Source organism: Anolis carolinensis, chromosome 3, assembly GCF_035594765.1.
Source record: "Anolis carolinensis isolate JA03-04 chromosome 3, rAnoCar3.1.pri, whole genome shotgun sequence".
Lineage (NCBI taxonomy): Eukaryota > Metazoa > Chordata > Lepidosauria > Squamata > Dactyloidae > Anolis > Anolis carolinensis.
Genome location: NC_085843.1, coordinates 189,473,523 through 189,761,880, shown reverse-complemented (window position 1 = coordinate 189,761,880; position 288,358 = coordinate 189,473,523). Strand labels below are relative to the sequence as shown.

At 41.3% G+C, this 288,358-nt stretch overlaps 4 protein-coding genes and 2 long non-coding RNA genes across 14 annotated transcripts; 1 reads left to right on the top strand and 5 right to left on the bottom strand.

Moving 5' to 3' along the window:
- Nucleotides 1-68,548: 68,548 nt before the first annotated feature.
- On the bottom strand, nt 68,549-83,276 carry fam53a (family with sequence similarity 53 member A). Of its 2 annotated transcripts, XM_062975996.1 has the most exons (6): nt 83,162-83,276; nt 79,468-79,541; nt 77,548-77,753; nt 77,012-77,066; nt 73,675-74,471; nt 68,549-70,158 (listed from the first exon to the last, which is right to left on the bottom strand). In XM_062975996.1, exons 3-6 carry the CDS (start codon nt 77,623-77,625, stop codon nt 69,832-69,834), a joined length of 1,257 nt encoding a protein of 418 aa, XP_062832066.1. In that variant the 5' UTR covers nt 77,626-77,753; nt 79,468-79,541; nt 83,162-83,276; the 3' UTR covers nt 68,549-69,831. The 2 variants fall into 2 exon arrangements, with proteins under 2 accessions (XP_062832066.1, XP_062832067.1); XM_062975997.1 differs by lacking the exons at nt 79,468-79,541; nt 83,162-83,276 and having other exon boundaries at nt 77,012-77,106.
- Nucleotides 83,277-85,145: 1,869 nt separating this feature from the next.
- slbp (stem-loop histone mRNA binding protein) lies at nt 85,146-96,899 on the bottom strand. Of its 2 annotated transcripts, XM_062975999.1 has the most exons (8): nt 96,727-96,895; nt 92,524-92,655; nt 91,895-91,999; nt 91,209-91,268; nt 90,634-90,765; nt 89,393-89,542; nt 86,984-87,068; nt 85,146-85,995 (listed from the first exon to the last, which is right to left on the bottom strand). In XM_062975999.1, exons 1-8 carry the CDS (start codon nt 96,771-96,773, stop codon nt 85,915-85,917), a joined length of 792 nt encoding a protein of 263 aa, XP_062832069.1. In that variant the 5' UTR covers nt 96,774-96,895; the 3' UTR covers nt 85,146-85,914. The 2 variants fall into 2 exon arrangements, with proteins under 2 accessions (XP_062832069.1, XP_062832070.1); XM_062976000.1 differs by lacking the exons at nt 85,146-85,995; nt 86,984-87,068 and adding an exon at nt 87,093-88,505 and having other exon boundaries at nt 96,727-96,899.
- Nucleotides 93,206-96,696, bottom strand: LOC134297707 (uncharacterized). Its single transcript, XR_010004551.1, has 2 exons — nt 96,560-96,696; nt 93,206-96,524 (listed from the first exon to the last, which is right to left on the bottom strand). It is a non-coding gene; the product is annotated as an uncharacterized LOC134297707 (long non-coding RNA).
- Nucleotides 96,900-101,110: 4,211 nt separating the features above from the next.
- Nucleotides 101,111-110,609, bottom strand: tmem129 (transmembrane protein 129, E3 ubiquitin ligase). The gene is made up of 4 exons (XM_062975998.1): nt 110,278-110,609; nt 106,243-106,717; nt 104,436-104,595; nt 101,111-103,682 (listed from the first exon to the last, which is right to left on the bottom strand). Exons 1-4 carry the CDS (start codon nt 110,480-110,482, stop codon nt 103,434-103,436), a joined length of 1,089 nt encoding a protein of 362 aa, XP_062832068.1. The 5' UTR covers nt 110,483-110,609; the 3' UTR covers nt 101,111-103,433.
- On the top strand, nt 106,713-139,783 carry tacc3 (transforming acidic coiled-coil containing protein 3). 6 transcript variants are annotated; one of them, XM_062975992.1, is made up of 18 exons: nt 106,713-107,377; nt 114,293-114,399; nt 119,144-119,306; nt 121,881-122,017; nt 124,241-125,014; nt 125,407-125,488; nt 125,877-126,036; nt 129,405-129,457; nt 130,272-130,402; nt 130,507-130,603; nt 131,248-131,418; nt 133,125-133,201; nt 133,749-133,792; nt 135,806-135,832; nt 135,878-135,966; nt 136,709-136,815; nt 136,902-137,022; nt 139,156-139,783. In XM_062975992.1, the coding sequence occupies exons 3-18, from the start codon at nt 119,145-119,147 to the stop codon at nt 139,225-139,227; spliced, it is 2,304 nt and encodes a 767-aa protein (XP_062832062.1). In that variant the 5' UTR covers nt 106,713-107,377; nt 114,293-114,399; nt 119,144; the 3' UTR covers nt 139,228-139,783. The 6 variants fall into 6 exon arrangements, with proteins under 6 accessions (XP_062832062.1, XP_062832064.1, XP_062832060.1 ...); XM_062975994.1 differs by having other exon boundaries at nt 124,919-125,014; nt 135,806-135,966; XM_062975990.1 differs by having other exon boundaries at nt 135,806-135,966.
- Nucleotides 139,784-172,515: 32,732 nt separating this feature from the next.
- On the bottom strand, nt 172,516-287,473 carry LOC134297702 (uncharacterized). Of its 2 annotated transcripts, XR_010004548.1 has the most exons (4): nt 285,958-287,473; nt 239,203-239,295; nt 174,948-175,215; nt 172,516-174,571 (listed from the first exon to the last, which is right to left on the bottom strand). It is a non-coding gene; the product is annotated as an uncharacterized LOC134297702 (long non-coding RNA). The 2 variants fall into 2 exon arrangements; XR_010004547.1 differs by lacking the exon at nt 239,203-239,295.
- Nucleotides 287,474-288,358: the final 885 nt, after the last annotated feature.

Sequence of the window (288,358 nt, the reverse complement as noted above, 5' to 3'; positions counted from 1 at the left end):
CAAACAACAAAGTGTTATTTTAAGCAACTGAAACAAAAAGATGGCAGACACTTGTTAAAAAAAAATACAACCAAAATGTATATACCTATTAGGAACTTAATCTTTTCTATGATTGATTGTTTTTTAACTACAGTAGAGTCTCACTTATCCAATGCTCACTTATCAAACATTCTGGATTATCCAACGCATTTTTGTAGTCAATGTTTTCAATACATTGTGATATTTTGGTGCTAAATTCGTAAATACAGTAATTACTACATAGCATTACTGCGTATTGAACTACTTTTTCTGTCAAATTTGTTGTATAACATGATGTTTTGGTGCTTAATTTGTAAAATCATAATTTAATTTGATGTTTAATAGGCTTTTCCTTAATCCCTCCTTATTATCCAACATATTCGCTTATCCAACGTTCTACCGGCCCGTTTATGCTGGATAAGCGAGACTCTACTGTACTACATAGGTAGAAAACAAAATCTGAGAAGCAGTTGCCTCATCTTCTCATCCTCTCTTAGCTGAATAGGCTCTTACAAAGTACTGTTTCAAAATGATACTTCTTATTTTAGTTGAATTTAGAGCTAGGACCTCGGATAAAAAGATCCATGCCTGGTGAGCATTTAGGCTAAACTGAAATACAGTAAAGTCTCACTTAGCCAACATTCGCTTATCCAACGTTCTGGATTATCCAACGCAGTCTGCCTCCCGCCCAGATCCACAGCTGTTTCTCTAGGCAGCAAGGACTGAATCTTTTACACATTTAATTTCCAACAATGTTGTTATTCTAAGTTCATTTTATGCAATTCTATCTTTATTTGTAGTCAATTTGTTAATAGCCAATGTTTTTGTAGTCAATGTTTTCAATATATTGTGATGTTTGGTGCTAAATTCGTAAATACAGTAATTACTATGTAACGTTACCATATATTGAACTGCTTTTTCTGTTGATTTGTTGTAAAACAAGATGTTTTGGTGCCTAATTTGTAAAATCATAATGTAATTTGACGTTTAATGGGTTCTTCCTTAATCCCTCCTTATTATCCAACATTTTCGCTTATCCAATGTTCTGCCGGCCCATTTTTGCTAAAAGTTTATTCTTAAGTTCCTTGAAGCAATTAAAAGAAAGAGACACAGATTGCTAATAATTCAAATGGAATTCAAGGATCTAGAAGTTGTTTTCTCAGTTTCCATATTGGTTTTCCAATTTAAATTGTATTTTATGACCTTAAGTTTTGCTGCTTTTTCATGATCTTATTTCATTGGTCTTTTTACCTCTTTAAGTGTGGCTTATTTTTGTAATTGCATATTCTTTTAATATTATTTTTTATAATGGTTCTTTTTAGTTTTTACTTGTTGTGTCTTAATTCGGTACTGTTCCATGATCCAAGCAGAGGCCAAAATGGGGCACCTAGCTTCTCTGTCTAGTGCTCCCTTTTGGTGTCCACCGGGATAATGGAGCAGTACCTTTAATTCTTTTTAAAAGTCATCTTGGGAAGACTTTTGACTTAAAATGAATATTTTTATTGTATCAGAAGCGAAACCGAGAATACAGTTGTAATGTATTTAGAAACACATATGTCACTGCCTTGGTCCTTTCATTGTTGCCTGCTACTTCCTGGCGGATGTCAGATGGTGCAGTACTAGCTAAACAGTATAATTTCTTCAGTAGTGTGGGGCGTAGACATCCTGTGATAATGTAACTAAATGTGCAGATGTCTATAATCTAAATTGAAGCGTAAAAAGGAAAGTATGGTATATAATATGTAAGCACTATGTTAGTAATGTAATATTATCCTCTATATAAACAAATTTTAGTAGCACTTGTTATCCAAGCTGCAAAAGAAGGGGATTATGGTATCGTACTAACATCAATCTAAACTGGATTTGAATGGAAACGGTGGTAGATCATAGCCCAGTCCCTGTGGAATCTCTCACGTCTACCAGTAGTATGTATGACTACGTATACTTTACTTAAGGTATCCAATATTTGTATTCTCATTCACTGACTTAGTATAGTATTTAACATAAAAGAATACAATTTGGCAACATTTACAAAGGTATTATGGAAAAATTATTCCCGTTTCTAGTTACAGTGCCAGTTTTGTCAAATAAAAATAAAAACCAGACATAGTCTTATTGTCGACTTAATAACAATCAAAATTGCTGACGCAGCGTTGAATCAAGTTAAACACAGTTCTTAACACTCAGATGCACAATTAGGAAACCATTCACATAAGTCTTAAAGTAAAACTCTTGTAGTCTCGAATTTAATTTCAATCTTGCCAAATCGAATAAATGAAAAAAAGCAGAATCTACTGCTTTCTTGATAGTATTCCCAAGTGTTACAGGCGCATGGATCAAGTCAGTTCAGTAATTAACATAACACATGTATAAGTTCTTCGTAGAGTAGCTCCTGGATACCAGTCATATACCGATATGTTAAAAGAATCGGTGTTGTATCTAGGTGTGCTACTAAAATTTGTTAATATAGAGGATAATATTACATTACTAACATAGTACTTACATATTATATACCATACTGTAACACCCTTAGGCAGCGCGAACACTGGGAACCAACACGGAGGTCAATAAACAATCTAATATCTTTATTAAAGCAATAATAGTTTCAAACAAAAATGAGCAGAATAGATAGTCAAACAGTTGACCTTTTAGAAAAGATCAGAATTAGTCCAAAGAATGAAAGTTTTATGTCCAATATTAGAGTCCAAAGTCCAAAATCCAATAATTGAAACACACTCAAACTTATTGGAAGTTTGAGTGGGGAAAGGAGCAAAGTTCCTCAGGAAAATACTTGAAGTAATAGTCCAAAACAAGGTTTCAAGGCAAGGCTAAGGCTGTTCGTGATGGATCTGAAACACAGTCCAAACAAAATGCCCGGTCTACTTGAGAGTAAGCGTGCCAGCAGGCCGCTTGGAAGCTCAGGATCAAGAGACGATGTATTCTTCAACCAGAAGTTCAGTTGACACCGCAACAGAGATTCTCTGCGCAGAACTTTTATTGAAGTCCAAGAGCTCCCCCAAAGCAGGTGCGTGACTCCCCAAATCTTCCCAAGAGAAACGAGCTGCTAACAACGAGGCGCCAGATGCCTGCCTCCCCAATTCTTCCCAAGAGAACTGGCTTAGCCACAATCTCCTCGCTCTGCTAATCTCACACTTCTCCTTAAACTTTGTCTTCGAGAGCGATCTGTTTAGAATTTGATAGATATATATACAATATATATCTATATTGTATAATAAATTACTGACCTGGGAAACGGAGACAGAGGTAGTAACAAATTCGATGATACTATGGGCTAGAAATATAGATAGACCCATCCAAATGCATGAATGGGAATCAATTTGGAACAAAAAAATTAAATATACGTATTCAGTAGACTTGAAGGAAAATTGGCTTAAACTTATACACAGGTGGTACCTAACTCCGAAAAAAGTAGGCCAAATGTACAAGAATGCAAATAACAAGTGCTGGAGGTGCAAAGCTCAAACAGGCTCCTATTTCCACATGTGGTGGAGGTGTAGAAAGTTAGAAAGATTTTGAACCATGATTCTTAAGGAAAGTAATGATATTTTAAAAACAAAATTTGTCAAAAAACCAGAATTGCTCCTGCTAGGACTATATGAGCCTGGAGATAGAATTGATACTAACACAGACAAACTCTTCACCTTTTTTTATAACCGCAGCAAGACTCATGATCGCCAGACATTGGAAATCTGGTATAATACCGACGAAAGAACTATGGTTGGACAGACTGATCGAGATTAAGAACATGGATCAATTGACGTTTATGATTAAAAGAAGCAACGGCAAAGTGCTGAGAGCTACAGACTGGTCTAACTTTGAGGACTACTTAAAAAAAAATACAAATGAAGGAAGATTGGTTCAAAGGACTGTGAAGAATTAAAAGAACAAAAATCAGAAGTCAACTTACCCAACCCCCCCTTCCTAAACTTCACCTCCCCCCTCCCAATTCCCCTTTAGTGTCTATACTCCCCCACCGCCAAACCTACACCTTTCCCCTCCCTTTTCTCCCCCCCCTTCCCCCAAGACGCCACCCATTTCCATCTGTTTCTCCCTATTATTGTTATGTTTTGTTTTGTTTTTCTGTTGGAAAAAACCCTCAATAAAAATAATTTAAAAAAAAGAATTTGATAGAAGGGCTACTTTCCAAACTCTCCAGAGATCCAGGAAGAGCCGGCAACATTTCAAGGGCATTCCTAATTGGCTCTGGCTCGGCAATGTCAACAGGAGACATCTGGAAAGGGATTGAATCTTGCTGAGGTGGGAAAAAAACCCAAATTCTCTTCAGTTTGATCAGCAATGGCTGCGGGATCAGGGGCCAAAGGTGCCTGAGACATCACACATACTTTCCTTTTTACGTTTCAATCCTATGATAATGCAGCATGTCTCATTAAGAGCCACGTCACTGTTTTAATGTGGTGAGATGTATTCCACACTGGGTATGCGTATTCAGCAGCAGAGTAGCAAAGCACAAGGACAGATGTCTTCACTATGCCTGGTTGTGATCTTCAGGTTGTTTATTGTGAATAAATAAATATTGAATGAGATCCTGCATGAGAGACTTGAATGCATAACTTTACTGCACATGCAACACAACTATGGCAATGAATTGTGATGGTGTACAGTGGGGCACCACAGATGTTCCATTGTGCAATGGGAGTTTCCATTGCACAATGGGGCCTAATACATAGGATTACACCATAATAAACAGAACTAGTTTGCAAAGTATTAAATAAGGAAGAAGGGAAAAAAACTCCTTCCTGCAATCTTCTATGCCAGCATCAATAAAACATTAAAAATATTATGCCTATAATCATGCTTTGTTGAATTTTTAAATAAAAATTAAGTTTCCCATTTTAGATTTTTAAAAATGTTCTCACACTACAGAAGTTTATTGGTTTGCCAGACAACAGAGTAACTATTCACAATAATGAAATGGATCAACTTTGAAAGTGCAAAAATGTTTTGATAGCATCAGTTCTGGTTATTCTCATTGTTCAGGATAGGGTTTTTTGGCCAGCGTATGATTCATTTAAAGCAACATAAAATTCAGGAGGAAAGGAAATACCCACATTTTCCTAGCTTTTCAATTCAAACAGAGAACTGTTGTAGCAAACATACACACAACAAAAATACAAGGGATTTCCTTGTATTTTAAAATATTTTTTTACTCCAAGAATTCCTCTATTTAAATCTTTTTAATTATAATGAGTACCAGTTTCTCATGTTGCTCCTGACACTAATTTTTTTATATAACTAAACTATGTATTCCACCTAACATTCACTGCTGAAACATAAAAGAAGCTTTAAAACAAAGATGCAGTCCTAGCCTCCAGATCAAGGATGATTTGAAATGAATTGATGTTTTCTGACTGGCGAGTCAAAATAATTCACTCCCCTCCCCACCTTCCCTAGTGTTAAAGCAAGTCAATTTTTCCAAACTATATTTGATATCTTATTGTTTATTTTCGGTCAGCAGACAGCAATTTTCAAGAACAGCTCATGATATACTGCTCAGATATCTTACAGGTCACATGTCATTCAAGAAAGGTCAACGATTCATTTAAAGTTTCATCATTCTTCACATAAACAGGCAAATGCCATTTCATTCACAGCACCATCTTTTGTGCCTGTGATAGGCCTCTGTAGTGATACAGGCTATGTAGTTGCATTTGATGCCCACGAAACGGTAGATTGACAATATTATCATTATCTTATCATACATCTTGATGTGCTGCCAGGAAAAGTAGGTTCCCCTAAACAGAATTTCATTTAAAGTCAATCCTAAGGAATTTTGTAGATCTCAGCCTTTTGCCCTGATCCTTTCTGATCACTGATAAAAACGGAATAGTGTTAAATCTGTACACCTATGGAGCATGTTAGGACCATGTAGTAAATGATGGTGAAAACCACAGATGGTATTAATAGAAACAAAATAAAACTTTGGTCATTCAGGCTTACCACAAACTTACTAACGTGGTGTCTTGCCTTAAGTAAATGGATATTGAAAAGGTGTTATATACAAAAAATATTTGAGTGTTGAAGACTGTATTAATTGAGATTGTTGTCGACTTCAATACAGTAAATACTAGATCTGTGCATGAAAATTTTTCCTTCATTTCCTTTGTGCTATCGTTTTGTTTCGACCATTTTCATAGGAAACGAGAGGTGATACGAAAATGAAAGCTGCACAGTCATTGTGTTTGCTTTCATTTTCCTTTCATTTCAGCCCTGTAATAATAAGCAGGTACTGACAGAGGGCTGCTTTCCCATTACAGCTGATGTGTACCAATGGGTGCTAATAATAATATTAATAGTAATAACGATAGTTACTATGGTACCCTAAGCCGAGTCTGAGAGAGGTCTGCTTCCTCATGACATTTGATGTGTACCAACTAGTGTTAATAATATTAGTATTAATAACAATAGTTATTCTGGGACCCTAAGCTGAGTCTGAGAGAGGAGTGCTTCCCCATTACATCTGATGTGTACTAATGGGTGTTAATATTCATCTTAATAATAGTTATTCTGGGACCCTAAGATGAGTCTGAGAGAGGGTTGCTTCCCCATGACAGCTGATGTATACCAATGGGTGTTGATAATAATAATAATAATAATAATAATAATAACAACAACAACAACAGTTATTCTGGTACCCTACGCTGAGTCTGAGAGAGGGATGCTTCCCCATGACAGCTAATATGTTAATAATAACAACAACAACAACACTAATAGTACTCTGGGGAAGACCCAAATGTTTTAAAAGTTGGTGGGCTAAAAGGGGTCAAAATACCCTCCATGTGTGGCAATTTTCACCCCTCTAGCCCGAAAACCGAGCAGGGGGGTGAGCCTCGGAAGCCCTCCCATTGCAGCTAATGGTCTGAAAATTTTCTTTTTTTTCCCATAAGCCAGACAAAAATTCTATTTGTGTAGGCGCCCCATTTTCGGAAACAGGGACAAATACAAAACAAATGAAACTAAACAAAATGAACAGTGATTCCATACAAATGCACACCACTAGTAAATGCACAATTGCTTGATTGTGTGAACTGGATTACACCAGCCATAAAGAGCCATCTTTTCCATGAGTATTTTCTGGCAGATGCAACCCAACCATATGAACAGTGTCTAGTACATAAAAGAAAGATCAGCAGGCAAATTGGAGTAATAAGTGAAATGCCTCACTCAATAGCATCTTATGTTTTGGTTTTTTATTTTTTAAAAAGCCACCTCTCTTCTCTGTGCTCCCTTTAATCCATGATGTACAAGAACAATGTGATGTCACAGCAGGCCTGACTACACATCAGGTACCTCTAGCTGAAACTCCTTCTACACTGCCATAAAAAACCCAGATTATCTGCTTTGAACTGGATTTTATGGCAGTGTAGACATATAATCCAATTCAAAACAGATAATGTGGATTATCTGATTTGATAATCTGGATTATGTTGCAGTGTCGAAGGGCCCAGAGAAGCAATGACACTCAGCCAGGAAAGTCATATCACACAATTCACCCCTGCGGGCACGTAGAGTTATTTGTCAGGGGATGATGGAGTGCAGAGTGGATTCCAAAAATCATCATCTCACCTCCTTCTCCAGACTGTATTCCCATGCTCAGAAAGATTGGTTGCTTACCTGTAACCGTGTTTCTTCGAATGGTGATCTGTGAAATTAGCACATGTGGTAGTAATTGCACCTAAGCATTACTCTCGGAACCTTTTAACAGCTGTTAGAGGTACTTTGGCTGCAGCCCCGCCTTCCTCCCAGGAAGCATATATTGCAGAGTTGGGGCTGTGGCCTTAGTTCCCCGCCGCCGACAGCGGCTTGAGAAAGAAGGCATGACAATTAGAGGGGAGGAAGGGCGGGGATGTGCTAATTTCACAGATCACCATTCGAAGAAACACGGTTACAGGTAAGCAACCAATCTTTCTTCCTCATGGTGTCTGTGAAATGTGCACATGTGGTAGACTAGCAAGCTACTCACCGTGGTTGGTGGGCGTCATGACAGTGCTGATCCCAAAACTGCCAAACGCTGCTTGCTTCTTTGAGAGCAGATCCACCTTATAATGGGTCACAAATGTCAGAGGGGTGGCCCATGTGGCTGCTCTACAAACTTCATGTAGCGGTATTCCTCGGCTATATGCCATGGAGGTGGCTACTGCTCTGGTGGAATGGCCCTTTAGGCCGAATGGAGGCTGTTGATGTGCCAGTTGATATGCCAGTTTTATAGTCGCTGTGATCCATCCTGACAACCTTTGTGAAGATACTGGAAGACCTTTAGTGTCTGTCCTATATTTGACAAAAAAAATTAGGTGAAGCTCTAAAATCTTTTGTTCTTTCAACATAAAATGCTAATGCTCTTCTAGCATCCAGAAGATGCAGAGCCCGTTCCACCGGAGTAGATGGATTTTGAAAAAAAGAAGGTACAACAATATCTTCAACCAAATGGAAATTTGAGGCTACTTTCGGGAGAAAGGAGATATCTGTACGCATTACCACCTTGTCAGAGTGGAAGCGCATATAAGGAGCATCTGCCCGTAGTGCACAGAGCTCACTTGCCCTTCTGGCCGTTGTGATGGCCAACAAAAATGCTGTTTTCCAAGACACATATGAAATTTCCACCTCTGCCATAGGCTCAAAAGGTGCCTTCTGAAGGGCTGATAACACCAACCGGAGGTCCCATGCTGGGACAGGTGGAGTAACAGGAGGTCGAGTATTCCTGCATCCTCGCAGAAAGCGTTGGATTAGGGGATCTTGGAAACAGGAGGAGTATCCCTCATCTTTACGACAAGCAGATATTGCTGCAAGATAACACTTGATGGAGGATAACTTTAGTCTGGTATCTATCAAAGAAACAAAAAATTCCAGAATGACTGATGTGGGAGCAGTGACTGGATCCACATTCTGCTGCCATGCAAATTTGGCAAACTTGTTCCATTTGTAGGAATATGATCGTTTCGTTGATGGCCTGCGCGCTGCACACAGTATGTCTTTCACTGCTTGTGAAAATGGTCGGGCCGGATCCGCCAAGCTGTGAGATTGAGCTGCTTGATGTCCGGATGGCGCAGGCAGCCTTGGTGAGCAGTAAGAAGGTCCGGGCGGTGCGGGAGGGGATAGTGTTGACCCCGTGCCATTGTGTGAAGAAGTGAGAACCAAGGCTGCCTCAGCCACCATGGAGTCAAAATTATGCAATCTGCCTGGTCGCGGTAGAGCTTTGCCACTACCTTGGCTATGAGAGGAATCGGTGGGAATGCATATAGCAGGGGCCCTGTCCATCTGAAAAGGAATGCATCCCCGAGACACCCCACCTGCTGGTTGGGTTCCTGTCTTGCACAGAAAAATTTGCATTTTGCATTCTCTGCTGTTGCAAATAGATCTATTTGGGGATTGCCCCACCTCTGGAAAAGAGAAGCTGCTTCTGTTGGTGACAGAGACTATTCGTGGGTGGTACTGTCTCCCCTGCTGAGACGATCTGCTATCTTGTTCTCTTGACTAGGAACATGAATGGCTACCAGATGGATATGGTTCAGCAAACACCATTCCCATATCTGCAGGGTGAGGTTCAGGAGGAAGCGGGAGCGTGTGCCTCCTTGTTTGTTGATGTACCATGCCACAGTGGTATTGTCTGTCCTCAACTGGACCACCCTGTGACATCATATGTCCTGGAAGGCTTGGAGGGCTCTTTGCACTGCCATCATTTCCAACAAGTTGATGTGACTTTGAGACTCTTGAGGCGTCCACTTGCCACTGACCACTAGGGAGCCAGAATAGGCGCCCCATCCTTCCAGAGAGGCATCCGTCGTCACCGTCACTGTTGGTTCGCAATGCCTGAATGGAATGCCCTTGCACACATTCGTCCGAGACAACCACCACTGGAGTGATTGGCGGACATGTGACAGAAGAGACAGACGAATATGTGAACTGTGGAGCATAGGATTGAACACCTTGAGAAACCAGGCTTGTAGAGGCCTCATTCTCAGGCGTGCATATGGTGTTACAGATGTTGTTGAAGCCATGTGTCCCAGGGCTGACTGTACATCTTTGGCCTTTGGCGCCACATTGTGCACGAGACGGAGCAACGCTATTCGTAGGGATCGGAAGCGATCTTCCGGCAGATATGCCATACTGGTGATGGAATCCAGCTCTGCTCCGATGAATCGTATTCTCTGCACAGGAACAAGATGTGATTTCTTTTGATTGACTACCAACCCGAGATCATTGAGAAGGGATAGTGTATAGTCTAGATCCCGTAGCAGAGCCTCTCTGGAGTGTGCAACTAATAGCCAATCATCTATGTAAGGATAAACGGTGATGCCCTGAAGGCGGAGGTGCACCACCACCACGGCCATACATTTAGTAAAAACCCTTGGTGTGGTAGAAATCCCAAATGGAAGCACCCTAAAACAAAAAGCCTGCTGTGCCACCTTAAATGCTAAGTATTTGTGATGGTGAGGGGCTATCGCAATGTGGAAGTATGCGTCCTTCAGGTCTATTGATACAAACCACGCCCCATCTGGCAGAAGTGGAAGAATGGCTGCAAGTGTCACCATTCTAAATTTACGAGAATGAATAAAGTAATTAAGGCCTCTGAGGTCCAATACTGGCCTCTGACCACCATCTTTTTTTTTGGAACTAAAAAGTATTTTGAAAAGAAAGCATGAGAATAGAAGGATGGGTGGAGGGGAACAATTGCCCCTTTCTCCAACAAAGTAGTTATCTCGTCCTGCAAGACCTTTGAGGACGGGGTGGTCTTCACAGAGCCTATCTGCGGCTCATGAAAAAATTCAATTGAATAACCAAAACTTATAATTTCTAGGACCCGCTTGTCCGTAGTTATTGATTTCCAAACTGAAGCAAATTCTGCCAGTCGGGTTCCAAATTTAACAGGAAGTGTTTCGTGATCTCCATGTTGTGTCCCAGGAAGGGAACACAATGGAGAAAGAGAAGGGACGTGATCACCTGTGTGCCGTGCTAAAGGAATTGAGCAATGGGGACAAGCAGTGCTAAAAGTGCTGCTTCCCCTTTGGTTGATATTTCCCCTTACCCTGCGAGCGGGGCCTAGATGGTGCCACTGGCCGAGTGTAAGTTGTCTGAGAGGTTTGTGGAAGGGGTTTGCTAGTGGTGTCATACTGCTTCCTAGTATAAGAGGCAGTTGGATATGATTTGCCCCGATAGCGGGACGCTGGAGGAAAACCATATTTGTTCGCCGCCTGGCGAACCTCCTGGGCCTCCTTAAGCTTTGCATCTGTCTCCAGATCAAAGAGACCCTTGTCATTGACCAGTAGGTCCTCTGCTAGAAGCTTGCCTTCTTCAGATAGCGTGGAGGCCCGTAGCCAAGCATGTCTGCGGACAACAGTCGCAGCTGCAAACATTCTGCTTGCTCCCTCTGCTGTGTCTTTTGCCATTTCCTTTTGTGACTTGGCTAAGGCCAGACCCTCTTGCTGGATAACTTTAGAAAGAGCACGTTTGTCCTGTGGCAAAGCCTCCAAGTAAGGGGCTATCTTTTGCCATAGATAGTCCTGGTAGGCTGCCATGTAGGCTCCATAATGTGCAAAACGTGTTGACAATCCTGCCCCTAAGTGTACTTTCTTGCCTACTGCTTCCAATTTCCTGCCCTCTTTATCTGAGGGTGTCAAATGGGTCTTCGCTGAACGTTTGTTCTGCATTACCTTGGTGACTACCGAATTAGGTCTAGGCGGCTTTGCGACCCATTGAGCAGAAGTTAGGTCTATCTTATACAAGGCATCGCTCCTTCGTGGAACTGCGCCTATCAGTGATGGGGCAATGTCTTGTGCAGTTGCAAGCCGCAATAAATATGGTACTGCAGGCAAAGCTGTAGCTGAATGAGCTGCTTGACGCTGCTCTTCTGCTGGGAAAAGATGGCATGCCAGGGGCTGATTTGCCTCAGTGACAGGCAATTCCAGTGCCCTAGACAGGCGTGACATCAGGGTTATAAAACTTGATGTCTCTGGCTCCACTGGGAGTTCCACTGCTTGCACATCCTCCTTTCCTTCATCAGAGTCAGATTCTGATGCAGAATGTGATGGAATATCAGCTCCTAAAGTCGGAACGATAGCAGTGCTGAGGCCTTGATGTGCAGATTGTGCAACAGGATTTGCTTGTATTGGGATTGAGGTTGGTTGAGGCAGCTGTTGGTCTTGGACCAATATGGGCCCGAAAAAATAAGCCCTTCCTCCTGGAGAGCGATGAACATAATCTGCCCGGGGAGTAAATGGTCTACTCCACTCCGTAGGGACAGTGCTCAGGGTTTGCCTCTGAGGAGGCGATGGAAAAAAGCCTTGGCTATGGCTACGGCTTAATGGAGTATGTGAAAGAAAAGAGGCAGCACTTGGCTGCGGTGAAAACAATACCCCTTCCTCACGAGGAGGATCCATAGGTTGGGAGGCAGTGAGAAACGGAGACATAGTACTCCTTACACTGGCCTCTCCAGAAGCAGGCTGCCCAGCAGTGGGCTCAGCCGCTTTTTTCCTTGCCCCGCGGCTTTCTCCCATCCCCGCAGGGAGAGTAGGCGGCATTAGCTCTTCTCCCGGCGGGTGGGCTGTCTCCACCTCGGGGAGCAGGGCCACACCCATGACCGGAGCTGGCGAGGCCTGCGGCGGCATAATGCACGCCTTGCCTCCATGCTCTTGCCCCGATGTCGTGGGCAGAGCCAGCGGCCATATCCCTTCTGGCGACGTCAGCACAGTAGGCGTGGCCACGCTGCATGCCTCAGACGCTGCACGCTTCTTCTTCCCCTTGCGGCTCTCAGCCACAGCACAGGAGGTCTTCTGGGGAGTAGGGAGAGCAGGAGGAGTGGAACGTGCCCTCTTTGGAGCCGGCGAGGCTGCTGAGGAAGTAAGTTGCCGGCGTTCAGCTGGCTTACCCTGCCGTGGCGTTTGGGAGCTGCTTGTAGATGGAGAGAGCTCTCTTCCCGGCCCCAAGAGAAGAGCTTTCAGTGCTTTCTCCCTGCTTTTATGGGCTTGCGGTGTAAGGGCCGCACAAACCAAACAATTCTTTGCTCCATGAGCCTCCCCCAAACATACAAGACATTTATCGTGGCCATCTGCCTCAGGCAGCTTACAGCCACAGGCCAAACAGTTCTTTGAAATAGAAGAAGCCATACCAATTCCGAAGTCAGGGAGCCAGAAGGGAGAATAGTGTAGAGAAGTCCAAGTCAAGCCAAAGGACTTTATAGAATTAGTAGAATAGTCAAATAAACAGTCCAATGTCAAGAATCAATAATCTAATCGAGAGGTTCCTAGAGAGCTGCTGTGAGACGGCGGAAAAAAAGGAACTAAGGCCACAGCTCCAACTCTGCAATATATGCTTCCTGGGAGGAAGGCGGGGCTGCAGCCAAAGTACCTCTAACAGCTGTTAAAAGGTTCCGAGAGTAATGCTTAGGTGCAATTACTACCACATGTGCTCATTTCACAGACACCATGAGGAAGAAACAGCACTGGTCAAACAATCACTCCAGCAGACGAAGTCCAACTGTTGATTAACTTTATTTGCATGTCTATTTACAGTTTGCATTTCTCGGCTTCAGAGCATAGCATTCATAGTCCATCTTCAGCGAAAGCTCAAGCCGAACACCCAGATAAGATAAACAACATTCCTCAGTCCGGAGGAAGTTCCAACCCCCAAAGGCAGGAAATTAAGCCTGATAGGTCATAGCAATCACAACAGGCTGTCAGTCAAAACTAGCCTGCTGTTAACTATTTCATTACTGAAAAATACACACTCTTGCTTATCAGCAGTAAACACTTGATTTACATTTCATACAAATACAACCATACTCCAACAATTCCCCTCTGAAATGTTAATCAATGTTTTACACTCTCCACTCTATTTCAATTTTACTCTAAAGCACTCAACTCCTTTTCTCCTGGAGTTCCACAGGTTATATTACATGTTACATATGGAGTCTCATTCAAATACATGTAAATACATTTGGTTACAATACATCAATTCTCTTCTCGCATCTTTATTAACACAATCGATGCTAACAACATAACACAATACACCTATGTTTCACTTCATTAAGCCATTGTTTTCATAACCTCTGAAAACTTTATTCATTGTTTCACTTAATGCTGCCAGGCTATATCTCAACTCACTGCTGGCTTATTCATGGATTTCAATCTCTCTTAAATCCAAATCATCTCACAATCATACCTCACCCCAAAAAATAGAGAGTTCTTTCCTTCACTCTCTATCTCTATTACATTTTTATTCACAATTCTTCTCATAAAATGATTTAATTCTCTCTGAACATATACACATATTTCAATTTTCGTTCAGACAAATAAACAGTCACACTCTATTTACCATTTCTGGCGTTTTGGCAACACTCATGCCAAATGACATTTTGGAGACCACCAGTCATCCGATTCAATTTCGGTCTCAAGAAGAGATACGTCTTCACTCTTTTCTGTCACCTGCTCCTCACTCTCAAGCTTAGGTGATTTTCTCCTTTTACCCCCTCTCTTCTGACTCTTCTGGGGAGTCTGTACTTCCCCATGTTTTACTGGAGTAACCATTTCCTCCTTAATGGTTTGTTGCACACCTCTTTCTGCAACACAATTCCCTCCACCTGAAGCATTCTGTACCTCCGCTTCTGTAGTGGAATTGTTATTAAACAAAATTTCTTTATTTAAATGTAACCTGTCCCAGCCTTCATCCTTCTCAAAGTACGCCTTCTTTGAGAAAATAAGCCTCCCAAGACCACTGTGAAATTTAAGTTTGTTTTGGTAGTAGCCTAAGAACTGCATTCTTCTCGGTGATCCTCCCATTCGCTGCAGCCATAAACACCTGGGGCTTTGTTGTTGTTGTTGACAAACTTCTTGCCCCTCTGTTCCCACGAGAACTTCTAGCCTTGTTGTTTGGGCAATTCCTGGCAAAATGCTCTGGCTGGTTGCAGACAAAACATCGTCGTGTTTTGACCTGGAGAACTGCAGCTTCCTCTCGATTCCCAGGAACACCATCTGGACCAAAGCCGGCCACTTGCGCCTCCTCCTGGTCTCACTGTGCCATCGTCTGCTTCTGGGCTTTTTCAAAAGATCTTCGGTCCACTTCTTCTAAGATTTTTCCACATACTGAATCTAATGTTAAGTCCTGGACTCTCACATTCTGAAAAGAATGTACCAGAAAGTCCCAATCCTCGGACAAACTGCAAAGCACCAAATAACACTTCTGTGCCTCTGTATATTGCAGGCCCATTTCTTCTGCTCCAACCAATATATGCTTTAGATTGTCCAAATGCTTTCTGACATCCTGGCCCTGAACAAGCTTTGCTGAATACAGCCTTTTAGTCCAAATCATCTGAGACATGCAAGTCTCCCTCTGATGGACATCTCTCAAAGCTTGCCAAATCTCCTCAGGAGTGTCCTTATTCCTCACATGGACAAGTTGGTTTGGTTGAAGACACAGTACCAAATATGCTTTGGCTTTCCTCCTGTGCTGTGCATTCTGGTCAGACCCATCGAGGGTATTTTCTAGATCCTCTGTTGCCAGCAGAGATCGCATCATTACTGACCACGAAGCTTAATTATCATCAGACAGCTTTTCCATGCTGGAAATGAAGCTTTTTCCAGCCATCTCTGCCATCAAGAAACAACAACAACACCCCAAGCTCCCGGTGAATCAGCTGCCTCTGTGACTCTCAGTCCCCGAGATTAAGCCGTACTGCCACTCACTCGAGTGCAGACTCAGGCAGTCACAATCTTCTTCCTGCAGCTTCACTGGAGCTTTCACTGGGTCCCCTCTGTCTCTGGATTCCCTCTCTCAGCCGCACAGTTGTTGAAAGCACACCAGCCATCAACATTTCCACTCACTGTGCAGCCAGAGGTGTAGAGGCCTTGGCCCTGGGCCCATAACCCTTGTCAGGGGATGATGGAGTGCAGAGTGGATTCCAAAAATCATCATCCCGGTCTCACCTCCTTCTCCAGACTGTATTCCCATGCTGAGAAACAGCACTGGTCAAACAATCACTCCAGCAGACGAAGTCCAATTGTTGATTAACTTTATTTACATGTCTATTTACAGTTTGCATTTCTCGGCTTCAGAGCATAGCATTCATAGTCCATCTTCAGCGAAAGGTCAAGCCGAACGCCCAGATAAGATAAACAACATTCCTCAGTCCGGAGGAAGTTCCAACCCTCAAAGGCAGGAAATCAAGCCTGATAGGTCATAGCAATCACAACAGGCTGTCAGTCAAAACTAGCCTGCTGTTAACTATTTCATTACTGAAAAATACACACTCTTGCTCATCAGCAGTAAACACTTGATCTACATTTCATACAAATACAACCATACTCCAATATTATTCCAGCCATACAAGAGCTATCAATAGAAAGGAAGCCGCTATGAGTAACATGCAAAGGACCTAGTGGATATACCTAAAGTTTTCTTTCTGAAGAGTTATTTTGATCTCTTTAAGGGTGGACACAGCTTGGGAGCACATATACACTTTATACATTTGGAATCATTAAAGGAAAAAGCTGCCAAGAAGTTGGTGATAGCCAGGCGCAGTAGAGGTTTGGGAATGGGATGTCCTGCAATATTCTACAGATCCCCTCTCAGAAGCCTTTTCCCTAATAATGGTACCCAAGGTGGCTTAAAACATGTTTTAAACAATGTAAACTAAAATGTATACAAAACTCTAATTAAAACTATACACGGTATACAATTATTTAAAAGACAATGATACACTTGAAGAAATGACAGGTAAAGGTAAAGGTTTCCCCCGACATTAAGTCCAGTCGTGACCGACTCTGGGGGTTGGTGCTCATCTCCATTTCTAGGCCGAAGAGCCAGCGTTGTCCATAGACATCTCCAAGGTCATGTGGCCGGCATGACTGCATGGAGCGCCATTACAGGTAGGAATCATATACCCTCCTCCCCACCATTCTCTTCAACTGCATCAATGAGGAATGCTGGGAGTTACAGCTCAACACCCCAGTGTAAAATTAATTTTTTGTATAATCTGTTAAATACAATCACATCTTTCGTGACTAAAGCACGTTGTTATCGAGTACATTGAGTATTTTGTAAGGCATTTGTGTTAATGCCCTCTCCTGAATCCGTTTCTTCTGCCATTGTTGCTAGAAGAAGCAATAAGTTTTCTATTCAGTAATATTCTAGAGTAAACCCAGAAAATGGCTCAGTTAAGTGATCTGAAACTTATGAAAGTGCATGAAAAGCTGTTTTAAGAATGCTCTGTCCTGATTTTGAAGCAGAAAGCTAAAAACAGCTTATCTACAGCAGTTTAAATTTTAATGAGTGACTTCCAGATGATTGACAGTTTTTGTGTGGGTATTTTTCAAAGATTTTCCAAGGTTGGACTTTGGAGCTTGTTTTCTCAGTTTTGTACAGTTTGAGTTAGATAAGGGAGGAGGTGCTGAGCCCTGGAAACAGTATAAATTATTGGCAGGTCTCAGGGTATGGAGGACGACTCAGGTTTCAAGGAATTGCTCTGTTGTTCAAGGGGTTTGAGCAGGGAGACAAAGCTTAGGCTGAACTGCATGGGAGAAGACAAAAGTCTACTTTTTGTGTGTCTGGGTACCCATCACCACTCATTTCCAGCTGACACATCATGAATTGTGCCCTCAATCCATGGCTGATACCAACTGAGAGACTCCCTCCTGGGCATACAGAAGACTGAGCGACTTGGAAGGTGCTGAAAAAACTTCACTCTGGCACCATGAGATGCAGAGCCAACCTCAATAAATGGGGCCACAAAGTGGAGTCCATGACATGTGAGTGTGGAGAAGAGCAAAGCACAGACCACTTACTACACTGCAGCCTGAGCCCTGCCACATGCACAATGGAGGAACTTCTACTAGCAACACCAGAGGCACTCCAAGTGGCCAGCTTCTGGTCAAAGGACATTTAGTATAATGCCAAGTTTTTAACTTTGTTTGTATTTTTAAATACATTACAAGTGTACCCTTTTTCATTGGAGAAGCCCTAGCAGTGGCAGCGCAAGACCCAGAAAAAAAATGAGGACTGGCAAACCTCAGCAGTAGCCTGGACCCAGGAAATATCTCACATCTCACATAAAAAAAACCTGGCCATATTACTTGGGGTTTATCTATACATGGTGATCCCAGGTATCTGTCTCCACAGACCCAATACCTCAAAGATATGGATCTTCAAGGAAGGTCTATGTCTTTGCAAGTATTTTTAACCCGGTTGTAAACCACATTCAACAGTTTAGCCTGGGTTACTCAGCTTTAGCCTGAGTGCATTATTTGGACACCCCAGATTAATGTGCCATCTACACTTCATTATCTGGCAGTATAGCTGGGCCTGTAATCAGACATACATTCTGGACTTTAATAAAGATGATTTCAGTAAGCAAAATGAAATACCAAGTGTGATATTATTGTCAGATATACTAAAAGACAATTGAATTCATGATTTCTGGGATGTCGCATAGTTCCAGTGTGGAGGAAAAATTGGACATGTCCAAAGAAATTAGGATGGAAGACTTAAGAACTTTGAAGTGTGTTAAGTATTCAAAGGGACATGTAAAATGCAAGAGGGAGGAACCACTAAAGAGGCTGCAGTAGAAAGAAAATTAGAATATCTAAAGGGCAGAATGAGGTTAGGTTTACTAAAGAGATTAAAAACAATAAAATGATTTGTTAAGTTATATCAGTATTAAAAGAAGAACAAGGATACGGAAGGCCCTCTGTGTGGAGAAGATGGCAAAATGCTATCAGAGACAGAAAAAAGGCAGAATTACTCAACATCTTTTTAGCCTCTGCCTTCTCACAAAAGGAAAACAGGGTTCAACCTAGGGAAAATGGTGCAAATGATGCAAATGCCCAAAGAATGGATAAAGAAGTAGTATGGGAATACCCGCGTAATCTCATTGAATTCAAGTCTACAGGGCCAAATGTACTACATCCAAGGTTATTAAAAGACTGGCAAAAGTAATCTCAGAAAATTGGCAATAATTTTTGAGAACTAGATAACAGGAGAAGTCCCAGCAGACTAAAGAAGAAAAATGTCCCCATATTAAAACAAGGGAAGGAAGAGGACCCAAACAATCACTACCCAGGCAATCTGACAGCAATATAAGAAAAACTACTAAACCAGATAGTTAAACATGCAGTCTGTAGACACCTGATGCCCTAATAACTAGAAATCAACATGGGTTTTCAAAAACAAATGTCACACTTCTCTCTCTGCCTTTAATAATTGGTAGATGAAGGGAATGCTTTGGATGTAACATATCTCAATTTCATTAAGGTCTTTGAAAAGTCACCCATGATATTCTTGCAAACAAGTTAGTAAAATATGAGGTAGACGATACTGCTGTTAAGTGGATTAACGTGCTCATTAATGACTCCTCTACAATATGGAGAAAAATGAATAGTAAAGCACTACAGGGTTCGGTCTGGTGTCCAGTGCTATTTAGCATATTTATACATGAGTTGTATGGAAAAGATTTGCAGATGACACCAAATTAGGAGATATAGCTAGCTAACAGCAGAGAACAGGATCAGAATCCAGAATGACCTTAACAGACTAGAGAGCTGAGTCAAAACTAACAAAATGAATTTCAAGAGGGAGAAATGTAAGGTACTACACTTGGGCAAAAGAAATGAGATTCACAAGTGTAGAATTGGAGACACCTGGCTTGACAGCAGTAGAAGTAAAATGGATATAGATGGCTTAGTAGACCCCAAGCTGAACATGAATAACAATGTGATGTGGCAAACTTTAAAATACCCTTCATTAATAGGAGTAGAATATCTAGATTGATGGTAGTAATAGTACCACTCTATTCTTCTTTGGTCAGTACTCACAGGGAATACTGTGTCCAGTTCTGGGCACTAAAATTCAGGAAGGGCATTAACAAATTGGAACATGTCAAGAGGAAAGCAATCAAAATTATAGAAGGTTATGAAACTTTGCCCTGTGAGCAGTTTAGGGAGCTGAGTATATTTAGCCAGGAGAAGAAAAGGTTCAGGTTTGATGATATTATAGCTATGTTTGAATATTTGAAAGGGTGTGATGAGAGGATAGCTAACACTGCAGAAGACAGGAATAGAATTCAAAACAATCTTAACAGATTAGAGAGATGGGCCGAAACTAACAAAATGAAGTTCAACAGGGACAAATGCAAGATACTTCACTTTGGCAGAAAAAACGGAATGCAAAGATACAGAATGGGGGACACCTGGCTCGACAGCAGTACGTGTGAAAAAGATCTTGGAGTCCTTGTGGACAACAAATTAAACATGAGCCTACAATGTGATGCGGCGGCGAAAAAAGCCAATGGGATTCTGGCCTGAATAAATAGGAGTATAGCATCTAGATCCAGGGAAGTCATGCTACCCTTTGCATTGCAATGGTTGGGGTAGCCTCATATAATGCAGATTGAACTGAATTATATGAGTCTACACTGCCATAGAATCCAGTTCAATCAGTTAATCTGCATTCTGACACTAAATTATATGGAAGTAGATGGTGCCTAAGACATTGAAGTGTAGCTCTGAAGGAAATAGACAAGCTCCTGAAATGTCAAGATATATAATTGAATTATAAAGTGATGATTATCCCTGCCACTGTTTATATTAGAGACAAAGATGAAGTATTCTGGCCACATCATGAGAAGACAGGAAAGCTTGGAAAAGATCATGATGCTGGGGAAAATGGAAGGAAAAAGGAAGAGAGGTCGACCAAGGGCAAGATGGACGGACGGTATCCTTGAAGTGACTGGCCTGATCTTGAAGGAACTGGGGGCGGCGACGGCCGACAGGGAGCTTTGGCGTGGACTGGTCCATGAGGTCACGAAGAGTCGGAAACAACTATGCGACTGAGAGAGATGTGTAGTTGTTGGGAGACTTAACTTTTATACGACCTATCTCACATAGGAATGTAAAGGCAGTCCCCAAGTTACAAACAAGATATATCCTCTAGGTTTGTTTTTAAGTTGAATTTGTTTGTAGGACGGAACAGGTACATTTTTTAAATGTAACCCCAGCCACACACAAATATATATGCACACAAGAGAGAGAGAGAGAGCTTTGGATAGCATAGGGAAGGGTTGACACCCCTTGGAGTTTATTTTGCTGTCTGTGCCCCTGTTCAGAAGATTTCACCTCACTTCTTACCCCTGTGATAATTGGATTTTGAAAATGTTGGCTTGTTGTGGAAACAAGGATTGGTGATAAAGCTTCAGTTGAGACACCTTTTCCTTACAATAACTCTTCCTGTAGCGAAATTCCCTTCCGAGGGGTAGATTTCTCTCACTTCCTGTTGTCTCATAGTTCTTAACTATGAGTTATTTGTAAGTTGGATGTTTGTAACTAGGGAACTGCCTGTGTTTGGAAGATGTGAACTAGGGATGATCTGTTCTCAACTGAACACATACTCCAAAGCTAATTACAGAGTTAATTGGAAAATTAAGGCATTTTAATACCAACTGCTATAATACCCTTAACCTTCAAAAAGTCTGCTCTTTCATAAAGCCTGGTGTAAATATAGCAACAACAACATCAGATAAAAGCAAGATGCATCAAAAGATTTAAGGCACTTGTTGTGTATTTAAAAGAATTATATCTTGTTTATAGTACAGTATAAAATGCACAACTGATTTATATAGCAGCTAGTCTATTGCCGAGGAAATCTCATTTCAATCATAAATGGCAGAATTTGATTTAAGAATTCATTCTTTAATGGGTCTGCAATGTTCAAATTTAAACTCACTCAATTCATCAGCAAAATATTCAATATGGGGCACAGGGAACTCATTTAGGCAAACAGTGACTTTTAATATAAATTTTCCAGGAGATTTCTTCATTGATTCAGCAGTTTAGTGCAAAATGATTTGTGCGATACATTCTCAAGGATCGATGCAGGCTGAGTCAATGGCTAATATAAAACCATCATCATACCAAGTACAGAGAACATATCAATGAACTTTGACTTCACACTGAACTGCTTGGAATGAAAGAAGAGGGAAGCATTGGTTTGGGGTTTTTGTTTGACATTTAAATTTTCCTCTCTGTTTGCACTTATGGCCAAGACTCCATAGTTCAGTCAGTGAAGAGTATCAGTGCTTGATTTGCAGGAGGGTTCAATGCCTGCTCAGATAACTGACCCTCTGAAACTTGTCACTATTGAGAATGGATCAGAATTATAGTTAGTTATCCCTCCACGTTTGCTGGGTCAGGTGCACAAAATTTCGACAAGAGTGAAAAAGCTGTAGACAAAAAGACACCTTTTTACCTAAGATGATGATAATTCTTTATATCCTGCTTTTCTCCCAGAAAGGGACCCAAATACAGTACAAAACAACAGCAATTAAAACACATGTATGCCTATAAAACAAACAATAAACATAAATATGCATTTTACAAACAATATACGAGGGCTATCTGGAAAGTCATTACATTTTGGAATTAAAAATGAACAAAGTATAGGAAAAAACATTTACCATATGCAGTTGAAAGCCATACCCAAATACTACATCTCATGTAGTCGCCATTCAAATGTAGACACTTACCATAGCGATGAAGGAGCTTTGCAATTCCTCCCCCACTAAATTCTGCTGCTTGTCCTTAACCAGCCGGCCACCCCCTTTCTGCAGCTGCGCAGCATTGCCAAAATGCTGTGTTGCCAGCCACGCCCCATTGTTGGAAACAAGTGTTTCTAGATTAAACTAATTGCTTAGATCCATGATTCCCAAACTCTAGTTCTCCAGGTGCTTTGGACCTCAACTCCTAGAATGCTCAGATGCCTTGGCCAATGATCAGGGATTATAGGAGCTGAAGTCCAAAAAATTAGGAAAAACCAAGTTTGGGAAACACTGAACTAGATCCATTTCAATCAGGTTTCGGGCCTGATTATGGAACAGAGGCAGCTTTGATCACCTTTGTTGTGGATGAGTCTCTGAATAGTAGTAACAACAGGGAGTTGGAGAGTATGCAGGCAGAAAGGTCTAATCGGGAACAAGATCCTATAGAAGAACAACAGCAGGAGAGGATTCGGCAAATACTTACTGAACCCACTGATGAAGAGTCTTTTGAAGGGTTTGATGGGGATGCTGGGTTTGACAATGAAGCAGTTTCTATGAGAAGTGCTGGGAGTGACACTGATGAGGTTGTGGATGAGATGGATTGGACAAAAGTAGCAGAAGTGGGTGAGGAGCCTACAAGTAGTGGCACATTCAGAAGATCTGTTGGGAATGAAACTTGGAGGAAAGATGATTTGTCTGCTGTTTGGGAGGATGCAAGTAGAAGCAAGAGAAGGGCCGCTTGGCAGGCAAGGCAAAGAGCAGCTCGGGCAGCACAACTGGCAGATGAGCATGGGGTGTTGTCTGATTCTAGTTTGGAGGAGAGTGCAGAAGCAGCTGAGGGTGGGGCGTTGGCTGATTGCAACTCAAATCCTTGGCAAGTGAGATGTGAGGTCCCTCAGATACAATTCTGATGCATTCTTTCGTAAGACTGTTGCAAGTTTTTTTCTTGTAATTAGTAATTTTTAATCATATTTTTTCCTTTTTTTATCTGTGACTTCCTTGTCTGTGCTGTGATCTTGTTAGTGTATGTCAACAAAAGCTGTTGTTTTGGGATTCCTCAGGATTCAGTTTTGTCCCCCGTGCTGTTTAATATATACATGAAATGTCTGGGAGAAGTCATCCGGAGTTTTGGATTGTGGTGCATCTATTTGCAGTGACACATAACTCTATTACTCCTTTCACCTAATGCCTATTTATTTATTTACAGTATTTATATTCCGTCCTTCTCACCCTGAAGGGGACTCAGGGCGGATCACATTATGTACATATAGGGCAAACATTCAATGCCCATAAACACATCGAACCGAGACAGAGACAACAGACAGACAGACGCAGAGGCAATTTAACCTTTTCCTGAGGGGATGTTAGATTCTGGCCACAGGGAGGAGCAGCTGCTTCATCGTCCACTCTGATGGCACTTCCTCACTTCCTCATTCCAACGTTGTAAATTAGTTAAACTTGCCTCCCCACTTTTATAAGTGGTACCTTATTTCCTACTTGATAGATGCAACTATCTTTCGGGTAACGAGCAGGGGCTATATTTTATTTTTAATTGACGGGTGCTCACCCTGCCACGGGCTGGCCTCGAACTCATGACCTCATGGTCAGAGTGATTTATTGCAGCAGCTGTTTACCAGCCTGCGCCACAGCCTGGCCCCTAATGCCTAGAAAGTTGTCCTGATCCTAAACCAGTGCCTGTCATCAGTAATGGACTGAATGAGGCAAACAAATTGAAGCTTAATCCAGACAAGACAGAGGTGCTCTGGTCAGTCGGAAGGCAGATCAGGGAATAGGGATCCAGCCTGTGCTGGATGGGGTCACACTCCCCGTGAAGACACAGGTTTGCATTTTGGGGGTCCTTCTGGACTCAGGAGGCCCACGTTTCTGCAGTGACCAGAGTGTCTTGACACATGTAAAGCTCATTCACCAACTACACCCATTCCTTGAACTTCCTGATCTGGCCACAGTGGAAAATGCTTTAGTTACATCCTGTTTGGATTACAGTAATGTGCTCTACATGGGGCAGCCTTCAAAGAGTGTTCGTAAATGTCAGCTTGTCCAGAGAGCTGTGGGCATGTTACTAACTGGGGCTTGCTGAAGGGGGCAGACAACCCCCCTACTGCAGCAGCTCCACTGGCTGCCAGTTTGTTTCCAGGTACAATTCAAAGCCTACACAGTTCAGGTCCAGGCTATTTGGTTGATCGCATCTTCCTGCATGAACCTACCTAGGCCCTGAGATCTTCAGGATAGGACCTTCTCCTGGTCCCACCTCCACCACAAACTCAGTTGGTAGGAACAAGAGAGAGGGGCTTCTTTTTTGATGGTTGCTCCTCAACTCTGGAACTCCTTTCTTCCCAGGAAAGCCTGAATAGCTCCCTCCCAGCTCTTTGGCAAAGGTGGAGCTATGAGGAAAATCTTGTGCCAGTACTTACCTGCTTGTATTATACAAAGATTTATGTTGGTGATACTAAGATTTAGAACATTTCAGCTTTTTATTAAACATGTGAGAACGCCATATTAAGGTGAATGCACCCCATACACCATTAAGCCGTTAAGCTCTGAACCAACGCATATGGACTATGTACATGAGCCCATCATAATAGTGAAAACTGCAGAGCTTTCTCTGTATGAATGGTATCTACTAAGAAGCACACTAATAATAATACTAATATAACAAGCTACAATAGCTTGTTACTTTAGTATTATCATTTACAGTAGAGTCTCACTTATCCAAGCTAAACGGGCCGGCAGAAGCTTGGATAAGCGAATATCTTGGATAATAAGGAGAGATTAAGGAAAAGCCTATTAAACATCAAATTAGGTTATGATTTTACAAATTAAGCACTAAAACATCATGTTACACAACAAATCTGACAGAAAAAGTAGTTCAATACACAGTAATGCTATGTAGTAATTACTGTATTTATGAATTTAGCACCAAAATATCATGATATATTGAAAACATTGACTACAAAAATGCATTGGATAATCCAGAAGCTTGGATAAGCGAGGCTTGGATAAGTGAGACTCTACTGTATTTTCAATCTGCCTGTAACTGCAGAAGTAATTTCTTTATGTGCATGGGCAAAACAAAGATATTGAATAACTGTATTGCCAGTCAGAATAAAATCCAGTGTTTTAGTATTTTTACATTGGAAAAAAATGTGTGAGCAAATCTGCCAGGCTTTCCCTCTGGCTACAAGTCTAACAACTGTTGAAGGACAAAAGATAATCTATGTGAATCCCATTGCCATGGTCCACTGGCTTAAAACAAACGGCCCCCATTTGACCTTTAAATTGAAGGGTTTCCTTTTATATCACTAGAGGCAAAATATGTGGACACGACAAACAACAACAGCAACAAAAATGGGCCTGGGCAGCAAAGCTCTATTTGATTTGTGAGATTTTCAGTCGTTTTATGGCTTTTTTTTTCTTTTCCTCTGAAGGAGGTAGAATAAAAAGTCAAACTGATGAAGAGAAATGGAATCTCAAACTGGCCTGGTTTTGTTCCACTGCTGGTTGGTTGGTCACCCTGAGGGAAATGATATGTGTGCAGGAAGGATGATGAATTGGGTTTGTTTAAAGCCATCATTACATTGTACTTTTTATGGACCTCAGTATTTATAACACTTAAAGCTGATTGAGTAATGTGGACTGCCTTAGCGTCTCTGCTGGTCAGCAGGGGTGACAGGCCTTGACAGCAAACATGAAGATATTACTGCTCCGACTGGTCCAGGATGTCAGGGTAATCTTAAGCAATCTGCTGCTTGCTCTACTGTGTAATACACTCCTGAAAACTTTCCTTCCAAGTGTATATATAAGTAGGATTCTGCATGTTTCGTTGTATGTATGCCCGGTAGAGAACTAAGAGATTTGGAAGTGCCATGGACAATCCATGCCGCTTCTATAACAAGTTGTTGTTTTGGAGAATATATGTTTTCTCTGCAGTAGCAACTTTAATGAAGTATTTTGGGAGGATTAGCATACTGTCAGGATATACTGATGGGATACTTTCAGAGTGGTATTATTTCTCAAAATCTATTGGGATGTGTTCCAACACATTAAAGATGACAAAAACAGGAGCCCGTGTGTTCCAGCAACACCAGAATGCACTCAAAAGGTTGTAGCCAGTACAAAAGGCCAAAGTTATTAATGAGGAAGAACACACAAAAGTATTATTTTAAGTGCAGGAACTCCATCATGAATCTAGAAAAGCTAGGAGGAGAGGAGAGAGGAAACAATAAATGCACTATTATTTGTGTATGTGCGCACACACATTTGAACACAACATACTTAGCAATATTATGTAACACTTCATTGTAAAATAAAAGTGTTATCAGATCAAAATTATAGCTTTTTCTCAGTTCCACGTTTAACTGCATGAACACTAATTGCCTCAGCCAATACACTTTACAGACCAGCCTCCTCATAACATTCATGTGATCAACTGGAGCCAAGCATAGCCTGACAAATTTCACAGGGTTTTTGTGAGAACAGTGGGTGGGTTGGTGGGTGTGAGTGAGTGAATAAGGAAAAATAATGTACAATACTTTTAGCTCTGGAAGATAAACGGAATATGACTAGTTGAGAACGTCAAGAATATGAACGTCAAGTGCAAGCATGGTGTAACTGGTTGGCGCAATTTCATCTTCAATGTGTTGTCGAAGGCTTTCATGGCTGGGATCACAGGGTTGTTGTATGTTTTCCGGGCTGTATGGCCATGTTCCAGAAGTATTCTCTCCTGACGTTTCGCCCACATCTATGGCAGGCATCCTCAGAGGTTGTGTTACCTCACAACCTCTGAGGATGCCTGACATAGATGTGGGCTTCTGGAACATGGAACATGGCCATACAGCCTGGAAAACATACAACAACCCAATTTCATCTTCACCTCAATGTCAAAAAGGCGACCAACGAGGAGGAGACTGGTATCATCCAGGCGGACGGGATGGATCTCCCAAAAGTCAACACCTTCAAGTTTCTCGGATCGACAATAACTTCAGATGGCAACTTTTTGATGAAGTCACCACAGGGATTAATGTGGCTTGGATGAAATGGCACCCGGTAGCAGGTGTACTCTGTGACAAGAAGATGCCCGATAACCTAAAATTAAAAAAATTATCAAAGTGTCATAAGGCCTGCTGTAATATATGGAACTGAATGTTGGCTGGCAGCAAAGGAAGCAGAACTCTGCCTCAGTGTTATAGAAATGAGGATGCTATGATTTACAGCTGGCATCACACGCCTTGACCACATCCACAATGTTGACATCCAGCAATGCTTTGACAGTGCTCCAGTTGTGGACAAGCTAAAATAATCATGCCTCAGATGGTGTGGTCATACTCTCAGAGTTGAAGACGAGTCCATTCACAAGATTGCTCTTGATTTAGAAGTGCCTGGCAAGAGACCAAAGGGACAACCGAAGCAACGCTGGCTGGACATGTTGCACAACGACCTGAAGACTGTTGACATACACCCTGATCAGGTGCATGATCAGGTGAAATGGTGCCAACAAACCAGTAAAGTGGATCCCGCCATCAAGCAGGACAAATCTGGAGAAAAAGAAGAAACTGCATTATATGTCAGTGTACTCATCTGAGGTAGTCCAATGCAGTTATATACTGACCATAATAAAGTTTCAAACTGCATTATATGTCAGTGTAGAGAGGCCTTAGACTACATTTCAATATACATTTACTGAAAACTGGGTTCCAATTAACTCCTTGGGCCTTATTTCTCAGTAGATTAGGTTTTATGGTGGAATATTGCTCTGCAGAAGATTCTCTCAAAGATCAAAGCCAATAATTATCTTCTAATGATAAACCTTTAGAAGTTACAGCTTGTTTTCTATCATATTCTGAGCACACAAACATATAGGTGCAGAGATGATTAGTAAATCTAAACAAAGGAGCTAGAGAGGAGAAAACCGGTAAACTAAGTCTATGGATGCCTGCCATAGATGTGGGTGAAACGTCAGGAGAGAATACTTCTAGAACATGGCCATACAGCCCAGAAAACATACAACAACCCTGTGATCCCAGCCATGAAAGCCTTCAACAACACATTAAACTAAGTTTATATATTTACTTCATTTCTATCCTGCCTTTCTCACCCAAAGGGACTCAAGGCAACTTACAAAACTGGCTAAATTCAATGCCGATAAAACCACAATAACTTCAAAAATATTAAATTTATGAAAAATAAAGAGGAGAAATCTTTGATTTTGTCTCTGAGAAAGAGAGAGATTGGGAGAGAACCTGTCATACAATTAGGAGGGTTGCTGTAATTCAGTCTTCCCTTCGCTCTCTATGGGCTTATCTGTAAAAAACATTTCTTATAGGATGGAGACTTATTGCTTTGATTTCATCTGCATACCATGGTAGTAGACACAATTGCTCTGAAGTGTCCCTTTTCACAGAGTGGAGCTAAACCACTCATTTACAAATGAGCTGGCTGCAATATAACAGGTAAGACGGAGACTAGCATGACAATGACAGAAAACTCAGAGTGGTTCCAACTGGAAATTAGGCAGAGATCTATCTGAAGGTGTATGCAGTCGGGGGAAAAGACAGTTGTAACCAATACCATTACATTGGCACAGAACCAATCAGCAGAGGTGTTTTGGATGGTTAGCGATCTTATACAACTTGATGCAAAGGAGAATGTAACCAACGCAACAGCATGCTGCGAAGATCTTGCAGATAAAATCACTCTGACGTCACAGGGATAAAGTTCTGATGGATGTAACCTTGGCACCTGCTTGTCTAGTTTCGACTGATATTTTTCAATTTATGCACCCTGAGGAGGTCAACAGGAAGAAATGAGAGCACCACATGTGCTCTAGACCAGGCATGAACGAACTTTTTGGAGTGGGACCACATTGTCGGCTGGGACAGAAGGGAACAGGAGGAGGCCAAGGGCAGTTGGCATGGGGGGGGGGGGGGGCGTGATGCCAGGAAGGAGGGTCCTCCTCTTAGCCTGGGGATGCAGCAGCCTGCCACATCCCCTGGCTGAAAGGACAGCGAGGGGAAAGACAGACCTTTTGGCAGCAGCCTATCCTTCTCCGCCTGGAAATGTAGCGGCCTGCCGCGTTCCCCGGCTGAGAGGAGGTGGAGACAGGCAGTTGCTGAGAGCTCTCCGGAGGGTTCTCAGCAGTAGCCTGTTCTCTCCCCATATACAGCTCCCTCTCCACGATGCTTTCCCCCATGGCATGGCGAAGACAGCACAACACACTGGAGCCAGCACAACACAGGAAACCTCCCATGTTGGGGGGAAAGCATTCAGCGACGCTTTCACCTGGTTGTGGGCAGGGCCTCCACCAGATGTCACACAATGTCATGTGATGTCCAGTGTCACATAACATTGCGTGATGTCCAAGATCAGGATCCGTTCATTCAATGGGGTGAAAGCATCCTAGGATGCTAAATTCACCTTGTCTGATGAAGTTGTTAGACCACATCTAAAGAAACCTTCTCTGGATCCTACTGTACTTGACAACTTATCTTCAATTCTGGGCAACATACTAAAATTTGTGGTGGCTTCTCAACTCCAAGGATTCCTGGAAGATTATCTAGATCTATTTCAGTCTATCTTCACACTTGGTCATGGTACAGAGACAGCTTTGGTCACCTTGACGGATGACCTGCACAGAGAACTGAACAAGGGGAGTGTATCCCTGTTAGGTCCCCATTATCTTTCAATGGCTTTTGATACCATTGACTATGGTATCCTTCTGAGGGCCCTTCCACACAGCCATATAACATAGAATATCAAGGTAGATAATCCACAATATCTGCTTTAAAATGGTTTATGTGAGTCCACACTGCCATATAATACAGTTCAATGTGGATTTTATATAGCTGTGTGGAAGGGGCCATTGTCACTTTTCAAGGGTGGAGCTTGGCATGATTGTTCTTCAATGGCTCTGATCTTTCTTGGAGAAGTTGTCTGAGAAGGTGATACTAGAGGATTCCTGTTTGATTCTTTGACCATTGGCCTGTGGAGTCCCACAGGGTCCCACAGCCACTGGGAAATGTCATTCTGAGTATTGGGGTCAGTTTTGAGTAGACTGATAACACTCAGCTCTACTACTCCTTCCACTTAATTTCAAGGGCGATGTTCCTGTGTTAAACCAGTACCTGGCAGATGTAACAAACTAGATGAGAGCAAACAAACAGAAGCTTCATCTGGACAAGACAGTTGCTTCTGGTCAGCTAAAAGACAGATCTGGAAATAGGGAGTCAGCCTGCGTTAGATGAGATCACGCTCCTCCTAAAATGCAGGTTCACATCTTGGAGATACTCCTGGATTCGGCTCTTTACCATTTTTTATTGTTTATTGTTATATGTATGGTTGATTTGTATTGTTTTAAAATGTGGTGAGACACTTTGGGTCCCATTTAGGGAGAAAAGTGGGATATAAATAAAGATGATGATGATGATCATGATGATTATTATTATTGATCAGTGACCAGGAGAGCTTTCGACAATTAAAGCTAGTGTGCCAACTATGCCCATTTCTGGAGGAGTTGGATCTGCCCAAGGTGGTACGCACCTTGATTACATTTTGTTTGGAGTACTGTAATGCACTCTATGTGAAGCTGTTTTTGTAAAGTAACCAAAAACTTCAATTGGTCCTATGAGTGGCATTTGTTGCACCTCAGCCAAGGCTCCCCTTGCTCTCAACACAAACCACTGAGGCAGACTTGGTATAAACAGTTTATTGGTAAAAGGGTAGCAAAAATAAGGCAAAAATGCAATAAGAAAAGCAATAATCCAGATAGGTTTCAATGTCCCCAAAACAGCAAATAAATCCTTAGATGACAAGGCCTAAAACAGGAACATGATCTTCAAGGCAGACTCCAAAGTACATGAAACATCAGGAACATGAAGGTAACAACACTTTCCTCAAAATACATAGGCTGAACTAGGACTTGAGGTTTGAAACAGGAACAAACAGGAGATCTTGCTCTGAAAGCAAAGTTGCTTGATATGAAATGTGTTCTCCACATTTCTCCTTATTTACCCATTCTTACAAGACATAAAAGCATTCCTTTGACCTCTGGTTTCACATGACAATAATTTTAGTAAGGTAGAAGGTGACAGGAAAGGGGAGGAGTACTTGATAGATGGATAGACTCAAGCAAGAAAGCCATGGCCTGAACTCTGCAAGATAGAGTGATTTGGGCCCCTTCCACACAGAAGAATAAAATCCCACATTATCTGCTTTGAACTGGAATATATGGACTCAAATAACCCAGTTCAAAGCAGATATTGTGGGATTTTCTGCCTTGACATTCTGGGTTATATGGCTGAATGGAAGGGCCCTTGGAGGTCTCGCTTTCATGGGAGTCACCATAACACAAAGTCAAGTTGGTATCAGTTAGCAACAAAGTTCCATTGTGATCACAGAAATACCATAAGTGGCCTGTGTTTGGAGTCATACCCTGAACTGAATGCTTTTTTTAGCACAGAGATGGGCTAAACCTAGTGCAAGAAGAAGTCAAATGTCAAATTGATCCAGTTCTACTCATGAGGGAGTCAGTGTTGTCTGTTGCCTCACATATATAGTTCCTGTTTTCATGGTGGAATGCACTGCCAGGTCCTTAAGCAGGTATGTTATGACTTTTCTCTGCTTTCAGATATTTCTCTCACTACCTGGGGTTTAGAGCACTTTCCAGCATAAAGACACCTCTAAATCACAGACGCTGCAGAGAAGCCAGAATCTCTCACTTTAACCAGGTTGTAAAATCTCACTATTGATGCCTTAGTAACTAATGTTTCATCCTAGAGGTGCTAATGCTTTTATGTCTCTGTGGGCCTCTTTCATCCAAGGACAAACATCAAGGGTTTTATAACTATCACTTGATCATTTCTGCTAAAGTAGGGGAGGTGGATTCTCAGCAAGATAACAGAAGTGTTATCTCTACCCAGGGAGGATATAAAGGATATTGGGAAGATAACATCTAATTGAAGTTTCAATTTTCCACGTGCCAAATTGTTTTCGTGACTAATTGATTTACATCAAATGGATTCATTGGCAAAGCATTTTTTCCAGTCCCTGTTACAGTGTTTTCTTTTCAATTAACTAACAAGGGAGTCAAAAATTCTACAATTTTTGATCAATGTTATGGAATTCTCTCCTGAAGAGTATTAATGAACCTTGCTGCTAATGCTGGCTCACAGATATTGGCTTCTGGCTGTATAACTGGTTTCTATATTTCTCTAAATGCAAAGAATTTAAGGCTGTGAAGTGGAAATCCAGTCCTATTACATTTCCATTGTATGTGTCAAAGTCTAATGTTTGCTGATTTTAAGATATAGTGTTCCCTCACTACTTCATGGTTCACTTTTCACGGATTTGCTGTTTTGCAGTTTTTCAATAAACTCTAAAATACTATTATAAATCATAAAAAATTACAATTTACAGCCTAAGGAAGGGAGGAAGGAGAAGCCAAAGGGAGAGAAAAGGAGTCCAAGTGGCAACAGGAGGAGAAGGAGGCGATTTATCAACATATGATTGGTTGATAAAGACTTAAAATAGTGTATAACTGCTAAAATAATGTATAAATATTAAAATAAATAGTGTCCCTATTTCGTGGGTTTTCACTTATTTGATCCCGGAACGTAACCACCACAATAAGTGAGGAAACACTGTAATTCCAGGTCAATTCTAGGCATCCTGTAAATTAGATGTTTTTGATGTATGATGGATTTTGGATTTATTTGACTTTTTGACTGGTATTTATGAACACATTTGCCCAATGAATTCACCACTCATGCTGAAACTTTCACACTAATGTTTCCAGTCCAGTTGAAAGTATATATTCATTTCATCTTCACCAGTCACCTTTTTTCAGTTAGAAAATGAACGTTGTGACCTGGCTTTCTGTTATAATGGAACCAGGATTTAATGTCTTGAGTTGTTCACTGTGCTGGGTAATTAAATTTGAGTAGCTTAGCTATATTATAACTTGAATAGAAATTTCAATAACTTTCCCTGTTTCTGATTTCTTTTACTGTAAATCTCTTGAGTCGTGTTCTTTTTTTTCTTCTTCACTCCTAATTAAGGAAGAGCATGTCTTTTAAGAAGGAGTGGCCAACTAATAATTGCTTTCATTGGCTTAGGCCAATATATTTTCTTTGCTCATTTAACTTTCTAAATCATTCTACATGTATGGAGTATTTGTGTATAATTGAATGAAGAATCTTAATTCACATTACCAAAAGGAGAAGTAAAAAAACAAAAAACCACCGCAGTTAAATTGATATTAGTTCATTGATTTTAATAAAGCCTTAGAATATCTGGGAATAAAGAAGCATATTGGTTCTTTAATTAGTAAAGAATTTATTCAATAAGTTATTGGACAAGCTAATTTACACAACTTAATTTTGCCATTGAAAGCTTTGGCCTCCTTCCCTCCAGAATTGGAATGGGGAACCATTCTGGTACGGTGAAGGTGATAACCTTGTGATAACCCAAGTGTTCATCAGTCAAATTACTGTCCCCAGTAATGATAATGCTAAAGCTCTGGAACACCAGGGCAGCTAATCTGTATTCAAATTACACTCAATGAAACAGCAAGCACAATTCAAGTAATAACTCACTTGCAGTGAGAGGTGAAGGGAGATGCTCAGACCCCTTCATGCAGATTGGACATTATCATACATTTCTTAGGTGTTGGACAGGTCTGCATGAGAGGGTTGTTAATGAAAATATCAATCAAAAACTCTGCTGACTTAATGGTCAATTTAAATTAATTAATTGGAAAGGGAAAAAGTTGAGAAGGACAGCATTGATTGTTTAGCTTAAAGCTGTTGGCAGGTAATGAGAACAAGGAGGCTACCCAAACAAAACAATGTTTCCCTGTGCAAGAAAATGAGCTGTGTTTAAAAGGTAGGTCCATAAAATAGAGATCCGGGGAAGAAGAAAGGCAGAAAGCCTGTCATAGAAAACCCACTGAAGTGAATGCTGGTACTATGGGGGAAAACAATATGGCATTCAAACAAATGGATGTTCATCTGGGGCACCTGCACTCAGAAGCAGCTCCCTGATCTAGGAATGGAGAAAGCAGCAGCTGTAGAAGGATAAGAGGAAGACTTGTTATCGGCTGGTTTGTTTCTTTTATATGTGCTATAAAGGATAAAGTGGGATTTTGATATTTATGTATTTACAGTATTTATATTCCGCCCTTCTCACCCCGAAGGGGACTCAGGGCAGATTACAATGAACATTTATATGGCAAACATTCAATGCCATCAGACAAACAACATATAGTATAGACACACACACAGGCAATTTTAACATTTCCAGCTTTATGAGGATATGCTCGATTCCGGCCACAGGGGGAGCTGTTGCTTCATCATCCACGAGTGACACCGAGTGTACTTCCTCATTCCTTTCCACGTCCTGCTGGCAGTTTTACGGTGTTGTAAATTAGTTAAATTAGCCTCCCGCATAGGTAAAGGTTTCCCCTGACATTGTCTAGTCATGTGTGACTCTGGGGGTTGGTGCTCATCTCCATTTCTAAGCCGAAGAGCCGGCGTTGTCTGTAGACACCTCCAAGGTCATGTGGCCAGCATGACTGCATGGAGCGCCGTTACCTTCCTGGCGGAGCGGTACCTATTGATCTACTCACATTGGCATGTTTTCGAACTGCTAGGTTGGCATAAAGCACACTTAAATTTCCTAGTTGACAAACTGTCTTTTGGGCTGCTTAGGTAAAGCAAGCTGGGCTATTTAATGGTCGGGGGCTTAACCTGACCCAGGCTTCGAACTCATGAATCTCGGTCAGTAGAAGTTTATTGCAGCTGCCACATATCAAACAATTGGAGCCCCCAGTGGCATAGCAGGTTAAACTGCTCAGCTGCTGAACTTGCCAACCGAAAGGTCAGCGGTTCGAATCCGGGTAGAAGGGTGAGATCCCGCTGTCAGCCCCAGCTTCTGCCAACCTAGCAGTTCGAAAACATGCAATTGTGAGTAGATCAATAGGTACCGCTGCGGTGGGAAGGTAATGGCGCTCCATGCAGTCATGCTGGCCACATGACCTTGGAGGTGTCTACAGACAACACCGGTTCTTCGGCTTAGAAATGGAGATGAGCACTAACTCAATGTAAACATAGAGCCTTTTGTCTAGGTGTGGGAACTGTACAATCTTTCAAAACTACAAGTCCCAACATCTCTAATCGAGAGGTGCATGATTTTCATCCTGCCTTAGGGATAGGTATGTTGCGAAATATAACTAGACACTCTCAACAAGGTGAAAGTTAACTTTTTTTTAATTTAATAAGAATGGTAATGAAATTGAAAGATCTGATCTTTAATATCTCAAAGAGAAAGAGGTCTGGCTCTATATATTTCTTTCTCAGTTGTGTTTAGCAGGAGGAATTGGAAGGCACTCACACAGATGCAAATCCAGTAATTCCTTGCATCCTCATCTTGGCATCCTCATCTGTCCTCCCTCCCAGCAGCTTATCATTGCCATACAGTCAGTGTGAATACACCCAAGTCTTCCTGTAGCCAATTGCCCATATGTACATGTCCAGTGTCAACCCATCCTGCATTTTTATTTTTGAAATTTGTCAGTAGCTGCTGCATTTCCCACCCTCGTCTTACACTTGAGTCAATAGGTTTTCCCAGTTTTGTGATAAAATTAGGTGCCTCGGCTTATATTCGGGTCAGCTTATACTCGAGTATATACGGTAGTTGCAGTCACAGTCACTGGCTCCCTTTTCAGTTCCTCCGGACCTGCACCTTAACTTGAAAAGCTCTAGCCAAGGTGCTGAACTTTACCACCATCAATAAGTTCAGTGCTTGAGTAATTCCTTTAAATTGAGACAGATCAACCACTCATCAACATTAGAGCTGCTGTAAACTGCCACTGCTTATATCAAATTTATGAAGAATCTTCTTTTACATAAGCACAGTAGCAAGATTAACAATAGCAAAGATCTGGAAAGGAAAAAAACTCCCAACCCCCAAGGAATGGATAATAAGAATATTGGATATAGTACAAATGGACAAACTAACACAAAAAATAAGAGAAGGAAAAAATAAAACAGATTGGACAAATTTTACAAAATTTCTAACAAGAAGAAGAATGGATTTCATGATAGTCCTGTCTAATATATAAAGCGGACTAAACGGAACAAGACAAAGGGAATACACAAATAAACAGTTAATGAAAGGAACAACTCCGAAGCCAAGATGGGAAGTTCAACCATTTGGGGGTTTTTTTTGCCTTTTTTGTTGTTTTTTGTCTGTCTATTTCTATGATTACTCCTCCTCCTGATATTTCCTCACTTTCCTATCGATATATTGTTCCACCACTTTCAATGTATTATACTTCACTATAAAAAAATTTAAAAAATTTATGAAGAAGGACAGTGTTATTCCTCATCATACTGCAGATGGGTTGAAACTGTGAGACAATGGATTGCTACAGCTACCTCAAGACTACCTAAAAGTGAGATTTCAACCCTGACTTCTTGGCTTTATCACACTTGTATATAAACACAACATTGCATCGCCTAAAACAGACAAGGGAATGGAGTGAAAAGGTGCCATCAAAAACAAAGCCAGTGTGAGCTCTTCAGATGGAAGAAGCATTATAAATAAGTACATAAATACATTAATGAAATGTTTCTTGTTTCTTTTTTCTTTTTTGGTCTCTTCTACACAAACTAACAAAAAAATTCTTCATGTGTTGCTGTGAGTTTTCCAGGCTGTATGGACATGTTCCAGAAGCATTCTCTCCTGACGTTTCACCCACATCTATGGCAGGCATCCTCAGAGGTTGTGAGGTCTGTTGGAAACTAGGCAATAATAATAATAATAATAATAATAATAATAATAATAATAATAATAATAATAATAATGCCACCTTACTGGGATCTGCACGCATTATTCGCCGATACATCACACAGTCCTAGACACTTGGGAAGTGTCTGACGTGTGATCCAATTCAACAGCCAGTAGAGTGTCTGCTGTGGACTCATCTTGTTGTGTTTCTAATAATAATAATGATAATAAACTTTATTTTTATTCCGCCCTATCTCCCTGAAGGGACTCAGGGCGGATTCCAACAAACAATATTGGCATAAAATCCCAACAAGACCCCACATATGAAAACAGTGTTAAAAACCTAACATCAAATTAAACCTAATATCAGTGAATTGAACATAACATTGATAAATTAAACTAATATATTCAGACAGAATCAGACAAGAATTATAGAGTGATATAATATCTAAATAAACTTTCACAGTAATTTACAAAAGCCAACTGAAGTTCAACAGAGTTATGTGGGTTGCATTATGTAGCCTATGGTGGTAAATTGGGCTGACATAGACTAACAGAGCCCAGATACAGCATAGTTCTCAGTCAGGATCCAGAAGTGGTCTCTCATCAATTAATTTAATGAGTGGGGTTTAATTTAAAAATGTTTTAAGTTTTTGTCAAATATGTTGTGTTGTTGTTTCGGGCTTGTCCCTGTTGTGAGCTGCCCCGAGTCCCTTCGGCGAGATGGGGCAGGATATAAAAATAAAGTTGTTTTTTATTATTATTATTATTATTATTATTATTATTATTATTATTATTGGGGTTTATATATCTGTGGAATGTCCAGCGTGGGAGAAAGAACTCTTGTTGGCTTGAGGCAAGTGTGAATGTTGTAATTGACCACCTTGATTAGCATTGAACAGCCTTGCAGCCCGAAAAACTCACAGCAACCCAGTGAGTCCAGCCATGAAAGTCTTCGACAACAAATTCCTTATGTTTCTACTGTTCCTTACAATTGAATCTTGTCACTCAATATGTAATTAAACATTTTAAACAATGATTATGTATACATTATTTTCTGAATAAAACATACTTTTAAGATATCAAACAGATAATTTTATGCCAAATCAAATTGTGCATAATTGATTTTATGTTTCTAGAATAGCAACATGACTTATTTTTATAAACATTTTTTAAATTATTTTTTCCCAACATTTTTTTTTTGAAATAAGATTTAGGTGCTTTCATGATTTCCAGAATTTTTGCATCTTTATAACATTTGTCAATAAAGCAATTCTTAATTCTTAACGTTTTTTATTAGAGTTTACAGATAGCAATATTTGGATGGAATCATATTAAATATCGCTTCCTCTATTTATACTTTGGGGCTGAGACAGTGTGGCTTATCCAAGGTCACCCAATGAATTTCCATGGCTCAGTAAGGATTTGAACCCTGGTCTCCCATATTCTAGTCCAACAGTTAAAGCACTACGCTACGGTGGCTCCCATAGCACCTTATATATAAACAAAATAATTATAAAATGATAAAGTAATTTTAAAAATCAGTAGTATTTGTTCTATTCAGATGTTAGAGGTACTGATCAAAAATACCCTATCTGATATTTTCTGACTGCAGTGGAGCCCATGTGCCTGCCTTTCAGGCTAATTCCTGTTAATGTCATGCATGGTTAGCTGACGTCCATTTGATCTGTCTTTTCAAGATTTATTTTATCAATAAAGGTGTTATTATGCCTTTGATGATAGTTAGTATCATTTATATGAATTGTCTATCGATGGACACATTTAACAAAGGGTGTTTATGTGCTGAACAATCACATATTTTATTTATCCAATAACTACCTAATCGATTTTTTAAAAGAATATCAAGTTGAAGGACTTCTTTAAGAAGTAAAGATTTCTCAGTTTCTGACTGTGTCTAAAACATTCAATTTGTGTCAGGTCTGTAATACATTTTATTACCATTGTCCTTACAGTGGTCAAATATTGATATTAAGCTAAAATTCCCAAACTCAGTGCTGTATGTATGTTCTTACCAATGAAGGTGCATCTAAATTATATCTCCAACAGAATACCTGCCTGTGCCATGTATTGACTGTGGGGCACAGTGGGTGATATAAATAAAATCCTCTGGCAAATAATCCTTGATTATTTCTCTGAGGCAGTGGTCTTACAATATGGACATAGGGACATTCATGTTATGCAGTCAAACCCAATGATATTTTAGAAACACTTCACAATGATGTTCTAATACGACCGTTCCCTCGGTCTTCTCCTGCTCATCCTTATTCTAGCCATGGACCTTACACAGAGTTTTACACCAGTTCACCCTCTGTATATGTAGAAATTGATGTTCTGGTTTTAAGTAATTGTTGTATTACATATCTATATATATAAAAGGGTGATGGAATCGCAGCACCGAGCAAAGCAACAAAAGTAAAGGCCCCCCAACCTCGAAATTTGACAACACAACCCATCATCCACGCCTTAAGGTTGAAACAACACAAAATCACTTCACGCACCTCCACATGGACAGAACCCACAACGCACCATCAGGAGCCTGCCGGGAGGGAGGGAAAGAGAAAGCATAATGGCCGGCTGGCAAGAGGGAAGGCAGGCAATGGGAAAAAGCTGTCCCCTGGGTCCTAGCGCCCGCCCATCATCCATGGCCAGCCAATATCTCCACAATCTCCACCATTAAAATTATAATAAAATCCTACAGTCACAGAGATAGGAGAGACCCCTAAAGCCCATCCAGTCCAACCCCTTCCTGCCATCGAGAACACAATCCAAACATTCCCAACAGATGGCCATACAGCCTCTTCATAATAATATTACTAATAACAATATCACAGAATCCTCATGTTTCCAAACAACCCTAAGAATCATCCAGTACAACCTCCTTCTACCATGCAAGACCACACAATCCAAACACTCCTGACAGATGGCCATCCACCCAATATATAATAATAATGATGATAATAAAGATAATAATCATGATGATAACAGCAACAACAATAATAATAATAATAATAATAATAATCATCATCATCATCATCATCATAGAAATATACCATCCAATAATTTGGAGGCACCCCTAACGGCCATCCACCCCAACCCTTTCTACTATGCACCAAGACACAATCTAACCATTCACAACACTTGGACAACGTATGCATACTATACAATACTACACAGCGACAAAGACCCCCTCTACTCTCACCACTTTCACATTACACAAACAACCAAATACATACTAAACATAAAGACAACCATACAACGGACATTCAATACCACCACTAACTCAACAATTTCTCACCAACACCACCAGACAACGCCACAGCAACGTGTAGCCGGGCACAGCTAGTGTTGTTTTATATTTATATTGCTATATTGTTTTTAAATTATGGATTATATGTAAACCTATGTTTGTTGCTGGGCTCGTCCCCATGTAAGCTGGCCTGACTCCCTTCGGGGAAATGGAGGTGGGGTACAAGAATAAAGTTGTTGTTGTTGTTGTTGTTGTTGTTATTACAGCTCCTGCCTAGGAGCAAATACCACAGAATATTTCCCTTTGGGTCTGTGGCCACATACAAGATATTAATAGCACTTGACAGCATGTTTACTTGCAAGCAAATTCCTATATGTTCAGTTGTTCTTGCTCGCTAGTAAATGTATTCAGAGTTAAGGATGCTGATGGAATACAGTAGAGTCTCACTTATCCAAGCCTCGCTTATCCAAGCTTCTGGATTATCCAAGCCATTTTTGTAGTCAATGTTTTCAATATATCGTGATATTTTGGTACTGAATTCGTAAATACAGTAATTACAACATAACATTACTGCATATTGAACTACCTTTTCTGTCAAATTTGTTGTATAACATGATGTTTTGGTGCTTAATTTGTAAAATCATAACCTAATTTGATGTTTAATAGGCTTTTCCTTAATCCCTCCTTATTATCCAAGATATTCGCTTATCCAAGGTTCTGCCGGCCCGTTTAGCTTGGATAAGTGTGACTCTACTGTAATTCCAGAAATTCAAAGTGGCATTTGTAGACAGTCCATGTTTTGCAGGTGTACAATAGAGTTGAAAGGAGAATATCTTTATAAACAAGCAACTTTGTATCCCTAGTATTAATAATAATAATAATAATAATAATAATAATAATAATAATAATAATAATAATAACAGCAACAACTTTATTTTTGTATGCCACCTCCATCTCCCCAACAGGGACTTGGAGTGGCTCACATGGGGTTAAGCCCAGAATATCATATAACATCATAAAATGAATAGTTAAAACAAGCATAACGTTAAAAACTAATTAATGTCCCAGTCCTTGAACACTCTCTACGTAATTCAGAAAAATACTGTACTCACAGAGCTCAGACAATGTATTTCGACATTAATGTCAACATTCGTGGAGAGGTGGCTGTCAAGGTAGAAGAAATTGTCAACATTTTTAAACATTACATCATTAAGCTGTATTGCTGGCATTGCAGAGGGATTAGTTTGTACCTGCTGGTCAAGCACTTTGGTTTTCTCAGTGTTCAGTGAGAGGCCAAGTTTTTCATATGCTTCTGCAAAAATGTTTAAAGTGGCTTGTGGGCTCTGAATGAGCACAGACTATGTTATCATCAGGATATTGGAATTCTATAACAAGTGTGATCTTGTTTTTGTCTTTCAGCCTGCTGTGGTTAAAGAGCTTGCTCTCAGTCTGATATATGATTTCCACACTGATGGGAAGCTTCCTGTCAACAAGGTATAGAATCATAGCAATGAAGCTAGAACTTAAAATTAGGGCAATAACGCACCCCTATTTAACACCTGATTCCACATTAAATTGTTTACTTTGGGAACCATTGCTATCCAAAACTCTTGCTATCATGTCATTGTGGAATTATCTCAAGATGTTCAAAAATGTAACAGGGCATCCAGTTTTCAGGAGGATGGTCCAGACAATTCACTGTGTAGAAGACCTTTTCAAGGTCGATGAATGCCATGTACAAAAATTTATTTTGTTCCCTGAATTTTTGTGAAAATCATATCCACTGTTCCTCTGGAAGGGTGGCAGTCATTCTGGGAGGATGTCTTCTGATAATGCTCTTTCCAACTAAATGCAATGTTTTTCTGTTCTTTAGAATTTTGTTTTCATGTAATGAACATAGAGAGATCCCCACTGGATCATTGCCTTGCCATGGTGAGTAGGCTTGTGCATTCCAGTGAACCTATGAGCGAAGCTGATAGGAGTCATGTACTTCATCGGGATCACACATAATGGCAAGGGAGGAACCAGACATGGCAGAGAAGTACTGAACCACCTGTGGCTTACATCAGATTTGAGTAATTTAAAAAGTACAATCAGGTCATTCCTCTGTCTTTTCACCAAGTAAACATGCCTCCTTCTTTCACCCTTTGCTCATATGTTTTGATCTCTTATAATTCCATGTTGTCCTTCTCTGAATTACCTCCAATTTGTCTTTGAGAATCATTTTCCAACTGATTATGGATCTATCTGGCAGTGTTTCCATCAATCCCATGCTTAAATCAGTTTGTTAATCAAATTTTTATTGGGGACTGTGGTGATCCAAGTGAAGGTTTGGAGGCTCACTGTTGCCTCTTATGCTCTAAGATGCCAGGAATGGAGAAGCAACCAACAAGAAGTCCAGGAGTCACACTCACCCAGCAAAGCAAAAAACACAGCTGCCTTCAAAAGCTATACTATAGGAAAACTCAGTTGCTGAAATGGTGGAAAAGGGGGGAACACAGAGAAGCAAATCATGGTGGCAGAGGGGGAGAGGAAAATTGAAGACATACCAAGAGAAACTCATGGGAGTTCAAAGAGAGATTTATTTATTTTTTAAAAAAAAATTTATTGAAGTTTATTACAATCGTGTATCTAAAGGGAAAAGTGAGGTACGTATGGATAGGTAAGTAAGTAAGGTAAGGATGGGAAGGGTAAGGGGGGGTTTCTCTCTATGGATAACAGGGGAAAGGAATGGGTCTCTACTTATGTATATAAAAGGAGATACGGGTAAGGAAAGAGTTTTAGGGAAGGGGAAAAAAAGGGAAAAGGAAAGAAAAGGGAAAAGTTACCTATCTGGGGGGGGGGGGGGGGATAGACTTCCACTCTTCTGTCTTCCAGTTATATCTGTTTGTACATCATCTTCTTAATTCTTCTTGTAGATAGGTTTCAAAATTCGACCAGTCCGTTTCCTTCATAGCTCGTCCGGTGTTCTTTTTAATCATGAAGGTCAATTTATCTATATTTTTTATCTCTACTACTTTTTCTAACCACATTTCTTTAGTAGGAATAATTGCTCCTTTCCAATATCTTGCTATCACTAGTCTCGCTGCGGTTACTAAAAACGTAAAGATCTTTTCTATATTTTCTCTATTTTTCATTTTTTTCCTTCCCTTCACTATCTTGCGTAGGGTATAACCCTAATAGGTAAAAATCCGGTTTACATTCTAATTTATTTTTTAAGATTTTCCCACATTCAATATTAATTGCTTTCCAAAACTTTTTTTATGTCTTTACAACCCCACCACATATGATAATATGAGCCTACTTGCTCCTTACACCTCCAACATTTATCCATATTTTTAAACATTAGGCCAAATTTTTTTGGTGTCAACCAGTTCTCTTTAAGGTCGGTTGCTAGACAATATTTAATTTTTTTGGTCCAAATTTCTTCCCATTCACTCATTAGGATTGGTCTACCTATGTCTCTTGACGATTTTAACATCGAATCTTTGACCACTTCTGACTCTGTCACCCAGTCCAATAATTTATTATATAATATAGTTATATTTTTTTTATTTCTTTGGAGCAAATTATCCCAAAATCCATTATTCGTACTAAATCCCACTTCTTTATCTTTCTTAAAACTCTCTTTAATCTGTAGATACTGGTACCAGGATACATTATTATATTCTTTCTGGATCTCTTTTAACTCCTTAATTTGAGGTGTCCTTTCAATTATAAAAGATTTCTGATTGCTGAAATGGTGGAAAAGGGGGGAACACAGAGAAGCAAATCATGGTGGCAGAGGGGGAGAGGAAAATTGAAGAGATATCAAGAGAAACTCATGGGAGTTCAAAGAGAGATTTAGAAAGAGCCCAGTGGTCTTGTAGAAGAGCCTACAGAGGGAATGAAAAGTTTGAGTGGGAGGATACAGAAAAGGGAGGGGACAGAGAGAGCAAAGAGAGACAGGATTGCAGATACTACAATTGCAGATAATAGAGAGGGCCAAACCACTGTACTACAGAAAAATCCTGCTGATTGAAAGGCCAGCAGTTTGAACCTGGGTCAGAGTGAGCACCCACTATCAGCCTTAGCTCACCTGCCCACTTAGCAGGTCGAAAGCAGAAATGTGAGTAGATAAATAGGTACTGCTTTTAGCGGGGAGGTAATAAAGATGCTCTTAAGGACATCAATTGGGAGGAAAGCTCCTCGGCATGGAAGATAGAGTGACAGCACCTCCTGTGGCCGGAGTTGAGCATAACCTCCAAGATGCCGGAAATAAGATGGGAAAAACGGCCTTTACCTCTGTTTGTGTTGTCTGTCCTTGTTAGTTGTATAATCAGCATTGAATGTTTGCTATATGTGTGTTCTGTAAGCCAATCTGAGCCCCCTTCGGGGTGAGAAGGGCGGGATATAAATAAATTAAGAGACTACAGGATAAGGAAGCTTCTGTTTGTTAAAGGGCATCTATTTCATCTGACAAAAAAATAACTTGGAGGGGCAGCCCACGTCAAGGGTGACAATGCTCCCTATGCCCCTTAGAGGCTATTGCTTGACAAATTCTTTCTATTTTTATGAGGTTTTGTTTGGTTTTCCTTTATATTACTTATTTAATTAGTTGTGGGTGAGACTTGTCGAGTGTTATTGTAATCATATTTAGGAATAAACATTGACGACAAAGGGTAAATGGGTGACTTTAGATTCTGTCACTATCTGCTTATCAGGACTAGAGCCAATCTCACAGTAGACCTTATCAAATGCTTTACATCTACTAAACTAAAGACCTGATCAAAAATGATGAGAAAGTCAGTCAGGCTCAGGGCACTGTGAGTCCTAGAGAGGGAACAGCAGGAAGAAAAGTCTCCAGAAAACTATCACTCAGGTCAAGGCAAAGGGGCTTGAGCCTTCCCACCACCAATGATCTGATTAAATTGAACCATCAGGACTCCTATGTATAGCTATTATTTGTTTGTTTGTTTGTTTGTTTATTTACTACATTTATATCCCGCCCTTCTCTCCCCAAAGGGGACTCAGAGCGGCTTACAAGTTAAATGTACAGTAGAGTCTCACTTATCCAGCACTCACTTATCCAACGTTCTGGTTTATCCAATGCATTTTTGAAGTCAATGTTTTCAATGCATTGTGGTATTTTGGTGCTAAATTCGTAAATGCAGTAATTACTACATAGCATTAATGTGTAATAAACTACTTTTTCTGTCAAATTTGTTGTATAACATGATGTTTTGGTGCTTAATTTGTAAAATTATAACCTATTTTGATGTTCAACAGGGTCTTTCTTAATCTCTCCTTATTATTCAACATATTCGCTTATCCAACATTCTGCCAGCCCGTTTATGTTGGATAAGTGAGACTCTACTGTACATAAACATATTATATCATTAGCATAGCACAATATTAGCATTATATAGTACTATATTGTACTATACAACTATACAGTAATATTATTAGTAATATTATATTTAATATATAATTATATTAAAGCTGGGGAAAGGTTTAAATTTGGATTGTAAAGTCAGAAATGTTATGCTTTATTTTTATTGAAAGAAAAACGTGTGATTCTTTCCACATCTAGCAAGGAGAATTGTTTGAAGTTCTCTCTGATTTCCAAACTAAGTGTGTTGATAGTTGTTTTTTTCGTGTCAGGAGCAACCAGAGTTGCTTCTGGAGTGAGAGAATTGGCCGTCTGCAAGGATGTTGCCCAGGGGATGCCCGGATGTTTTTGATGTTTTACCATCCTTGTGGGAGGCTTCTCTCATGTCCCAGCATGGAGCTGGAGCTGATAGAGGGAGCTCATCTGCGCTCTCCCCGGGTGGGATTCAAACCTGGCAGCTTTCAGGTCAGCAACCCAACCTTCAAGTCACGAGGCTTTTATCCCCTAGGCCACCGGAGGCTCTAGTGTGTTGATAGTGAACTTGCTTCTTGACTGACTGGCACAACCTGGGAATCACAACGAAACACAGTGAAGACATCTGCCCTTGCACTTTGCTACTCTGTTGCTGAATGTCCAGTGTGGAACACATCTCACTACGTTAGAACAGTGGATGTGGCTCTTAATGAGACATGCCACATTATCATAGGATGCGTACACCCAACACCACTGGAGAAATTATACTTTTTAGCCACTATTGCTCCACCTGACATCTATCGGGAAGTAGATGCCTATAATGAAAGAAAAAAGGCACTGGCATCTCCAGCCCATCCTCTGTTCGGATATCGGCCAGCAAGCCATCGCCTTAAATCAAGAAATAGCTTTCTAAGATCTACAGAGATACTCGCAGGAACACCTCAGCAAGTGAAAGCCCAAAGGTGGCAGGCTAAAACCCAAAACCTCTATCCATGGCTAATATCGGATGAGAAACTCTCTCCTGGGCACACAGAAGACTGAGCGACTTGAAAGGCACTGAACAGATTGCAATCTGGCAACATGAGGTGCAGAGCCAATCTTCAGAAATGGGGCCACAAAGTGGAGTCCACGACATGTGAGTGTGGAGAAGAGCAAACCACAGACCATTTACTATAATGCAGCCTGAGCCCTGCCACATGCACAATGGAGGACCTTCTCACAGCAACACCAGAGGCACTCCAAGTCGTCAGCTTCTGGTCAAAAGATATTTAGTATAACACCAAGTTTTTAACTTTGTGTTTTTAAATACATTGTAACTACCCTCAGTTCGCTTCTGACACAATAAATAAATAAAATAATGCATCTTGTCACAATTAATGCATGTATCTATTAAGCGACACAGCCCTTCCCTCTGCACTGTATGTTATTCCCTTCTTTGGCTACTCGAGACAAGGCTCTCTAATCTCTACTCATACCACAACATTTTCAGCCTGGTCATTATTTTCTTTGCACATACTACTGTTTGACTACGTATTCTCTGATTATTAAAATTTCCCACAGTGTTCCAGTAATACGTTTTCCAATCAATAGTTTCACATTAAATACTACTTCTTCCCATTCAAAAGAAGAATCAATATTTCCCTGTCATAACTAAAAACACCACACCTTATACATCTAAGATTGTATTTGCCTCTGTAAAATGACTATACAACAATGGTTTTTAATCAGTTGCGCTTTGTATTATTGGCTCCTATTCAATTTCTATTCACTCGATGCATGAGGACGCCCAGTTACAGTTGCATTCTCTGGTTTAATTATGACATCTCTCTTGGCATCCTCATTTTTTTCCTCTTCAAGGTCACTTCTCTTGAACAAAGCTTGGCACAGCTAAGGATCCCAAAACCTCAAGGACCATCTCTCCTCATACGAACCTACCAGAAAGCTGAGGTCAATATTTGTAGCCTTTTTCTTTGTGCTCACTTTCAGAGAGGTTTAGAAGTCTTACTTTTCTGTGGTTGCTCAATCATATTTATGGGCCGCCACCCTTAAGGAAGTCTGCCTTTCATTGAAATTGCCACCCTTTGGGTTTTTTGTTTTTTTTTTTCGTGTCAGGAGCAACCGGAGTTGCTTCTGGAGTGAGAGTATTGGCCATCTGTGAGGACGTTGCCCAGGGGACGCCCAGATGTTTTGATGTTTTAACATCCTTGTGGGAGGTTTCTCTCATGTCTCCGCATGGAGCTGGAGCTGAAATAGGGAGCTCATCCGCGGTCTCCCCGGGTGGGATTCGAACCTGGCAGCTTTCAGGTCAGCAACCAAACCATCAAGTCATGAGGCTTTTATCCCCTAAGCCACTGGAGACTCCTACCCTTTGGTGGCAGGCAAAAGCATAGTTGTTTTTCCTGAGGAATGGGACTGTTGACTTCTGTGGGTTTGTGGTGTTCATTCTGAATTTGGGGAAGGAAAGGCATAAATATGAGTAATATAGACAGCATTTGAGCCCCGACTGCGCAGTGTGTTAAAGCACTGAGCTGCTGAACTTGCAGACCGAAAGGTCGCAGGTTCGAATCCGGGTAGCGGAGTGAGCGCTCGCTGTTAGTTCCAGCTTCTGCCAACCTAGAAGTTCGAAAACATGCCAATGTGAGTAGATCAAAAGGTACCGCTCCGGCGGGAAAGTAACGGTGCTTCATGCAGTCATGCTGGCCACATGACCTTGGAGGTGTCTATGGACAACGCCGACTCTTCGGCTTAGAAATGGAGATGAGCACCAACCCCCAGAGACAGACACGACTGGACTTAACATCAGGGGAAACCTTTACCTTTACCTTTTTAGACAGCATTATTTATTTATTTATTTACAGTATTTATATTCCGCCCTTCTCACCCCAAAGGAGACTCAGGGTGGATCACATTACACATATAAGGCAAACGTTCAATGCCTTAATATAGAACAAAGACAAGACAAACATGGGGCTCCGAGCTGGCCTCGAACTCATGACCTGGTTGCTCAACAGCCTGCGCCACAGCCCGGCCCCAATGGTTTGTAACATGTGGATTCATAGCTGTAGTGTTCTGAAATATTTCTTATAGATTCGATTGATTATACATTTTACTATGCTAACAGTAGTCATTAGTACTTTTCCTGTAGTGAGAAGTCACACTTTAATAAATGACTATATGGATAGAGAAATACAGCATCTTTCACACAGCAGCAGCTTCAAGGCGGGGGAGGTAGAGGTCCGCAACTTCATTTCATCCCAGGGTGGGTCAGCCGACCTTAAAGTCAACCTTAAAAACTGTGGCATAGACACTGAGAACTGGGAAGCCCTGGCCCTTGAGCACTCTAATTGGAGGTCAGCTGTGACCAGCAGTGCTGCGGAGTTTGAAGAGGCACGAATGGAGGGCTTAAGGGAGAAACGTGCCAAGAGGAAGACGCGTCAAGACAACCCTGACCGGGACCGCCTTCCACCTGGAAACCAATGTCCTCACTGCAGGAGAACATGCAGATCAAGAATAGGTCTCTTCAGCCACCTACAGACACCCCCCCAAGACAACAGAAATGGAGGACCATCATCCTCGGCCTACAAGGGATCGCCTAAGTAAGTAAGTAAGTAAGTAAGTAAGTAAGTAAGTAAGTAAGGGTCAGCCAACAGAACTGCAATGCTAGTGGATGGCTGATAAAGTGGATTTCCCAATTTGTGTTTTGTTTAGAGAGCCGTCATACAATGGAGGAGACAGAGAAGGATGGAGTGGCAGTGGGAGGATCGTTGTTCCCAGCCCCACGGCCAGAACAATCTTCAGCAGTATGGTCCCTGTCACCAGTGCAGCAATGGACCTTGGAGAGCTCAGAGAGCTCCCTGCAGTTGGGTCAATATTGCTACGCTTTGTGGGAACCATGGAATTATTTCAGAACAATATTGCAAGAAATTTGGAGGGAATCAAGAAGCAAAGCAACTATGCAGAAAAGGGGGCCATGGGGAGAGAAATCACTGCAGAAATGGAAGCAAAAGGATCCATAATCCTGCCAACCTAGCAGTTTGAAAACATGCAAATGGGGGGCTGGGCTGTGGCGCAGGCTGGTTAGCAGCCAGCTGCAATAAATCACTCTGACCAAGAGGTCATGAGTTCGAGGCCAGCCTGTGTCGGGGTGAGCACCGGACAATTAAAATAAAATATAGCCCCTGCTTGTTGTTGACCTAAGCAACCCGAAAGATAGTTGCATCTATCAAGTAGGAAATTTAGGTACCACTTATATGTGGGGAGGCTAATTTACAACATCATAAAAATCATCCAGCTGCCATTGGAATGAGGAAGTGCCGTCGCAGTGGATGATGAAGCAGCTGCTCCCCCTGTGGCCGGAATCAAGCATACCCTCAGGAAGCTGGAAGCTGGAGAAGGTTTAAATTGCCTCTGCGTCTATCTCTGTTCTATGCTATATGGCATTGAATGTTTGCCTTATATGTGTCAATGTGATCCGTCCTGAGTCCCCTACGGGGTGAGAAGGGCAGAATATAAATACTGTAAATAATAAATAATAATAAATGTGAGTAGATAAATAGGTGTCACTTTGGCGGGAAAAGGCAATAAAAGACGCTCCAAACAATCATGCCGGCCACACAACCAGGAGATAACAACGTAGGTTCCTTGGCTTGAAAATGGAGAAGAGCACCTCCCAGTGCCAGAGATGAGCACAACCTCCAAGGCTAGAAATAAAAGAAGTCTTTGCCTTTGTCTGTGTTGTCTGTCTCACTGTATGTTTGTAAATAAGGCATTGAATGTTTGCCTTTGCCTGCTCTATAGATACTGTAATCTGCTCTGAGTCCCTCTGTGGAGAAGGGCAGAATATGTATATATAAAGTGTATTATTATAATTATTATCCACTGCAAAGTATGTGCAATATTTATCTTTTTGCCAAAAAGCATCACCAATAAACCTGCAGCAAATACAGATTCTTTGAAAAGAAGGTGTGTTGTGTCTCCTAAATCAATCGGAGAACAGGAGGACTTCCTGGATAGAACACAGGAAGGGTTGACCATAGGCAATGGAAGAGACAAGTCTTCACATTCTTATTGATGGTCTCTGTGCTATTCTTTTAGAAAACTTGGGCGATTATCCTATTTCGTTAAAAGCCTAATGCATTTTGGCCTTTATTCTGCACTGAATGACCTTCAGATGCTACACATTCAATATACCAACAGCAGAAATCGTTGGAATTGGCAAAAATTCTCCCTGTGTATCTATGTGATGTGTAGCCCATAAAGAAGGCCATACTAATCATCTGCACCTCTGTAACCAGTAAAAATATTATAAAGAAGTATATTGCAGTTTGTCTGCAAATATCTTGATCACGATTCATAAAATTATAAAATGACTAGCTGTGCCCGGCCACGCGTTGCTGTGACTTAGTCTGGTGGTGTTGGTCAGTCTACATTAGGTTGTATTTATGCTGTGACCTCCACCTTCTTTATACTCACATTAGTAGTAGTATTTGAAGTCTGTTACCTTGTTCAATTTTTGTGTTGATTGATAATTGCTTGAGATCCCTGTTGTCTTTGGTTTGTTGTTAGTTGTAATGTCTGATTCTGCTGAGTGCGGTTTATATTTTTATTGTGGTACAATAGTCTTTCTTTTGTTTTGCCTGTGTAGGTGTTTATTATTATTGTTGTTCTAGTGGTCATGAAGGTTGGATAAGTTGGATGCTACTGTATTGTTTTTTGGAGGCCCAGTGTAGCACTGACTGGCCTCTCAGCCTCAGTGCCTGGCTGCTTCTTGCCTGTGATGGTGTTGATTCTTGTTGTTGTTGTCATTGTTATTATTGTAATTGTTTTTTTTGGAGGCCAAGTGTGAATGTAGGGATTGGGGAAGTGTTGGCGTTGTTGTGAGTTTTGTGGGTCCGGATTGTGGTTTTGTGGTGTGGTTGTGTTGTTACAACTGAGAGGCAAGGCTTTTGTGTTGTGTTGCCAAGTTTTGTATTTCTGGGGCATTTAGTTGTGTTGTTATAGTCACGATGCACTGTTGTGAGTTTTGTGGGTCCGGATTGTGGTTTTGTGGTGTGGTTGTGTTGTTACAATCGGGAGGGAATGCTTTTGTGTTGTGTTGCCAAGTTTTGTATTTCTGGGGCGTTTAGTTGTGTTGTTATAGTCACGATGCGTTGTTGTGAGTTTTATGGGTCCAGATTGTGGTTTTGTGGTGTGGTTGTGTTATTACAACCGGGAGGCAAGGCTTTTGCATTGTGTTGTCAAGTTTTATATTTCTGGGGCGTTTAGTTGTGTGCCAAGTTTCGTATTTCTGGGGCGTTTAGTTGTGTTGTTATAGTCACGATGCATTGTTGTGAGTTTTATGGGTCCGGATTGAGGTTTTGTGGTGTGGTTGTGTTGTTACAACCTGGAGGGAAGGCTTTTGCGTTGTGTTGTTAAGTTTTATATTTCTGGGGCGTTTAGTTGTGTGCCAAGTTTCGTATTTCTGGGGCATTTAGTTGTGTTGTTATAGTCACGATGCGTTGTTGTGAGTTTTATGGGTCCGGATTGTGGTTTTGTGGTGTGGTTGTGTTGTTACAACCTGGAGGGAAGGCTTTTGCATTGTGTTGCCAAGTTTCGTATTTCTGGGGCGTTTAGTTGTGTTGTTATAGTCACGATGCGTTGTTGTGAGTTTTGTGGGTCCTGTGTGGTTTTGTGGTGTGGTTGTGTTGTTACAACTGGGAGGCAAGGCTTTTGCATTGTGTTGCCAAGTTTTGTATTTCTGGGGCGTTTAGTTGTGTTGTTATCGCATGATGCGTTGTTGTGAGTTTTGTGGGTCTGGATTGTGGTTTTGTGGTGTGGTTGTGTTGTTGTAACCTGGAGGCAAACCTTTTGTATTGTGTTGCCAAATTTCGTATTTCTGGGATGTTTTGTTGTTATAGTCACTGCGCAAACAACTTTATCATTTTATATATATAGATAGAACTGGAAGAAACCACAAGGGCCATCCAGTCCAATCCCTGCCATGCAGGGACACACAATCAAAGCACCCCCGATAGATGGCCATCTAGCTTCTGCTTAGAAACTTCTAGAGAGGACGCCACCACACTCTCAGGTAACATATTCCCCTGTCAAATGGCTCTAACCATTGAGAAGTTTCCCTAATGTTTAAGTGGAATCTCTTTTCTTGCAATTTGAATCTATTGCTCCATGCCGTAATCTCCAAAGAAGCAAAAAAACTGGCTTGCCCCCTTCTTGACTTGACACCTTGTCAAATATTAAACATGGGTATCATGTCCTTGTCAACAAATCCTGCAAAACAAAACTTCTGTCTTTTTTCACTAGATTTGTAGATAATAGGGATGCAATAATAATAATAATAATAACAATAACAATAATAATAATAAGAAGAAGAAGAGCCCTGGTGGCGAGTGCGTTAAAGCACTGAGCTGGAGACCGAAAGGTCCCAGGTTCAAAGCCCAGGAGCGGCGTGAGCAGCCGCTGTTAGCTCCAGCTCCTGCCAACCTAGCAGTTTGAAAACATGCCAATGTGAGTAGATCAATAGGTACCGCTTCGGCGGGAAGGTAATGGCGCTCCATGCAGTCATACTGGCCACATGAGCTTGGAGATGTCTACGGACAACGCTGGCTCTTCGGCTTAGAAATGGAGATGAGCACCAACCCCCAGAGTCAGACATGACTGGACTTAACGTCAGGGGAAAACCTTTATCTTTACCTTTTAATAATAATAATAACAACAACTTTATTTTTGTATGCCGCCTCCATCTCCCCAACGGGGACTCGGAGCGGCTCACACGGGGGCAAGCCCAATACAGTCGTATAATATCATAAAATCAACAGTTAAGACAAACAACGCATTTAAAAACAATGAGTCATAGTTTAAAATAGATATAATTAAAATATTAAACAATCATCCAAGGCATTAAATGGTCCAATATAGGACCACAGTCCACAAATGCCATGTATCTGGAATTCAGCAAACCATTTGATAAAGTCCTTTGTATTGTTTTAATTTGTAAACTGTGTAAATTTGGAATAGACACTGTCCAGTGGATCCATGACTGGTTGCAAAACCACAAAGAGCCATTGTTAATGGCTGTACTACAAACTGGAAGGAGAATTGAATGGAGTTCCTCGGGGTTTTTAATCAATAACTTAGAGCCTTTCCACACTGCCCCTATATCTCAGGATCAGATCCCAGATTATCTGATTCAAACTAGATTATATGTTATGGTTGAGCTGTAGTTCTGTAGTTTTAGTTCTGTAACCTCAATAAACTGAGTTTTGTTTTACTTGCTGGCGTTCTGTCTCTGACATTATATGAGTCTCCACTGCCAGAAAACCTGGAATAAGCAGATAATCTGGGATCAGATCCTGGGATATAGGGTCAGGGTGAAAGAGGCCTTAGGCAGCAGAATGGAGGGAATCCTTATCAAGTTTGCAGATGAAACAAAACTAGGAGAGGTAGCTAACACATTTTAAATAATCAATTTTCACTCAAGATCCAAAAACTGCTTATTTCTACTATTGGTTAATCAAAAGGTTTGACTAATGCAACAGTAACATAAAGGTTTAAATTTGCTGTCATCCGCTCTCCTAAGCACGTGAATGTCTTTCATTCAGCAAAAGAATATTGTGTCACAAAGAGCTAGATGAAAGGCATTCTACAAAGGCTATATAAGAGCAGCAAGTATAGTTAAATCCAATTATATTGAGCCCATAGTAAAGGTAAAGCCTTCCCCTGACGTTAAGTCCAGTCATGTCTGACTCTGGGGGTTGGTGCTCATCTCCATTTCTAAGCCGAAGAGCCAGCGTTGTCCGTAGACACCTCCAAGGTCATGTGGCCAGCATGACTGCATGGAGCGCCGTTACCTTCCCGCCGGAGCGGTACCTATTGATCTACTCACATTGGCATGTTTTCGAACTGCTAGGTTGGCAGAAGCTGGAGCTAACAGCGACCGCTCCTGCCGCTCCCAGGGTTTGAACCTGGGACCTTTCGGTCTGCAAGTTCAGCAGCTCAGTGCCTTAACACACTTCGCCACTGAGGCTCCTCATTGAGCCCATACTATTGATTAATAAATGTTTTGTACCTGAGGGCCAATCTGGTATCAACATTGGTAGAGCTGTATTCAGTGGTAATTGAACATGCAAAGATGGGCAAAGTCCCAGCATTCCCTGGCTCAGGCTCCAATCATTACTATGAGGGGGGAAATGAGAAATATATGTCGACCATTGTTCCATGGACACAGTATATTATATGGGAACACAGAAACGCTCGACCACTCCAACAACGATCATGTCAGACTACACAGAGAAGCCATTGAAATCCACAAGCATGTGAACAATTTCAACAGAAAGGAGGAAACCATGAAAATGAACAAAATCTGGCTACCAGTATTTAAAAAAAAAATAAGGAGCAACACTTTGAAAACAAAAGAATTCCAGACATGAGTCAATCAGGGGCAGCTAACGACTCTGAACAAAGGTTTCCCCCAGGCCAGGATATGAAGCTTGGAAGGCCATTTAATGCTAATCAAGGTGATTAATTACAACATTCACACTGGCCTCCAACAGACAAGAGTTCTTTCCCCACCAGACCCTTCTACAGATATATAAACCTACTTCTGGAACATAGCCATACAGCCCGGAAAACATACAACAACCCTGCTTCTTTGCATAGTCTAAGGATGCCTGCCATAGATGTGGGCGAAACGTCAGGAGACAATACTTCTGGCACATGGCCATACAGCCTGGAAAACACACAACAACCCATTAGTTAAGGTACTTTGTCACTGTCTTTATTGGGTGGCGGGGAGGAGAGTGTGTTAATTCATGATTTTCCAATGAAAAAGTCCAGAAAAACAGAGCTCTGAAATGAATTAGTCTAATGTTTACAGTAATGGAAGCTTAACATAATAAAAAAATCAAGATATTGACAGCATAATACCTTTGATAATGATCAAAGACTTACAAAACATTAAACTGGGTGATCTTGGGCTTGGTATTGTGAAAAGCAGCTAACACCAGCATTTTTTTCAGGAATTTGGACTATGTTACTATTCCAGTAATTCTGGAATTAAAACACTTTTTGATGACTTGTAAACTTGTATGTGTGTGATGAAATTTTAAATATCAAACTCTCTGCCTCTGCTTTCAAGTGGTTCCCGACTTTTGACAAGCCTAAAGGAACCTTATCTTGGTAAGGTTTCTTGGTACGTTTGGCCTTTCTCTGGGACTGAAAGAGTGACATGCTCAAGTCCATCCAGTGGGTTTTCCTGATTGAGCGGGGATTCAGACTTTGTTCTACTGGTGGCGCAGTGTGTTAAGGCGCTGAGCTGCTGAACTTGCAGACCGAAAGGTCCCAGGTTCAAATCCCGGGAGCGGAATGAGCGCCCGCTGTTAGCCCCAGTTCCTGCCAACCTAGCAGTTCAAAAACATGCCAATGTGAGTAGATCAATAGGTACCGCTCCGTCGGGAAGGTAACAGCGCTCCATGCAGTCATGCCAACCATATGACCTTGGAGGTGTCTACGGACAATGCTGGCTCTTTGGCTTAGAAATGGAGATGAGCACCAACCCCCAGAGTCGGTGACGACTGGACTTAACGTCAGGGGAAAGCCTTTACCTTTAGCTTTTTCTACTGGACAGAGTCGCAGTCCAGTACTGAAATCACACTGGCTGGCAGTTGTTAAGTTAGGATAAGTAGTCCTAACTTAACAAGTAGGGCACTCACTTTAGTTACATTCTTATTTTATAGCACAATACAATCAAAGTGAAAAAGATAAGAACAGGAAGAGGAAGAAAAAGAGAGATGTAAGAAAGTGGATTTTTGGTTTGCTGTAGTGGGGGAGTTGGGACATGTTGTCTTATTCTTTGATGCCATCTTGTGGCTCAAGTCTCGAAGGGCAATCCCAGGAGAACCTTAAGTAATGCAGTTTAACTGCATTGAAAAGGGTCTCAACTTACCATATAATGCAGTTCCAAACTGCACCATATAGCAGTGTAGATCCAGCCTTAAGGTTACATTCTATGTGGTAGAGGGGGAAACCTTAGGTCCTAGTGAAACCTAACGAAATTGTGGCTACAAAGAACTGGAAAAATCAAACTGGGGCCCCAGCTATGCTGCCACAGAATTCAGATTATCAAAGAAAATAATGCACATTCTATACTGCTTTGATTATATGAGTCTACACTGCCATATAATCCAGTTCAAAACAGATAATCAGGATTGTATATGGCAGTGTAGAAGGGGCCTGGGTCAACGAAAAGGCAGCGTTCTGATTCGCGTGTGCTTCTTAAACTATCTCGGATAACAATGAAGTTCATTATGTTTTAAATGTGTTTAATTCATGTTTTTTAGTAGGAGCCCTAGTGGCGAAGTGCGTTAAAGCACTGAGCTGGAGACCAAAAGGTCCCTGGCTCAAACCCCGGGAGCGGCTTGAGCGGCCGCTGTTAGCTCCAGCTCCTGCCAACCTAGCAGTTCGAAAACATGCCAATTTGAGTAGATCAATAGGTACCGCTCCGGCGGGAAGGTAACGGCACTCCATGCAGTCGTGCCGGCCACATGAGCTTGGAGATGTCTACGGACAACGCCGGCTTTCGGCTTAGAAATGGAGATGAGCACCAACCCCCAGAGTCAGATATGACTGGACTTAACATCAGGAGAAACCTTTACCTTTACCTTTAATTCATATTTTTACTGTTTATTATCTAATTGTTATTTTGCTTTATTGGTTTGAAGGGGAATTACTGCCTCTGACTGTACCTTTTCAATGCCTGAAAATGTACTATGTCTACTTGCCACAAGCTGAAGAAAAATGACATTTACTGTATTGTCAAAGGCTTTTATGGCCGGGATCACAGGGTTGTTGTATGTTTGCCGGACTGTATGGCCATGTTCCAGAAGTATTCTCTCCTGACGTTTCACCCACATCTATGGCAGGCATCCTCAGAGGTTGTGAGGTACCTCTGAGGACGCCTGCCATAGATGTGGGCGAAACGTCAGGAGAGAATACTTCTGGAACATGGCCATACAGCCGGAAAACATACAGCAACCCAATGACATTTACTGTTTCTTGTTTGCCATATGATTTTATCCAGTTGTCAATTTGCTTAGCATACCCATATCCTTTGACTCTGACCAAAGGCTTTCCTTCATTTCTGAAGTGTTTCCATTTGTTGTTTTTTTTAAGGGATTGTCTTGGCATCACATGCTTTTTACATACACTATATCATCCACAAGTAACGTAAAGTGCATGAACTGAGAGCTGAAAAATATGTTAGCCAAATATTGTTAGGAAACAGGATTTAAACAGATTTTCTGTTTATAGAAACGCTTATAGCACCATGCAATTTGAAGACCTGGTCCACCCATTTGTGCCAGGAGATTACATATGGGTTAAGAGATTCCAGAAAGAGGCCCTGGAATCAGTGTGAAAAAGTTCATCTCTGCAAGAAGTCTAGGTTCATTGCACATACATAAATCTCAGTGTGATAACTGGGGACTTGCTTGCTGTGGCTGTTTGACTTCAACAAGAGAGAAGTGGCAGATGTCATGTCCCTAGCAGGTGAAGCTCCTTTTGTACTATATAGAGTTGATCTCTTTCTTTGAGAAAACAATGCATAGTTATGTTGTGAAGGCTTTCATGGCCAGAATCACTGGGTTCCAGAAGCATTCTGTCCTGACATTTTGCCCACATCTAGGGCAGGCATCCTCAGAAGTTGTGAGGTCTGTTGGAAACTAGGCAAGTGAGGTTTATATATCTGTGGAATGCTCAGGGTGGGAGACAGGCCTTTTTCTGCCTGAGACAGTGTGAATGTTGCAATTGGCCACCTTGATTAGCATTTCTGTTGAAATTGTCCACATGCTTGTGGATTTCAATGGCCTCTCAGTGTAGTCTGCCATGGCGTTGGTTGATTATCCAACCTGGACACAGCATATTATTTGAGAACACAGAATGGTGGACTACTCTAACAATCACCATGCTGTCACAAACACAAGCCTGGAATATCTCTAATTCTTGAATACATAAGGGTGGCATGCTACTATAAACAATAGATAATGTCTTTACAGTGCAAAAAGAATGTATAAGCCCTGGCTTTATATTTCTAGGCGTGAAGATCACTGCAGATGCAGACTGCAGCCAGGAAATCAGAAGACATTTACTTCTTGGGAGGAGAGCAATGGCCAACCTCAATAAAATAGTGAAAAGCAGAGACATCACACTGGCAACGAAGGTCCGCATAGTGAAAGCAATGGTATTCCCCATAGTAACCTATGGTTGCGAGAGCTGGACCATAAGGAAGGCTGAGCGAAGGAAGATAGACGCTTTTGAACTCTGGTGCTGGAGGAAAATCCTGAGAGTGCCTTGGACCGCAAGAAGATCCAACCAGTCCATCCTCCAGGAAATAATGCCCGGCTGCTCACTGGAGGGAAGGATATTACAGGCAAAAATGAAGTATTTTGGCCACATCATGAGAAGACAGGAAAGCTTGGAAAGATCATGATGCTGGGGGAAATGGAAGGAAAAAGGAAGAGAGGCCAACCAAGGGCGAGATGGATGGACGGTATCCTTGAAGTGACTGGCTTCACCTTGAAGGAATTGGGGGTGGTGACGGCCGACAGGGAGCTCTGGTCACAAAGAGTCGGAAACGACTGAACAAATAAAAAAGAAGAAGCCCTGGCTGGTCATGACTCCATATATGGAGACCCTCAAACTTTTACTTGAGATGTCATGCCATTATTATGAACTACAGTAGAGTCTCACTTATCCAACATAAACGGGCTGGCAGAATGTTGGATAAGCGAATATGTTGGATAATAAGGAGGCATTAAGGAAAAGCCTATTAAACATCAAATTAGGTTATGATTTTACAAATGAAGCACCAAAACATCATGTTAGACAACAAATTTGGCAGAAAAAGTAGTTTTATACGCAGGAATGCTATGTAGTAATTACTGTATTTATGAATTTAGCACCAAAATATCATGATATATTGAAAACATTGACTACAAAAATGCGTTGGATAATCCAGAACGTTGGATAAGCGAGACTCTACTGTACTAGCAAATAATTATTGTATTCAACAACTGATTCTTATACACTGACAGAGATTGGCAATTGTCATGGTTTGGGAGTCTCATAGACTCCTTCAAGGATCCTGGAGACCTATTCCTAGTCATTGCTTATTCTCTCTCCCCCAACATCTGAAACAATTTCACTCATTTGTAGCTATTTGGGATCTCTATTTTCACCTTCCTTGGGCACTTATCAAAAAGGGAAGTGTCTAGAAGTAACAGAAAATTGTAAAATCTGAAAGTTGTAATGTTACCCCACCCCTTCCCCCAATAAAACTTAACTTAAAATCATGGGGAGTATGGCTGGCTATTTGATGGTGAAATCTCCCACTCCTGTTTAGGGTTGTAAAGTGGCATGTATATCCTCCAGTGTTGCAAATACAGTTGCTTGGGGGCCACACTTTATCCATTCCTGGTGTAAAAGATGAACACAAGCCCTTGTTTTGAATGCCCTCTGAGAAAGGTGCGATGATTGACAAAAGAAACCTCTCTGCATGTCTGACAATGAAAGGAAACCTATATTAGAAAGGGTATGCAAATTAACTGCTGTTTAAGTAGAGCATTGCTACCATCTTGTGGTGAATCTCACAGACATGCACTTTCCTCCATAGATGGGTGTTTATTTCTAAAAACCTGGAATCACTCAAAGTGGAAAGGGCATCAGTCCCAGTGACTGTTCACTAATTACTGGGGTTTTGGGAGTATGATGTACTGGTAAATTGGTTTGGAGGACTTTCACAGTCCCTATGTAGAGGCTACATAGCAATTAGGAGCAAGTAGGAGTTACGAAAGTGAAAATATAGGTTATGTAGGGTTTCACTTTCTCTGTGTTGCTCTATGTATTATGCAAATTTTCAGGTTTAAAAACAACCACCACCTGTTGACATTGTTGTTTTTATGGAATATACAGGTGAGTTCTGGGAAAACAACTTTTATTGTTACCTTTTTCACAACAGATTGCAACATGAACTCCATTTCCCAAGTGGCACTGTCAGCTAATTTCAGATCTTTAGTCTTCTCTGGATGGGTGGAGGAGCACATGGTGTTTGCTTAGAGCACGATTTTTGAAATACTGTACAGTGAGCCCTCAATACAAGCTAGGGTTTGGTTCTAGGATCACCTGTGAATAGCAAATCCATGGATACTCAAGTCCCATTGTATACAATGCCGTACTAAATGGTGTCCCTTATATAAAATGGCAAAATTAAGATTTGCATTTGGGATTTGTGTGTGTGTGTGAAGAAGGCATGCTCATCCAGTTCCCCAGACCACATACACAGAAGAGATCTTTCATTCGCCAATTTTCTGTAGCATTATGAAATCTGAGCATTTATTGGCTGAATTGATTGCACAAAACTCTCACAAATGGGTGGGAATTAACAAGAAACAAAAGCAAGAAAAAGGGGGAATAAAATGTATTTTCGCTGTGTGCAGCTACAAACATCTGGTTCTGTACTTTACAAGTCAACAGGTCCTAGTGTTAGCAGAGTACAGTGATAATCTTAGGAATCCTCTGTGCTGTCAGGCCGAGACATTTATGTACCGTATATACCAGGCTTGGGCACACTTGGGCCCTCCAGGTGTTTTGGACCAATTCCCACAATTCCTAAAAGCTGGTAGACTATTAGAAGTTGTGGGAGTTGAAATCCAAAACACCCGGAGAGCCAAGTTTGTCCATGCCTGGTATATACTCATGTATAAGTCAAGGGCAGGTGTAGGTTTATCTAGTGGTGGAAAATTTGGTCACAGTGAAAGGTGGTATACACTGTAACTCTCTCCAGCTTGGGAGTCCTCTATTCAGCTAAGTTCTCTGTAACATCACAACCAAGCCACATACAGACTTCTACCATTCCTTGTCTGTTAAAGAAGCCAGCAAGCTTCAAATGCTAGAGTAAAAAATTGCATCACCTCAATGGGTACTTGGCAGTTTGGTTTTTTAAATTGTCAGCATGACTATTTCATCATTTTTGTAACAGAACATGTTTAAGATTAGCCTTGTAAGTCATTGTTACAATAGAGCGCCCCCGGTGGCGCAATGTTAAACCCTTGTGCTGGCAGGACTGCTGACATGAAGGTTGGGTTGCTGACCTGAAGGTTGCCAGTTCGAAACCAGGGAAAGCACAGGTGAACTCCCTCTGTCAGCTCTAGCTTCCCATGCGGGGTCATGAGAGAAGCCTCCAATGGCTGTTCTATAGGGACATTTGATCCAGACTCATCCTGTTTTTGCTATATAATTACCCAAGTGGTTCAGGACAATTTTACCCAAACTTGCTGCTTTCAGATACCAACCCAGTTATAATCGACAATGCTGCCAAGTTAAAATCCGCTGACTGATGACTGGATCCAACAGCTAACAATCCAACTATCCACTAACTGAAATGTAAATCAGTTCTTTCCATCCCAATCCCCTAGACTTGTGCCCTGCATGCTCCTACTCCTCCATCAATCTCCCTCCCTCTCCATCCCTTTATAGTCCAATCCCTTCTCTAAAGAGTTTTGTGTTTTAGCCTTCAACATACCTTTGATTTTTAGCCTTTTGATTTTACTAACTGTGCCCAGCCACGTGTTGCTGTGGCTTATGGGAATGCTTTGTTGACCAGGTGGAGTAGCAATGAATAGCCTTACAGCCTCAAAGCCTGGCCGTTTTCTTCTTATGGGAATCCTTGTTTGGTGAGCTGGCATACAAAGGAATAGGCTTGCTGCTTGGAAGGCTGGATACTTGCGTTCTAGGGGAATGGTTTTTTGGGCTGCTAGAACTGCAATGAACAGGCTCGCTGCTTCAAAGCCTGGCTGCTTGCTACCTAGGGGAATCTTTGCTTGGTCAGCTTTAATAGTATAGAGTAGTATCACTGCTTCAAAGCCTGGCCGCCATCTACCAAGGTTAATCCTTTGTTGGTCTGGTTGAATTGCACTGAATAACCTTGCAGCTTCGATGCCTGGTTGTGTTATAGCTAGGGGAATCCTTGTCTGGTGAGCTGGAGTAGCACCCTCAATCAAAGAGCTGCTTTGAAGCCTGGCTACCTCCTTTGTAGGGGAATCATTGTTCGGCCATCTTGAATTGGACTGAATAGTCTTGCAGGTTAAAAGCCTGGCCGCTTTCTACATAGGGCATCCTTGCTAAGCCAGGTTGAATGAGATGGAGTAGCCTCGTGGCTTCAAAGCCTGGGAGTTTTCTACCTAGGGGAAATCTTAGTTGGCCAGGATGAACAGCACTGAATAGCCTTGCTGCTTGCAAGCCTGGCAGCTTTCTACCTTGCAGAATCCTAGGTTGGCCAGGTTGAATAGCAATGAATAGTCTCGGTGCGGCAAGTATGAATGCTGCAATTAGCCACCTTGATTAGCATTTAATGGTCTTGCAGCTGCTTCCTGCCTGGGGGAATCCTTTGTTGGGAGGTGTTAGCTGGCCCTGGTTGTTTCCTGTTTGGAATTTCCCTGTTTTCAGAGTGTTGATCTTTATTTACTGTCCTGATTTTAGAGATTATATTGTTCTGTTTTATTATACCACAGTAATGTTTATATATTATATTTATATTCTAGTATTATTTGCTTTGAACTGGGTTATATGAAGCGCCTTCTACACAACTGTATAAAATCCACACTGGATTATATGGCAGTGTGGACTCAAGATAATCCAGTTCAAAGCAGATACTGTGGATTATCTGCCTTGGCATTATGAGTTATATAGCTGTGTGGAAGGGCCTTGAGTCTACACTGCCATATAATCCAGTTCAAATCAGATAATCTGTATTTTATAGGCAGTGTGGAAGAGGCCTAACTGAACCCTGGCTGTTCCGCGGCGCCATTGTGGTGGAGGGGGTTGCTAGGAGACAAAGTGGGTGGGGCCTAAAGGGGGCAGGGGGTACCCTTCTGATCGGCAGCCAGGATTGAAAACGGCTCCTCGTCCTCTAATTTGGACTTTATTTTTCTAGGTTTTTTTGTTTGAAAGACATAGATAGAATGACTATGTCTTTCGTGGCCAAATTTGGTGTGATTGGGTTCAGTGGTTTTGCTGTTTACTCCATAGTAAAACAAACATTACATTTTTTATATATATACTAGCTGTGCCCGGCCACGCGTTGCTGTGGCGAAGTATGGTGGTATGGGAAATAAAGTATTGAGGAACTGGTGGTAGTTAAGGTAAAGGGTAAACGTTTTCCCCTGACATTAAGTCCAGTCATGTCTGACTTTGGGGGTTGGTGCTCATCTCCATTTCTAAGCCGAAGAGCCAGCGTTGTCCATAGACTCCTCCAAGGTTTGTTTTTTTTTTTTTCCGTGTCAGGAGCAACCGGAGTTGCTTCCGGAGTGAGAGAATTGGCCAGAGAATTGGCCGTCTGCAAGGACGTTGCCCAGGGGACGCCCGGATGTTTTGATGTTTTTACCATCCTTGTGGGAGGCTTCTCTCATGTCCCCGCATGGAGCTGGAGCTGATAGAGGGAGCTCATCCACACTCTCCCCAGGTGGGATTCGAACCTGGCAGCTTTCAGGTCAGCAACCCAACCTTCAAGTCACTTAGTCCACTACGCCATCTGGGGGCTCCTTCCTCCAAGGTCATGTGGAATGACTGAATGGAGTGGCATTACCTTCCCGCCGGAGCAGTACTTATTGATGCACTCACATTTGCATGTTTTTGAACTTCTGGGTTGGCAGAAGCTGGGGCTAACAGTGGGGGCTCTCTCCGCTCCCCCAATTCAAACCTGCGGCCTTTCGGTCCAGAAGTTCAGCAGCTCAGCGCTTTAACACGCTGCGCCATCAGGGGATATTATTTCCTAAAGGTTGTGAATATACAATATTTCTGATTGGGTTTTTTTTCTGTTGGAGGCAAGTATGAATGCTGCAATTAGGAAAAATGATTAGGATGCAATGGCCTTGCAGCTTTAAAGCCTGGCTGCTTCCTCCCTGAGTGAATTTTTTGTTGGGAGGTGTTAGCTGGCCCTGATTGTTTCCTGTCTGGAATTCCCTTGTTTTCAGAGTGGTGTTGTTTGCAATATTTTATGTGCGTCTACTGTCTGTGGCCCTGAGAAAGCAGAGGATTTGCCAGACTTTGATGATGGGAATACTTTGTTGGGAGGTGTTAGCTGGCCCTGATTGTTTCCTGTGTGGAATTCCCCTGTTTATTTACTGTCCTGGTTTTAGAGATTATATTGTTCTGCATTATTCTATCCCAGTAATTATTTCATATTAAAGTAGAATCTCACTTATCCAACATTCACTTATATAATGTTCTGGATTATCCAACGCAGTCTGCCTTTTCATAATCAATGTTTTTGTAGTCAGTGTTTTAAATTCATTGTGATATTGTAGTGGTAAATTTGTAAATACAGTACAGTAGAGTCTCACTTATCCAACATAAAAGGGCTGGCAGAATACTGGATAAGCGAATATGTTGGATAATAAGGAGGCATTAAGGAAAAGCCTATTAAACATCAAATTAGATTATGATTTTACAAATGAAGCACCAAAATATGTTAGACAACAAATTTGGCAGAAAAAGTAGTTCAATACACAGTAATGTTATGTTGTAATTACTGTATTTATGAATTTAGCACCAAAATATCACAATATATTGAAACCATTGACTACAAAAATGCATTGGATAATCCAGAACATTGGATAAGCGAGTGTTGGATAAGTGAGACTCTACTGTAATTACTACATAGCATTACTGCGCATGGAACTACTTTTTCTGTCAAATTTGTTGTATAATATGATGTTTTGGTGCTTAATTTGTATAACGATTACCTAATTTGATGTTTAATCGGCTTTTCCTGAATCCCTTCTTATTATCCAACATATTCACTTATCCTGCCGGCCTGTTTATGTTGAATAAGTGAGACTCTACTGTATATTGATAATCTTACATTATCTGCTTAAAAGTGGATTATATGAGGCCCCTTCTTCACAGCTGGATAAAATGCACACTGAAGTGGATTATATGGCAGTGTGGAGTCAAGATAATCCAGTGCAAAGCAGATAATGTAAGATTATAAATGGGTTATATAGCTGTGTGGAAGGGCCTTGAATCTACACTGCCATATAATCCAGTGCAAATTAGATAATCTGTGGAAGAAGCCTAAGTGAGGCCTAAATCTGCCTGTCCCCTAACTAAACCCTGGCTGTCCCTTGGCTGGTTGCTAGGCAACAAAGTGGGCAGAGATTAGCCCTCTAAACTGGCAGCAATTGGATAAAAAAAATTATTGCTCTCCCTCTAATTAGGACTTTATTTTTCTATTCTTTTTGTTGTATCAACCTGGAGGCATGGATGATGGGTTGTGTTGTCAAATTTTGAGGTTGCGGGGCCTGTACTTTTGTTGTTTTGTGAGTCGCCGTGATGCCATCACTCTTTTATATATATAGACTAGCTTTGCCCGGCCACGCATTGCTGTGGTGAAGTATGGTGGTTATGGGAAATAAAGTATTGAGGAATTGGTGGTTGTTAAGGTAAAGGGTAAAGGTTTTCCCCTGACATTGTCCAGTCGTGTCTGACTCTGGGGGTTGGTGCTCATCTCCAATTCTAAGCCTATGAGTTGGCGTTGTCCATAGACTCCTCCAAGGTCATGTGGCATGACTGCACGGAGCGCCGTTACCTTCCTGCCGGAGCAGTACCTATTGATCTACTCACATTGGCATGTTTTCAAACTTCTGCCTGTCCCCTGGGCTGAGTGGGTTGCTAGACCACCAAGTGGGCAGAGGTTAGCCTTCTAACTGGCAGCAATTGGATAAAAACAATTATTCCTCTCCCTCTAATTAGGACATTATTTTTCTTTTCTTTTTGTTGTTTGAACGTAGAGGCGTGGATGAGGGGTTGTGCTGTCAATTTTCGAGGTTGTGGGGTGTTTAGTTTTGTTGCTTTGCCCTAGGCTGAAATTTCATTACCCTTTTATATATATAGATAAATGTATGTGTTTCTATGAGACTGTATCCCACTTATGCTGGTCTAAGACCGTAATAAAGATTTTTGATTTGATTTGAGAGAAATCTCCCACAAGGATGGTAAAATATCAAACATCTGGGCGTCCTCTGGGCAACGTCCTTGCAGACGGCCAATTCTCTCACACCAGAAGGGACTTGCAGTTTCTCAAGTCACTCCTGACACAAAAAATGTAACAATATGTAGTTTTGTTTTGGCACTAAGTTCAACCCATGTTTTTTTTTCATACTAAAATGTCACTTCAGCTTTATCCCATGTCCTATGAAATCATTGCAAAGGAAGACAAATGGTTCTATAGGTCTTTCCCCATGTATCCTTTCCAAGGGATTCGGGTCCTTTTCTGCATTTTCCTCCTTCTTTCTTTTTGTTTCTTGTTGTCATAGGAACAGATCTTATGGCAGGAAAAAAATGCCCTGTTTATATCTCCTGTTGTTTCTCAAGAGAAACATTAAAAATGAAACTCAGTAGGACTATGGTTGGTAGGATATAAAATAAGAGCCAGTGAATGAGCTGGGCTTGTGGGTGATTCTGACAGCTGTGTTTATGCAATTCATCTTATAAAAATCCTGAGATTTGAAAATTTTTGATATATAGGGAGATTAGTGAAAACATAAACTGCTATGCTGTATTGTGCTTCTGCTGGAAACAGCTTAGGAGCCACTGCGCTTCAACCAAGGCATGAATAGGTCATGTATTACTCAAAGATATCAACGACAGAACTGGAGTGATGTAAATGCATAGAACACATGGTTTATATTCCTTGTTTGACTTGACTGATACTACTGACTGATTTGTAAACATTGCCCAACAATTCAAATACAATCAAAATTCATGACAGAAAATTATAAGAAACATCAGAAGGTGTGTTATACCATGTAGGAATAAGCTGTCTGTTTTGACTGCAAGTAGTAATTCTCCAGGTTTCCAAGTGAGTGTCTTTCAAATCACCAGCTACTTTATTCTCTTGAGTGGAAGTGCCAGAGATGTTATCATTATGCAGAACATAATTGAACCACTTTTATTGTCAATGTAGGTTGTAATGGATAAAGAAGGGGAAGTGGTATTCTAGCCAGCTTGTTCTTAGGAAAAACAAACACCTTATTGTATTCCTCTGGGATCCAGTGTGCTTCTATTGAGGCAGAGAAGTGCCTACTAAATGACAACTTCATTGAAATCCACCTGAATCTTGGCTTGATGACATCAGCAGCCTGTGTCTGGTTGTGGGACACTGCAAAAGGCTTCTGATACTCCGCCCCTACTTTCAGCCAGCCGCAGGATGGCTGCTCATCCGAGCTATTGCAAAAAAACTATGAATTGGGGAAGACTAGTCAAAAGATGAATACAAAACTCTGCCACAACAAAATACAGACCTGAGATGAAGCCTGAATATGTCACTAACTGCATGTCAGGTGTGAAGCAGGAATATCGTGCAGTCTTCCAGATGCTAGTTTGCAATTCTGATCTCCCTAGTCAGCATAACCTATATGTTCTTGGCATTAAATGTTGCCAACTGTTGTAAGCCGCCCTGAGTCCCCCCGGGTGAGAAGGGCGGGGTATAAATGCTGGAAATAAATAAATACTACCCAGCAATAGGAAATCTGTTTTATGTTTCAGATTTGGATGAGATCAACTCTGAACCCTTTTCAATTTACACAACTAGATCCAATATAGAACACAAGGAACAGACATAAAGATAATTAAAATTCAGACAAGATTGAAAACAAAAAGTATGTATTTCAAGGACTAGTCTCCTCTTAGTTTTGCTGAAAAGACAACCTTCTTGGGAAATTCATAATTCCAAAGTCCCTTCATAGAAGTTCAAGTATTTTTGTTATACATTCCTCTTAACCACAGTAGCAATGACTTGCAATTCAGTCCACTCAAATCCTCTTCACATGTTCCACCTCTCTAACTTTATTCAGTCTGCATGGAGGGAGAGAATGCTAACCTTGTCCTGACCTAGAGTGACAATTTAAAAAAGAGAGCCTCCATGGCTACAGAATATTCTCCTTTTGAAACTTCCTTAACCTGATAATGGAAACATTAGGACTAGTACATTTTCTCCTGCTTCCTTTGCATGCTGAATAAACAGACAAGAAATGCCCAGAAAAGGCTCAGCAACATTGTTTCAGGCAACACAACAGTTTAAGTAGGGCATTATATGTAGGTAAACTAAGGTTTTGATAGTCTTAGTGCTGATTTACAAAAGGTGCAATGTGACATTTTTAGACATCAATATTCATATACATTCTATGTTTCCATTACAACGTGGCACATAAACAGAAGGTATGTATATATCTAGCAGCTAGTATATCAATGGTTTGGTCAGCCCTGAGAAAGGCTGCTATGACCACCTAATTTGGTAAGTGATGTCTGGTTCATATGCTGATCATTCCAAGCAAAGATAGGCAAATGCAAATCCAGAAACATTCAATGATGCTAACAGCATGTGAACCAAGTTTGACGTGTATACAAAGCCCAAACTACTCACCATACAAGGCAGTTACCATATATACTTTGGACGTATGGTTTACTAGAAATTTAATTATGCAACTCATTTACATGTTTAATTATGTTGCAAAATACTTTAAATCTGCAGCACTGAATACTCTTTCAAAAAATGTTTAAAAAATATTCAGTATCTAGAGTTGGAAAGAATAGACATTTATTAAGAATTATCTAAATCAAAATAATTTCTCCACATATTGCTCTTAAAGTGTCCCTGTCTTCATCTATAATTCAGTGCCAACTGTTTTTATAACTCACCCTTCTTGTTTCTCACTCAAGATGCAGGAAGTCAGAAACACAGCATCATTGCCCAATAACATTTCTGGTGCAACATACAATGCTAGTTTTTAGGATGTCTTTGGCTCAGTTATTTTCTATCTGCTCTAGATCTATGGCCTCATAGTCCAGAGGAAAGATGCCTTCTTCAGTGCTCTCACAGTCACTAGTTTCTTCTTCGCTTTCGCACATAGCAGCCACTCCCAGGGAGCTCCTTGTGCTGAAGTTGGCTTGCTGTGAGCCATGGCACCAGACAGCATTTATCTGATCCTCTTCTAGGCTTAAAGCAGGGATGGTTATGTTCATAAAGTCATTTGAGTCGCATGGAGAGGACACAATGGTCTTCATCTGTGTGTCATCATTGTCATCATCCTCATAATCAAGTGAGCAGAGACTTTTTGAAATTTTTAAAGTCTGCAATTAAAAAGCATGCATTTCAAAATTAAAGAGGCTAACAAAATGTAATATTCCAATATTTATTTGTCAATGTTTGTTTCCATGGAAATCAGTTATACATTTTAACTCAATAGCGGCTATTAATATGTCTATTTGCTGACCAACAACGTATACAGGGAAAAAAACTATGCTCAGTTTGAATCCCTTTGCAGCAACTATATTCACCAACGCATTATCATGGCAGTAAAGACAACCTATTAACTTGATTCATTACTTTTTATATTCAGAGAGCTTCTAGGAACGTAAGCATTTACCTGGGAGAGGACTACTATCAAAGTGCATTAGAAAAAATATTATTGTACAACAGCTTTTACTTCTTTTTATCTAATATTCAAAATAAGTTTTCTTTTGCACAATGCTCCAAATTATATGTGATCATAGAGCAAGATGCTTTAGAATATTGAAATAAAATATTCACTAGGCTTTGTACCCCAGACCAGCTGGACCCCAAACAGCAAGATTCATTCCGTTCTATTGGAAACCAATACAAACTATTTATGAGTAACAAACCTTAAGGTTTTGAACCTGTGCCATCCTGAACTGAATTTTATTTGTATAGATTATAAGATATTTAGGATATTTATTTGCATAGGTAGCTTGTAGCTTACTGCCCTGAGTTCCTTTGGGGAGAGAGGGCGGGTTATAAATAAAGTTTTATTATATTATTATTATTATTATTATTATTATTATTATTATTATTATTATTACAAGGCATTGTATGACTGAAAAAAAATCATTATTCAAAAAGGTTTGTACAACTGTTTACAGTTCATTCCTTTATGTATGGAGTTGGACTGACTAGTAAGTGTGTAAAGACGTAGGGAATTAACAGCATGATCCTATTCATCTTTTATCATAAGATCACAAGCACTTATGGGATTTAAAGGCAGCATGATATAGCGGTTTTGTAGACTGGACTATGATTTTGGGAGACAAGGCTAGAATCTCAATCAAGAAAGCTTAATGGGTGACCCTGAGCAAGTCACACTCTTTCTCTTAGAGGAAGGCAACAGCAAACTCCTTCTGATCCCTCTCTCTCTCTCTCTCTCTCTCTCTCTCTCTCTCTCTCTCTCTCTCTCTCTCTCTCTCTCTCACACACACACACACACACACACACACACACACACACACACACACGGTTCAGTTCACCTTAGGGCCAGAAACAACTTGGGAGGTACAAAACAGCAACATATTAGATTGCGAACTTAATCATTTTACTTAAAATATAAAGTACAGTATGACCCTCATACCAGTGGGGGACACATCCCTGGACTTCATGTGGGTATGTGAGCCTGCTAAAATGAAGGATCTTTGGCCCAAGGATGCCATAGAATCTCTCTGGAGGATCTAGAAAATGCCTAGTGAACATACTTTGTTGAACATGAAAAAGTATAACCACAGGTATCAGTCCTGTACTACATAGTCCATCAACTATATTTGCATATTGTTAATCAATTAATAATTCTCTACTATGAATTCTGAGAAAAGCCGGTGAATGTTTTTTCCAAAGATAAAAAGAAAAAGGGAAGCAAAAAAACCTTTGTCAACCCTACGTTTCCACAACCAGGATTCCCACAAACCCTAAGGTTCCATGATAGGTAGCTAGCAGTTCTACCAAACATCATGACTTTTTAAAAAATGATAATAATACTAATTATTTGAAAAAGGTTGGGAAAGACTGATCCAGAGTCTTTTCACATAACAACTTGCTAATGAAATAGCCTAGTTGCCGGCAGAGATATAGTTTGATGTATGTTATCTCCAGAGTGATACTGTCAAACTGTAGATCAATCAATTTCAAGCATAAACTCCCAATTTTTAAAAACCAGACCATTACAGAACTCTACTATGCTCTGCTAAGATGTCACACTTTCATAGAAAAAATTACAAACAACATAGTGTTCATAGCAAAAAGTATGTAACAGTCAACAAATGCTTCATTTAATAATTACAGTGGGCACTTGGTATCCACTGGGATTTGGTCCCAGAACCTCCATGGATACCAAAATCCATGGATACTCAAACCATTATATAAAATAGCATAGTAAAATGGTGTCCTTAATGTAAAATGCAAAATCAAGGCTTCTTTCAAGCTGTCGATGGTTGAATCTGTGGACACAGAGGACCAACTATAGTACATCTCATATGTTGCAAACATGTTTAGATCATTGCTTTCACAGCTGGATGGAGACATATAAAACGAATATGCGTTCTGCTAAATAGTTCTAATTGCAAAATATCAAAAGAAAAGAATTTTCCAAAACATTTATTCTTGAAACTGTATTAAACTTGCAATATGAGCCTTTTGCAAAATGGTGGCTCAACTGTTTTACTGTTTGATTCTAATTTCATTTCTGAAATCCTGACAGGCCTTTTGAAGAAAGAAAAAGCATGGGATACCCTACATGCCTGTCACACCTAGGTTGCTCTTTTAAAAACTTCCACCCGCAAGTATTCATTGAAGTGTTACAACTTAGGCTGGTATTTAACCAATACATTAGTGATGCCCAACTCTACCTCATGCTTTCACCAACTAATCCCAGAAGGGTAGTGAACATTATGTCTGAAGATAACACTAGGACGGATAAAGACAAACCAAGAGAAACTTTCACTAGACAAAATACTATTGGCTTGTAAGATTTTATAACTGTGATGAAGATATATGACTCAGTCTGGAAATATTTATTTTATAACCTGCCATTTTCTCAATATAGGACCAAAGGTAGCATAGATTAAAACAAAGTACAGTTAAAACCATTTTCCCTGGATTTTCTCTGAAGATTCAGGTCAGTCCAAGTGCTAATTTCATCCCAGAGTAAGCAGTTACATGTCCAATGGCTAGATGCATCTTTTATTAGCTTTTTCTGATTTACCTGTCATGTCTTTAGTTACATATTTAAAAGCTGTAAGACTTTATGATTGCAAGGCTCAATGCATGAGGCTGATATTAAACTATGTGACCTCTGCTTCTATGCTCTAGTTTCCCTTTATACCCAAACCTGTTTGGCAAATATTAGAGAGAGGATATTTCTGTAGCAAAACCTTGATAATGAATTTCCTTGTCTTCCCGGTAAATATTTTTATGTAAAAAGGCCTTTCATTTTAAAAAAAAAATCTATACATTATGATTGCAATGCCTCCATTAACATCTTTATGGCCTTTACTCTCTAGAGTTGCATTCTACTCTGTGAAAAACAGTAATTCAATTATCTTTTTCGCAACCAACTAAAGAAAACAGACCTAGTTTTCAGAACAGTATATATCACAAAAGCCAAGATTTAAGGAAAAAAATGCATTTTCCCTCTATGTTCTGTGCTCTAAAATCACTTCTTCTTGAAGACATAAAGCAGTTCACAGGTTTTAAGGAAGTGCTTGATTCACAAAGGAACTAGAAAATGAACTAATATATCCAAGAGAACTGTCTGGGGTAGGTTTAATATCACAATGCAGACAGACAGACACAAATAATCTCACCCGAGTCATTTTTAAAAAGTCTAGTGAAGGACGATTCCAGTGGATATCCTCATCCCTCCGACGCTTCAATCGGCTTTTCTTTTCATTCAAGACACAAGGCTGTGAGTGACATCTCAACAAGACTTGACTCCGACTGAGCTCTGGAGTGGAGGTGGGAGTGCTATTAGCTGAAGAGAAGCTGTTTCCTATTTCAGTAATGTGTTCCTGTGATAGGGAAAGACGACGCCGTGGGTGAAAGTCGTAAGAGCTTCCAGAATGCCAATGAAAACCTGAACCTGACCTTCCTTCATTACTATCTACAGAACCACTATTTGCAGAAGAAGGCCTGGGCACCGGTGAAGCATTGCGGCTGGTGATTTGGAATACATTGTTTCTGGATTGGCGATTATGGGACAAACCGATGCTTGTGCATTGCTTTATGAAGGTGCTTCCATGACTGTTGCATCGTTGCAAAGTAGTACTGCATCCACTGTTGCATCGCCTCTTGGACATGGGGGTCCAAATCTTTGAATTGCCAGGTTTCCATGGAGATCGGCACCAAACCAACTCATCTGGTTCTGAGAGTGACCTACAATGCCGTTTGGTAGGTGGCGTCAATGACTGTCTGTTCTCATTCAGACTCAGTTCACTTATTGATCCTGAACCCAGAGACTGATCTGAAGATTCATGTTGCCAATGTGCAACTGCACTGGATCCACTTGCATGAATTTGACATAATGGCAGAGAACAAGCTGAATTCTTAGTTGATTCAGTTCTGATCTGAGAATTTTCATGTGAAGTTTTCCAAGAGCCCTCTTCTGTGGAACAGAAATAAAAAAGATTTCCTGTAAAGCCATTAGCATTACTATGCCACAGAGGGGAAGGGGAAGGACAATCCTTTACCTCTAGTGTCTCTTTTAGGACTAATGCTGATAATGTTCTACAGAGCAGTTTCAAAAACATACTGACATAAATGATGAGATCCAAACCAACTGCCACAGAGCAGGAGTTCTCAGGCGAACTGATATTGTTTTCCACATATGCCATGAACCAATATTCACTGAAAATGTCTGTTTCCTTTTCCCCTCAAAAGTCTTTGTAGAGCTGATCCAATGGCTTGCAGACCACCATCAGTTCACAGACTATTGCTTCGAGTAGCACTATTCTAGAAAGCATTATATGATTTTCTGAAGTCTTCTATATTAGGAAGTACTTTACTTATTATAATACAAGATATCAACATGCAGATTGAAAGCTGAGTAAATTCAAAGAGGAGGGAGGCACACTGCATGCCCTAAATAACTAGGGACTCTTGCTTTTACAACATAATTGCCACATTTTAGTGAAACCGTAGCACAAAATGTTAATTCCTTTGAAAGCAAGTTGGACAGAGAGGTTGTGTCTAATTTTAAACCGGATTCATGTTTCCAAGATAATCCCAAGAGCACACTTTTAAAAGAAGTCATGCAGTATCTCCCATGTTCCTTGTTTGAATAAGGAAATGTCCCCCTTTCTCTAACCAAAATTCAGTACATATGTAAAGTCATAAGGATCTATTCTACTTTGGGACTAAGAGCTGAATTTTGACCCAATGTATTAACAATACACAAAATAATGCTGGAATGAAAATTGTTACCAAAACATATTAATAGATTCAAATGAGTCAAAAACTATTAATTAATTATCATGAATTCAATATTACAATGACAAACTAGATGTACAGCAATTTTCTAAAAACACTTTTTTGTACTTTCAAAAAAAAACATTTTAAAAATATGTTACAAGTTTAAATAAAGGTGAGACTATGCATATGTTTTATCTTTTTGGTTGCCCTTCTTGAAAGGTTTGAGGGGAGCCAAAAACATTACAGTAAATCAGTAGCATGAGTTTTTGTGCTCACTCCACATGTCCTCAAGATCAGGCCATCTTAAACGTGTCCTGACCCCAAATGGGGTCCCCCTTAGCTCAATGTTGGGGTCACAAAATTTGGCAACAGAAAAGGTTTCTGAATGTTACTCATTTACACATATCTGTTAGCAACAATATGCAGTGTTTACAATGGACTCTGCAAAAATGTACTCCATAAAAAGGAAAATTGGTCTGTTTACCACGCCTTGCAAACACTTATTTCTTATGAGTAAATGTTTGATTTTTATACTTGTTTTAAATACCTGAAATCACATAAAAAATTCACGGGTGAAAAGGGATTACAAGTGGAAAATGTTTAAGAAGCCTTGTTCTAGGAAGCTCCCTGGAGGCTCTATGAGAATTCTCTTGTCCAGGTGAATCCTTTCCTGATCAGGCCCTTACTCAGTCTAAGGATTCATGCTAATTGTAAGTGGCACAGCATTCATTGGCAGATACTAATGCTCTTTTGGATTGTAGAAGTGCTAGAAATGGAGCAGCCTACAAACTAAGAGCTATCTGTTGTGTATTTGATACTATGTGCCAAGGTCAGCAACTTGCAATATCTAGCAACACATAGTGTTAGTATGCCAGGGATGTTAGTCTTAAAAAGAAAACCTAAAGCCTGCAGCAAGTATATTAATGTCATGTTTCATTTAATTTTAGATATACAGCCAGATGTCCATTTCCACAGATTCTTCATCCATGGATTCAACAAACCTTAGCTTGGAAATATTTTCTATATAAGTGACACCATTTTACTACAGCACTGTATATAATGGGACTTGAGTATCCCCAGATTTGGGTATCAAAGAAGGGTGAGGTACTAGAAATAAACCCTAGATACCATTTTATGTGAAATGCTTATGCTTAAGTCAAATTAATTATTTTTCTTAATAAACATTTACATTACACTGACAATCTAAAAATGCTTTTTCAGTTATGAGCGGCTGGTGCTATCCAACTGATGCCTCTAAAGAAATAATCAATAAAATTTTCTCTTAACAGTCCTCTCAGTGTGAGATAAAATTACAACTATATTTATTTCCAGAATAACGTTGCCTGATATCACGATTTCCAACTCAACTTTTAATGTGTTATATATATATATATATATATACACACACACACACACACACACACACATACATACATACACAGAGAGAGAGAGAGAGAGAGAGAGAGACTGCATTGTAGTAAGTGGTCTGTGGTTTGCTCTCCTCCACACATAGAATAAATATAGTATCCCTGCTTCACAGATTTTCACTTATTGTGCGTGGTCCTGGAACGTACCCCTCGCAATAAGTGAGGGAACACTGTATAAGCATATATTCATATAATGTTCTCAAACTGTACAAAAGTAAACAAATGTTTCTGTAATCCCTCCCCCACCTTCATTACCTTTAGAAAACTGAACAGAACCTCAAAGACAGCCTAAAATGTTAGAACTTACCACTAACTTCAAAGGGGAACAGGCTATGACTTTTGTGCTGCTTCTCATCTGAGTACTGCAATAAGAGAAAGAATAATACCACACAATTCTCCATCCTGCATTATACAGAAATAGTGATTAAATCTGTTTTTCTGGATCAGCAAAGATGGATTTAGCTCTCAAAAGAGCTTGTTAGCAATATGCAATGCCCAGCCTGTCTCAGTCCACTAGGGTATTTCACACAACATATACTTCAAATGAGTTGTGATTAAGCAGGTTTGATTTTGAGGGGGTTTTCTGAGGAGCTGGAGAAGGAAGTGATCTCACTGCCCAAATCTATACATATTTATTTAGAAGGCAGCCACACTATGTACAACAAGGTTTATATTCACAAACTACATAAACTAAAGAAAACTACAGATCAGCCTGAAATCTGTATGGGTGTAAAGGCAGAACGTTTTGGCCTCATGTCTCTTTTTTACACACTTACTGCTTTTTCCTTATTAATCTTTATAATTTTAGGATTATGTAGAGCTGTAAAGTGGTTGTATGCTTACCAAATTAATATTGAATGTTTTGCATGCCAAGTCATCCAAAGTCTGGTTTTGCAGTTTTTCTGTTATTAGTGTTACCATGGTATTCAGCAGCCTCCTGCTTACAGTTTCAACTGGAAGAAACACAGGACCTTATTTCTGTTCTTGATTTTCTGCACATCACAGATGTTGTCTTGATCTTGCAGCTAAGTAGAGTCAAGTGCAGTTTTCTGACAAAGACAATAACAGAACTCACTTTTGTATACTTAAAGGTTTACATGATATCAGTTCTTCCACCAGATATTTACACTTCCTAAAAAAGGCAATTCAAGTTGATATGCATGTCACAATGCTCTTTATTCTTCTTTAGTGCAATCTGAATGAAGAACTATACAGACAGTTTGCTCAATATTATGTGGAAAACAATGCAAGGCACCCATTATTTGACAATTAACTATTCAAAAGATACTACACTCCAATATATTGCTCTTTTTAGTGCTGGTAATTTAATATTATTTTACTTTCCGTAGTAAAACAGAGCATTATGCTATTCTTTTAATTTATCTCATGTCATATTTCAGTTATTTCGGACCTTAAACCAGTGTCTGACAGCTGTGATGGACTGGTTGAGGGCTAACAAGTTGAAACTTAATCCAGACAAGACAGATGTCCTCCTGGTCAGTAGAGGGGCTGATCGAGGTATTGGGTGGCAACCTGTGCTCGACGGGGTTACACTCCCCCTGAGGACACAGGTCTGCAGCTTTGGTGTCCTCCTTGACTCGGGACTGATGCTTGATGTTCAGGTGTTGGCGGTGGCCGGGAGGGCCTTTGCACAGCTAAAACTAGTGCGCTAGCTGCGACCATACCTCATGAAGTCTGACTTGGCCACGGTGGTCCACGTCTTGGTTACATCCAGATTGGATTACTGCAATGTGCTCTACATGGGGCTGCCTTTGAAGACAGCTCAGAAATTCCAACTGGTACAAAGATCCGCAACCAGGCTCTTAACTGGAGCTGATTATAGGGTACGTATAATGCCCCTATTAAAGCAGCTTCACTGGTTGCCAATAAGTTGCCAGGCCCAATTCAAGGTGCAGGTTATGACCTATAACGACCTAAAGGGTTTGGGCCCTGCATATCTCCGCAATTGCGTCTCCCCATGTACCATCACGGTCTCTTAGATCTCCCAGCGAGTCCCTCCTCTCACTTCCGCCACCGTCTCAAATGTGGTGGGTGGGACAAGGGAGAGGGCCTTCTCGATGGTGCCCCCCCCCGTCTTTGGAATGCCCTTCCCAAGGAGATAAGGCAAGCTCCGACACTAACTTCCTTCTGTAGGGACCTGAAAACCTGGTGGTTCCAGGAGGCCTTTGAAAATTATTAATCCCAGATCCTACCCATGCCTCTAGATAGGGCCCCACCTTGCACTTTACCCACTTCCTGGCCCTACGATACCTTGTTACGTTAGCCTTGTCACTTTATAGCTCCTCACCAGGCCTGGAGACCGAGTAACCCAGGCCCTATCAGTTGCCCTTTAATTACCGCCCGGCTCTATGTTTACTTTGCTGCATTAGCCCTGGCCCAGCCTTTTAAGGGTCTAGGCCCAGCCTGGAATGCTGACCATTGGTAGCTGAATCCACCCAATGGAATAATTTCGAATCGGATTTTTAATCTCTAATTTTAAATGAGTATATTGTGTTAATACTAATTATTTTTATGTTTTACTGTGTTGTGATGTATATTTTTTATGTTGATATTGAGTGATTTACCTGTATTGGAAAACGCCCTAAGACCCTTCAAGGAGATGGAGCAGTACACAAATAAAGATTATTATTATTATTAAACTGATGGAACTAAGAGCAACCCTAACTATATTCACTCAAATATATTTTAATCTTTTGAATCTAATGGAAAACATCTAAACAGTATACTAAAAAAAATACTTGCCAACGTAAGAGTAGGAATCGTAGATACATCTTAGGGAATTTCTAGCACAAAGTTCCTCAGTGTCCATATCATACCTTGAATGGAGGAAAAGGAAAAAATAAAATTAAAAATGCCATAACTCTCCCAAATCTCTCTCTCTCTCTGCCCCATAACATCCAGGCTATCATATGTGTTAAAGTAGTTGCCATTTAATGTTTATGAAGATGGCAGAACATTTCCCTTTAATTACAAAGAAACTGAACAGCAGCAAAACATATCTACATAAACCACAAAACAGACTGTAAAGAAAAAGCCAAATGCATACACCCAACAAAACTACAAATATCACATTTAAATGTGATTATCTTTGAATCATGCAGGACTGAGTCTATGTACAAATGTGCATACTCCTACAAGATTGACTTAGTTATCAGGTGACAGCAAACTATGATGAAATTATGAACCACCTCAGCAAGGGCATTTTCTGTATAGGTCTAATTTTATTCTAGTAAGTAGTTGCAAATTCCAGATGGTCTTCATGTCACACATTTCTCAAACTCTGGTGATCTCTGAAGTATAATCTGCCCATGATACTGCTATACATGACATTTGCTGTTTGCTCATGCTCAGTAAGGGATTTTGGGAGTAGCTGCTTAGCACAACAATATTCTAGTAAATAATATAACAAACAAAATTGGAAAAAAACTGGCACTTTCACCTCTAAATGGAACAAATCTGAGAAGCCTCAAAATTTTACCCTCGACTTATCCACTCTTTACAAAATCCATAATTTTGGGTTCAATTTTAAAATGGGGTAAATGTATACACAACTATATATGATAAATTTAATCTTCTATTGAGTAGTTTTATCAAAATGTTTTGTTCATTTCCCTCTAAATTTGGTATCTCTTCCAAAGATTTTTTTTTCTTTTCAGTACTCTTTTCTCCAGCCTGGAACCATATTCTATAAACAGTCCTCTTATATAGGCTTTACTTGTGTCCCAAACTACTGTAAAATCTTTTTTCCTTATTTAAATTTGTTTTAAAAAATCCTTCAATTTTTCTTTTCATTGCTGCAATGTTTCTGTCCTCAAAAGAAGATATTTTTAAAAACTAAACTGTGCTTTTTCCATTTTCAGTGATGTCATCATGGGATTATAGTCTGGGAATGGTTTTGGCAGAATATCCATCCTCTTTACTAGATTAATCATATTTTTAGAAATTCCAATTATATCTATTGAAAGAAGACTCATGACAGTTTAAAAAATGATATAATCTCTAGAATTTGGCTGCCTCCAGCAATCTATTAATGCAAAAATGCTTTACTTGAAAAATAATGTGAGCCACTTGTCTTGATATTTCTTAAAACTTTTGCTGTAACATTAATCTATGTTAGGATCCATGACACCATTGCAAGTGCCTCCGTAATGGAAATTTTGTTCTATTGTACAAAAGTCTATAATCTCTCTTTCTTATATAGATCTCCTGAAAGTAGAAACCTCCATATTTGTTTTTCTTACTGCTAAATGTCTGCAGGCTCTGTCTGCAGGCCTCTCTGGTAAGTTTAGGGAGGAATTGGGAGGCTGGAGGATGGATAAAAATAAAATTAATTATAATATGGCACAGCTTTAAATGACCTTTTCTCTGCCAGCAACCAGCCAGTATTTGCTAGCAGGCATATCCATTTCACTTCCTGTTCTTTCCTGTTGCTCTTGTTTACCACTGTGTTCCTCCAAAAACTTGTCTGGATTTACACTGCCATAGAATGCAGCTTGAATCAGCATTAGATGGTCAATGTATAATGCAGTTTAAACTGATTTATAGGTATCTACACTGACCATGCAATGTAGTTTCAACTTGTAGTTTGAGCCTCACACTGCACCCAACTTTGTCTTCCTCTCTGCAACATCCCCATCACATCTGCTACTGAAAAATACACTCTTCATTCCATGCTTTAGTATTTTATGTTGTATCCCAGGCATGGGCAAACTTTGGTCATGAATGTTTTATTGCCCACTCTTTCATACTGTACAAGTGTTGGGGGCCTCAAGAGTTCCTGCACTTTTAAAGCATGCAGTTACTTCTTCCCAGGCCCCTTCCACACAGTTGAATAAAATCCCACATTATCTATTATCTATTTGAACTACTGCTATGCTCTCTACGTGGGGCTGACTTTGAAGATAGTTCAGAAACTACAGCTAGTTCAAAGATTGGCAGCCAGTTTACTAACTGACTCCCATGTTGTGGCAGCTCCACTGGTGGCTAGTCGTTTCCAAGCAAGATACAAGTGCTGGTCTTTACCAATAAAGCCCTAAACGGTTCAGGTCCAGGCTATTCGTCAAATCGCATCTCCCTATATAGACCAACTGATGGGAACGAGGGAGAGGGCCTTTTCCATGATCACCCCATGCCTCTGGAACTCCTTTACTAAAGAAATAAAAATGGCCCCTACTCTCCTCTCTTTTCAGAAACAGCTGAAGACACACCCTTAGCGTACGGAGGGGGGGAGGATTAACATAACCATCATCTTATAGCAGCTATGGCAGGCATGGGCAAACTTGGGCCCTCCAGGAGTTTTGGACTTCAACTCCCACAATTCCTAACAGCCTACCGGAGTCCAAAACACCTGGAGGGCCCAAGTTTGCCCATGCCTGGGCTATGGTTTAAGTGGAATTACAACGAATGCCGAATACCTCCTGCAGTTTGGTCATTTTAATTTGGTCCGGGTATACGCTTTGTGCAATAATGGTTTTACTGATTTGTCATGTTTAAATTTATTGCTCTTTCTAATCTGGCAATTTTATTAATAATAGGTATGTTACTGTTATTTTATACTTTCTTGATATTAAGTGATGTAGTGGTGGCATTGAATGTTTGCCATTTTATATGTATGTTAAGTGCCCTAAAGGAGCCCCGGTGGCGAAGTGTGTTAAAGCACTGAGCTACTGAACTTGTAGACCGAAAGGTTGCAGGTTCAAATCCCGGGAACGGACTGAGAGCCCGCTGTTAGCTCCAGCTTCTGCCAACCTAGCAGTTCGAAAACATGCAAATGTGAGTAGATTAATAGGTATCGCTCCAGCGGGAAGGTAACGGCGCTCCATGCAGTCATGCCGGCCACATGACCTTGGAGGTGTCTACGGACAACGCCGGCTCTTCGGCTTAGAAATGGAGATGAGCACCAACCCCAGAGTCAGACATGACTGGACTTAACGTCAGGGGAAAACCTTTACCTAAGTGCCCTGAGTCCCTCTGGGGAGATTAGACGGTCTAGAAATTGTCTATTACTACTACTAATACTACTATCTGCTTTGAACTGGAATATATGGCAGTGTGTATTCAGATAACCCAGTTCAAAGCAGATATTGTGGGATTTTCTGCCTTGATATTCTGGGTTATATGGCTGTGTGGAAGGACCCCCAGGGACACACTGCTTCTGGTCCTCTAACAGGCCCCTCCTTTCAAAACAACCCCGTTTCCATGGAAACCTCGTCCTAAAGGAGCATCGAAGGCCGCGGCCAATCTAGGCACAGGGATGCCTCCTGCCTGTCTGCCTTGGAGGAAACTCTGCAAGTTCCTGACCACAAAACCATGTTGGTTGGGCTTTCCTTTCTCATTCCCAATGCACCCGAAGAAGCTGGAGAAGGGGACTGTGATGAAACAGGCTATAAAAAAACATAGGAAGTGTTTCCCTGAAGGAGCGCAAAGGCATACATACCCTCAGACGTCCTCCGGCGCCGCTAGCGAGCTGGCTCTTGTTCCCGGATACTATCCCAGCAGGCCTTGCGCGGCGCCAACGGTAAGGCAGGTGCTTCAGTGACGTCTCTAGAAGGCGCCCGCCAGCGTTGTGACGACCATTCCGGGCGCCCTTTTTCAAATAGAAATTTGTTGCCGAGTTGCTGAGCTGTTCTGGTGGCGGCTTAGATAAGTTTTCAGCGAGTGAGGCATCTCGGTGCTGCCTGCGGGCGGGGCTTATTCTTCCTCCCGTACTTTGAACAATGGATTGCTGTGAGTTTTCCGGGCTCTATGGCCATGTTCCAGAAGCATTCTCTCCTGACGTGTCACCCACATCTATGGCAGGCATCCTCAGAGGTTGTGAGGTTTGTTGGAAACTGGGCAAGTGGGGTTTATATATCTGTGGAATATTGTCCAGGGTAGGAGAAATAACTCTTGTCTATTTGAGGCAAGTGTGAATGTTGCAATTGGCCGCCTTGATTAGCACTGAATAGCCTTGCAGCTTCAAAACCTGCCTACTTGCAGACTGAGGGAATCCTTTGTTGGGATGTGTTAGCTGGCCCTGACTGTTTCATGTCTGGAATTCCCGTTTTCAGAGTGTTTTTCTTTATTTAATGTCCTGATTTTAGAGGGTTTTTTAATACTGGTAGCCAGATTTTGTTCATTTTCATGGTTTCCGCCTTTCTGTTGAAATTGTCCACATGCTTGTGGATTTCAATGGCTTCTGTGTAGTCTGACATGATTGTGAGAGTGGTCCAGCATTTCTGTGTTCCCAAATAATATGCTGTGTCCAGGTTGGTTCATCAAGTGCTCTGCTATGGTTGAATTAGTCTGCAGTGCCTTTCATGTTCCTTGATTCGTTTTTGGGCAATGCTGCATTTGGTGTTCCCTATGTAGACTTGTCCACAGCTGCATGGTATACAGGAGACTCCTGCAGAGGGGAGGATCCCTCTTGTTCTTTGTTGAATGTAACACTTGAGGGACCTTTGGCAAATCACACTCATTGCCTCAGTCGCTCTCAGAAACAACCTCAAGGCACACAATCACAAGCTTAGGCCACATTGACTTCTTGGTTGCCCTGCTTCCTCAATGCAAAAAGTAGCTATAAAATCGCTAAGTGGTATGTGGAAAAGAAGCCAAAACTGCTCCTCCAGATGTTTTGGACTTCAGCTCCCACAATTTCTAACAGTTGATGAGATGGCTGGAATTTCTGGAAGCTGAAGTCCAAAACACCAGGAGGAGCAGTTTGAGAAATACTGCTGTAAAATATCATGTAAGGGAGACAATAGAAAACTCAAAAATGCCTGAACAATCAATGCTAAGATCTATGTTTTCAAGTTATGTCACTTACATTTCCAGACACACGTTACAAGGTGCTATGAGGTGGAAATACAGGTAAGTCTGGTAGGTGCTAGCTGTCATAGCTCAGGGATTGCTGCAAAAGGGGGCCTAAACAAGCAGGGAGAAAGGATACTTGTGTTTTATGGTTGTAGGATCCTTTCTTCTGCAGTTTGCTATTACATTCTGTAACTCTTACATTAAGGGCCCAATTGTATAGCTACTACTGATAATCAAACACATTTAACCTTTGAAAGCAGACTAGATACACCTGGGACTTAGCCTGTTTGAGAACAATAGCATTACAACTATAGACATGTCTCTTCAGAAGTAGAAATCTTTGACAATTTATATAATCCCTTAAAGGATTATCACACACCGTGCCTGCTACAATGCCACATATCTGCATGTTCCAGATGTATACATTCACCAACAATTACAACCTAAGGGAAGTACTGGGGGGCAAATACAGTGGATTGTACTTCTAAATGTACACAAAATGGAAATAAGAACTTACAGTAACAGGCTTAAGAGTAGACTGGTGATATTGGTCATAGTTATCAAAATGGAATCCTTCATGTCCATTTTGATTTTATAGTGCTAAAAAACACACACAAGTCACTGCACCATAAGTTTGAGATGTTTTTGCTTTATTTATGCTTTGTTCCATAGAAACTCAGCAACTGATTATTTTACTAAAAGTTCTGTAAATTTACATCAAGAAAGAATAAAAAACAGTACAAAAGTTTCATATTCTGTTCATTCATTCTTCTTTAAAAGCTACGGTTTTGTGCACAACTATTTACAAGTATCACTTTAACTTTAGATAGCTGCCTCCATTAAGCGGACCTGAAAATACGGTTAGAACCCTTTCTCTTGCTTACACTCTATCATATTGTTACTGCAACACACATGACAATACATGAAGTAAACATGGGCATAGGAATCATAAATGCCATTGCCTGGTAGGTGTATATAATACAATGTACAAAACAGTGTGGAGAATTACTGTTTCCGAATGATCATATTCTTGGTTTGGATAAAAAAAATCTGCATATTGCCATTTTATGGTGAAGATTTCCTACAAATGTTTCCATGCTCTTAAAAGTTTGGCAACATCATTTCACTAGTTTAATCCTCTGAACTACAAACTGCTTATAAAGCCATTTCCTGTGTACATAGCTATTAAATATCCACCCCATTACATGTAACTCAAATTTTATGCTTCCGGAAAGTAGGAGAAATAAGGAGTTATAATTTACAGTTGACATTCTCCATTTTTCTGGAGTATTAAACAGAAGGATTTCTGATTTGTCTTCAAAATTATGCAATTAAAGATGTTCTTTCTTTGAACAGGAGACTGCAGCATACCCATTCATAGTCATTCAGTGCCACAATCTAACACTCCTCCAGCTCAAATTCATCATCAGCCAAGTGATCAATATTTCTTACTTTGGTGGGTGTGAAAGTACAGTTTTCCTATAACAGAATTGAACAGAAAATTAGACAAACTCATCTGGAACTTCATAATATTCATAAATGTAAATATTTGAACAAATTAGAAAATACAATTTATTTTTAGCAAATTATCAGAATGAAGAAGGCTCAATGCATTTAAATCAGACAAGGTGACTTTGTTTTCACATGTGAGTACTTTCCACTCATTCATCAAATTGTTCATCTTTTTTTTAATCTATGGCAATCATCATCACATCTACAATCAGTAATACAGTTCAAGAGTTGACCACTTTGTGTTCTCAGAGCCATGCAATTACAAGAGAAATAGGGCATACACATTTTAGATTTTTAAATTACACATGTACATGTAACCTACTATAACACTACAACTAAATACTTACTAAAAATAACAAAGTGAATTGAAAAACACCAAAGTGAGAAACTAGACTTTGAGAACCCTAAAAAGCAGTTTTTCCCAGTCCAAGATACTGCAAGACTGGCATTTTCTGCAGGCGATAGTGATTGTTTCTTCCCCTGGGGGCTTGTCGAGGTCGTCCCCTGCCCACCCCCCACCTCGAAATCCAAGGTGGCTTTTTTACATTGTAGAATAATAAAAATAAGTCTCCTGACTACAGAACTCTCCACTGAAAAGATAAATGTATTTAGTTGTAGTGTTATTGTAGGTTACATGTACATGAGTCCAATCTCTAGAAAAAGGATAAGGAGGCGTCTGCTAGTTTTGGAACTTGAGAAAAAAATGACAAAGACCACATAGTCTTTATCCAAAGTACTACCCCCATTCAATACATCTCACACCTGAGCGTCATATGGTTGGTAAAATTTTGAATGGTATTAGCAAACATAAAAAGAATTACTGTTGCTTTGCCAATAACCCAGGGGGTGCAAGCTGTATGCAATGACATAATTAGCAACCCTTTCAAAGCTCTCATTTAATACCATGGATAAATAACGGAAAAAAATATTTTCCTAGATTTCACAATCTGCTTACATCATTATCCTGAGAACTTGCTTGTGATCCAGCAGAATTACTTCCTACAGATTCCGTCTCCATGTCACCAAGATCAACAGGACTACTGAAAAACGAAACATTCCAAAATATGAAGTCAGCAATGTAAAAATAGTGCATGAATTTGAGAGATAAAGGAAATCATTTAATTATCTGCTTTTGTCTATCTAATTATACATACATCTTGGTTTTGTTTTACCCTAAAACTTCAAAATTGAGCAGTATCTTTGTCAAAAGAATTATGAGAAGGGAAATTCTGGATATGAATCATCCACATACCAGTTCTTGGCAGAACGATCTGTTATTTTAAACATTTTCTGGATTTGGAAAAACCAAAGCACCAGTTGCTGATTGATAACATTTTTATGTAAATGCCAGTAGAAGAGGTCCTAGGCTACGTGAATGACCATGCTACTGCTACATCACTCAGTATGGCATGCAATAAATCTTCAAACATAGTTCAAACTGACCGTGACCACTGATATACTGTGATAAGTGTATGAATGCATCAATTATGTTGTCAGGTAACACTCTCATCCTCCACATGTGTTTGTCACTGTAGTATACTTCATTTGTTTTTTAGTCTTTCTTCACACAATCTCCAGATCAAACAAATGCATTAAATATAAGAATTCCTCAAGAACTCAAGATGACTATCAGTATTCCAGTTGTATACCTTGAGTCTATATTGTCACATCTGCATTTGGATTATGAACTTTAAATTAGGAGTTCTAATGGTTTCATGAATGTTCCCACCTGACATTAATGATCTCAATCCAACTATTAATACCACCTAGAGCAGATTAATTGACAAAATGAAATTAAGTGTTGACTTATCAAATTGTTTCAATGGATCTAGCCTACTTAGATCTAATAACTAGTTTTGGACAGACTAGTGCTCAATGTTAGATCAAGTTAGTATTATAATATTTCAAATCAAGATGGAATAGACATGAAAGCATAAGCAGGGCATACAATGGAACCAAAATATTTAAAAAGCAGATTGTTTTTCTTCTCTAAGATGGTGGCAAACATCTATCTTTGGCTTTTAGGGTCAAATATTCATCAACTAAAGCTGAGCATACTTCAAATCAACGAGCTGAACAATTTTTTTTCACGTTTTGAACTGAATGTATGCAGTCATACGTATGCTAAAGAACTGCATGGACTTGGATTAACCTGGTGTAAACTGGAACACAAAGTCTGTGGCAACCTGCCAGTCCATGGCTCACAATGTCAAGTTTTGATAAATGAGTATTTTCTTAATTATACAAACAAGCAACCTTTTGCTGCAAATTTGTAGACTCTAAAATAAATGTCTTCTTTTCTCAAAGTTTTTAGTTCTCACATTGGAGTTCTTGTTCTATTAACCAAAGTATTTTCCCCTTTTTTCTCGTAATTCTTGAAAAAGTAGTCATTTTTTATCTTCTGAATTACCACACTGTCTAGGGTTTCAGTTGTGATGATGTCTAAATTCTTCATTATTTCCTTAATCCTTCCACTTCTGGAAAAGAGTTTCCCACAGTTGATTTTACTTTCTTGAGAGTAATAAAAACAGGCTGATTTTCCTTTTTATGAAATGCACCTAAAGCATCTTCTACAGAGTTAAATGTAAACACTGCACAACAGATTCGTGTAAATGCCTAAAATAGCCAGTAGGTGACATTCAAAAAACCGTTACTGTTGTCAAATATTTCAGGACTCCAACATTGTGCTAAGGCAGTGGTTCACAACCATTCCCAGAAATCCTAACAGCTGGTAAACTGGCTGGGATTTCTGGGAGTTTTAGGCCAAAATACCTGGGGACCCATAGGTTGAGAACCACTGAGCTAACAGGTCGGGACCCAAAGTTTAAGAAGCAGTAACTTAGGCAATTTGGACAGAGAAGGATAATCCATTTTATGGGGGGGGGGGGGATGCTGAAGGAGGAAAACCATTTTCCCATTTTCTCCTCCCCCAAACTTGTGTTTTGGGAGGGGGAGGAGGGGATAACCAGCAAAAGCGGCGAGGGGGGGCTCTGTCTAGGCCCCCTTTGGAAGTCCGGCTGGATAATGGAACAATACCTGCAATTCCTTACTTTACCTTAAATTTATCTCAGGATCATGTTATTATTTCCCATTACTGTGATCAGGATTTCTGTCACAAGCGGATTTTCATTAATTTATTGTAATCCCCTACTTTTCCTCACCCTTTTTACCATCTGGATCCCACTCTCATTAATTTCTTTATAGCATCTTTTCCTTGGAGATTTTACTTCAACACAACACACTATTTTTGGCAAAACTCTGTCAATTATCCACTTGAGACTCTCTTTGGCTTCAGATCTCCTCACATGATCTTCACAGAATCCACTTACTTGACACCAAATATATGAGAGAAGCTCTTACTTACATGATCTGTGTATTACAGCCTTCTTCTTGGGGAGGATCCCAAAAATGCAATGCCACCTTCCAAAGTCTAATTTGTTGGTCCCAAGATCGCCGACTATATTTTTTAAATTTATTTGGAGTCCTTGGATGGATCCCTGGAACTCGAAGACACCTTTTGAAAGAAAAATTTAAACCAGTTTAATTAGAATTTTGAAGCCAACAATTCAGGGCAAAGTGATAACTTTGAAATGTTTTAATTCACCCAAATTCTTATTTTTTATATTTTTCTGCATTTCATGTTTGTTAGCAAAGTTGCTTTAAAGTTCAAAACCTAAGTAAAGCTTTCAAGTAATTAACATACAAAAACTCATAAAATTTTCTCAACACAATCACAAATTCTACATAGATTTTAAAACACAAAGAACATTATTGAAAAAAACAGTATTTTAAGCAAAATGCAAAGAACAGATGTCTTTACCTAGATGACATTTTATTTAGATTGTAAACCTGGGGGGCAAATTAAAAAGCCTTTGTGGCAGAAGAGTGGGATAGAAATACTCTAAATAAAATCCCCATTAAAATGATATACAATGAAAGCAGTAGTAAATTATCCAATGAGAAGCTTGCAGTTGCTGTGCACCTTTAAGCCATTTCAGGTTTGTGGCGCCCCTAAAGTGAACCCTAAATGCACCACTAAATACCCTAAATGCACCAAATCCCACCAGAACTCAGAAGCTAAGGAGGTCAGTCCTGGTTAGTAGTTGGATGGTTGACATTTCGGACTGCAAAAGCTGTTCAACAGTGGAACACACTGCCCCTGAGTGTGGTGGAGGCTCCTTTTTGAAGGCTTTTAAACAGAGGCTGGATGGCCAACTGTTAGGGGTGCTTTGATTGTGCATTTCTGCATGGCAGGGGGTTGGACTATGTCATCTCTTCCAAATCTATGATTCTATGAAATCAGATATAGTAAGACATTTTAGCAAAAGCAAATGACAAAACCACTTCTGAGTATTTCTTGCCTAAGAAAACCATATGAAATTCATGGGATTGCCATAAGTTGACAGGCAACTTGAAGGCACATATACCCATACAAAATAAACCTATCACGGGTTTTCTTGGCAAGATTTGATGAGGGGTGCCTTTGCCTTCCGCTGAGACTAAGGAGTTTAAATTGCCCAAGGTCTCCTAGAGTTTCCATGGATGAGAAGGCATTTTAACCCACTCTCAAAGAGAATCTGCATACTACATATCCAGATAACTTACCTTGGAACTTCCCGAGTGTATCTGTCATATGCCAGTGTGTTCTTCCCGTAATTTATTTGTTTCTGTCTCCTTAAGAGAACCGCTTCATCAGTCTCAAGTTCTACTGTTGTCGTGGATCCCTTTGAATCAGAACTGAGAAGATAATATGCTTATTTTGTATTTCAACCTATGATATTTCACAGCAAGTGAACAGCATGACAAAGACACAAGGAGGACTTGGGGACAAAAGGTTGCAATCTATCCCCATACCAATACAAGAGTGTTCCTGTTCTAACCAGACTGTATCAAAACATTTCATACACTTTGGAGATTGGAAGAACACACCTTTCTCGCCTTCCCGACCCTTAAAACCGTCTCCTATTCCATTTTACATAAGCTCTAGTATTAGATTGCTGTGATACATTTACACATAGTTCTTATAACTAAAAAGTACAGTTAATTCAAAATAGTGCTGCCCAATTATTAAGTTCTGATGATATTACACTGGTGCTTTATCATATGTGTTGGCTTCCAGCCTGCAAGCTTTCAGAATAAGCATTTTATCAACTCTACCACAGAATATTTTCTGCTCTTACCTTCCAGTAGACAGCTTCCGCTCTCTTCCAAATTCATTTATCAAAAGCTTTCTTTTGTATCTACAGTGGAGTAAATACATATATATTAACACAATTATTTACATTTCTTTTGATACCATCATTTATCATTTTATATTAATGTGTTGCTGTAAGAATAAGACTATAGGTAAAGGTTTCCCTGACGTTAAGTCCAGTTGTGACCGACTCTGGGGGTTGGTGCTCATCTCCATTTCTAATATCAGTTAGTCTATTGTTAGCAATACATAAATGCATGTATTATTTTATTAGCCTCAATGCAAAAACTACATGAAAAAATAAACACAGATCTGAATTCAGCACAAAAAAACTCTGATGTAAAATTATATCTGGTGAAAAATACTTGTTGGTTTGTATTACACAAATGTGATACAAATTGTGCAGACTTTACAGTAGTCCACTGTAATGTACTATTTGTCATATTTTAAAAAGTCAACATGATAGAAAAAAATAGACATATTTAAGATCGGCATAAAAATTGATTTAAACTGTCCTAATCTCATTTCTGATTATTACAAAAAGTTTGCTATTGTTTGCTTGTGTTATCTACAGCATCCAAGTATACAAACAAAATTTTGCCATATCTACAGCAACGAGAAGCTGGAGTATTTCCAGCATTCCTAACAATTTTTTAAAAATTACTCCAATACCTTGCCATTTCTTTATTAACCTTAGTCCTCATTTCATCTTCTTCAACTGCAGTTCCCCAATCCGAACACCTTGAGCGGGGTTTATGGCCTTCTGGTGTTGTGAAACTGTAAACCAAGATCGAATTAAAATCTGAATGGCATCTATATCATAATATGCAATATCAAGATATATCTTGTACTAACAATGCCACACAGTTCTAGTCTAATGTATATATTATACAAGCAAAATGATTACTGTTTAATTCCTGAATCTGCAAGAAAACCAGAGTCATGCGGGACGACCTAGAAAATGCTTAGAGCAGATAGTTTCTCAGATAGGGATTATGAAAACCACAGCTACTGTATCATACTGTATGTAATTATCTAAGGCAGTGGTTCTCAGCATGTGGTTCCCCAAGTGTTTTGGCCTACAACTCCCAGAAATCCCATCCAGTTTACCAGCTGTTACGACTTCTGGGAGTTGAAGGTCAAAACATCAGGTTGAGAACCATTGCTCTAAGGGAAGCAGTCTATTATCCCAGGACAACAAAACCTGAAATATATAATCAATCAATCCTCCTTATCTTTTGAGTTATTAAGCTACAAATAGCAATATATAACTGCTTCATATTTCAGGAATACATCTCTACCTATCTGGCCTGTTGTTTAATAGTCTGAATGTATCATCATCGTCTTCATCAGTGGGCAGGCTTGAATCATACACGCTTCTGTGATTTCCATCAGCATCACGCTTCCTCCCTTGAGTCCAACGAGCTGGTGGTCTGTGAAGACACAATCAGAAAGTGAAAAATATGAAAACAGAGACACTTTGTTATACTTTTAGCAAAGCTGAACTCCCAATCTAAAGGATTTCTTTATTTACTTATTTCATTTATATCCCACCCTTCTCACTCCAAAGGGGACTCAGGCACAATTTGATGCCAAACATACATAATATAGAAAAACAACAATTACTTTAAATCACATAATTAAAACATATAAATCTTAAAACCATTATTTAAAAATCACACAATCCAAGCAAATCCCTGGAGCCATTCCGGTTGTCAATTGCATTTTTCATTATTGCACTGAGAAATCATTAATGCGCTGGGAGTCATTGTCCAAAGGCTTGGTCCCACATCCATGTCTTCACTTTCTTCCTGAACAAAGTGAAGATACCTCTTAACAACCTCTTAACAACATATGGCACCCAATTGTGCAGGATATTCACCAGAGCCACAAATTGAGCAATTCCCCCTGTATCTTTCTGCTTCCTCTCCGTGGTTTCATCCTGAATCCTCCAGAGTTTTTTTGTTTTTGTTTTTTTTTGGGGGGGGGGGGTGCTTTCAAGTATATAATCAGCACAATTAGTTTGCTGACTTCCGGGCAATCATTCCATGAGAAATTTAAAGAAAGAGGCCAAATAAAAAAAAACTAAATTATATTGATGTTAACTTTGCCTGAAAAATAACCAAAACAATAAAGTAATATGGAAATTGTAACCTTTTTGATCGTTTGTAATAGGTAAGTTTTAACATTACTTTTTAAGTTGCTTTCTGTTTAAAAATGATTGGCTACTACTGCATTGCCTGAATTTGCTTTGGGGAGAACTCCCTTTTAAAATTTGTGATATGCTGCATTCTGTTGTATTTTCTACCTCATCTTCGCACAGTATGACCTGCTTATCCACAAATTTGATACCACTTACCCCAAATATCCACCCCACCCATAACCCCAAGTGTATGTGGACTGTTCTAGGTACTTCAGTGTGATTATATGGCAGGCCTCTGGCCCAAGAATAGTAAAAATATAGGATTCTCTGTTATCCATGGTTTCAGGTATCCGCAGTGGGATCCTGGAACACATCCCTCACATATAAGAAAATCACTTTATATTTATATCCTGCCTTTCCTTCCATGAGCTCAAGATGACATATATGGTTCTTCATATCCCCACTTTTATCCTTACAACAACCATGTGAGGTCAGTCATACTGAAAGAGAGTGACTTTTCCAAGTTCACCTAATGATCTTGTGTGAAGGATCTCTCAAGTCCCAGTCCAGCATTCTAACCATGACATCACACTAGTCCTAATCTCCTGTGGTGTTTAGTTTTCTGTCACACACTACAATGCACTTCAACCAGATCCACTAAAAGTACATATTATGCTTCCTGCACTTTAACCTTTTTAATTGTTCAGTTATTTAACATGCCTTTAGAATGTTAAAATTACTTTACACTGCTGTCATTTTAATTCCAAAATATTTAAAATCATCTTATTTGTTAGCAACCTCTAGCTCTTATGACAGTTACATATTTGGAATATATACATTAATGACAATGAAAAAAAGTACACAGAAGAGATGATATGGCAAGCAGGGCAATTCCTACCATCCATCCTGCAGAAATACTACAAGCAGTCCTCAACATTTGCTGGAATAGGGGACCCCAGTTCACCAGTTGTAAAGAGTCATTTCAGATTCTAAACCCACACACAGACTATGGCTGGATCTACACTGCCCTATATCCCAAGATCTGATCTCTGGCTATCTGCTTTAAAACAGATTTTATTTATTATTTATTTACAGTATTTATATTTTGCCCTTCTCACCCCGAAGGGGACCTAGGGCGGATCACAGAACATACGTATGTGGCAAACATTCAATGGCATTTTTTATACACTGACAATTGTACATAGAAAGAGGTATATATAGGCTTTTCCCATCTTCGGCTTCTTGGAGGCTTGTGCTCGGTTTTGGCAAGGGGGGGGGGGGTGCTGTTGCTCCATCTCACTGCCGAAAAGCTTTGTTCATAAACTTCCTCCTTTTATCATATCATCGGCATTTTTCTGGCATTTCCTTATGGATGCCTTAAAATATCTCCCCGCTTTTAAGCAATACCTATTTATCTATTTGCATTTTGCTTTTTAGCCACTAGGTAGGTGGAAGCTGGGCTAAAGGTGAGGGGCTCATCCTGACAGGAGCTTCAAACTGTCAACCTTTCGACAGATCCCACCTCCGCAAACAGCAATAACTCCCAGTGCTGTGGAGCCACCATTGGCCCTCCCTCCAAGGAACATTTTAGGTTATCGCGGGCGCCATGAATATAAAGTTTTATATTATTATTATTATTATTATTATTATTATTATTATTATTATTATTATGTCCAAGAGCCCTGCCAATGACCTCCACAAACACCATCCTGCACACCACCCAAGTGAAGGCTTTTATATGGGGACAATTTCATACTAGATTTCCTGTTTTTCTTCTATCAAAGACACTGGTGTCCCTTTCTCTCTCTATTGCTGTGGAATTTGCATGACCCCACACAAGGCCTCTCCCTTAACCGTTTCCTACCCTTTCCTATAGCACCCAGCAAACAGAGCATTATTTGATCAGCAACTGAACAACTAAACATACTGGACGGGTTTAGGGGACTGACCCAATCCCCACCAACAATGGACCTGGACCTAACTTGGCACACAGAACCCCCATGATCAACTGAACATACTGGAGGGGTTTGAGGGGAACTGACCTTCAATTCTGAGAGTTGAAGTTCACCTACATCTGGATAATCTTTTTTAAAAAATTGTGTCAAAAGCAAATTGAGAATATACTGCAAGTCGCTTCTGGTGTGAGAGAATCACCCATCTATAAAGATGTTGCCCAGGGGGATGCCCAGATGTTTGATGTTTTACCATCCTGTGGGAGGCTTCTCTCATGTCCCCTCATGAAAGGCTGGAGCTGACAGACGGGAGCTCACCCTGTCTTGCAGATTCGAACCACTGATCTTCAGGTCAGCAGTTCAGCCGGCACAAGGGTTTAACCTATTGCATTACTCTCCGTGACTCTCAGGAGATACCGCGACCCCCATGATCAACTGAACCCACTGGAGGGAATTGAGGGCCATTTCACACTGCCCGATTCCCCAGAACATCAAGGCAGAAAATCCCACAATATCTGATTTGAACTGGGTTATCTGAGGATCCTTCCACACAGCCCTATATCCCAGAATATTAAGGCAGAAAATCCCACACTATCTGAGTGTGGACTCAGATATCCAGTTCAAAGCAGATATTGTGGGATTTTCTCCCTTGATGTTCTGAGATATAGGGCTATGTGAAAGGGCCCTGAGTCCACACTGAGATAATGTGGGATTTTCTGCCTTGATATTCTGGGATATAGGACTATGTGGAAGGGTCCTGACCCACCATGGTGAGAGCTATAGTTTACCCTGCAGCCTAAGAGCTCACTGAACCCCATCAATGATGCATCTAGAGAGCAAACCTGCCCAACATAACAAACTTTAACCAAAGATGGGGTTTCAGGGGGTTCATCCGGCATAATGTGAGTTGTAGTTTGCCCACAAACTTAATTTTGGACAATTAAAAATTGGCTTTTTTGAAATAACCCGGGCAATGGCGGGTACCCAAGCTAATAGTAAATAAATAAAAAGATAATCTGGTATCAAATCCTGAAATATAGGGCCGTATACATGCTGCCTATGTTGTTTTTATATATTTTTGTCAGAGGAGCTGGGCAAAATTCGGCCATCCGGCTGTTTTGGACTTCAACTCCCACGATTCCGAACTCCCTATTTGCCCATGTCTGTAGGGCCTTCGTCGGACGCCGCCATGGTCTGCATTGTGCCTCTCTTGACCTCGGCCGCCTCCTGCTTCGTCCCCACGGCTTCCTTTCCCCGCCAGGGAAGAGCGATAGCGCCCGTTTGGAGGCGCCAACCTTCCCTGACGCCCCGCGAGGCCTCCTCCCCGTCCGAAGCGAAAACAAAACGCGGCGCCCAAGTGGTGGAGGGGCCTGGGCCGCCGCTTCCCTCGGACGGAAAGAGAAACGCACCTGCTGCGAGCACGGTCGCTGAGGGGGCTCCGCTGACGGAACGACATGACGACCCGGCCTCTCTTTCTCGCTCTTCGAAGGACACAAAGGAAAACCCGCGTCTCGGCCAGAGTCCCGCCCCGAACTGAACAGGCGCTTCCGCGAGCAGCCCCTCCCGCCCTCTCTGTCTCGCGCGCCAAACGGAGGCGGGACGTACCACGCACAAGTTGAAGTGGGGGGGGGGGATGACGATTAAAGGCGACTCCAGCACTGACTTCAGGAAGATACCGCGGCCAGAACGTTACCACCGAACTTTATCTTACAAGTCCGTCTGCTGGGAATGAAGGCCTCTTCATATGCCCCCTCTTTACATTGACTCCATAATGTGTGTCCCCCCCTCCAAGAGTGGACCGCTCCAAGTCTTGGAACCCCGCCCCTCCTGTCCCAAACGCGCGCTCCGCTTGCCCTTCTTTGATGGCCCCGCCCCTTCGCGGGAAATCTCAAAGGCGGGAAACTCTGAAATATGTGTTGTCGAAGGCTTTCATGGCCGGAATGACTGGGTTGCTGTGAGTTTTCTGGGCGGCATAGCCATGTGACTTGAAGGTTGGGCTGCTGATCTGCAAGCTGCCAGGTTCGAATCCTACCCGGGGAGAGAGCGGATGAGCTCCCTCTATCAGCTCCAGCTCCATGCGGGGACATGACAGAAGTCTTCCACAAGGATGGTAAAACATCTGGGCGTCCTCCGAGTAACGTCCTGCAGACAGCCAATTCTCTCACTCCAGAAGCGACTTGCAGTTTCTTAAGTCGCTCCTGACACGAAAAAAAAAAGCCATGTTCTAGAAGCATTCTCTCCTGACGTTTCGCACACATCTACGGCAGGCATCCTCAGAGGTTGGGAGGTTTGTTGGAAACTAGGCAGGATGGGAGAAACTAGTTCCAGGATGGGAGAAAGAACTCTTGTCTGTTTGAGGCAAGTGTGAATGTTGCAATTGATCACCTTGATTAGTATTGAATAGCTTTGTACCTTCAAAGACAGTCTGCTTCCTGCTGGAGGAATCCTTTGTTAGCTCGCCCTGATTGTTTCTTGTGTGGAATTCCCGTTTTTTGAGTGTCAATGCCTCGAAAGCATGCCACAAAGTGTACGGTCTGCACGCATAAGGTGTGCACTGCCCACTTGCCAAGTTTCCAACAGACATCACAACCTCCCATAGATGTGGGTGAATGTTTCTGGAACATGGCCATACAGTCCGGAAAACTCACAGCAACCCAGCTCTGAAATACTCGCTCTCTTATACTTGGGCCCCTTCCACACAGCTGTATAAAATCCACATTGAGCTGGATTGTTTGGCCGTGTGGATGTAGACAATCCAGTTCAAAGCAGTTATTGTGTATTATCTGCCTTGATGTTCTAGGTTATATGGCCGTGTGGAAGGGCCCTGGAGAACCAGAAATAGACAGCAAAGGCGACTGGTTGTATATATAGACTTGCATGCTAGTGGGCATCCTGCAGAATCAATACACGTCACATGCATATTTTAAATTTTCTAAAACTCCCTGCTTACATTCAAAAACTGAGTGGGTTGAGTAGCTACACACTGAACCCACTGATCAAGTATAGAAGCCTTGGGGCTCCGTCCTGGGCCCGGTTCTGTTCAACATCTTTATTAACGACTTAGACGAAGGGTTAGAAGGCACGATCATCAAGTTTGCAGATGACACCAAACTCGGAGGGATAGCTAACACTCCAGAAGACAGGAGCAGAATTCAAAACGATCTTGACAGACTAGAGAGATGGGCCGAAACTAACAAAATGAAGTTCAACAGGGACAAATGCAAGATACTTCACTTCGGCAGAAAAAATGGAAATCAAAGATACAGAATGGGGGACGCCTGGCTTGACAGCAGTGTGTGCGAAAAAGATCTTGGAGTCCTCGTGGACAACAAGTTAAACATGAGCCTACAATGTGATGCGGCAGCTAAAAAAGCCAATGGGATTTTGGCCTGCATCAATAGGGGAATAACGTCTAGATCCAGGGAAGTCATGCTCCCCCTCTATTCTGCCTTGGTCAGACCACACCTGGAATACTGTGTCCAGTTTTGGGCACCGCAGATGAAGGGAGATGCTGACAAGCTGGAAAGCGTCCAGAGGAGGGCAACTAAAATGATTAAGGGTCTGGAGAACAAGCCCTATGAGGAGAGGCTTAAAGAGCTGGGCATGTTTAGCCTGCAGAAGAGAAGGCTGAGAGGAGACATGATAGCCATGTACAAATATGTGAGGGGAAGTCATAGGGAGGAGGGAGCAAGCTTATTTTCTGCTGCCCTGCAGACTAGGACACGGAACAATGGCTTCAAACTACAGGAAAGGAGATTCCACCTGAACATCAGGAAGAACTTCCTCACTGTGAGGGCTGTTCGGCAGTGGAACTCTCTCCCCCGGGCCGTGGTGGAGGCTCCTTCTTTGGAGGCTTTTAAGCAGAGGCTGGATGGCCATCTGTCGGGGGTGCTTTGAATGCGATTTCCTGCTTCTTAGCGGGGGGTTGGACTAGATGGCCCTTGAGGTCTCTTCCAACTCTACTATTCTATGATTCTATGATTCTATGATTCTATGAGGCCTAAGCCCCAGATCGAAGGAAGAATCTTGAGGGAGAAAGACAAGGGGTGGGACTAAGGCCATCACAGTGCAAAATTTCACTGGTTTTGTGTTGTGATTTTTCTTTTCTTTTTTTAATGGACCAAGTAGCAATGCTGGCAGAACTGTATATAGGCAGTCCCCAAGGTACGAACAAAATCTGGCTACCAGTATTTAAAAAACTCTTAAAATAAGGAACAATTCTCAGAACATGGGAATTCCAGGCATGAAACAATCAGGGCCAGCTAACACCTCTCAACAAAGGATTCCCCCAGGCAGGAAGTTGTTAATGTGCCAAGCTTTGAAGCTGAAAGGCTATTCAATGCTAATCAAGGTGGTCAATTGCAACATTCATACCCACCTCAAACAGACAAGAATTCTTTCTCCCACCCTGAACCTTCCACAGATATATACACCCCACTTACCTAGTTCCCAACAGACCCCCCAACCTCCAGAGGATGCCTGCCATAGATGTGGGCGAAACATAAGGAGAGAATGCTTCTGGAACATGGCCATACAACCCGAAAAACTCACAGCAACCCAAGGTAGGTTCTGCAGGTTTGTTCTTAAGCTGAATTCCTTTGGGAAATTCACTCCTGAAAGCGTTATAATGGGGAAAGGTGTCTAGAACTGTGAAGACTTATGACCTCACCATACAAGCTGATTTGCCCGTCTTATGCCACTTCCTCGACCCTTTAACCATGGAGCCCAGTACGGATAAACATCAGGCTCCATGGTGAAAGGGGAAAGGAAGACCAGAAGGCTTTCTGTGTTGCCTTTGCTACAATGCAGGGAAGCCAGGCAACTGATACTTTCCCCATGGATGGATGAAGTCGACAGTAAGTTGGGTGATGCGGAGCATGGAGTGCCAGGTTTTCCATGCCTCCCACCAGGTCCTGAGTGAAAATGTTGTTTTGGTGGGCGGAAATCCATCTTCAGAAGCAACGGCTGAATTTTTTGTTACTTCAGAAATCAACAGAAATCTTAAGATTGTATAGACAGTCTGTAAAGTAAAAAATATCAGACTTACAAAAGACTCATAGTTAAGAATGGGATGGGGTGAGGCAATAGGAAGTGCTACCTCTCGGAAGGGAAATACATTCCTGCAAGTTATCATGGAGGAACAGTGTCTCCCCTAGAGCTTTATCTCCAATCCTAATTTTCACAAGCCAGTTTTTTTTTTTCAAAATCCAATTCTCACAGGGACAGAAAATGAAATCTTCTGAACACGAGCACAGACAGCAAAAGCATGTCTATTAGCCCTTCCCTATGCTATCCAAAGTATGTATGTGTGTGTGAGAAGAAACCTACAAAACATATCTTGTTTGTAACTTGGGGACTGCCTGTACTGTAAAATCTGTTGTTCCAGGAACATGGGACTATATTTTGTCATTCTTGCAAGACCAAATATTTGTTATAGGTAGATCTACAGCAAGAGTGGCAGAGTCCCTCCAAAACGCATAATACAATATTTCTAAAGAACTGAATTAAAACCAATCTCACTTGAACAGGGTATGACAAAAAGTAAGAAAAAGTATAAAAGCAGGGTAAGCTGCTTATGAATGATGTATCCCTCCTAACCTTTCATTGTTGGATTCTAACTTCCAGTTGGCTACTCTGGCTATGGCTGATAGGTACTGCAGTCCAACCACATCAATTTCTCTGCAACAAGTAGATGAGGAAATGATGCTGACACCAGTCCAAGCTGTTGTGAGATGTACTGAAGAAAGTGCAATAACCAATGAAGCAGTGTAACAATGAGATACAATGAAGAGCTATGGAGATAAAGTTTTATTGTAAAATACATGGATTACAACTTGTGTTGTATGAATGAAATGGGAAATACAAATCTTTCATCTTTTTTAGTCATACCTATCTATGTCCACTTCCCTGCCCATCCATCAAGAAGATATAATTCTGTGCTTGCAAATAAACATCCATAAGATTGTTCAGAAAAATAACAAAACATTGTTAAAGTCAATTACAATATGAGTATATCCTCAAATCAGAACCAAAGAGCAGCTATAAACTGTTTTTATCCCTTTGCATTTATAGGAAGAAGGTTCTTATTTAGTTATAACAGGTATGGTGTAAAAATTATGAAACTGCACCTTGCTGGTGACTTCAGACATGTAAAAGAATTACATGATCAGAAAAATCTTGTCATCTATACAAAAGTAGAGTGGCCGAGTCCCTATAACAATGGTGTTATCTGGTGTAAACTATACACAGTATAAGTGCATACTGTCCAAGCCATTTATTTATGTCCTAACCTTCAAGCCACTACTACAGATTTCCTAACCACTAATTTTCCTGTTACTCAAATTTCCCTATCAAGGGCCTACTATTTTAGGTTGAAAAAATGAAGGGCTTTACAGCTGGGACAAGAAATTCACAATGTGGTAATTTCTCACAGAACTGAGAGTTCAAGTCACTGAGGAAAAAAGGTTTGCATGCTATGTGAAAAAAGAATAAACATTAATTCCTGGCTAGCTCAGCAGGGGAGACTGCTGAGCAGCAGGGTGGGCAAAATGGCAACAGAGGCCCTATGCTGTTCTGGCCGCCCAGTTTCAAATATACACTCGAACTATAGATAGGGCATCAAGTCAGAAGGAAGGGATCATGACAGGTCACAAATTCTATCTCCTCACACTCTCAGGTCTTGCCAGGTTGGCATTCTTTCAGAATCAAATCCTGGATATCTGATGTTTTGCAATTCAGCCTTCTACTGTTCTAGAGCAAACTGGCTTAGTTTTAAACAAGTTCAAATAGGACAGAAACGTAAGAATGGATTTTCACAAGGACTATGAATCAGCTTGAATCAAAGAGTGGAGCACTGTGAAATATATGAATGTGGTATAGCCCCAAACAAATATTAATTGCAGGATTTATAAAAGTATACTTTTGTCCACTTTAGTGGAGTGTGGATACATAGAAAATACAGGCAATCAACCCTGTAGATTTTGATTACAGTAACCTGATACAGATTAAGGGTGATCCTAAAACAGTAATATTTTTAAAAAATCAGTTAAATCAAAGTAGGTTTGAAGATTCATATAATGGTGCTTTAAATAATGCTGGGAAAACAGTCCAAAATACTATGAACTGCTAGCAAAAGTTTTGGGACAGCATTTGCATGACAAAGATGCAATGAATATTGTCTCACACGTATGCCTCATCTTGAGATAATGATCAAGAGCCCCTGAATCATGAATGCAAAAACAATACTATGGGTAATATTTTTCTTATTAAAATACTATTAAGAATTGTTGGTGAATTATGGTGCATATTTTAGGATTAGCGCCTTTGAACCAGAATAAGGCTGCAATCCGTATCTGAGTAGGTCATTGAATTCTATGGTATTTATTTTGAGTGGGCTAACTGAACTTTGGCATAAGCTGCTATTCCCAATCGCAACAGACCCACTGAACCGTCAGTTGAGTTCAGCAACTGACTCAATGATTCAATTCCAGCTCAAATCAGTTTTCCCAGTTATGCGTAGCCTACTGAAATAAGTCTCACTGATTTCTATTGGAACATATTTCAAGTAAACTAATCTGGATCCCACCCAGTACATTAAAAAAAACACCTAAACTTAACAATTTCAAAAGGCAGAATATAAGAAAATTTTATATAAAGATATTTCGGGTATTTGAGATTGAATTCCCTACAAGAATATGAATTGTGATTCTTGTTGAATATGGGGTGATTTCTAAATTAAAATCAAGAAGGGCTGTCATCCCATAAAGACTGATTTACAAAATAAAATATAATTGCATTTCAGAACATTTATCTTTAAAAACAGTGCATCACTTATGCATAATTTACAGCTCATTGTTTTAGGAGAAGTCTGATGTGATTTCACTATTTCCTAAAACTGAAGAGAGTTACAACTCTTTCAAGGATGGTGGAACCAATGCCCGTACTACCATACTTAGATCTGAGTTAAAAGAGAACAAAACTAAACAGAAAAGAAAACAAGATAGCATGGAACATCCCAATGAAGAGAAAATCAAAAGTAATAAATAGTTGCTATGTACTTCTACATTTAAGGTACATCCACATTTCAATTCAGATTTAAGAATGTCTCAGAACTAATTTATCGTATAACACAGACATCTAAAATGCAGAATTTCGCTCGGCAGGTGGGACAAGGCACATGGCTTGATAGCCACGTCTCTGGATGCTGCTGGTCCTGTCGGCTGGCAAACCATTTGCCCATGCAAGTAAGGCACCACATAGGACGACAGTAGCATTGTTGACACTCCCCTTCATTGGGTTCTTGACAGTTTTTCAAAAGTTTGATATTTGCATTAGTTTGCATACATCCAATGCATAGGTCTAGCTCCTAGAGTTATCCAGGAAGAAATGCAGAAGGTGGATAAGAAAAGCAAAATAATTAGTATTATATCTACATTGCCATCAATGCCTTTAACACTTTATAGAACAGCACAAGCAACTTATGTACACTCCATACAATGTAAGAAGCAGACTGCCAACCAGGAATGAACAAGAGCTAAAAATTTTCTGACTGCTTTCAGCATAAATAGTTATCACAATTTAAACATTCCCTCCTGTATCAAAAGCAGCCCATATAGTACAAATACATTGACCTCTATCTGCAGGAGTTTGTTTCCAGGACCCTAATAATATAAAATTGCATTTATAGATACACAAATCTATCTATCTATCTATCTATCTATCTATCTATCTATCTATCTATTGAAAGTGACTCCAGATTTAGTGATAAATGCACTAATTCTGTTCCCCACATCACTGCTAACCAAGGCTGTTCATAAATATTTGGTTTAGAAATCCATATAGATCCTTCTATACTGAAATAACATGTTATATTCAGTGATCCCTGCTGTGAAAGGAAATAAATATGTATAGATAATATGAGACAAGAGAGACAGAGTGATGTAGTGGTTTGAGTATTAGATCAGAAGACTAGGTTTCAAATTTTTGTTCAATCATGTAAACTCATTAAGTGACATTGGACAAAACACATTCTCTCAGCCTCAGAGGACGGCTGAACAAATTCAATCCAAAAAACAATGTAAGACATCAGTAAAAATCTCTAGTCTTGAATGTGACGTACCTGATTGCTTGGAATAGAGTATGTCTGATTCATCTCTACCAAAGAGATAAAGGTTTCCAGAAACAAGTCACTGAGGCTCTGATGAATTACCACATTAGCAGCATTACGGATGGGAGCATGAAGCTTCTCTCGTAGTTCCCCATACTCTGATGAATTAAGCCTAAAGAAGACAGAATGTCAAACAAGCCATTTATCAAATATAAAAAGGAAATATGACTTGGTATACTATTTTAATATGCAGAGAAAGAAAAACAGTAACACCAAACTTTACAAGCCATGAGGTAATTAAATGCAACTGGGTTCAAGTGAAAATTTATACAACAAACTTTTACCTAAGCCTTCACTGTGCCGCCACAAACTTAAATAGACTCAGTTAACCACCATCCATGGGAATTAGTAGATGCCAAAAAATGTAGTTTCTTATTGTTTTGAGAGTTACTTTTAAAAATAGGGGTAATACTGTACCATAAACTCAGTATTGATTTGGTTGTAATATTGTAATGCAGCATTTAAAAGTAAATAAAGACAAGCTTAACTTTAAGCGCAGATATACTGTATTATAAAAACAGCTTTGTGAATGCAGTATTATTTTGTTAATTTTTTGCCAGTTGCTTGAGAGCTCTGGACACGTGAGTGCCTGTTAACTGAGAGTCTACTGTATAATGTTTCATTTCCATAAATAAGACTAGTAGAAAGGACAGATACAATGTGATTGTTACCTCCTTGTAGATTAACCATAAAGCAACTGTGTTAAAATGCTTTAAATCAGTAACCTTCAAACTATTTGGAAATTGAGACAACACCCATGGTAACCAACACAAAATAAATATTGCGTGTAGACTTGACATTTAATAAAATATTACACTTACTTCCCTAAAATACCAACTAATGATGTTAAATGACATTTTCTAAATTTGGCAAAAAAATGACAACTTGCCTAAATAAAGGAGAGATGGGGGGATCTGAGACACAGGGCATACGAATACATATTTGAATCCAATTTTCTGCTCAGATAATCCATTTCACAGAAAGGCAAACCACATGTATTCTCCAAATTGCCTTTTGGTCAAAAAAAGTATTTTCCCCAAGTAGGAAAATAATTCCAAATCACAAATAACCCATACACTTTACAGTAAAAAAAAAACTCTCTTTCTTTCTGAGACACCCTGGTATCACGAAAAAGTCATGAAAACAACCAAGCTTCCTTAGAGGAAAAAATATTTGGCACTGGATCACACTGCAGGTGTTTATGCATTTTTTTACTGGAAGCATCAGAAACTCATGGGCTACAGAAATATATTCCTCGGTGAATACTTTGCATGTGCCTCCCAAATCTGTACTAGGTCTCCCAACATCCATACCACAGAGATGTAAATGCTGCAGAAGAACATAGCATCCATTCCACCTGCTAACCACTGAGTGCGGTTGAGCTCCCTCTATCAGCTCCAGCTCCATGCGGGGACATGAGAGAAGCCTCCCACAAGGATGGTAAAAACATCAAAACATCCAGGCGTCCCCTGGGCAACGTCCTTGCAGACGGCCAATTCTCTCACTCCAGAAGCGACTCAAGTTGCTCCCGACACGGAAAAAAAAAACCCACTGAATACAATTCCTTTGGTTACTCTTGCCTCTGTCCTTGTTCACTAGTGTGAAAAGCATATTTACATCAACCCAGTTAGGAGTTGTAGTTGATTTGATATAAAATATAGCTGAGATCAATCATGGAATATGGTCGTGAAATATCAATTTCCCTTTATATTAAGCACACCACAAATACTCAGTAAACAGAAAAGTAGATCAATTTTACCGGATATCAAAAGTTTTCACATTAGGATTAACACTGGAAACACGGATTGTGAGGAACTGCGCAGGCATATTTGAATCTGGCAAGAGTTCATGCTGTCTGGACTCCACCACTGTCAGAAAGATGTCCCGCTGTTGGGCAATGTGTAAACAGTATGTAGTCACTTTCATGATCCAAGTGTCTGTAACGATTACTCTTGCTCCTGGGGCACCAGTAGCAAACTTGTCAATCCTCCTGAATTCTGTGTTGATAGAAGAAGCCACTGCCCTCCAGTCTGACTGTGGAAGGGCATAAAGAGAAATTGTCTTGACCAGCGGGTGGTTACCCCAACCATTTTGTGACCAGTAATAGGCTAAGATACCAGCAAATGTAGGGGCAAGAACAGCTATCAAGAAGAAGAACTTCCAACCTTCAGGAGTCTGATGAAAACTGCATAGTTGTTTCTCGGGTGCTGCAAAACACATGCCAATATAATAGCCTGTAAAGGGCAAGAAAGTGATTTTAGAAAACAAAACTGAGCTCACAAAAATACATAAGGACATGTCTAATCTAACAATCATTTTTAAACATTCAGTCCTACTCCTACTGCACGCAATACAGAAAGGCAAAATGAGAGCACCATCTTCCCAAATATGACTTTTGAAGAAACAATAGCATTTTCCTGCAATGCTCACATTTTTAGCACTGTGAGGCACTGAACATAGTAAATATCTTAAACTCTTATTACTTCCCCCATGCGCATTCACTTCAAAACTCTGTTATGTCCCTTGGGATGCCTAACGGTGCATCTACACTGTATAATTAATAGTTTGACATCATTATAACTGCCATGGCTCAAGTTGTAGTTCGGAGTCTATGTGAAATCAGCAATAAATAATGTGTTTTTCAAATATATGGTAAATGAAAGGTTTTCATAAGATATGTCATGTCCGTATTCTTTTCATTATGAGAATCACAGAACCATAGAGTTGGAAAAGACCACATGGGTCATCCACTCCAACCCCCTGCCATGCAGGAAAAGCACAATCAAAGCAGCCCCGACAGGTGGCCATCCAGCCTCTGTTTAAAAGCTTCCAAAGAAGGAGCTTCCACCACACTCTGAAGCAGAGAGATCATTGCTGAACAGCTTTTACAGCAAGTAAGTTCTTTCTAATTACAGTAGAGTCTCACTTATCCAAGTTAAACGGGCCGGCAGAAGCTTGGATAAGCGAACATGTTGGATAATAAGGAGGGATTAAGGAAAAGCCTATTAAACATCAAATTAGGTTATGATTTTACAAATTAAGCACCAAAACATCATGTTATGCAACAAATTTGGAAGAAAAAGTAGTTCAATACGCAGTAATGTTATGTTGTAATTACTGTATTTACAAATTTAGCACCAAAATATCACGATATATTGAAAACATTGACTACCAAAATGGCTTGGATTATCCAAAGGCTTGGATAAGTGAGGCTTGGATAAGTGAGACTCTACTGTATATTTTATGTATGTCTAAACATTTTTAAGCAGTTTGGCTTTCCCTCTGGTTTACTAGTAAAACCAAGGCTGGACCCACAGGAATGGAATATAGTGAGTTTCTTGCTCCTTTCTTCCTGTCTTCTATCTTACCAAGCATTATTGACTTTTCTAGTCTGTTCTATCTTCTCATTGTAAGTTCAAAGTCTCATTTTAGTCATCTTGGCTTCTAGGAATAATTCAAGCTTGATTTGTTCTATACTTCAAAAGTATTAGACTGTATTTGTCATGTGAAAAAAAATCTTAATTAATGCATGCATCCGAATTAAGGTGCTGAAAGTTTTGCCAAAATAAGCCAGTTTCCAGTAAGATGCCACAGCACTGTGTCTTTATAACAGTAGCTGTTAAGAAAGAGAAACTGCATTATTTAGCAGTGTAGATCCAACCTTAACTTCTGTATCAGAAACTGATGCAAGACTAAAAAGTGTCACCAACATGAAATGTTCTAAAAACTCTGAAGCAGATGCATTTCAAGTTGTATTTCTAAGCATCTAAGTATTAAAATGCTAGAAATGTGGAGACTGGGTGAAAACGTTGTTTGGGTGAGCGGAAATGAATTAAGACCTGGATTAAAAGTATCAGAGTTAAGATGCCACTCTTTGGGTGATCCTTTCCCTTCTGTCTGTAGAGGAGACCTGGGTTTAATGCTTTGTTAAAGCTGTTCCTACTCTAGGGCAGACAAGAGCTGCAGGTGTGTGCACCACACAGCTCTCTCCCTGCAGGTGGCAGTTTTCCAAAGCATTTAAGGGGGCTTCGCATTTCCCAGGGAAGGAAAAGGGATAGACCTGGAGGTATCCTAACCTGGGGTTCCATTAAAAACCCGTCCCTTCTGTTGATTTGGATGCCCCTTCCTGGGATCCTTTCCCTTCTGACTTTAGAGACCACAAATCTGGACCAAACTTGGCACACAGACCCAACATGATTAACTGTGCATAGAGGCGGGGTTTGGGGGTGAGTCACATTGGCATCTGTGAGTTATAGTTCACCTGTATTCAGAGAACACTGAACCCAGCAGATGACAGATCTGGACCACATTTGGCACAACTATGAATACTTGGGGAGGATTGACCCAAGATTTTTGGGAATTGTAGTACACCCACATCATTATGCATTTTCTAATGGGAACATTCATAAAAAACAACAGGAAAGACTGAGTTTTTTTCTAACAAATAGCGTAACATATTAGCAAACTTGTATTACCTAACATCCAAAAACAAACGATGCCCTTTTCAAATAACCCAGGCACTGCCAAATATCCAAGCTTGTGCATGTGTATGTATGTATGTAGTATCACCAGGCCTGTAGCCTGGGAGGGGGGGTTCAACCCCCCCCCCCCCCGAAAATTTTCAGGTTAAAAAAAACCTGGTTTACTCATGATTTTTAATTGGTTAACCAAATCCCCATGCTAAGTCTATGAGATGCAAAAAATTAAGAGTCTCTCCAGGCACTATCTCAAGCAGATATTGAAAGGCCTGTAAGGGGGGGGGGGGGGGGTCAGGGATTCAACTCCTCCCCTGACATTTTCAAAACTCCTCCCCCCCTGAATTTTTTTTCTGGCTACGGCCCTGAGTATTACAGTGGTCTATAGTAATTCTATCCCCCTGACCAGGTGCCCCATCCCACAGTCAACCACTTTTGAATGTGTCCACCAAGTCTTCAATAAGTACAGTAGAGTCTGACTTATCCAACACTCGCTTATCCAATGTTCTGGATTATCCAATGCATTGTTGTAGTCAATGTTTTCAATAAATTGTGATATTTTGGTGCTAAATTCGTAAATACAGTAATTACTACATAGCATTACTGCGTATTGAACTACTTTTTCTGTCAAATTTGTTGTAAAACATGATGTTTTGGTGCTTCATTTGTAAAATCATAATCTAATTTGATTTTTAATAGGCTTTTCCTTAATGCCTCCTTATTATCCAACATATTTGCTTATCCAACATTCTGCCGGCCCGTTTATGTTGGATAAGTGAGACTCTACTATAGTTGTGCAATAAGTTGACTTGAAAACGTGCAATTAACTCTGGATCGGCCTTAGACCTCGTCTTTGGATGCTGTGTCTTAACACTGGATTGTATTTAAATATGTTTTTATGTATGCTTATTTTAATTTTAATGTAACTTTTTTATGTTTTATGTTTGTGGGCACTATGTAGTGCCATTTGTATGCCGCCTTGAGTCCCCCCAGGGGTTGAGAAAGGCAGGATATAAATATGGTAAGTAAATAAATAAATAGTATGTATGGAGTAACCCTTAAATGTATACCTATTCCAACTTGCATACAAATTCAACTTTAAAACAAACCTACAGCACCTATCTTGTTCGTAACTAGGACTGCCTGTACTGCTGTTGTTTTGCGATAAGAAACCAGGAAAAGAGAAGCGACTAAGGAGACGACTCCGCCTCAAAGGCGTTCTCCAAATGGAGGTGCCTTGGCCGATGGTCCCGAGGCCTGAAAGAGGCTAGAGGTCTCCGCCCGGGCCTGGCTTGCCTTCCCTGCCTGCAGTCTCTCACCGAGGGGCAGCAAGGCGTGGGCCAAGAGGGTGCTAGTGCCGCGCCGCAAGTGGTACTGCACGAAGGCCGCGTCCTCGCTGCCCAGCCAGCCGCCCAGCAGGCCCGGCACCGTCAGGCCGGCGGAGTAGAATTCGTTCGGAGGGAACACGAAGCATACGGCCAGCACCACATAGGCCAGCGTGAACGTGGCCGCGGGGCTCTCCATGGGCAGCCCGCCGCGGAGCGAACCCGCCCGCCCGAACACCTCCGAAGAACGCGAGCCCCGCTAGCGCCGAGGCCTGACCTGAAGCGAAGACCCCGCCCCAGGCCCAAGGACCGGAAGTCCGGCGCGATGCATGCTGGGAAATGTAGTTCAACCCCGCTTGGCTCCATGGATACATAGGGACCGTCAAACGCAATATTGCCCAAACACGAATCAATGAACATGAAAGACACTGGAAAGTAACACAGTCAGAGAAGTCATATACATTAGAGTTTCACTTATCCAACATAAACGGGCCGGCAGAATGTTAGATAAGCGAATATGTTGGATAATGAGGCATTAAGGAAAAGCCTATTAAACATCAAATTAGGTTATGATTTTACAAATTAAGCACCAAAACATCATGTTAGACAACAAATTTGGAAGAAAAAGTAGTTCAATACGCAGTAATGCTATGTAGTACAGTAGAGTTTCACTTATCCAACTTAAACGGGCCCGCAGAACGTTGGATAAGTGAATATGTTGGATAATAAGGAGAGATTAAGAAAAAGCCTATTAAACATCAAAATAGGTTATGATTTTACAAATTAAGCACCAAAACATTATGTTATACAACAAATTTGACAGAAAAAGTAGTTCATTACACATTAATGCTATGTACTAATTACTGTATTTACGAATTTAGCACCAAAATATCATGATATATTGAAAACATTGACTACAAAAATGCATTGGATAATCCAGAACGTTGGATAAGTGAGTGTTGGATAAGTGAGACTCTACTGTAATTACTGTATTTATGAATTTAGCACCAAAATATCATGATATATTGAAAACATTGACTACAAAAATGCATTGGATAATCCAGAACGTTGGATAAGTGAGTGTTGGATAAGTGAGACTCTACTGTAATTACTGTATTTATGAATTTAGCACCAAAATATCACGATATATTGAAAACATTGACTACAAAAATGTGTTGGATAATCCAGAATGTTGGATAAGCGAGTGTTGGATAAGTGAGACTCTACTGTATATATAGAAGTGTGTATATATATATATATATATATATATATATATATATATATAATTATAATATATAATATATTGTATATACATATACTACTTATAATAATATTATAATGGAATACAATATTATACTACAGTAGAGTCTCGCTTATCCAACGTAAACGGGCCGGCAGAACGTTGGATAAGTGAATATGTTGGATAATAAGGAGAGATTAAGGAAAAGCCTATTAAACTTCAAATTAGGTTATGATTTTACAAATTAAGCACCAAAACATCATGTTATACAACAAATTTGACAGAAAAAGTAGTTCAATACACAGTAATGCTATGTAGTAATTACTGTATTTATGAATTTAGCACCAAAATATCATGATGTATTGAAAACATTGACTACAAAAATGTGTTGGATAATCCAGAAAGTTGGATAAGTGAGTGTTTGATAAGTGAGACTCTACTGTACTAATAATACAATATAATAATATTAATTATATAGTAAAGGTAAAGCCTTCCCCTGACGTTAAGTCCAGTCATGTCTGACTCTGGTGGTTGGTGCTCATCTCCATTTCTAACCCGAAGAGCCGGTGTTGTTCGTAGACACCTCCAAGGTCATGTGGCCGGCATGACTGCATGGAGCGCCGTTACCTTCCCGCCAGAGCGGTACCTATTGATCTACTCACATTGGCATGTTTTCGAACTGCTAGGTTGGCAGAAGCTGGAGCTAACAGTTCCCGGGATTTGAACCTCACTCCGTTCCCGGGATTTGAACCTGCGACCTTTCGGTCTGCAAATTCAGCAGCTCAGTGCTTTAACACACTTGGCCACCGGGGTTCCATATTAATTATATATTATATATTAAATGTTATATTACTAATACAGTAGAGTCTCACTTATCCAAGCCTCGCTTATCCAAGTTTCAGGATTATCCAAGCCATTTTTGTAGTCAATGTTTTCAATATATCATTATATTTTGGTGCTAAATAAATAAATATATAAATAAGAAGTCAGCCATAGCAGAGCACGTGATGAACCAGCCCAGACACAGTATATTATTTGAGAACACAGAAATGCTGGACCACTCTCACAACCACCATGTAAAACTACTCTGAAATCCACAAGCAGCTGGACAATTTCAACAGAAAGAAGGAAACCATGAAAATAAACCAAGTCTGGCTACCAGTATTAAAAATCAGGACAGTAAATAAAGAACGACATTCAGAAAACAGGAATTCCAGACATGAATCAGTAATAATAATAATAATAATAATAATAATAACAACTTTATTTTTATACCCGGCCTCCATCTCCCCGCAGGGACTCGGGGTGGCTAACATGGGGCCAAGCCAAGATAATCACAATAAAACAGTATAAAATACATACAGAAAAAACAAACATCATCAAGGAGAAATGTTAGACAGAATAAAACACTATTTTAAACAGTAATGTAATGATTAAATAAACACCATATAAAAGCAAAACAGTGATTAAAATAATAAGAGAAGTGGGCAAAAGTGCAAGGAGTGAAATTAAAAACCTAATGAAGTACAGTGCTCCCTCACTTATCGCTGGGGTTAGGTTCCAGGACCACCCGCAATAAGTGAAAATCTGTGAAGTAGACGCATTATATTTATTTTAATATTTATACATTATTTTAGTAGTTATACACTATTTTAAGTCTTTATCAACCAATCTTGTGTTGATAAATTGCCTCCTTCTCCTCCCATTGCTGCTTGGGCTCCTTTTCTCTCCCTTTGGCTTCTCCTTCCTCCCTTCCTTAGGCTGTAAATTGTAATTTTTAATTATTTATAATAGTCTTTTTTGAAAAACCGCGAAACAGTGAATCCACGAAAAGTGAACCGCGAAGTAGTGAGGGAACACTGTAGATAATAAAGTGCTGCTGTATTACCTGAGAGATTCGGAGGTGAGGTAAATGAGAGATTATTACCAACTAGAGGGGCAAAGAAATGCAGGGGAGGAGGGGGCTGTCCTTGCAGTCAATCACTGAAGGCGCACAGAAAGAGCCAGGTTTTAAAATCTTTCATAAAGACTGACAGAGTGGGTGCTTGTCTGGGAAATCTGGGCTAGTTAACACTTCTTAAGGAAGGAAGGAAGCAGCCAGGCTTTGAAGCTGCAAGGCTTTTTCAATGCTAATCAAGGTGATGAATTCCAACATTCACACTTGCCTCCAACAGACAAGAGTTCGATCTCCCACCCTGGACCTTCCACAGATATATAAACCTCACTTTTTTTAGTTTCCAACAAACCTCACAACCTCTGAGGATGCCTGCCATAGGGACAAGGCTTCTAGGAGTCGAAGTTCACAAAAATCAAGCAGCAGAATATGGGAATCAATGCTTCAGGGTATTCAGGCCCTGCTGGGTAACTCGGTTCCTGATCCGTCTGAGGGCCCCTCCACACAGCCCTATATCCCAAAATATCAAGGCAGAAAATCCCACAATATCTGCTTTGAACTGGGTTATCTGAGCCCATATATTCCAGTTCAAAACAGAAAATGTGGAACTTTCTGCCTTGATATTCTGGGATAAAGGGCTGTGTGGTAGGGCCTTGGGTCCTAATTAAAACAACAACAACACTGGCACGGTTCAATCCCTTTGGGGCCAGCGAAAAGCTCGAAATTTTGCCAACGAACGCCTCTCCACAGAGAAGTCAATGTATGCGCATGCGTAGTCACTCTCAGCCGCCTCTGCGGGAGGAGGCTCCGGGGCAAGTCGCTGGGTTGTCACGTGATCTCTGACGCAACCCAGCTCTGTGTTTTTTCATTGGTAGAGACAGAAACCGTTAAGATTTGAAGCGGGCGAGGAGTTGAGAGGCGATACCTCAGAGTTGGTGGTAGTAGCAGGAAAGTCGGCGGGGCGTCCTCGGCGACGAAGCAGGTAAAGAGGGTGTGGGAGGAAGGAAGAAGGGGAGCGGAGGCGAGAGGCCCGGGGCTCGGAGCCCGCTTTCCAAGGCATTCCTGCTCCTTAGCAAACACCCCGCCCCCCTCCCTCCTGAAAACCCTTAGTCGACGCTCTGCTAGTGCTTAGCTTGCTTCTTCACGAAGGCCAGCACATACTGAGGCATCTTTGCTTCCACATTTTCACTGTTTTATATTGGTATGATATTAAGTTGCTAGTGCTGTCTGATAACTCTTTGGGTCTGTTGCATTTGGAGAATTAAACCTAGGGGACCAAACTCAATTGGGATAATAGGATCTTAGATTGGAAGAGACCACAAGGGCCATCCATTCCAGCCCCCATTCAGGAAAAAACACAATCAAAACACTCCCAACAGATAGCAATCCAGTCTAGCTAAAAACGTCTAGAGAAGGAAACTCCATTACACTCTCAAGGCAGCATATTCCACTGCCAAACAGCTTTTACCATCAGAAAGGTCTTCCAAATGTTTAGGTGGAATCTCTTTTCCTCCCATTTGAATCAATTGTTTTGTTTCCAATTCTCTACAACAGTAGAAAGCAACCTTGACCCCCTCCCAAATGTGATGCCCTTTTAGATATTTAAACATGGCTATCATGTCCCCTGGGGCTGAACTTCCAGACCAAAAGGTCCCATGTTCAAATCCCAGGAGCGGAATGCGCGTCCGCTGTTAGCCCCAGCTCCTGCCAACCTAGCAGTTCGAAAGCATGCAAATGTGAGTAGATCAATAGGTACTGCTCTGGCAAGAAGGTAACGGCGCTCCATGCAGTCATGACCTTGGAGGTGTCTGTGGACAACGCTGGCTCTTCGGCTTAGAAATTGAGATGAGCACCAACCCCCAGAGTCGGTTATGACCGGACTTAACGTCAGGGAAACCTTTGCCTTTTTATCATGTCCCCTCTCAGCCCCTGATGGGGGAGGGCTGATTCCTAGAACAAGTCCATACCTTGAGATGTGATCTGACCATGGTGGTCCATGCCCTTGTCACATCTAGACTGAATTGCTGTAATGTGCTCTACGTTGGGCTGCCCTTGAAAATATTCAGAAGCTTCACCTGGTTCAGAGATCTACAACCAGGTTGCTCACTGGAGTGCCATTCAGGGAGCAGTCAACCCTCCTGTTGTAGCAGCTGCACTGGTTATTAGTCTGCTACCGGGTGCAATTCGAGGTGCTGGTTTTAACCTTTAAAGCCCTAAACCAGTGGTTCTCGACCTGTGGGTCCCCAGATGTTTTGGCCCCAGAAATCCTAAGACCTGGTAAACTGGCTGGGATTTCTGGGAGTTGTAGGCCAAAACACCTGGAGACCTACACATTGAGAACCACTGTCCTAAATGGCTTGGACCCAACCTGTCTACCTGTCCGCATCTACCAATATGAGCCTGCCTGGGCCCTACTATCTGTTGGGGAGGCCCTGCTCTTGGTCCCACCCCCGTTTCAGGTGCAATTGGTTGGTACGAAGGAAAGGGCCTTCTCGACAGTGTCCCCTTGGCTCTGGAACTCCCTAAGGATATGAGAATGGCCTCCTCCCTGCTTTCCTTCAAAAACAAAAACTTTCATCTGGAGGGAAACTTTTGTGGAAGGCAATGAGCAAACACTTAAATGACAACGGATTTTGACATTATGGCAACAGGTTGGAGCTGGGTTTTAATTATAGCTGGTTTTAATTGTTTTATTATGTACTGTAGTTTTATATGATGTGTTTAATTTTTTGTATCTGTGATTTATATTTTGAGTTTTTGTATTGTCTTAGATTCGTACACCATCGAATTGCTGCTGCGTGTTAGCCACTCTTGAGTCTCTCAATGAGGGAGAGAGGGCAGGGTATAAAACAAAGTAAATAAATAAAAAAGAAATACAAGTCGCCAGGCCAGATGATGTCTTAAGGATAGGGTCTTGCCCAAGCCTGGTACTCCTTTAATGTTACCAATCCCCGTTTGTTCAATGACACTATCCCATTATGCTTCTTTCTGCATAGGGAATGCATTTGTTATTTAAGACTGGACCCATAGATTAGAAGCCACCTAGGCCAATCCTAGATGGCTTCCAAGTTATTGCTGCTGACTTTTGGTTGTAAAGTATATGTTTATTTGTTACTATATGTATGGCATCGAATTGCTGCCTTTTTGTAGGGCCGCTCTGAGTCCCCGTTTTGGAGTGAGAAGAGTGAGATATAAACATAGTAAATAAATAAACCCAATGGTATGAAGGAGTACACAATTGTTTTATAATAATAATACAGTAGAGTCTCACTTATCCAAGCCTCACTTATCCAAACCTCTGGATTATCCAAGCCATTTTTGTAGTCAATGCTTTCAATATATTGTGATATTTTGGTGCTAAATTCGTAAATACAGTAATTGCAACATAACTTTACTGAGTATTGAACTACTTTTTCTGTCAAATTTGTTGTATAACATGATGTTTTGGTGCTTAATTTGTAAAATCATAACCTAATTTGATGTTTAATAGGCTTTTCCTTAATCCCTCCTTATTATCCAACATATTCGCATATCCAAGCTTCTGCCGGCCCGTTTAGCTTGGATAAGTGAGACTCTACTGTAATAACATTATTTTTGTACCCCGCCTCCATCTCCCCACAGGGGCTCAGGGCGACTAACATGGGGGCAAGCCCAAATTTCCACAATTTATCCCATGTTTCTCACAAAGTGGGATTTCATGCCTTGAAGGTTACTGCCCTATGCAATTCTCTTGTTTAAAATCTGCCAAAATAGGAGAGCCTTTGAGTCAGTGTGCTCCACATTCCAATAGCCCTTGTGATATAGTGGCTGAAGTGTTGGACTACAACTCTGGAAATCAGTTTGAATCCCTTTTCAGTCATGGAAATCTACTGGGTGGCCTTGGGCAAATCATACCCAGTCTTGGAGAGAGAGAGAAAGGCAAAGCCATTCTTCACAGATCTTGCCAAGAAGATCCTCTGATAGAATTGCATTAAGGAATCTGTAAATTAGAAATGGATTGAATCAGAAAATTGAGAAGATGTTGTCCACAGGTTGCATGTGGTCCCTAATCCCTCTTTTTGGACCTGATTCTCAGACTGCGGATCCCCAAATTTTATAATGGCCCCATATGTTCCTGGGAGCAGTTCCTTCAGAACAACACTTTCTGACACCTAAAACCTAGTTGAAATTGGGAGATTTAAAAATAATTTCACTTCATTTCAAGGTTGCATTTTCAGCCCACGCAGGCCAAATGTAACCATGTTCACTGTTGCCCACCCTGAATTCGAAATGCACCATGAATTACTGTTTTGGAAAAGCTACTTCTTGTTACTGTCAATCCTAGTATTTTTCCTTCCGATGGCAGGGCTTCCACAATGGTTTTCTTATTTCAAGCAACCTTTATAGCAAAACCATCAGAAGGCTTTCTGAGGTTCGCCACTTAGTGCTTACCTCTGGGAAAAAGATATCTAGTGTTGCTACTAGCTTCTTTGTTTTATTGCTTGCCAAAGAAGCAAAATTGGGGGGAGTCAGTTCTTAGCTGCCAGCTCAGTAAGATAACAAGTACAGTAGAGTCTCACTTATCCAACATAAATGGGCCAGGAGAACATTGGATAAGCAAAAATGTTGGATAATAAGGAGGGATTAAGGAAAAGCCTATTAAACGTCAAATTACTTTATGATTTTACAAATTAAGCACCAAAATATCATGTTTTACAACAAGTCTGCCACTTGTTTGGGAGTGTGGCTGCACTTGTGTTGTTGTTGGGCATGTTGACACGCTGTGCGTAGCTGTATAGAGAAACAGCTGTGGATCCGGGTGGGAGGCAGACTTCATTAGATAATACAGAACGTTGGATAAGCGAGACTCTACTGTAGCAATTCCCCTCCATTGTGTTTCCAGGAGCATCCCAAGTCCTAGACTCCTGAAAACAGAATGATGTGCTGCTTTTTGCAATCAGAGAGATATACTATTCCCTGAAAAAAGATGTGGAGTTTTGTGTGCGGACTTTTGAAAGGAACTGGTGGTTTACAGACCAGGAGTTCCCCATGAGTCCAAGAAAAATGTAAAACAGCAACCTATTCATAGGAAAGAACCTGAACAAAACTTTTAAAATTAAATGATAACTCCACGTTTTAGAAACCTGTTACAAGTATCCATTTGCTTTAAAAGCAGAAGTAGGACCCTGAGGCACCAAGTGGACTGTAACCTCTAATATTGTCACCAATGGTTGGGGATGATGAGAAGAAGTGAAAAATGCCAGGATGGACATAGGCCATATGACTCTCCAGACTATCTGAAAGACCCTGTCTCCTTATCTATACCTGCCAGGACACTTAGGATCTTCAGGTGAAGACTTTCTCTCTTCCCCACTACCTTTACAGGCTTGCTTGGAGAGAACATAGCAAAGAGATAGACGTCTCAGCAGCTGCTCTCACCCTCAAGAATGCCCTTCAATAGAATGCGAGGCCCTTCTTTCTTTGCATTTTGTAGACAAAGACATTTTTATTTAAATAAGCGTTCAATGTATAAAGCAAGGAGCATTTTTATTGAGTACATTTTGCTTCTCTTTTTAACATTATATATTTTCAATTTATTCTGAAATTATTCTAAAAATCATGTTTGGAAGCCACTTTGAGTCCCGGTCTTGGGGAAAAAGCGACATACTAAGCACAAGATCTCCTTATGCATACACTCCAAAAGCAACACTGTTACATAAATGTTTGTTTTATTTTCCCATTTATAGAATGAGTCTGCAAATCTTGAAGGGAGAAAATATTAGTGATGACATAGGTGCTGAAAACTGTGCCATACCCGTCACATCTCCAGAGCTCACAGGCAGGCCTTCCATTCTTCGTCCATCACAGAAAGAAAATGTTCCACCAAAAGAAATAATGAAGTTTATGAAGGTATGATAATATTTAATATCACTCTTTTCTAGACCAACAGTTTTAGTATCTGTAAGTATTTAGTATCAAAATATTTAACAATGTTTCAGTGGTGGGGATGAGAGGAGGCTTCTAGAATCATAGAATCATAGAATAGTAGAGTTGGAAGAGACCACATGGGCCATCTAGTCCAACCCCCTGCTAAGAAGCAGGAAATCGCATTCAAAGCACCCCCGACAGATGGCCATCCAGCCTCTGCTTAAAAGCCTCCAAGGAAGGAGCCTCCACCACGGCCCCGGGGAGAGAGTTCCACTGTCGAACAGCTCTCACAGTGAGGAAGTTCTTCCTGATGTTCAGGTGGAAAGGAGATTCTTCCTGATGTTCAGGTGGAAAGGAGATATGTGACAGCTAAAATACAGAATACCCTGGAAGGTATCTAACTCCTATGTCTTTAATGTTCTGACAGGCGCTTATACCGTGTGTCTTTTCTTTACATCAGTGATTTATTAGTTTTAGTTTTAATTTTGATTCTTCCCGCTTCTTGTTAACAGCTGTCAAGTTGAATTCAACTTATGGCAAACCCATCAATGAGAGACTTTCTAGTATTCTATCAGCAGCAGTCCTGCCTCATATTTTGCAGCATCTGTGGTTGACTGTATCTATCTGTAATGCTGTATCTGTATCTCACCCTTCCTACTACCTTATCAGGCATTATTGTCTTTTCCATTGAGTCATTTTTATTATATGGCCAAAGTAAAGCAGTATTCTAGGGAAAGTTAAGGCATGATTTGCTCCAGTACCCACTGAGTGGTCTTTTCAGTAGTCCACATTATCTGTAGAATTCTTCTCCAGCCCCACGTTTCAAACATGGGGCTTCATTGTCCAGCTTTCACAGCCATTTATAGAAATTAGAAATTCAATGACATTGTTTGCTTATAAATTACACATCAAGGAAACCAAATCTTGTGACACATGGAATTTTGAATGGTTTTAATGGTATAATGTTTTAATTTATGAATTTGTCAAATTTTTGGCTTATGTAGTGTGTATTTCTGTTTAGTTTGCCTATATGATGTTTTTGTTTTGTTGTATTTTTATGTTATGTAATTTAATCATTGTACACCACTTGGAATCCCACCCATGAGAGAAAAGTGGGATAAAATAAATGAATAATAATAATAATCCTTTCATGGGGATGGGAATATATACCGAGTGTTTCCAATTTATGGGATTTTTTTGTTTTCTGTATTGACAGATTTTAGTTAGAATTAGAACAGATTCAGCATTTGTAGTCTGAAGCAGCTCTATTGGTAAGCGATCTGCTTCTGGTGATTTATTTCTTCTAAGTGGTCTGAATGCAGCTTCCACATCACTTTCTGATGTTGTATGTTCATCTTTATAAGGTTTTTCCTGAAACAAAGTGGTCTCTTTCATAGAATTCTTCAATGTATTGTTTCCATCATATTTTTATTTATCAACATAATGTGTTCTTCTGCTAGTTGTAGAGCATTTCCACTCATGATTTAAAATTCCATTTGTTTTGTTTTTTAGATCTTTGAGAATAAGTCTTCCTTTTTGTCATCACTTTTATTTCTTTGCATTAATTAGTTCTCATTCAGGCAGAGAAATAATTGAATTCGTGCTTCTTGTCTGTCTTTAACTGCTTGAAGAATTTCATCACTCATCCATTGAGGCTTTTCTTTCTTTTGGGCTACAGATAGTGTCTTTTTGCATTCCTCCCTGACAGTGTTTCTGACTTCAGTTCAGAATTCTAGTTCCCGTTCACTTAGTTTTTATAATAACAAATCCATTTTTCACATCTTGAAATTCTACAGGGATATTCTTCAGGTTGTATTTCAGCACAATTTCCTCCTGGCCTTGACTTCACATAGAGAATAGAACTTCTCAATCTTCTGTTTCTAATTACAAAGTCTATTTGATTTTTATATTGGCCATGAGATGATGTCTAGGCATACAGCTGTTGTTTGGGTTGCTTGAAGAATGTGTTTGCAAAGAACACACTATTGGCTTCACAAAATTCAATCAGTCATTCTCCTGTTTCATTTCTTAATTCTAGACCGACATTTTCTGTAATCTTTCATTCTGCTCTATTTCCTATTTTTGCATTCTAATCATCACTGATTAACATCTTCTTTTATGTATATTCAGTTTCCCACCTTACTCCAGCATAAAATCTTTCAGATTCTTCTTTTGCCACTGTGTTTAGATCATAAAGTTGAATTATAGTTATCTCGATGTGTTTTCCCTAAAGTCATTAATATGATTAAGTCAAACTGCATTACATCCTTCAACTACTTTGGCTTCATCTTTCTATGAATGTCACCACATTTTGTCTTAGATTTTCTTTTCCTGAGTAAAACACTGTATAATTCTTCAATTCTTCAATTATGTAGGTTTTATTTCTGCTTTTAATTATTAATATATATTGATGTTTGTTTGTTTTTCATACATTGCTTCAAGTGACTCCTTTTTAAGCTGTAGAAAGCAGGGCATAAGTACCCAATCAATGTCTAGGTATGTGTTGTGTGTATGCATTTTGGCTCTGCAGATCTCTGATAAATTTTCTCTCCTAAGGTAACTTTTCAAACTCCTATCCGGGATCCTCAGACTCGCAAATTCCTGAGTCCAGATGTAAGGAAGAAACCTGAAACTTCTCCTTTAGTAGATGACTGCATTCCAAAAGATCTTCTCTTGCCTCCAGTCAGTGTTGAGTGAGTAAAACTGTGATTTTATGTAGGTAGATTCAAAATAGATTGTAATTTAGTCAATGATATCCCAGGAAGTGTTGGGCTGTCATACAGCTGTCTTCAGGTTGTTGGAAGAGAATATGGGTTTTAGGAGGCTGTTTTTTTCTGGACTTCAAGCATATGAGTAGAAGCAGTGATATTTGCCAAAAAATTCTTTTCACTGAGAATGATTGCGAAACTGTAACTACTCCTGATTTAAAACGCAGTAAGGACAATTGCATTCATGTAAGAAGAACGTAGTCATCCACATGTTTTTGCCAGCTTGGAGACAAACAGGCATTGTTGTGTTAATATCACAGCTACTTTGATTTTAATGGAAAGAACTAAATTTTGCAGTTGCAGTCAGGGCCGGCCGGAGATATTTTTTGATGTGAAGCGGGGGTGCTGAAAAGCGCCCCCGCCACCGGCGCCATGGCCCCGCCCAGCGTGCCCTGGCCCCGCCTCCCACGCTGCGTGGGAGGCGGGGCCAGGGCGAATAGTGAGGGGGGCGGGGCCAGAGTTGGCCCCGCCCCCGCCCAGCGTGCCCTGGCCCTGCCTCCCACACAGCGTGGGAGGCGGGGCCAGGGCACGCTGGGCGGGGGGGCGGGGCCAGAGTTGGCCCCGCCTCCCACGCTACCCCCGCTCGCCCGTCTGGCCTTTTGTAGCAGGCCAGACTTCAGCGGAGGTTCCTCCAGGCCGCAATCGCGGCCTGGAGGAACCTCCGCTGAAGTCTGGCCTGCTACAAAAGGCCAGACGGGCGAGCGGGGGTAGCGTGGGAGGCGGGGCCAGCTCTGAGGCCGCTCCCCCCCCCCGCCCAGCGTGCCTTGGCCCCGCCTCCCACGCTGCGTGGGAGGCAGGGCCAAGGCACGCTGGGCGGGGGGGGAGCGGCGTCAGAGCTGGCCCCGCCTCCCACGCTACTCCCGCTCGCCCGTCTGGCCTTTTGTAGCAGGCCAGACTGCAGCGGAGGTCCCTGCAGGCCGCGATTGCGGCCTGCAGGGACCTCCGCTGCAGTCTGGCCAGCTAGGAAAGGCCAGACGGGCCAGGGCGCACTGGGCGGGAGGCGGGGCACCGTCAGGGCGGTGCCCCGCCTCCCGCCCAGCCTGACGGCGCCCCCCCGGGCCTGCGCCCGAGGCGGCGGCGTCAGGGGCCTCAATAGTGGGGCCGGCCCTGGTTGCAGTTGACAGTTGTTTTCCAGATGCAATTACAAGGTGATTGACTCCACTCTAGAGAGCTGAGTGTCCAGAGGAGGGCAACTAAAATGATCAAAGGTCTGGAAACCATGCCCTATGAGGAGCAGCTTAAAGAGCTGGGTATGTTTAGCCTACAGAGGAAAAGGTTGAGTGGGGATATGTTAGCCATGTATAAATTTGTGAAAGAGTGTCTTAGGGGAGAAGGAAGTAGGCTTGTTTTCTGCTGCACTGGGGAGACTAGGGCTCAGTGTACTGGATTCAAATGACAGGAAAGAAGATTCCACCTAAAGAATATCCTGACCATAAGAGCTGTTGAACAATGGAACCCTCTGCCTCAGAGTATGGCGGAGGCTCCTTCTTTGGAGGCTTCTAAACAGAGTCTAGATGGCCATCTGTTCGGGGTGTTTTTTCTGCATGGCAGGTGATTGGACTAGATGGCCCATGTGGTCTGTTCCAACTTTATGATTATCTGAAGATTCCTGTTGAAGCATCAGTTTTCTTGGATCTATGAAAACAAGTATGTTGTATTCTGATGATTACTAGACTGATATTTTTCGTGCCGGATTAAGTCAATTTTATTTTTAGATGTTACAGAATCATTAAGAACTTTATTGCTTTTAGTTGTTTGATTTAATGTATATACATTTTGCTGATTGTTTTTCATTTCTGCTGATAAATACCCAAGGGGCTTTGGTAATTGGGAAGTAAGCAAATGGTCTAAATTGATAAAGTGAGCAATGTAATCTGATCCAGTGTGCATTTACTTGAAAGTGAATCCCACTGAGTTCAGCTTGGATTACTTCAAAACATGTGTTCCTAGAATTAAAGTCTAGACACTGCAAGACTTTCATAAACCTGACAACATAGTATCTGAAGCCGACAGTGAATATCCTTTTTTTGGTTAATAAGCAATGGCCCCCTCTGAAAGAAAAATCTGAATGCCAAATGTGTACTTTTTATTTTAACTGTCTTTAGAAGGCTGAATTAACTAATTTGTGATGGTTCTGCCTTTCCACAGGAATCAACCACTACTAATAACAGATACTGATTTAGCAAAAGAGGAGATAGCGACAGAAGGAAAGCTCAGCTTTGATTCTCCAAATGATGTCATCCCAGAAAAAAACAGAGCACATACTCCTGAATCGTCTGTGTTGAATGATCCAGATCCGTTCAAGAGCACCAGTGGCCTTCTGAATTCCCCTAAAAATCAACCAGTGTCTCTTTTGCAAGTTTGCACAAGAAAAGAAGCAATGGATAGAAATTCTCTTTCACTTTGTTCAGTTTATCTGGAATCTGCTACTGAAAATAATCTGTCTGAGGAAACAAGCTATGAACCAGCAAGTTCTTTTAACTCCACTTCATTGCTAGATAGTGATTCCTCAAAGCAAATATTAAGCCTCAATCAAGCTATAAAGCAAGATTTGAACAATGCTTGCAAGACTGAGCTACTTTCAGTGGCACTTATAGAAAATAATATCTCATCGCCTGTGCTAGAATCTGGTAGCTTTGGAAGTCTCAGTTATTGTAAAAGAAAAGAAAAGGGTAAATGTCAAACAAGCACTGGAACAGAAGAGAATTCTGTTCCCAAAGCAGCATATAGCTTTGATTTTGAGAAGTTTGATCCTAACTTCAACCCATTTGGAGGCGGTTCCAAATTACAGAATTCACCTGACTGTGCTGTGCTCACCATTGAAAGGAGTGATACCCAAGAGGACAGTGGACTGTTCAAAGAAGCAGAGCAGCATAATTTCCCTGAGGAATCAAGGGCTGTAGAAACAACATTTGAAAAACAGTAAGTGTTCTGTAAGTGCATTTAGAGTAGTTCTGGACTTCAGAAATGTAGTAGAAGCTCATGAAAAGTAACCTGTTTTTTGTTCCTGGACTAAATCTAAGTATTTGGTAACAGTAGATTACATATGCAGTAGAAAATAGCATATAACCTAAATCTGTAAATAAATAATTTCAAGTTGCTCAGTATTCTTTTCAGAGATATATTAAAACATAGATGGCTTAATTGCTTAATTGGGGATTAGTATTTAATTTTTGTGAAAAGAAGCTTCTTTTATCTAAATGTCCACAGGTAAAGGGCAAAAGAAAACCTGCATGTACAAAAACAAATTTAAAAGTATATTGAATCAGATGTCCTTAGAACATGTGGATATAACAGTCTTCTTATTTTTATAGGAAAGAGATTGAAGAGCAGATTGCAGCTGAAGAACAGAATGTAACAAAAGTAGAAACTCAAACTGAACCTTCAAGTGAATTGGTATTGTCTTTTGTTTTGTTTTTTTAATTCCTTTTTATTGCTATATTTAGGATCTAGCATGTTTTGGGTGTGGGAATATGCTAAAAACTGCACTGGAGGCTTTAAATCTCAAGAATCATGCCTGGGAACCTCATCTTTATTGCTGTAAGAAATTGAGACATCTCTACAGCTTGGCAGCTTTGAAGCCCAGGTTGTCTTTCAAAACACACACTTTATCCACTCCTGATGCAAAATTTCCCAAACAACATGCTCTGATCTTTTAAGAAAATAAAATAGAGTACAGTTTAACCAAATGACATACAGGTGAAGGGAAGCAAGTTAAACAACACATGGAATCTATAGTTATCTCTTTTCTGAGCGTTTCTCTAATCTATTCTTCATTTCTTAGATGAACCAAAGTATTGCATCAGCTGTGGTTTTACGTCAACAAAGTTCATTACATGAGGCTGCAAATGGTCTAACACAGAAACCACATCAGGCAGAAACAGTAATGAATAATGGCAGTTTTTTGGATATAGACAATGAAGAGTTCAGATCACCCACTGATGGTAAGTGTAGTTGAATTGAAATGCCTATTTGTGCTTATAACAGTGTGAAATTCTATGTTTGTATTTTGTTTTGGTACACCTCACACCATGGCTATCATGTCCCTTGTTAATACTCTACAGGTGTCAGAATCAGCAATTTATTACGGTCTATGACCAGAATATATAGAAATGGGCACAGGTGCCTGAAAAGGGGAATCGCAGTTCCCATTCTACAGGTGTCATCCATCCTATATCTGTTCCCCACCCTTTAAGGGTATTGTGCTTTACACTTAACCTTGTTGGAATTGACTTTGCTAGTTTTTACCCAGTTCTCCAGTCTTTTAAGGTCATTTTGAATTTTGATCCTGTTATCTGGGGTAATAGTTACCCCATTTAATTTTATGTTATTTGCAAATATTGGAAGCATGTTCGCTAAAACAATGTTTCTCAACTTGTGGGTCCTAGGTGTTTTGGCCTACAACTCCCAGAAATCCCAGCCAGTTTACCAGCTGTTAGGATTTCTGGAAGTTGAAGGCCAATATATCTGGGGACCCACAGGTTGAGAACCACTGCTCTAAACCTTCATCCAATCATTGTTAAAGACGTATTGCACATAACCTATTGGAAATTCCATAACATATTGCATAACCTATTGGAAAATAACTGCACCTAGTCTATGGGCACATATCCTTTTGGCAAATGTGAATGTCTATGAATATGTGGAGACCATCTTTTGAAAACCACTAGTCAAGAAAAGCATGCCCTTGTTAGAAGTCAACTCTTTGAACAGGTGATATTCAGAAACATTAATGTAGTGGCACACAGGTAACTCAGCTGTCAAACTGAAGAACCATGTCTTTAAACTGCGAAGGATAAAGACATGCCACTACAAAATGTATTTGGTTAGCTGCAGATGGTTGTTTCTTTGCAGTTGTAATTGTCCAAAAGATACACATTCCCGTGAAGCCTCTTAGTTTAAAATATGCACTCAGAGATAAAAGCAAAGTCTTCTTTGAAAAAATATATTTTTACTCATAAACATCTTTTATTAATTAGCTATACAGGAATATTTCTTATTGAAGTTCACTTCAATAAGATAGGATATAGCTTCTCTTTGTGTTGAGTACACAGGGTATCATTCTTAATCGGTAGTCCATAGTCTTTAGTATAGTTGTACTCACTGAAGTCCATAATCATACTGTATCCATTAAAGTCTCTAAACAGCAACATGCATCCACTTTCACTGAGGTCGGGACACATACTGTACACCTGCTTTCATTGAAGACCAAACACATACCTCCACTGAGGTCTAATGCAAGAAGACTGCATCCAAAATGGAGTCCTGAATCTGAACATGCTCAGTAAAATCACATGTCTATAACTCCTCCTACACCAAAGAGATACAAACTGGCAAATCAGCACATACATAGAATACTAGTTAGCATATATATATATATATATATATATATATATATATATACGCACTATCAATAAACAAATAGTGACAGGCTTAGGAGGTTGCTGTTTCCAACAATACATTCATTAGCACTGGATCCAGAACAGAACCCTGTGATACTCCACTTCTGTCCAGGATGAGGAGGAGGCATTGGTGAGCATCAGTTGGGTTGGGCCATCCAATCCAGCCCTATGCCATGCAGAATATAGAATCAGTCAACAATTACATGTTCACCTAATGGTTGCATTGTCAATCCCACATTTTACTAGTCTGTTTGCAAGAATATCATGGGGGTTCTTCTCAAAGACCTTACTGAAATCACGGTATGCCACACTCACAGAATTCTGTTTGGCTGCCAGGCTCTTCACTTTATATATATATAAAAGCCATAAGGTTAATCTGACATGACTTGCTTTTAAGAAACCCATGTTCACTTTTTGGGATCATGACATTTCTAAGTACTTACAGACTGTTTAATGACCTTTGTATAGTTTAATATGTATTTTATAGAAATATGTTTTAATGTGTATCTTTTATAGAAATGCACTTTAATATGTGTATTTGTGGTATTTTTACAATGTGTGTGTGTTTGATTATTCTGTAACTTGCCGTGAGGAGAGGTGGGTAAGAAAGAAAATTATTATTACTACTCTATAATTTTTCTTGGTATTAGTGTCTGGCTGACTGGTCAGTAATTTTCTGAGTCCTCTTTCCCCCCATTTTTGAAGACAAGGGCAACCTTTGCCCTTCTCCAGTCTGCTAAGACTTCTTCTGGCAAGCAAAGATTCACAAAGATTGTTGCCAGTGTTCTGAGATCTTTGATGTAGTTTATCTGGTCCTGAAGACTCGCATTTATGTAGAGTACCCATGTATTCCTGCACAACACTTTCACCTGTTTTGTGTTACATTTCCCCTCGTGTTATCTGTTCCATTTCCTCCACACTGAGCAGTATCTTCTTTTTTGGACAAGACCAAGGATTCATCTATATTAACCATTTAGGTTGGTTTGGAACTGATTGAGCAGAAACCAGTTTCACTATGCAGGTGATTAAATTGCCATTTCTGGAACCAGTTTGGGGTGAGGATGGTGATTATATTAATCAAGTGGGGTGGCCTCAAGGCAGATCCAGAGTCCACCATATTTGAGGCATATCTCCCCCCCCCCCCCCCCAAAACCGTTTCCAGGCAAGATGCACATGACAGCAAGGCAGAAACAAGAAGGGAAAGTGACAGTTCCTGTGGCATCCATTTCACCATTCAAGTGGAAGATCTCTTTTCCCATTTAAATTCATTTACAAATCAAATAATTTAAGGTTGTTAAGAAAGTGACAATATCACATGTTCAGTGTCCTTTTATGGATAAGCCCCCTCAGGTCATGTTCATCCTACGTGTTCTTGTAGCTTCAAGCTTGATTTCTAACCTCTTCCAATTTAGTGGTCTTCTAATAGCCAGCCAAAGTCCTAAGCATATGTAGACAATCTCAATGTTATTTTCCTTTTGTTATTGCTTACTGAGTTGCATCTGTAGTGCTGTCAGTTTTTTGCGCTGGACACACACATGCCTGCAGTAGGAACTCTAATAGGTTTTAACTGAAGTAATAGAGACCCCTGTTTATTGTATGTTACCTTTTACCTGTCTTTGATCTAGTAAACGTACCTCATTGGCCACCCTTCAATGCCATAAGAGCAGTGTTCCAAAACTGCTTCTCATTTAAAGCTTTAACATCCTTGCCAGTTAAATCAGTTTTAAAAAAGGATGGGAAGAATCGAAGGCCTTCTTTATTTCACGCAGTATACGTAAGTCACAAATATTGCAGGAAGGCATGCCTCTTCTTTTCTTGAAATGACAAACTAGTTACTTTTTATAGTCATTTCAATACTAGTTTGCTATAAAATCATTTTGTTCCCATATTCAGTATTTTTCCCCTTTTAGTTCTAGGAATGGACCTAGAAGTAGATTATCTGGAACAGTTTGGAATGTCCTCGGTAAGTAACCAATATATGAATGTAGGATGTTACATTTGTCTCCTTTCTTTTCCCTATTGTTTTATCACACACTCCTAAAAGAAGCAGTCTTTTGCACAGAATTTAGATAATATTGTTTAGTTTAGTGTTTTAATTTTAGGAATCCTGCTCTTTTTAGCTTGACATGTTGAATAATATATATTTTAAATTTTCATGCTGCTAATCTTTATGTAATGCCACTTTTTGGCTGACTTAGCTGTTCTTGTATTTTGATCAAAAGTTTTCATTTTCCTATTTTACACAGAAAAAATGTACCCTTTAGAGGCTAGATCTTTCAAAACACATATGTAAGGCTATCTGCAGAAAGAACTATGAGTTTTCAAAACAGTATAAGAATTAAAAAGTGTATTTGCCAGATGACGGGATTCAGAATCAGAAAACCATCTACTAACCTAAAAAGAAAACCTGGCTTAACTTTTCAAAACTTTTTTTTTTGGTAGAAAATTAAAAGATTGAAATATTTTTCACCCCACACCACATTTCTTCCAATTTATTCACATTTGAAAGCATTTAGTACAGTCCTGCTTTAAAGTCTGAACCCTAAAGATTTTAAGGTACAGCCCTTGCTATATTGACACTCATTAGGACACAGGACCTCCTCTAATCAATTATTTCATAATTCAAAGAAATGTGCTTCACTTGGAGATTATCTAAATTTCATAAGTGTTGCTCTTGGTCAGATAGCTCCAGATGTGGCCAAAACGTGAACAAGGCCACCATGTTAAGGGAAGATTGTCTGGGAACTTTGATATATTTCCAAATCTATTTCTTGTAGTTCAAGGAGTCTGTTCTAAGAAAGCAATCTCTCTACCTGAAGTTTGACCCTCTCCTGAGTGAAAGCCCTAAAAATTATGTTGATGATGTTAAGGAAGTAAAGTCTACAGGAGTCGCACTACTTCAAAATGAGTATGTATAATTTTGCTGTGTTCTTCCATTTATAACCTATATAGAATTGTTTCAGTATGCCTTGCAGTTTCTAACCAGACCATCCATCTTTGGTCTTAAAACAGAAATTCAGTAGCCATGACAGTGAATGAAGTAAAAACATCTGATGAACATGAAGAAAAGCCGTTGGTGCTTGATCTTTTTGGAATTTCCCCAGATCCAGTAAGTGCTAGTTAAATATCTCTAGCAACCTTCCTCAAATTGCTGTTTTTTCTGAATTTTAAAATGAGAATAGACATACTGATGACGTTGAAAAGTATAGGCTGAGTATCCGTTATCCAAAAATGTTTGGAACAAGAAATGTTTTAAATTTTTTCAAAATTTGGAATACCTTTATTTGCAGATATGAAATATCTTGGAAACCAAGTCTAAAATTGTGGTTTATTTGTGTTTGATATGCACATACACGTAGTGTGAAGGTAATTTATGCAATATTTTTAATAATTTTGTCAATGAAACAAGGTTTGTATACACTGAACCATAAGGAAATAAAGATGTCACCGTCTCAGGCATGCGTGTGAACTATTTTGGATCTTGGAGAAGTTTGGATTTTGAAAGAGATGCTCAACCTGTAATGGAAAATCATAGTTTCCCAATTGAATAATTAAGCTCTCTGGAGCCTTGATCTTATCAACGTATCCTTTATTCAGAGCAGAAGAACAGTTTCAGTCTGAAACCACCCACAAGTTTGGATATCATAGATTTAGTCTGAAATCACTATCCGGCTATACCTTGTGATCTGTATCAATTAGAGAACTAAGATACCAAATATTGCATGTAAATACGTATTAAATTTTTTGCCACAGGTCAAAACTCTACAACCCACCCTAGATGAAAAGAATCCTTCAGCATTCCCTTGTGCTCTGCCCACTGAGGCCATCATTGAAGTGCTGAAATACAGTCAGAAAGACATGGATGCAGCTGTAGAAAAGATTAAGCATGAGACGGATATTGTTGTTAAAAAGCTTACTTCAGAGGTAAGAATTTGAGAAGGGACACTTGATTTGATACTGTTTTGAATCTTTTCTGTCCATTCACTCCTCCATTTTAATGGCTAATATAGAAATTACTTAACTACTGTATTTAAAAGAAAACTATACAAGTAATAGAGGCTGTTACTGGAAGTCAGCCTTTGGAGCTGTTATCCCTCAAGATCTTTGACTTGCCCGGTGCCATTCCCTTAACCAGTCAAATATCATTGTTTTAAACACAGCCTTTCGCAGCTGTCTAGATCATTTAAAAATCTGAAGTTTTAGTTTAGACATCACTGTAACAAAATGAGTCTACTCTTTGATTAACATCTTTCCACCTTTGTACATTAACGACTCCTACTCTAGTGTTACAGCAACTTTATTTTATTTATTTATTTAATTTATATAATGCCCTTCTCCCCCAGGGATATATCCAATAACAAAACAAATGGCCATAAGAAATAATGTAAACTATACTCTGCTTGGAATCTTGAGGATTACACAAGTATTAATCTCCAAGATAGTAGTATAAAGATCAATAATAAAGTCTGGTCTTAAAGGGGTATTCAGAATTTTAGTCTTAAAATGAAGAAGGCCTAACAAGAACAATTGACCGGACATGGCCCCCAGGCCAGGATTTTTGGCTGGGCTCCCTCTAAAGCAGTGGTTCTCAGCCTGGGTTCCCCAGATGTTTTGGGCCTACAACTTCCAGGAATCCCAGCCAGTTTACCAGCTGTTAGGATTTCTGGGAGTTGAAGGCCAAAAATATCTGGGGCTCCCATGTTGAGAACCACTACTCTAATGTTTGGGGAAGCATGATTTAGGATAAAATAAGTCAGTTTAGATAATGACACCAAAGTAATTTTATATTTATTAAAAATTATAAGGATTTATATCAGAGCAACTTACAATAGCATCAAAAATCACCTCAAAATATATTTTCTAGCTTTTGTCAACTCATATTTTTCAATACCTTCAATAACATCAGCTTGCTTAAGTAAATAATTATCACTTCATGTTTATAGATTCTATTTCCAGTTATCAAGTGAAGAAAAAGCTCTCCAACCTAATAGCTCTGTGAATGGCAAGGCCAAGATGTCTCTCTTCTGATCCTTGTTGACAGCCTTCCCCACTTCTCCCCTCTCCACACGCAGGCGGGCAAGGTGGCCTTTTCCTGTCTCTTCTTTCCCCCCTTCCCTCAACTTGGTCCTTTCAATTTTCTGTCCCCTTCTGAAAATTCTTTACTCTTGGCCTCTTCACTTTTCAAGATCATTTACATCTAGAAAATAGCAGCACCAATTCTAAAGTCATGGAAAAGATGCAATGGAAGTGTGGGGCCAAGTCTGCATCCCATGAAGGGGCCCCAGAGAAAGAAAGAAAAGGGTTTCCTAAGGACCCCTATAAAAAGACATAAAAGTTTCCAAGCGGCACCCAGAGTAAGAGAGACAAATATCCCCAGAGAAAGACGTAAAAGTCTCCAAGGGACCCCCATGTAGCCCTTGCCTAATCCTAGGACCTTCAACCCTGTCAATCCCCCTTCTTTGTTGGGGGAGGGCATGAGATCAGATATTGAGTAATGTTAGTCAAATTCTAAAGTTGTATTTAAGTCTGATCTCTTTCCAATAACCTTTCTGGCAAAGTTTCTTTAATTTTACTGTAAGTCTGAAGATAAATGAATTCTTGCTAATTATTTTGGGATATTATGGTTTCAGGTGCAAGAAAAGCAAAGAGAAGCTTTGGAGTGGAAAATGAAGCATGACAAAATTTATATTGAAAGTAAAGAAATGGGGTATGTACATCTAGTTAATAATGGGCATTTTCTGTGCATGTTGCCTTCTCCAATTACATAGATATCTTTCATATTGTGGATTCAGGTGGACGTTATTTGTGCTACTGTACAATATTCAGAAGGACAGTCTGTACTGGGGGGAAAACCAGAGTTTTGATCCTCTGCTTAATTGTTTAGGATCGCTTATCCAGGGTTATATCACTGTCAAATTCCAGAGAGTTCAATTACCTGCTGCCACCATCCTCTCTAAGTAATTGTACTGCATAGATGAGGTGCGTTTTGGGGGGCAGGGGTCTCTTTCCAGGCAGTCTCTAAACTGAGAATGGGTATTCTCCCCATATTGGTAATGTTGAGAAATTCACTTAATCCTGCCTCCAGAAACTTTAAGAAAAGTAAACCTATGCTTCCTTTTTAAGAGGTGTGTGTGTGTGTGTATGTTTCTTACTGTGGAGTTATTAATGGAAGGACCAATATTGTTTCATTGTTGTGGAATCATATTGATTTTCTGGTTCTGTATTTGAAAATAAGATGCTTGTATTTCCTTTAGAACAATTGTTGCAGAATTTGAAGGCACCATTACACAAGTGATGGGTAAGCAGATATAAAACATTTTTTCAATGCTTTGCTGTTTGGGTTGCACAAAAAATGTGTAAAGCTATCTAGAAACAAAATGTATATATTTCTGAAAAGTACATAAAAACAGTTTTGTTGTAATGAAAGTTAAAAATAACATCAGACAAATTATTTTGTATAGATGCATTTTTAAATCGGCATGCAGAATTCTTCTTCAACTTGATATCCCCAGTACCATGGCAAGCTTATCAGTGGAATACCTTGGCAGTTGCTGAGTGGATGTTCTAACGTTCCTAGATCTGCCATTCTCTTTCCGTGCTCGACTACAGGCTGGCACACTTTGGACATACACACCACACGTACATTCTCCTTAGAAAGAGAGTTTGCATGTGGTGTGTAGGCCCAAAGCGGCAGAGGCCAGGGCCTGCAGCTAAGTCCCGAGTAAGGAGCGCTTACTTTCCAAATGAGCTTTTTGGTCCCACATCCAAAAAAAAAAAGAAAAGAATATTTTCATCCCATTGGCAGCAATGGGTGGGCTTCCCACACTCCCTTTCCCCTCAGTTTTAGAGCTGCTGCCATTTCCCCCTTTAATTGGGAAATCTAACTTTCGTCACTGCTGCTGAAGTCGCTTCATAGGAGCTAGGGACAGACTCATGGTGGGATCCTTGATGTTGGGCTGGGGCTTGCTGGGGTTTCTCTCCATCACATTTGCTGGCGGCCTTGCTCTGCAACAGTGCAGGCCAAGAAAGGACCTGGCAGGCCTGCATGTTTGGACCTGCATGCCACATGCACATTCATCACCAGCAAATGAGATGGAGGCAAGCTGAGTCTGCCCCTAGCTTGGATAAAGTGATCTCAGCAGCAGTGACAAAAGGATAGCTTTCCCAATTAAAGGGGGGAACGGCAGCAGCCCTAAAACTGAGGGAAAGGGAAGTGTGGGAAGCCCACCCATTACCATCAATGGGACAAAATAGTCGTTTTTTCGGATGTGGGACAAAAAAGCTCGTTTGGAAAGGCACCCGAAAACACGGCCATACGAATGAAACAAAGACATAGCCATCCTATACAAATGCATGAGACTAGTACAGACCACTCTGTTGTTGTCACAGAATGGTTGTTCTCATAATATGCTTGGACAATAAAGCCCTGAAGTTCACCGACCCAACTCATGATGGGTACTGAAAACAGCAGCTCCTAACCCACCTAACTGGACTTCCCTCACGTCTCTACCCCCACTACAGTCCACACAGTGCCTCCTCGAAATATGGGAGATCTTTATGCTTCACCCTGTAGCTAAATCTTTTAGAAATGGTGGTAGTAAACAGTAGCTGAGAAAGCAGAAGTTGACTACATATTAACCTAGTTAGCCCATTAAATCTAATGTGTAAGAATTTGGTTTTAACTATCTACAGATCCTTCCTTCTTCCACAGACTCAAATGATTGAACATTTTGACCTTAGTTGCTTTCTGGGGCTGGGGGTAGGTTGCAATGACATAGGCCATGCTTCCTGCTTCTGATGGGAATTAACATGTTCACCACCCCATCCTAGACAAAAGTAGATTTGTCTAGGACGTATGTCATTTCTTTAACTACTGGCTGTTATTTATGATTTTTGGAAATAGTAGGGCATGGTAGCTGAAAAATATAGTTATATAAATAGGCTGGATTAGAGACTGCACCATGTTTTCTTTTGTACACCCCAGTCTATTCTATACGTCACCTGAAATTGTGCATTTGTGGGATAGCCTTGCTTGACTTTCATGGGATGAGTTTGCTAACTGGAGCCTTTGAACATATCTTCAAATATTTGTATTGTTAGAGACAACATATAGTGCAGTGGTTCTCAACCTATGGATCCCCAGATATTTTGGCTTTCAACTCCCAGAAATCCTAACAGCTGGTAAACTGGCTGAGATTTCTGGGAGTTGTAGGCCAAAACACCTGGGAACCCACAGGTTGAGAACCACTGATACAGCGTCTTAAAAGAGTCAACAAAGATTGAGTCACCTAAAACAAATTTGTTTCTGTAGAAGAGTGCGAGAGTCAGAAAGAGCTTGCAAAAAAAGAATTGCAGAAAGTACTTGATGAAAAACAGCAAGTTGTATCTGATTTGAAATCCATGGAGAAATCTTTCTCGGAACTCTTCAAGCGATTTGAAAAACAGAAAGAGGCAATAGAAGGATTTCAGAAGGTAAGCATTTCCAACAGCCTTACTCAGTCTCCTCCTTAAATAACACTAGCTGCCTCTTTCCACACCATCTTTCCCCCTGAAGCTACCATATTTCACCGCATAATAGTCGCACTCCTTCCATTTTGGGAGCGGGGGAAGAGTGCAGATGGTCTAAAATGGAATGTTCTGTAAATGTACCAAGGTGACATTATTGATATAAAAAAATTAAAATTATGTTTTCATTTACTGACATTTGTAATATTGTCTTATGTAGAGGGTGAGTCAATCTGAAGTAGTTTGACTTTTTAATAAATATTAATAATATTTTTGGCAGTAAGTCAGGAGACAATTTACAGAGCTTTGTTTCTGACATGTATTATATGAGAAGTTCCACTTACATTTGACAGAGAACAACTTTTTAATTTAAAGTATATTTTCCCTTCATACTGCTAAGCCAATAGTATCGCTTAACAGGGTTGTGAAGTCAGTTCACCAAACCTTTCACTCTTAATTTCTTCATAAATGTATATTAATTAGAAGTAAATATACTTTAGTCAAATGATAGCAAAAGGTTACCATAATCATTACAATGTGAAATGTCAGGCTACTTAGACTGATAGAACATAAAATATTTATTTATTTACCTTTAAATTATATTTACTGTATATTAATAAGTTTTTGTATTGAAGTAATTGATGCATTTCCACCAACTGGGATTCTAGTCCCCCGAGTTTTAATCTAAAATTATATTTCCACTTTCTAGAATGAAGAGGCTCTGAAAAAATGTGTTGAGGAGTATCTTGCAAGAATTAAAAAGGAAGAGCAAAGATACCAAGCACTGAAGGCACATGCAGAAGAAAAGTTATGCAAGTGAGTAACATTTTATAAGGATCTGTATTAAATTTGCAGTACCTCTCTTAAAAAACTAATATACCTGAATAACCTGTTTATTTTAGAGCAAATGAAGAGATTGCCCAAGTAAGAAGTAAAGCTAAAACAGAAGCGTTGGCTCTTCAAGCCACTTTGCGCAAAGAACAAATGAGAATCCAGTCATTAGAGAAAAGCATTGAACAGAAGGTCAGTCTTAGTTTCTTTGTGGATCCAATATTCAGTCTTCTAAGCAGGGGTCTAGACTGTCTCCCAAAGGCTTTGATATATATATATATTAAATCTATAGTTGCACATCTCAAATCAGAATTGCATGAAGAATTGCCAGGCCCACATTACATGACAAAAAACTATTGACTCGTTCCCATTAAATTCAGAGGCAATTTAATCAATTTTACTGTGATGTAAATAATGGCATAATACAAAATTAGGATTCCAGAAAGTGGAATACTATAGGCAGGAAATGAAGTCCTCAGTGTTTTCTCTCTATTTTCATGTGAGTATGTGGCTGCAATTCAGTCTTACATAGAAATCATTTGTGGGTAAATCAAAGCTGTTATGCACAATAGGAGCCCTAACCCAACTAATAGGAAAAGGGTCTTTCAAATGCCTGCCTGCATAGCAATGCAAGATTCACGGGTCTTTCCTTTAATTTATACTCCCAAGTGTAATTATTAAAAATGAAGTCTACTGTGTTTAGTTTGGGAGGGATTTTACTAATTTATAAGTGCATAAGGTTCTCAAACTTTTTCAGCCGTGGAGCCCTTTTTGAAGCAAAAGTTTCTCATGGAGCTCCAATAAATGTTTATATACTGTATATTATAGTATATTTAATGTGTATGTGTGTGTGTATATATATATATATATATATATATCAGGCATGGGCAAACTTTTGGACACAGGGGCATTTAGTTTTAAAATTTGACAGACAGGCCGGGCTAGTGGCAGATGGATAGAGAGTGTTTGTGTGAGCTACTTGGGGAATTCCTATGCACACTGCACTTATCTCATTTGTAGTGCAGAAAGAAAGACCAATATAATATTTAAAATGAAAAACCATTTTAACCAACATAAATGTAACGGTATTTCAGTGAAAGACCCCAGGGGCCATCCAATCTAACCCCTTCTGCCATGCAGGAAAAGCACAGTCAAAGCACCCCAACAGATGGCCATCCAGATTTAATAATAATAATAATAATAATAATAATAATAATAATATAATAATAATAATAATAATAATAATAATAATAATAATAATAATAATAATAATAAGCTGCATGGAAAAGGGTTTGGGCAGCAAGCTGCCCTTCCAGGGCATAACACTCTGCACAGCCAAAGTGCTGTGTTTCTATGAACCTTCATGCAAAAGAATAAAAGGTTTTTGAATGCTATCCAGTTACACATATCTGTTAGTAACAACATGCAGTGTTTACAGTGCACTCTGCAGAAAATGATTCACCACTACCTAAAGGAAAATCAACATGTTTAGCAAGACTTACAAAATAATAATAATAATTATTATTATTATTATTTATATTTCGCCCTATCTCCTCGAAGGGACCCAGGGCGTATTCCAAACACAAAAAGGTAAACATTCAATGCCTGAATACGACAACCAATATACATATAATAGCAAAAAATAATAATAACCCAACATGTAAGAACAAATTATAACATAACTTCTAAAATTAAAATAAGACATAACCTATCAAATAAATTTATATCAACATAAAACAAAATATCAAACAGAAACATCAATATCTCGGAGCAGACAGAAAGCATTGGAGGTGTATAAGTTGATTATTGCCAAAGATGGTAACTCGACTAGCAGGATAAACAGATCCTGGATACAGATAATAGATTTTAATCAGAAGTATAGTAACAGTATCATTATCTAATCCTCTTCAAGTCAATGAGCAGAAGTATGTTTTCAGTTGTTTTTTTGAAAGAGGGGGGGGCATTTTTACTTCCTTAGGTAGGGATTTCCAGAGGCGGGGGGGGTGATCACAGGGAAGGCCCTTTTTCTCTCATTCCCACCAGCTGTGCTTGAGATGGGGGTGGGACTGTGAGCAGGGCCTACTCCGAAGACTACAGTTGGTCAATAAGGGGATATGCGATTAATCAAATAGCCTGGACCTGGTTGGTTTATCAGTAAATGTTTGATTTTTATATTTTTTACCTGGGGCACATAAAAATTTCTCAGGCGGAAAATGGCTATAACTGGAAAATGTTTATGAAGCCCTCATGGAGAGTATGGGTGTTCTTTTCAGAATATGTGACTTCTGCAACTTGTATAACCCTTTGCCCCTGTTTCTTTAACAGACAAAAGAAAACGAAGAACTCACAAAAATTTGTGATGACTTGATTTCGAAGATGGAAAATGCGATAATCTGAACCATCCCATTTTTTCATGCTGGTTCTTAATTCAGACTTGGGATAGTTAATAATGAAATTTAATGATTATTTTCATTTGCACTTGTTTAGCTATATTGTTTTTCTATGAAAACTTCTATATTCTCTGCTGTTATTTACAAAAAGCAAATAGGTGTGTGGCACCAGTCTGCTTGCCATTATTTCTGTAAATAGAAACTATTGGGTTTTAGGTTTATTATTATTTTTATTTCCCTGAAATGCCACAATCCTGTTCTGTACCACCACAAAAAAATTTTTTTCTCCTGAGTGTCCACCAATAGACATGGGAAGTCGCATCTCTTCCCATTTTTAAAGACCTCTTATGGTTATGAAATGTTCTATAGCAAAAACTGGGTAGAATTTACCTGCATTTCGGGGAATTTTTTGTATATCATGAGGGCCAGAATAATAACCGAAGTGCCTCATACCAGTCCACTCTGCTCTGGATCAAGTGTTTCAAGCGTTATTCGATTTCCGCGAAGAAGGAATGGGAAGAAGTTTTAACTGATTAAAAATAAAATAGATTATATTATTTGCAGATTTGGTTGATGTGTTGTAACAAATTTAAAAAATCGACACCTTTTGAAAGAAGAGGAGGATGAGATAGAAAATGGATAGTTAAGTTTTAGCACTGCAGAAAGCAATCTTGAAAAGAACAGAATAAGAGCAACATAGGCCTCATTAGGGCTCAAAAATAGTAAAGATAGATTTGCACTGGACCAGAAAGACCACTCAAACTGGTGGCAGAAAAGAACCAAGTGACCTTTCACATGTTTTATGAAAAGGAAGGAAATCATCGAACTCATTTTAGTGGGATTTATATAGCATAGCAACATGTCAATGCACTGTGCTGCTTTCAGTGGGTTTTGCATGGCACAGCACCATATCAAGAAATGAAATCACCCATATGCTTATCTGAGCCATCTCAAATCATGGAAGTTGCAGGAAACAAGAAATGAGGTAGGCATAATGGGAGCAGTGCTGAAAGTGATAAAATAACCAAACAGTGTGTGTCCAAAGGTGCAGGTTTGGAAGCAAGAGGATAGGAACAACTAGGGTAGGTGTATTTATTTATTTATTTATTTATTTATTTATCACATTTTGGCAATATGAATTGCCAAAGTTTAGGGGAAAGGCAGGTCGGATAACGAAACTACATAGCAAAAGATTGCAATCAAGCCAGGAGTGGTGTATGTATGTGCAAAGATGTCTCCTTATTCAAAAGATTATCCTACATTGCATGGCAGAATGGTGAGAAGGAACCAAATCATATCTAAGGGGAAATTCGTTCAGATGTCATCAGATCAGAAGGATGAGGCACACAAACATTTAGCTATTTTGAAGCTGAAGGCATAGCAAAAAGTCAATGAGTTTATAAAAAACGGTATTACACATGTGGATACATTGAAACAAATACAGGTCCATCTTCCATGCAGGTATTGAATCTTTTTTTAAGGAAATGAATGAATTATGCTTTTAACATTTTACTTTTTTGCCAGTGCAATATTCATTTAAGGATTCACTAAAAGATATAGACATACAATTCCCAACCAGTTTCTCCAAAATTATAGTCTCATTACTAAACCCACAGAGTGGCTTGAAAGTTGAAGGGGCAAAGTGAGTGACAGGGTTAGTGCTTGAGTAGGCAATTTAGAGAAGGGATTTGTCATAAACACATTTGCACAATTTTGCAACTATCAAATGATAATGATAAATGCTAACCCAAGTACAGTGATATATATTTTCCCAATTGCCTGAAAATGTAGTTTAGTTGTTGGTGCATTAAGCCATCAGGAACAATATATTTTGAAACTGCAGCTCCCTGAATATTGTTCCTTGATGGAGTTTAATCACACAGCAGATGGTGAGTTATCGAGTCTTGGGGGGCAGTTTTTGGACCTCGAGATCATTTGGTCTGGTCCAAGTACTGACTCAAACCTAGTGTTATTAACAATCCTCACAAAAACAATCTCCATTGAAAACTTTACAGTACACAAAAAGATCTCAAGAATAAATTATACAAATTTTGGCTATGTTCCAAAACCAAGATGTGAGATTAGAATGGCAAAGCAAAAGAATTCACACCCAAGACTCCTTCCCTGTCCCTATGAATAATAGGGGTCTGATTACTATGCCTTTGCTTCCCAGGCATTTTCCCCAGAAATTTGGGCTGTTAAATGGCTTGAATTTTCTTGTAAAGTAGGGAATGTCTGGTTTGCTGGTGTTATAACACCTGCAAAATGGTCTGGTCTGGTCTGGTGCAGGAGACAACGCCTGCCTGGGTTTGCTTTCTTAGCCTGGCTCCTGTTGCTGCTTCGATCTGCCACACTGATTTCTGTGGACTGGGTGCCACTTCATTTTCAGACCTGAGCCACTTCTGGATTCTTTGCCTCATGCAGGCATGTTCTCTTCCGCTCATGTTTTTGCCAGTGGAGCTGAAGTTGGTAAGCACATATGTGTATAGGCCAACTTTGCAACATCCATTTGATTTTTAATATATAATTTCATAGTTAAAATAGTAATTATAATTATAATTGCCAACATCCGCTGGATAATGGAGGAAGGCAGGGAGTTTCAGAAAAACATCTATTTCTATTTTATTGACTATTCTAAAGCCTTTGACTGTGTGGATCATAATAAATTGTGGAAAGTTCTTGGTAGTATGGGGATACCAAGTCACCCTCTCTGTCTCCTGAGGAATCTGTATAATGACCAAGTAGCCACAGTAAGACCAGACCATGGAACAACAGACTGATTCAAGATTAGGAAAGGAGTATGGCAGGGCCCTGCATTCAACTTGTGTGCAGAATACATCATGTGCCGTGCCGCGCTTGATGAACTCAAGGCTGGAGATAAAATTGCTGGAAGAAACATTAACAACCTTAGATATGCAGATGATACCACTTCGATGGCTTCAAAGCGAGGAGGAGCTGAGAAGCCTTATAATAAAGGTGAAAGAAGAAAGTGCAAAAGCTGGGTTACAGTTAAACATCAAGAAAACCAAGATGCCAACCAGACTGATAACTGGCAAATAGAGGGAGAAAACGTGGAGGCAGTGACAGGTTTTATATTTCTAGGCACGAAGATTACTGCAGACGTGGACTGCAGCCAGGAAATCAGAAGACATTTACCTCTTGGGAGGAGAGCAATGGTCAACCTCAATAAAATAGTGAAGAGTAGAGACATCACACTGGCAACGAAGGTCTGCATAATTAAAACAATGGTATTCCCCATAGTAACCTATGGATGCGAGAACTGGACCATAAGGAAGGCTGAGCAAAGGAAGATAGACGCTTTTGAACTGTGCTGTTGGAGGAAAATTCTGAGAGCGCCTTGGACCGCAAGAAGACCCAACCAGTCCATACTCCAGGAAGTAATGACTGACTGCTCAATGGAGGGAAAGATATTGGAGGCAAAGATGAAGTACTTTGGCCACATATTGAGAAAACAGGAAAGCTTGGAGAAGATCATGATCCTGGGGAAAATAGAAGGAAAAAGGAAGAGGGGCCGACCAAGGGCAAGGTGAATGGATGGTATCCTTGAAGTGACTGGCTTGACCCTGAAGGAGCTGGGGGTGGTGATGGCCAACAGGAAGCTCTGGCATGGGCTGGTCCATGAGATCACAAAGAGTTGGAAACAACTGAAAGAAAAAACAACAATAGTTCCTCTCTGTTCTGCTTTGGTTAGACCTCACCTAAAATGCTGTGTCCAGTTATGCACATGACAATTGCTCAGGATATTGACAAACTGGAAATTGTCCAGTGAAGAGCAACCAAAATGATGAAAGATTTGGAAACCAAGCCCTATGAGGAGTGGCTTAAAGAGTTAAGTATGTTTAGCTCAGAAAAGAAAAGGATAAGAAAAGAAAATGCAGTCATGTTTAAATATTGGAAAAGAAATCGGATTGTTTTCTGCTGCTTTAGAGATTAGGACATGGAGAATAGATTCAAATTGCAGAGAAAAAAGATTCCATCTAAATTTTAGGAAGAACCTCCTGATGGTAAGAGCTGCTTGACATAGAATATTCTGTCGTGGAGTGTGGTGGAGTCTCCTTCTCTGGGATATCTTTTAAACAGAGGCTGAATAGCCTATTGGATTCTGCCAGGAGTGCTTTGATTGTATTTCCTTGCATGTCAGGGGGCTGGGTGAAGAAATGGCACTTGTGTCTTCCAGCTCTTAAGATTCTATGATTCTAAGAGCCACGTCTCTCCAGGATGAAGAAGAGTAATTGGGAAAACCCTTTCGGTTCATCCAGATTATTAGTTTATCATGCACCTAATAGGATCATTCTCTAGTCCACATTTTGCTAGCTTCTTTGTGAAAATATTATGGCAAACTTGTTGAAAGCCTTACTGAAATCAAGAGATGCTTCATCTGCAGCATTCCCTTCATCAACCAAGCTTGCTACTCTATCAAAGAAAAGATATAAACCTAGTCTGTCATATATGAACATATATTCACTGAGCTTACAACAGTGATTTTGCAGTAGCAGAGATGCATGAAGTTGATCAGTTTTTGAACTTTTGTATGAGAACTTTTGTATCTTCCCTTATCTCCTAAAATCTCCTAATTTGCATACCATCATGTCTGATAGATATTTACAGAAACAGAAAGCTCAGACCACTTATTTCTCACTTTCACATTATTTAGTGGTCCTGATAAATAGTGTAACCCGTCCGATTTTTGATTTTACAGAAGGATCAGCCAGTATGCTTTATAATAGCTGGTGTACTATTTCATAAGTAACCTGCAGGTGTCACTGTTAGCATCCTGATGTTTTAAATCCTGGAAATATAAAAGGATCTGTAGCCTTTCGTCTTTTGCTGACACTGCTTTGTTAACTAATGTGATAATGTTAACCTGCCTTTTTTGCATCACTATTTGGCTAAAAGGATGATGATGATTATTATTACAGTAGAGTCTCACTTATCCAACATAAATGGGCTGGCAGAACATTGGATAAGCAAAAATGTTGGATAATAAGGAGGTATTAAGGAAAGGCCTATTAAACATCAAATTACATTATGATTTTACAAACTAAGCACCAAAAACATCATGTTTTACAACAATTCAACAGAAAAAGCAGTTCAATACACGATAACGTTATGTAGTAATTACTGTATTCATGAATTTAGCACCAAAACATTGCAATATATTGAAAACATTGACTAAAAAAACTAGCTACTAACAAATTGACTACAAATCAAGATAGAATTGCATAAAATGAACTTACAGTAGCAACATTGTTGGAAATTAAATCCATAAAAAGTTCAATCCTTGCTGCCTAGAGAAGCAGCTGAGAATTGGGGTGGGAGGCAAACTGCATTGGATAATCCAGAACGTTGGATAAGTGAATGTTGGATAAGTGAGACTCTACTGTATTATTATTATTAATTTCTCAAAGCGGCAAGCAACATGTAAGAAGTAGAAAAACATAACATACAATAAAAATGAAAGTACTATCATAATTATATATAATAAAAGGAAGAAATTATATAAAAAAAACAATATCAACATAATTTACAACTTGCACAAACATAGTTAAACAACAATATGGAGCAATGCTCAGCCCATGGGTGCTATGCTGTAACCTTTATTAAATTTGATGGACTTTGGACAAGAATGGTTTCTGTTTTAAGAATTCCAAAACATTAAGATAATACGATAACTAACTGCTCCAGCTTCTATACTGTCAACTCTTCGCTCCTTCGTCCCTCTGTTGCTGTGACTCTTGTCCTGTTCCAGAGCAGATGGAAGAACAAAAAAATCAGCAGAGGAGTGGGCTCGGGGCAATCTGCTTCTCATTCTTCATGAGGTCTTATCCTGCCCTTTTCCTTTGATTTTAGGGCACAAATGTACAGTAATAATATACAATGCAAAACATCAACACCAAAATTACAAGATCTGCAGAACGGTCCTAGTGCCCCCATGTGTGATATTCATGAAAATACAGTAAGACAGGGACGGGAGGGGAAGAAAGTTTTGAAGTTAACGCACACATGGTTTCATCATATCTGGTAGGAGTGCAGTGGGTTAAACCCTTGTGCTGGCAGGACTGATGACTTGAAGGTTGGGTTGCTGACCTGAAGGTTGCCGGTTCAAATCCAACCCAGGGAGAGTGCAAATGAGCTCCCTTTATCAGCACTAGCTCCATGTGGGAACATGAGAGAACCCTCCCACAATGGTGTTAAAAACATCAAGAACATCCTGGTATCCTTTGGGCAACGTCTTGCAGACAGCCAATTCTCTTACACCAGAAGTGACTTGCAGTTTCTCAAGTTGCTCCTGACACGAAAAAAAAAAAACGATATTTACTGAAAGCCAAAGTCTAGCTAATTTCTTAAAACCATTTAACAGCAAACCTTGTACTACATACTTAATAAGGTATCTAAACTTCCTGGGGATTCCAGGGACAAAGACCAAAAAAAAAAAAAAGGTACATAAATAGGTTGAAATCGCAATGCTCTGGAGCCAGTGTATGCTAGAAAAGGCTTGTAACTCAGAGCTAAAGGTCACGAAGGCTGGAAGTTGAATGCTAAAGAAATCTGATTTAAATTACGGTAACTAGGAAGCTTGGCTAGGAAAAGATAGCATCCATGTTGTTTTCGGATAACTTTTGCTTATAAATAATTGTATATTTGTTGACTGTATGACACACAAACATCCACTTTTATTAGGACTAAGCAACCAGATTTATTCAAAAATATGTGCAAATTATTTTATGTAACTATAGAATAATAACATAACAAAATGAACAAAATGTTTTATATTTCCATTCCCAGATTACGTTTGTCAGCCAAACCTCCCTCTTTTAGTTTTATTATCAATAAAGGATTAGTACTATGCAAGAGGAACCCCGGTGGCGAAGTGTGTTAAAGCACTGAGTTGCTGAACTTGCAGACCAAAAGGTTTGCAGGTTCAAATCCCGGGAGCGGAGTGAGCGCCTGCTGTTAGCTCCAGCTTCTGCCAACCTAGCAGTTCAGAAACATGCAAATGTGAGTAGATCAATAGGTACCGCTCCAGCGGGAAGGTAACAGTGCTTCATGCAGTCATGCCAGCCACATGACCTTGGAGGTGTCTACGGATAACGCCGGCTCTTCGGCTTAGGAATGCAGATGAGCATCAACCCCCAGAGTTAACATCTGGACTTAACATCATCACTATGCAAGAAAAAGACATACCAATTTTTTTTAAAGAAACAGTCAATGGAAGTCCACTTTGAGTCTCCTTGAGGGAAAGTGGAATACAAATAATACAAATAAATAGAGGCCAAAATTATGTCCATAGGCCAATTTTTTTTAATGTTTATGCATATCCAGAATGATTATAATAAGGATTTACTAGAAGATCAGCTCTAGTGCCACTTTTTAACAGCTGCTGTGTTAGAGCTAATTCTGGTTAATCAGAAATTAAGAACTCGATTTTGCACATGCTCAGTGGTACTCTGTTCTCCCTTCACATATTCCAAAATATTACTTTGATGTTAAGAATAGGCACAGTTCTAAGATTCTGGTGAATTCACAGTTCATTTAGATCAGTGGTTCCCAACCTATGGTACGTGGACCACTGGTGATCTCCAAAAACTAAAATATGGTCTGTGGCCTCACCATTATTACACTGTTGCAATGAGAGCAACTGGTCTCGTGAAACCCTCTTATAGTGCCAAGGCAATGGGGATTTTTTTTTCGTGTCAGGAGCAACCAGAGTTGCTTCTGGAGTGAGAGAATTGGCCGTCTGCAAGGACGTTGCCCAGGGGACGCTCGGATGTTTTTGATGTTTTACCATCCTTCTGGGAGGCTTTTCTCATGTTGATCTCCAAAAACTAAAATATGGTCTGTGGCCTCACCATTATTACACTGTTGCAATGAGAGCAACTGGTCTCGTGAAACCCTCTTATAGTGCCAAGGCAATGGGGATTTTTTTTTCGTGTCAGGAGCAACCAGAGTTGCTTCTGGAGTGAGAGAATTGGCCGTCTGCAAGGACGTTGCCCAGGGGACACTCGGATGTTTTTGATGTTTTACCATCCTTCTGGGAGGCTTTTCTCATGTTCCCGCATGGAGCTGGAGCTGATAGAGGGAGCTCATCCACGCTCTCCCCGGGTGGGATTCGAACCTGGCAGCTTTCAGGTCAGCAACCCAACCTTCAAGTCACGAGGCTTTTATCCCCTAGGCCACCGGAGGCTCCATGGCAACGGGGATGTCAGGAGGGGAGAGGCTGAATACCCATGAAAGGCGCAACAACAAGCCTCCTGACTGCTGCTTCTCCTCTTCCTCCCATAGCCATTCTATGTGGCTTCTGGAAACATGGGCACCTTGGTGTCTTCGTTTTAAGGCCTGTTCCTGGGGTTATTTGGGGTGCTGATTCAGAAAATTGCATTGGACAGACCACATCAGTTCTAGATTATTAAATATGGTAAGCAGATGGCGACTACTGGATAGCATATGCTCTGCATCAGAAACTAGAGTTGATGTGGTCTATCTGATACAATTTTCTGAATTAGCACCCCAGATAACCAAATCAAATCTAAAGTTGACCAAAAACTGATTCATAACCCTTTTGGTACTAATGATGGAAAGTGGTCCCTGGTCAAATTGGTCCCTGGTCAAGTGGTCCCTGGTCAAAAAAAGTTTGGGAACCACTGATTTAGATCCTGCCAGGGAAAATACCTTGATATGAGAGAAGTTCCTAGAGTGAAGCTCATCTATTGCACTTCGGATGTGCTGACTCCTGTATTTCCCTCCAAACGCAGGAAAATCAATGGCATGATTTGATAGAAGAATATGCTGCCTCAGTGGAGCCTCCTCCTCTGGGGGATTTTGAACAGAGACGGATGGCTAGCTGTTGGAAGAGCTGTGATTCCATTACATGATGCTTTGGATACACATATAAATGAGGAAATTTGTCTTTTTGACTGAATGATGCCCTTGTATTATTTCTTACAATATTTGGAAAGTGTTATGGAAAGGAATCTTTCTCTTGGATAGCACTATCCCTTAATGATAGCAAAGGCATGTGATGGGCAAAATAATTTTGGGTTCAAAATACAAAACTGCTTGTCCAGAGCCAATAACAATGACCTCCCTTTTCAATTCCAGGCCTGCCCTATGCCTCATCCAGAATAAACTAAGTTCCAGTTATGCATCAAATTAAACTAAAGTAAGCTCAATAAACCGTACATTAAAATATTTGTGGCTGTTTGCATGAGCCATGATAAGCAAAGCAAAACAAACTGTAGGTCATGTTTCAGGCACTGAAAAATTTGGGTATATGGCTCTCCCTGTATGATTTCCAACTTTTTTTGCCACCAAAATGAAGCACCTCACATAAGAAATGCTTTCCTAATCTGTATTCCCACCTTATAATAAGAAGCAGGTGGGAAAATGCATCTCATTTCAAAGCAAAACATCCAAAGTAGTTACCTTAAATGCTTGTGTGCAGTCTCTTTGTCTTCGGAGATACTTCATGTTAAAGGACCTTATCATTCTTCACACATTCTCAGATAAGTTTTTTGTATGTCAGGAGCCACTTGAGAAACTGCAAGTTGGTTCTGGTTTGAGAGAATTGGCCATCTGCAAGGACGTTGCCCAGGGGATGCCCAGATGTTTTGATGTTTTTACCAACCTTGTGGGAGGGTTCTCTCATGTCCCCGCATAGAGCTGGAGCTGATAGAGGGAGCTCATCCCCGCTCTCCCTAGGTTGGATTCGAACCGGCAACTTTCAGGTCAGCAACCCAAGCTCCAAGTCATCAATCCTGCCAGCACAAGGGTTGACCCACTGCGCCACCGGGGGCTCCAGATAACTTCAGTAAGCAGGAGATTCTGTTTACTGGGCCCCTTATTTCATTCAAGACACTGGGAGCAACATCCTAGATCCAGAATTAAGCCTACTTAAGTAAATAAATGGTTATTATTATAACTATTCTTGAAGCAGCCCTGATCCATCAATTCAAACACTAGTAGAAGAAACATACAGTCTGACAGTCTGGTTCTAAGAGACCTGATGCATAACCTGTTCTCAGGATAAGAGACAGAATGGTTTACAGTTGGCATTTTATCACCCTATCTGTTAAACTTGTATGCTGAACATAAACATAAAGCTCAAAGAGAAATAGAGGAAGAAGGCATAAAAGTTAGTAAGTAAGTAAGTAAGTAAGTAAGTAAGTAAAAGTTTATTTGTATACTGCTCTCTCTCCCGAAAGGGACTCAGGGCGGTTTCCAATATAAAATCAGCATAAAACATTGTACAATAAAACACTGAAAACACTATAAAATGCTATAAGAATTAAAAACAAAAACAAAACATAACAATTGAATAAAACAATCACATAAACAGAAGGAATATAAAAGGTAGAGCAAGGAACACCAATTTAAAAGAATACTTCTAGCAAAAATAGTAAGGTTATGGAATGATTACTAAAGAAAATCCAAGAAGAAATAATAACAATAATAATAATAATAATAAACTATTAAATAATAAATTGGTGGTGGCGCAGTGTGTTAAAGCGCTGAGCATGTTCAGGCTGCTCACTTCAATTGAATACAGCTCTACCAATGTTGATACCAGATTGGCCCTCAGGTACAAAACATTTATTAATCAGTGGTATGGGCTCAATGAGGAGCCCAGGTGGCGAAGTGTGTTAAAGCACTGAGTTGCTGAACTTGCAGACCAAAAGGTCCCAGGTTCAAATCCCGGGAGCGGAGTGAGCGCCCGCTGTTAGCCCCAGCTCCTGCCAACCTAGCAGTTCGAAAACATGCAAATGTGAGTAGATAAATAGGTACCGCTCCGGCAGGAAGGTAACGGTGCTCAATGCAGTCATGCTGGCCACATGACCTTGGAGGTGTCTACGGACAATGCTGACTCTTCAGCTTAGAAATGGAGATGAGCACCAACCCCCAGAGTCGGTCACGACTGGACTTAACGTCAGGGGAAAACCTTTACCTTAACCTATTAGTAAAATTAAAAATTAGTAAACTAGAAGGCAGTATGAAAAGATAAAGACTGTAATACAGATGGATTGATTCCATCAATAGAGAAAGCCCTAGTCTGCTAGTCCAGATCTCTCATACAGTCACCAAAAGTCAGCTTGCTGGCAGTTAAAAACAAATTGTGTAAGATGCCTTCTAAGCATCTTCTATGCTACGTGAACATAATTCAGAGTCATCTATGAAGTCCTATACATTTTGAAACCTTTGTTCTCCCTTCTGATCTTTATGGTAGCCATGTTTATCCCTCCTGTTAATCTTAGACGTATATTTGATGGGGCTGTAAGATATGGTTCTCTTGGAACTGCTTGCCCATAGAGGCTATAATGGACCCAATTCTGTTGTCTTTTTGGTGACAGAGTGCTTAGCTTGTATTGAACAGTGTTCTCACTGGCTCAATGATTTTGTTATTTCTTTTGGTGTGGTGGTGAATTCTGTTTTTATCTGCTTTTCTATTTTAATAGTATTTGTTTTAATATTAAGTTTATGACTTTTAGGGATCCTGAATGTCATTTTATAGTAGAAAGGCAAGTTTTAAATTCAATAAATAAATAATGAGAAAGATGCAGCCGTGACCATGGCAGCTCACCACATAGCAACCTTCATCTTTCTCCATATGGGAATGTTCCCACATCCACAACCATTGGAGAAAAACTAGCAAACCAAACTCATATGTTTTTATTTTTTGCTGGCATAAAATAAATGAAGACATAGATATGAGAAAGCATGGTATGAATGGATATAAGTGAACCTAAAACCACAAGACACATTTGAGCGGCAGAAGTTCTAAAAAAGACACAAATGGTTTGGGAAAAGGCAACTGTGGCGATGAAGACCCTGCCCAGAGTAATATCAGAGATACGATTAAAACCAAACGTAGCATATGGGACCACACATATAAATGTACCCACAATTACATGGTGTGAGTGTAAGAAGAAAATAAAATATAAGCTTGCTGTGTACTATGCACTAATAAATCTGAATGATTTAGCATGGGTGCCCCTTACCAACCCTCCCTCCATCACAAAAGAGACTTTTCTGTTTTCAGATAGTGTGGACATTCTGAGATATGTGCTGTAGTAAAGAGCAATTCTAATCAAAATTATAAAATTGAATAGATTACGTGTTTTGGATAATTTAAAATTATTTCTCCAACAAATCATCATAGCGCCCAGATCTGCCGAATGAATGGGGCTCAATTGAAGTATCCTTCCATTAGCTGTTGAGAAGTCAGTAAAATACAGTATATCAGTTACTGGGGAACACAACTGGAAAGGCAGCTTCTTTTTCGACTACTTCACCTTTGATGACTTACTGTTGCACCCCTAGGCTGCATAAGCACCTCAAAACCACATTGGAGCCCCAGAATATAAGCAAACAAGCTGTTTATTGAAGGTTATAATTAAGCACAAGCAAATAAAGTTCAGAGTCAATAAAATGGATTTAAATCCACAAGAGCAATGTACTTGAAAATCTTGAAGCAAGAGTCTAAGAAAGTCACTCAAAAACCATAGTTCAAACCAGATATCGAACTCAATCCCACGAAAGACATCAAGAGTTCCTTGATTTCACCAAGCCAAGCCTCCTGTTTCTGGCAGCCAAGCTGAGCCGCGACTCCCGATTTAAACCGGAGTAAATTCACTTCCTTGCCTTGTTCCTGAATCAAGTTTTATCTTCGTCTCATCTTGTTCCTGCTTTGATATCCACGATCTCCTAGTGACCGGGAGCCTTGTTATTCAGCCTTGCTTCCTTGTTGTTTCCCGCTCAAACTTCCCAACAGTTTGAGCGTGTTTCGGTTTTGGACTTTGGACAATAATATTGGACATTTTCCTTCATCTTTTTGGACTTATTCATACCTCATCACAAAGGACTATTTCCCACTTATCCTTTCTGCCTATTCATTCCTGAATTTATATTTGCTTTAATAAACATATTATATGATTATTGGTCTCTATCTAGTTTCCAGTGTTCACGCTGCCTTGGGGTGCAACAGTAATAGAAATCCAAACAGCAAGGTTACTGGAACAATCAACTGGATTCAAAGGCAACACAAGGCTGGGACTTTGTCAGGACCCAGGCTGCAGAGCACCAATAACCATACACAGAGGCCAGATTCTATCTAATATCTTTATTAAAGGAATATATAAAGTCAATAAAAATAAGTGTAGAATATAGTTCAGAAGTAGACCTTTCAGGAAAGGTCAAATATAGTCCAGAAAAACAATGTCCAATATATGATATTAAAGTCCAAAGTTATAATCCACTTCACCGAAACACACACTATTTTGCAAGCAATAGTGTGGGGAACTGTCCATAGTCTTGAGGCTTAAGGTAAATCCGGATCAAGGAAACAAGGCTGGAATCCGTGAAACAGGGTCCGTGGGTTTAAAATGCAAGGCAAGACAAAACTTGAGGCTTGGCAAGGTCCAACTAGAAACAAGGCAATCGTGGAACAAGAACTGAGTCCATAGAGATCCGTGGAACAAGGCAGGGCTGGGAACTTGATTCAGGAGCTGGGAACTGGAGTACGTAGTCTACACGCGATCTCACTCCACGAGCTGACGAATTGACTCCGCAAGGAATTCTTTGTGGCCAACAGCTATATAGGATCTTGTTTTCCCGCCAAAGCACACTTTCTCTGGGAACAAGAACCGAAACCTATACTGTCCAGATGCAAGACTCCTTAAACTTTCCCAAGGGAAATAGACTTAATCATCTAATTGTCTGGCAGCTATCCGAGCGCTTCTGCGATTCGCCTCCCGCGCGTGTCTATCTTGATTATAATAAAGGCGGCGAGAAAATGGGGGAGATTTCGACTCAAGGCTTGTTTGGCTGTCTTCTTGTGGGCTGTGATGACCCATGGGCCTTGTAGTCCTGCTCATGACATTGTGATGCCTGATGAAGAAGAAAACTTGGGTTTTTTACCTTCCCAGTCAGAACTGGATTCTTCCCAGACAGATTCTTCCCAGCCAGATCTGGGAACCTTGCACCTGCAAGAGGGTTATGTTCCAGAAGTATGTCAAACAAACACTGAGGCTACATCTCCTGTGTTTTCTCGCCATGAGTTTTGTAAACAACAGAGAGGTTTGGAAGCGGCCTCGCGCAGGAGTGCTAGAATAATTGCTAAGAATTTAGCCAATTAAGCCTGCTTTCCATGAGAATCTTTAAGGAGTCAAACATCTGGTCTCAGAGATTAGCTTTCGTTTCTGGTTCCCAGAGAACTGCTCTCGGCGGGAAAGTTAGACTCTATATAGGTGTTTTACCCGCGGAGTAACTTTGCGGAGTCAATTCGTCAGCCTCCGGAGCGAGTTGTGTCTGGACAGCGCGCTCCGATCCAAGCCTCGTTCCTGATCAAGCCTTGTTCTTGTTTTCAAGCCTTCGCTCCTGTTTCCCAGCCTTGTTTACCTACGGACCTTGCCTCGCCTTTCAGGACTAAACCTTGCCTTGTTTCACGGATTTTACCAAGTAATTCCACGGATCTTGTTCTTGTTCCTTGTTACCTTGTGCCACGATTCAAGCCTTGTTTTCAAGTATCAAGTTAATTCCTAGCCTTGCTCAAGTTCATGGACTAAAGGACCTTGTCATCTCCCCTCACTTTGCCTGGCAAAGTGAGTGTTTCGGTTATTGGATTACAACTTTGGACCTTAATATTTCATATTGGACATTGTTTCTTTGGACTAATTTTGACCTTTCCTGAAAGGTCTGCTTCTGGACTAACTTTTACATTTGCTTTTATTAACTTTATATATTTCCTTAATAAAGATATTAGATAGAATCTGGCCTCTGCGTATGGTTATTGGTGCTCTGTAGTCTGGGTCGTGACAGTTTGACTCCGCCACCCTAAGCACCAATTAACCTCGGCCAGAATGTCTACCGGAGCCGGACCTGGACCGGGCGGCCAGCCGATTAGCTACACCATCGACAAGGATGAGGTGGACCGAATCCGTGATAAGCTCAATGCACAGGATGGGGAAATAAAGGGTTTGAAGGAACGCGGAATCCGTCTTCCGGCCATGGCGTTGCCAACCAAGTTTACTGGAGAAGCTTCTAAGGTTCATGTTTTCCGTCGCCAATGCCAAGCTTATCTAGAGGCCCGTGCTGCCGAGTTTCCCCAAGAAGACATCAAGGTGGCGTGGGTTTACAGTCTTCTAGACGGGCCAGCGGCCAACTGGGCGACGGCACTGTTCGACCAAGCCTCTCCACACCTAAGATCAGCGCAACGCTTCTTGGACCACCTTAAGGAGACTTGGGGAATCGAGGACAATTTGGAGGCAGCCGGTCACAAACTCCGCCGCCTCTTCCAAGGAGACAGACCCATGTCTCAGTACATAGCCGAGTTCCGAGTGCTGGCCCACAACACCGGCTGGAACGATGTTGCCCTCAGAGGACAATTTCGGGAGGGTCTCAACATTGAAATGCTGGAGGAAATCTCCAAGGTGGATCCTCCCCAAACGCTTGAAGCACTCATCGATCAATGTTTACGGGCTGAAGTCATGATTGCCAACAGGAAACAGTGGGTACGAGGCCAGAGCGGTAGAGCTGGGGCAAAACCCCCCGCTCCCGCCAGCGTTCAGCCGCGTCCAGTGTGGAGACCCCCACCACCATCCCCATACCCCAGAGGGAGCGAGGAGGTGCCGATGCAGTTGGGCAATGTGCGTCCCAGATTAGATGCCGCCGAGAAGGCCCGCCGCCAACGCCTAAATCTCTGTTGGTATTGCGGGAATGGGGGCCACTTCGCCAGAGAGTGCCCAGCCAAAGGGAAGCCCGCCGCCCGTCTTGCGGCGGCGTCCTCCACGGAGACGAAGGCGTCTGAGGCGGCTGGCACACAGCCGGCGGGGGAAGCCAACGACCGGGCGTAGAGAGGCTCGCCAACCCGGTCAAGAAACCCATTCAAGAGCCGCCAACCGGGGTCCTGTTCCTTCTAGTGGTCACCTTATGGTCAGCAAAAAAGGGACCCGTCATGATCCACGCCATGATAGACTCAGGAGCTACCAACAATTTCATTGATAGAGAGTATGCCGACTCTCTGGGATTACAATATCATGACTTCAAGAATGCCCGTGTGGTGCAAGCCATCGATGGCCGCCCTCTCAAGACGGGCCCCGTAAGCCAGTGGTCGGAACCCACCAGGATGTGGATAAGGGAACATATGGAAGAGATTTCCTTCTTTGTTACTGAGGTTCCCCATTTCCCTGTGATTTTGGGGATTCCATGGCTGACACTTCACGACCCAAGCATCTCCTGGTCCAACAGAGAACTGCAGTTTGCTTCAAAGTACTGCCAAAACCATTGCCTCGTAGCCAAGGTCTGCCATGCCACAGACACCGAGCCCATTATCACCTTGCCAAAGAAGTACTCCGAGTATTGGGATGTATTCAATGAAAAAGAAGCCGAAAAATTACCCCCACATAGACCTTATGACTGTGCCATTGACTTGGTGGAGGGGGCCCCGATCCCGCGAGGGCATCTCTACTCCCTGACTGAACCAGAGCAAGAAGCTCTCAGGGAATTCATAGAGACAAACCTTCGCAAGGGATTCATCAGACCCTCTCAATCCCCAGCCGCCTCCCCAGTGATGTTTGTGAAGAAGAAGTCAGGGGAATTACGCTTGGTGGTGGACTACAGAGCATTGAACAATATCACTAAGCGGAACAGCTATCCCCTGCCCTTAATCTCGGATCTACTAGACCGACTTCGAGGAGCCAAGGTCTACACCAAGCTGGACCTACGGGGGGCTTATAATCTAGTTCGCATCAGAGAAGGGGACGAGTGGAAGACCGCCTTCCAGACTAAATTCGGATTATTCGAGTCCCGAGTTATGAATTATGGTTTATGCGGAGCTCCCGCAACGTTCCAGCATTTTGTCAATGACATTTTTCAGGACTATCTAGATCGGTTCTTGATCATCTACCTGGACGATTTTTTGGTGTTTTCTAGATCACAATCAGAACATGAGAACCACGTTAAAATGGTGTTACAACGATTGCGGGATCATGGACTTTATGCCAAGCTGGAAAAATGCGCTTTTGATCTACAAGAGGTAGATTTCCTGGGGTACCGCATCTCGCCTCTAGGGCTCTCCATGGACCCGGCAAAAGTTTCAGCAGTATTGGAATGGCGGGCGCCAACCAACAAGAAAGAGGTGCAGCGATTCTTGGGGTTCGCGAACTATTACCGCAAGTTCATTCCAGATTTTGCCCGCTGGTCTGACCCAATCACCAGCTGCATCCGTGGGAAACAGCCCTTCCGCTGGACTGATCAAGCAGAGAAAGGGTTCCAGCAACTAAAGAAATTATTCACATCCCAGCCAATCCTTCAGCATCCAGATCCTGAAACCCTTTTTGTGGTGCAAGCGGACGCCTCTGATGTGGCAATTGGGGCTGTGCTCCTACAACCGGTGGGAGATCATCTTCATCCTTGTGCCTATTATTCTCGTCAACTAACCGCACCAGAGAGGAACTATACCATTTGGGAAAAAGAACTATTAGCCATAAAGGCAGCTTTTGAAACTTGGAGACATTGGCTAGAAGGGGCCAAATTTCCCATTGAAGTCCACACTGATCATCGGAATCTAGAACATCTAAGAACTGCCCGCAAGCTAAATCAGAGGCAGCAACGTTGGGCTTTATTCTTTGAACGTTTCAACTTCCAGATTCATTATGTGACCCCAGCCCAAACCAAGCAAGCAGACGCCCTGTCACGTAAACCGGAATAAGCTGCAGGACGCAAGGAGACCTTTGAATCCCAACTACTACAACCCGAGAACTTTGCCACGCTCACAGTGGGGAACACCAAATCCACTCCCATTGATTCAACTCCCTCTACTCCAGGGCCCATCTGTGCTCAAGAAATCAGGGCAAGTCAGCAAGCAGATGCCTGGGCGCAGGACCAACTTCGTCAAGGTCTGCATTTTCCCTTTTCGCTTAAAGATGGACTGCTTTGCTATAGAAATCATGTTTATATCCCACCCGGACCGGGCAGGGAAAAAGCACTTCGTCTGTGTCATGACTGCAAACCAGCAGGGCATTTCGGACTATTTAAAACCATGCATTTGATCCTAAGAGATTTCTGGTGGCCCAAGATCCGCAAAGATGTGGAAAAATATGTCAACACCTGCCCAGTATGCCAGCGCTCCAAGATAAGAAGGGAGAAGCCCTCAGGGCTTCTACACCCCCTTCCTAACCCATCTCGCCCATGGGAAATAATTTCTGCGGATTTTATCACTGACTTACCACCTTCCTGTGGATTCACCACGATCCTAGTGGTGGTGGACCTTTTCACCAAGTTAGCCCATTTCATTCCCTGTGAAGGCCTTCCCACGGCCCAAGAGACTGCAGATTTATTCCTCCAACATGTTTTCAGACTACATGGATTGCCCAAGAGTTTGGTCACAGACCGTGGATCCCAATTCACCTCTCGTTTCTGGAAGGCACTACAAAAACTATTGGGCATAGACTCTCGTTTATCTTCAGCTCATCATCCCCAAACGGATGGGCAAACGGAGCGCACCAATGCCACTTTGGAACAGTACCTTCGCTGTTATGTAAACTACCAACAGGACAATTGGGCTTCTCTGTTACCACTGTCGGAGTTTGCCTACAACAATGGAGTCCAGGCTTCTACAAAAGAAACGCCGTTCTTTGCAAACTACGGCTTCCATCCACGTTTCTTTCCCCCTGTCATTGAAACTTCAGAAGTTCCCGCAGCAGAAGATTGGCTGCAGGAACTCACAGCGGTGCAACAACTTTTGCTCCAGCAACTGGAACAAGCCAAGGAGGACTATAAACGTCACGCGGACAAACATCGCCAGCCGGGCCCCGAAATCAAGGTAGGAGATCGGGTTTTTCTGTCCACTCGCTTTTTGCCCTCCCATCGCCCTTGCCGGAAGTTAGATGCCCGTTTCATTGGCCCCTATCCAGTGGTGGCGCAATTAAACCCCGTGACTTTCAAACTTCAACTTCCGCGTTCAATGCGCATTCACCCAGTGTTTCACCGCTCCCTGCTCCTTCCGGCGGATGGTGTGCGGCCAGATGTAGACCGGCCGGCCCCCGTCCCTATTTTGGTGGATGGGGAGGACGAGTTCGAGGTTCAGGACATTTTGGATTCTCGCTTTCACCGCCGCCGCCTGCAATATCTCATTGACTGGGTGGGTTTTGGCCCTGAGGAACGCTCTTGGGAAGACGCCTCCACAGTCCATGCTCCTGATCTAACCCGTCGCTTTCATCAGACCTATCCCGCCAAGCCACGACCTCGCGCCTCGGGGAGAGAGTCCCAGTTTGGGAGGGGGCTTGAGGAGGGGGATAGTGTGATGACCCATGGGCCTTGTAGTCCTGCTCATGACATTGTGATGCCTGATGAAGAAGAAAACTTGGGTTTTTTACCTTCCCAGTCAGAACTGGATTCTTCCCAGACAGATTCTTCCCAGCCAGATCTGGGAACCTTGCACCTGCAAGAGGGTTATGTTCCAGAAGTATGTCAAACAAACACTGAGGCTACATCTCCTGTGTTTTCTCGCCATGAGTTTTGTAAACAACAGAGAGGTTTGGAAGCGGCCTCGCGCAGGAGTGCTAGAATAATTGCTAAGAATTTAGCCAATTAAGCCTGCTTTCCATGAGAATCTTTAAGGAGTCAAACATCTGGTCTCAGAGATTAGCTTTCGTTTCTGGTTCCCAGAGAACTGCTCTCGGCGGGAAAGTTAGACTCTATATAGGTGTTTTACCCGCGGAGTAACTTTGCGGAGTCAATTCGTCAGCCTCCGGAGCGAGTTGTGTCTGGACAGCGCGCTCCGATCCAAGCCTCGTTCCTGATCAAGCCTTGTTCTTGTTTTCAAGCCTTCGCTCCTGTTTCCCAGCCTTGTTTACCTACGGACCTTGCCTCGCCTTTCAGGACTAAACCTTGCCTTGTTTCACGGATTTTACCAAGTAATTCCACGGATCTTGTTCTTGTTCCTTGTTACCTTGTGCCACGATTCAAGCCTTGTTTTCAAGTATCAAGTTAATTCCTAGCCTTGCTCAAGTTCATGGACTAAAGGACCTTGTCATCTCCCCTCACTTTGCCTGGCAAAGTGAGTGTTTCGGTTATTGGATTACAACTTTGGACCTTAATATTTCATATTGGACATTGTTTCTTTGGACTAATTTTGACCTTTCCTGAAAGGTCTGCTTCTGGACTAACTTTTACATTTGCTTTTATTAACTTTATATATTTCCTTAATAAAGATATTAGATAGAATCTGGCCTCTGCGTATGGTTATTGGTGCTCTGTAGTCTGGGTCGTGACATGGGCAAACATCCTGCAGCTGCAAGGGCTGCAAGGGCTCCAAGTCTGGCAGAAACGGTGGGAAACCCAAGTTTTCCTCTTCATCTGTCACCACAGTACTAGGAACAGGACTACATGGCCCATGAGACATCACAGTCTTGAAGCAAAATCCACGGCTGCAAGAATATACAGGAACACAGAGTAAAGATCTTTCTCTCTTGAATTGCAATGTTGCCACCTCTGCTATGGCAGAAAGGAACCAGGCATTTAAGGAAAATCCAAGGTCTTTCTTCCATGAGAAATCTCTTTCTCTCATGAGAAAACGATTAATTAGAGTGCTTCAAAAGCAGTCGTTTACTTCTCCACAAACATTCTCGTTCCCTCCTTTGATGAGTTATCGCTCCCCTCCTATCAAACTCATTATCCTCCTCTAAACTAGAATGCCCACCTGGCACCTGGAGATCTGGCCTTGACTGCTGAGATGAATGCAGTTCACAATGCCTGCTTGCAACCATTCAGTCTCTGGTCCCAGAATCCACTGGGGCAAACTCTGGCTGCATGTCAGGCTCAAATTCTGACTACATGTCAGGCCCAAACCCAGAGTCCTCTGGCAAAGCAGGTGCAGGGACAATTACTGGCTGAATGTGTCCAATACCAGGCTCAGGCTGAGCTACAACACTTTTTAGATTACAATATCCTTTGAGACAAAAAAAATCCAAAACAATGCTTCACACACTGATAATGTTGCATAATAAATACTAATGAAGCCAAATCAATACCTCTCCTTTGTAATTTAAAACAAGAAGACAGTACAAAACTAAACTTTATCATTTGCTGTACTAGATGCAGGAGTCTGGATAGTGTGATTGGAAGATTCCTGTGAAAGGCACACCTCCTCATTTCCCCTTTCCAATGCCACCACAATTGTAAGCATTTTCATTCAGTTCAGAAAATGCTGGGCAGAGCTCTTGGGAAGAATTGGTAAAGGGCCGAGGAAAGTGTCTGAAATGTGAATAGTTTAGTTCCTACAGTCAATCCTTGCTTTTTTCTTCCACAGTCAAGTTGCCAAGGAGGCAATTCCACAGTGATGTGCCTCTCAGTGGATAAGAAGAAAAGTCTATTAAAAGTGTAATTGGCAACAGAAAATTTACTCTGGCATCTACAGCCAACATCATAACAAGGAGATCTGTGTCTGCTGATCTCTGGGAGGAACATGTAAACAAATTTGCAATCTTATCAGCAAATTTCACTTTGTGGAAATGTTTTTTTTAGAACTGTACTTTAAAAGGTGTGACTGGTTATACATTTTTTTAAAATTTCCTGTCCACCAGCACTAAGCTAACGACTAGCTACCTTTTGGGCTAAATAAATCTAAAACATGGTGTACTTTCCAAGGAACTGAAGAACTGAAAGTTACAAAATGAGTAGGATTGAAGATGTAGCCATGTTATTCCCTTGCCACATACAAAAAGGAGGAAGGAAAGATAGGAAGGGAAAGAAACCTGGCAGTGTCTTTAAGACCAATTAGTTTTTATTTTTGTATGAACTTTTGTGGAAATAAATCCAGTACCTCCGATGTAGTACTGAGTGGTATTAAGGCCTCAGGCATAAAACATATTTGTAGTTGTGTGAAGTCATAGGGAGGAGGGAGCAAGCTTGTTTGCTGCTGCCCTGGAGACTAGAACGTGCAACAACGGCTTCAAACTACAGGAAAGGAGATTCCACCTGAACATTAGGAAGAACTTCCTCACTGTGAGAGCTGTTCAACAATGGAACTCTCTGTTCCAGAGTGTGATGGAGGCTCCTTCTTTGGAGGCTTTTAAGCAGAGGCTGGATGGCCACCAGTTGGGGGTGCTTAGAATGCGATTTTCCTGCTTCTTGGCAGGGGGTTGGACTGGATGGTCCATGAGGTCTCTTCTAATTATGATTCTATGATTCTATGAATGGGATAGAATACAATAATATCCAGAATGATGTAAAGCATGACCCTAGCTCTAAATTTTCAAAAGTCTGTGTAAGTTAATACATGTCTTCCAAATCTTTACAGTAGTCAGTTAGGGTTGGTAGACAATACATCTGCTATCATAAGTCAGTTTTTCTGGATTGAGAATTTTCTCTGAGAAGATTCCTTTTCTTATATATACGATGAAGCCATTTTATACCTTTGCTCTCTCTCTCAGTCACATAGTCGTTTCCGACTCTTCGTGACCTCATGGACCAGTCCACACCAGAGCTCTCTGTCGGCCGTCGCCACCCCCAGTTTCATCAAGGTCAACCCAGTCACTTCAAGGATACCGTCCATCCATCTCGCTCTTGGTCGGCCTCTCTTCCTTTTTCCTTCCATTTTCCCCAGCATCATGATCTTTTCCAAGCTTTCCTGTCTTCTCATGATGTGGCCAAAATATTTCAACTTTGCCTCCAATATCCTTCCCTCCAGTGAGCAGCCGGGCATTATTTCCTGGAGGATGGACTGGTTGGATCTTCTTGCAATCCAAGGCACTCTCAGGATTTTCCTCCAGCACCAAAGTTCAAAAGCATCTGTCTTCCTTCGCTCAGCCTTCCTTATGGTCCAGCTCTCGCATCCATAGGTTACTATGGGGAATACCATTGCTTTCACTATGCGGACCTTCGTTGCCAGTGTGATGTCTCTGCTCTTCACGATTTTATCAAGGTTAGTCATTGCTCTCCTCCCAAGAAGTAAACGTCTTCTGATTTCCTGGCTGCAGTCTGTATCTGAAGTGATCTTCGTGCCTAGAAATATAAAGTCTGTCACTGCCTCCACGTTTTCTCCCTTTATTTGCCAGTTATCAATAGGTGTAGTTGCCATGATCTTGGTTTTCTTGATGTTTAACTGCAACCCAGCTTTTGCACTTTCTTCTTTCACCTTGGTGATTAGGCTCCTCAGCTCTTCCTCACTTTCGACCATCAGAGTAGTAGTAGTATCATCTGCATACCTAAGATCGTTAATGTTTCTTCCAGCAATTTTAACTCCGGCCTTGAAATTGTCAAGCCCCGCATGTCGCATGATGTGTTCTGCATGCAAGTTGAATAGATAGGGTGAAAGTATGCAGCCCTGCTGTACTCCTTTCCCAATCTTGAACCAGTCTGTTGTTCCGTGGTCTGCTCTTACTGTGGCTACTTGGTCTTTATACAGATTTCTCAAGAGACAGACATGGTGACTTAGTATCCCCATACCACCAAGAACATGCCACAGTTTATTATGATCCACACAGTCAAATGCTTTAGAATAGTCAATAACTTTGCTAATGGATTAGAATTTGTGAATATCATTCAATTCAACTCTTTCTAGTTTCCGTTTTCTCCTCCACACTCAAGGTGCCACGGATGTTATTTCACAGTTAGATTTTCTTGTTCAGAGATCGCAATGTGTAAATAATGTACTTTGCATCCAGGAAGGTCGAAATGTTCTGCAACTGGTTTTTGGATATTGCCATTTCTTATATCTGATTTCTGTCCATTAATCCTCTTATGTCCTGTTTGTCCAGTGTAGACAAAGATTCTTCTTTGTCTGGTAGGATTCTGAAGTACCAGAACTAAAAGCACAGATAAATTGACACTTGAGAATAGTTGACTCATGGCTTCAGAAAAGAAGCCCTATTTGTGTATTAAAGCTATCCTGTTCCAGTCATTAGAAGGGGAGCATTCAGCTGTGTTAACTCTGTGTTCTTTGCCAAGGCCTCTCCTTCCCAGCCCCACTCCAGTGTGTAAGCAAGCAGTGCATCATAATTGCCATTGACCACTGACCAGACTCCTGTTCTCCATGCACAAATGCAATAGTGGTTTTAATGCTGACTAAGACTAGAGTTCATTTTAAGATGCATCTATACTGTAGAGTTGATGCACTTTGACAGCATGTCAACTGCCATGGCTCATTCTATGAAATCCCATGATTTCATAGCATTGAGCCATGCCAATTAAAGTGGCGTCAAGCTGCATTAATTCTAAAGTGTAAATGCTCCCTTCATTTCAGAATGGATCCCAAATCTATTTGCTTATCAGGTGACTTTTCTACAACTGTACTGCCCATAGCCTTTTCCTCTCTATGAAAGGACCTATCTTAACTACTCGTAAAAAGGTAAAGGCTTCCCCTGACGTTAAGTCCAAGTCGTGACCGACTGGAGGTTGGTGCTCATCTCCATTTCCAAGCCGAAGAGCCAGCACTGTCCGTAGACACCTCCAAGGTCATGTGGCTGGCATGACTGCATGGAGCGCCGTTACCTTCCTGCTGGAGCGGTACCTATTGATCTACTCACATTGGCATGTTTTCGAATTGCTAGGTTGGCAGGAGCTGGAGCTAACAGCGGCCGCTCATGCTGCTCCCGGGGTTTGAACCTGGGACCTTTCGGTCTCCAGCTCAGTGCTTTAACGCACTTCGCCACCGGGGCTCCTTTAACTACTTGTACTTTCCTCCAAATTCCAAACTCCTACAGGGGCGACTCAAGCTATATGCAAACTACGCTTTTGTGGAAGGCTCAGTTCTCTAGGGGGTGCAGTTGAGGCGCATCCAGTTCAGCAGAGAAAGAGAGAAAGCGCTCCAGGTTACATTTTTCGCGAGTGATGTGGGCAAAGCGGTGCACCCAGATGGCCTCCCTTCGTCCACCCCCGGGTTCCCAGTCTGGAGGGCAGCGCAGGGCACCGGGGTCCTTCTCCCTCCTCTCCCCGTCCTGGAGCAACAGCCTTCGTGGCAACCCCAGAGCAAGACATATTTGCCCCTTTTCCTCCTCCCTCCCCTTTGAAGCCTTTCCTCACCTTCCTTTGCCTTCTTCCTCCTGGCCAGAGGAGGTGCCCAGAGCAGACAAGAGAAAGAGCGAAACCTGGCTTCCCTCCTTTGCAGACTCCCGGTCCCTATTCCCAACGGAAGCGGAATTATTCAAAACATTTGAGGCTGTTCTTGCTCTCTTTCTCTCCCTCCTGCCTTCCTTCCTTCTATCCCGCCTTCCTTCTTCCTCTCTCTCTCCTTCTCTCTCTCTCACTCTCTCTCTCAGTTGCTGCTGCCTCCCTTGTTGGCTGGAGGGGGTTCCTAGGAGCCATGCTAGAGTTTGGAAAAAACCCCAAGATACTGATTTTTTCCCCACCTCACTTTCTTTCACCCCCAAATCAGAATCTACAAGTCCCTACAGGTTGAAAATCCTTTATCTCAAGTGCTTGGGGCCAGGCGTTTCAGATTGTTCCAAATTTTGTAATACAGTAGAGTCTCACTTATCCAAGCCTCGCTTATCCAAGCTTCTGGATTATCCAAGCCATTTTTGTAGTCAATGTTTTCAATATATCGTGATATTTTGGTGCTAAATTAGTAAATACAGTAATTACAACATAACATTACTGCGTATTGAACTACTTTTTCTGTCAAATTTGTTGTATAACATGATGTTTTGCTGCTTAATTTGTAAAATCATAACCTAATTTGATGTTTAATAGGCTTTTCCTTAATCCCTCCTTATTATCCAAGATATTCACTTATCCAAGCTTATGCTGGCCCATTTAGCTTGGATAAGTGAGACTCTACTGTACTTGTATTTACTTATATACACACCTTGGAAATGGGACCCAGGTCTATAAACACTTAAAAGTCTGAAGGTAATTTTAGACAATATTGTTAGTATTTTTGTCCATGAAGCAATTTTTGTGTACACTAAACCAGCAAAATGCTAAGGTGTCCTTATCTCAGCCATCCATCTGGACTATTTTGGAGTCTTTCAGAAATCCAGGGAAGGAATGTTCAATCTGATCTTACTACCGGGGGGGGGGGGGGGGAGATCTGGGGTGGTTGTAGCACTTTTGTGGAGTTTTACTGGGGAAACACACAACTGGTTTCAATTTACAGACTGAGTATTTTAAAAAATCATCAGGACAGTAAATAAAGAGCAACACACAAAACACAGGGGAATGGGTTGCTGTGAGTTTTCAGGCTGTATGGCCATGTTCTAGAAGAATTCTTCCCAGTGTGGGAGAAAGAACGCTTGTCTGTTGGAGGCAGGTGTGAATGCTTCAATTGTCCACCTTGATTAGCATTGAATAGCTTCAAAGCTTGGCTGCTTCCTGCCTGGGGGAATCCTTTGATGTGATTTTTTATTATTGTTGTTGTTGTTGTTGTTGTTGTTATTATTATTATTATTATTATTATTATTATTATTATTATTATTATTAAGCCTATCTATCTACCTTGCCACATATTCTCCACATTGTGTATATGTCTATGTATATATAAGATACACACATACAAACACATATGCAGGGACCATATGTGATATATATATATATATATAATATCATATCATATCATATCATATCATATCATATCATATCATATCATATATATATATTCTATTCGCCTCTACCTTCTACCTTTTATTTTTCAGTTATTGGCTTGGGGTGTGCGTGCCAAAAATACTGCTTGCTTACACTTGAAAATTACCTAGGGCCAGCCTTGAACTCCTATGACTGCTTTTTGTTTAGAAAAGCTATAATCCAAACACCAACTATCAGGAGGTGTTTGGCCAACTATCAGTAAACTCCCTGCCCCATCTTGCTGGGCTCCAGGGGCATTTCCAAACCTCTATGCTTTCATTTCACTGTGTGGTACTTCACCCAAACCCCAAATAAGCAGAAATTATAAACAAAATGAATCACCAGATCCAAAGAAACTGAAGAAAGAGTTTCATATGGTTTTTGAGGAATGGGATATCATATTTTTGTGCCAAAACGTACTTATTGGTTTACAAACTGTAATCCCAAAATGTACAGAGGCATGTTAAAATCCAATAAATATTTTTTTTTCCTGTAAGCACATATGCATCTTTGTTTTTTGCTGTAGATAACATTAACACACAATTGAGGTTGGCTAAACCAAGAAGACAGTTGTTAAAAAAACCTTTTGTATCCTGACTAAGACTAATAATGACCAGAGGTAAGTCAATTGACTGGACACATCATCCTGTCCAGACTGAAAATATTGAGATGAAAGACTGGACTGTGTCCTCGGAAAATAGAAAAAAAACATTGAAGAGGGGCAAGCTTGTTTTCTGCTGCTCTGAAATCTGTGGCATGGAGCAATGGATGCAAATTGCAAGAGAAAAATTCCAACTAAGCATTACGAAGATCTTTTAAGAGCTGTCTATTAGTTGTGGAATCTCCTTCTCTCGAGGTTTTTGGATGACCATCTGTTGGAGTGCTTTGATTGTGTGTTCCTCAATGGCAGGGGCTGGATTGGGTGGCTCTCTTGGGATCTCTTCCAACTCTATGATCCTGTGGGTCATGCACGTAATACACAGGATGTTTCTGTAGCACTTGCACTTAAAAATCTCATTCTCAACATCTTACATACCAGAATTAGAGAACACATTGCATCATAGTACACAAAGCATATAGTCACCTGGATTTCTTCCTGGAAGAACTATGACATTTGGGAGGAAGATAGTAATGAAGATAGTGTGCAGCTCCATGTTCTGTCAACTTTGCAATTGTACACCAAGGTCATGTAATCTATTCTCAAGTTTTCATTCTGAATGAAGGGGAATGGCCAGCTCTGAAGCCAATGGTGCTATGTTACTTGGCTCTTCTTAGGACATAGAGCTTGCCACCTACAAGCATTGTCTAGTACAGTGGTTCTCAACCTGGGGTTCCCAGATATTTTTGGCCTACAACTCCCAGAAATCCCAGCCAGTTTACCAGTTGTTAGGAGTTGAAGGCCAAAAACATCTGGGGACCCCAGGTTCAGAACCACTGGTCTAGTACAAGGCTCAATGCATGTGCACCAATCCCTTTTGACCAGATTCCAGTTTATATCTGTTCTGAGAATATGTCTCAGGTTTGCCATCTTCTGGGTTTGAGGAACATTTCTTTTTGTACTGGGGCAGCTATAGCAGCAACCCACATGTGGTTGTCAAATATACAAAGTCAGGAAATCGGTAGCTGGCAGTATGTAGCATACTGAGCATACACTCATTTGTGTTATAGAATCTCTAATTAAATCTCAATTTTTATAGAAATTGCCAGCAATTAGAAGCAAGTTTAGTTTTGCGATCACAGTAATTGTGTTGGGCTGTGACATATGGCTGTGATATACATTGCATCCAAAAGTTGAGACAGAAACCTTTACCTGGAGGACTGTGAACATATTTTTGGACTTTTGAACATATTTTAATGGTTTTTAACTGGGAATTTTTTAATACTGTTTATATTCAATCCTGTTTTAATGTTTGCATATTTGAATATTTTAAATTGTATGTTAATGTTTATATGTTAAACCGCTTTGAGTCTCCCACTGTGGAAATAAAGCGTAATAACAATAATGATGATGATGATGATGATGATGATGATGTTGCCATACCAGGTGACAGTCGCATTGACGAAAACAACAGGAAAAACTCAGCCGCTACCAGGACCTCAAGATCGAACTGCAAAGACTCTGGCAGAAACCAGTAGAGGTAGTCCCGGTGGTAATTGGCACACTGGGTGCTGTGCCAAAAGATCTCAGCCGGCATTTGGAAACCATAAACATTGACAAAATTACGATCTGTCAACTGCAAAAGGCCACCTTACTGGGATCTGCACACATCATCCAAAAATACATCACACGGTCCTAGACACTAGAAGTGTTCGACTTGTGATTTTGTGATACGAAATCCAGCATATCTATCTTGTTTGCTGTGTCATACTATGTCATTGTGTCAATAATAATAATAATAATAATAATAATAATAATAATAATAATGTTTTTGTTGGAGAGCAAAGTTCTGGGATTCCTTTCTCTGTGCAATCTTATTTCAAGTCAAGATGTCAGATCACTGGATATGCCGATCATGCAGCTGGCTGAGAATGACCTCCTGTAAAAGCCTGAGCATGATCTTACACCAAAGAGGGACACTGAGCTCGTACTCAGCTTTATAAAAAGAGGTAATGTAGTTGTACGTCACAATGTTGTTTTGATCAGTGTTGCTGGCACATTGATATTGGCTGGGATCAGATGCTAAAGGGAGAATGTGTGGTTTGCAGAGAAAATTGAGCCTTTGTTATGGTGGTTGTGGAGCAACGAATTCAAAACTTGAACATGGGCATCCTATAACCTGTAGGTGATGTACATCTACAAGACGGGGGCAGGGATTTGATATGACTCTGGATGTGGTTGCATCTGTAAGGGTTTGGCAGGAGGAAACAGCATGGCAGCCTCCTCAGGTGGCAGTATAGCACTACTCAAGATCCAGCTTGTGATCAGAGTCAAACTTCAAACTTGTCTTTGCCACAAGAGGGATCCCTTTTGGGACATTGTGGGGAAAAAATACTGGCAAATACTGATCTTTTGGATTTTATCCTGCCTCACCTGAGATAAGTGCCAGTCCACCTGATTGGTTACCCTATTACCTTCTCTTAGCTGCTTCCTGTTTTGGGGTCAGAAGGCTGGGTCAGTTTAAAAGGTTTGGCTCATTTTACACCTGGCACCTATCTCAAATCTATGCTTTATGTCATGCCAGCCTCCACAAATGTAATGCCAATAAAGCTGTGACCATTTCATGCAAATTTGGGCCAGTGCAGAAGGGTCTGTAGTTGTCTTTGGCTGGATTGTCACCTTGACGTGGTGAGGGGGCTTGCGTGTTTCAATGAACCTGTGGGCACAACTACTGGAGTCACGCACTCTCAGGAGTGGCCACAGGGGAGGATCCAGACCAAGAACAATCCAAAGACCCAAAGACCTCAACGGCGGAGCAGGCGAAGGATAACATGGTACATGTTACAACGGCTGTGAAGGCGGAAGAAGGCTGCAACAGACTGAGAAGCTACTCTTGTTGTGTTAATCACACCACTGCTGGGACATCAATCTGTGAAGACTGTGTGTTGACCAGCCGTGCACCGACCTCCACACATAAAAAAAAAAAAATCATGCACAGGCGTCTTCCAAGAAATGGAGGACCATCATCCTCGAACTACGAGGGATTGCCTAAAAAAAAAAAAATCCCAGAAGCTCATTGAGTGTTCTCCAACCTGGGAATCTCATCTTCTAGCATTATCTCTACATATCTGTTGAAATTGTTCTTTTTTGGTTCTGTTTTGGGCTTGGCCTCATGTTAGCCGCTGCGAGTCCCTTCGGGGAGATGGTGGTGGGATAGAAAAATAAATTATTATTATTATTATTATTATTATTATTATTATTATTATTATTATTATTATTATTATTATTATGACACAGCAAACAAGATAGATATGCTGGATTTCATATCACAAAATCACAAGTCGAACACTTCCCAAGTGTCTAGGACTGTGTGATGTATTTTCAGATGATGCATGCAGATCCCAGCAGGGTGGCCTTTTGCAGTTGGCAGATCGTAATTTTGTCAATGTCTATTGTTTCCAAATGCCGGCTGAGATCTTTTGGCACGGCACCCAGTGTGCCGATCACCACCGGGACCACCTGCACTGGTTTCTGCCAGAGTCTTTAAAGTTCAATCTTGAGGTCCTGATAGCGGCTGAGTTTTTCCTGTTGTTTTTCGTCAATGCGACTGTCACCTGGGATGGCAACATCAATGATCCATTATTATTATTATTAAATAAGAATAATAAATTATTATTATTATCTCTTGCTTCATTTTGGATTGCCTCATCAAAGGGTTTCTGTGGCAAATGATCTTCAAAAGTATTCATTATACCTCCCTTTGCTCAGTAGTAAAAAGCATTACCTATGGTGCCTCTTTCATTGTCCCTGATAGATCTTCTTGCTGCCCAGTGGCTGTTTGGTACATTTCGTCTGCTCCTCAGCAAAGGTCTGTCTGACATGGGAGACCCTCCCAGTAGCACTGCTGCCATCATCATTGCCTTTTCCCTAACAGAAGCATGCAATACCACCACCATGGAAAGGTATGGACATTGGTGGGCACAATAAATCTATCATATTTAAAGTGCTATGACACTTTTAGAGGAGTTTTTTGCAAGCAACATATCTCACAAATATGCTCCTTCTCTGGAATTTATTCTCCACTAACTGTGTTTAGTATGACAGCTTTCCTTGGAAGAAACAGTGCTGGGATGGAGGAGACGTATGGAATTGGTTATGTAGAATTGCAAAACCATCCCACTCTTATTTGGCATCTGAAAACAACAATTTGTTAAACCCCCCCCCCTTTTCAACTGTTAATGCTTATGACCAAATATTTGAACTTATTTTTGAATTGCCAAGTGCTGTTACAGTAAAGGTAATAAAGCAGAAATTATACAACTGTGTGCCAGCCTTTGCCCACAAGATGAATGCCTCAAACATCCCCTGCCCAAAAGCAATAGAATCCTAAACGACATAACAGATATATATGTATTGAAAAACCACCCTTATAATAACATTATTATTAAAGGAAAGGGTTCCTTATGAATCTACCCAAACAGTTTAAGCCCCCATTGCCTTCCCTTATCTGCCATCTTTTTCTCAATTACATTTAATTTCAATAAACTGTACAATAACTCCTGTGGATGTTGCTGCTTCCCCAAGGCTTGTAATTTTATACCTGCTTGTTAGTTTAATTTTTAAAATTATATCCTGCAAACTTTTAATACCATTTGGCAAAATGAGCTTTTTTGGATTGTGCCGCTTTTATTGTTAGCACCCTTAAGCCATATAGTAATAAAAAAGTGTTATAAATCCATATTATAATAATAAAGTGTTATAAATCTCCAATTACAGTATTTAACATTTTCTGATTAATGATATGAAAAGCCAGGTTGCTTTAGGGAGGAAAGAAATGTCTGGATGGAGGATCATTTTATTGCGATTGAAGATTTGTGGGATCTACCCTAAGGGCATACAATCCACGTACCCTCCTACCCAATGTAATGGCCAACAAAAAAAATTGAGCCCCCGGTGGCGTAGTGGGTTAAAGCCTTGTGGCTTGGGTTGGGTTGCAGACCTGAAGGATGCCAGGTTCAAATCCAACCTGGGGAGAGCATGGATGAGCTCCCTCTATCAGCTCCAGCTCCATGCGGGGACATGAGAGAAGCCTTCCACAAGGATGGTAAAATCATCAAAACATCCGGGCATCCCCTGGGCAACGTCCTTGCAGACAGTCAATTCTCTCACACCAGAAACAGCTTGCAGTTTCTCAAGTTGCTCCTGACACACACACAAACAAGAAACAGAAAAAAAACATTTCCAAGAGAGCATTAAGAGGTCAAAGGTGGCCATGTGCTCAAGTTGGGACAAGACCAATTTGAGACTCCAACCTGAGACAGGAAAGGGAGAAGACAAGTGGCTGAAGGGTTTTATATCCATGAAGGAAGACTTATACTAATGGGTCTGTAAAACAAGAGTGTCTACTTAACCTGAGGAAAACATGTAAGATATAGTTGGAAGGTCATATTTCAGAGATGTTAAGGAGAGATCCTTGTTGGAGAGTGATATCAAGAAGTCAAGAACTTGGGAGGTTGCGACCAAATGGGGAACAAAATTGTGATGGCTGGTGAAGTGGATAAACATCCAGCACTTATAAATGTATTAACATCAGGTGGAGGGTTTGTGAGTAGCCTTCATGATTCAACCCACTAGTTCAGACAATCTGGCTAAGGTGTTATTAAGGTTTTGGAGAGTTTCAACATCAGGATGCTGAACTCACCCAATGTAACATCAGCAAATCTAGTTTATATTGGAGTCCTCAGCACTGACATCTTGTGTGTAAAAGGAAAGTGGTGATGCTTTAGTTGTAAATGTTGCCACTCAGCTGATAGAAATCGTTTAAAGCTAAACCACTTTTGTAGAATTGAAAAGGGCAAAATCAACACAAAGTAAGTGGCTTGCTGTGAGTTTTCCAGGCTGTATGGCCATGTTCCATGTTCTGGAACATGGCCATACAGCCCGGAAAACTCACAGCAACCTGACTCCAAAGGGTGTATTATGATATAAGTTCTTTTAAGGCAGAGCTGGGCTCTGATAGAATCCAAAACATAATTATTAGTAGCATGGCATAAGTATTATGTACTTTTATTTTATGTATGGATTATGTCTCTTGTATAATAATAATAATAATAATAATAATAATAATAATAATAATACTTTATTTATACCCCGCCACCATCTCCCCAACAGGGACTCGGGGCGGCTTACATGGGGTACATTATATTATCATGTTTTGCTTGATAAAACATGGGGACCACCTTGACTGGCTTGTGCCAGTCTTTGCAATTTGATCTTTAAATCCTCATATTATGTCAGCTTTTCCAGTTGTTTCGTCTCAATCCTGCTGTCACCTGGGATTGCAACATCGACAATCCATACTTTGTTTTTTAACACGATCATGAGGTCAGGAGTATTGTGCTCCAGAACCCTGTCTGTCTGAATTCGAAAGTCCCAGAGTAGCTTGACATGTTCATTCTCTGTAACTTTTTCCGGCTTGTGATCCCACCAGTTCTTTGTCACAGATAGATGGTATTTGTGGCACAAGTTCCAATGAATCATATGAGCAATGGTGTTATGCCTCTGTTTGTTGTTGTTGTTGTTGTTGTTGTTATTGGACTATTTTGTTTTTCAAAAATATTTCTGAGAATTACTCTTGTGGAATGCTCTTGCTTGGCAGTGGATCAAAACTGGATATTGCTGGTGGGACATGGAGTGGATCTGACATAGCTTTCTGTAGGTAAATGTTTTTGTTTTTCCGTGTATATTTCTTTTTAACCTCACTCATTCACTTTTGGTCAGTGAGTGGGTTCCTGCAGCTCTTCTGTGCTTTCTCAGACTCAAAATAGAAATTCCCAAATTTAAAACATAACATCCAATCCAATGTCCAGCATCAACAGAAACAAGTCTGTAAAGTCTGGATTCCAAGAAGAGCAAACTCTGCATTTCTCATGAAGACAGTTGTATATGCCTTGTGGCCTGATGTGATGAGTTTTAAGTTTGCAAGAAGCCTCTTTTCAGGAGGGGTGTTTTAACAGACAACCCCCACCAAGTGGTTTGAAGGTCTGTGTTAAGTCTGGACATTATAGAAGTTTGTGATCCGATCTCCCCACCCTCCAGATTTCTATAAGTGTGGCAAAGGAAAAGGTTTACTACCTAGAGAGATTCAACGAAAACCACTCACCTGACTATGAGATTTTTTTAGCTTTTTAAAAAATCTGCTCTATGCAAATTTGTTCTCTCATAGGGTCATGCCAGCTTCAGTTTTGTCTCGCAAAGCTTTAATTTCACAGTCTCCCAAAAGAAGAGTTGGGGGAAGGGGGGGGGGGGAGAGGAAAGCAAAAGAAAAGAATCCACACAACATCTAGCAAAGAATCACCAGGAACTTTCTCTCACTCTTGGGAATCTCCCTAGCAACCACAAGCTGAGCATACTGTAATTCAATTTATGTCTTGAAGCTTTTTAAAAGTCTGTCACAGTCAAGTTGCCCTGGGAAACTATTTGAAGTGCCTAAACCTTTGACCAGAAGGGTGGGATGGGGTGCGGGGCGGGAGCATTAATATAAATCAAGTAGGTATGTTTGGGTTGTTTTTATGTTTAGGGCATGGTCCATTTAACATTCAGTCCATGGTCGCAAACTCTATTCTGCTTGAGAAAATCTCCATGCATTTGTCATACTGTCTGTGTTTAAACTGTGCTGGTAGCCCCCTCCCTTCAACCCATAGCAAAAAAAGCAGAGCTGGAGTATGGGGGAGGAATATCCCCATTCATCTAGAACTGCTTTATGTAGAAATGCAATGACATGGCCTCAGGATGATTAGAAGACAGAGTGTCATGGGAAAGATAAGCAGGAATGACCTGGCAGGTTTAGGAATGTCTCAATCCAGGACTTAAGTGGATTTACAAAGGGGTAAAAGCCCAGCAGAGAAACACAAATGATAATGAACTGCTTGGTGTGTTTAAATAGCAATCCACAAATAGTTTAGTCCTGAGGAGACAGTCACATTGCTTCAGTCAAATCAAGCTTTATAGGCTTGTAATTTGGAGGAGTATTTGCTTATACTTTCTGTGTGAACACCTTGGAGGGAAATATTTCAATAGGCAAATGCTATTTCAAAATGAACTGTGCAGTTCAACAAATGGTGACCAAGTATTTTGCAGTTCCTTCTTCTTTCTCGCCCATTGTTTTCCTTCAGTATGCCTGGAGAAAAGAGAAATTAGATATCAATATTGAATGGCTTGTCTCTGTTGTCGAGATGCTGCCAGAACTTGGAAAAGTTAGTGTTTGGACTACAGTTCAAACATTCCTTAACCAGCATGACTACTGGGCCTTCTGAAAGATTTGAGAAACTGAAACTCACAATATTAGCATTCCCAAGATGTAGTCTCAGCCATGTTAAAACAGCAGTTACATGGCATTACATTAGCATCATAGATTAGAGTAAGGAAGAGGTGGTGATCCCACTGAAGGTAAGACAAGGTGAGGTGAGGCAAAGCTAAAACAAGGTAAGCTAAACTAAGATTATTATTATTAATAATAATAATAATAATAATAATAAATTTTATTTATTACCCACCTTTCCTTATGGCTTTTTTTTCATGTCAGGAGCAACTTGAGTCACTTCTGGAGTGAGAGAATTGGCTGTCTGGAAGGACGTTGCCCAGGGGACATCTGGATTTTTTTTTGATGTTTTTACCATCCTTGTGGGAGGCTTCTCTTATGTCCCCGCATGGAGCTGGAGCTAATAGAGGGAGCTCATCTGTACTCTCCCCGGGTGGGATTCGAACCTGGCAGCTTTCAGGTCAGCAACCCAACCTTCCTTATGGCTCAAGGCAAAACACAACCTAATTAAAATACATAATAATACTTAAAAACATACCATAATAGTGTTGTCGAGCCATGGCACCCCCGCCCCTAACGTTTTATAGTTCATCAAGAGACTTCAAGCAAATAATATTTTTTTCTTTTTTATTAAAACCTTTTCCATAGACCTGGAGTTGCAAAATGTCAAAGCACTAGAGGTTCCAGAATGGATCTAGCAGCAACTGTACCCTACAAACTATCATCTTTAATAAAATGTATCAATTTGATGATTTCTGTATAACTTGTATCTTTTATGTACTGTGTCAATCCCTAAAAGTATAAAGTGCCTAAACTGTATCAAATGCATGTATCAAAATACCTTTTGAAGGCCGGGCTGTGGCGCAGGCTGGTAAACAGCTGCTGCAATAAATCACTCTGACCATGAGGTCATGAGTTCGAGGCCAGCCCGTGGCGGGGTGAGCACCCGTCAATTAAAAATAAAATATAGCCCCTGCTGCTGCTGACCTAGGAACCTGAAAGATAGTTGCATCTATCAAGTAGGAAATAAGGTACCACTTATAAAAGTGGGGAGGCAAGTTTAACTAATTTACGACCTGGAATGAGGAAGTGCCGTCAGAGTGGATGATGAAGCAGCTGCTCCCCCCTGTGGCCAGAATCGAACATCCCCTCAGGAGAAGGTTAAATTGCCTCTGCGTCTGTCTGTCTGTTGTCTCTGTTTCAGTTCAATGTGTTTATGGGCATTGAATGTTTGCCTTATATGTACATAATGTGATCCACCCTGAGTCCCCTTCGGGGTGAGAAGGACGGAATATAAATACTGTAAATAAATAAATAAGTAAAAATAAGGCAGCCACCTCTCCATGCCCCCAATTTACATAACCCCTTGGGAAAGAGATGATGGTCAGGATCCCTCCAGCTATTTCCCAAGCCAAGTAGCTATCAGAGTCTTTGTATGTGTATGTAGATAGATGGATCCTCTTTGTCAACAACATAAGCTCAGGGTGTTTGTCCATTTAACTTGAGGCTGAGAATCTGCTGCTCCCATTAAATAAGAAGCTTAGTAGGTGCAAATTCATTAATTTTCTTTGTGGCAGCCAAGCCTTTGATTGTCTATAGTCACCACTTTTGTCTTCTGGATCTTGTACCTTTGTCTCACATGGAACCGGACAGTTGAGTTAATCAGAGACTCTTCAGCATATCCAAACCATTATTTCCTCATGAACTCTGCCTTTCCCAGGGGCGCCTCTGCAACGGATTGGTTTTTTGAACTGACCAACCACCAATTGCCATTCTTTCTGCCATGGGAATCTCCTCCTGCAGCCCTGCCGTCAAGGAAATGCCCAGGCAATCCTGGCACAGATCCTAGCCTGCCTCATTTTCAGCCAATCAGAGGAAGAAGCAGGAATTCTGAATAGCCATCAGAACTGTATAAAATGTAATGTATTTCTCTGTGAGTTTATGCTTGTACCGTTTCAAGCAAATGGCTTGTACTTGCATTCTTTTTGACCAAATCACAGCAAAACTCTGTGGCTTTGCCTTCAACCTGGGGAGCTTGTTTCTCTATTCTGGCTCATCTGGTTTACTGGATGCTCACTAGGCAAGGACCTCTTAACCACAATCCTAGCTGAAATCACTACAAAAGTACATACTAAAACAGGGGTCCCCAAACTTTTTGAGCAGAGGGCCGGTCCACAATCCTTCAGACTGTTGAGGGGCCGAATTATCATTTGATAAAAAATACAAACAAATTTCTATGCATACTGCACATGTCTTATTTGTAGTGCAACAACAACAACAACGAAAGAACAATACAAATACAATATTTAAAAATGAAAACAATTTTAACCAACATAAACTTATTAGGATTTCAATGGAAAGTGTGGGCCTGCTACTAGCCAATGAGATAGTCAAGTTAATTAGGATTGTTGTTGTTGTTGTTGCTGTGTGCCTTCAAGTCATGTCAGACTTTGGCCGAGCCTAAGTCTAAAATTAATTATTTATTTACTGCATTTATTTACTACATTTATATCCCACCCTTCTCACCCTGAAGGGGACTCAGAGCAGCTGTATGTACATACAATATATTATATTATTAGCATAACACAATATTAGCATTGTATATTACTATATTGAACTATACCACTATACTATTATATAATATCTAATATATAACATATAATTAATATTATTATATGGTATTACTATTAGTATTATATTGTATAACATAAGATTATTATCAATATTATATGTATATACAATATATTATATTATTACAACTGATATAAAAATATATTATAAAACTGAGGGCGGGGGCCAGGTAAATGACCTTGGAGGGCCGCATCCGGCCCCCGGGCCTTAGTTTGGGGACCCCTGTACTAAAACATATTTTTACACATACAACATAAGCTTTAAAACTTTGGGAGACTGCAGTTAGAAATAGAATCAGTTTGAAGAGACCAGACCAACCCCCTGCTATGCAAGAACACACAATGAAAGCTGGATGAGAGTGTATGCTTGTTTCTGCTAGATTATTTATGGTAAAACTTGTACTGCACTTATAAATCTTGTGAATTGAAAGACAGATGTTTCATCATGCTGTTTTGTAGTTTCTTATTAGGATGCTGCGTAATAAGGCATTATATAAGCAATTATATTATGTTCATGCAGGTCCAGCAACTTAGGAAGGCCTTTGTTCTTTGTTCTTCCTGGATGCTACTACCTAATAATAATAATAATAATAATAATAATAATAATAATAATAATAATAATGAAACCATTGATTATATCCTCAGCTGCTGTAAGAAAATTGCACAGACTGACTACAAACAGTGGCCCAAATGATTCATTGGAACTTATGCCTCAAGTACCACCTCCCAGCAGTAAAGAACTGGTGGGAGCACAAACCTGCAAAGGTAATGGAAAATGAACACGCAGATACTGTGAGACTTTCGAATCCAGACTGACAAAGTTCTGGAACACAACACACCAGACATCACAGTTGTGGAAAAGAAAAAGGGTTGGATTATTGATGTCGCCATACCAGGTGACGGATTGATGAAAAACAACAGGAAAAACTCAGCCGCTATCAGGACCTCAAGATTGAACTTCAAAGACTCTGGCAGAAACCAGTACAGGTGGTCCCGGTGGTAATCGGCACATTGGGTGCTGTGCCAAAAGCTCTCTGCCGACGTTTGAAAAAAATAGACATTGACAAAATTACAATCTGCCAACTGCAAAAGGCCACCCTACTGGGATCTGCGCGCATCATCCGAAAATACATCACACAGTCCTAGACACTTGGGAAGTGTTCGACTTGTGATTTTGTGATACAAAATCCAGCATACCTATCTTGTTTGCTGTGTCATACTATGTCGTTGTGTCAATCATCATCATCATCATCATATAATAACAATCATAATAATCTTTATTTATACCCCGCTCCATATCCCTGAAAGGACTCAGGGTGGCTTACAACATAAATAAATATAATGAATAATATATGCAAAATAATAATAAACCAGATAAGAATATGACAAATCAATATAAAGACAAAACAAAAGAAACAAATGAAACAATAGGCAGTATAAAACATTAGTTAAAACACAGTGATTCTTATAAGTTAAATGAAAGCATAAGCTGTAGTATATCCATATAACAAAGATCTCATCCACATTAAGGGAGTGTTAACTAATCATTCCCAAAGACACTATTGAGAAGGCTCTCTTCCTCGTTCCCACCAGACTCTCTTGTGATGAGGGTGGGATCGAGGGGAGGGCCTCCCCAGCCGATCTTAAGGCCCAAACAGGTTCATAAAGGGAGATGCGGTCGCATAAATTGGCAGAACCGAACCGTATAGGGCTTTATAGATACTAACCTACACTTTGAATTGGGCCCAGAAGCAAATAGGCAACCAGTGAAGCTGCTTCAGAAAGGAAGGGGTCATATGTTCTCTATAACTGCCCCTGTCAGCAGCCTGGCTGCAGATCTTTGTACCTATTGAAGCTTCCAAAGCAGCCCTACATAGAGTGCATTGTAATAATCTATATGAAATGTAACTAAGGCATCGTTGCACCCCTAAACTGCATAGGCACCGTCAAACCACACTGGAGCCCCAGAATATAAGCAAACAAGCTGTTTATTGATGGTTATAAGTAAGCACAAGCAAATAAAGTTCAGCGTCAATAAAATGGGTTTAAATCCACAAGAGTAGTGCACTTAGAAATCTTGAAGCAAGAGTCAAAGAAAGTCATTCAAAGAATATAGTCCAAACCGGATATCAAACACAGTTCCACGAAAATCATCAAGAATAGTCCAAACAAGATTCAATTCCAAGGCATGGAACAAACTGGAACCACAGGATACAAGACTAGAATGCAAGATAAAACTCAAAAGTAATCCAAGGTAATAGAAATCCCAACAGCAAAATTACCGGGACTTTTAGCTGGATTGAAAAGCAAAAACAAGGCTGGAACTTGAGCAAGATCCATAGCTGCAAGAATAACACAGAGCAAAGATCTTTCTCTCTTGAATTACAAAGTTGCCACCTCTTCCATAGCAGAGAGGGACCAGGCATTTAAGGAAAACTTAAGGTCTTTGTTTCATAAGAACACTCTTTCTCTCATGAGAAAACTATTCATTAGGGTGCCTCAAAAGGAGTCATTTACGTTTTAGTAAACGTTCTCTTTGCCTCCTTCTGTGAGATATGGACTCCCTCCTGTCAAATACATTATCCTCCTCTAAACTAGAATGTCCATCTGACACCTGGTGAACTGGCCTCGGCAGCAGAGAGGAATGTGGTTCAAAATGCCTGCTTGCAACCATTCTGTCTCTGGTCCCAGAATCCACTGGAACATACTCTGGCTGTATCTCAAGCCCAAACTATGGCAGCATGTCAGGCCCGAACTCAGAGTCTTCTGGCTGCATTTCAGGCCCAAACCCAGAGTCCTCTGGCAAAGCAGGTGTAGGGACAATCACTGGCTGAATGGGCCCAATGTCAGGTTCAGACTGGGCTACAACAGGCATGGACTACCGTGGCCAGATCTGACTTTCCGAGGTACAGTTGCACACAAGTCTTAATTGTGCGTATGTCACGACCCAGGCTGCAGAGCACCAATAACCATACACAGAGGCCAGTATCTATCTAATATCTTTATTGAAGGAATATATAAAGTTAATAAAAACAAGTGTAGAGAATAGTTCAGAATTAGACCTTTCAGGAAAGGTCAGAATTAGTCCAAAAAAACAATGTCCAATAAGAAATATTAAGGTCCAAAGTTGTAATCCAATAACCGAAACACTCACTTTGCCAAGCAAAGTGAGGGGAGATGACAAGGTCCTTTAGTCCATGAAACTTGAGCGAGGCTAGGAAATAACTTGATACTTGAAACAAGGCTTGAACGTGGAACAAGGTAACTAAGAACAAGAACAAGGTCCGTGGAATAACTTGATAAATCCGTGGAACAAGGCAAGGATTGATCCTGGGAAACAAGGCAAAGTCCGTAGATAAACAAGGCTGGGAAGCAAGGCGAAGGCTGGATAGCAAGGCAAGGCTTGAGCAGGAGCGAGGCTTGAATCGGAGCGCGCTGTCCAGACACAACTCGCTCCGAAGGCTGACGAATTGACTCCGCGAAGTTACTACGCGGTTAAAACACCTAAATAGAGTCTAGCTTTCCCGCCGAAGCAGTTCTCTGGGAATCAGAACCGAAAGCTAACTCTGAGACCAGATGTGAGACTCCCCAAAGATTCTCACGAGAAGCAGTCTTAATTGGCCACATTCTTAGCTGCAATCCTCGCACTCCTGCGCGAAGCTGAATCCAAACTTCTCTGTTGTTTACAAAACTCCCGGCGCAAGAATACGGGAGAAGTAGGCTCTGGGCTTGTTTGACATACTTCTGGGAGACAACTTTCTTGCAGGTGCAAGGTTCCCAGATCTGCCTGGGAAAGATCTGGCTGAGAGGAATCCAGTTCAGACTGGGAAGGTAAAAAACCCAAGTTTTCATCTTCATCAGGAATTACAATGTCCTGAGCAGGACTACAAGGCCCATGGGTCATCACACTATCCCCCTCCTCAAGGCCCCTCCCAAACTGGGGCCCTCTCCCCGAGGCGCGAGGTCGTGGTTTGGTGGGATAGGTCTGATGAAAGCGACGGGTTAGATCAGGAGCATGGACTGTGGAGGCGTCTTCCCAAGAGCGTTCCTCAGGGCCAAAACCCACCCAGTCAATGAGATATTGTAGGCGGCGGCGGTGAAAGCGAGAATCCAAAATGTCCTCAACCTCGAACTCCTCCTCCCCATTCATCAAAACAGGAGGGGGGGCCGGTTGGTCTGTATCAGGTCGCACACCATCCGCCGGAAGGAGCAGGGAACGGTGAAACACTGGGTGAATGCGCATTGAACGCGGAAGTTGGAGTTTGAAAGTCACGGGGTTTAATTGCGCCACCACTGGATAGGGACCAATGAACCGGGCATCTAACTTCCGGCAAGGGCGGTGGGAGGGCAGAAAGCGAGTGGACAGGAAAACCCGATCTCCTACCTTGATTTCGGGGCCCGGCTGGCGATGTTTGTCAGCGTGGCGTTTATAGTCCTCCTTGGCTTGATCCAGTTGCTGGAGCAAAAGTTGTTGCACCGCTGTGAGTTCCTGCAGCCAATCCTCTGCTGCGGGAACCTCTGAAGTTTCAATGACAGGGGGGAAGAAACGTGGATGGAAGCCGTAGTTTGCAAAGAACGGCGTTTCTTTTGTAGAAGCTTGAACTCCATTGTTGTAGGCAAACTCAGACAGTGGTAACAGAGAAGCCCAATTGTCCTGTTGATAGTTTACATAACAGCGAAGATACTGCTCCAAAGTGGCATTGGTGCGCTCCGTTTGCCCATCTGTTTGGGGATGATGAGCTGAAGATAAGCGAGAGTCTATGCCCAATAGTTTTTGTAGTGCCTTCCAAAAACGAGAGGTGAATTGAGATCCACGGTCTGTGACTAAACTCTTGGGCAATCCATGTAGTCTGAAAACATGTTGAAGAAATAGATCCGCAGTTTCCTTGGCCGTGGGGAGGCCTTCGCAGGGAATGAAATGGGCTAACTTGGTGAATAGGTCCACCACCACTAAGATCGTGGTGAATCCACAGGAAGGTGGTAGGTCAGTGATGAAATCCGCGGAAATTATTTCCCATGGGCGAGATGGGGTAGGAAGGGGGTGTAAAAGCCCTGAGGGCTTCTCCCTTCGTATCTTGGAGCGCTGGCATACTGGGCAGGTGTTGACATATTTTTCCACATCCTTGCGGATCTTGGGCCACCAAAAATCCCTTAGGATCAAATGCATAGTTTTAAATAGTCCGAAGTGTCCTGCTGGTTTGCAGTCATGACACAGACGAAGCGCTTTTTCCCTGCCCGGTCCGGGTGGGATATAAACATGATTTCTATAGCAGAGCAGCCCATCTTTAAGCGAAAAGGGAAAATGCAGACCTTGGCGAAGTTGGTCCTGCGCCCAGGCATCTGCTTGCTGACTAGCCCTGATTTCTTGAGCACAGATGGGTCCTGGAGTAGGGGAAGTTGAACCAATGGGAATGGATTTGGTGTTCCCCACCGTGAGCGTGGCAAAGTTCTCAGGTTGTAGCAGTTGGGATTCAAAGGTCTCCTTGCGTCCTGCAGCGTATTCCGGTTTACGTGACAGGGCGTCTGCTTGCTTGGTTTGGGCTGGGGTCACATAATGGATCTGGAAGTTGAAACGTTCAAAGAATAAAGCCCAACGTTGCTGCCTCTGATTTAGTTTGCGGGCAGTTCTTAGATGTTCCAGATTACGATGATCAGTGTGGACTTCAATGGGAAATTTGGCCCCTTCTAGCCAATGTCTCCAAGTTTCAAAGGCTGCCTTTATGGCCAGTAGTTCTTTTTCCCAAATGGTGTAATTCCTCTCTGGTGTGGTTAGTTGACGAGAATAAAAGGCACAGGGGTGGAGGTGATCTCCCACCGGTTGTAAGAGTACAGCCCCAATTGCCACATCAGAGGCGTCCGCTTGCACCACAAAAGGGGTTCCAGGATTTGGGTGCTGTAGAATTGGCTGGGAGGTGAATAGTTTCTTTAGTTGCTGGAACCCTTTCTCTGCTTGATCAGTCCAGCGGAAAGGCTGCTTTCCACGGATGCAGCTAGTGATGGGGTCGGACCAGCGGGCAAAATCTGGAATGAACTTGCGGTAGTAGTTCGCGAACCCCAAGAACCGCTGCACCTCTTTCTTGTTAGTTGGCGCCCGCCATTCCAATACTGCTGAAACTTTGGCTGGATCCATGGAAAGCCCTAGAGGCGAGATGCGGTAACCAAGGAAATCTACCTCTTGTAGATCAAAAGCGCATTTTTCCAGCTTGGCATAAAGTCCATGATCCCGCAATCGTTGTAACACCATTTTGACGTGGTTCTCATGTTCTGATTGTGATCTGGAAAACACCAAAAAATCGTCCAGGTAGATTATCAAGAACCTGTCTAGATAGTCCTGAAAAATGTCATTGACAAAATGCTGGAACGTTGCGGGGGCTCCGCATAAACCGAAATTCATAACTCGGGACTCAAATAATCCGAATTTGGTCTGGAAGGCGGTCTTCCACTCGTCCCCTTCCCTGATGCGAACTAAGTTGTAAGCCCCCCGAAGATCCAGCTTGGTGTAAACCTTGGCTCCTCGAAGCCGATCCAGTAGATCCGAGATTAAGGGCAGGGGATAGCTGTTCCGCTTGGTGATATTGTTCAATGCTCTGTAGTCCACCACCAAGCGTAGTTCCCCTGACTTCTTCTTCACAAACATCACTGGGGAGGCGGCTGGGGATTGAGAGGGTCTGATGAATCCCTTGCGAAGGTTTGTCTCTAGGAATTCCCTGAGAGCTTCTTGCTCTGGTTCAGTCAGGGAGTAGAGATGCCCTCGCGGGATCGGGGCCCCCTCCACCAAGTCAATGGCACAGTCATAAGGTCTATGTGGGGGTAATTTTTCGGCTTCTTTCTCATTGAATACATCCCAATACTCGGAGTACTTCTTTGGCAAGGTGATGATGGGCTCGGTGTCTGTGGCATGGCATACCTTGGCTACGAGGCAATGGTTTTGGCAATACGGTGAAGCAAACTGCAGTTCTCTGTTGGACCAGGAGATGTTAGGGTCGTGGAGAGTCAGCCATGGAATTCCCAAAATCACAGGGAAATGGGGAACCTCGGTAACAAAGAAGGAAATCTCTTCCATATGTTCCCTTATCCACATCCTGGTGGGTTCCGACCACTGACTTACGGGGCCCGTCTTGAGGGGACGGCCGTCTATGGCTTGCACCACACGGGCATTCTTGAAATCATGATATTGTAATCCCAGAGAGTCGGCATACTCTCTATCGATGAAATTGTTGGTAGCTCCAGAGTCTATCATGGCGTGGATCATGACGGGTCCCCTTTTTGCTGACCATAATGTGACCACGAGAAGGAACAGGACCCCGGTTGGCGGCTCTTGGATGGATTTTTTGACCGGGTTGGCGAGCCTCTCTACACCCGGTCGTTGGCTTCCCCCGCCGGCTGTGTGCCAGTCGGCTCAGACGCCTTCGTCTCCGTGGAGGACGCCGCCGCAAGACGGGCGGCAGGCTTCCCTTTGGCTGGGCACTCTCTGGCGAAGTGGCCCCCGTTCCCGCAGTACCAGCAGAGGTTTAAGCGTTGACGACGGGCCTTCTCGGCGGCATCTAGTCTGGGACGCACATTGCCCAACTGCATCGGCACCTCCTCGCCTCCTCTGGGGTATGGGGTTGGCGGTGGGGGTCTCCACACCGGACGTGGCTGAACGCTGGCGGGAGCGGGGGGTTTTGCCCCGGCTCTACTGCCCTGGCCTCGAACCCACTGTTTCCTGTTGGCAATCATGACTTCAGCCCGTAAACATTGATCAATGAGTGCCTCGAGGGTCTGGGGAGGATCCACCTTGGAGATTTCTTCCAGCATTTCAATGTTGAGACCCTCCCGGAATTGTCCCCTGAGGGCTACATCGTTCCAGCCGGTGTTGTGGGCCAGCACTCGGAACTCGGCTATATACTGAGACATAGGTCTGTCTCCTTGGAAAAGGCGACGGAGTTTGTGACCGGCTGCCTCCAAATTGTCCTCGATTCCCCAAGTCTCCTTGAGGTGGTCCAAGAAGTGTTGCGCTGATCTTAGGTGTGGAGAGACTTGGTCGAACAGTGCCGTCGCCCAGCTGGCCGCTGGCCCGTCTAGAAGACTGTAAACCCATGCCACTTTGATGTCTTCTTGGGGAAACTCGGCAGCACGGGCCTCCAGATAAGCTTGACATTGGCGACGGAAGACATGAACCTTAGAAGCTTCTCCAGTAAACTTGGTTGGCAACGCCATGGCCGGAAGACGAACTCCGCGTTCCTTCAAACCCCTTATTTCTCCATCCTGTGCATTGAGCTTATCACGGATTCGGTCCACCTCTTCCTTGTCGATGGTGTAGGTAATCGGCTGGCCGCTCGGCCCAGGTACGACTCCGGTAGACATTCTGGCCGAGGTTAATTGGTGCTTAGGGTGGCGGAGTCAAACTGTCACGACCCAGGCTGCAGAGCACCAATAACCATACACAGAGGCCAGTATCTATCTAATATCTTTATTGAAGGAATATATAAAGTTAATAAAAACAAGTGTAGAGAATAGTTCAGAATTAGACCTTTCAGGAAAGGTCAGAATTAGTCCAAAAAAACAATGTCCAATAAGAAATATTAAGGTCCAAAGTTGTAATCCAATAACCGAAACACTCACTTTGCCAAGCAAAGTGAGGGGAGATGACAAGGTCCTTTAGTCCATGAAACTTGAGCGAGGCTAGGAAATAACTTGATACTTGAAACAAGGCTTGAACGTGGAACAAGGTAACTAAGAACAAGAACAAGGTCCGTGGAATAACTTGATAAATCCGTGGAACAAGGCAAGGATTGATCCTGGGAAACAAGGCAAAGTCCGTAGATAAACAAGGCTGGGAAGCAAGGCGAAGGCTGGATAGCAAGGCAAGGCTTGAGCAGGAGCGAGGCTTGAATCGGAGCGCGCTGTCCAGACACAACTCGCTCCGAAGGCTGACGAATTGACTCCGCGAAGTTACTACGCGGTTAAAACACCTAAATAGAGTCTAGCTTTCCCGCCGAAGCAGTTCTCTGGGAATCAGAACCGAAAGCTAACTCTGAGACCAGATGTGAGACTCCCCAAAGATTCTCACGAGAAGCAGTCTTAATTGGCCACATTCTTAGCTGCAATCCTCGCACTCCTGCGCGAAGCTGAATCCAAACTTCTCTGTTGTTTACAAAACTCCCGGCGCAAGAATACGGGAGAAGTAGGCTCTGGGCTTGTTTGACATACTTCTGGGAGACAACTTTCTTGCAGGTGCAAGGTTCCCAGATCTGCCTGGGAAAGATCTGGCTGAGAGGAATCCAGTTCAGACTGGGAAGGTAAAAAACCCAAGTTTTCATCTTCATCAGGAATTACAATGTCCTGAGCAGGACTACAAGGCCCATGGGTCATCACAGCGTAGGACCTCCTGGCCACCCCAACACCTGAGCTTCAAGCATCAATGCTTAGTCCAGGAGGACCCCCAAACTGCAGACCTGTGTCCTCAGGGGGAGTGTTACCCCATCGAGCACAGTTTGCCACCCTATTCCTCAATTGGCCTCACGACTGACCAGAATTCCTCTCTCTTGTCTGGATTTAGCTTCAATTTGTTAGCCCTCATCCAGTCCATCACAGCTGCCAGGCACTAGTTGAGAATTCGAGGAGCTTCCTTGGTTTGAGGTGGAAACAAGTAAAAGAGTTGTGTGTCATCTGCGTACAGATGATACTGAACTCCAGACCTCTGGATGACCTCACCCACTGGTTTCATGTAGATATTAAAAAGCATGGGAGAAAGATACAACTTTGCGGGACCCCACAAGCCAATGGCCAGGGGTCCGAGCAGGCATCCCCCAGCAGCACCATCCGGGTCCGGTCCTCCAGGAATGAGCAGAGCCCCTGCAGCGCAATACCCCTAAGTCCTATCCTGGAGAGGGCTACCATGATTGATGGTATCAAAAGCCACTGAGAAATCCAAGAGAACCAACAGGGACACACTCCCTCTGTCTAGTTCTCTGTGGAGGTCATCCACCAGGGTGATCATAGCTGACTCTGTTCCATAATCAGGCCTAAAACCAGTCTGCGATGGGTAAGATAATCTGTTTCATCCAAGAATCCCTGAAGCTGGGTGGCCACCCCCTGCTCCAGAACCTTGCCCAGGAAGTGGAGATTGGAAATAGGCTGATAGTTGTTAAGGATCGCAGGGTCCAGAGAAGTTTTCTTTAAGATTGGTCTTACAACAGCCTTCTTCAGGCTGGATGGTACTTTACCCTGGTGAAGCATTAATGATGTTAGAGATCCAGTCGGCCAATCCCCCTCCAGCTTGTTTGATAAGCCAGGAAGGGCAAGGATCCAGAGGGCACGTGGTAGCCTCACAGCTCTAAGGACCTTGTCCATGTCATCAGGCTGAACACACTGAAACGAATCCATCAAACTAGGACAGACAGGTGCCTTAGATGCATCTATTGGAGCTACCATAATGCTGGTTTCTAAGTTGGAGTGGATCTGAGTGACTTTTTCTACAAAATGATGGGTGAATTCACCACATCGAGCTGCTGAGTGATCAAGGGGCCCACCCTGAGAATTAGGGTGAAGGAGCATCCTGACCACTCAAAACAGCTCCCTGGTCTATTGACTGCAAATGCATTGCAGGCAGCCAAGTAAACCTTCTTGGCTGCCTTTATTGCCATGGAGTTGGCCCCAGGTGATGCTCTAGCCCGTGTTTGGTCAGATTCATCTCGAGTTCTCCGACAGCAGCACTCTAGTCTCCATTTCACTTGCTTCATTGATGTTAGCTCCCTGATAAATCAGGGAGCAGGATTGGCTCTGCTAAATGAGAGGGGATGTTCAGGAACAATTGTGTCTTCCGCTCCAGTCATCTATTCATTCCAAAGATCGACCAGGGCTTCGACAGGATCACCTGCCACCATGACAGGAAAATCCCAAAGGAATTACTTGCTGAGGTGGACCATTTTAACTTGTCTCCCACCCCTGCAGAGCCCCACAGAGCCCCCGATGGCACAGTGTGTTAAAGCGCTGAGCTGCTGAACTTGCAGACCGAAAGTTAGCTCCAGCTTCTGCCAACCTAGCAGTTTGAAAACATGCAAAGGTGAGTAGATCAATAGGTACCACTCCGGCAGGAAAGTAATGGTGCTCCATGCAGTCATGCCGGCCACATGACCTTGGAGGTGTCTACTGACAACGCCAGCTCTTTGGCTTAGAAATGGAGATGAGCACCAACCCCCAGAGTCGGACATGACTGGACTTAACGTCAGGGGAAACCTTTACCTTTACTTTACACCCCTGCAAAGGCTTCTCCTCTTGAACCTGGATGCTCTGCATTGGCAGAGAAGAATTGCACCTAACATTTGCTGCAATGTTTCACTGTGAAATAATGTCACTAACTGTTACATCCCAACTGTTAGGTTGAAATTGCTATATCAGGTCCGAAGCATCTATGTAATGAGAAAGTTAGTCTTGCATCATCTTTTTTGCTGTTCTAGATTATTCTACCCATTTACTGCCTGGCTTTGCTGTTGCAGTACTCAGTGTAACTAAAACTCACACCACAGATTTTGATATGGCAGAGCTGCCTAGCAATTTGAGAGAAAGAGAGCTGTCTAATGACAGCCTTGCATAAACCACTAAGTGGTGTTCTTTTGAGCACAAGCTGGGATTTTGTTCTGACCAAGAACCATGGAACCTTTGCCAGAAAGAAGAAAAATGTTGCAAACATAAACCAAACAAGGGGAAAATATAAATAAAGATGTTTTCCAAGAGAGACTCTGTAATTTTCTGCAAATGTGGTTATTTCATATTTCTGAGAATATTGGTTAAGTTTTCTCCCTATATGTGTAAATTAATGGACTAAGGCAACCATTAGGAGGTAAGATTCCCACTCTCATCAACATCATATAAACATTCTGGCCCCCAAAGGAGGCTGTGCAATAAATTAATGCTCCTAGTAGTACTTTGGGTAAACAATTCAACATGGTAGGAATTTAAAAACTGTCAACAAGTTTACCAAAGTGTTTTAAAATGATTTGATGCAGATAAAGGGATAGCAAATGCACTTCTTGGTTATAAACAGGTGAAGTATTTTCAGTGAGAACAGGTAGGTGTTAGTGTGCTTGAAGGAAGCACAGGTGGATATCACCTCTACCAAACTAACTGTGCTCAGTTGCCACTAGAAAGTTTCACTCTAGTTTGTTCTGTTTCTTTACTTATATAATACGTTTCCCCTAAAACTGGGATTCAAGGCATAATTTGTAAAAAGTTATGATACAATAGCATTAAACTATTGATATAATAAAAATAATTTAAAACATTTAGCAGTTAAGGAAACTAAGAAATATATAAAAATGTTTTCATCTGCATCAGAAAAGAGAGAGCCTTGGAAGAAAGCTCTAGAGCTGAAGAGTAGCCACAGAGAATGGATAAAATGATGGGCCTACAGCTTGAATTCACCACAGCTTCCCGTGTTGTCCAAACATCACAAAATGTGATTAAGCTTAACAATGGTTTGCTTGAAGTAAGATATTATTCAGATTATCTTGGACCTTAATGTTCTAGAAACTATCCTACAGCAGCACCACTATAACTGTTTTCTTTTGTATTTCTATTAATATAAGAGTTCTGAGAAGTTTCTTAATCAGTCATGCAGCTCCTCATGGCCAACTGAACTATTTACGAGAAATACTACAATTATACTTTAAATTGTGCTTTCTCTCTACATATATATACACACAGAGAGAAAGAGACATAAACAAATCATGCTTTTTCATGCAGGCCTTTTTAAGAGCTTAAATTTAAGGCACAATCTGCAGGCTGAATGCAATCCGCAAGCCTTTTCAATGGAGGCTACGAGTTTATTTGGCTGCTATTTCTAATTTGTGGTCTGACATAAAATGGAATCATAGAATTAGAAGAAAACACATGGACATCCAGTCCAGCCCCTTGCTATGCAAGAAAAAAAGATGGCTTTTAAAGGTTTTATGTGGAACAAAACTTTGATTTGTAGCCCAAGGAGTCATTTATTATGTGTTATAATTTTGTGTAATATGTGGATTTATTTCTGGGATTTGGTTGGGTTGTTTATTTGTTTTTGTTGGTTTATTATGGCATTTAACGTTTGCCACTCTTTTGTTGGAAATTGCCCTGAGTCCCCTTGGGGAGGTAGTCGCAGGATATAAATAAAGTTATTATTATTATTATTATTATTATTATTATTATTATTATTATTATTATTATTATTATTATTATTACACAGCAAATAAGATAGATATGCTGGATTTCATATCACAAAATCACAAGCCGAACACTTCCCAAGTGTCTAGGGCTGTATGATGTATTTTCAGATGATGCGTGCAGATCCCAGTAGGGTGGCTTTTTGCAGATGATGATGATGATGATGATGATTATTATTATTATTATTATTATTCGATACAGAACAAGATTAGTACACAGCAAACAAGATCACTATGCTGGCTGATGTATTGGATCACACGTCTGATACTTCCCAACTGTTTAGGATTATGTGATGTATCGGCGAGTAATGCTTGCAGATCCAAGTAGGGTGGCCTTTTGCAGCTGACAGGTGGTAATTTTGTCAGCACTGATTGTTTTCAAGTGTTGGCCAAGGTCTTTAGGTACTGCACCCAGTGTGCCAATCATCACTGGGACCACCTTTACTGACTTGTGCCAGAGTCTTTGCAGTTTAATCTTTAAATCCTCATTTGTGTTGTTGTTGTTGTTGTTGTTTTATTGATTTGCAGCCCAAGAGTTACATTTAGAGTTGCCATATCACCAGAGTGACTAAGTCCCCAGATCTCAGGGACAGAAAACTCTTCTCCAGTTCTTAAGGTGAGGGGGAGCAAACTCATGATAAGAATACTGCTTTTAAAAGTGTTGAACTTTTTCTTCACTCTTTAGACTTAATTTGACTGCCATATTCTGTGCAGCTCTGATTTATGTTTAAAGCAGTGTTTCTCAAATGCTGCTCCTTCAGATGTTTTGGACATCAGCTTCCACAATTCCTAACAGCTGGTAAGCTGCCTATTATTTCTGGGAGCTGAAGTCCAAAACACTTGAAGGAAGAGAGTTTGAGAAAAACTAGTTGAAAGTATCATGTCCAATGACATCGCTGAAGGAGCCTTTTATAGCATAAAGGCATGCATTCTGCATCACAAGAGGTCATTCTTCCAACGTAGTTACTTTATTCCCAGCTCAAGAACAGAAAAAATGCCAGTGGACAGAAAAACAGATTTAAAGATGGGCTTAAAGTTAACTTAAATGTGGCATAAACACTGATAACTAAGAAGCCTTTGCCCTTAAGCATTTTAACTGGAGGTCAGTTATTACCAACAGTGCTGTGGATTTAGAAGAGGCACAAATAGAGGACGAAAGGGAGAAACATATCAAGAGGGAAGCACGTCAAGCAAACCCTTGTCTGGCCCGCCTTCCATGCATATCCAGAATAGGTTTCTATAGTCGCTTACGGACCCATTGCTAACACTCTGCTTTTGGAAGAGAATCATACTTGGCTGTGAGGAATCACCATCCTATTATGATGACCGGGGATACCTTTAATAGCAGGCATGGGCAAACTTGGGTCCTCCAGGTGTTTTGGACTTCAACTCCCATAATTCCTAACAGCCGGTGGGATCCACATGGTCTTTTACAGAGGACATACATTTCCAGGTGGAAGGCGGTACTGCCTTATGCCTGTTTCATAGCATAAAGGCATGCATTCTGTGACATCGCTACATTCCTACATGGTTTTGAAAACTGTCTGGCCAGCTTTGCCTTAGTTTATATGCCTGGTGTCTATTTGGATTGTCATCTTCCCAGATTCCAAACTTTCATCAAAAAAACAAATCCAGATATCTGATGAAGTAAGGTGAAAGAAAGTAGGTAGTAGTGGAATGAAGAGATTTACTTTGCTTAAATACCCCTTTAGAGCTTCAGCAGAGATGTCAAAGAATGACCAAATGAAAATTACACCCATCAGGGCTCAACTATTTGGGCATATTACTCATGAAAAACATGTCCCAGATTTTGTCACATAATTACAAATCACTTTCCATCATCAAGACATTTGCTAACAGATTTATGTAAATACCTAAAACAACCACTAGGTGGCATTCAGAAATCTTTCACTGTTGCCAAATATTTCGCAACTCCAACATTAAGCTAATGGGACCCCATTTGAGGTTGTGACCAACCATTTAAGAAACTTTGGTCTAGGATTAGAAGGTAAAACAGGCAACAAGGGGAACAGCTATTTTAGATTATCCTAACTAACAGTGATGATCTGGTTAATGGGGTGGAAGTGGTGGGATTCTTAGATAGGAGTGGCCATGTTCTCCTGGAGTTTTGTATCTAGCAGAATGAGAAAGCCAAGCATAGTCTGACACACATTCTAGACCAGTGGTTCTCAACCTGTGGGTCTCCAGGTGTTTTGGCTTAAAACTCCCAGAAATACCAGCCAGTTTACCAGCTGTTAGAATTTCTGGGAGTTGAAGATCAAACATCTGGGGACCCACAGGTTGAGAACCACTGTTCTAGACTTTTAAAAAGCTGATTTCAGTAAATCTTTATAAGTCAGCCAGTTTCCTTCCTTTTTATTTTATAAGTAACTAGCTGTGCCCGGCCACGCGTTGCTGTGGCAAAGTATGGTGATATGGGAAATAAAGTATTGAGGAATTGGTGGTAGTTAAGGTAAAGGGTAAAGGTTTTCTCCTGACATTAAGTCCAGTTGTGTCCGACTGCACACTGAAGTGGATCACGTGGCAGTGTGGAGTCAAGATAATCCAGTTCAAAGGAGATAATATAAGATTATAAATGGGTTATATAGCTGTGTGGAAGGACCTTGAGTCTACACTGCCATATAATCCAGTTCAAATCTGATAATCTGTATTTTATATGCAGTGGGGAAGAGGCCTAAGTGAGGCCTAACTCTGCCTGTCCCCTGGGCTGAGTGGGTTGCTAGGAGACCAAGTGGGCGGAGCTTAGCCTTCTAACTGGCAGCAATTGGATAAAAACAATTATTCCTCTCCCTCTAATTAGGATTTCATTTTTCTTTTCTTTTTGTTGTATGAACGTAGAGGCATGGATGAGGGGTTGTGCTGCCAAGTTTAGTGTTTCTGGGATGTGTAGTTTTGTTGTTTTGTCCTAGGCCGAAATTTCATTACCCTTTTATATATAGAGATTTTTATTTAAAAGAATAGCAATAATAATAATAAAAATAATAATAATAATAATAATAACAACTTTATTTTTGTATCCCGCCTCCATATCTCCAAAGGGACTCGGGGCAGCTTACATATGGCACAAGGTGCCTAAAACAGCACTTAAACATGCAGTACAATAAAAAATAAAACCACTAGTATATAAAACAACAATTTGAGCTCAGAACAGTGCCAGTAACCTAAAGTATCATCAATAGCACAAAAAGCAGGATTTAAAAATACATAATCCCATAGGAATATAAATAGATGGGAGCTTATTATAGACGGGAGTTTCTTCAAAGTGAAATACTGGAGTCAGAATTTCAAACAGATTTGTTAACATTTGATTGTGGCCAATACAGGTTAAAGAAAAGAGAGGAGTAAATGGTGAATGATGCAGTGATAACATGAAATATACCTTGATTGAAACTCCCATTCTTCTCTTTCTTTGTTTGGAAAGAAAAGTTTCCCTAAGTGTATGTGTGAGGAAGAGAGTTTTTCCCCCCTAAGGCAAATTGGAAGCAGTCCTCCTCATGAGCAGATCATTAATTTTATTTCTTGTATCGTGATGCCAGCTTCTTAGAGCTACTATCGACTCTGGCTAAACACAGCAACAATTATTGTTGTTAGTTTCAGATCTTCTACTCCAGAGGAGTATGAAGTCAGCAATTCCAACCTCCCCAGTTCACATTTGTATTCACTTCAGGTTCAAGAAGAAGCAGGAGGGAAAATAGCCATTTGAAATCTTTCCTGCCATTGTATTTAACACTTCTTGAACAAACGTGTGTGCTTTTTAGAACAAGTAAGAATAAAGGCACTCCTGTGACTAAAGAGGGAAGTGACACATGAAAGGCAATGTGCATTGGTAGCAACTGGAAGTCGTTTTCTGGTAGGAGACATTTAACAATTTTTCATGTCTTTCATTTCCTCCGCCTCCTCAATAAAACAAATAATTTCCAATCAAATATACCACTCTGTTCCTGTGGATTATTTATAGCATTTGTGCCTCTCTTTTATCCAAAGTGTTCAAAGCAATATCCAGAGGGCTCTTCCATTTTGTCTTCTTAGGAATTCTGCCAAGTGAATTAGGCTGAGAGCAAATAATATTCTAATGCTATCCAAGACAGATCAGGACCTTACATTCAAGATTTACCTTCAACTACAAGTACCTGAAGGAAGGTGTTCTATTTGCCCACATTTCTTTTAGTTACAATTTCAGTTTTGCCTTTTAAAAATCATTGTTGATAGGAGTTGCTGTGTTACTTTTCAGAATCTATAGGAGTCATATCTCTGTGCATGGGCTATATTGGAGGCCTTTTATCTCCATGTATTCCATAATGGGCCCATATAGCTCTGCACCCTTCCACACAGCCATATAAACCAGAATATCCAGAATATCAAGGCAGAAAATCCCACAATATCTATTTTGAACTGGATTATCTGCATCCACACTGCCATATATTCCAGTTCAAAGTAGATAATGTAGCATTTTATTCAGCTGTGTGGAAGGGGCTTCTGTGGGCTGATTTATAGCCCTATGCTAATAAATCTTGTAATCTGGCATTAAAACATTTCTGAAACTGGCGTGTGTCTTCATGGATGTGATATAATGAAGGCAGTAACATTAAACAACCAGCTGCTGAACTTGCAGATTGAATCTGGGGAGCGGAGTTAGCGCCCGCTGTTAGCTCCAGCTTCTGCCAACCTAGCAGTTCGAAAACATGCAGATGTGAGTAGATAAATAGGTACTGCTCCGGTGGGAAGGTAACAGCACTCCATGCAGTCATGCCGGCCACATGACCTTGGAGGTGTCTACAGACAATGCCGGCTCTTCGGCTTAGAAATGGAGATGAGCACCAAACCCCAGAGTCGGTCACGACTGGACTTAACGTCAGGGGAAAACCTTTACCTTTACCTATTTTAAGAACTAGATTACAAAACTTAGACAGGTTACCCATCAGTGAGGAAATCCATACTAGAGAATTGTAGCATTTCAAGACTAGAAAGTATATATTTGTTAGTCCGAATGCACATGACATTTGCCTACTTTCATACATGAAATTAGATCTCTAGATACAGCAAAGGCTTATTGAGGGAGAAACCCAACAACCCAGAGGGACCATCCTTGCTCAATTTTCCATCCTCGCACCATTCTTCTCACTTCCCTCATTTCTCTAAGAATCTTTAATTGTTTACAATTAAAAGTGAAATACTCAAGGCGCAAATGCAAACAGTGGCAACAAAGAAAAAAAATATGGCACGTGCGAAGAAGCCAGAATGGATGTCCAAAGAACTTCTAACCGGGCTAAGATTCAAAAGAGACATGCACAAGAAGTGGAAAAGGGGAGAAATCACCAAAGAAGAATTCAAATGTATAGCCAACTCCTGTAGGGAAAAGGTTCGCAAGGCTAAAGCGCAAAAGGAGCTCAGGCTTGCCAGGGACATTAAAAACAACAAAAAAGGCTTTTTTGCTTATGTTGGTAGAAAAAGGAAGAAAAAGGAGGCGATAGGGCCTCTGCGAGGAGAAGATGGGGTGATGGCGACAGGGGACAGGGAAAAGGCAGAACTGCTTAATGCCTTCTTTGCCTCGGTCTTCTCACAAAAAGAAAGCCATCTTCAACCTCAGCAACATGAAATGGACGAAGGATTTGGGGAAATCCAACCCCAAGTTGTCCAGGAACACCTGGCCACTCTAAACGAATTCAAGTCGCCAGGGCCAGATCAACTACATCCAAGAGTACTGAAGGAACTAGCAGAAGTTATTTCAGAACCACTGGCAATTATCTTTGAGAGTTCTTGGAGAACAGGAGAAGTCCCAGCAGATTGGAAGAGGGCGAATGTGGTCCCTATCTTCAAGAAGGGAAAAAAGAACGACCCAAACAATTACCGTCCGGTCAGCCTCACATTGATACCAGGCAAAATTCTGGAAAAGATCATTAAGGAAGTGGTCTGCAAACACTTAGAAACAGATGCAGTCATTGCTAATAGTCAACACGGATTTACCAAAAACAAGTCATGCCAGACTAATCTGATCTCTTTTTTCGACAGAGTTACGATTTGGGTCGATGCAGGGAATGCTGTGGATGTAGCGTACCTGGATTTCAGTAAGGCCTTTGACAAAGTCCCTCACAACCTTCTGGCAAACAAACTAGTAAAATGTGGGCTAGACAAAACTACGGTTAGGTGGATCTGTAATTGGCTAAGCGAACGAACCCAAAGGGTGCTCACCAATGTGTCGTCTTCATCTTGGAAAGAAGTCACGAGTGGAGTGCCGCAGGGTTCTGTCCTGGGCCCGGTTCTGTTCAACATCTTTATTAATGACTTAGATGAAGGGTTAGAAGGCACGATCATCAAGTTTGCAGACGACACCAAACTGGGAGGGATAGCTAACACTCCAGAAGAAAGGAGCAGAATTCAAAACGATCTTGACAGACTAGAGAGATGGGCCGAAACTAACAAAATGAAGTTCAACAGGGACAAATGCAAGATACTTCACTTCGGCAGAAAAAATGGAATGCAAAGATACAGAATGGGGGACACCTGGCTAGACAGCAGTACATGTGAAAAAAATCTTGGAGTCCTTGTGGACAACAAGTTAAACATGAGCCAGCAATGTGATGTGGCTGCTAAGAAAGCCAATGGGATTCTGGCCTGCATCAATAGGGGAATAGCGTCTAGATCCAGGGAAATCATGCTCCCCCTCTACTCTGCCTTGGTCAGACCACACCTGGAATACTGTGTCCAATTCTGGGCACCACAGTTAAAGGGAGATGTTGACAAGATGGAAAGCGTCCAGAGGAGGGCAACTAAAATGATCAAAGGTCTGGAGAACAAGCCCTATGAGGAGAGGCTTAAAGAACTGGGCATGTTTAGCCTGCAGAAGAGAAGGCTGAGAGGAGACATGATAGCCATGTACAAATATGTGAGGGGAAGTCATAGGGAGGAGGGAGCAAGCTTGTTTTCTGCTGCCCTGCAGACTAGGACGAGGAACAATGGCTTCAAACTACAGGAAAGGAGATTCCACCTGAACATTAGGAAGAACTTCCTCACAGTGAGGGCTGTTCGGCAGTGGAACTCTCTGCCCGGACTGTGGTGGAGGCTCCTTCTTTGGAGGCTTTTAAGCAGAGGCTGGATGGCCATCTGTCGGGGTGCTATGAATGCGATTTCCTGCTTCTTGGCAGGGGGTTGGACTGGATGGCCCATGAGGTCTCTTCCAACTCTACTATTCTATGATTGTATGATTCTATGATTCTATGATTCTAAGTTGTCTCAAATCAATACACACACATTTAAACACACACAAACTATGCTTACTTTCCTGCCATCTTTCTGGAGGCATTTCGCTGTTCAGTATATCACAATACCATCTCTGCCACATAGTCTACCATCTCTGCCACATAGTCTACCATCTCTTCCACATAGTCTACCATCTCTGCCACATAGTCTACCATCTCTGCCACATATTCTACCATCTCTGCCACATAGTTTACCATCTCTGCCACATAGTCTACCATCTCTGCCACATAGTCTACCATCTCTGCCACATAGTCTACCATCTCTGCCACATAGTCTACCATCTCTGCCACATAGTCTACCATCTCTTCCACATAGTCTACCATCTCTGCCACATAGTCTACCATCTCTGCCACATAGTCTACCATCTCTGCCACATAGTCTACCATCTCTGCCACATATTCTACCATCTCTGCCACATAGTCTACCATCTCTGCCACATAGTCGCCCATCTCTGCCACATAGTCGACCATCTCTGCCACAGTCGACCATCTCTGCCACATAGTCTACCATCTCTGCCACATAGTCGACCATCTCTGCCACATAGTCGACCATCTCTGCCACATAGTCGACCATCTCTGCCACATAGTCGACCATCTCTTCCACATAGTCGACCATCTCTGCCACACAGTCTACCATCTCTTCCACATAGTCGACCATCTCTGCCACAGTCTACCATCTCTGCCACATAGTCGACCATCTCTGCCACATAGTCGACCATCTCTGCCACATAGTCTACCATCTCTGCCACATAGTCGACCATCTCTGCCACATAGTCGACCATCTCTGCCACAGTCTACCATCTCTGCCACATAGTCGACCATCTCTGCCACATAGTCGACCATCTCTGCCACATAGTCTACCATCTCTGCCACATAGTCGACCATCTCTGCCACATAGTCTACCATCTCTGCCACATAGTCTACCATCTCTGCCACATAGTCTACCATCTCTGCCACATAGTCTACCATCTCTGCCACATAGTCTACCATCTCTGCCACATAGTCGACCATCTCTGCCACATAGTCAACCATCTCTGCCACATAGTCTACCATCTCTGCCACAGTCTACCATCTCTGCCACATAGTCTACCATCTCTGCCACATAGTCTACCATCTCTGCCACATAGTCGACCATCTCTGCCACATAGTCGACCATCTCTGCCACATAGTCGACCATCTCTGCCACATAGTCGACCATCTCTGCCACATAGTCGACCATCTCTGCCACATAGTCTACCATCTCTGCCACATAGTCTACCATCTCTGCCACATAGTCTACCATCTCTGCCACATAGTCGACCATCTCTTCCACATAGTCGACCATCTCTGCCACACAGTCTACCATCTCTTCCACTTAGTCGACCATCTCTGCCACAGTCTACCATCTCTGCCACATAGTCGACCATCTCTGCCACATAGTCTACCATCTCTTCCACATAGTCTACCATCTCTGCCACATAGTCGACCATCTCTTCCACATAGTCGACCATCTCTTCCACATAGTCGACCATCTCTTCCACATAGTCGACCATCTCTGCCACATAGTCGACCATCTCTGCCACATAGTCTACCATCTCTGCCACATAGTCTACCATCTCTGCCACATAGTCTACCATCTCTGCCACATAGTCGACCATCTCTGCCACATAGTCGACCATCTCTCCCACATAGTCGACCATCTCTCCCACATAGTCTACCATGTCTGCCATCAGCTATACCACAGGGGTGATGAAGGAGAGTTTTTCAATGTTGGTCAATGTATACTAATTGAAAACAGCAATTTAAAAATAACACACAATACACAAAAACATCTCCTCACTTAGAGCAGTGGTTCTCAACCTGTGGGTCCCCAGATGTTTTGGCCTTCAACTCCCAGAACTCCCGATAGCTGATAAATTGGCTGGGATTTCTGGGAGTTGTAGGGCAAATCACCTGGGGACCCACAGGTTGAGAACCACTGACTTAGAGGGACACAACAACGAGTAGAAATTGACTATTGCCATCATGAACAGAGGAAGGGATGGGTGTCAGAGCATCAGTTTCTCCTTGAGAATAAAAGGTGGGAGTGGGGATTTGGAAAGTGGCAGGACTGTCATGGCTGGCAAAGATCTGAATCCCAGAATAACAACAACAAGCAAACAGCTGATGAAGGAGAAATGAGACACTGCAAGAAGACAGCCTGGAAAGGACAAACATTACAAAATGCAATAACATGATGAGGAAGAAATCAAAAGTATCTCCAGTTCGAATTAGAGCAACCCACTGAATCAATAGGTAAAGGTAAAGGTTTTCCCCTGACGTTAAGTCCAGTTGCGACCGACTCTGGGGGTTGGTGCTCATCTCCATTTCTAACCCAAAGAGCTGGCATTGTCCGTAGACACCTCCAAGGTCATGTGGCCGGCATGACTGCATGGAGTGCCGTTACCTTCCCACCGGAGCGGCACCTATTGATCTACTCACATTGGCATGTTTTCAAACTGCTAGGTTGGCAGGAGCTGGGGCTAACAGCGGGCACCCATTCTGCTACTGGGATTTGAACCTGGGACCTTTCAGTCTGCAAGTTCAGCAGCTCAGCGCTTTAACACACTGTGCCACCACCAGAATCAATACGTCTACACTTATATAAGTTCCAGTGATTCAATGCAACCATTCTAGTTAGGATTAGCAATAGGCTTAGATCTTTGTTTTTTTTTATAAGATTGTTTCAGAACTAAAATAGGCATGTATGTGTGCAAGGGAGAGAGTCATCTACTATTTGCTTGAAATCTTGGGAACATGTTACAACTTGACTTGCAGGGTGAGATGAAGGCACAGTCAGAAGCATGCTGTGGCAAGCTTGCTAAGCTCTTCTAAAATAGCTTGCATGTATTCCATTGAATTGAACATGGTGATGTGTTATGTCAATCACTTGTCTCAAAAGCACTGTCAAATATTGTTTTTGTGAGGTAAATTTCAGCTGTTGTGGCTTAAGGATATGAACAATGTTCTTGAAAGAACCAAACCTGCTGCTTGTTTGCTTGTCATTTACCATCCCTGCCTCATGTCATCAGAAGAGGACAGCTTAGCCTGGTTCAGGAGGCGGGGGGGGGGGGGGGGGTCTAAATTCCTTGATGCAAAAAAAGACAGGTCAAACTATCCCGAAGGCAAAGGCTGTGACCACATCTGAAAATGTTCCCTTTAAACTCCAAAGGATTATAATAACTACAACTGGATCACAGATCCCCTTCCTGGAAAATTTGTTAGAGAAGGTGATTGCCATATGGTGTTACTGAGTGAAAAGTTTCTAGATCCATTAAAGTGTGTTATATGACCTGAGTCTAACACAAGCATTGACTTTGTTGTCCTTACCTATGACAGAAGAAGGACAGAGGACCATGAGCTTGCTTATTCTCCTGAATCTTTCAATAGTCTCTGTTACCATAAAATCTGGGTTCAGGACAGGAGGCTGGACATCAAGTTGTTTTCAGTCTCCACTCTAAAGAACTCATCCTAGAAAGCAACATTTCTTCCTTAGCTTCCTCCCCAGTCCCTTGAAAGCTATACTTGAAGGCTGTACTTTGCAGTATCATTTATTCTCACGAGGATCAGAACAAATGTCCAACAATCAGTGGATCTGATAGTCACTCTCAGGTTTTTTTCTGAATAATAAACAAATAAACAATAATAAATAGTGTTGTCGAAGGCTTTCATGGCTGGAATCACAGGGTTGTTGTATGTTTTCCGGGCTGTATGGCCATGTTCGAGAAGTATTCTCTCCTGACGCTTCGCCCACATCTATATGGCAGGCATCCTCAGAACCTCACAACCTCTAAACCTTACCTCACAACCTCTGAGGTTGCCTGCCATAGATGTGGGCGAAACGTCAGGAGAGAATACTTCTGGAACATGGCCATACAGCCCGGAAAACATACAATAACCCAATAATAAATAGGTAAAATTTAGTTTTATAATGCACCAAGAATTCTTGGATATAGGGCACTTTAATCAAGAAATAACTCATACATAAATAAAGCGTTAATAAATAAACACTTTAATTAAAAAAATAACAGAGGCCAGTCACCTGGGTTATATCATGTTAACTAATCAGATTTTGTATTTTGCCATGTTTTATTCATCTCTTTTGACAGTGCTTTTGATGTCAAACATGGACATACACCCCCCCCAAGTCAAAATATAAAATGTATAAATTTAGAACCGTGGTGGAGCATTCTGCAGGTTACCGCAGCTTTTTATTTTTAAATAATGAATTATACGAACATCCGGAAGCCGCTACCAACACCCAGTAGGCTCTTTGATCTCCACATTATTAATTTTACTATTCTAACCCTTTAACAAAATGAAGTTATCCTTAGATATAGCTTCCATGACTCTCTTTTCACCTTTCTGAGTCTTTTTCTTCCCACTTTCGCATTCCTCTGCTGGGTTGGAGGCCACCGGGGCCACATGGCCCATGGCCCTCTGCGGCCCAGCATGGCCTCTGGGATGGGGGTCAATCTTCACCCCTTCCCCAAAATCAACCCCTCACTAATCATCCCAGACCTCTTTGCCACCTTCCAGCCACCTTAGAGGCCCCAGTGTCAACCAAAACTATATTTCCCCTATTTTCCCTATTTTCCCTTTAACCATTCATTCAAATCACCCCCAACAGATGGTCATCCAGCCTCTGCTTAAAAGCCTCCAGAGAAGGACCCTCCACCACAGTCCAGGGCAGAGAGTTCCACTGCCAAACAACCCTCACAGTGAGGAAGTTCTTCCTGATGTTCAGGTGGAATCTCCTTTCCTGTAGTTTAAAGCCATTGTTCCGTGTCCTAGTCTGCAGGGCAGCAGAAAACAAGCTTGCTCCTTCCTCCCTATGACTTCCCCTTACATATTTGTACATGACTATCATGTCTCCTCTTAGCCTTCTCTTCTGCAGGCTAAACATACCCAGCTCTTTAAGCCACTCCTCATAGGGCTTGTTCACCAGACCCTTGATCATTTTAGTTGCCCTCCTCTGGACACATTTCAGCTTGTCAACATCTCCCTTCAACTACGGTGCCCAGAATTGGACGCTGTATTCCAGGTGTGGTCTGACCGAGGCAGAATAGAGGGGGAGCATGACTTCCCTGGATCTAGACACTATACTCCTATTGATGCCGGCCAAAATCCCATTGGCTTTTTTATCAGCCGCATCACATTGCTGGCTCATGTTTAACTTGTTGTCCACGAGGACTCCAAGATCCTTTTCACATGTACTGTTGTTGTGCCAGGTGTCCCCCATTCTGTATCTTTGCATTCCATTTTTTCTGCCAAAGTGGAGTATCTTGCATTTGAACCTGTTGAACTTCATTTTGTTAGTTTCGGCCCATCTCTCTAGTCTGTCAAGATCGTTTTGAATTCTGCTTCTGTCTTCTGGAGTGTTAGCTATCCCTCCCAGTTTTGTGTCTTCTGCAAACTTGATGATCGTACCTTCTAACCCTTCGTCTAAGTCAGGGGTCCCCAAACTTTTTAAACAGGGGGCCAGTTCACGATCCTTCGGACCATTGGACGGCCGGACTATAGTTGGCCACCAAGCAATAATAATAATAATAATAATAATAATAAGGGTTGGAAGAGACCCTTTGGGCCATTGAGTCCAACCCCCTTCTGCCTTTGTGCACCAAAAGCACAAGCAAAGCAACCCTGACAGATGGCCTCCCTATCTCAATGTTAATACTATTACTAATAATAATAGTAATAATAACAACAACAGTAATAAAGAGTGTTGGAAGAGACCCCTTGAGCCATTTAGTCCAACCCCCTTCTGCTTTTGTGCACCAAAAGCACAAGCAAAGCACCCCTGACAGATGGCCTCCCAGCCTCAATGTTAATACTATTACTAATAATAATAGTAATAATAACAACAGTAATAAAGAGTGTTGGAAAAGACCCCTTGGGCCATTTAGTCCAACCCCCTTCTGCCTTTGTGCACCAAATGCACAAGCAAAGCACCCGACAGATGGCCTCCCAGCCTCAATGTTGTTAACAACAACAACAACAACAGCAACAATAAAGAGTGTTGGAAGAGACCCCTTGGGCCATTTAGTCCAACACTCTTCTGCCTTTGTGCATCAAAAGCACAAGCAAAGCACCCCTGACATATGGCCTCCCAGCCTCAATGTTAATAATAATAATAATAATAATAATAATAATAATAATAATAAAGAGAAGAGGAAAACCCTTGGGTCATTTAGCCCAACCTCCTTCTGCCTTAGTGCTGTGGGGGCCGGATAAATAGCTTCGATGGGCCGCATGTGGCCCCCGGGCCTTAGTTTGGGGACCCCTGGTCTAAGTCATTAATAAAGATGTTGAACAGAACCGGGCCCAGGACGGAGCCCGTCATCATGGACAATATTTTCTCTTTGAATATACAAAGGATACTGGTGCAAAGTCATCAGCCCGTGAGGTTTGGGTTCATGATAACAAACATCAGGACAATAAAACACATGGAACTTGATAGTTCGTTGTTCGTCCCTGAGATGGAACAAGGTAATCCACTCAAAACCCATTTCAGCACCATTGTCTCCTCAATTCACCTGCCCCTTTTCAGCCATTGGACAGAGGAAAATCTACACTGGAGACGAGGAACACTCTCCTATACTGGGCCCGGGCTGTGGCACAGGCTGTTGAGCAGCCAGCTGCAACAAATCACTCTGACCAAGAGGTCATGAGTTCGAGGCCAGCTCGGAGCCCGTGTTTGTCTCTGTCTTTGTTCTATGTTAAGGCATTTAATGTTTGTCTTATATGTGTAATGTGAGGCCCTGAGTCCCCTTCGGGGTGAGAAGGGCAGAATATAAATACTGTAAATAAATAAATAAATATTGGCCGACAGGTGCCGCAGTCCTGCTTCTGCAGGGAGTCCTCCTTGACGTCATCTGGATTTAGCCAATCATGCCACTGCCAGGTCCAGCTGGGCGGGAGCGGGAATTTCAAAAAAGTAAAGTTTATAAAAATGTCTGGGTTTATTATGTATGGTATCTCAAGCTTACTTTGGTGGATAACCATGAGCTGGCATCACTTTCAGATGATTGAATAAAATAACCCGGTAGGTTCTTCTTCAACTTGGTGAGCTTTATTTGGGAATATTGGGCCTTTTCGCTCATCACGCGCACGGACTTACAGGGCGACCGGAGGCAGACATCAGTATCCGCGTCTCAGGTTTCAGTATCTGCGGCTCAAATTTTACTATCCGCAGTCGTTTTAAATTGCTCTATTTCAATTTTACTGGCTTACCTTCAGTTGTCAGCCATTTTGTATGAAAGACTGCCATGAGAATTTAGCTTTGAAGCTAAAACATTGGAGAGTTACCCTGAATTGGTCAATTTGACATTTTTCTTTGTGGGTCTTTAATTCACTATCTATCCTTTAGAAAACCTTTGCCATCATTTCCCTTTGTCTGCTTCCAGAGGCAAAGAAATGAATACTTCAGCCAAATTTACAAAGAACAGTCTCTGTGATTTTAAATAGCCCTGGTCCCCGCACCCTGCCCCCCAGCTACTGTATGGCATGCTTGCTTTCACACAGTTATTTAAACTGGGGCTAAATCTGTTCTTGGTTGGACATGTTTTCTCTGTTGGAGACAGTCCGTGTACATAGTGTGTGTTTTCGTGTGCATGTCTGTCTATTTGTGGTGTGTATCTAAGGAGAGGGGGGAGTTTTACAGCCCAATGAATGCATACATCTCTTTCCAGGTCAATGCAAGAAATTGTAGAGGACTGGAAAGGCCTAGTTTTATCTCTTGCCAAGGGAGGGATTAAGATACAATGATTCACAGGCCTAAGGATTTTCCTCCTGCCTTTGCTTCTGCCTTTTTCGGGGCAAACTGACAGAGACGAGTTTTTACTCCAAACAGCTGTCTGTTATTTGAATGGAGCCAACTTTTAATCCTGCACATGACAGCTATCAGAGTCTGCTGTACTGGAAATGTTCCTTAGATCCAGACAAAGCTTCTGGCACACTGGTTTGTTTGTGAAGACTCAGTTTGCAAGTTGTAACCCTGCAGACTGAATTCTTAGTAAGGAATCAGTCTGCTGGATCATCATTACTAATCTAATTGAGAAAAGATGGAATGATAGGTGTTTACTAAGACAACAGAAAATAAATATAAGATGCTCCTGTTAAAATGTTATAAATCATTTTGTTTCTCCCAGAATACCCTTTTGAAATTAGAATCAGGCATGTGTTGTAGTAAATTGACAGCAATGTTCCTGGTTCAAAATCCTATTTCCACTCTGTGGGTAAACCTGGGTGTATTTAAAGCCATCTGACTGAAGTTGAACCTTTGTCATGTTTCTTATTTTCCTCTTTGTAATACATAAGTTCTACATAAAAAATACATACAAAATAATACATACAAAATGCCAGAATAATGGCAAAATAAAGTCTTAGAAATAATGAATATGGATAAATTAACTTACTGGCTCTCTCCGAACCAAGGACTACCAAAAAAACAAACGAACTGGTACATGGTAAAAGAATATTTTAATCAACTTAAAATGGAGCTTATAATTTGAAATGATAAGAACAACAAGAAAATATTAGAGACAAAGGGGAAGAAGACGGTTTGGACTATAAAATACTAAAATACAGAAAGTCACAATACAAACACCAGGGAATAGATGGAAGTCAACCTCTCCCACACACTTTTTTTTCTCCTTGTTCTTTCTCTCATTTTTTTCTTTTTTTTTCTTCATTTTTCTTTCTTTCTTTCTCTCCACCCATATTGTTCTCTCACTTTCCATGTATTTTTTTATTTTTTTAAAAAAATTACTATTAATAAAATTTATGGGGGAAAAAAAAAAAAAACATAAGCTCTTTTTTATTATCATTAATCTCCAACTCTGCTACCAATTAGTATTCATAAAAAGCTTTTAAAAAATTAAGAATACTGTGACAGGGTTATGAAGGCTTACCAAATTATTGACTGGTGTTTGGCCTTCTGTCTCCCATGCAAACCTTAACAAAATGAGAGGGTTTATGGGTATCCTGGGATGGCAGTGATATTGTCAGGAGACACTCTGTCAAGAGCCCAGCAGAGTCACTCAAGGCAGCATGCTCAGAGTAGAAAAAACCAGGTTAAGAATTGCAACATTCACACTTGCCCCAAACAGACAAGAGTTATTTCTCCTACCCTGGACATTATTCCATAGATATATAAACCCCACTTGCCTAGTTTCCAACAGACCTCACAACCTCTGAGGATGACTGCCATCAATGTGGTTGAAACATCAGGAAAGAATGTTTCTGGATCATGGCCATAAAGCCCAGAAAACTCACAGCAACCCAGTGATTCTGAACATGAAAGCCTTCAACAGCACATGTTAAGAAATCTCTGTCTCTCAAAAAGTACGATCACAACTACAAAAAGAGAAGTGATCATCCCAACATTAAGAATAGCAGGGAAATTGTGAAAGGGCCTATACCAAACCTGGACAGCAGCAGTAAAAATAAATGATAGTTGATAAAGATCCTTTATAGATAACAGGATCCAACACTCGCTTATCCAGCGTTCTGGATTATCCAACGCATTTTTGTAGTCAATGTTTAAAATACATCGTGATATTTTGGTGCTAAATTCGTAAATACAGTACTACATAGCATTACTGCGTATTGAACTACTTTTACTGTCAAATTTGTTGTATAACATGATGTTTTGATACTTAATTTGTAAAATCATAACCTAATTTTCCTTAATCTCTCCTTATTATCCAACATATTCGCTTATGCAACGTTCTGCCTGCCCGTTTATGTTGGATAAGCGAGACTCTACTGTAGTAACACTTTAGCTGACTGTTGTTAATATTGTTCAGAACAAGGCATTAATACATCATTTCTGCATTTCTTTTACCATGAAAAACAGATAAGACGTCCAAAATAAACTAAGAAAAGATGAGACCTGCTCTTCAGAACCCACTCTACCTTCTGTGGGAAAGCTCAAAGGAGAAATACAACTAGTGATGCTTCTAGTAGAGGTGTGCAAATAAATCGGATGTCATCGTAAGTCATATCACATTCGTTATATTGGTGCATACAAATCAATATCTAAAATATGCAGGAAAGGTGGGAGGGGAATTTAAAAATTGAAACACTCACCAATCATTTTTGTTAATGTTCTGTAGCATTCGGATGTCTCCCAAGGTCAGTTTACTTTTCAGTATAAGCATTAAGCAACTTTGGCAAAGCGCATAAAAACTTTGACCCCATCATCACCATAATCAAAGGCTGGGGACGGGACTAAATGGGAGACTGAGAATACAGCCATCTTAACTGTAGTTTGGGAATCTGAAGCCCCCAGTGACAGAGAATGCAAAAGGCCGTGCCCAAAACTACATTTCCCAGAATGCAATGCTCACAGCATTGGGCTGAAGCAGCCAGTCAGCTGTTTAGAGTGAGGCTATAATAAATAACATTATTGAATCTGCAAAGAAGACTTAAGTAAGTAAGTAAGTAATAGTATAAATCTGTGCTAAGTTATGTGGTTGTGAGTCATAAAGACAGACAGCCATTCAAGGAGATTGCTGTTGTCGCTTTTTGGGGGATAAATTATTTTTGTCTAAACTTTTTTAAATCCCCAAAAATCTGTAGATGTGTGAATCTTTCTGGAACTTCTAAGGATTGATTCCATGGTTATCTTGCGCATTGTATATAAAATGCAAGTAAATACCTCTTGTAGTTTTTTTTTAAATGTTGTTTATAACACCTTTGAAAATTCCCCAAAAATCAGTGGATAAGTGGAACATTCTGAAACTTGATGGGCAAAGAGTGGTAAATGTGTTTTACCATTGTAGCAAGTTTCTCCCCAATAGCTTTAAAAATGAGGGAGAAAGGAGCCCCTGAAGTTTCTCCAATAGTAGTAATTAATGTGCATTAATGTGCATGCACTGTGCCGTCCGCCGGACAATAAAAAGCTATAAAACTGAAACGTGCTGTCCTTTATCCGGGCGAACTGCAAATCCCTATAAGCTGTCCTATAGATATTGAACGACTGAGTCTGGATAACTTCAAAAAAGGATGTTTATTCATACAAGGTTGTAAACCTGGCACAGATCTTAAAGTTGCAGAAAATGAAACAAATTTCTATAGGTTTTAGTCACAGAATTATCCCTGGTTCCAGAAGGCAAAGGTGATTATAAAACCACTATACCCTAATCACGCTGTCTATATTAGAAGGAGAAACTCTTTCCTTCCCTATCTTTACAGCAAAGATTAGTTCTAGAAGCGATGGAATAACCCTGCTCCTCTAACTAGATTTTCTGTTCCAGATCAGTATAATTCAATACTTATCTAATTTGGATAGGCTTAGATTGGCCTGGTTTTGAGGATGATTTGTCCCAGTTAGCCTTGCACAGCTCCAGCACGTTGGAAGACTATAGCCAGAATGAAGCTCTAAAATGGAGACTAGACCCTGGTAAAAAGGGCGGTCCTAAGATGTTGCACTCTTTGACCAATCACTGCAAAGAAAACTGCAGCCAGCTCTTGCAGATTCCAAGCCACTTTTCCTGGGCTTTGCAGCCAGAGGCTGAAACAAAATGCAAAGGAGGGAAAACAAACAAACGACCAATAGGTAAGGCAAACCATCGTCCTGGGGGACGGAACACTCCCCGCTAAATTCCCAGGATGTGGGAATTTACCAATCAAAAACATACAAACACCTTTGTATACACAACAATAAAACAGTATAAAACTTTAAACATCTCCAATAAGCAACACGAGGTCACTAATTGGTCTGTCCAGGACAGACATTTTGTCCTTACTATGAGTCTTTACTTGAACTTTTCTAACCTTACCGTCAGGGCAAGGAAAGGTCTTTAGTATAATGCCCATAGGCCAGGTATAGCGGGGCAAGTCTTTGTCCTTTAGCAACACAAGGTTTCCCACCTTGACATTGTCCTTTGGGGTTTGCCAGAGTCTTCTGGTTGGAAGCTGGCTTAAGTATTCGGCCTTCCACCTCTTCCAGAAGTGGTTGGCTAAGGTCTGCACATGCAAAATTGGTGCCACAGTCCGACCAAATTAACTTAATTGGCCCTCTGAGGGCTATGAACCTTTTCAATGTATTTATGAATGATGAAGTGTCCATTCCCTCTGCAACCTTTATATGGACAGCTCGTACTGACAAACAAGTAAACAAAACCGCACATCTTTTGTTATTTACAACACCACCCCTGGTTTTCCTAGTGACAACCTCCCAAGGACCAAACACATCGATTCCCACATGGGAAAAGGGGGGGTCTGTCAAAGTCCTGTCCTGAGGTAACTCAGCCATCAGCTGACTCTGAGTCGCCGACATTTGACACACTTAAAAATAACACTGCTGACCAAACTTTTAGCATTTACCACCCACAGACTTTCATCTCTAAGGGCTGCCTCAGTTAGAGTTCTACCTTGATGATGAATTTTCTCATGGTAGTGACGAACCAACAACAAAGCAATATGGCTATTGGGGGGTACAATGATAGGGTTCTTTATACACACTTTGAGTTTAGCCTTAGCTAACCTCTCACCCACTCTTAAAATGCCCTCTTTATCCAGAAATGGGTTCAGCTCACACAAGAAACTCCGGCTGGGGGTGTTAAGCCCTTGTTCTAACCTGGCTGTTTCTTGACTAAACTCATGCCTCTGAACTGACCTGAGCATTACTCCCTTAGCCTTTAGCATGTCCTGAACTTGCAAAGGCTGACTATCTTTGCAGACTAAGCGATGTATGAGCCTAGCAACTGCTCTCTGAAGACTGTGCCACTCTGAAAAATGCTCAAAGCGGTGTAGTTCCAGGTAAGATCTTTGGCCTGTCTTGATTGCAGTGGTGGTCTTGCAGGCTGTTATTTCTGGAACAGACTCTGGTAATTCTATGCTTTCCGAAGGTGAAAAGACCAACGGGAAGTAGACATCCGCTAAACATCGGGGACCCATCAACCAACTGGATCTTAAAACTCGTTGAGCTGATGCTCCTCTAGAAGCGATGTCGGCTGGGTTGTCATTTGTGGCAACATGATGCCACTGGCTAGGTGTGGAGCTAGATAGAATGTTGTTAATTCTATTTGCTACGTACACTTTGAATCTTTTGGTTGTGTTGTTGATGTAACCAAGCACAACTGTACTGTCCGTGTGGAAATGGACATCTTGAAACAAGTCTCTTATCTCTTGCTGGATGATGCGCCAGAGCTGGACAGCAAGAACTGCTACACACAATTCCAGCCGGGGTATTGAAGTTCCCATAGGAGCTATTTTAGCCTTTGCCATGATGAATCCTGCGTGACAAAAAACTCTGTCCCTTTGTCGCATGTATGCCACAGCTGCTATAGCTTGCTCAGAAGCGTCACAGAAGATGTGAAGTTCTGTGGTGGGTTCTATCATCGCCTTGCAGGGAACAAATTGTCTGGGAACTGTGATGGTTTCCAGTCCTTCAGCTTGAGAAGTCCAATTTGCCCAAGCTGCTTTCACCGATGGGGTCAGCTCTTGATCCCATCCTATCTTCTTCAGTGACCAGAGCCTTTTTTCTGTCACATGCCTGTTGTTTGGCAAAGTGGGTTTTTCTGCTTTAAAAGGCAGAGGGGCTATCCAATTTCCCTCTGGACTCCGGGAAACTTGAGAGTTCATGATCTCTAAAAACCTCTGTTCATCTTTGGAAAGCGCTGTAGTTTCATCCCTTTCGGAGACTTCAAAGATGGAAGAATACTCTGGTGTTATCCCCTGACAATAGACCGAGATATGACTCAAACAGCTATGCATTAGTGTGGGGCGACTGCCTTGAAGCACGTGCGCTTGACGAGTGCCCACCGACGATGGAGGGTGCATCCTATTTATGCACACTGGGCCTGTAACTGTCCAGCCTAGTGGTAGCAGCTGAGCAATGGGCGCCCCTGGAGGTCCCTTAACTTGGTCGTCCACGTAGAACAAGTTCGGACAGTCCGCACCAAGCAGAAGGGCAATGTCCACATCTGGACGGAAAGCAGGTAAGGCGTTCTTCAGCCTTCGCAAGTGTGGATGAGCCTCCACAACTTCTCTAGTTACAATCTGTTTTTTGTTCCGAGGGATGGAGGAACACTCAATCAGGTCTGGCAACTTGAACTGTCTCTTCTGGTCACAAGAGGAAACAACAAAGCCGGATGCTATGCGACCCTGCAACTTCTTCTTCCCTACACAGGTGGACATGGTGTAGTCGACCGTCTGGGTTTTTATGTCAAACAGTTGGAAAAACTCTGGAGTCGCCAGGGAGGCGTCGCTTTGTGAATCCAAAGCCACGTAAAGTCTCTTTTTAAGCCAAGGTCTTCTGGCTGGATAAACATCTGCTAGGCAGATGGGATGGCAGACTCTGAACTGGTGCACGTCAGAGCATAGTTCAGTACAGGCGACCGATGGAGCATCCTCCTGCATCCGTGACGCGGCCTGCATGTTGGTGGCTTCAGTAGATGACCCTTCTTTGGAAGACGTGTCCCCTTTGGCGCGGGAGACAGCGTCAGAGTTGTGCATCGCGGTGCAATGCTTAAGGCTGTTACACCTTGCGCATTTGACGTCCTCTTTGCAGTTGGATGCAAAGTGAAGAGTTGCTCCACAGCACCTAAAACATATGCCCAGCTTCTGTACAATCTGTTGTCTTTCTTTATAAGGCTTCTTGCCAAATTCCCGGCAGTTGGCCAAACTGTGAGGCTTTTGGTGAATGGGGCAGAGCACCTCCTTCACCTCTGACTTGGATTCGTTGGCCCTGTGCTGAGTTTCAACAGCCTTAACACTAACCGGTCTTTTGGCCTCTCTGGATGGTTTTTTCTCCACTTTAGGTGCCTTCTCTGGCTGGGTCCCTTGGTATAAGGTGGGGAGGCCCGTCTGCGGATCATTCCTTTCTCTGGCCGCCCTGGTGATGAACTGGACCAAATGAGAAAATGGAGGGTATGCCTGGGAGTGGGCCTCCTTGTAGTTGAAGACCTCCTGTCCCCAGCGTTCTTGCAAAGTGAAGGGCAGCTTGGTCAAGATCTGCCTCTGGGACAGGTGCTGATCGAGGCACTTCAAACCGGGCAGTTCTGGATTCTCCTTGGCCGACTCTAATTCCGTAAGGAGATCGCGGAGGTCCCACAAGAGTTTGAAGTCTTTGAGTTTCAAAGCTGGGAACCTTTGGAGCTTGTCCATAAGAGATGCTTCAATCTCTGTGCTGGCCCCATACCTCTGCTGCAACCTGGCCCAGGCCTTTTCCAGGGCTTTGTCGGGATCGGCTACGTGGGCTGCGTAGATCTTCTTAACTTGTGAGGATGAGGCTGGGCCCAACCATGCAGCCAGAAGAGTCAGTTCTTCCTCAGGCAATAACTTTAAGTCTCTGATTGCTCTCTGGAAGGTGGCCTTCCAGAGAAGAAATTCCTCAGGCTTGTCCGAAAACTTTTCGACACCCTTGTCCTTAAGATCTCTTCTGGGACTTCTGATGATGGAGACAAGCTGGGACTCCGGCGTCGAAGGGAACAATTGAGGAGTTTGCTGTTGTGGAGTGGACTCCCACCGTGTACCTTGCGTCAACCTTTGGCCTCTTGGAGGGATGACATCGACCACTGACGAATCGATGGTTCCCTGTGCAGCTGTCTGTAGGGGCCAACTAGCACTCGGCCTTGAGGCCCTGATTGACTGACCTAGGGTTTTAGCAGGAGGCACAGGTAGCTCGAGCAAGGGTGAGCTCCCCGCTATGACGCTCTGCTCTGCAGGAAACTCAAAAGTGACTTTGGGGCCCTGCTCTGGGTAAGGAGAGAAGTCTCCCTGTTCCTCATCCGAAAACTGACTGTACATGCTGCCAAGGTGCGCAAACACTTTGGCAGAAGGGTCCTGTATTGGTAACTGGCTTACATTTTCTTCTGTGAGTGGCTCAATTAGGGCCTTGGCCAAAGTCTCAGCCCTTACCCTTTTGGCTGCGGCATCCATCTTTATTCTAAGCATCTCTATACGAGCCTGTTCTATTTGCATTTCGCTTTGTCTACGGGCCTGTTCTATTTGCATTTCGCTTTGTCTTTGGGCCTGTTCCATTTGCATTTCGCTTTGTCTACGGGCCTGTTCCATTTGCATTTCGCTTTGTCTACGGGCCTGTTCTATTTGCAGTCGTTGCTCTTCTTCTTTAAAGGGAAGGGTGAGATCAGCTGCCTTAGCATCAGCCTCCGCCCCCGCTACCTTGCTCTTTAGCTCCAGACGTGCAGCCTCCTTAATGTGCAAGGCAGCTAGGGAAGAGATGGCACTCCCAGCAGCAGAAGACTTGCTAGAGTGGCTGTGTTTAGACGATGCACGCTCCCTTAGTTTAGATACCTGGCTAGAGCGGTTGGACTTAAGACTAAGTGCCACAGCAGGTGATTTTAAAAGATTGGTCTCATGGCTGCATAAGGAAGCTAGGATTGCCCTCACCCTATTTTCTTTCTCATTAGTGTCAGCTAAAACACTCCCTATTTCTAACTCTGAATCCTTGGCGTTAATGCGCTCGAGGACCTGGACTATCTTAGACACTAAACCCCTCCAAAGACCGAAGGCTTCTTCGAGGTCTGTCTGTAATATGGCTGGCACCCTTGTGATACCCAAGCTCTCTATTCTGTCCATTAATGTTGTGATGCGCTCCCATGCCGAACCTAACCTCACATGGAGGAGCTCCTTTTCGTCTATTAGATGGGCTAGCATTTTGGCTGAAGGGTGCTTTATCCTTTGGGGCCTTTCATTCCTACTTTCAGCCTCAGAAGGAGGTACGCCATCTGTATCATCTTGAAATTGCATAGACATAATGTATTCTTAATAGCAAGTAAATTTACAACAAAGGCAAATGCAATATACCTGCAAGTAAATTTACAATAAAAGCAAATTCAATATATAATACAATTCACAGCACTTAACCATAGCAATATATATCACTAAGTAACTATACTTTACAAAGATTGTGACCTTTGGCGCCAGATTTTGGTGGGCAAGTTGCAAAATGCCAACTGACAGCAACTTGCCACTTGTTACCTCCCTTGCCCGAGTGACGTAAACTGCCAAAATGGCGACTTCGCCAAATTTTCAAGCACCTAGTGCTCTGTGGCTCGAGGCCTGCCGCCGAAGGAGCACCGAGGCTGGCTTTGGAAAGGAGGAGAGAAGAGACGCCTCCTCCCCGCTGTGAAGGGAGGTCACCACCGCAGGTCGATAAAGCAGGTCACCACCGCAGGACGATGAGGCAGGTCACCACCGCAGGACGATGAGGCAGGTCACCACCGCAGGACGATGAGGCAGGTCACCACCGCAGGACGATGAGGCAGGTCACCACCGCAGGACGATGAGGCAGGTCACCACCGCAGGACGATGAGGCAGGTCACCGCCGCAGGTCAATGAGGCAGGTCACCACCGCAGGACGATGAGGCAGGTCACCACCGCCGGACCATGAGGCAGGTCAAAGCCGGCCGAGTGCTCCGGCCGAACTCCTGATGAAGAGGCTGTCAAAGCCGGTTGAGTGCTCCGGCCGAACTCGCAGCAGCGTTGCCAGGCCTGTCCAGGTTCTAGCCTGGTTCTGGTGGGCTCCACGCCTCAGAGCCAGCCAAAGAACTGTCGCTGGTGCTCCGCGGCTCGAGGTCTACCGCCGAGGGAGCCCTGGACGTTGCTGGGAACTGCACAGCCTGTGCAAACCCAGAAAGCCACTGGGCTACGTGCGCACACGCGAGCCAAATAGCAAGGAAATAGAGCCCCACTATTTGACTCCTTCAGGTCTGAGAGCGGGCTCCACTACCTCAGACGCTGGTAGAGTCTTTAGGTATGCAGACTGAGCTCAGGCGGAAAAGCCGCAGCCTATACTAAAACTTCCTAAACTATAAAAAACTATAAAGCCGTGCAAGCTAGCTCAAGCGGAAAAACCGCTGATCTACCTCAAAACTGTGCCGTCCGCCGGACAATAAAAAGCTATAAAACTGAAACGTGCTGTCCTTTATCCGGGCGAACTGCAAATCCCTATAAGCTGTCCTATAGATATTGAACGACTGAGTCTGGATAACTTCAAAAAAGGATGTTTATTCATACAAGGTTGTAAACCTGGCACAGATCTTAAAGTTGCAGAAAATGAAACAAATTTCTATAGGTTTTAGTCACAGAATTATCCCTGGTTCCAGAAGGCAAAGGTGATTATAAAACCACTATACCCTAATCACGCTGTCTATATTAGAAGGAGAAACTCTTTCCTTCCCTATCTTTACAGCAAAGATTAGTTCTAGAAGCGATGGAATAACCCTGCTCCTCTAACTAGATTTTCTGTTCCAGATCAGTATAATTCAATACTTATCTAATTTGGATAGGCTTAGATTGGCCTGGTTTTGAGGATGATTTGTCCCAGTTAGCCTTGCACAGCTCCAGCACGTTGGAAGACTATAGCCAGAATGAAGCTCTAAAATGGAGACTAGACCCTGGTAAAAAGGGCGGTCCTAAGATGTTGCACTCTTTGACCAATCACTGCAAAGAAAACTGCAGCCAGCTCTTGCAGATTCCAAGCCACTTTTCCTGGGCTTTGCAGCCAGAGGCTGAAACAAAATGCAAAGGAGGGAAAACAAACAAACGACCAATAGGTAAGGCAAACCATCGTCCTGGGGGACGGAACATGCACAATTACTGTAACAAAATAGTAATGAAATCTTATTAGTCTTGTTATAGTAATGAAATTTTCACTAACAAAACTTCAGAAACACTTTAAAAATGAAGCGCTAAGGCGCCCCCAGTTTTGTAAGTACTTTTGAACTATTTTTTAATCAATTGTACATGCTTTGTGTCTAGTGGATATGCTCAAATGTGAAAGGAAATCCAGAGCAGCACATTGCCTAGAATCCAAACATGAAATGTTAGAAATATGAATCAAGGAATGCTAGAGATCATAAAATAAGACATGAAATATATATTGGTTGCAATGCTTGATGAGTGAGACAAACGGCAATACTTTCAATTAGGAATTGGTCATTTTCAACTATACAATTACATGGTACAGTATTTTAATTGAAAAAAAGAATTGACAAGTGCAGGGCTATATACTCTAAGAGCAACATAATCTGTCTAATCTTGGAAGCTAAGCAGGTTCAGCTCTAGTTAGTACTTAGATGGGAGACTGTCAACAAATACCAGCAGCCACAAGACCTGGAAATAATATAACTAAAGCAACTTATAAAGTAGCTTATATACTGAGGGGGAAGATATTCAGTGATGTCGAAATTGTGAAACAATGCATTGTTGAAGTCACAGAATGCTTAGACTGCAATGACGTTTCAAAGTACAAACAACTGCCTCCTTCACGGAGAATCATAACTCATCAGCAGCATGAATTAGCATTCAACTTAATAGAGCAACTCCATGTAATACTTCAAAAGGAAATATATATACTATTCAATTGCCTCAGATGAATAAACTGATACTACTGATTCAGTGCAGGTTTAATTTTCTTTGCTACAAAGAGTCACTCCCTTTGGGCACTCTTACAAAGAGAATATATATGGGAATAGATATCTTCAACAACATTCAAGATAGATGTTGTGAAGTTGGACAACATTTGATAAATTTAGTGAGTGTACTATATACACACAGTGCACCTTCCATGACAGGGAAACAAGAAAGGTTTATTGCACAGATTGAAAAATAATATTAATAGATCCCATTTCTTTTCATTGTATCTTACATGAACAACATTTCTGTTGTAAAGCTACTCTTTTAAGTGACACATTGCAACAAGTTATTAAATATTGTTAACTATATTAATTCAACTACAACATAGTATTGTCAATTCTATAACATGCTAAAATTGAATGATGAGATATTCAGTGTGGATTGGCCATATCATTCTATTTATTTATTTACAGTATTTATATCCCACCCTTCTCACCCTGAAGGGGACTCAGAGCGGCTTTACAGAACACACATGCGGCAAACATTCAGTGCCAATTATACAATTACCGTGTTTTCCCGAAAATAAGACACTGTCTTAGATTTATTTTTCCTCAAGAAAACCCACTATGGTTTATTTTCAGGAGATATCTTATTTTTATTAAGTACTAGCTTGGGGACCCAGCGGTGCCTGGGTTATTTGAAAAAAACCTTATTATTTGTCTTTGAATATTATATATTCTGTTTGGAGTAGGTGAACTACAATTCCCACAATCATGGGTCAATCCTCCCCAAACCCTGCCAGTATCCAAAGTTGGCCTTTTTGGGTCTGTGTACCAAGTGTGGTCCAGATCCGTCATTGGCCGGTCATCGCCTGGCTGCAGTGCTCTGTGGATGGGGGTGAACTACTACAACTTCCAGATTCCCAGGGCAATTGTCCCAAAACATCTGTCAGTATCCACAGCAGGCAACGTTGAGCCTGTGTGCCAAGTTTGGTCCAGATCCGTCGTTGGCTGGGGTTAGTGCTCTTTGGGTGCAGGTGAACTACAACTCCCATTATCAAGTACCATTCCCACAAACCCCTGCAGTATGTTCAGTTGGTCATGAGGCTTTTCTGTGCAAAGTTTGGTTCTGGTCCATTATCGGTGGGAGTCATTGTTTCTCTGGATGCAGGTGAACTATAACTCCCTTTCCCCCAAACTAGTCCAATATGTTCTGTTGGCTATGGGGGCTCTCTGTGTGAAGTTTGGTCCTGGTCCATCATCGGTGGCGTTCAAAGTGCTCATTCATTGCAGGTGAACTATAAATCCCAGTACCTACTACTCCCAAATGTACAGGCCAATTCCCCTCCAAACCCACCAGTATTCAAATCTGGGCATATTGGGGATGCATGGCAAGTTTGGTCCAGACCCATCATTGTTTGGATTCATAGCGTTCTGAGTGTAGGTGAACTACAGTTCCTCTACATTCCCCAGTAGGAGTCACAGTGCTCTGACTTTATGCAGGGTGAACTACAACTTCCACCATGTGGAGTCAATCCCCAAACTCCTCCAATAAATTTAGTTGCTGCTCAGTTCTGATCTGTTTGTTATGCAGACAGATTTGAAAGGGAAGGGCAGTAGGCAGGGTCATGCAAATTCCACACCAATGGAGAACCCTGGGATGCCTGCCTGTAGTGCAAGGGCAGAAGGCGGGGTTATGCAAATTCCCCAGCAATGGAGAACCCTGGGATGCCTACCTGTGGTGGAAGAAGCAAAATCTAGGATGAAATGGTCCCCAAATGAAAGCATTCCTCGGGTGGTGAGCTGTAGTGTTTGGGGAGGACATTGGCAGGGGTTGGGCTACATTTCATGGAGCTCACTGTAACCTCAATGTCAGTGGATGGGAGTGACTTGCTGGCTTCTCAGCACTGGGAACTATAGCCTGTTTTTGGAGGCCAGAGGCTATCTGTGTGAGCGGACATCCATGCCACATACACACATACGGGTTTTCACTTTTATTACGGATATAGATATATAGATAAATAGATGTAGAGATATATAGATGGTACAACAATCTGCATTTATGGGATGATCTCTCTGGGCTCAGTAGCAGACTGCTTGCTGAAACTTTCCCCTATCTCCTGGTGTTTGTGTCAGGTGAGAGTAGGCTTGATCGATCCATGAAAAATTTGATTCTAAACTCGTTTCAAAACTAGAGGGGGCAGCTTTTCGTTTCTGATGGTATTTCCGAATTTGGCCCCCAAAAATTTTCGAAATTAACGAAAATTCGTTATTTTCAAAATTAATTCGTTAATGGCGGACGCGCATGCGTAATTCCCAAAAACAGCACAGAGGGAGAGGACTTTACAGGACTCTCCCACCCTCATTTTTTGAGTGATCTTCTTCAAACTTGGTACAGTGGTAGAACACATTTAACACTGATAGCTCACCAAAATTTGGAACGTTTCCCTTATCCTCTGATTTTTGGAGAATTTTCATAGCTTTTATAATAAACCATTTTTTAATAATTGCAGAAATCTGTTCCTGGTTTGAAAGTCTTATTTCCTGTTAAATTGGGTTGTCTTTACTGTGAAAGTCATTGTTCTACTTCAGAAACTTTGTTTTTGTGGCTGAAACTTTGTTAAATTGGTGTGTGTGTGATATATATTGTGTATATATATATATATATATATATATATAGTCCCTGCTTATGTGTGTGTGTGTGTGTGTGTGTGTATAGGTAAAGGTAAAGGTATCCCTTGACGTTAAGTTCAGTCATGTCTGACTCTGGGGGTTGGTGCTCATCTCCATTTCTAAGCCCAAGAGCCAGTGTTGTCCATAGACACCTCCAAGGTCATGTGGCCGGCATGACTACATGGAGTGCCATTACCTTCCCAGAAACACCCAGAAAATGGGAATTCCAGACAGGAAACAATCAGGGCCAGCTAATACCTCCCAACAAAGGATTCCCCCAGGTAGGAAGCAGCCAGGCTTTGAAGCTGCAAGGCTATTCAATGCTAATCAAGGTGACCAATTGCAACATTCACACTTGCCTCCCACAGACAACAGTTCTTTCTCCCACCCTGGACCTTCCACAGATATATAAACCCCACTTGCCTAGCTTCGCACAGACGTCAAAACCTCTATGTCTGCCACAGATGTGGGTGAAACATCAGGAGAGAATGCTTCTGGCACATGGCCATAGAGCCCGGAATACATACCACAACAGTGTGATCCCGGCCATGAAAGCTTTCGACAACACAACCACAGTATCCATTCAAGTTCATGTAGCGTGGTATGGACTGGAGACCTGTATTGGGGGGAGGGAGGGTGCGAATCTGGGCCCCTGGGAGTCGTAGTCCTCCCTCCCTCCCTCCCCGGGAGCAGCAGAGGACGGGCCTGGCCCACACCCCCTCGCATCCCGGGCCTCTTCCTCCTCACCGCCGGGCCCCTCTCTGTCTCTCCAGGCCTGAGCTGAGGCGAGGCGGCGGCGGCGGCGGCCATTTCCCCCCTCCATCTTCCTCCTCCTCCTCCTCCTCGGCCTCCTTCCCCCTCGCCCCCTCCCATTGGCTGAGCCCGTGACGCCCCTTTTGCTGAGGGGTAAAAGGAAAGGAGTTTGGGTGATTTGCAAAAGCTTTTTTTTCCTAACGAAAAAAACGAAGAAATAAGAAAAAACGGCCTCTTGCGATTCGAAACCGCGATATCCAGACGTGTGGACAATCAAGGTCGTATATTGCTTCAAAACAAATGAAAATAACGAATTAATAACGGGTAACGGGGAAATCGAATTATTTGAGCAAGCCTAGGTGAGAGAGACCCACAGACCATTGCTGGTTGGTGCTGGGAGAGAGAGAGAGAGACCACAGTGCTGAGTAAAACGGCAGCCACGGCTTTACTTCTTCCCCCTGAGGACACACAATACCAAAAGCAGAGTGCCTGCTCTTCACTTCACTGAGGATATATTCACTTTCACTTTCAATGTCTCTCTCTATGCCTCAGCTTGCAGTATGCACAGAATAACTGGGTCCTGACATGAGGAGCCAACCTTATACACTGAATAGGCAAGGGTATGACTTATATTGTGCAAATGCTTAGAAATCCTGCTATGGCTTATTTTGTGGGTATATCTTATTTTCAGGAAAATAGGGTAACAATGACAGATGGTAAAGGCAGTTTTCCCCATCTTATTTCTGGCATTTTGGATGTGGTACTCGACTCCGGCCATGGGGGTGGGGTAGGCTTGCTCAAATAATTCGATTTTCCCGTTACCCGTTATTAATTCGTTATTTTCGTTTGTTTTGAAGCAATATAGAACCTTGGTTGTCCACACGTCTGGATATCGCGGTTTCGAATCGCGAGAGGCCGTTTTTTCTTATTTCTTCGTTTTTTTCGTTAAGAAAAAAAAGCTTTTGCAAATCACCCAAACTCCTTTCCTTTTGCCCCTCAGCCAATGGGAGGCTCAGCCAATGGGAGGGGGCGAGGGGGAAGGAGGCCGAGGAGGAGGAGGAAGACGGAGGGGGGAAATGGCCGCCGCCGCCGCCTCGCCTCAGCTCAGGCCTGGAGAGACCGAGAGGGGCCCGGCGGTGAGGAGGAAGAGGCCCGGGATGCGAGGGGGTGTGGGCCAGGCCCGTCCTCGGCTGCTCCCAGGGGCCCAGATTCGCACCCTCCCTCCCCCCAATACAGGTCTCCAGTCCATACCACGCTACATGAACTTGAATGGATACTGTGGTTGTGTTGTCGAAAGCTTTCATGGCCGGGATCACACTGTTGTGGTATGTATTCCGGGCTCTATGGCCATGTGCCAGAAGCATTCTCTCCTGACGTTTCACCCACATCTGTGGCAGACATAGAGGTTTTGACGTCTGTGCGAAGCTAGGCAAGTGGGGTTTATATATCTGTGGAAGGTCCAGGGTGGGAGAAAGAACTGTTGTCTGTGGGAGGCAAGTGTGAATGTTGCAATTGGTCACCTTGATTAGCATTGAATAGCCTTGCAGCTTCAAAGCCTGGCTGCTTCCTACCTGGGGGAATCCTTTGTTGGGAGGTATTAGCTGGCCCTGATTGTTTCCTGTCTGGAATTCCCATTTTCTGGGTGTTTCTGGGAAGGTAATGGCACTCCATGTAGTCATGCCGGCCACATGACCTTGGAGGTGTCTATGGACAACACTGGCTCTTGGGCTTAGAAATGGAGATGAGCACCAACCCCCAGAGTCAGACATGACTGAACTTAATGTCAAGGGATACCTTTACCTTTACCTATATACACACACACACACACACACACACACACACACACACACACACACACACACATAAGCAGGGACTATACACAGTATATATCACACACACACCAATTTAACAAAGTTTCAGCCACAAAAACAAAGTTTCTGAAGTAGAACAATGACTTTCACAGTAAAGACAACCCAATTTAACAGGAAATAAGACTTTCAAACCAGGAACAGATTTCTGCAATTATTAAAAAATGGTTTATTATAAAAGCTATGAAAATTTGCCAAAAATCAGAGGATAAGGGAAACGTTCCACATTTTGGTGAGCTATCAGTGTTAAATGTGTTCTACCACTGTACCAAGTTTGAAGAAGATCACTCAAAAAATGAGGGCGGGAGAGCCCCCTAAGTCCCCCCCCTTGGGCTGTTTTTGGGCCACCGCGCATGCGCGTCCGCCATTAACGAATTAATTTAGAAAATAACGAATTTTCGTTAATTTCGAAAAATTTTGGGGGCCAAATTCGTTATTAGCAACAAAAACGAAAAAATGCCCCCTCTAGTTTTGAAACGAGTTTAGAATCAAATTTTTCATGGATCGATCAAGCCTAGGGTGGGGTGCTCTCACTCCATCTTCCATGCCGAGGAGCTTCCTCCCAATCGATGTTCTTAAGGGCACCTTTATAACCTCCTGACCTGCTAGGTGAGCTGGGGCTAACGGCGGATGCTCAACCCCAACCCGGGCTCGAACAGTTGACCTTTTTGATCAGCAGTATTTTTCTACAGCACAGCGGTTTAGCCTGCTGTGCTACAGCCCGGCTCCTAAGTGCATTGGCTATCACAGGGACATGTGTTTTATCTCTGTAAAAACAGGTATTTAAATTTTATGAAGAAGAAAATCAGCAATGAATTATTGAAAGAAGATTGCTGTAGGGGTTTTGCATTTCTGTGTGATATCATGTCCAATTAAAACAACCTAAATATTCATTTGCAAGGTAAAACAAAGTCTATATATGACATGTAATAAAAATATCCAAGCATTTTTTTAAAAAAGCTGTCTTTTTTTTTCAAAACATTTTTTCAAAAGAAAATTTTGGGTTAGCATTTTCCCTCAGTTAGCAAAGGTCATTGATTAACATGATGATATATGCACATTATTTGAAGAATACAAAGTTGTTATAGACCTATTAATTGGAGAATACAAAGAAAGCATTTCACTTTCACCTAGTTGATATCACCAAGGCACCTAAAGAACCAAGAACAGAATTGTTTGCATTTTCAGTAGATAACATTTTAAAGTCATTGTTTGATATTATAAAGGATTAAATTAAAATATGGAAGGATGTAGTAGAATACCCACATCTCTGGCATCATGCCCAAAAAATGCTTCCTTGCTTTTCAGCCACTTATTGTTGCAAATCTGCATTCTCCTATCTAACCTAAATCAAGACAAGGTCAGAACTTACTGATAAAATATTGATATTCTTTTCAACGAAAAGCAGACACAATAAAGTTATTAAAAGATTAGTTAACTTCTTCTGTAACATCTTGCTGGTTTTTTGTTTCTTTATCTGAACACTTTCCCTTTTGCTGTTCCTTCTATCATGTTAAATCATGTTCCATAGAGGTGTCAACCAAGAGGTTTCTCAGTCACTTTTAGAATGGATGCTTTGGTTCTCTCTGGGGCTAATTGATCTATTGCAGAAAAGAGAATTTCCCCTCCACATTGGAAGTTAATATAAAGCAGTGGTTCCCAACCTTTGGGCCTCCAGATGTTTTGGACTCCCCACAGTTCATAACAGCTGATAAACTGGCTGGAATTTCTGGGAGTTGAAGTCCAAAACACCTGGAGGCCCAAAGGTTGGGAATTATTGATATAAAAGGAAAGCCCCATCAGTATGGAATGCCAGCATAGCTGCTACCGGTTTAAGTTCATTACTGCCCTCGTATATAAGGACTTTTTATTTCAGAGGATCATACTTGGAAATTGGCTTCTGCCTGGTGATAACAATCGCATGTTACTAAAATGTCCCTAGATGTTCAGCTAGTTTGTGAATGAAGCTCCTGTAGCTACTCTGTAAATTAACAAATAACTGTAAACTAAAATTTGGGATATCTGAATGTTTTTCCAACCCTAGAAAAGTAGAATTTAAGATAGCCAGGTCAATAGTAATCTTCCTTTTCACATAGTTGCATTTGCTGCAGTATTCTTTTTTTCAAAGTTTATGTAGGAATTATGAGCCCCTAACGGCGCTCCATGCAGTCATGCCGGCCACATGACCTTGGAGGTGTCTATGGACAACGCCGGCTCTTCGGCTTAGAAATGGAGATGAGCACCAACCCCCAGAGTCAGACACGACTGGACTTAACGTCAGGGAAAACCTTTACCTTTACCTTATGTAGGAATTATTTATCCTCAAGACTGTTGTTTTCCATATCAAAGATATTAGAAGTTTAATAGAAACTCGCCCCCCCCCCCTAAAATATGTTCTAGAAGAGAGAGAATACCTTCTCCTAGGCCAATAATGGGCAACCCTTTGTGCTTGGTGTGTCAAAATTCACCAAAAAAACCTAGCATGACTTGAGTGGTGTGTCACTTCGAGAAAAAAAACATAATTTTGCAATATGTGTAGTTTAAATAACAAAAATACGTAATTGTAATATATAACTGTATTCAATAAATCAAAAACTATTTACTACCATTATTTCCATGTACAATAATCTATGGTACCTCTTGCAGTTTCCACGCTGATTTCTCTCTATTCTAGTTGCAATGTAGTCATGAATAATGAATAATATAATAGTAATCATATGATAATATACGAGATATATATATATATATGTAATGTGCATAATTCCCATGGAGTAAACAACAAAAACACTGGACCAAATCACACCAAATTTGGCCACAAAAGACATAGTCATCCAATCAATCTGCATGCAGCAGCGTGTCAGCAAAAATGGCTAGGCGTGTCAGTGCTGACACGCGTGTCATAGGTTGGCCATCATTGTCCTAGGCAAAGCTCCAGCCCTCCACTATACTTTTGCATACCCGTAACTGCTGGCTAAACTATATGTCTGTGTCGCTTTTGTGCATAAAAAGTGCAGTAAGGAGAAAAATTGTAGATGTTTTTGTCCATCTTACTGCAAATTTTCAGCCTAGAGCATATTGTCTTACCCTACATCATTCTTCACCAGCCGCAAAACCAATAGTAATAGCACTATAGCACAATCGTTTTCACTGAAACAGGACTAATAACTATATTCAACTGAATTCCACTTCATTTTGAAGCAAGAAGGAAATCTAAGCACAGAGCTATAAATGGTAAACAGGGAAAGATACATACATCCAAATGGCACAGCTTGATACTCAAATTATTTTCCTATCTTATTTTGATTGGAAGCCTTTTCTTCCCAATGTGCCGAACAGCGCTCTGATGGCTTGAAAACCATGTGGAGAGCATTCCTGAGGCTGCTTTAAGTATTCCTCAGCTGACTCAGTTGATGCCAGTCTGCTTATAGGAAAGGAAGGCCTTGTTCTTAAAGGGGAAAGATGGAGAGGAATATTGTCTAGCAGCCAGAAGGATTTCGTTTGAGGGCTTACCACACTTTCTGGGTGGCCTTGGACTAATCACCCTATTGCAAACATTTCCATTTCCTCATCTGCAAAATTGAGAAAATAACACTTCTGTTCTTTAAATGGCAGGCAGAAATCAACTACCCTGATATCAGGATCTTTTCCACGCATTGCACTGGTATTACAATAATCAGCATACTTTGTACCAGGTGACTCATTCAGTTTAATACCCCTTTGTCTCTATGACTACAGAAAATGAATGGCATGTTAGTAACTCTTCCAAACAAGGAGAGCTTTCATGCAACCCCGTAACATATTTGTTAAAACTCTTATACATAATAGTGGAATTAGGACCGACACAATAGGGGCCAATGAAAAATGTTCAGTCTACCTGTGATGCTGTTGTCTGATGGCAATGAAATTTTACACTGTTCCACGTACTCCCTCTCCACTTCAACACACTTTCCCCATCTGTGCTCCAGTTCAGTCAATCCTTGGGGGGAAATGATTTCTCTTGGGAGTCACATCAGTCATTCATGGTGTCCATGACAATGTTGTTGGGTAGGAAATGCTTTTCTTTCAGTTTTTATTGAAAGCAGGTAAAAGGTGGAAGTCTGACAGTGTGAGATCAGGCAGATTTTGTTGGTGCAGTAATAATTCAAATCAACACTTATTGATTTCTGCAGGGAAATTCTCAGAAGCTTCTAGCCTTGGTTAGGTTACCTTTTAAACGGGGAAATGGGACCAGAGGTGGGTGTCCATGCTCACTTAGGCTGATGCTGGTTCAGCATGCGTGGGTGTCTGGTAAGCTTGTGAATGGATTCGGAGTGGTCGATTCCCTTTGGCAAATCCAGCTTGTTTGGTTTGGACGAATGACCATAACGGCAAGGATCCGGTCTTCACGTTTTCCTGTCGGTAACGGGACCACGTGGCAGCCGATCACTGTTCCTCCTCCCCTATTCGGCATTAGAGTTATGTCCTGGCTTCAGTGTATTTTTTGGCTTAGCTTCTGGCTTGGTCTCTCTCTTGAATCTTTTTGATTTTCCTTTATTTATTTATTTATTTATTTATTTACAGCATTTATATTCTGCCCTTCTCACCCCAAAGGGGACTCAGGGCGGATCACATTACACATATAGGCAAACATTCAATGCCTTTTAACATAGAACAAAGACAAACAAACATAGGCTCCAAGTGGGCCTCGAACTAATGACCTCCTGGTCAGAGTGATTCATTGCAGTTAATTGCAGCTGATTCTTTTTATTTAGTGGGACTGACTGGGAGTTGGGAACATGTGGGACAGGTGGGTGGGGTGCGCGTGTGTGTTTGGGGCTTGGAGAGTCATCCTTTTAGCTTACTTTTCTCCTCCCCTCCTCTCCTTCAGAAAATACTTCTAAAAGATAATAATTATTGTTAATAATAGTAATCCCAGCAAACAAAATTAAAAAGCCTAATTCTCAGAAAACTACTACCACCTAGTTACCTCTTTCTACTTCTACAGTAGAAAGTATTAAGAGCTTTAGGTAAAGGTAAAGGTTTTCCCCTGATGTTAAGTCCAGTCGTGACCGACTCTGGGGTTGGTGCTCATCTCCATTTCTAAGCCGAAGTCAGCGTTGTCTGTAGACACCTCCAAGGTCAAGTGGCCAGCATGACTGCATGGAGCGCCGTTACCTTCCCGCCGGAGTGGTACCTATTGATTTACTCACATTTGCATGTTTTCAAACTGCTAGGTTGGCAGGAGCTGGGGCTAACAGCGGGCGCTCATTCCGCTCCCGGGATTTGAACCTGGGACCTTTTGGTCCGCAAGTTCAGCAGCTCAGCGCTTTAACACACTGTGCCACCAGAAAGAGCTTTAAGGGGGCATTAAATCTGAAGCAGAAAGGCATGGGGGGGGGGGTGGAAGCCAGGCACCACTCTAAGCAAGGCCTGCAATGCAAATCAAGAGAAAAGAGAGGACTTTTTAAAGGAAGCCCAGGGCAGAATAGCTCCAGATCATTGCTCTTCCTTCCCTGGGAAGGGGGGAGCCTCCTTAAAATGCCTTGGAAAGCTGTATGCAGGGAGACACCATACATGCCTGCAGAATCTGTTTCCTTTAGAGTAGAAACAGTTTTAACGAAGCATTAAACCCAGGTCTCCTCTATAGACCAAAGGGGAAAGGATTGCAAAAAGAGTGGTATCTTAACACTGGTGCTTTTTAATCCAGGTCTAAATGAAGGATATAAGGAAAAACCATGCCACTGCCTAAAATGATGGGAAGGGGAGCCCAGGGAGTCCCCCCCCCCCATTGCCGCCAATGGGCCTGATCTGGCTGTATTTTCCAGATGCGGTACAAAATCGGCTATCCAGCTCCCCACCTCATTTTCGTGAGGCATGCAAAAATGAATACAGGTATCTACTGGTGTCTGGCCAGCAGAAATGGATCGAGGTTCAGCCAAAATGCACAAGCCTAGTGTCTAGCTACCCCTTCGTCAAAAATGCAGGGCTTGGGCCCCCTGTGTGGCCTCGAAATTCATGTGAATTTGGCATTTTCATGCAAATCTAGGCCAGTGTAGAAGGGCGATTAGTGAATGGTAATGTTGGTATCTACTTTGAAAAAGCAGAAATTATTCTGACAGCTGTTCTCTGGTTTACACAGATACTATTTAACGTTATGAAAGTTTACTAGTCAATGTAAGCTCCCTTGGGTTCTAACTGGATCAAAAAAATCAATTATTACATATTTCTGGATATATACTGAAAGGAGCTATTTTCCATGAAATCTATTCACTGATGATGATCAATAATTCTAATAGGCTAAAGGACTAGCTAAAAAGGGCAACTTATTTAATTATTCCATTTTTAGGCCAATTGGTCATGAAGTAATATACCTCAGCATGTGATGACCCTGGAAATCCTACCTAACTGCAAAAGTTGCTAGTTTTGTATTTATGCACTGTGGATCAGTGATCTGATGTGCCATGGCAGTTCCAGATTATCTATGTATACTGCAGAGCAAACGAGAGAGCGTGTCTGCCATCTCAGATCTCCGAGAGCTTTGATAAACCCTGCTATATAGAGTTTGTAGCTATAATCTGAGACAAAAGCAGTGATTCTTTCTGTTTCATAGACAGTAAGTAATGTGTTCTCACAGTGCTTGGTGCTCCCATGTTATTTGAACAAAATTATTACTCCCAGATTTATAACTGACAGTTTGATTAACAGAGAAGTGAACAAATGGCTCAAGATCTATGATGAGGAAAATGTGTTTAAACCCTTAACATCTGGTCGGCATTTCAATTTCTTAAATCTTGTAGTGACACAAGGTAATTATGTGCATACCCTCTTCAAGGTAGATTCGGGTGCATTAAATGCAGGAGCACAAGATCCCCATGAGCTTTGGCACAAAAAAAATGTTTCTTTTGCCATGTATTTCCACATCTAACTCATGAAAAACAAAATACTAGGCACTTTCTTTGTGGCAAAAGTCAAAACAGATAGATCTACCATATCATTCAATATGCCAACCTGCTTTGCCACTGTCACAAGAAACGTACACTCTAACATTATAGAGTACTAGCTGTGCCCGGCCACACGTTGCTGTGGCTTATGGGAATCCTTTGTTGGCCAGGTGGAATAGCAGTGAATAGACTTGCAGTCTCAAAGCCTGGCCGTTTTCTGGAGTAACTGGAGCTTTTTGTTGTATGAGCATAGAGGCATGGATGAGGGGTTGTGCTGCCAAGTTTTGTGTTGCTGGGATGTGTAGTTTTGTTGTTTTGTCCTAGGCCGAAATTTCATTACCCTTTTATATATATAGAATAAGCTAGTGCTGTCTTACTAGTGCAGTTTCTCAGCTAGAACTCCCTGGAACCCTATGGTTCTGCAAGATGGGTTTTTGTTTGTTTGTTTAGTTGTAGGTATAATATTTTTTTAAAGAGAGAACCAGCATAGGGCAGTGGTTTGAGTATTGTATTATAACCCTGGAGTTAATTACTAGTATTCAAATCCCAGCTGGGCATGAAAACCCACTGGATGATAACACTCTATCAACCTCAGAGTCAGGCAAAGGCAAACTCTCTCGAAGAAATCTTGCCAAGAAAACTCCATGGTAAGTTCTCTTAAGGGTTGTCATAAGCCAGAAATGACTTGCAGGCACATAACAGTGGGGATTTTAATACAGGGCTTCCCTTAAAGGTAAAAAGATTGAGAAAGACTGTTCTATAGAGATAACATATATGTATAACATCAAAGCACAGAAAGGGATGCGGTGGGAGAATTATGAGGCATGCGTGTTAACATGGATCAAAGATTGGCAACACTAAAGAAAGACAATATTTTGGCATTGGAAAGTTTTGACTTAAGACGCGGCTGGCATGGATACCTCTGGCATGGGAAAAGAAAGATCGAAAAAAAATCCGGAAACCATTTTATAAGATCATCACTAATCAGGACTTGGGAAACATATAAAGAAAGGATATATACAAAAACACCTTTATGGGTATCACCATTACAGACCAATCAGAAAAAAAACATTTAGGATGGACTAAGTGGCCTATATAGAGAGAAATTTTGATAAAAAAGAATGGAGAATACCAACTCAAATCCCAAGAAGAGATAAAACAAAAGTATGATAAAATATCATGGCTCCAGTATGCCCAATTTTGCCAAAATTGGATCAAGATGTTCCACAGGTGGTACATCACACCAAAAAAATTAGGAATTATGTACAAAAATGTTAAAAACAAATGTTGGAAGTGTAACTTACAGGAGGGAACATACTTCCATTCCTGGTGGACATGCTCAGAAACGACTAAATTTTGGAAAGAAGTGCATGAAGAGTCACAAAAAAATTTAGGATTTTTTTTTCCGATGAAGCCAGAATTTTATCTTCTAGGCCTAACAGAAAGCATAACAACCTTTACTGAGAATGATGATATTATTTTTACCTTTATATCAACAGCCGCAAGGATAACCTTTGCTCGACATTGGAAATTGGATAAAATACCAATAAAAGGCCTTTGGCTAGAAAAGCTAGACGAAATCTATGACATGGATAGACTTACATATTTAATGAAGGAGAGCAGAGGCAAACCAATAAAGATGACCAATTGGAAAAAAATATGAAGAATATAGAAAATTAGCAATGGTTTGAAAGAAACAAAAAGGGGAAACCAGTGAACTGAAAATACGACGGTGACCAACAAACAAGAAAAGACAAAAATTTTCAAATATAAACCAGGAAAAGTAGAAAACGGAAGACCAAAACAAACTCTACCCTTATTACCCTTCCCTAACCAATTTTCCTTCTAAACCTCTTTTTTCTTCCTTTTTCTTCCCCCCCCCCACCATTTTGTTACACTTTTTTTCTCACCCTTATCCCCCCCACACTCTTTTTTCCATTCCCCACTTTTACCCACCCTTGTTCTTTTTTTCTTTTTTTTTCTTTTATGTAAGCACTTAAAATTTGAATAAAAATTATAACAAAAAGAAAAAGAAAACAAAACTCCATGGTAAGTCCATGGTAAATCCCAGCTGGGCAAGAAAGCCCACTGGATGATAACACTCTCTCAATATCAGAGATAGGCAAAGGTAAACTCACTCAAAGAAATCTTGCCAAGAAAACTCCATAGTAAGTTCTCTTAAGGGTTGTCATAAGCCAGAAATGACTTGCAGGCACATAACAGTGGGGATTTTAATACAGGGCTTCCCTTAAAGGTAAAAAGATTGAAAAAGCCTGTTCTATAGAGATAACATATATGTATAACATCAAAACACGGAAAGGGATGCGGTGGGAGAATTGGGATACAAGATCAGGTAATCTAGATCAAGGCTTCTTAAATGATTTCCATTTGTGATCCCTTTTCACTTGAAAATTTTTAACATGATCCCAATTATATAAAATAGGTATACATTTTTTTAAAAAAAAATGCTGATAATAACCTCCATTTTAAAAGTTTGCTAAACAGGTTGATTTTCTTTTTCTGTGGAGTACAGCTGAAACATTTTCTTCAGAGTCCACTGTAAACACCGCACAGTAGATTCACGTAAGTGTCTAAAACAGCGGCTAAGTGACATTCATTCATTGATTCCATCTCCCAATGTCAGCACAAAGCAACCAAAACATAGTTGCCCAGTTCCACCCCATCAACACAGACTTTCAGCAAACCTTATTTTTTTAGCCCTTTTTTCTTCTCGTTCTGTCTTCCTTTTCTACACATATCTTTATTGTCCCAAAGCCTTCACTGAAATAGATATGAATATAATATCATCATACCGTTTCCTTGAAAATAAGACATCCCCAAAAAATAAGACCTAGTAGAAGTTTTGCTGAATTGCTAAATATAAGGCCTCCCCCGAAAGTAAGACCTAGCAAAGTTTTTGTTTGGAAGCATGCCCAGCGCCTGCCAAACACAACACCAGAGCATTCAGGATTGGTAAATGTACATACCAGTTGTACATGGAAATAATGGTAGTAACAAGAAATTCTTGATAGGATTCAGTTTCTCTGGTTATGCTGGTTTGTGATGACAACTACTGTACAGTATAAAATAAATGTTCATTTTTTTGTTCAACAATAAATGTGAATTCTTCTTCATGGAAAAATAAGACATCCCTGAAAATAAGACCTAGCACATCTTTGGGAGCAAAATTTAATATAAGACACTGTCTTATTTTCGGGGAAACATGGTAGTGTTGGAAGACATCACGAGAGCCATCCAGTCCAAGCTCCTGCCATGCAGGAACTCACAATCAAGTTTCCATGGCATTACTCTAGAACCTGTTTCCATCTTAGCACTCAGTCTCAGAAGTAAAATAATAACAACAGGAACAGCAGCAGCAACAACAACAAGAATAGCTATGGGAAGTGAGTACCCTTTCACTTACCAATTCAAGTAATTCAAGAAGTGGTTACTGAAGTTAGAGACAGGGTATCAAACCTCAATCATTAGAGGTAGATGTGTTGAACACAAGGCCCATGGTCCGAATCTGGCCCTCCATGTCATTTTACGTGGTCCGCAAGGCTGTCAATGTCAAGGCAACGTATTACATTTATACAGTCCTGCAATTACAAATGGTCCTTTGAAGACAGCCATAAAGCTGATGTAGCCCTTGGTGAAAATGAGTTTGACACCCCTGCCTCTCTTTTTTCTAAATTAAGTACTACTAGAAAGCAAATCAAGCAAATGAATGATGACAGTAATAACTACCAGCATCCCATTTAATTGACACATTTAGGTTTCAGTTGCTTCCTTTCGCTATGGGGCCATCTACATGGGCCACAAATGGCGATACTGATCAGAACTGTGGTACGGTAGAGTCTCATTTATGCAACGTTCTGGATTATCCAATGCATTTTTGTAGTCAATGTTTTCAATACATCGTGATATTTTGGTGCTAAATTTGTAAATACAGTAATTACTACATAGCATTACTGCGTATTGAACTACTTTTTCTCAAATTTGTTGTATAACATGATGTTTTGGTGCTTAATTTGTAAAATCATAACCTAATTTGATGTTTAATAGGCTTTTCCTTAATCCCTCATTATCCAACATATTCGCTTATCCGACATTCTGCCGGCCCGTTTATGTTGGATAAGTGAGATTCTACTGTATTTTGGATCGGCATCACCAAGGTCTGCAAGGTCAGCTGCCAAGTTTGACAGGTCAACAACGAGCTGGGCTATTTTTAGTGGTCGGGATCCCGGGTCGGATTGAGCGCCCGACCATTAAAAATAGCCCAGCTCGTTGTTGACCTAAGCAACCCGAAAGATAGTTGCATCTATCAAGTAGGAAAATTATGTACCGCTTATGCGGGGAGGCTAATTTATCTAATTTACAACACCATAAAATCGTCCAGCAGTGTGAGGAAAGGAATGAGGAAGTAATCCATCAAGGACTCAATGTCACAGTGGACGATGAAGCGGCAGCTCTCCCTGTGGCCGGAATCAAGCATACCTTCATGAAGCCTGGAAGCTGGAACATGTTAAATTGCCTCTATGACTTTGTCTCTGTCGCTGTCCGTATGTCGTATGGCACTGAATGTTTGCCATGTATATGTGCATTGTGATCCGCCCTGAGTCCCCTTCAGGGTGAAAAGGCGGAATATAAATACTGTAAATAAATAAATAGATAGATAGATAAGTTGGTTCACAGACTGGTAGATATACACACTGCATACTCCTTAGCCAGCCAGGCAGTTGGATGGCATCACGTATGCCAGTGGTATCGAAATTTATTCAACACTACCAAACTATCACTCTTACCTTGTCTTAGTCGATTTGGCCTTTGTGGCCATGATTGGACACAAAACTAATAATGACAGCTGGAGTGATAAAGCAACATGGGGGGTGGGGAAAGGGAGAGTTGCTTCCTCTTTCCCCACATCTTCTCCGATCACGTATTCACTCCAGTTATTATCACTACTAGTGCTGAACAATAAACACTGCAATGTTCATGCCTGGTGGTTGCCACAAAGGTCAGATTGATGGAGCAATGGGGCAGAGGCCTGATTGAAGAGGCACAACTGTTTGTGTTGGTCATATATACAGGGAAGCTCTAGAGCAGGGGTCCCCAAACTAAGGCCCGGGGACCGGATGCGGCCCTCCAAGGTTATTTACCTGGCCCCCGCCCTCATTTATAATATAAAATGTTTATATCAGTTTTAATAATATAATATATTGTGTGTGTGTGTGTGTATATATATATATATATATATATATATATATATATATATATTAACAGTATTTATATTCCACCCTTCTCACCCCGAAGGGGACTCAGGGCGGATCACATTACACATATAAGGCAAACATTCAATGCCTTAACATAGAACAAAGACAGAGACAAACGTAGGCTCCGAGCTGGCCTCGAACTCATGACCTCTTAGTTAGAGTGATTTGTTGCAGCCGGCTGCAGCTGGCTGCAGCTGGCTGCTCACCAGCCTACGCCACAGCCCGGGCCTATACTTATGATATTGATAATAATATTATCATTTTATACAATACAATACTAATTATAATACTATATAATAATATTACACTAGCTGTGCCCAGCCACGTGTTGCTGTGGTGAAGTATGGTGGTATGGGAAATAAAGTATTGAGGAATTGGTGGTAGTTAAGGTAAAGGGTAAAGGTTTTCCCCTGACATTAAGTCCATTATAAATGGGTAATATAGCTGTGTGGAAGGGCCTTGAGTCTACACTGCCATATAATCCAGTTAAAATTAGATAACCTGTATTTTATAGGCAGTGTGGAAGAGGCTTAAGTGAGGCCTAACTCTGCCTGTCCCCTGGGCTGAGTGCGTTGCTAGGAGACCAAGTGGGCAGAGCTTAGCCTTCTAACTGGCAGCAATTGGATAAAAACAATTATTCCTTTCCCTCTAATTAGGACTTTATTTTTCTTTTCTTTTTGCTGTATGAACGTAGAGGCATGGATGAGGGGTTGTGCTGCCAAGTTTAATGTTTCTGGGATGTGTAGTTTTGTTGTTTTGTCCTAGGCCAAAATTTCATTACCCTTTTATATATATAGATATAATATTACAGTACAGTGGTATAGTTCAATATAGTAATATATAATGCTAATATTGTGTTATGCCAATAATATAATATATTGTATGTACATACAGCTGCTCTGAGTTCCCTTCGGGGTGAGAAGGGTGGGATATAAATGTAGTAAATAAACATAGTAAATGAATACAAAAATAATTTTAGACTTAGGCTCGCCCAGAGTCTGAAATGACTCGAAGACAGACAACAACAATCCTAATTAACCTGACTATCTCATTGGCCAGAAGAAGGCCCACACATCCTATTGAAATCCTGATAGGTTTATGTTGGTTAAAATTGTTTTCATTTTTAAATATAGTATTTTTCTTTCATTGTTATTGTTGTTGTTTTGCACTACAAATAAGATATGTGCAGTGTGCATAGGAATTTGTTCGGGTTTTTTTTCCAAATGATAATTCAGCCCCTCAACAGGCTGAAGGATTGTGGACCGGCCCTTTGCTTTAAAAGTTTGAGGACCCCTGCTCTAGAGAGTTAAGTAGCCATCTCCCACATTATGGCAAATGGACTTTGTGTATTGTGTGAATGCCACGGAGTCCATTTCCACCAGGCTGACTCATATTACCTTTGTAAATTAACCCCAATCAAAAATATAGCTAGCTTCTGAACATTTGCTGAAAGCTGCTTCCCCAATCAGACAGATTACATTAATTAAATTGTTGGGAGTGCCTTTGAGCCCCAAGCAACACTTACTTCAGAGCAAGTCTGGGCAAATGTATAATATCCCCACGTTTTGATCAACTATTTGAAAATAAGTCTATTAAAAATGGCATATATGGGATATTTTAGACGCTGCTGAAAAACTAGAAGGACAGAGAATCAATTGTAACCAACCATCCCTCCCAAATCAGAACAGTAGGAGAGTTTGTCATTCAAATCCCAATCTTGTGGGCTTATGAAGTTCTTGAGAAGGCCTTGTTGGCTAAATGCAACCAAAAAAGGCTGTGTCCCTCAGCCCAGAAATCTGCTTTAAATACACTGTGATTTTTATTCTGTGGAATAATGTGAAAATATATGCAAACCATGCTGCCTATTCAGTACAATTTTCTACACATGTCAGTATGAAATTTTCAGTGTGGGAATGGAAAATCACATATATCTGTTTAACCTCAATTATAAACAATCTATCACAACAGGACCATAGAATATGTGGAAGGGAACAGCACAATATCGCCTCTCACATGCATATGGTTTTGCAACTTCTGGCCCTAGCCAAAATGTTTTACAATGGCTTTAACATACTGCTCCTTTGATACCCTGTGTTTTCTCTTTAAATAATTACATACGAAGAAAGAAAGCTTAACAGAAAAAGTCTGTGCCTACTTCAGTGGGGGCTCCTTTTGCTTTTCAACCAAGAACAGCCTATAATTACTTGGTATAAAATGCTTTCCATTGGAAATTGTGTAGGCACCAAGCAATCTTATTTGAGTTGCTGCATTTGTCAACCAAGGTATAAGGAAAGGTTAAACCCCAGACTCTGGTGGCTGTTACAAATAAGTAAATAACACTGTGGTTTTCTTTGTGGAGCCAGTGGAGTCAGGATGGCCAGAGTTCTTTCCAAATAAGACTCGGGAGGGCTGGTCTTGAAGGCTTAAGCATATCAGAAATGTAACATTAGCTCTCCATATGGACAACATCAGGGAGAAGACTCCCCCCCCCCCCCACATACACACATATGCACACTAAAACCCCCACTATTAAAGCAATCTTGTCTTGAAAGGGCTACAGTTGAAATTTTAACCAGAGAGCTTCAGTCTACTTTCCCCACTCTTTAAAAATAACTTGTAAATATTTCCAGAGCTTTCCAATGAACAAATCTGGTCAAAATGAAAAAGAAATGGCAAATCATGGCACAAGTCAATTTAGAGCAGGAGTGGGCAACTGCATCATGGGAGAACCCAATTTTGCCCTTCCCTAGCAGGTCACACTGGAAGTGAGCCAAAGTTTGTATCTGGGACATTTGTTGTATTTCTGGTGAAGTATTAATGGTTGTAGGAGGTAAGTAAGTAAGTAAGTAACTTTATTTTTCTACCCACCACCATCTCCCCACAGGGACTCGAGGCGGCTAACATGGGACAACAGCCCGAAAACAGTAAACAAGTACAACAATTAAAACATATTACAATGAATAAAACACAGTAAAATCACATTATGCAAACAATACATTACATTAAGCATAAAAGCCCATAAAAATATAAAATAGGTAAAAGTAAAATAAAATAAAATGAACCACCAGGTTGTTGGAATCATAGAATCATAGAATCATAGAATAGTAGAGTTGGAAGAGACGTCATGGGCCATCCAGTCCAACCCCCCGCTAAGAAGCAGGAAATCGCATTCAAAGCACCCCCGACAGATGGCCATCCAGCCTTTGCTTAAAAGCCTCCAAAGAAGGAGCCTCCACCACGGAGAGAGTTCCACTGCCGAACAGCCCTCACAGTGAGGAAGTTCTTCCTGATGTTCAGGTGGAATCTCCTTTCCTGTAGTTTGAAGCCATTGTTCCTCGTCCTAGTCTGCAAGGCAGCAGAAAACAAGCTTGCTCCCTCCTCCCTATGACTTCCCTTCATGTATTTGTACATGGCTATCATGTCTCCTCTCAGCCTTCTCTTCTGCAGGCTAAACATGCCCAGCTCTTTAAGCCGCTCCTCATAGGGCTTGTTCTCCAGACCCTTAATCATTTTAGTTGCCCTCCTCTGGACACTTTCCAGCTTGTCAACATCTCCCTTCAACTACGGTGCCCAAAATTGGACACAGTATTCCAGGTGTGGTCTGACCAAGGCAGAATAGAGGGGGATCATGACTTCCCTGGATCTAGGCGCTATTCCCCTATTGATGCAGGCCAGAATCCCGTTGGATTTTTTAGCTGCCGCATCACATTGTTGGCTCATGTTTAACTTGTTGTCCACAGGGACTCCAAGGTCTTTTTCGCACACACTGCTGTCAAGCCAGGCGTCCCCCATTCTGTATCTTTGATTTCCATTTTTTCTGCCGAAGTGAAGTATCTTGCATTTGTCCCTGTTGAACTTCATTTTGTTAGTTTCGGCCCATCTCTCTAGTCTGTCAAGATCGTTTTGAATTCTGCTCCTGTCTTCTGGAGTGTTAGCTATCTCTCCCAGTTTGGTGTCATCTGCAAACTTGATGATCATGCCTTCTAACCCTTCGTCTAAGTCGTTAATAAAGATGTTGAACAGAACCGGGCCCAGGACGGAGCCCTGCGGCACTCCACAGGGGGATAGTATGGAGTGGCCAAATTGAACTAAAGGTAGGGATGTGCAAATTCTTGTTTTTCAAATCATGATGTAAAGGTTTTCCCCTGACATTAAGTCGGGTCGTGTCCGACTCTGGGGGTTGGTGCTCATGTCCATTTTTTAGCCGAAGAGCCAGCGTTGTCCATAGACACCTCCAAGGTCATGTGACTGACACGACTGCATAGAGCGCCGTTACTTTCCCACCAGAGCAATACCTATTGATCTACTCACATTTGCATGTTTTCGAACTGCTAAGTTGGCAGAAGCTGGGACTAACAGCAGGAGCTCACCCTGCTCCCTGGATTTGAACTGCTGACCTTTTGGTCAGCAAGTTCAGCAACTCAGCAATTTAACCTACTGTGCCACTGAGGGCTCCTTTAAATCGTTAGTCATATCTAACTTGGAAGTTTTTTATATACAAACAAATAGTAAGAAACATCTGGGGGGGGGTGCCCACACAAAAACTTAAGAATAAAAACTCACCCAATACTTTTTTGTTTGAATTCTGTAATGCTCGGAAGTCAATTTCATTTTCATCGTGAGGTGAAGCCAGCAGGGCAAGATGAGCTGAGTGAGCTGGGAAAGAGATTAAGAGAGCACAGAATTCTGTTCCCAGAATGTAGTTTGTGAATTCAACAGGCCCTGCCCTAAATTACATTTCCCAGAATTCTGCTCAGCATCAGAAAGCCCCAATTAGGATTAAAAGGTAAAGGTTTTCCCCTGACGTTAAGTCGTGTCGTGTCCGACTTTGGGGGTTGGTGCTCATGTCCATTTTTAAGCCGAAGAACCGGCGTTGTCCATAGACACCTCCAAGGTCATCTGGGCAGCATGACTGCATGGAGTGCCGTTACCTTCCCGCCTGAGCGGTACCTATTGATCTACTCACATTTGCATGTTTTCGAACTGCTAGGTTGGCAGGAGCTGGGACTAACAGTGGGCGCTCATTCCGCTCCTGGGATTTGAACCTGGGACCTTTCGGTCTGCAAGTTCAGCAGCTTTAACACACTGCGCCACCACCACCAGGGGTTATGTAAAACCTACCTATGATCTGAATGTAAAACCATTTTCTACTTTAAACAGATTGTTTTTACTTTCTTCCCCGAACAGACAACCTTCATAACCCATACATTCCAGACTAAAAGGTATTCCTAACTTCCCCTGTGAAATGGCTCTTAGAGAGCTGTCATAGCCAAAAGGCTTTGTGCCATTTTTTTCAGGTGCAAGAAAATACTTAAAGAGCTATTTTCTGAATGGGTGGGATCTTTAGCTAATAATTATTCTTCCTTCCAGCACCTATTGGTGCAGTCTCAGTCATTTTAACTCATTCAGTTTTAGTGAGCGAGAGGCTGCCTCCCCCCAGCAAGCACTGTTGAGCACTTCATTTGACAAACAGGAAGTAGTGAAGAAAAGCACTGCTTTTACAATTTGGGGCTCAGAATGGGCTGAAGAAATAGAAAATCTACACACTTCCCTAATTGCTCATTAAGACAAGTCATCTTTGTGGTTTCTTCCCCCCTCCCTCTTTTGCATGAGACATTGGTATTGTGAGCTCGACAGCTTCAAGGGAGGACAAATGAACTAATTGATTTGAAGTTAGGTTGCCATGAATCAGGCAGATTCTTTTAGAGAAGTGACTAATAATTTATACTCCTTGGCCTAGGGGGTCTGAATAGTCCTTTTTCATGTAAAACCGGGCCATTTTATTCCCCTTCATGGCATTGTAAGGGATCAGGAGGGGGGGGGGAGGTTCATGGTACCTGAAATCATGTCCCTTTAGAAAAGTTTTGGAGATTTGTCCAAGGAGTTTGTGTGATGGCCAAAATAGCTTGCTAGCTTGCAGCAAAAGCTGCAGTTACAGCAAATGCTCTTCTGTCTTAGAGACAGAAAAGTTATTTCCACAATACAAAATGTAATGAATTTTTAAATGGAGATACATCACTCAGGAATCTTCTGACAGAACACTTTAGGACAGTGGTTCTCAACCTGGGGTCCCCAGATGTTTTTGGCCTACAACTCCCAGAAATCCCAGTCAGTTTACCAGCTGTTAGGATTTCTGGGAGTTGAATGCCAAAAACATCTGGTTGAGAACCACTGCTTTAGGAGCCTTAGAAGCATGACTCCACTGTGTACCTATATAACAATGGGAAGAGAAGAACTTTATTGGTTTTCAGGAATGATGTATTATTTATTGCATGTTTTGATAAATAAATCTATAAGTATTTTGTTCTAGCAGTGATGGGGAATCTAGGGCTGAGCCCCAGAGCTTGGAAACTGTGAATCCTCAGGACCTCAACTCTCAGCTTTGAAATGTGTAAAACCAAACTAAACTACAGAATATGACCAAGAATTTGCAAAGAACATGTTTTTTCCCATATTTAATTCTTCACAACTTGGACTTGTTTTCTGTATCAGATCTCAGGCTGTCCACTGCCACTTTCAAAACATACCACTGCACGTCCAGTCAATTTTCATTCAATGACACAAGATAACAAAAGATTGTATCCCAAGATATACCCTCCACCAGGGACTTGCCAAAAAGAAATCTTACCAGACTTGCTGTCTTTGATGCAAAACTAATTGCTGTTTTATTGTTAATTTCGTAACAAGGTTAGTTGTTTGGCAAAATATTGCACTTTCAATTTACTTTAATTTCAACAGGACTGAGAAGTTCCTCATGATAATTTGGTTAATGCACTGGCTAAAAGCAGTCTAGATTTCAATATATGTTAAATAAGTGGTTCTCAACTTGTGGGTCCCGAGATGTTTTGGCCTTAAACTCCCAGAAATCCTAACATATTATGAAAAAGAAATGAGTGCTGCTACCCTGTTTCCCCTAATATAAGACATCCCCAGAAAATAAGACCTAGTAGAAGTTTTGCTGAATTGCTAAATATAAGGCCTGCCGCAAAAGTAAGACTTAGCAAAGGTTTTGCCCGCCAAACAGAACACCAGAGCATGTAGGATCGGTAAATGTACGTACCATAGAAATACAGTAGTCTCACTTATCCAACATAAACGGGCCAGCAGAACGTTGGATAAGCGAATATATTGGATAATAAGGAGGGATTAAGGAAAAGCCTATTACACATCAAATTAGGTTATGATTTTACAAATTAAGCACCAAAACATCATGTTATATAACAAATTTGACAGAAAAAGTAGTTCAATACGCAGTAATGATATGTAGTAATGACTGTATTTACGAATTTAGCACCAAAATATCACGATGTATTGAAATCATTGACTACAAAAATGCGTTGGATAATCCAGAAGATTGGATAAGTGAGTGTTGGATAAGTGAGACTCTACCGTACATGGAAATAATGGTAGTAACAAGACATTCTTGATAGGATTCACAGTTTGTCTGGTTATGCTGGTTTGTGATGACAACTACTGTACAGTATATAATGTTGGTTTTTTTTTTGTTCAACAATAAAAGTGAATTCTTCTTCATGGAAAAATAAGACACCCCCTGTAAATAAGACCTAGAGCATCTTTGGGAGCAAAACTTAATATAAGACACTGTCTTATTTTCGGGGAAACAATGTATTTATACCAACTCTTCTATGAGAACATCATAGACTACAGTCAGCCTTCCACATTTGCTGGGTTTAAAAGTACAGGTCACCCATGAACATAGAAAAAATGGAATTAAAACCCCACTTTTTTATCAAAGTAAACAACTCTCTAAGAATCTAGAAGTCCTCCGCAGAAATCTATTGTCACCTTTCATCAGAGAATCACACCGGAGAACCTAGAGGTTCCTAGAGAGGTGTTGTCTCTAGGAATCTCTAGGTCAGTGGTTCTCAACCTGTGCGTCCCCAGATGTTTTGTCCTTCAACTCCCAGAAATCATAACAGCTGGTAAACTGGCTGGGATTTCTGGGAGTTGTAGGCCAAAACACCTGGGAACCCACAGGTTGAGAACCACTGCTCTAGGTCCTTCAGTGTTCCTCTACTGCAGGCATGGGCAAACTTCGGCCCTCCAGGTGTTTTGGACTTCAACTCCTACAATTCCTAACAGCTGGTAAGATGGCTGGGATTTCTGAGAGTTGCTCCAAAACACCAGGAGGACCAAAGTTAGTCCATGCCTATGCCTCAGGGAGATAACACACTTTGCTATTTGTGGTAGCTGAGAAACCAGCTCTGAGATTATTTGAAGACACATGCACACAAAATGACACCAAGAAGCCAGCAGAGAACAAGGCAAACATTCCCTGTTCTAGACTTACCAAGTCAGGAGCATCCCGTGCCTGACTTTTAAGGACCAACTCCTGAGACTTAGGAGTAACCCTCCCCACCAACGTTGATGTTCCTATACCTGTTCAGTCAAGTAACAACCACAGTTGCTCCCTTTTTTAAAACATTTTTATCGAAGTTTTACCTTATAAGATAGAGTAAATTAACATAGAAAGAGAACATTTGATTGTATAGAAAGTACAAAAACTGAGATTTAAAAAGGATCAAAAAGGGAGAGAAAGAGAGAAAAAAAACCCAAAAACCAAAAACAAAGCTAAAATGTCCATATTTATATAAAAAAGAAAAAAATCTGAACAAATGACAATATAAAAATGCAAAAGTACTTGGCAAAGAAACACACCAAAAAGCAAAAGCAAAAAGCATTAGCACTGGCATTAAACACTTCGAATAAAATTGCTAGGTTAGAAGCCGCTGACATTGGTAATATTCTAACAAAGAACTGCCAAAAACTGTTATAGTTAAACTAAACAATCATTGTTGTTCCAGTACGACAGTTGGAAAATAATAATAATAATAATAATAATAGTAGTAGTAGTAGTAGTAGTAATACTAATAGTCAGGATTTCCAAGCAGTATGTCATAATTTGGTTAACAGAGAGATATAGAAGAATAATATAACGTGCATTTATGATAAGTCTATATTTCATTAAGACTAGTAATAAATCATGTTCTTACTCCTTGAATAGTATATTTTTGCTTTTTACTACATTAAGAATATTTTTAATGTATTTCCTTAGATGGTAGAATATAAATGCCTGCATTTCAGGCAGAATTATCCTATGGTCTGTTGTATCACTTTTTATTTTAGGAATGTTCTTTTATTAAATAAAATAAAGCATAATAAATTATAATATGCAGGCAGTGAGTCAGAGCATTTCTACAAATATATAGATTACTATATAGACAGTTGCTCCCTTTTTAACACTTTAAGAACACATGTAAGTTTTAGTTCAAAAAACAAAGCTCCTGGAATCTTGGAACCTGCCCCTGATCTGCACATTTGAAAGTACTGATGAAGAGTTATTTTATCCAAGTTTCACAAAATAATACTTAAAATGACCAATTCTAAACAAGCAGTTCTTGTACTTGGGGAGGAGAGCACTGTGTGTGATAAATATTCAAGTCAAATTATTATTATCTTCTTGAATGGATAGATATTTTATAAAGGAAAGCTGGTTTAGCTGTTTCTTGTTCCAGAGGATATAGACACATTAGCTTGTTTGAGCAAAAACAAGGTCTGGATCTGCAATATCATATAATGCAGTTTGTTAATTGTTTAATTTTAACTTCATTTTGTCTATTGTTTGGTGTCATAATTTAATTTCCATGATTTCCTGTTTAAATTTTTTATGGTCATTGTCTTTTGATATTGGCATTGAATGTTTGCCTTTGTTGGAAACCGCCCTGAGTCCTCACGGGGAGATAGGGCGGGATATAAATAAAGTTTGTTGTTGTTGTTAGTATAGACCCATACAATACGGTTCAATGCAATTCAATATGCATTATATGGATCCACACTGACAATATAATGCAGACTCAAATACAATAGAGTCTCGCTTATCCAACGTAAACGGGCTGGCAGAACGTTGGATAAGTGAATATGTTGGATAATAAGGAGAGATTAAGGAAAAACCTATTAAATATCAAATTAGGGTATGATTTTACAAATTAAGCACCAAAACATCATGTTTTACAACAAATTTGACAGAAAAAGTAGTTCAATACACAGTAATGCTATGTGGTAATTACTGTATTTACAAATTTAGCATCAAAATATCACGATGTATTGAAAACATTGACCACAAAAATGAGTTGGATAATCCAGAACGTTGGATAAGCAAGTGTTGGATAAGTGAGACTCTACTGTAGCATTATATGGCAGTGTAGATCCAGCCATAGAGTCTTGTGCACAACACTTCAATCAGAGCTTATGCCATAAGTAGTGAGTTATGTCTTTAAAGTGCCATGTCTCCTTCTGAACTTGTAAATTATTTGTTATTACTTTGAAAGAACAAAACTGTCTGTGGTGGCAATGGTGTGTGTGTGTGTGTGTGTGTGTTACGAGGGATTGCCTAAGTAAATAAGTAAGTAAGTGCGCGCGCGTGTGTGTGTGGTAAGGCATCTTTGTCTTTGATCTGTCATATGTTTAAGCAAGCTTGTTTTCTGCTGCCCTGGAGACTCGGACACGGAACAACAGCTTCAAACTACAGGAAAGGAGATTCCACCTAAACATTAGGAAAAACTTCCTCACTGTGAGAGCTGTTCGACAGTGGAACTCTCTGCCCTGGAGTGTGGCGGAGGCTCCTTCTTTGGAAGCTTTTAAGCAGAGACTGGATGGCCATCTGTTGAGGGTGCTTTGAATGTGATTTTTCTGCTTCTTGGCAGAAAAATCTGGACTGGATGGCCTACGAGGTCTCTTCCAACTCTATGATTCTATGTAGGGGATGGGGCACATGTTCCAGTATTAAATGAAGGAGCTTCTTTTAGAGTAGAACTCGGCATTTCTCAGATTTCTCTTTGTGACTTACCTTACAAAGCTGAGTTAAAGAAATAGTTTTGGCCCACAGGAAATGTAGGACATATATAGTAAAGGTAAAAGTTTCCCCTGACGTTAAGTCCAGTCATGTCTGGCTCTGGGGGTTGGTGCTCATCTCCATTTCTAAGCCAAAGAGCCAGCGTTGTCCATAGACACCTCCAAGGTCATGTGGCCGGCATGACTGCATGGAGCGCCGTTACCTTCCTGACAGAGCAGTACCTATTGATCTACTCACATTGGCATGTTCTTGAACTGCTAGGTTGGCAAAAGCTGGAGCTAATCGTGGGCGCTCACCCAGCTCCCGGGATTTGAACCTGCGACCTTTCGGTCTGCAAGTTCAGCAGCTCAGTGCTTTAACACACTTCGCCACTGGGGCTCCTCTAGGACATATATAGGAAGTCCCATTAAACACCGATGGATAGGAAAAGATTTTAGCACCCCCCAGGCCTGCTTGGTTTTGCTCTCAAGGAAAGGTGCTTCTTTCAACAGAATGGAATTTAGCCCTGAATGGGGTGGGTGGGGAGAAAACTCATTTCCAAATGAAGCAACTTTACTATCGTACACTTGAGACAGACACTTAAGCTAAAGTAGTTGAATATTATATGCTATTTCACTAAGATGGGCTCTTCATTCATCTGAGGTGCATACCATTCTTCCCCAGTTTGTTTTGCATATCTTCGCCTTCATTAATCATCTTGCCCTCCCACCCTCATGCCTCTCAGACACTACTTAAACCTGTGGGTTTTAAAATTGCACCAGCAAATTCTAAGTACCTCAGGGGGAAAAGGAGATAATTCCTATTATTCTTCTGCTGCCTTTCCACAATAGTTTGGTGGCATTATGGAGAGACTCTAATTAAGCTAATTATGCTCATTGGTTTGTTTTATCAATGGTTTGATTTAATTGGCCCTTGCTAATGTGGAATTCTGCAGCTCATGGTGTGTAATGTGAGAACCAGGGGACCTCGTTGCTCTTGCAATGACATCGTAACAGAAGCGGGCTGAATTCTCAGACTAACAAGTGAATTTTAATAAACGAGTGCCCCTGGCCAATAACAGATGGATGACAGGGATCAGCAGACCTAGATGATAATTAAAATAGTGTAGTTGTCCCAAATGGGGTGCTTGTGATGGGACGTGGGAGAGTCATGAAATCTTTAAATCCATCCCAAATTCATGTAACAGCAAAAGACTTATTCAGCACCTCAAGCAGTTACCTCTGTGCGCAGTATATTTTTCTCCTTAGGACATCATATAGTTGCAAATAAACTTTTCACTTAGCAGGTTATAATAAAAGACCGAGAGGCTGCTTCAGGCAGGGGGGAATATTTTTAATCCCATTGCTGCTACCAATATAACGAATGAGCTGAAGGCACCAATTATAACGTAGAGCGGAGACACCAAATATAACGAGTTACCCAATTACAACGAACATCCCGACCCTGCTGCCAGTTATAATGTACTACAACCCCACTCTACACACGCAAGCACACGTATGTGAGAGGCGAGGGTATGCCGTTTGATTTTAGATTTTCTTTTAAAATGGTAGCTGCCACCAACCTAAAATGTCTTTTGGATTTTTGTTGTTAAATGTGTCTGAGGCAAGCTTCTCCCATTCCCCACCCACACTGTTTCTACCCCTGGCTCCTAAACTGTGATGTCTCATGGGCCTTGTAGTCCCGTTCCTAGTACCATTGTGGCAGACGAAGAGGAAAACATGGGATTTACACCGTTTCAGCCAGAAACGGAGCCCCTGCACCTGCAGGATGTTTGCCCTCAAGAAGTCAGCCAAACAAGCCTTGGGCAGAATTCTCCCCCGTTTTCTCGAAAGGACAATTATAATAAAGATAGAGGCGCTAGGGAGGCGAATCGCCGAAGCGCCAGGATCGCAGCCAAACAATTAGCTGATTAGGTCTGCTTCCCTTGGGAAATTCTAAGGAGTCATGCATCTGGACAGAGTTGAGTTTCACTTCTAGTTCTCCAGGGAAAATGTTATTCTGGCGGGAAGCGAGACCCTATTTAGGTGTTTTCCCGCGAAGGAAACCTTGCGGAGTCAATTCGTCAGCTTGAGGAGTGAGATCGTGTGTAGACTTCGTACTCCAGTTCCTTGTTTCCCGGACCAAGTTTCAAGCCGCCTTGTTTCACGGACCTTGCCACGGACCTAGTTCTTGTTCTTTGTTGCCTCGTATCAAGTCTTGCTTAGCCAAGTATCTAGTTGTTTTTCAGCCTTGTTGTCAAGCCTCCATGGACTAAAGACCTTGTCATCTCCCCACACTTTGCTTGGCAAAGTGTGTGTTTCGGTTATTGGATTATAACTTTGGACTCTAATATCTCATATTGGACATTGTTTTCCTGGACTATATTTGACCTTTCCTGAAAGGTCTACTTCTGAACTATATTCTTCACTTGTTTTTATTGACTTTATATATTTCTTTAATAAAGATATTAGATAGATTCTGGTCTCTGCGCATGGTTATTGGTGCTCCGCAGCCTGGGTCCTGACATAAACTGATGTTCACTATGAGGCTTTTCTGTGGTATTTTATTGTTGTATTGCTGGAACTTTTATAAAGGCTTCTTGATGGAAAGATACACTGTGGAGGCTTTTGAAAGTTGAAAAGAGAATAAAAATTTATTTTCTTAAAACAGGCAAATAATTACTTCAGAGAGGTACATTAGTGTAAACGGTTACAGACGTTCTTCAGCTTAACTTAGTTGTATGATTCAGATTACTTCACTTAGTTTTAAACAGTTCCAACCAACCGATCTATCTATTGGTCACAATAACCCTCACTCTATTTGTTAAGAATAGTCACGGGTTTCCCCTGGGTTGTTAATTAACTCTAATCTAGAGTCCTTCTATTAACCAGCCCAGTAGTGAGAGTCAATCCCTTGAGTTATCTTCCCCCAAGAGATCCAAACTGCCTGACCTAGCCTGTCAGTTTCACAACTTTCAGTTCTCTCACACACACACCCTCCAAACTGCTCTTTCCTCTCCAAACCCCAAAACCAAACTGCTTGGAGCTCTTTTTTTCCTCTGCATTCTAAGACCTGGCTCCTCCCATCTGCTCTTGTTGGCCAATCCTAGGAGTCTCTCTCTAAGCTCCTTCCCCTTTCTAACCACACTCAAAATGGCTGCCTGGCATTCCTCTACAAAATGGAGGCTTGCCTCACTCACTGTTACCCAGGCCTAATAGGTAAGGTTCACTACACAGGTAAATCAACAAACAGGTAATATCGTACATATGGTTTAGGTGTTTGGGAGATGGTGCTACAATAACATAGTGGAAGGTTCTTGAATTTGTTTTACATATAAAATTGCTTGTTCCTTGTGCAAATGTTATCAAAAGAGGTGCAAATAATATAATGCATAATAAAAAATAAAATACAATAAAAACAGAGCAGGCAAAGTTTTACAAAAGTTAAAGCACACAATCTAAAAATCCTTGATGAATAAAAAGGTATTTTCTGAAGGCTGAGAGCATATCCTAAGCAAGCCTCCTCTTTGGAAAAGGAACCCAGAATCAGGGGTCACAGCAGAAAACACCCTTTCTGGAAGCACCATCCACTTCACTTCAGGAGGAGTGAGGAGAGGAGATTTGAAGGCCAAATAAAGGCCTGTAAAGAGACTTTCCATAGCAAAGTAGGACTATGCAGGTGGAAGCATCCCTTACAGTTCCTGGGGCCTATGGCGCGTAGGGCTTTAAAAGTTAAAGTAAATTTATAGGTGTCCAAGTCAGCAGTGACATGGCATTTTGTGCCACGTGAAGTTTCCAAAAGGTTTCCAAAGAAAGTCCCATACACAATGTTGTGCAACGACTAATCCACATACATTTTCACATTGCACTGGTATAGCACATTGGTATAGTTTCAGAATAATATATGCTTCAAGAACAATGCTTGATTTAATAAAGTACAAAAAAATAGTACAAACAAGTCTCAACAGTTTGAAAGAGAAAGACAACTGACCCTGAAGAAACTGAGCTCTCTTTTTTCTTCTTCTCAGAGCCATCTTCCTTCCTCCTCTCTGCTGCTGTACTCTTGGTCAAGGCTTCTAAATTTTTTCCATTTTTGACCCCTTTCCACCCAAGAAATTTTTACACAACCCCAGGTATATAGGTATATAAAATAGGTATAAAATAAAATGTTTATTGATAATAAATCAGCATTTGAAAAGCTCCAAAACAGGCTGATTTTTCTTTTTTTATGAAGTACAGCTGAAGCATTTTCTGCAGAGTCCTCTGTAAACACTGCACTTATTAACATATTTGTGTAAATGTCTAAAACTACCACTAGGTGGTGTTCAGAAACCTTTTATTGCTGCTGAATTTTTGGCGAACCCAACATTGAGCTAAGAGGATCCCATTTGGGTCAGGACCCACAGTTTAGGAAGCAGTCAAAGTCCAGGGAATAAGCCTTGTCATATCAGGGATCAGAGGCATTTGGTTAGTTACTGCTTGAAGTCAACCACTATTTTTGCCTGCTTGGGTTTAAGCATAATCTTTCCAGGTGAGTTTCATCCTGAGATTATAGAAAGAAATTGTTCTAACAAAAGTATTTCACCTTAGGGAAAGGAGGATATGATTAAAACTATTTGGCAGGTAGCTGAGCTTAAAAGCCTCTCAAGTGTATAGTAATCACCTCAGCCAACAAGTTTATACTCTATCTTTATGCTAAGTTCTTGAATGTAGAGTCAAACTTGCCCTTGGCATTCTCACAGCCCACGCTGAGTGTGATCACATCTGCTCATGTACTGTTGAAGACAGTGAGTGGGAAGATAAGAAACAGGCCGTCCGTGTGCTCCTTGCATTTCAAAGTTTCCCCTTCAGGCATGGGTAGCAGTAAGGCTACTTGAAGACCAGAAATACATGTATCTTTTCAAAACACATCTAATGTTCCGCTTAGATCTTTAGGCCTTAGGATGGAACCAAGGAGAAATATGATATATTTGCACTGAACAAGAACTAGCCTGGGGCAAATATCCAGTACATTTCTTTCTGATTAAAAACATTTTAATGTAAAACAGTCAAAGATCCATGTGGAAAGTCTGTGGAAAGTCTGGAGGAAATGTGAAGGGAAATAATCTTATCACATGACACTGTTTGTCCCTACTTTGCCTTGGGGCGTATTACATGACATCATAACTCTTCTGGTGCTGTACCATGGTTGGGTCCTTTGGGAATCAATTATTTTCCCACTTGAAATAATTTGTTAACACCTCACTATTCTACTATGGTTTAAAAACCACTTGGAGTTTGGCTGTCTTATTCTGCTATTTTGCAATACTGGAAACCTAGTGAGTGTTATGTGAGAGTGGTTTCATTGCTACCCATTTGAAGATTCACCAGCATCTCCAGTAGGGAAAACCCACACTACTTCCAGTAGCTGCACTGGGAAGACATCAGGATTCCCAAAAGTCCTCAAGAGAACCACTGTATGTTTGTTCTCTGTTCTCTGGTATGTTTAAAAATATTATTTTAAAGGGGAGTAGCACAATGGTGCAATTTTGATGTAATCCTGCTAAGGATTAATGCCCAGAAAAACCACAGAGTTCAGGAAAAGTTTAAAGACTAAATAAAAAGTAAATATACAAAGTTTTGAAGAGTAATATACAAAAGCAGAAGCAAGCAAATGTTAGTTCACAGTAAGAAAAATTGGAAAAATGTGTAGGATAATTTTCCTAATCTGTGCAGGGAGTGGGCATAGCTCCATAAAAGCACCATTACCTGATGGCATAGTTGCTTCATAGTGTTTTTTTTAATCCATCAAACATGGAGCAACAGGTGGAGCAAACAGAGGAATGTAAATGACATTGTTGTATTTCAAGTGTGAGAAAGCAAACACAAGTACTAACACTGCTGAAGAGCAAATGCAGTGATGGTGCAAAAGAATGTATCATCATCCCATTACCTTTCTGATCACAAAGAGAACAACTCAAAACAAAGTGCAATAAACACCACAGAATCCAATGTTCAATGTTAGTTTTTTCCCTCAAATTTATTAAGAAACCCCGAAAGCTTGTTTGTGTCAATGTATACAAAGCTTTGGATATAAGGCAGGGATGTAAATAACATTTGTTTGTAATTGTTTCACAACCAAATAATGGATTTCCTGTTGTATAACCCCAAGACAGCTAGAGAACAGTAAAATTCTTTATACTTTACAAGCATCCCAAGGAATTATTCTGTGGGAATATGCATCACTGTTCTGTACCAAAAACCTACTTTCTGTGCTGAAAAATGTGCTTTCTACACAGAAAATAGTGTATTTTGCAGAGAACACACTTCCCAGAACAATATGGTTTTACACAGAAACTCTATGCAAACTAACTATCTGAAAGACTTCACAAAGTGCAAACACAGCAAAAAAAAATCCATGAAATCATAGAATCATAGAATAGTAGAGTTGGAAGAGACCTCATGGGCCATCCAGTCCAACCTCCTGCCAAGAAGCAGGAAATCGCATTCAAAGCACCCCCGACAGATGGCCATCCAGCCTCTGCTTAAAAGCCTCCAAAGAAGGAGCCTCCACCACGGCCCGGGGGAGAGAGTTCCACTGTCGAACAGCCCTCACAGTGAGGAAGTTCTTCCTGATGTTCAGGTGGAATCTCCTTTCCTGTAGTTTGAAGCCATTGTTCCGCGTCCTAGTCTGCAGGGCAGCAGAAAACAAGCTTGCTCCCTCCTCCCTATGACTCCCCCTCACATATTTGTACATGGCTATCATGTCTCATCTCAGCCTTCTCTTCTGCAGGCTAAACATGCCCAGTTCTTTAAGCCACTCCTCATAGGGCTTGTTCTCCAGACCTTTGATCATTTTAGTTGCCTTCCTCTGGACACATTCCAGCTTGTCAACATCTCCCTTCAACTGCGGTGCCCAGAATTGGACACAGTACTCCAGGTGTGGAAAAAAAATTATATTTTCCTGCAGTGGGGAGAAAACTGCAGAAAAGTAATGCTTTATCTCCATATTTGTTATAGACTGCTACCAGGTTTACTGGCTAAGGAGAAATTCCACATGGGGGATCTTCTGTTATCTGGTAATAATAGGTCATCTTCAGAGAATACAAGATTGTTTATATCCCCCATGCTGGCATAAAATCCACAAAAAATCAACTTTGCTCCTTTTTAAGCAACATTGCCTGGATGTTTCCCTACTCAGTTCCTTCCCAGGATCTCTGTGAGCTCTCCTTCTATTGGAGACGGGAGAAAAAAAGCTCCTATCATCACCAGTCTTACTACCTTCTCTTCTTCTCTAAAATGCCTCTCCTTCCCCACCACCATCACAAACCAGGATATTCATTAAACAGAGAAGCTGAGTACCAAAGCAAGTTGCTCTCCCTCTCCTTGAGGGCCTCAAACACTACTAATTGAGCAATGTTACCTTCCCGCCAGAGTGGTACCTATTGATCTACTCACATTGGCATGTTTTCGAACTGCTAGGTTGGTAGGAGCTGGAGCTAACAGCAGGCGCTCACTCCGCTCCCAGGATTTGAACCTTGGACCTTTCGGTCTGGAAGTTCAGCAGCTCAGTGCTTTAACACACTTCGCCACCGGGGCTCAGAGGCTTACTATACCTAACTTTGATTCTAACACACACACACACACACACACACACATACACACACGGTCCACAATCTGTCAAGAGTAAATGCATGCACAGACACACCTGGGTGCTTTCATTCCTTGCCCAATCCATTTGTGGGTTAGTTGATGAAGCTGATGAATGACTTCATGGCTATCCATCAACTCATTACCACATCACTTGTTAGACAAGGAGAACATACCCACAAGCAGAAGATACAATGCACAGCATGTTCAGCTGCAGGGAAAATTATAGCCTTTACTCCAGCGAGCTCACCCCACACACAGACAAAATGCAGGAACACTTACCATACAACACATGCAAGATCAGTATACAAGCTCCGCAAATGACTGTACATGTAGGGAAAACATTTTCTTTTTGCCCAGCACTAAAATTGAGAAAGAGCGAGAGATGAAAGAGAAAAAGGGATGGAGGGTGGTCTGATGATTCATGCTTATGACAAATGTTGGGCAGAGTTTGAGTAGCTGGAGGAAAACTAAACACCAAACTCAACATCTGGGCACACAGAGATAGAACACATATTAACTCAGAACCAATCTTGAACTGAATTACAAAAGTGTGGATCTTCATTGAATCAAAGCCAGGGCTTGCTATACATTTCAAAATCATGAACCAACTAAACTTTCAGACCAACTAATTATAAGTTTCAGCAACATCAATAATTACACACCTGTAGGATAAAAACTGAAGAACTGTTAGAACATCACCTGAATGCATGTAATGCAAGGAGTGGAATCAGGCCTGCCTGCACCAACTAGTCTTGTGCCCACTACAGACACATTCATCATAGCACCTGAAAGAGCTTACATGCAAAAATGGCACAGGTACAGGTTCTCCAAGATTTGCTGTCAGAAATGGATGACAGCTGAGTGACGCTCCCTTGTGTGGTGAACCACAGAGTTCCAAGTGGTGACTTCTCTGAGAAGAACTTTCCAGATTGACTCAATCCAACGAGGCTGAAGATTGGGTCTTAAAGCTGAGAAACAATAAGGTTTTCCTGAATGCTATTACAATTTTGTCTCTTGATTACTCTTCTGTCTTTTACTTGCTCTCTAGGAGCCTCAGGTTTTCAAAAAAGCAGTAGAAGGGAATTGAAATTCATGACACATGGGCTTGACAGCCAGGAAGCTACCATTAACAAGGATATACTTAGGGTGTAACTGTGATCGAGGTGACCACCCCCCCCCCAGGACTTTGTAAAAGATAGTTCAAAAATCAAGACTTTATGTTCTATATTCCATATATTTATAGTAGAAGGTGATTGAGACTTTTTACTGGAGTTTACTGTGGTTTACTAAAACTCTCTGTACAAAAGGTGTTTGACCTTTTAGCCTGAGGCAAGAGATAACAACTTCATGAATTGTAAAATCATGCTGCTAAAACTTCACTTTTATGAATTTCCATGCTGGGTTCTCCAGATGTTATGAACTTCATTCTTATCAAATATTTTCAATTGTTTATATCATTCATGATTCCCCTTTATGCAATGTAACTCACTTTTATGGATTCTCCCTTATTTCCATGAAATCTATCTATCTGCCTATATGTATTGGTACTCTTTGGGATCCCCGGAAAATATGTATTTTTCCCAGCATGGTTTATATTCCAACTTTATTTTATTTTTCATTTTATTTCATATAATTGTCAAATCATGAAATCAAATAGGAAATATTTTGAACTCAACCTGAACCCCAGAACTTATCCCATTTCCTATGACCCAGGCTTCCTTTCGCAAAAACAAAAGGATAATCTGCCACCGCTAAATCCAATCAAATTCAAATTGCATGGACAATATAGGGCTTGAGTCGCCGAATTCGGAGTTTGCTGACCTAAAGGTGATTCGCCCCAAGGCAAACATTGTCATATCTCACCCAAAGGAAAAACCAGGACACCTCAGGAAGGCGCCCTGCAGAGCCTGTCAATATGGCTCATCACCACCCATCTTTGCTTCCATCTCTGACACCCCAAGGCATATCTAAAATCTGTATACGTGACAGAAACCCGGACACCCTTGATTGCTGCCATTAATAAATTAAGCACCCTTTAGAAATCGGTCTAGCAGGACTTAATCCGCTAGTTCCTGTCCCATCACCTCATTGTTTCGATAACTCCCACCTTCTCTTTCCTGATTGGCCCGAGTAGAGACAAAAGGCAGCTTCCTATTGGGCCAACGGAGCAAGGCGGGAAACGAAAGCCCGCCTCGTTCAACCTTCTAGCCTATCAACGATCAGATGGGCGGGGAAGCAGGGCGGGAAATTCAAAGGGTTATCAGACTGAAATTTTGTATAAGTATGGCTTTATTTTGATTGTATGGTACCCTAGTAGACCGAATGATCGCTACTAGAGTCCTCTTCAGCTGAATTGCTCAATAAAGACTCCTTGGCGGATTTTTCTTCAACTTTGGCGGACCTTCTTCATTTCGGCTTCAGGTTGTATTGCGGCTCGTAATTCTCCTTTTGGCTTCGCCAAGGTCCGTTCTCTCAGGACCGGATCGGGTCTCTCCTTAAGGGCCCGATCCCCTAAAACGCGGTCGACAACATAACCATGCTGAAAATTAGTGCAATTTGGCCCCATTTTCACTGCCATGGCTCAATGCTATGGAATCATGGGAGTTGTAGTTTGGTGAAACAGCAGCACTATTTGGCAGATAAAGCTAAAGACCTTATAGCACTGAATCATGACAATTAGTGGAGTCAAACTGCATTAATTCTATAGTGTAGATGCAGCTTAAATTTCAAACCAAAGTATTGATATCTGTTAACATAGCCCCTGGTGGCGCAGTGGGTTAAACCCTTGTGCTGGCAGGACTGATGACTTGAAGGTTGGGTTGCTGACCTGAAGGTTGCTCGTTCGAATCCAACCTGGGGAGAACACGGATGAGCTCCCTCTATCAGCTCCAGCTCCCCATGCGGGAACATGAGAGAAGCCTCCCACAAAGATGGTAAAACATCAGAAACATTTGGGCGTCCCCTGGGCAACGTCCTTGCAGACAGCCAAGTCTCTCACACCAGAAGTGACTTGCAGTTTCTCAAATCGCTCCCGACAAGAAAAAAATTTGTTAACATGCCTTTGTGTTTCTTTTTAAAATTAACATATTGTCCACATTCTTCAAACTTAAATTGGAAACTTCTTCCCTAATAATAATAATAATAATAATAATAATAATAAGTTTATTTATATCCTGCCTCCATCTCCCCTGAAGGGAACTCGGGCCGGCTTACAGCAAAATCAAATACAAAGCAATGATAAAATATGAAACATCAAAGAACAATAACAAAATCTATATATTTTTCTTACAGTCATGAATCCACTTGACTCATATCAAAAAAGAGTTTGCAACTGTGATTAGATTTTGTTCAGTTTATATAATATTTGCTCCTGTCATTAATTCATTTGTTTTTAGAACTGAAAAAAAATCTACAAAGGCATTTTACTCTAGAATGCTTCAAAACAATAGAAACTAAAATTCAAAAGATTGAGAGTATCACCCCAAATTGATTTCAACAAGCTTATCAAGATAATGGAAGTCCCAGATCCTTTAGGTTTTCCTTATAAAGAAAGATTTCAACTTTTTTGATAATGTTTGTCCACCCTTTCTGGATTTTTTCTAGTTCTACCATTCTTTATTTCGAAATGACATAAGAGCACACAAAAAGGGCTTCCAACTCTTTGGAATTCCTTCCAACTCTACAATTTTAGTATCCTATAGATTCACATGATGCATTATTAGGTTCATATGTCAGCTATCCCTTGAATCTCATGAGGGGAGCATAATTCACTTTGAAGCCTCTCAGATTAATCTACATAAGGATAAAAGTGGTGGTGGAAAAACATATCAATGGGAAGCCACACATTTTCAGTCTCATAGAAAGGCAAAAACAAACACTCTCTGAACAAATCTTGTCAAGAAAACTCCCAGGTAGAGGAGCTCTCTCTTGAGTCCTTTTGCTTTTGCAGGAGAAGGCAAGTTGGCCCTCCTTGGTGTTAGGAAGCCATTCAGGCTCCTGGAGAAAAAGCATAAGTGAGAGATTGCTTTGGAAGGTAAGTCTGTTGACATTCCCATTCCCTGGCCCTCACCCACTTTCATGCATGGAAAATTGACAAACACCACAGGATTCTTGCAAAATGCTGCAGTGGAAGGTGCCTCTGCAGCATGGAAGATTTGGCTCAGCAGGAGAAGCTACAGCAGCAAGATCAACTAATAAGGCCTGAAGAAGATGCCTATCGGCAGCAGAGGCAACAACAAAGGATCCCCACCAAACCTATTGTCCCCTGATTTCCTGGGTTGCCCAAAGCATCTTATACTGCATATGTATTTTAAAATATGTTAAATGTTGTAATATAAATTGTATTCAATGTTTTCAATAAGCATACAAGAAAGCTTATTGTAATTGTATTTTAGACTGTAAATTTCCTTGGGTCCCATATTGAGAGAAAACTCTATAACAAGCATTTAATTGTAGTTAATAATTGAGATTTACAACAATTGCAAAAGGGTCTTTCTATTTATAAACCCACTTGTGAGAAAGACATGAGAACTGTATCATCAGCATAGAGAAGAAGAGACAAGCCTTCCTCCCTGGAACACAGAACTATATACAATACTGGAAAGGGTGATAGAGATATTTTTTATGCACAATAGTTTATGTAAGTGGCAAGCTTTCTGGCCCTGAAATGAAGGACATCCTATAAGAGATCATTTTCCACCTACTAAATAAAGGGCACCCTTTTTATTAACGTATACATGGCAATCCCATCTCAGTCTTATATCCTGGTTCATTCTTTGGTTCTGGGTGTTTTCTTAATCCTGACTACTAGCTTGTCCCAAAGATCATGACCTAGAGAAATTGATGTTGTTAATGTTATTCTTTATTTTAATGATATATGTTTTTATTTTTGGAATTCTCTTTACTTTCTAAATTACATTGAATCCTAGTTTGAGAATAGAACATAGATCTAGAGCTCTTGTTCTTTCTTTTCCTACTTTTCTATTTGTTACATTGTTCCCCCACTTTTAATGTATTAAATAATTCTTTTTGCTTAATAAAAATTATATACAAAAAAAGAGAATAGAACATAAATAAATAAGATGTTACCATGAATCTATTCTGATGATAGTACTGCTACTGGTAGAATCTCCCACTTCAGATAAGTTTTTTTGTGGAGGTCAGACTAAATATGCCAAGCAGCACAGAGAGTGAAACTGCTGAAGGATCTCTCACAAAAAAAAAAAGCAGTGGAATACTTGTTAGCACTGCTCAAAAGGAGGCACCAGTAAACCACTTCTGAATGTCTTTTACACTGAAAAATGATATGGCACAATAGAAAATAAAGCAAAGAGATAGTGCCAGAAGATGAGACTCCCAGGTCAGAGGCACCCATTCAGTTACAGGAGAAAAGCAGATTACATGCATAAGTAGTGCTGTGTCAAATGGCACAACTAGACTTGTCAAAAGGACATTCAACTGCTGGCATGCTAATAGGTGAAAGGAAGGTCTGAAGGTGAGCAACACATATACAGTAGAGTCTCACTTATCCAACATTCGCTTATCCAACGTTCTGGATTATCCAACACATTCTGCCTCCCGCCTGAATCCACAACTGTTTCCCTAGGCAGCAAGGACTGAACTTTTTACAGATTTAATTTTCAACAATGTTGCTACTGTAAGTTCATTTTATGCAATTCTATTTTTATTTGTAGTCAATTTGTTAGTAGCCAATGTTTTTGTAGTCAATGTTTTCAATACATTGCGATGTTTAGGTGCTAAATTAGTAAATACAGTAATTACTCCATAACGTTACCGTGTATTGAACTGCTTTTTCTGTCGATTTGTTGTAAAATATATTTTGGTGCTTAATTTGTAAAATCATAACGTAATTTGACGTTTAATAGGCTTTTCCTTAGTTCCTCCGTATTTTCCAACATTTTCACTTATCCAACATTCTTCCGGCCCATTTATGTTGGATAAGTGAGACTCTACTGTAATAGAAATATAATAGAAACATTACAGTGTGAGAACCATGAAACAGGGAGAGTGAAATATAATAAAACAAGAAATTGAATGTATACATGAGATGTGTGAACTAAGGCAGAATTTAACATTTTTACTCTAATAATTTTACAATGTTCTACTCAGGAAATGAAAACCTAAAAAGAAATGGGATGCCATTAACACAAAAATGTAGGAAAATGTATTGTCAAATTCAGATAAAAGTGTTGATAAAACCCCCAGAAAACACTGTCAGAGAATTTATCAGGGGAGCAGACTGTTGAATTTTGTGAGGCCAAAACCTTGTTTGTTGTGAATATTCTTCAGGGAACCACAGAGACAACTGAATACATGGACTTCACCTGATGGTCAATACAGAAATCAAATAGGCTGCTTAACTGAAAGCAGAAAAAAGTTCATTATCTGCCAAAACAAGACCAGAATCAGATTGTGATACAGAATATGACCTGATAATATATATAAAAATAGAGTAAAGAGAAAGAAGAAGGCTAAATCAATCAGCATGCCAACCTATATAACCTGAAGAACATCCCTGTAGAATTTAAAGAGCATATAAAAAGAGATTTGCATTACTAAGCTTAATTGATTGGGATCCAAAGAACTCTGGACCAAAGCCAGGGACATTACCAGGGAGACTACAAAATACACTATGTGCCGCGAAAAAGAGAAAAAAAACCTAGCTGGATGACTCATTAAAATCATTAAAAGGTGACAGAAACAAAGTTACAGTCCTAAATGCAATTGTTCAGGAAATTATGCATAGGGATAAGTACAGATTTTTTCCCCTTAGGCCCAGAAGGTAGGACCAAGTCTAATGGTTTTAAGATACAAGAAGGGAGGTTTCAGTTGAACATTAGAAGGAACATCTTGATAGTAAGAGTTGTTCAACAATGGAACCAAATACCTGGAGGGATCATGGATCTTTTTCATTGCATATCTTCAAAAAGAGTTGGGCAGCTAGTTTCTGGGAATGCTCTACTTGGATTTCCTTCACTGAGCAGAGGATTGAACTTGATGGCCTTTGAGGCCCTTTCCAGTTTTTATGATTATTGATAACATGATAGTTATCTTTAAACTTTTGAAGGAATAACATGGAGATTATGTAGATGACCACTCTACAGCTCGTTGTGAAGAGTTTGCAAGGTTCTTTGGAGATAAAGTCATTCAGATCTGTTCTGACTTAGATACCAGTGTTGATGCAGGTTCCATTGATGTAACCTGGGCTCCTGCTTGTCCTATTTTATGGGATTCTTTTCAACCTGTATTGCCTGGTGATGTGGGCAAGATCTTGGGAGAAATGAGGGCGACCACTTGTATCCTTGACCCTTGCCCATCCTGGCTAACCAGGCAGGCCAGAGGGGGACTGACTGAGTGGGTGAAAGTACTGATAAATGCCTCCTTAATACAAGGCAAAACCCAATTTGCCTTAAGGAGGCAGTAGTAAAACCTTTATTGAAAAAATGAGCACTGGATCCCACTCAACTAAATAACTATTGGCCAGTTCCAAATCTCTCCTTCATGGGCAAGGTTCTAGAGAAGGTAGTGGCCTCTCAGCCCCAAAGTTTCTTGGAAGAAACCAATTATCTGGATCCATTTAATCTGGTTTTAGACCTGGTTACAGAACTGAAATGGCATTGGCCGCCTTGGTAGATGATCTACGAAAAGAGCTAGACTTGTTGTTTCTCCTGGACCTCTCAGTAGCATTTGAAACCATCGACCATGGTATCCTTCTGGGTTGTCTTGCTGGGATGAGATTAGGAGGCACTGTTTTACAGTGGTTTCATTCCTTCCTGGAGGATCAAGCCCAAAAGGTGGTGCTGGGTGACTCCTGTTCAACCCCCTGGCCAGTCACCTGTGGGGTCCTTCAGGGATCCATTCTGCCACCCATGCTATTTAACATCTACATGAAACTGCAGGGGGAGATCATCCGGAGTTTTGGATTTTGGTGTCATATTTATGCAGATGACACCCAACTCTATTATTCCTTTCCACCAAATGCCAAGCATGCTGTTCTGGTCCTGAACCAGTGTCTTTCAACAATAAGAGACTGGATAAAGGTGAACAGATTGAAATTAAATCCTGACAAGACTGAGGTGCTCCTGGTCAGTCATAAGGCAGATCAGGATATAGGAATACAACCTGTGCGGGATGGGGTTACAGTCCCCTTGAAGTCACAGGTATGCAGCTTGGGGGTGATCCTGGACTCATCACTAACCCTGGAGCCTCAGGTGCCAGCAGTGGCCAAGAGTGCCTTTGCCAGTTGTGCTCATACCTTGAGATGCCAGATCTGGCCATGGTAGTACATGCCTTAGTTACATCTGAACTGGATTACTGCAACAAACTCTATGATTAATTGTTTATATTATCATTTGCATTTATAATTTATTATGTATTTGTGTGGCATCAAATAGTTGCTGTCTATGTCGTGAGCCACCCCAAGTCCCCACAGGGAGATGGAACGGGATACAAATAACGTTGATTGATGATGGAGGAACCAGATTCAAATTACAATAACTGATTCAAATTACAAGAAGAGAGATTCAGTTGAAACATTGCGCAGAACCTTCTTACTATAAGAATTGTTTGACAGTGGAATAGATGACCATGGCAAGTTGTGGAGTCTCTACCTTCAGAGGTCTTTAAACAAAGTTTGGTAATACAGTAGAGTCTCACTTATCCAACACTCGCTTATCCAACGTTCTGGATTATCCAACGCATTTTTGTAGTCAATGTTTTCAATATATCGTGATATTTTGGTGCTAAATTCGTAAATACAGTAATTACCACATAGCATTACTGCATATTGAACTACGTTTTCTGCCAAATTTGTTGTCTAACATGATGTTTTGGTGCTTCATTTGTAAAATCATAACCTAATTTGATGTTTAATAGGCTTTTCCTTAATGCCTCCTTATTATCCAACATATTCGCTTATCCAACATTCTGCCGGCCCGTTTATGTTGGATAAGTGAGACTCTACTGTAATAAACTTTATTATCTCCCAGAGGGGACTCAGAATGGCATGGACTTGGATTAGAAGACTTTTGTTGTCCCTTCCAACTCGATGATTCTAAGATTCTATAACTTCGTGAGAAGAAAAATCAATGACAACACAGAGTACCATTTCTCTAATGCTCATCATACAGCTAAATTAATTTGCTGCCTTTCCCTTCACTAGCATGGTAAAATGAAGAAAATATTTATTTCTCACAATGTTTTCCCTCCAACAACAGCAAATCTTCAAAGCCATATGTAAAGATGTCATGATCATTGTGTTTTATTCATGATTGCTATGTTTAGGTTGACTGTTTAAAGTTATATATTTCAGCTATTCTTATACAGAAGCTGGGAGCCTCTAGGGCATGGCCAGGGAAAGGGGCGTGGCTTCACCTTGCTGGTGGAAGCCTTAGAATTCAAAATTTAGCCGTTGGAATTGGGCAGTTGGAGTTTGTCGGTTGAGCAGAGCAGTTGGCTCTATTCAGTGGGAAAGGAGTGTGATCGAAATAAAGAGATTGTGGGAGGAAGTTGAGCAGCTAGAGAGTTTTAGCGGAGAAGGGCTAAAATTAAAGTTGCTGAGCCTTTAGTAGGAATAACTAAAGAGCTGAGGTTACATCCCTAAGTCATAGAAGGACTAGGGTTAACCAGTTAAACTCCCCAGTCCAAGTTTGATCGGGTACAGATCAATTAAGTTCAAGAAGGACAGTATTCCTAACTGAAAGAAACAAGTCTTATAAAGCTAATACCATACTAAGCTCAGTGAAACGATTGAAAAGTCTTGCAACACTGACTGTACAGAAGTAACATCGTTCAACTTAAGTTATAACATTCTTGCAACCATCAAGCTTTGTACTATAAATAAACAAGTTACTGTTTCTTCAAATGTTGCTTATTATTTGAGCAAAGCATCTTTCAAAGGTGGTGGCAGCGACAACATAGAAAAGTGAAATACATAGAGGTAGAAGGTGAACCCTTCGCATTTTGGTGGCAGCGGTGGGATCCAAAAAGGTTCCATCCCTGTCATCACGTCAAGTCTTCACATAATTGGTGGCAGCGGTGGGATCTGAAGGGATTCCATTCTCTGCCACGCCAAGTCTTCACATAATTGGTGGCAGCGGTGGGATACGTGTAACAAAGACTGATTCAGTGCCTGAGATCCGTGTAACAAGAACTGATTCAGTGCCTGAAATTCGTGTGGCAAAAGTCAGTTTGGTGCCGGAAATCAGCTTTAGGTAAAAGGGCTGAGGTAAAACTTGTCTGGAAATGGCCACCAGGAAACAGAAAAAGTTGGCAGAGGAGGCAGGAGAGCTTTCCTCCTCAGATTCAGAACAAGTAACCTTGTCTGAAATGTCTCTCAAGTATCAATTAGAGATGAAGAAACTAGAGATTGAGGAGAGAGCCAGGCAGAGAGAATGGGAGGATAAGCAAAAAGAGAAAGAGAGACAAGCTGAGGAGAGAGCCAGGCAGGCTGAATTGGAGGATAAGCAAAGAGAGAGAGAATTAGAGTTGAAGAGAATGGAAATAGATTTGGAGAAGCAAAGATTGACACACTCTCAACCTCATGCTGATACCCAAGAAGGGGATTTGAGAGCTGAAGCACCTGATGTAATTTTAAAAAGGTTTCCCAGATATAACAAGGAAGATGACGTAGAAAAGTTCCTTATATCCTTTGAAAGGTGCTGTAAAGATTTTGAAGTGAGTGAAGACAAATGGATGTTATATCTGAGGCCACAAATTAGTGGAAAGCTTCTAGAAATATATAGTGATATGGCTGAAGACACTCACAGAGATTATAAGATGTTTAAACTGCAGGTACAACAAAAGTTTCAGTTGACGCCTGAATTTTACAGATTAAAGTTCAGAACTTTAAAGAGGGACAGACACCAAAGTTTTGCGCAAGTTGCTTCAAAGCAAGCTCAATACTTTGACAGCTGGGTGAGGACTTCTGAAGTAGATTCCTTTCTGCAACTTAAGGAACTATTGAAGCTGGAGCAGCTCTTTCACCTAGTTCCCTCAGAATACAGATGGCTAATTCAAGACCGAAACCCAAAGACAGCCAACGAAGCTGCAGTAATGATTGACCAGCTAATTACCTTGAAAGAAGGCTTTAGGAAGGAGGAAGACCCGAAAGAGAAAAAAACTCTAAAGCCGACGTTTTACCCTCACGCACGCACACAGACGCAAAGGGGAGGTTCAGGAGAAAACACCACCTATAGGAAGCATGAGGCAGTTGCAGGCCAAGCTAGGCCTGAGGAAAAGATAAAATGTTACCATTGTGGAAGGCCAGGGCATCTTAGATATCAATGTAACTTAATCAAGAAAGACAGGTCTACGTTCTTTGTAAATAGAGCTCCAATAGAACAAGAAGTAGAACCTGAAGTTAAGTCTAGAAGCCCTGATGCGAGGCCAAAAGAAAAACAATGTTTATTTATCCTTTCAAGGGAAATCTCTGAAGACTATTTAGAATCTATTGTAATAGATGAGATACACACGCAGGGATGGAGAGACACTGGGTCGGATGTCTGTATTATACGTCCTGAAGTGGTCCCACAGAGATACCAACATCCCTCTTCAGAGATAAATTTAAAGGGGATAGGTCCATCGATACCAACCCCTGTAGTATCCTTACCCATCAAGTACAAAGGCTGGGAAGGATTATGGGACTTCGCTGTCTGCGCGGATATCCCATACAGATGTTTGATTGGGAATGATTTAAATGGAAAAGTTAAGAATTGGCAGAAAGAAGCTGATAAACATGAAGGCAACATGGAGGTCCACACTCCAAAAGCCAAGTGTTTGACAATCCAAGCTAGCTCAGAGCAACTTCCTGAGTCTAGTTCGAGCATCATTGCGTTGGTCAACGGAATAGAGGGAAAACAAGAGATACTGCGAGAGCAGCTAGCAGATGAAACATTACAACCTTTGTTCTTGCAAGCTCAGAGCGCCACAGGAACAGAAGAAAGTAAAACTCCTAAGTTCGTACTTAAGGAGGGAGTTTTGTACAGGAAAAGTACAAGCCATAAGACTTTGAATAAGCCAGAAACACGTACCCAAATAGTGGTACCTGTAAACTACAGGAAACAACTGTTAGATGTGGCCCATGACAATCCACAAGGAGGGCATTTGGGGGTTAGAAAAACCACCCAAAGGATCAGCAAGAACTTTTTCTGGCCTGGCATGTATCAACATATCAAGGAGTTTTGCAGCTCGTGCGATACTTGCCAAAGGTTTAGCATGGGAAGAGATAAGACCAAAGCTCCTTTAGTTCCCATGCCGGTTGTTGGGGAACCCTTTTTCCGAGTAGGGATTGATCTAGTTGGTCCTTTGTATAAGCCCAGTCGGAGAGGATACAAATATATCCTCACAGTAATAGACTATGCAACCAGGTATCCAGATGCAGTGGCTTTGACCAATATTGAAACTTCCACCGTAGCCAATGCGCTGTTATCAATTTGGGGAAGGACTGGATTTCCCAGAGAGCTTGTGTCAGACCTGGGGACTCAGTTCACCTCGCGGCTAATGAAGAAGTTATTAGAGTTGTGCGGAATTAAACACCTAACGTCCACACCTTATCATCCGCAAACGAATGGCCTAGTAGAAAACCTGAACAAAACACTAGTGAAAATGATCAAGGCCTATAGCCAGCAGAGACCCCACGACTGGGACACCAAGTTGCAGCAGTTGTTATTCGCATATCGATCAGTCCCACAGGACAGCACTGGTTACTCGCCTTTTGAATTGTTATTCGGAAGGAAGGCTCGTGGACCCCTTGATTTGATCAGAGAGCACTGGGAAGCAAGCCCTACGCCAGATCCTGTTCCTGTCGACAACTACATCAAGGATCTTCAGTCAACATTAAAGATGGCCAGGGACATCGCCCAGGAACATCTTAGGACGGCCCAGGAGCAACAAAAGACCCGGTACGACGCAACGTCGAGACCCCGAGACTTCAACGTCGGAGATGAGGTCCTGTTTTTAACACCCAACAAGAACAACAAACTACAGATAGACTGGACTGGACCGTGGAGGATCGTCAGGAAGCAGAACCATGTGAACTGTGACATCCTAGATGAACGATTGGGGATTGAGAAACGGGTGCATGTAAATATGATTAAGCCGTATGTAAATAGGTCAGCAAATGTTTACTGTGTAGTATCAGAGGAAGATACAGGTCCTTTTTCATTTTGGGAAGGTGATAGGGAGATACATAGAAACTTGGATCAAGTATCCATAAATTCAGACTTATCTCCATCACAACAAAGAGAGGTTAAAGGAATCTTGACTAAGTATAAAGTCATGTTTTCGGATTTACCCGGGAGAGTGCAGGGAGTGCAACATAAAATATGCACCGGTGACGCCGCACCGATAGCATCCCCTCCCTATAGGGTAACGGGTAAGATAAGCGAATGCATAGAGCAAGAGGTTAGGGAGATGTTAGATTTGGATATAATCGTGCCATCTAACAGCCCTTGGGCTTCGCCCATAGTGTTAGTAAAGAAGCCAGACAAAACCGTAAGGTTTTGCATAGATTACCGGCGGCTAAATAAAATCACCCAAAACGACATGTATCCGATGCCCCGTTTGGATGATTTACTAGAAAGAATTGGAAAAGCCAAATTTATAAGTAGTATTGATTTGACTAAGGGGTTCTGGCAAGTGCCTATGGCACCTGAAGACCAGTCCAAAACGGCCTTTAGAACTCAGGGGGGACTCTACGAATTCGTCGTTTTACCATTTGGATTAAAAAATAGTCCCGCGACATTTCAGAGGCTGGTAGACAAAGTTCTCTATGGCTTAGGTGAGTTCTGTTTAGCCTACATGGATGACATAGGTATCTATAGTGATTGTTGGGAGGACCATCTTAAGCATCTTGATTGTGTGTTGGGTAGGTTATTAGAAGCTGGGTTAACTATTAAAGCTTCTAAATGCAAGTTAGGAAACCATACGTCTAAGTATTTGGGACATATTATAGGTGGAGGGTGTATCAGACCTGATCCTACCAAGGTCAAAGATATACACCAATGGCCAGTCCCGAAAACAAAGAAACAAATTAGATCTTTTCTTGGTTTGGCCGGATATTACCGAAAGTTCATTCCGTCTTTCAGTAATTTAGCTGCCCCATTATCAGACCTTACAAAAAAGAAACACCCAAACCAAGTAATATGGACTCCCAAGTGTCAGGAATCCATGGACAATTTAAAAAAGGCCCTTACTTCTGATTCGGTTTTAAAAGCCCCAAATTTTGATGACCCATTTATTTTAACTTGTGACGCTTCAGACACTGGACTAGGAGCAGTCCTAAGTCAAATTGATGAAGATGGAGAGGATAGGCCCATACTATTCCTCAGTAAGAAGTGGCATTCCAATGAGCTTAGCATGTCCACAATCGAGAAGGAATGTTACTCGATAATTTGGTCCATAAAGAAACTGAAACCATACTTGTGGGGAAGGAAGTTTACGTTACAAACTGATCACGCACCCCTAAGATGGTTGGATAATGTAAAAGGGACCAATAACAAATTATTGAGATGGAGTTTATCACTACAAGACTTTAAATTTGATATTAAACATATAAAGGGCAAATGTAATGTAGTAGCTGATGCTCTATCCAGAGCACCTTGATCGGAAGACTTACAGGTTTGTATTTAGAGTTTAAGGTATGATGTTATGTTTATGTATAGATATGTATTTTGTGTTACTCTCTATTATTTTTGCTTATTCTGGGTCTAGAAAAAGCAAAAATAATCTTTCCGGGTTGGAAGGTATGTAAAGATGTCATGATCATTGTGTTTTATTCATGATTGCTATGTTTAGGTTGACTGTTTAAAGTTATATATTTCAGCTATTCTTATACAGAAGCTGGGAGCCTCTAGGGCATGGCCAGGGAAAGGGGCGTGGCTTCACCTTGCTGGTGGAAGCCTTAGAATTCAAAATTTAGCAGTTGGAATTGGGCAGTTGGAGTTTGTCGGTTGAGCAGTTGGCTCTATTCAGTGGGAAAGGAGTGTGATCGAAATAAAGAGATTGTGGGAGGAAGTTGAGCAGCTAGAGAGTTTTAGCGGAGAAGGGCTAAAATTAAAGTTGCTGAGCCTTTAGTAGGAATAACTAAAGAGCTGAGGTTACATCCCTAAGTCATAGAAGGACTAGGGTTAACCAGTTAAACTCCCCAGTCCACGTTTGATCGGGTACAGATCAATTAAGTTCAAGAAGGACAGTATTCCTAACTGAAAGAAACAAGTCTTATAAAGCTAATACCATACTAAGCTCAGTGAAACGATTGAAAAGTCTTGCAACACTGACTGTACAGAAGTAACATCGTTCAACTTAAGTTATAACATTCTTGCAACCATCAAGCTTTGTACTATAAATAAACAAGTTACTGTTTCTTCAAATGTTGCTTATTATTTGAGCAAAGCATCTTTCAAAGGTGGTGGCAGCGACAACATAGAAAAGTGAAATACATAGAGGTAGAAGGTGAACCCTTCGCATTTTGGTGGCAGCGGTGGGATCCAAAAAGGTTCCATCCCTGTCATCACGTCAAGTCTTCACATAATTGGTGGCAGCGGTGGGATCTGAAGGGATTCCATTCTCTGCCACGCCAAGTCTTCACACCATATGACTCAACAATCAGATTTTCAAAACAGATCTTCCAAAGACCTACTGCAAAGCAAGGTCTATTAAAAGCAAAATATATAGGTGCAGAAAAGTGTATGCTCTCGTGAACAGGAGTCTTCTACCATTTAAGGCAGGTCTGCACAACTTGTGGCCCTCCAGGTGTTTTGGACTTCGGATCGCAGAATTTCTGACTATTGAACAAACTGGCTAGGCCAGTGGTTCTCAACCTGTGGGTCCCCAGGTGTTTTGGCCTACAACTCCCAGAAAGTCCAGCCAGCTGTTAGGATTTCTGGTAGTTGAAGGACAAAACATCTGGTGATCACAGGTTGAGAACCACTGGGCTAGGCTTCTGGGAGGTGGAGGCCCAAACATGTGAATGGCCGCAGGTTGTACAGGTCTGATTTAAGGGAACAATGCTTCTGGATACATGCCAAATGCATTAGTTTGATCCTGTGTCAGGCTTTTCCAGGTGTGGCCATACTAGCAGAAGAAACTGAATATCCCATGATAGATTTACGTTAGGGTCACCATAGGTTGAAAATGTCTTTTAGGCACATAATGACAATTGTAGTATTCTCTCTTTTTTTTAATAATCTTTATTACAGTTTTCATTTAAAACAAAGTATAAAGTGAATCTAAAATCATGAAGAACATATAAAATCAAAGAAAGTTTGGAGAGAGAGAAAGTCAAGTAACAAGAAGAGAAAGTAGTCGGTGAAAGGGAGGGAAAGGGTTGACAGTACAGGGAGAAAGAAAAAGGGGGGGGGGAGGAAATTGTGTCCAAGAAGTGTCAAGATAAAGATGATAGAAAATAAGAAAGATCTAGATTTTCTTTGGTGATGACTTCCTGGGATTCTTCTAGGAGAGTTTAGTCCTTTTCCTTGATCCACTGTCAATTCTCGATTTTTCCTTCTCCTGTCTTCTATGTTTCTGGTTCTTTGGTTCATATCTTCATGTTTTTACTCCTTATTTGGTTTTTAATATATTTCTTACTTTTCTTAGCCATTTTTTTCATATTTATCCTTTGTTTATTTTATTATTTTCTATTTTTATATCATTATTTTATTAAAAAAATTGTTTTAAATATTCTGTACTTCTGCTCCAGTCTATCTCTTTTATAGATATGCCTTTACTTTTAGATAGTAAGTAGGTAAGTCTGTCCATATTTCTTATATCTTGGATTTTATTTAACCATACTTTCTCATCCGGTATCTCCTTTTTCTTCCAAAATTTGGCATATTCTTGCCGCTGTTATTAGAAGGTAGAGTAATTGGTCTTTATTTTTATCCATTTTTAGCTAATATATGCCTAGCAAAAAGAATTCCGGTTTATGTGGTATTTTTATTTCTAATATTTTTTCTAACATATCTCTTATTTCCTTCCAAAACTTCTTCGCCTTTCCACACATGTGATAAAGGGATCCTTCCTATTCTTCACACTTCCAGCATTTATTTCTTACATTTTTATAATATTTTCCTAATTTTTTTGGCGTCATATACCACCTAGAATTTTAGTATTCTCAAAGACATTTCCAGCATTTAAAAGTGTAAATATAATTATATTCATACTAATATTTTTTTGGTCTACTAAACATGAAGTCTAAATCTTCTGGTTCTAAAAATCTTTCAGCTTGCCAAATCTCCTGAGTTTCCAGCTCTTCATGGTATAAACTCCTCTGGTGGGATAGTAGTGATTGGGGTGAGGGTTGGCACCAGTGTTTCTAAGTATGTGAGGACAAGCGTTATAGGATTATAAAAGAGAGTATTGTGCTATAAAAACTGCTGACAGCAAGAGGACAGAAAGGGATATCGGCTGCTGAGCAATAGACTGCACATTGCAGCAACATTTCTGTGTGGCACAAGCCTACATACTTGTCTGTTTTCCTTCAAAAGGCTGTTTGTTTTATATCTGTCATGTTTATATATGTTAATGGCTTGCTATAGATATCTGTCAGCCTAAACTTCATTAAACCATGAAAGGAAAGCCTTTTCTGGTTTTGATCTAGCTTTAGGGTTTTACATTTGCGCAGAATAAAAGACGGTAATGTTTCAGTTACTGCTTGAATCTATTTTTGTAAAAAAATAAACAGATGTTATATGTTGATAACTATTTCCCAAGTGTCAACTTATTTTCTAATTGTTTATAACTGCTTCATAAAGTGGTTGCCTATTTTGACTTGTCAAGAGATAATACTTTTTTTTGTACGTGATCAGAAATCTAGGGAAAGAGTCAGAGGGAATACCAAGAATAAGATTCTCATTACTTCAGCTGTAGGTCCAAACAACCATCATTACAAGAGGTCAACACAGACATCACACAGCAAATGCTCACTTGTATATGCTCAGAAGTGTAGCCCAGAATAGCATAAAGTTATTTTATGTTTTGAAAAATAATACTCAGTGTATATTATACCTGATCTTGTTGTTAAAAAAATCTAGGAGACTGAATTTTACATTTTAGAAGACAACATTTCAGAACTATATTTAGCTGTTACAGAATGTTTGTTTTAATAAGATGGTGTGTGGGTGTGTAGTGTTTTGGTTGTATTATTTGTGATTCAGTAAAGATAGCAATGAAGTGCTGTCTTCCTGCTGGGCTACCATATTATCTAGTTAGTCAAGTCTTGACCTTTACATGGATACACATCAACAATCAGATTGCCCAGAAAGAGTTCTGTCCTCTTATCAACTCTTGCTTACTTTGTTCTTTGATATCATAAAGATGCATTTCTGTGACATCACAAGGCTCACAGGTTTTGTACTGAAACCTCGGGGAGTGAGCTGCTACTGACATACAGTAGAGTCTTGCTTATCCAGCATAAATGGGCCGGCATGTTGGAGACTAGCCCGGAGGGGAAGTAAAGGAGAGAATTCCAGGAGAGCAATAAAACAAGCCTTTTATTGTTATCACAGCTGATGATAAGGCAAAACAGCCGTAGGTAGGTACCCACTCTAGTGGGTTCGTACTATGCAAATGGCCGTCGCAACATGTGCATAGCAAACAAAGGATTTTATATCTCGGCTTATCTAAAATTGACCAATGGCTGAGGGTCTTCCTCACCTTCCACACCTACTTGGCACAAGTGATACTAATGACCTAACTTGTTTACTCTGAGCTTTCTTCTCCCTTTGGAACTTCTTGGAGAAAGGCATCAGGAAGGGAGGGGCATATGCACAGGAAAAGCTACATAGGCAATAGTTTACTATTTTTCTGGCTTATGGTCCCTACAGGCAGAACGTTTGATAAGCAAAAATGTTGGATAATAAGGAGGGATTAAAGAAAAGCCTATTAAACATCAAATTACATTATGATTTTACAAATTAAGCACCAAACATCATGTTTTACAACAAATCAACAGAGAAAGCAGTTCAATACAGAGTAACGTTATGTAGTAGTTACTGTATTTACTAATTTAGCACCCAAACATCACAATGTATTGAAAACATTGAATACAAAAACATTGACTACTAAAAAAAATACTACAAATAAAGACAGAATTGCATAACATGAAATTAACAGTAACAACATTGTCAAAAGTTAAATTTATAAAAAGTTCAGTCCTGTGAAGATTTTTTTTAAAATCTGTGATCCTTGCCTGCCTAGAGAATCAGCTATGGATCCGGGTGGGAGGCAGACTGCTTTTGATAATACAGAACGTTGAATGAGCAAAGGTTGGATAAGCGAGACTCTACTGTATTTAAATGGTTCACATAGAAAGAGCAACTGTGCAGGGATCAGTTGAATCCAGCCCTTCCACAGACTGACCCCACAAATTTTATATATAGATATGGATATAGATACATACACACACTCGCACACAGACATATATATATATACACTGTATACACATATTCTTTTGGATATGATTCATCTATAATGGTAGCTCACTTTAGCTAAAATATACCCAGTGAAGGAGTTATTGGGAATTATGGGGTTCTTGGAAACATGTTTTGTTTAGAGGAGGTTAAAAAAAGCATAGTAAGGAGGGATGTCCTACATGGCATCTCAGGGCTCCTCTGAATTCTAGGAACTGTCTTTAAAGTAGAATATTTAAAGTAAAATATAATTATTCATGGAATGACGGAATCATAGAGTTGAAAAATACCACATAGGCCATCCAATACAACCCTCAAACCCCCTTGTTTCAGGTATTAGAAGCTTATATAACAATTTCTCATTTTCTATGAATTTTTTAAAATCCCCAAAAAATGATTTTGTCAGGTTATTTAAGGGACACAATCTTACAATGACATTACAGTATATACAATAGGTATTTCACCCAAAATATTGAAACTATGGGGTCATTTCACCAAAAATTAGTGGATACTAAGCAGCCACTGTACATCAAAATCTGTAGTAACAAATTGAGAAAAAAATGAAGGGAAGATTAGCTTAAACATCTCCCCTTTCACAAAAGCAGCTCACATGTCCTCAGGCTAGTTTCTTTCTCTAAATGACAGTCTATGCACATAGTACACATGTACTATGGGGGATAATAGTGAGTGAGTTAACCTGCCATAGATGTGAGCGAAACGTCAGGAGAGAATACTTCTGGAACATGGCCATACAGCCCAGAAAACACAACAATCCTGGGAGTTGTAATTTGGTGAGGCACCACACTCTTTGGCAGAGAAGTTCCCATGATTCCATAACATTGAGCCATGACAGTTAAAGCAGTGTCAAACTGCATTAATTGTACAGTATAGGTGCACTCTAATTATTAGTTAAAAAGATAAAGGTTTCCCCTGACGTTAAGTCCAGTCGTGACTGACTCTGGGGGTTGGTGCTCATCTCAATTTCTAAGCCGAGGAGCCAGCGTTGTCCATAGACATCTCCAAGGTCATGTGGCCAGCATGACATAATTTACTCTAACTATTAAGTAAATGCAAAATCTCTTAAATGCCACATTACATGCTGTAGCATGTGTAGCTTCTATTGATAATACAGTCTATTGCTCAGGAAGATACTTTATACGCTCTGTTCATAAAAATGTGCATCTTAACCTTTGCTTCACAGACTTCTGTAGCAACTAAAGTAGTTCAGCATTCATGATCTCTAATGAAGCAAAGAATACCTTGGGGTGATTAACTGTAATAACAGTCATATTTTCTTTGATGGGATGGGTTCTAGCTTAGGAGCAGATCATGTGCTTGAAATGTGTTTGTACCCCAACTTGTCAGCACATGCTGCAACGGTATGTGGAAAGGAATCCTGAAACTGGCATTCAAATCATGGTAGTGATAAACCTGCCCCTCAATGTTTCCAGACTCAGTGACTATGGAGGTGATCTGTCTCCAAATCAATGAATTCATGATGATAGGAACACAACCCAAATCACCTGAGCCACCTTTCCCACCTTGCCTACATACATTATCACAGTGCTTTCCCTTCATGAACCTCTGTAGCACATGCAACAATTACCTTGCCTATGGCTAGCCCCACACACTTGGCAGCAAACTATGGAAGCAGCAAGATGCATGCCGGCGATAAAGCAACACCAGGCAGCAGGATTCTCCTCCTCTTCCCCTATCTACTCCCCAGGCTGGCTGTTTTCCATTTCCTTTAAATTCAAATTTACTTAAAAAAAATATTGGAACTGTATAAGTACACTACAAATAATAGTAATGTTAGTAAATAATTAAGGAACAGCAGTATTGTGGGAAAGCAGGTTACAAAGGTGTTTGAACTGGTGAATCAACTTAATTGTGCTAATGAAGAAAGGTGTGATATCAGAGGCGTTCAATGTGATATACAGTAGAGTCTAACTTATCCAACCTTCACTTATCCAACGTTCTGTATTATTCAACGCAGTCTGCCTTTTAGTAGTCAGTGTTTTTGTAGTCAATCCTTTCAATGCATTGCGATGTTTTAGTGCTAAATTCGTAAATACAGTAATTACTACATAACGTTATGGTGTATTGAACTGCTTTTTCTGTTGATTTGTTGTAAAACATGAGGTTTTGGTGCTTAATTTGTAAAATCATAACGTAATTTGACACTTAATAGGCTTTTCCTTAATCCCTCCTTATTATCCAACATTTTTGCTTATCCAATGTTCTGCTGGCCCATTTATGTTGGATAAGTGAGACTCTACTGTATATCAACAATAATAATAACACAACTAGGGGCCGGGCTGTGGCGTAGGCTGGTAAACAGCTGCTGCAATAAATCACTCTGACCATGAGGTCATGAGTTCGAGGCCAGCCCGTGGCGGGGTGAGCACCTGTCAATTAAAAATAAAATATAGCCCCTGCTCGTTGCTGGCCTAGCAACCCGAAAGATAGTTGCATCTATCAAGTAGGAAATAAGGTACCACTTATAAAAAAAAGTGGGGAGGCAAGTTTAACTAATTTACAACGCTGGAATGAGGAAGTGAGGAAGTGCCATCAGAGTGGATGATGAAGCAGCTGCTCCCCCCGTGGCCAGAATCGAACACCCCCTCAGGAGAAGGTTAAATTGCCTCTGCGTCTATCTGTCTGACTGTATCTGTCTCGGTTCGATGTGTTTATGGGCATTGAATGTTTGCCCTATATGTACATAATGTGATCCGCCCTGAGTCCCCTTCAGGGTGAGAAGGGCGGAATATAAATACTGTAAATTAATTAATTAATTAATTAACTATGTGGAATAGTAGGTTTGTGTGATAAAGTCCTCTGACTATACTCTCCCACTGTATCCTATGCATGCATTTCGGTATATGTGCTACTCAGCAGCAAAATCCATCAAGTTCAATGAAGCCTAATTTCTAGAAAAGTATAGGATGTAAAAGAAGAATATAATTTAATTGCCAGAGAGCACTAGAATTTGGAGTTTATTATATTATATTCAATTGAAAGAGCAATGTTTCCAGTTCCTTTTTGTTCATAAAAGGTGATACTGAATGGGCTGATTTAGAAACTTGATTGGGCTGAGAAGAACTCCAGTCCATAACAAAGTATATTTATTTATTATTTATCTTGGGGAGACCACCAAGGAATACCAGGTGCTGCAGGTTGTATTTCAGAATAAAGAAATAACAAACCACCTATGAGTACTTCTTGCCTAAGAAAACTCTATGACGTTCATGAGATCACCATACGTCAACAGGCAACTGGAAGGCATACACAAACACAATTTTTTATACCTCTTCAAATTTGAACAGAATCTCATAACGATAGTATAAAAACACGACATTTTAAAAAATGCAACAAAATACTTTCAAATAATTAATATTAGGGTAGTATGAATTTCAATAATAATAATAATAATAATAATAATAATAATAATAATAATAATAATAATACAGTGAAGTTTGATATACTGCAGAGGTAGTCTTGGGTGACACACATTTCAAACTGGCTTGAAAGCTAAGACTGCTATAGTTGCCTCAATGGATGGTCTCCATCTTAACAATAACAGGGGGAGTGTGTCCCTGTTAGTGCTTCTAGATTTCTCAGTGCCTTTTGATACCATCAACCATGGTATCCTTCTGGAATGCCTGAGGGATTTAGAAATCAGAGGAACTGCATTGCTGTGGTTCCAGTCATACCTCTCAGGAAGGTTCCAAATGGTGGTGCCAGGGGATAGCTGCTCCTCAGAAAAAGAGCTGTTATGTGGCATCCCACAAGCAGCCATCCTATCCCCAATGCTTTTTAACATTTACGTGAAACCGCAGAGAGATCATTGTGACCTATGTGGCCAGGCAGGGGCAGTCCAACCATGAGGCAAATTAGGCACTTGTCTGTGGCGCCATTGTCCTGGGGGCGCAGTTGAGGTCCCCGGGAGGATGGTGCCACCTCCGCCTCCTTCTCCTTCAGGCCTCCTGGTGCCCGCGCTGGGCTCTCCAGCGGTTGTGCTGGGCCTTCTGGCAGCCACGCTGGGCCTTCCGGGGCCCGCGCTGGGCCTTATGGCCGGCGCGGTCCTGCCTTCGCACTGTGCAGGCCTGCCTTCAGGGCCTTCTGAGATTGTGAGGTCTTTGGGAACTTGGAAGCTAGGTAAGTGGGGTTTATAGAAGGTCCAGGGTGGGAGAAAGAACTCTTCTTTGAAGCAGGTGTGAGTGTTGTAATTAATCACCTTCATTAGCATTTAATGGCCCTGTGGCATCAAGGCCTGGCTTCTTCTTGCCTGGGAGAATATTTTTTTGGGAGGTGTTAGCTATCCCTGATTGTTTACTGTCTGGATTTCCCCTGTTTTCAAAGTGTTGTTCTTTATTCATTGTCCTGATTTTAAAGTTTTTTTTAATACCAGGAGCAAGATTCCCTTTCGGTGGCCTTTTAATTATCTGCCTTGATATTCTGGGTTATATGGCTGTATGGAAGGACCCTCAGGGCTCTTCCACATAGCCATATAACCCAGAATATCAAGGCAGAATAACCCACAATATCTGCTTTGAACTGGGTTATCTAAGTCCACACTGCCCTATATTCCTGTTCAATGTTTGGTGCTAAATTCACAAATATATTAATTCCTATATAACATTAAGTATTGAACTGCTTTTTCTGTTGATTTGTTGTAAAACATGGTGTTTTGGTGCTTAATTTGTAAAATCTTAATGTAATTTGATGTTTAATAGGCTTTTCTTTAATCCATCCTTATTATCCAACATTTTCACTTATCCAATACTTTTATTTTTCAGTGATTGGTTTGGGGGGGTGTGCCAAAATTCTGTACGCCTACACTTGAAAAATACCTAGGGCCGGCCCTGTGGCCGGGTGCTATCAGTATGTTGATGACATCCAAATATATTTGTCCACGCTTTCAAAAACAGCTTTAGCTAAGGATAGTGTCTCCTCTAAATGAATGCCTGGAGGAGGTAATGGTCTGGATGAAGAAAAACGAATTGAAGCTGAATCCAGACAAGACAAAGGTGTTTGTCATCAAGAGTCCTAACCTGTAGATGGAAGTGTGTCAACCAGTTCTGGATGGGGTTACACTCCCACAAAAGACGTCCCGTAGCTTGGAAGTGTTTCTGAATCTGTCTCTCCAAATGTCAGCCCAGGTAGATGCAATAATCAAGAGTGCTTGCTACCTGCTTTGGCTAATACACTAGCTGCACCCATTCCTAGAACTGGAGGACCTAAAGATGATAGTGCACACACTGGTAACCTCAAGGTTGGACTATACAATGGGGCTACTTTTGTACCAAGTTCAAAACACAGTCGCCAGACAGGTTAATAAAACATCTAGGAGAGAACATAATACACCCATACGAAAATCAATCCACTGGGTGCCAATTAGTTACTTGACAAAATTCAAAGTGTTGGTTTTGATCTTTAAGGCTCTACATGGTTTGGGTACAAGTTACCTACAGGATCGCTATCTCCCATAGAATCCACTTAGGTCCTCTAGGGGGCAGTTACTTGACTGGTAACCATCACCCAGAGGACCTTTTCATCGACCACCCCAAGACTGGAATGATCTACTGGAAAAGCTAAATGAACTGTCAGAACTGAAAACACATCTGAAGACCTATCTCCACCTTTTTCTTTATATAAGAATAAAGTCAACTCTCAGATTTTAATTGACCCATTGGCCAAGCAATCTGAGTGCGTCGTGCTGTATTCAAAGTGTTTTTGCCTTTTTCAACATTACACTGAGGTATTGACTGCTCTTTAAAAATGATGGTTCCTTACAATTGAGATATTGGAGGATGGATATTGGAGGCCCGGGCTGTGGCGCAGGCTGGTGAGCAGCCAGCTGCAACAAATCACTCTGACCAAGAGGTCATGAGTTCGAGGCCAGCTTGGAGCCTGTGTTTGTTTTCTGTCTTTGTTCTATGTTAAGGCATTGAATGTTTGCCTTATATGTGTAATGTGATCTGCCCTGAGTCCCCTTCGGGGTGAGAAGGGCGGAATATAAATACTGCAAATAAATAAATAAATAAATAAATAAATAAATAAATAAATGGGTGTCACTTTTAAAAAATCCCTCCCATGAACTAGTCCAATTCTTTGCCAATTTAATGTCATTCCATTCTTATAGTGTCACCTGGCACAGTTTGCACCCACCACATACCCCTAGTCTGCATTTAATCTGCATGCAGCTTCTGATAGCAGATCCCTTTAGCTAGATGAGGAAATAGCGAAAATGACATTAACTGGACTCAGATATTTACCAAAGCAGCATTATCACATTGAAGACTGATAAAATATAAAATTAAGTTGACTGAAGTACAGACATGTTACTTACTATATTTTATAACTGCTGACAAGTCAGAAAATTTGTTTATTTGGCTTGAAGATTCATTTTCAAAGGTGAAAGTACTTCCATATGCTTGATTATACAGCACAAAGGGATTTTGTGGCTTGTTAAGATTTTTGTTCTCTTTATAACACAGTATCTGGCATTCTGGTAGGGACAAGAGACTTCTCTTGGAGTCTGTTTTTAGTGACATGCAGACAGATTCTTTTGCTTATGAAATGACTGAGAAAAGCCTTCAATTATTTCCAAGTTCTTTGTGTATCCTGCCTTAAGACTACACATCTCAGTGTTTGAGATATTCATAGATATTCTCCAAGGTTGGAAAGCATATCTAAGAAAAGTTTGAGAAAGTCAATTTTAAGGACTTCAGCAATAATTTAAAGATGTTATGTGTGACAATTAAATGACATGTTCCTTTTAAAACAGAAATACAATAGAAGGTGATCACAAGCAGATTAGTATTAAGTTCAGTTCCTTAAAATTAAAGGCGCTTCCAGACAGCATCAAAATATGAGTTTAAAAACTGGGGCAAAAAACCCTGGGACCAAACAGCAAGTCCACACACAGACCAGTCAGTCCTGAGAAATGGTCCCCTGCCCTCCTCACACCTTCCTTTAAAGTGAATCGAGATGAAGGGTGGACCGGGACATCCCGCTGAAGGTTTTTTTTTTTTAAAAAAAAAATTCTCTGAGATGTGCTGGATCTCATATGCATTCATGCGGAGATCTTAATGTACGCACAAGCAGGTTTCATACCTCTCTCTTCACCCAACTGTTAATTCAAGCTCTGTCTGATATTATAATCAGAAGAAAGGAATGGTTGTGGAGAATTCTAATTCCTTTCCCATTTTGCTTCCCTTTAGCCACCTGTGTGTCCGTGGCTCCATTTTTGACAGCTCAATCGGCTGTTTACGGCTTTTAAAACACATGCGCTGGAGCAGTTCACACAGGGAAATGTGAAGGAAGCCATGTGTTTTCCATGACTGCAGGGATATACAGTCATGCCACCACCATCCCCCTTTTTATCCCAGTTACTTCTGTGTTTTACAGCATGTGTAGAAGGGCCCATAGTCTACCAGTGAAAATGAAGACAATTCTCAGTGGGGGAAGTTCTGAAACAGATTCCAATTTCTCCATATACATTGTGATTATTACTTCTTGATATATGGCAAACAAAAGACTGGAAATTAAACCACTTTGTAAGTATTCTGTTTCCATTTCTCATTAATAATGACTATTTCTTGTTATTTTCTATTTGCAAATATGTGAAGTTTGAGAATAGATCAGTGTTGTGGTGTTGTCGACCGCGTTTTAGGGGATCGGGCCCTTAAGGAGAGACCCGACCCGGTCCTGAGGGAACGGACCTTGGCGAAGCCAAAAGGAGAATATGAGCCGCAATACAACCTGGAGCCGAAATGAAGAAGGTCCGCCAAAGATGAAGGAAAATCTGCCAAGGAGTCTTTATTGAGCAATTCAGCTGAAAAGGACACTAGTAGTGATCATTCAGTCTACTAGCGTATCATATGTTTCAAATAAAGCCATATTTATACAATGTTTCGGTCTGACAGCCCTTTGAATTTCCCGCCCCGCTCCCCCGCCCATCTGATCGCGGATAGGCTGGGAGGTTGAACGAGGCGGGCTTTCGTTTCCCGCCTCGCTCTGCTGGCCCAATGGGGAGCCACTTTTTGTCCCCACTCGGGCCAATCAGAGAGGAGGAGGCGGGAGCTATTGAAACAATGAAGTGACAGGACAGGAAATATCAGATTAATCCTTGCCCGGCCGATTTCTAAAGGAATTAATGGCACCCATCAAGGATGTCCAGGGTCCTGTCACATTCACAGATTTTAGATATGCCTTGGGGTGTCAGACGGGAAGTGGTGATGGGTGTTGATGAGCCAAAATTGACAGGCTCCACAGGGCGCTCAACGTGAGGCGTCCTGGAATTTCCTGAGATATGACAATGTTTGCCCTGGGGGCTGAATCACCTTTAGGACTATACTCCGAATTTGGTGACTCAGCCTTATATTGTCCATGCAATCTGAATTAGATTGGGTTAAACTGTAGCAGATTATCCTTTTGTTTTTGGGAAGGGAGGCCTGGGTCATAGGGGCTAGGGTTCAGGTTGGGGTCAAAATATTTCCCATTTGATTTCATGATTTTGACAATTATATGAGATAAAAATGAAAAATAAAATAAAGTTGGAGCGTAAACCCAGCTAGGAAAAACACATAATTTCCGGGGATCCCAAAGAGTACAAATACATATAGGCAGATAGACAGATTTCAAGGAAGTAAAAGGGGGAATCCATAGAGGGGGGTTACATTGCATAAAGGGGAATCATGGATGATATAAACAATTGAAAACATTTGATAAGAACGAGGTTTACAACATCTGGGGAACCCAATATGGAAAGTCATAGGAGTGGAGTTCTAGCAGCATGATTTCACAATTCATGAAGTTAGCCCAACGATTAGAAGTTCATACAATAGTGAGTCATGAGAATGTCCAAGTACATAGAATATGAAAATTCACGGATACATGAGGAAAAAGAGTTCATAAGGAATTCATAAAGATGGCATGGGGAAGGGGCACATGTGGGTTGTAGTCTTTGGAAGTATAAGATTTCATAAGTCCAGGGATAGGTCTGGGGAAGAGTGTTCTTCTCCTTCATAAAATTATGAAAGTATGAATGAAACGTGGAGGGCATCCATCCGGGCACCCCCTGGCAGCGGCAGAGAGGGTGAGGGTACTTGGAGATCTATGTCTCCCCAGCGGGAGAGCGATCCCCCATCCCCAGTTCACAGAAAGGGGCTAGGGATCTCTTAAAACCATTCCGCGAGTCGCGGGGAGAGGAAAGTCCGGGATAAGGCAGCAGTTTGGCTTGAAAGGAGCAGTCGGTCCCGTTTGACAGTCAGCTGTTGAGGTGCCGAGAACTGGACCGATTTCGGTTCCGTTGGTGGTCTTCGAGTCAGGAGCCTTAGAAAGGGTTAGGACTAAAAGAGGAGCGTTCTAGGGGTAATTTTGATAGAGATATGAGCCAATTTATATCGTCCGGCGTATTAATCTATGGCGGAGAAGCCTCCGCCAGGGTTTTAAAGATCAGACGGGTTAGTGAGAGGGAGAGAGAGAGAGAGAAATTGCATGCAAAGGAAGGAGTCAGAGAATGACACAAAATAACCGGATAGAGAGTGTTACTGTTAAAATAAATGCTACTTTTATTGGGGGGTTTGTTACATAGTTCAGGGAAGGGGAAAGTGAAGGAAAAAAAGATCTTTTAATAATAGTCTGCTGCGGTCCCGCTCCGTTCCTCTGGTGGCTGATCTGCGGAACTCCCCGCTGCGATTTCAAATCAATTTGAAAGCCGGGGTGACGGTCATCAGTGGCTTAACCCTGGGAAAGGCCATGTTAAAATAGATGTCTCCGGGATTAAACTAACTCAGGAGAAACTTCTAACACTGGCCCAGGATTCAAGTTCGCCCCTGAGTTAGGTGCTGTCAGGACAGCTGGACTGGCTCAGATGGCCTAAGGGAGCAGGGTGGCTTCTCTCATCCCCTCCTACCTACTTTCTTGTGGGTGGTCTGGCTGCTATCAGTGAGTGTGAAGATCAAGGGGGGGGGGGAATTCCCCCTTCCCCTACCAGTGGCCTTAGCAAGTGGGTGCTTCAGCCAGAATGCCCTAAGGTGGGGTGTCGGGCTGGGGGGGTCCCATATGGTGGCTTCCCGGCAGCACCAACACTGCTGGTAGTTGAGATTCTGCCACTTCGAAACTGTACAGAAAATCCCAAGCAGACTATCAAGTAAAGTCGATCTAGATCAGTGATTCCCAAAGTGGGTGCTACTGCCCCCTGGTGGGCACTGCAGTGATCCAGGGTGGTGGTGATGGCACCTATTAGGACACAGGGGTGGGTCCAGAGGAGGGCCGGGGCCTCTTCCCAAGTACCGGAGACAGGGCTGAGCACCTGAGGTGCCTGTTAGGATATAGGGGGGCATAGCTAGAGGAGTGGGCATAGCTTCTTCCCAAGAGCCTGAGACAGGGCTGAGAATCTATACCTCTCCTGAGGCGCTTGTTGGGACACAGAGGGCGGAGCTAGGGAAGGGGGCGGGGCCTCCTTCCAAGAGCCCAAGACAGGGCTGAGCTTCTATACCTCTCCTGAGAGGCCTTTTAGGACTAAACGACAGGGCAGGGGCGGAGGCAGGGCCTCTTCCCAAGAGCGCAAGACAGGGCTGAGCCTCTGTATACCTCCCCTGAGGCACTTGTTAGAACACAGGGGTGGGGTATAGAGGTTCAGCCCCATCAGGCATTTGGGAAGAGGCCCTGCCTCCTCCTCTAGCCCCGCCCCCTGTGTCCTGGCAGGCACCGCAGGACAGGGATAGAAGCTCAGCCCTGCCTCAGAGCTCATCCCAGTCCTGGGAGACCATTTGTGGCCCCGCCCACCTCCACCTCCCCATCCCAGCCCTGCATCTTGGACTGGGGGAGAAGCTCAGCCTCGCCATCTTGAGCAGGAGCCACACCCACGCCTCTAAGCCACGCCCCTCTTTCCAGGGGGCACTGAGTAATATTTTCTCTGGAAAGGGGGAGGTAGGCCAAATAAGTTTGGGAACCACTGATCTAGGTTGTCAGATCAGTCCTGCCACAAAACACCACCAACGTAACGAGTATGTATGCTATGGGGCCACTGTAGCTTGGACCTGATTTGAGTAACTTGAAATCTTCAGAAAAAAATACAGTATTGTTTGAAAATACAGATCCCTTTCATAATTTTACAGATGTTGATAAATTGGTTGGCTCCTTGTTCATAGAATCATAGAGTTGGAAGAGACCTCACGGGCCATCCAGTCCAACCCCCTGCCAAGAAGCAGGAAAATCGCATTCAAAGCAGCCCTGACAGATGGCCATCCAGCCTCTGCTTAAACTTGGCATTGTACTAAATGTCCTTTGACCAGTAGCTGGCCACTTGGAGTGCCTCTGGTGTTGCTATAAGAAGGTCCTCCATTGTGCATGTGGCAGGGCTCAGGCTGCATTGTAGTAGGTGGTCTGTGGTTTGCTCTTCTCCGCACTCGCATGTCGTGGACTCCACTTTGTAGCACCATTTCTTAAGGCTGGCTCTGCATCTCGTGGAGCCAGAGTGAAATCTGCTCAGCGCCTTCCAAGTCACCCAGTCTTCTGTGTGCCCAGGAGGGAATCTCTCATCTGGCGTCAGCCACGGATTGAGGTTCCGGGTCTTAGCCTGCCACTTTTGGACTCTCGCTTCCTGCGAGTATCTCTATAGATCTTAGAAAACTATTTCTTGATTTAAGGTGTTGCCGTGCTGGCTGATATCCGAACAGAGGATGGGCCAGAGATGTCAATGCCTTGGTCTTTTCATTGTTGGCTACTACTTTGTGGTGGATGTCAAGGGGTGCAATGCCAGCTAAAGAGTATAATTTCTCCAGTGGTGTGGGACGTAGACATCCTATGATAATGTGGCATTGGCATAACATTTTCCCATTCTACCAACTTTCAGAAGAAACTCATTTGCTTGATCTCAGACATTGAACAATTCTCCTTTTTTGTGGTGAATTGTGGGCCCTTCTCATTAACCTAGTTACTCATTGACAACCAGGGATTTCATTAAGATTTTAGTTTACATTCAGGGAATGACTAAAAAAAATAAAGTAAAATTGCCATCCTCATGCCCAAATTCAAACCCCAAACACAGGAAGGCTACCCACACAAAACATAGGACTAAAAACTAATTTGGAATGACAGCAGCATCTGTAGGAATGATAACATGGCAGCATATTCATAAAATGAAAAAAGTAGAGCGTTGAAGGACTAATCCAGTTTCCACATAACTCAGAACAGTAAGAACTGCCAGCACTGGGATGATTATTTTTCATAGTGGATAAACTGAAGCACAGGAAATCAAAACTGGCACATTTTATTCTTATAAACAAGCAAAAACACAACCTGAATTAGCTTGGCTGATTTTAAGTTTATTTAAACGTTTGGCTGCAAACGGTTTTCCCTTCCAGAAACTGACTATAGGCTGGTTTGTGAAAGCAGCTGCTACCGCGTAACATTCTTCTTCTTCTTTTATTAACACACAATAAAAGCTACATGCAATGCATGCTAAAAAGTTGTGAGACAAGCCAGGGAATACAGTGAAATTCAAAGTAAAGACTGGTGTTTATAGGACAGCCTTGTATTCATACTGGTCTGCAAGGATTTGCTAAGCTTGTTGTATCCCTGCAGATGTACTAAAAAGCACATGCACACTGCACAGAAGTTGCACCTGTGGATTTCCAGTGCAAGAAAAGAATATGGCACTTGGGCCTTATAAAGAAAGTGGGAGATTTTGCTTTCGTACTCTGATTCAAAAAGTAAAAGAAAATAGGAATTTCCCCTCGCCGCCACCGAAGTCTGTTTTGAATAATTCTAACACATTCAGTGAATGCATAGTCTCAAACTTTATGTTAGCAATTAGTTGAGTATAAATCTATACTGCTGATGAGATATGAAAAAATGTGCTATCGTGGTAACTTTGGTTACTTTGGTTATGATGTCATTCTGCAATTCCTACAAGAATCTTCGGGAATTGTTGCTTGCAAATTGTTGAAAACGTGCTTGTCTGCCCTCGGCCAGTTATTTCTCCGCTGTAATTTACTCTTTAATGCAGCCTTTTCCTATTCTCTGAGACAACAATCATGAGGTATTTAAATTCCCATTGAGTCGCCCCATAGTAGAGGGAGCTTGCAGCTAGAGCAGCGAGGATAATAAGTGCCTCAGCCAGGGCACGCCAGTTCAAGGCCCTCCCAGGAAGAGAAAGCAGCAAGCTTCCCTCTTACTTTCCCATCTCCCTGGCAAATGTAAATCAAGACGTGGATGGAGAGGCGGAGGGACAGGGGGAGCCAGAGAAAAGAGATTGAGCTGTGCTAAACTTCAACACAAGGAGTGGCTACACAAGAGAACCAATGAATAGCTGTGAAATTTGGATTTGAACCATCAGAATTCACAGGGACTGGGTTGATTATCTTTTCCAGTTTGTGGGCATTGCCCGACTTACCAGTAAATCTATCCCACGGGGAGAAGCATCCACCACCTAGATTCCCCTCGTTGATTCAAGACAACACAGGAAGCCTCTCACGTTGCCACCACGGTGGCATGTGCCAGTTTGCCTTCTCTTTCACTGTGCAAACCCACCAGAAGTTGCAATGTGTCATGGGATGGGAGCCGGCGGGCTCCACAGTGAAAGGGAAGGCGAAGCAGTGCATTCTGCCAATTACACCCCCATTAGATGAGATCATCAATGTTAAAATAAGTAGGACTATTTGTTTGCAATAAGGTGGAATTAAAAATACTAAATGAAAAAGAATGGAAAAAAGAGTAGTAAGAATTCCACTTTTAAAATCAATGTATGTATATATGTGGAAGCCCTGGTGGCGAAGTGTGTTAAAGCACTGAGCTGCTGAACTTGCAGACCGTAAGGTCCCAGATTCAAATCCTGGGAGCAGAGTGAGCGCCCGCTATGAGCTCCAGCTTCTGCCAACCTAGCAGTTCGAAAACATGCCAATGTGAGTAGATCAATAGGTACCGTTCCAGCGGGAAGGTAACGGTGCTCTATGCAGTCATGCCGGCCACATGACCTTGGAGGTGTCTATGGACAACGGCAGCTCTTTGGCTTAGAAATAGAAATGAGCACCAACCCCCAGAGTCGGTCACGACTGGACTTAACGTCAGGGGAAACCTTTACCTTTTATGTATATATGTTTGTAGTTCAGAATTATATGTAATTATAATAGAGATGAGGAGCCCTGGTGACGAAGTGTGTTAAAGCGCTGAGCTGCTGAACTTGCAGACCGAAAGGTCCCAGGTTCAAATCCCGGGAGCAGAGTGAGCGCCCGCTATTAGCTCCAGCTTCTGCCAACCTAGCAGTTCGAAAACATGCCAATGTGAGTAGATTAATAGGTACCGCTCTGGCGGGAAGGTAACGGCGCTCCATGCAGTCATGCCGGCCACATAACCTTGGAGGTGTCTACAGACAACGCCAGCTCTTCGGCTTAGAAATGGAGATAAGCACCAACCCCCAGAGTCAGACATGACTGGACTTAATGTCAGGGGAAACCTTTACCTTTTTATAATAGAGATGTATGTTGTGTAGTTTGGCTTGTAAGTATTAGTGAGGTTAGTGTGTTTTAATGTATGCAGAAATATTGTTCGTTTTCTTTGTTTTTTCTATTAGAGTTTAATATTTAATTAAAAAGAGATGATGCAAAAAGAAAAATGAGAGGAACACTTGAGAGGAACAGAAACTGTGGTATGTGAACCTGGGAAGATGTCTCAAGAAGTGTGCTGTCTGCAGCGACTTGAGCAAAACCCATCAAGCCCACTGACCATTAAGCTTTCCTTCTGATCCATGTAGGGCCAAATGACCCTGCAAGATATAGTCTTCAGTATATTGAAAGGGACAATAAGAGGAATGCTAAAGGACCTGTAAGCACAGATTGTTCCTTCGTTGTGCATGAGTTTGCTATAGAGTGAGAGAATGCAGCAATCAAATATAAAAATAGGATTTTATATCTGTGCGGCATCAAAGATACTTTTTTAATATCCTGGTGGGTAGGCATCCCTCTAGACCTGAATATTCAGCCGTTTAATATTGAAAATGCAAATTGCATGATGACACTTAGATCCAGTGAAAATCTTATGCTGATGATATAATCGTTACTTTTTGACATTATGCAGTGAAGAATTCACTCAACATAAATTTGCAAACACTTCTCTCAGTAGCAGTGGCAAAAGAAACCTGGTAATTGAACAGCAAACATGCATGATTATATACCAGCAAGAGTGCCCAATGTGTGCCATGGCCCAATGTGCATATGGGACCATAGCACATTGGTCCCCATTAATTTTGGTACCACTGTGCATCAATCCCATTGCTGGCTTTGCTACATAGTTACAGGATATGGACATTGCTCATCTTTAGAATTCTATTTCCTACAGGAGCAAGGTCAGTTACAAGCATGCTATGTCCCTGCAGAATTACAGACGATATATTGAAAACAGCACAAGATCTTCTAACGTAGAATATGATGGGCGTAGAGCATGTTTCATTCAGTGTCTTTCTATTTGTGCAGAAAGACTTTGAATAATTACGGAAAGGTTAAAGGAAGTAAAATCTTACCGGTAGGATTTCTCCTTTAAATCAATTGCGAAATATGAAGATAAAACCTAAATAGCAAGCAATAAAGGAGAAGCTGTTAAAAGATGGAAATACTGGTGCAATCTAAGGCCCCCTTCTACACCGCTGTATAATACAGATTATCAAAGCAGAAAATCCACATTATCTGCTTTGATAATATGGCTTATATGAGTCCACACTGCCATATAATCTAGTTCAAAGCAGATAATCTGGATTTTATGTGGTAGTGTCAAAGGGGTCTAAGGCTCAAAAGCTGTATGAA

What these genes read in the sequence shown, in the direction of transcription:
- fam53a (XM_062975996.1), bottom strand. Translation starts at nt 77,625, where the DNA reads ATGGTAACACTAATAACAGAAAAACTGCAAAACCAGACTTTGGATGAC. An exon ending in AAACATTCAATATTAATTTG is followed by an intron (nt 77,067 to 77,547) that starts GTAAGCATACAA and finishes CTCTTATTGCAG; the next exon opens with TACTCAGATGAGAAGCAGCA. An exon ending in GTTCCCCTTTGAAGTTAGTG is followed by an intron (nt 74,472 to 77,011) that starts GTAAGTTCTAAC and finishes TCTGTTCCACAG; the next exon opens with AAGAGGGCTCTTGGAAAACT.
- slbp (XM_062975999.1), bottom strand. Translation starts at nt 96,773, where the DNA reads ATGTCGTTCCGTCAGCGGAGCCCCCTCAGCGACCGTGCTCGCAGCAG. An exon ending in AGCGACCGTGCTCGCAGCAG is followed by an intron (nt 92,656 to 96,726) that starts GTGCGTTTCTCT and finishes GTGTCTTCACAG; the next exon opens with ACCACCAGCTCGTTGGACTC. An exon ending in GTTAATAAAGAAATGGCAAG is followed by an intron (nt 91,269 to 91,894) that starts GTATTGGAGTAA and finishes ACTCCACTGTAG; the next exon opens with ATACAAAAGAAAGCTTTTGA.
- tmem129 (XM_062975998.1), bottom strand. Translation starts at nt 110,482, where the DNA reads ATGGAGAGCCCCGCGGCCACGTTCACGCTGGCCTATGTGGTGCTGGCC. An exon ending in GTGAAAACTTTTGATATCCG is followed by an intron (nt 104,596 to 106,242) that starts GTAAAATTGATC and finishes TGTCTTCTTTAG; the next exon opens with GCTTAATTCATCAGAGTATG. An exon ending in ACTCTATTCCAAGCAATCAG is followed by an intron (nt 103,683 to 104,435) that starts GTACGTCACATT and finishes GGATAACTCTAG; the next exon opens with GAGCTAGACCTATGCATTGG.
- tacc3 (XM_062975990.1), top strand. Translation starts at nt 119,145, where the DNA reads ATGAGTCTGCAAATCTTGAAGGGAGAAAATATTAGTGATGACATAGGT. An exon ending in GAAACAACATTTGAAAAACA is followed by an intron (nt 125,015 to 125,406) that starts GTAAGTGTTCTG and finishes TTATTTTTATAG; the next exon opens with GAAAGAGATTGAAGAGCAGA. An exon ending in TTAAAAAGCTTACTTCAGAG is followed by an intron (nt 131,419 to 133,124) that starts GTAAGAATTTGA and finishes TTATGGTTTCAG; the next exon opens with GTGCAAGAAAAGCAAAGAGA.